The sequence below is a fragment of the Salmo trutta genome, chromosome 14, assembly GCF_901001165.1.
Source record: "Salmo trutta chromosome 14, fSalTru1.1, whole genome shotgun sequence".
Lineage (NCBI taxonomy): Eukaryota > Metazoa > Chordata > Actinopteri > Salmoniformes > Salmonidae > Salmo > Salmo trutta.
In genome coordinates this window covers 18,230,755-18,482,567 of record NC_042970.1, presented here as the reverse complement: position 1 = coordinate 18,482,567, position 251,813 = coordinate 18,230,755, and the positions used below count along the sequence as shown (strand labels likewise).

At 43.9% G+C, this 251,813-nt stretch overlaps 3 protein-coding genes and 1 long non-coding RNA gene across 7 annotated transcripts; 2 read left to right on the top strand and 2 right to left on the bottom strand.

The window, feature by feature from the left end:
- The first annotated feature begins 8,433 nt into the window (after positions 1-8,433).
- LOC115207546 (glucoside xylosyltransferase 2) lies at positions 8,434-23,540 on the top strand. 2 transcript variants are annotated; one of them, XM_029774712.1, is made up of 7 exons: positions 8,434-8,834; positions 12,772-12,976; positions 14,415-14,546; positions 17,252-17,503; positions 17,929-18,052; positions 21,177-21,349; positions 21,633-23,540. In XM_029774712.1, the coding sequence occupies exons 1-7, from the start codon at positions 8,563-8,565 to the stop codon at positions 21,810-21,812; spliced, it is 1,338 nt and encodes a 445-aa protein (XP_029630572.1). In that variant the 5' UTR covers positions 8,434-8,562; the 3' UTR covers positions 21,813-23,540. The 2 variants fall into 2 exon arrangements, with proteins under 2 accessions (XP_029630572.1, XP_029630571.1); XM_029774711.1 differs by having other exon boundaries at positions 14,403-14,546.
- Positions 23,541-35,071: 11,531 nt separating this feature from the next.
- Positions 35,072-46,413, top strand: LOC115207545 (serine/threonine-protein phosphatase 4 regulatory subunit 2-B). 2 transcript variants are annotated; one of them, XM_029774708.1, is made up of 9 exons: positions 35,072-35,235; positions 36,032-36,113; positions 36,423-36,593; positions 42,803-42,896; positions 43,791-43,828; positions 43,955-44,029; positions 44,129-44,290; positions 44,380-44,648; positions 44,867-46,413. In XM_029774708.1, the coding sequence occupies exons 1-9, from the start codon at positions 35,199-35,201 to the stop codon at positions 45,208-45,210; spliced, it is 1,272 nt and encodes a 423-aa protein (XP_029630568.1). In that variant the 5' UTR covers positions 35,072-35,198; the 3' UTR covers positions 45,211-46,413. The 2 variants fall into 2 exon arrangements, with proteins under 2 accessions (XP_029630568.1, XP_029630569.1); XM_029774709.1 differs by having other exon boundaries at positions 35,076-35,235; positions 44,150-44,290.
- A 24,261-nt stretch (positions 46,414-70,674) lies between these two features.
- LOC115207542 (E3 ubiquitin-protein ligase PDZRN3-B-like) lies at positions 70,675-220,592 on the bottom strand. 2 transcript variants are annotated; one of them, XM_029774706.1, is made up of 10 exons: positions 219,751-220,592; positions 213,472-213,558; positions 210,813-210,920; positions 90,186-90,430; positions 83,827-83,914; positions 73,814-73,912; positions 73,434-73,496; positions 73,226-73,327; positions 72,965-73,081; positions 70,675-72,627 (listed from the first exon to the last, which is right to left on the bottom strand). In XM_029774706.1, the coding sequence occupies exons 1-10, from the start codon at positions 220,462-220,464 to the stop codon at positions 71,095-71,097; spliced, it is 3,156 nt and encodes a 1,051-aa protein (XP_029630566.1). In that variant the 5' UTR covers positions 220,465-220,592; the 3' UTR covers positions 70,675-71,094. The 2 variants fall into 2 exon arrangements, with proteins under 2 accessions (XP_029630566.1, XP_029630567.1); XM_029774707.1 differs by lacking the exons at positions 210,813-210,920; positions 213,472-213,558; positions 219,751-220,592 and adding an exon at positions 108,680-108,763.
- On the bottom strand, positions 148,617-152,185 carry LOC115207544 (uncharacterized). Its single transcript, XR_003881024.1, has 2 exons — positions 150,686-152,185; positions 148,617-149,913 (listed from the first exon to the last, which is right to left on the bottom strand). It is a non-coding gene; the product is annotated as an uncharacterized LOC115207544 (long non-coding RNA).
- Positions 220,593-251,813: the final 31,221 nt, after the last annotated feature.

Sequence of the window (251,813 nt, the reverse complement as noted above, 5' to 3'; positions counted from 1 at the left end):
ACAGTAGCACCCTGCTAAATATTTCAAATACATTTCAATGATTGGCCAAAGACTGATTTAAATTGTGTAGTGGTAAGATTCCAAGTATATTTGTGACTGAGTAAGCTAGCTGCCTAGCCTAACGTTATGTTTATTAAAAATGATGCTAGCTAACGTTAGTAGCTAGGGTAGCTAACTAAGTTAGCTAATTTAGCCAATTTAATTTCTGTCCAGATAAAATTAAAGCCTGTAGCTTTTAACTGGAACGTTAACGTTACTCAAACGATTGCGATGTAGGCGGTGTACGTGTATTAACAATTCAGTCACTTGCGGTAATTTCGTGTTCTTTTTTAATGAGCCTCATAAGAAATTAAGCCTATGTCAGAATCCGAGCGTGAAATACTACACTCGTCTCTATTTAACATGTAGGCTCAGCATTCCGGTGTTGTGCCGAAAAGCTCACCCCTGCCAGAACAATAATAACAGTAATAATTATAAAATGTGTACTCTGTGCAAAAAGGAAAGTTCAAATATAAGTCAACATGTGTGCATATCCATAATCACAGTAAACTGTTATAATAGAAGAAAGAAAAAGAAATGTATAATATGATAACCAACTATGACTGAATGTGCCTCCATGAAGAATCCTCTCCCCCAAAAGGTCCCGTCGCCCTCAATATGTAATTTAAAAATTTTTTTTAGTCATTTATCAGACAACTTACAGTAGTGAATGCATACATTTCTTCTCCCTACTGGTCCCCCATGGGAATCAAACCCACAAACCTGGCATTGCAAACACCATGCTCTACCAACTGAGCCACACGGTCACCCGTGATGATGAGTCGGAAGCAGGTGAAACATTTTAATAAAACAACAAGAAAATTACATAAGGCAGCACGCCAATAAACAAGAACAATACCAACTGGTGAGTGAACATGGGAGAGTGACATATAATTAAATTATGAAGGTAATGGAGTGCAGGTGTGAATCATAATGATTCACAGGTGCGCGTAATGATGAGTGCCAGGTGTACGTAATGATGAATCCCAGGACTGTCGATTGTCTTTTGAAATACGGACAAAGATGTTAACATCATGAGAGAAGAAATAGCAGTCACTCTCCTCAAAGTATGTTCAATTTGTAATTTAATATAATTGTAGATAAAAACATTTTTTAAATGTATGGATCTTTCAAGGTTCTTTGATCCAAATTCTGACTAGATGGCCACTAAAACACATGCATTTAAATAATTCTGTTACAAGAAACCTATACTATTCCCCTGTTCGCTCAAAAAAATACATGAAAAGATGTATAGACTACTTGACATTGTTTTGCTAGATGACCTGAGCCAACTGTGCCACTTCTGTGGGGAGATGGACAATAATGAGGAAGACACTAACTGTGTAATTGCTTGTTCACTTCAAAAGGCACATTTTTACAAATTTGTATAAGCAGTAATATTTCTAGAGGTAGTATCATCCACTTTGTCAGATAATTAAATAATTGTAATTCAAGAATATGTATTTAAAGTTTTTAAATGAACATTATATCATACATTTCAGATTGGTTGTGACCGCTGCCCACGATGGTTCCACCAATCCTGTATGAAAACCATCCCATCATTGAAAGATTATGACTGCGCTGCCTGTTAGGACTAGGTGAGGCTTGAGTTCCAGGTGATGGTATTATCTGGGAAAACTTCCCATAAATAGTGGATTAAATGTTAATGTCACACCCTGATCTGTTTCACCTGTTTTTGTGACTGTCTCCACCCACCTCCAGGTGTCACCCGTTTTCCCCATTAGTCCCTGGGTATTTATTCCGGTGGAAACAGTGTTTTACGAATAAGTGATTATTGACGAATAATTTTCAAGATATGCGGGTCACTAGTCTAATTTATAATCCGAGAGTGAAATACTTACACTCTCTTCAATAACATTTAGCATTATCAACCCAACCTAAAGTATGCTGTTCTGTATATTGTTTGTATTTCCGGTTTTCTATTTTCAGTCTTGACAATTCCCATTAGACAAAAACTTGCACAATATGGCTGAGCCTAACCGAATCACAGACCGAACATTGTCCCAGACAATCAGATGCCAAATAAATAAACAAAATTCAACTGATTGAGAGGAAACGCGCTTTGATCGACTATGTTCGATTACATTTGGCAATTGTTTAAATATTGTGCATCACGTGCAATGTGTAAGGAGATTGGAAATAGACAGAACCTACCGGTGCGCAAAAAGTCGCACAACAAAAAAATGGAAAAACAACAGTTTCCTGTGGGTACCCTATCTCCACCTCCAATTGCCAAAAAGACCTACAGCACGGACAACCGGTAAAGTAAGTGTAAATATCATTTTATTCAACATTCCGGCTTGTAGAGACTTTCGTCCTTTGTAGTCAGACTTCTTTCAAAATGAATAGCCAGCCATGGGGTAACCATGGTAACAGCCTGACGTTTCGGTAAGTGGGGCATGTGATGTCGACACTTAACTATGAAGCTCCACTCCACATTTAATGCTACAGTGCCTTCAGAAAGTATTCACACCCCTTGACTTTTTCCACATTTTGTGTTACAGCCTGAATTTAAAATAGATTAAATTGAGATTTTGTGTCACTGTTCTGTGTCATGTAAAACATCTTCCCAGCGTGAAATAGTTCTGATTGTGACGTCATGTTGTATATTTTCTTCCAGCTTGAAAACGTTCCCGTTTCAATAATTGCACGCGCATCTCTTTATGTGCATGGCTGAGTTTGTGTGGCTGTTTCAGCATATAAACACCCGACTCGCGTGTCAAAATGCTGAGGGTTGAGGTGAGGAGAGATTTTTGCGATTGCAAAAACATTGGCGCTACGAGAGGGTGTGAGAGAAACATCAGCACGAGCTCAGCCATCCACATAAAGAGACGCACTTGCATTTATTATATTATTTTCACGATGTGAGAAATTTTACAACATCACGTCATAATCAGAACACAATCAGAACGAATGGGAACTACTCAACGCTGGGAATATTTTTACATGAGAGCCTGCACACAATACCCCATAATTCCAGTGGAATTATGTTTAGAGAAATGTTTACAAATTAATAAAATCAAATTATTTATCTTGAGCCAATAAGTATTCAACCCCCTTGTTATGGCAAGCCTAAATACGTTCAGCGGTAAATATCTGCTTATCAAGTCACAAATTGAATGCACTCACTCTGTGTGCTATAATAGTGTTTAACATTTAAAAAATGTGTGCCTATGTCATCTCTGTACCTCACACATATAATTATCTGTAAGGTCCTTAAGTCCAGCAGTGAACTTCAAACAGAAACTGAACCACACAGACCAGGGATGTTTTCCAATGCCTTGCAAATAATGGCAGCTATTGGTAGATGGGTTTATAGAAAAGCAGACATTGAATGTCTCTTTGAGCATGGTGATGTTATTGATTACTCTTTGGATGATGTATCAATACACCCAGCCATTACAAAGATACAGGCATCCTTCCTAACTCAAATGCCAGAGAGGAAGGAAACCACTCAGGGATTTCACCATGAGGCCAATGGTGTCTTTAAAACAATTACAGAGTTTACGGCAGTCATGCATTAAGTGTAAAACTAATAATCCAATAATCTATGCTTTCTGGGAATGCTATGATGTCCAACATTTTTGGACGGAGCTAGAAAGTTGTCTGTCAGAAGTACTATGATGTAAACTTACTTTTAATCTGTCTGTTTGTATATTTCAAGACATGGCATATTGGGGTGTAGTGGGTTGGACGATTCTCTTCTCATCACTGATCTTGAAAAAACAAATACTAAAAACTTGGAAATGAATCAATCCACCATCAAGAACGCAATGGAAAAATCGAATAATTTATTATTTAAATATTGAAAGAGCATGGGCGACCAAGTATAAACAAATTGGTACAATTTATGGCCAAGTGGCAATCAATAATACAGGCACTAGGGATGGGGGTGTGAGCTTGCGGGTCTGGGCAGATGAGATGTAGTCATTGTTTGTGTGAATCTGTAAGATGTTGTTTGTATGTATACATTTGTGTTTGGAGTAAAACATTTTTTTTACAAATAGTTAGAGTTTAATGGCTGTGATAGGAGAAAACTGAGGATGGATCAACAACATTGTAGTTACTCCACAATACTAACCTAAATGACAGTGAAAAGAAGGAAGCCTGAACAGAATACAAATATTCCAAAACATGCATCCTGTTTGCAATAAGGCACAAAAGTAAAACTGCAAAAAATGTGGCAAAGAAATTAACTTCATGTCTTGAATACAAAGCATTGTGTTTGTGGAAAATCCAACACATCACTGAGTACCACTCTTCATATTGTCAAGCATGGTGGTGGCTGCATCATGTTATGGGTATGCTTGTCATCGGCAAGGACTAGGGAGTATTTTAGGATAAAAATAAATGGAATAGAGCTAAGCACAGGCCAAATGCTAGAGGAAAACCTGTTTTAGTCTGCTTTCCACCAGACACTGGGAGACAAATTCACCTTTCAGCAGGACAATTACCTAAAACACAATGCCAAATATACACTGGAGTACCAAGATGACATTGAATGCTCCTAAGTGGCCTAGTTACAGTATTGATTTAAAATTGGCTTGAAAATCCATGGTAAGACTTGAAAATGGATGTCTAGTTATGATCAAAAATCAACTTCACAGAGCGTAAATAATTTTTTAAAGAATAATGTGCAAATATTGTACAATCCAGGTGTGCAACGCTCTTAGAGACTTACCCAGAAAGACTCACAGCTGTAATCGTTGCCAAAGCTGATTCTACTATTTAATATTTAATCCATTTTGAATTCAGGCTGTAACACAACAAAATGTGGAATAAGTCAAGGGGTATGAATACTTTCTAAAGGTACTGTAAATGCCTACTGCCTCAACTATAAAAATAATGTACCTTTGGAGGATTCTTTTCAGTTCTGACTTTCAAGAATGTCTGAATTGCTTCGACTTGCTTTTCTGATAGGCTGAATGCAAGTTTCACCATTCAATTATTTCAGTCTATAGGAGTGCAAGTTTCACTATGGCACAGATCATGGCGATACATTGGCACATGATAATTATTAGAATATGGCAAATAGAAGTTAATTATTGCATTCTATCCATGTTGGCTTTTGCGAGCTACCTGAGACAAGGAAGCATGCTGGTGGCAGCATCATGCTGTGGAGACGTTTTTCAGCGGCATGGACTGGGAGACTAATTAGGATCGAGACAAAGATGAACGGAGCAAAGTACAGAGAGATCCTTGACGAAAACCTGCTCCAGAAGGCATAGGACCTCAGACTGGGGTGAAGGTTCACCTTTGTGATAGAAAAATTACATATTTACCTGATTTGTTGGATATTTAACAATTATTTACTTCACAAACAGTAAGATATTTTTGTCCTGCTAATGCTGTGTTTTATGGTCTCCAATCTAGCAGCCTGCAGCTAATCGGGGCATATGGTTTTACAAAGAGATAGCTTGAGCTGAAAATTGATTGATATCTTGGTGATAAAAACCAACAGCCAAATTCCATTCTATGATTAGTGGTGCATGTGAGACATATGTCTCCGGTCTGATTGTGCCTGCATTCCATAGACAAGATATGGTGTATGTTTAGCCGAAATAGAGAGCCTGGAGGAGCAAAACAAAGGCCTCAGTATTCCTAATTATCCTGGCATCTGGGAAACTAAGACGAGGTGGGGTTAAAAATAACACCAGAGGCAGATAACCAGGAGATGAACCCAGAATGGCTTATGATGGCCCTTGGTCTGCATGGGAAGGGTGGAGCCAGCCATGACAGCATTTTAGGTCTACTATATATACATCTCTGCATTGCTGTAAAAGTTAAGCTCTCGGCAACATACACACTTCAGAGTGTGTTGTCAACGGTTTCATTATTGCAATAATTAATCGATATTAAATAAAGATGATTGTTTGAAGAAATGACCAAGTCTCTTTCCGTACTGAATTTCCACGACATCTTCCAACAAGACAACGACCCTAAGCACACAGCCAAGACAACGCAGGAGTGGCTTCGGGACAAGTCTTTGAATGTCCTTGACGGGCCAAGCGAGAGCCCGGACTTGAACCCGATCAAACATCTCTGCCGAGACCTGAAAATAGCTGTGCAGCAACGCTCCCCATCCAACCTGACAGAGCTTGAGAAGATCTGCAGTGAAGCATGGGAGAAACTACCCAAATACAGGTGTGCCAAGCTTGTAGCGTCATACCCAAGAAGAGTCTATGCTGTAATAGCTGCCAAAGGTGCTTCAACAAAGTAATGAGTAAAGGGGTTGAATACTTATGTAAATGAAATATTTTTATTTTTTATTTTGAAGTAAATTAGCAAAAATGAGAAAAAAATACTGTTTTTGCTTTGTCATTATGGGATATTGTGTGTATATTGATGAGGGAAAAAAACTTTAAATACATTTTAGAATGAGGCTGTAACGTAACAAAATGTGGAAAAAGTCAAGGGGTCTGGATACTTTCCGAAGGCACTATATATTAACATGTCTAGTTAGACACTTTGCTTTGAAGTAGCCTACCTTATCCATTTAATCCCTGAGTCATTGAATGAGGGAATAATTTTATAAAGACAAAGATATTTGGTTGTAATGTTGCAATATCCTATATCAAGGATGGCAGCCATCCTCCAGGATAGCTACTGGGTTTGCAGGCTTTTGTTCAAGCCTTGGTCTAACCACATTGTAGCCAAAACATCAGCTGCTCAACAGGATTTTGATAAGCAGACTTGGTTGTTTCAGGGCTGGATCAAAAGCCAAGCCTGCACACCCAGGAGCTCTCCAGATGGAGGGTTGACCACATGTTGACAATATGTGACTAACCGTGCAGTTCTACTTTGTGGGGGGTTAAGTGCCTGTATCAAGGACACAACAGCCCAACAGTAGCCCTACATGGGATCAGACACAGCAGCCTTCCAGCCTTCCATGTGGTTAAAAGTCACGGAGAAGTCATGGGAAATGTGTATGAACCCTTAACAGTGAATAATCAGAGGTATTATAGCATAATGTCATTTGTAAATTTCAGTGGACATAGTCTAATGGACCAACTTGGAAAAAGACAGCTCCTGCACTTCTTTCATTTTACATTTTAGTCATTTAGCAGACGCTCCTATCCAGAGCGACTTACAGTAGTGAATACATACATTTCATTTTCATTTCATTTTTTTTGTACTGGCCCCCCGTGGGAATTGAACCCACAACCTTGGCGTTGCACACACCATGCTCTACCAACTGAGCCACAGGGAAGTCAAGCACTGGGTAAAAAGTTATATAAACAGCTAACCAACATTTAAGTAATTTAGCAGACGCTCTTATCCAGAGTAACTAGGGTTAAGTGACTTGCTCAAGAGCACATAATCAGATTTCTCACCTAGTTGGCTCTGGGATTCAAACCAGCAACCTTTCGGTTACCTGCCCAATGCTCTTAACCGCTAGGTTACCTGCCACCCAATGACCTGACAGTATTCATAAAACATAAAGGAAAGTTATATTTACAGCTTGTGCCAGCATAGGGGCTATGAAAGGAATGACAAAAACAGTAGCTAGCTAAAAACAAGGAAAGGGACACTCTACTTCCTGTTTTGTATTTTTCTGCGGTCACGAAAAGCCTGCGTAGTCTGGCTGTAGTGTTGTGATACATATTTACTACCAACATCAAGTGGTATAAATCTCTACCTGATTCCAACTGGAAACACTACTGTTTTCCTACTGAACACTACAAAACTATACTTGTGTATATTGAGTAACAGTTCAACCACTACATTTTTATTCTACACTAGGTTTTTTAGATTTAAAAGGTTTCTTTATGTGTGACGTGATTACGTCTAGCACCCTAGCAGGCAATCATCACATCTATTTTCTATGCAAACTTTTTTTTTTTATGTTGACAAAAAAATCACTGGACAAGTTAAAGCTGCAATATGTCACTTTTTGGGCAACCTGACCAAATTCACATAGATCTGTCATTCTCATTGACAGCAAGTCTAAGAAGTTGTGGATCTGTTTTATGTGCACTATTTCTATACTTCCCGTTCTTAAGTTTCGTTTGTGTATCTTTTACTTTCAGTTTTGTACACCAGCTTCAAACAGCTGAAAATACAATGTTTGGTATTTCAAACATATTTCACCACGGTTTAGATGGTACAATGATTCTCTACACTAAACATTGCTTGTTGTGTCACACAAACTTAGATTAGACGAACTATTACAATTTTAGCAACCAGGAAATGGCGGAGCGATTTCTGCATATTGCAGCTTTAATGTAAACATAGCTACTGATGCATTGTGATGGATGAGTTCACGTTGTGATGTCAAACAAAACACTGGCACTTCTCTTCTAAAGATTATGGTAAGGGAATATAGAAACTCCCACTGAGTGATGTTCATGGACGTGGAAAGCTCCTCCTCTTCGCTCTGGGTCATCTGCGGCGCAATGCAACGGAGTAGTAACAGAATGTCAACTGTAGCTGTTATTGCGTATTCACAGACATGAAAGAGGAATATTGTGCTCCTCCAAATCATCAGAACAATTTTCCACGATGAGAATTCATTGTAAAATTGTTGTGATCGCTGTCTGTTTTGGAGTTTTTTTACTTTTGTACTTTTTTGGAGGAAATGCTGCAGACGATCCGCCTTTAAAAGAAGTTGAGGAGGATAACTATTTTCGGAAGTTCTCTGGGCTTCGAAACAATGTTGCATCAAAGTTAACAAAAAAAACTCCCGATGAACTTCACATTCCACACAAACAACCACTCACGTACCGAAAAGTATCGAAAGTAGCCAGTAGAGGAGGCAATGCGATCGCAAAGAGGTAAGGAATTATCGCACCATTACTCGCTTGCTAATGTTGATGTGATTCATGCTTTTTTTTCTCCACGTCTATTTTTTTCATCATCGTTTTGAAACACATTTAAAGACGCAAGATGTCTCAAATGTTAGATGGGGATTTGTTTGCACCTTTATACGGATTGCATGACTATCTGCTTACAGAGATAGATGGGTTTTATTTCCTGTGGAAGTAATGGAATGAGTCCACACGTATCCTGTCTTTCTCTCTTGATTCATTCAGGAAGACGTGCCCCCCATCAAAAATATACATAGGCTCAATTATGTTCAAGGACGTTGGCACCAAACAATGGCTTGATCAGTCATGAGAGGACCAAACATGTTTTTGTCATTCAAATCCTATTTTTATTATCACATGTATTTTTCTAAGTGACTGACGGATGTATGACATTTATTGCAAAGGTATCACCTATTCAGTGAGTTGTGTGCATATTTAATCCCAACATCGGCTCAAAGAAGTGTCTGGGGTTGTAAAAATATTATAATTGTGTAGCTTTGTAAACAACGGAATCAATTTGATAGTTTGACCTCGAATCTGACCTTTGTACCCCACGGTCTCTGGGGTTTATCCCTTTTTTAAATCCTGTGGTTAACAGGTTTAAAGGTCACCTTGAGAGAGTTTAAGATTATGGAATATACATTAGTACAAGGAGACCCAGTCATTACACTACTGGGGATTGAGGAGCATACATTTTACATATATTTTAGAACTCTCCACCTTTAAGTCAAGACACTGAACTTGTCAATGTGTATAATATGATGTGTGATGCCATGTCCCTTCGAAGTAGACAAGCCCAAGTAGACCAATATAGATGACCTCAACTAATGGCCATCATCCCCTCTTTCCTGTGCCTTGCAGACAATAGCTAGACAATGGTTTGTCATCACTCACTATGTCTGTCCAGGTGTGGAATTGTTTTTTGTTATGTCTCCTATTATACTAATTTGGGCCCTGCTCAAATTCTTTCCCAAAACATAACATCCTTCCCTTTCCGCTGTCATGGTTGTCACTGATATGATAATAGCCCAGATTTGATAGTTTAAAGGCAATGTTCTAAAGGCAATACTTTCTGTTGTAAAGCTTGCTTTCACCTACAATGTCCTGTTTGATCAGTGATCTGGTTGGAAGCATTTATAAAGCATTCAGACTGGACCATAGTGTCCTGGCAGTGACCACACCCACACACATGTGCTCTCTACTGATAAGAGAAATGGGGTTGAGACCAATGGTGATGGAGGAAAATAACTAAAGCAGGTTTAGCAAACAAAGCAGTAAGCGCTCTGATAAAAAAAAAAACACTGCACATCTCCCTTAGCTTCAGGCACTTTATCATTGGTTCTGGTGAGGGGGAGGGCTGAAAGGGAGGCATACAATTACCATAAAATATAAGCTATTATGTTGTCTTGGTTACTCTTTCCTCTTTTTTTGTGTAATTTTCCCATCTTCATCACTTCAAACTCAACTGACTTCCTCTTACACACCTTTAAATAGACAAACATGCCTATCTTTCCTTATCAAACCATTTCCTCTTGATGTATCACTCTGCTTCCTGTGGATAAAAGTAGGGAGAAGAGCTGCTTCCCTAACAGATACCATCAGCTGTCCCAGCTCACACTAAATTCTACAGTCATAATATCTTGTTGTAGACAATTACACTGTAATAACACTTATTTTAGTCAATGTATTCCACTGCTGATGGATGTTTCACATCCAGGCTCAATGTAGCAGGTATTTTTCAGTCTGTCTCACACAGTGTGTACGGAAAGGTCATGCATGATACTGTCCCCATTAAAAAAAAAAAAAACTTTCCTCCCAATGATTACATCTGATTTAATAAGCCTTTTTAAACAAATTCCTTGCCCCATCATCTGGAATACTGTAAAACAGTGTCCCCCGAGGCCAACAAGGTATTCCGTTGCACTGACATTATGTAAAGCTATAAAAATGTCATCTTGGATGACTGGAGACTGCTCTCTCTCTTTCTGCAGGGCTTTGAAATCTCCCTGCTTACCCGAGCATCCTGACAAGGTTTGAGAGACTTCTTACATGGGCCTCATCAGGTGGAAAAAGCTCTCTTTTTGGTAGCTCACTCACTTAAGTACCTCCTGGCAGAGGTTGGCGTTGAGTAACTGGGAAATCTGTTAAACAGAATGCATGTAGCTAGGGGTGATGATTCACTCAAAGATACTGTTACTTTATTGAAATCAGAGGAGGCTGGTGGGAGGAGCTATAGGAGGACAGGCTCATTGTAATGGCTGGAATGGAACGGAGTCAAACGTGGTTTCCACATGTTTGATACCGTTCCATTACAGACATAAGCCCATCCTCCTATAGCTTCTCCCACCAGCCTCCTCTGTTTGAAATCCATTTTGCATAGGGAGGACACATTTTCAGATTTTTCTAAAACTTCTGATAGCATTCCCTTCACACAGGTTTCATCCAAGCCTTCAGCGCATTGCAGTAGTGGCTCGTATCTGATGGAATTTCTAAATAGTTTAAGTAATGTTTGATAGATTTGTTTAAGGTAAGCTGTATTGTCACTGTGCTCTTCAAAGCTCTTTTCTCTTTCTTCATGATTTGAAAGAGATTGTTGCGAGCCCAAGGCCACGTAGGCACAGTGCTCTGTTGTCAATAATTAGTGCAGTCCTTGTATCCCTTTAGAGCTAGTCTGAGTTTGTCAAAATGTTTCCAGATGGGTGGAAAATAGTTCTAACACTATGTAAGATTACCTCACATGAGCAGCATGTTCTTCTTACAATAAATAATGGGGCTTTGTTTAGTCTAACTAACTGTGTTCACAACATTAATTTCACTGATCCAGGCCATCTATAACGCATTGCAGTATGTATCATAGAACAACACATTTGCTGAGCATTTATGGTTAGGTTGCAGGTTAAAAGACAATATGCCTCTCCCTCAGTATTGTTTTGTGTATCATTTCCCCCCTAGTAATAATGTACACAGTACATGTTCATAAACACATTGTTCTTGAAAGAGCCTCTGCCATCAAAGCCTAGAGGACAGGTTTCTCTGAGCTCTGCCATCCGTCGTAATCTGTGTTGCATGATTGTCCCTCAGCCATGCAGAAAACCAAGTGTCACGCTTGGAGACTGTCCTGCAACCCACCTGTCAAATTTCAGATTCCCCCTTCAGATTGTTAGACTAATAGACACATTCTTTGCCTACATGAAGCTCTTGGGTAGATGTTGCACTTTCCTCTGGCAGAATAGTATGTTTCCTTTCCAAAATCCTCACACAAATGAGGGATACTTTGTTCTAAAGAAGGATTTTGGGACCATTCTTCCTTTGCGTATGATAATGTTTACATTTACACGCATCATAAAAACCATCCCATACGGTGTGTACATAAAATGCAACTTGAGGATTTAGGTCTAGTTCTACGTTGAGCTATACACATTTTTCTTTTTCAGAATGTGATTTATTCTGCTCTGCTGAATCCATTTGAATTCAATGGCAGTCTCTGTTGCTGTGCAGAGAGCATTTTTATGTCAGCTATAGAAACGACTTGGCCTTGAACATGAGAGAACAAAGCCCAGTGGGTATATACAGACCTACACTACAGGAGAGGGAGAAGGGTATGGTGAGGGAGTGCTGCTCACCCTGAGCATATGACTTGTAGGAGGCCTTGAATATGAACATATTGGTTAGCTGTCTGTCAGTAGAAACAGTGTGATTATGTACTGTCTGGAATATGTGTCTAAGCCACGTCCTGTCATGTTCAGATCTGTTCTCATGGCCGTTGACATGTCCATGAAGAAGTATCAGCATTGCTATGCAGCGGCTCGGCTCTGCCATTCTGTTGACAGTTGATGAGCAGGCCTGAGGAGCCTTCTGTAAGCTTAGAGTCTCATACTTGTTGCCCCTGTGTGTATCCCTGTAGCAGACAGAGGAGTGACATGGGAGTGGGCCGGCCCGCATCGAAGCGCGCCCGTGCTGAGGAGGTCATGCACCTGGCCGTGGTGGCCTGTGGGAACCGTCTGGATGAGACGCTCACCATGGTCAAGTCAGCCCTCCTCTTCAGCATCAAGAGTATCAAATTCCACATCTTTGCAGAGGACCCCTTGACCTCACAGTTTGAAAAGGGGGTAAGTATCCCCTTAACAAAGTACATGATCTAGGCTTTAGGTACGGTATGTTTCTAGAAAAGGACCACTGTAATTCTCAATGAAATATAGGACTATTTGAATATTTTCAGACTCTCATGCTTTTCATACTGACAGTATCTTGTTTAATGTTCTTCCCTGCTCAGTAATAGATGGCATTCACTGCCAGATCGGAGTATTAGCATGTTAAAAAAACAAACAAACAAAACAGATCTAACCTTTTTTGATCTCCCTCTCACTTGCCCTCTAACGCCTTACAGGCATCAGACCCTTTTATCTCAAGGTTGGATCATATATCCCCCAGACATTTGCCTCACCGCATTAACCATGCAAGTTTTCAGTCACCGTTAGTTTATTCACGACTCAAGCATTACAAAAGTCAATGTCTTATGCTACTGTGTAGCTGTAAACCTGAAGGTATATTGCCTTCATCAGGGCTCTCCAGCCCTGTTCCTGGAGAGCTACCGTGCTGTAGGTTTTAGCTCCAACCCGATTCTAATAATTAGCTGCTTGATAAGCTGAATCAGGTTAGGTAAAACTGGGGTTGGAGTGAACCTACAGGAGGGTAGCTCTCCATAAACAGGGTTGGAGAGCCCTGGCCTACATAAACGAAAACACTGTGCATGCATGGGGATACATACCCTTTGTGTGTTCATGGGTTATGGTATGTTTACCATCTGAGAACCTCCCCTTTGTAATTGGCTTCATGCTAGCCAGGAAGATGAGTTGGTTAAACCCAAAAGTTAGTAGCATGTGAGATGGAATGTTTCACATCCGGCCTGTGCTGGTGAAAAAGGAGTTAGAAGCAAGCTAAAAAGGTTTCTGACCTTTGATCTGTGCACCTCGTCAGCAGAAATCCTGCCTGCTCCTCACACTGATCTTTATCTCATGGCCAAATTGTTTAATAATGTTGATGATTATGGAGGGCTTGAGTGTCTAAGAGAGCAGAAAATCGTAGGCTTCTATGTGTGACAGTAGTGTTGACTTTGAGGGGGTAACCCTCAGGCTTGGGCAGAATGGGCTTCATATTTCCTACCACCTTTTGTTTCTTTTAGTTTAACTGGGAGTTGGGTATAGTTATAGCAATAACTGGCAGCATTATGGCCAATGTACAACACCGCTGCACTTACTGTAAAGACATTACTTAATTGGTTTACAAGAACTTCCTTAGGTGTTTATGTAGACTTGAACTCTCAGGAGTGTATCATGTGTCAGAATAATGAATATTTCCATTTGCTCTCTGTGATCCCTCTCCTCTACACCTCTTGACTCAACCTTTTGAAAATGCGCTCAAATTGTGCTTTTGTTTCTTTGGAAATTAAATGAGACTTCCTGTGATTGCATCTAAAAATGGCTGTGCTACCTCTCACAGCAAAATTTAATGATGATGTTTAGTAACTTTGTGTAGTTTCTCTTTCAGCTGAGCCAGTGGCCCCATGCTATCACAAACAAGTTCCAGTACAGTATCTACCCAATCACGTTCTCTGTGGGGAATGCAGAGGAATGGAAAAAGCTGTTCAAGCCCTGCGCTGCCCAGAGGCTGTTTCTCCCTGTAAGGCTGCAGCACATCGTCTCTCTTATCTCTCTGTGTACCTAATCATAATTACTACACTGTTGGAGCTAGAAATATAGGCATTTCGCTACACCTGCGACAACATCTGCAAATCTGTGTGCGCGACCAATAAACTTTGATTTGAATCATATCTATCAAACATATGAACTGATTCTTGAAACTGATAAAGCTATATTCATTAGAAAATGTGTTAAGGTAATTGCCCATGTCATTGGTTTTATTAGTACCATGCCACTCTGGGCTGCATCCTGACCCCAATGCATTTTCTATTAGATACGTTTAGCTTGATTTACACAGGCTGATACAGTGAGGGGAAAAAAGTATTTGATCCCCTGCTGATTTTGTACGTTTGCCCACTGACAAAGAAATGATCAGTCTATAATTTTAATGCTAGGTTTATTTGAACAGTGAGAGACAGAATAATAACAAAAAAATCCAGAAAAACACATGTCAAAAATGTTATAAATTGATTGGCAGTTTAATTATTACCCAGGTAATAATAGTATCAATACTTTATGATGGGTTTTACTTGTTGGTATATAATCAGTTACCTCAGTATGATAATATATGGCTTTATTCATACCCATTGACCGTTACTTAACAAACAAGCAATCCCAAGAGATTTAATTCAATAACTTAATTAAAGCATTGCTGTGGCCATTCATTGATGTTTTAATGGACAATCTTTGAATCATCAAACCGTGTGCACACATTGCTTTGTTTTTGTACATATTGCACCGTTGTAAAAAGTGGTAAGCAATCCATGTCTTCAACTTTATTGATTGGCAGATGATGCAACACAAACTCTATACTTTGCAGGAGCCGAGTGCTATTTGATTCTCATCAGGAACAGATTGCTTTGTGATTAATCTTCCGTCAAGCCATTGTGGCGCAGTGGTCTAAGGCACTGCATCTCAGTGCTAGAGGCGTCACTACAGACACCCTGGAGTCGAAGGCTGTATCACAACCTGCCATGATTGGGAGTCCCATAGGGCTGCGCACGATTGGCCCTACGTCATCCGGGTTTGGCCGGTGTAGGCCGTCATTGTAAATAAGAATTTGTTCTTAGCTGACTTGCCTAGTTAAAGAAAAAAAGTAATCCCATATACACTACCGTTCAAAAGTTTGGGGTCACTTAGAAATGTCCTTGTTTTTTAAAAAGAAAAAAAAAAGTCAATTTAAAGTAACATCAAATTTATAAGAAATACAGTATAGACATTGTTAATGTTGTAAATGACTATTGTAGACGGAAACAGCATTTTTATTATTTTTAAAAATAAAAAAATAAAATGGAAGATCTGCATGGGCGTACAGAGGCTCATTATCAGCACTCCTGTGTTCCAATGGCACGTTGTGTTAGCTAATCCAAGTTTTATCATTTTAAAAGGCTTATTGAAAACCCTTTTGCAGTTATGTTAGCACAACTGAAAACTGTTGTTCTGATTAAAGAAGAAGTAAAACTGTCCTTCTTTAGACTAGTTGTGTATCTGGAGCATCAGCATTTGTGGGTTCGATTACAGGCTCAAAATGGCCAGAAACAAAGGACTTTCTTCTGAAACTCATCAGTATATTCTTGTTCTGAGAAATAAAGGCTATTCCATGCAAGAAATTGCCAAGAAACTGAAGATCTCATACAACGCTGTGTACTACTCCCTTCACAGAACAGAGCAAACTGTTTGACAGCAGCTTCATTAAATAGTACCCGCAAAACACCAGTCTCAATGTCAACAAAGAGGTGACTCCGCGATGTTGTCTTTCTAGGCAGAGTTGCAAAGAAAAAGCCATATCTCAGACTGAGCAATAAAAAGAAAAGATTAAGATGGGCAAAATAACACAGACACTGGACAGAGGAAGATTGGGAAAAAGTGTTATGGACAGACAAATCTAAGTTTGTGTTCAGATCACAAAGAAGAACATTTGTGAGACGCAGAAAAAATGAAAAGATGCTGGAGGAGTGCCTCCATCATACTTGACAGATGGCATTAAGCAATGTGATGGTCTTGGGGTGCTTTGGTGGTGGTAAAGTGGGGTATTTGTACAGGGTTAAAGGGATCTTGAAGGGATCACTCCATTTTGCAATGCCAGGCATAACCTGTGGACAGCACTTAATTGGAGCCAATTTCCTCCTCCAACAGGACAATGACCCAAAGCACAGCTCCAAACTATACAATAACTATTTAGGGTAGAAGCAGTCAGCTGGTATTTTGTCTATAATGGAGTGGCCAGCACAGCCACCGGATCTCAACCCTATTGAGCTGTTGTGGGAGCAGCTTGACAGTATGGTACGTAAGAAGTGCCCATTTAGTCAATCTAACATGTGGGAGGTGCTTCGGGAAGCATGAGGTGAAATCTTTTCAGATTACCTCAACAAATTTACAACTAGAATGCCAAAGGTCTGCAAGGCTGTAATTGCTGAAAATGGAGGATTCTTTAACAAAAGAAACGTTTGAAGGACACAATTATTATTTAAATTAAAAATCATTATTTATAACCTTGTCAACGTCTTGACAATATTTCCTATTCATTTTGCAACTCATTTCATGTATGTTTTCATGGAAAACAAGGACATTTCTATGTGACCCCAAACTTTTGAACGGTAGTGTGTATGCATTTTGTACCATCACTGGAATAAGAGGAAATTAATTATTCTGATAGTAACCTACACATGATTATTGTCCTAACAGGTGATCCTGAAGGATGTAGATTCTTTACTCTACGTGGATACAGATGTGCTGTTCCTCAGGCCCATGGATGATATGTGGAGTTTCCTCAAGGCCTTCAACACCACCCAGCTGGCTGCTATGGCCCCAGAGCATGAGATCCCTAAAATAGGCTGGTATAGCCGCTTTGCACGCCATCCCTTCTACGGGGTCACTGGGGTCAACTCAGGAGTCATGCTGATGAACCTCACAAGGATACGAAGCACTCTGTTCAAAGTAAGGAACATCATCAATCAGCCTTTTGTTCATCTCCGTTTGGTATTTTGGTCATGCCTGCCCTGTTTTCCACCTGAAAGCTACAAGGAGATTGGTTTTATCAATCAATCGTATCCATCTGAACCCAACCAGCAACAGATGTGTCACTTATTGGCAGTCAGCGTCAACAATCTGAGTGCTCAGAGTAGAGTAGAGTGGACTGAGGCTCTGCGATCGCCACACTCGCATGAAAGCAGTGCTTCAGCACATTCAAGCTCAAGTTGGCATCTCTCTGCAACCAAGAAAGAGCAGTAGAAATTGTAACATGAGCAATTCTTGGCAAAAACTCTAACTTTGCTCTTTTTTTACATTTGGCATTTCTGTAGTGTTTATTGTGTAGCTACTCCCTAGGCGGTGGAGTAAACCAGTCCTTTTTCCTATTCCAGAACAGCATGATACCCAGTGGCCTGTCATGGGAGGACCTCCTCCACCCACTCTACCAGAAGTACAAGAATCACATCACCTGGGGTGACCAAGATCTCTTAAATATCATCTTCCACTACAACTCAGGTACACATGTCCTCCTTCTCTCTTCCACTACAACTCAGGCACACTCTTCCTCCTTCTCTCTTCCACTACAACTCAGGCACACTCTTCCTCCTTCTCTCTTCCACTACAACTCAGGCACACTCTTCCTCCTTCTCTCTTCCACTACAACTCAGGCACACTCTTCCTCCTTCTCTCTTCCACTACAACTCAGGCACACTCTTCCTCCCTCTCTCTTCCACTAAAAATCTTGGCCCGGTTCCCCGATAGCAATGGAACTTAGGGTTACGAGTGTTTTTAACGATGCAGCTTTCCTACAGCAGCCGAAGATGTAACACGCCTTTCCCAGAACACCATGCAGAGAGAACAGTCGCTAAGTGTGTTGTTGGAGCATTTGTCGATACTGATAGGATCGAAAGAAAGGCAGCGCTGCTCTCGGGTCAGCTTTCTCAATTCAAATCTTACCTTAACATTCCAATTATTTCACAATACTGATGACAGATCAGCTCCTAGAAAGAGATTTTACCACCTATGGCTGCAAATATTGAGGTGGCTTATTCTAATGCTTAACCAATTAAAATGCATTAAATCACTGATTTGCTACATCATTGCACACACATTATAAAATATGAGACAAATTACAGTCAGTAGCCTACAAGTAGGAAAATAGAACTCAATTTATTGAACATGAAATGTACAGTTGAAGTCTGAAGTTTACATACACCTTAGCCAAATACATTTCAACTCAGTTTTTCACAATTCCTGACATTTAATCCTAGTAAGAATTCCCTGTCTTAGGTCAGTTAGGATCACCACTTTATTTTAAGATTGTGAAATGTCAGAATAATAGTAGAGAGGATGATTGATTTATTTCAGCTTTTATTTCTTTCATCACATTCCCAGTGGGTCAGAAGTTTACATACACTCAATTAGTATTTGGTAGCATTGCCTTTAAATTGTTTAACTTGGGTCAAACATTTCGTGGAGCCTTCCACAAGCTTCCCACAATAAGTTGGGTGAATTTTGGTCCATTCCTCCTAGCAGAGCTGGTGTAACTGAGTCAGGTTTGTAGGCCTCCTTGCTCGCACACGCTTTTTCAGTTCTGCCCACAAATTTTCTATAGGATTGAGGTCAGGGCTTTGTGATGGCCACTCCAATACCTTGACTTTGTTGTCCTAAAGCCACTTTGCCACAACTTTGGAAGTATGCTTGGGGTCATTGTCCATTTGGAAGACCCATTTGCGACCAAGCTTTAACTTCCTGACTGATGTCTTGAGATGTTGCTTCAATATATCCACATAATTTTCCTTCCTCATGATTGCGTCTATTTTGTGAAGTGCACCAGTCCCTCCTGCAGCAAGGCACCCCCACAAAATGATTCTGCCACCCCTGTGCTTCACGGTTGGGATGGTGTTCTTCGGCTTGCAAGCCTCCCCGTTTTTCATCCAAACATAACGATGGTCATTATGGCCAAACAGTTTTGTTTCATCAGACCAGAGGACATTTTCTCCAAAAAGTATGATCTTTGTCCTCATGTGCAGTTGCAAACCGTAGTCTGGCTTTTTTATGGCGATTTTGGAGCAGTGGCTTCTTCCTTGCTGAGCGGCCTTTCAGGTTATGTCGATTATAGGACTCGTTTTACTGTGGATATAGATACTTTTGTACCTGTTTCCTCCAGCATCTTCACAAGGTCCTTTGCTGTTGTTCTGGGATTGAGTTGCACTTTTGCACCAAAGTACGTTCATCTCTAGGAGACAGAAAGCGTCTCCTTCCTGAGCGGTATGACGGCTGCGTGGTCCCATGGTGTTTATACTTACTATTGTTTATACAGATGAACGTGGTACCTTCAGGCGTCTGAAAATTGCTCCCAAGGATGAACCAGACTTGTGGAGGTCTACAATTTTTTTTCTGAGGTCTTGGCTGATTTTCTTTTGATTTTCACATGATGTCAAGTGAAGAGGCACTGAGTTTGAAGGTTGGCCTTGAAATACATCCACAGGTACACCTCCAATTGACTCAAATGATGTCAATTAGCCTATCAGAAGCTTCTAAAGCCATGACATAACTTTCTGGAATTTTCCAAGCTGTTTAAAAGCACAGTCAACTTAGTGTATATAAACTTCTGGCCCACAGGAATTGTGATACAGTGAATAATAAGTGAAATAATCTGTCTGTAAACAATTGTTGGAAAAATGACTTGTGTCATGCACAAAATAGATGTCCTAACCGACTTGCCAAAACTATAGTTTGTTTACAAGAAATATGTGGAGTGGTTTAAGTTTTAACCTAAGTGTATGTAAACTTCCGACTTCAACTGTATGTACAGTAATGCCTAAAAATCTGCCATTCTACACTTGAGCAATGTAGTTAATCCCCAACAACAACTGACAGTTAGAGCAATAACTGTACTTAGGCCTGTATCAAATTAGAATGTTTCCCCAAAATGTCATTCCAAAGGGTGTTTGCGTGATTGTCAGCTTGTACGGAATTCAATTTAATTCCTTCAAGCAGGTGTAGGTATTGGTTTTCTCTAATACATCCACAAGAAATAACTCTCCTGAATTAAGTCAACGCTTTGGAACTAAACAAGCCTGTGGCTGCAGCAGCAGATTGACACAGGTGCAGTCTGCGAGATGGGTATTAAGTGTTCCAAGCCTTAAGTAGACTTGGCAGGAGCATTGTTTGTCTGACAACATGATTAGAACCTGTCCAGGAAATAACCATTCCCATAGCAGCATCCCCAAATGGAAAAACAGGGCCATGTGGTGGGAGCAGCCAGTCACTGTGTAATATCTGCCTCGCCATGGAAACATGTCTGATCTTTCTCTTTTACGTGTACCCATGTTTCTGGTTTAAGGGGATACTCTGTTGGTGTTATTTTCCCTTCACAAGCCAGGATTTGATACAGTTTAAAAGGACTACAATCCTTGTAGTTGTAAAGCAAGCAATTTGATAATTGTTAAATCAGTAAAGCAAAACTTAGAAGGGTCCTGAGCGATTAGCATTGCACGTTGAAGTTATTAGGTTTATTTTTTTCTAAATGCTCTTTGGCAGTAACAATACTGGTATCAGAGAGAGTATACACTGGTAATATTGGGGACATTGTGCAGAAATCTGATGTAACAGACGTATAACGGTGTGTTTGCAGAGTGTCTGTACACCTTCCCATGCCAGTGGAACTACAGGCCTGATCACTGCATGTATGGGAGCAACTGTAAAGGAGCTGAGGAGGAAGGCGTGTCCATTCTCCATGGGAACCGCGGAGTGTATCACGACGACAAGCAACCAGCCTTTAAAGTAGTTTATGATGCAATACACGAGGTAAGAATAACCTATTTATTTTAGTGGATTATTGTTTCCTTTGTCCTTTTCTCCTTGGACAGCAAATGCTGTGGACATGTTTACATAAGGAAATCCTTGTCTCACAGCAACATCAGCCCCCTCTGCTGTCCATAGATATGCCTTTTATTAGCCAGATATGATTTATATGCATCCCCCTCTACAGTGCCTACAGTAGGCAATGGTACTGTTGATTTCTGTGTGGATTGATAAGCTACCACTACTGGTGTCTAACCCTGAGGCATGCAATGGTTCTGTTTCGTAGTACCCCTTTGAGGACAACTTGTTCCAGTCGCTGTTCTATCCCCTCCAGACCAAGTTTCTGGACACAGTCAACACCCTGTGTGGTCGGATTCCCCAGGTGTTCCTCAAACAGGTGGAAAAGTCCATGAGGACCGTGTACGAGAAGAAAGTGGTCCGCCATGTGAGGCCTCCACCAAAATAATTACAGGAAACTGAACAGAGGAAGTTGTCTCTGACATCACTATGGGAATCTTTCTGTGGAACATGTGCAATGTCAGAAGTCCCCAGACCAGATGGAATCCGTAGGCGTTACACGGTGTTTGTAACACAACAGATCATGGTGTAGTGGACATGATGGTGTAGTGGACATGATGCTGGAATGGTGGTCATGATCGTGTAGAACACGTGTAAAACTCCTTCTACGGCGGGCTGAGTTTTATCTGGTTTTCGCTCCTCCCCTGTACTTGATTGATGAATTAAGGTCACTGATTTAGTAAGGCACTCCCTATAGGTCATAATTGAAAGGAAAAAACAGAAACCAGCAGACAATTTGCCCTCCATGGAATGAGTTTGACACCCCTGGTGTAGAAGGACAGGCACACTGTACAGTGCTGGTCAATGATGCTTTGTTTGGGGTAACTTGCCTTATCATCCACCCACTAAATGTTTTACAGAACCTGATTTACATGTGATGATAGACTTAAAAAAAAGTCCAATGTTTTCTTATGATTAGGATAAGTCCCGGTGGAGTATTAAGTGAGAATTTAAACATGCAGAGGTTATTTTTGTCAACATGATTTTGAGTGTTTTTCTCTTAAATGGGCAACGAAAATGTCTTCCGTAAGGCCGCTACACCATAGGCTTCTGGAAATGGTTTGAAATGATCACACTCTGCCTGGAGGTCACTGCCTAATTGATCCTTTTATGTCATGCAAAGCTAATATGGGTCTTTGCTTAAGCAGAGTTTTCCTTTTATGTTACATGTTGCAATTGTCCAAATATAAAGTAAATATGTTACATCAACAAAATCACTTGCATAGTGGCGGCAGGTAGTCTAGTGGTTAAGAGCTTTGGGCCGGTAACCGAAAGGTCGCTGGTTCGAATACCTGAGCCGACTAGGTGAAAAAATTGTTTGATGTGCCCTTGAGCAAAGCACTTAACCCAAATTTTTCCTGTAAGTCGCTCTGGATAACAGCGTCTGCTAACTGACTAAAATGTCTATCTATACAAGAGGGAATGTGATTCAACTTGTCCAGTTTTCCAAATGCCAACCGCAGTATTAAACACAGTATGAACATATCATACACTAAGCAATTACCATTAATATTGTGTACAGAAGATGTGTAGATAAATGCACTTTTGTATTTCTGTAATAGTTCAGCTTGTGCGATTAGGACAGGACGTGCATACCACTTCTCCCCTATTCAATTGTCAAAGCATTGCAAATCCCTATTTGAAAAAGCAGTGTGGTTGTCTCTGAACAAAACTACCAAAGTGCAAGTGCTTATAATAGTGGTACAGTATTTTCAAGACAAAATGTACCATATGTATATTCACAAACGCTCTTAAGTGTTCTGTGTACGAAAAGGACAGCCAACTTAATGAGGAAGTGTCTTAGTGTATTAATGTCATACTATCAGTGATCCAGTATGTGAACTCTGAGACTGTAAATGCAAGCATTTATAATGTGATGTTTGTGTAGTCTACTCCATCATTGTGATGTTTGTGTAGCCTATCAATTGTCAGATGTGTTCACCAGTAATAATTTAAACTGGAAACTCCAGATGGTTTTATTTATACATGCTTATGTTTCTCTTTTTTTTAATGGTTACTCTTTGTTTCTGAATAAAGTTACTGTGCCATCAGTTCTGTTTGTCTCAGGAGGCCTATTGTATAATGTATTGATTAAAAATACAGTGCATTCAGAAAACAACATTCAGACCCCTTTACTTTAACCAATTTATTTTACTTTACAGACTTATTTAAAATTTATTCAATACATGTTTGTCCTCCTCAATCTACACTCAATATCCCATAATGACAATTTTTGCAAATGTATTAAAAATGCAAACCAGAAATACCTTATTTAGCTAAGTATTCAGAGCCTTTGCTATGAGACAAGAAATAGAGCTCAGGCACATGCTGTTTCCATTGATTATCTTTGTTGTTTCTGCAACTTGAATTCATTGGACATGATTTGGAAAGGCACACAACTGTCTAAGTAAAGGTACCACAGTTGACAGTGCATGTCAGAGCAAAAAACAAGTCATGAGGTTGAAGGAATTGTCTGTAGAGCTCCGAGACAGGATTGTGTGTCGGCACAGATCTGGGGAAGGGTGCCAAAAAATTGCTGCAGCATATAAGGTCCCCAAGAAGACAGTGGCTATTCTTAGAGAAGAAGTTTGGAACCACCAAGACTTTTCCTAGAACTGGCTGCCTGGCCAAAATAAGCAATTGGGGGAGAAGGGCCTTGGTCAGGGAGGTGACCAAGAACCTGATGGTTACTCTGACAGAGTTCCTCTGTGGCGATGTGAGAACTTTCCAGAAGGAACACCATATCTGCAGCACTCCACTAATCAGGCCTTTATGGTAGAGTGGCCAGATGGAAGCCACTCCTCAGTAAAAGGCACATGACGGCCCTATTGGAGTTTGCCAAAAGGCACATAAAGGACTCTCAAACCATGAAAAACAAGATTCTCTGGTCTGATGAAACCAAGATTGAACTCTTTAGCCTGAATGCCAAGCGTCACGACTCGAGGAAACTTGGCACCATCTCTACGGTGAAGCATGGTGGTGGCAGCATCATGCTGTGGGGATGTTTTTCAGCGGCAGGGACTGGGAGACTAGTCAGGATTGAGGGAAAGATGAACGGAGCAAAGTACACAGAGATCCTTGATGAAAACCTGCTTAGGACCTCAGACTGGGGCGACGGTACATCTTCCAACATCACAACGACCCTAAGCACACAGGCAAGACAATGCAGGAGTGGCTTCGGGACAAGTCTCTGTGTCCTTGAGTGTCCCAGCCAGAGCGCAGACTTGAACCCGATCGAACATCTCTGGAGAGACCTGAAAATAACTGTGTAGTGACGCTCCCCTTCCAACCTGACAGAGCTTGAGAGGATCTGCAGAAAATAATGGGTGACACTAACCAAATACAGGTGTGCCAAGCTTGTAGCGTCATACCCAAGAAGACTCAAATCAAATTACATCTAATTTTATTAGTCACATGCTCCGAAAACAACAGGTGTAGACCTTACAGTGAAATGCTTACTTATGAGCCTCTAACCAACAACACAGTTAAAAAAAATATGAGTAAGAAATAAAAGTAACAAGTAATTAAAGAGCAGCAGTAAAATAACAATAGTGAGACTATACACAGGGGGGTACAGGTACAGAGTCAATGTGCGGGGGCACCGGTTAGTTGAGGTAATATGTACATGTAGGTAGAGTTATTAAAGTGACTATGCATAGATGATAACAACAGAGAGTAGCAGCGGTGTAATAGAGGGGGGAAGGGGGGAAGGGGGGGGGTGGACCAATGCAAATAGGCTGGGTAACCATTTTATTAGATGTTCAGAAGTCTTATGGCTTGGGGGTAGAAGCTGTTTAGAAGCCTCTTGGAAACATACTTGGCGCTCCGGTACTGCTTGCCGTGCGGTAGCAGAGAGAACAGTCTATGACCAGGGTGGCTGGAGTCTTTGACAATTTTTAGGGCCTTCCTCTGATATCGCCTGGTGTAGAGGTCCTGGATGGCAGGAAGCTACCCTCTGTAGTGCCTTGCGGTCAGAGGCCGAGCAGTTGCCATACCAGGCAGTGATGCAACCAGTCAGGATGCTCTTGATGGTGCAGCTGTAGAACTTTTTGAGGATCTGAGGACCCATGCCAAATCTTTTCAGTCTCCTGAGGGGGAATAGGTTTTGTCGTGACCCTCTTCACGACTGTCTTGGTGTGCTTGGACCATGTCAGTTTGTTGGTGATGTGGACACCAAGGAACTTGAAGCTCTCAACCTGCTCCAATACAGCCCTGTCGATAATAATGGGGGCATGCTCGGTCCTCTTTTTCCTGTAGTCCACAATCATCTCCTCTGTCTTGATCACGTTGAGGCAGAGGTTGTTGTCCTGGCACTACACGGCCAGGTGTCTGACCTCCCTATAGGCTGTCTCATTGTTGTCGGTGATCAGGCCTACCGCTATTGTGTCATCGGCAAACTTAATGGTGTTGGAGTCGTGCCTGGCCGTGCAGCCATGAGTGAACAGGGAGTACAGGAGGGGTCTGCGCACACACCACTGAGGGGCCCCTGTGTTGAGAATCAGTGTGGCGGATGTGTTGTTACCTACCCTAACCAACTGGGGGAGGCCTGTCTGGAATTCCAGGATCCAGTTGCAGTGGGAGGTTTTTAGTCCCATGGTCCTTAGCTTATTGATGAGCTTTGAAGGCACTATGTTGAACACTGAGCTGTAGTTAATGAATAGCATTCTCGCATAGGTGTTCCTTTTGTCCAGGTGGGAAAGGGCAGTGTGGAGTGCAATAGAGATTGCATCATCTGTGGATCTGTTGGGGCGGTATGAAAATTGGAGTGGGTCTAGGGTTTCTGGGATAATGGTGTTGATGTGAGCCATGACAAGCCTTTCAAAGCACTTCATGGCTACAGACGTGAGTGCTACGGGTCGGTAGTCATTTAGGCACGTTACCTAGTGTTCTTGGGCACAGGGACTATGGTGGTCTGCTTAAAACATGTTGGTATTACAGACTCGGACAGGGAGGGTTGGAAAATGTCAGTGAAGACAGAAAATGACTCAAGTGAAAGTCACCTAGTAAAATACTACTTCAATAAAAGTATTTGGTTTTAAATATACTTAAGTATCAAAAGTAAAAGTATAAACCATTTCAAATTCCTAGAAATTACATTTTTATTGACATACCGTAAATTCCGGACTATAAGCCGCAACTTTTTCCCCAGGCTTTGAACCTCGCGGCTTAAACAGTGACGCGGCTAATATATGGATTTTTCCCGCTTTCAATTTTTTTTTCTAAAAAAAAAAAAACATTCTGTGACGTGCTCAGTTTTTTGGCGGCATGAAGCTTTCATTAGACCAATGAAATTGCCGAACGGGTTAAGGTCAAACAACTTTTTTGTTTACTGTTTAGATTAAATCGAGCGCTCTCAAACTTCCCATCATTCTGATTACGGTAGTCATTTTGTCACCCTCATCATGGCAAAAACACGGAGAAATGCATATGATGCAGCTTTCAAGTTGAAGGCGATTGATCTGGCTGTTGGAAAAGGAAATAGAGCTGCTGCACGGGAGCTTGGTCTTAATGAGTCGATGATAAGACGTTGGAAACAGCAGCGTGAGGAATTGACTCAGTGCAAAAAGACAACTAAAGCTTACTGCTATTTTTTTATTTTTTGTTACAAGCCGTGTTTCGTTAAAGCCTATTTATTTTTGTTACAAGCCGTGTTTCATTAAAGCCTGTGTAAAGTTCATTTGTTTCAATGTGCAGCTTATTTACGTTCAAAAAACAAAACAAATTAAATTCAGTGGGTGCGGCTTATATTCAGGTGCGCTTAATAGTCCGGAAATTACGATAATTTATTGACATACACTCAGACATAATTTACAAACAAAGCATTTGTGATTAGTCAGTCTGCCAGATCAGAGGCAGTAGGGATGATCTCTTGATAAGTGTGTGAATTAGACCATTTTCCTGTCAAAATGTAATGAGTACTTTTGGGTGTCAGGGAAAATGTATGGAATAAAAAGTATATTATTTTCTTGAGGAATGAGGTGAAGTAAAAGTAAAAGTTGGCAAAAATTGAAATAGTAAAGTAAAGTACAGACAAAAAACGACTTAAGTAGTAATTTAAAGTATTTTTACTTAAGTACTTTACACCACTGCAAGTTGAGGGAGCGTACAATTGGCATGCTAACTGCAGGAATGTCCAACAGAGCTGTTACCAGAGAATTGAACATTCATTTCTCTGCCATAAGCCGTCTCCAACATTGTTTTAGAGAATTTGGCAGCACGTCCAACTGGCCTTTCAACCGCAGACCACATGAATGGGGTCGTGTGGGTGAGCCGTTTGCTGATGTTGTCACGTCCTGACCAGCAGATGGAGCTGTTGTAGTAGTTTGGGGGTCAGGACGTGGCAGTCTTGTGTGTGTGTGTGTGTGTGTGTTTGATTGTTCTGTGTGTCTTGTGACTCCTGATCAGGAACAGCTGGGGATCGTTGTTCCTGATTGGGAGTCATATATGTAGGAGTATGTTTGTCACTGGGGTTTGTGGGTGGTTGTTTTGCACTGCGTTTTCAAGCCTGCAAACTGTTGCTGCCGTGGTTTTTTTTGTTTCCTGTGAATGCTTTACTCTTTTTGTTGGGTAATTAAAGATGAGTATTCACATACCTGCTGCGCCTTGGTCCATTTATGAAGACAGCCGTGACAGAACCACCCACCTCACCAGGACCAAGCAGCAGAGGAACGAGGAGGAAGGATGGACGTGGGCAGAGCTAAGGAGGAGCGTTTCCAGGGCGATGGAAGAGTTGAGGAAACTCGAGAGGCCGCCCCAATAATTTTTTTTGGGGGGGGCACAAGGGCAGTTTTGTGGTGCAATAATGGAGCCCCAGGCCAGCTCCCCGCACTAGCATGGAGGTACGTGTTCCCAGTCTGGTACGTCCAATACCAGCCCCACGCATCAAGAGTCTAGTGTGTCAGCCCAGCCTGCCAGTCAACAGTCACCAGAGCTGCCTGCCCATCACCAGAGCTGCCCGCCAGTCAACCGTCACCAGAGCTGCCCGCCAGTCAACAGTCACTAGAGCTGCCCGCCAGTCAACATTCACCAGAGCTGCCCGCCAGTCAACAGTCACCAGAGCTGCCCGCCAGTCAACAGTCACCAGAGCTGCCCGCCAGTCAACAGTCACCAGAGTTCCCCGCCAGTCAACAGTCACCAGAACTGCCCGCCAGTCAACAGTCACCAGAGCTGCCCGCCAGTCAACAGTCACCAGAGCTGCCCTGAACTGCCGGAGTGGCCAGACTGCCCTGAACTGCCGGAGTGGCCAGACTGCCCTGAACTGCCCCGAGTGGCCAGACTGCCCTGAACTGCCCCGAGCGGCCAGACTGCCCTGAACTGCCCCGAGCGGCCAGACTGCCCTGAACTGCCCAGAGCGGCCAGACTGCCCTGAACTGCCCCGAGCGGCCAGACTGCCCTGAACTGCCCCGAGCGGCCAGACTGCCCTGAACTGCCCCGAGCGGCCAGACTGCCCTGAACTGCCCCGAGCGGCCAGACTGCCCTGAACTGCCCCGAGCGGCCAGACTGCCCAGACTGCCCCGAGCGGCCAGACTGCCCAGACTGCCCCGAGCGGCCAGACTGCCCAGACTGCCCCGAGCGGCCAGACTGCCCCGAGCGGCCAGACTGCCCCGAGCGCCCAGACTGCCCAGAGCGCCCAGACTGCCCCGACTGCCCCGACTGCCCCGACTGCCCCGAGCGCCCAGACTGCCCCGACTGCCCCGAGCTGCCAGACTGCCCCGACTGCCCCGAGCTGCCAGACTGCCCCGAGCTGCCAGACTGCCCCGACTGCCCCGAGCTGCCAGACTGCCCCGACTGCCCCGAGCTGCCAGACTGCCCCGACTGCCCCGAGCTGCCAGACTGCCCCGAGCTGCCCCGAGCTGCCAGACTGCCCCGAGCTGCCCCGAGCTGCCAGACTGCCCCGAGCTGCCAGACTGCCCCGAGCTGCCAGACTGCCCCGAGCTGCCAGACTGCCCCGAGCTGCCAGACTGCCCCGAGCTGCCAGACTGCCCCGAGCTGCCAGTCTGCCCAGACTGCCCTGAACTGCCGGAGTGGCCAGACTGCCCTGAACTGCCGGAGTGGCCAGACTGCCCTGAACTGCCGGAGTGGCCAGACTGCCCTGAACTGCCGGAGTGGCCAGACTGCCCTGAACTGCCGGAGTGGCCAGACTGCCCTGAACTGCCCCGAGTGGCCAGACTGCCCTGAACTGCCCCGAGTGGCCAGACTGCCCTGCACTGCCCCGAGCGGCCAGACTGCCCTGCACTGCCCCGAGCGGCCAGACTGCCCTGCACTGCCCCGAGCGGCCAGACTGCCCTGCACTGCACCGAGCGGCCAGACTGCCCTGAACTGCCCCGAGCGGCCAGACTGCCCTGAACTGCCCCGAGCGGCCAGACTGCCCTGAACTGCCCCGAGCGGCCAGACTGCCCTGAACTGCCCCGAGCGGCCAGACTGCCCTGAACTGCCCCGAGCGGCCAGACTGCCCTGAACTGCCCCCAGCGGCCAGACTGCCCTGAACTGCCCCGAGCGGCCAGACTGCCCTGAACTGCCCCGAGCGGCCAGACTGCCCTGAACTGCCCCGAGCGGCCAGACTGCCCTGAACTGCCCCGAGCGGCCAGACTGCCCTGAACTGCCCCGAGCGGCCAGACTGCCCAGACTGCCCCGAGCGGCCAGACTGCCCAGACTGCCCCGAGCGGCCAGACTGCCCAGACTGCCCCGAGCGGCCAGACTGCCCAGACTGCCCCGAGCGGCCAGACTGCCCCGAGCGGCCAGACTGCCCAGACTGCCCCGAGCGGCCAGACTGCCCAGACTGCCCCGAGCGGCCAGACTGCCCAGACTGCCCCGAGCGGCCAGACTGCCCCGAGTGGCCAGTCTGCCCCGAGCGGCCAGACTGCCCAGACTGCCCCGAGCGGCCAGACTGCCCAGACTGCCCCGACTGCCCCGAGCTGCCAGACTTCCCCGACTGCCCCGAGCTACCAGACTGCCCCGAGCTGCCAGACTGCCCCGAGCTGCCAGACTGCCCCGAGCTGCCAGACTGCCCCGACTGCCCCGAGCTGCCAGACTGCCCCGACTGCCCCGAGCTGCCAGACTGCCCCGACTGCCCCGAGCTGCCAGACTGCCCCGAGCTGCCCCGAGCTGCCAGACTGCCCCGAGCTGCCAGACTGCCCCGAGCTGCCAGACTGCCCAGACTGCCCAGAGCTGCCAGACTGCCCCGAGCTGCCAGACTGCCCAGACTGCCCCGAGCTGCCAGACTGCCCAGACTGCCCAGACTGCCCCGAGCTGCCAGACTGCCCAGACTGCCCCGAGCTGCCAGACTGCCCCGAGCTGCCAGACTGCCCCGAGCTGCCAGACTGCCCAGACTGCCCAGACTGCCCCGAGCTGCCAGACTGCCCCGACCTGCCAGACTGCCCCGAGCTGCCAGACTGCCCAGACTGCCCGAGCTGCCAGACTGCCCCGAGCTGCCAGACTGCCCCGACTGCCCCGAGCTGCCAGACTGCCCCGACTGCCCCGAGCTGCCAGACTGCCCCGACTTCCCCGAGCTGCCAGACTTCCCCGACTGCCCCGAGCTGCCAGACTGCCCCGAGCTGCCAGACTGCCCAGACTGCCAGACTGCCCAGACTGCCCCGAGCTGCTAGACTGCCCAGACTGCCCCGAGCTGCCAGACTGCCCAGACTGCCCCGAGCTGCCAGACTGCCCCGAGCTGCCAGACTGCCCAGACTGCCCCGAGCTGCCAGACTGCCCCGAGCTGCCAGACTGCCCAGACTGCCCCGAGCTGCCAGACTGCCCAGACTGCCCCGAGCTGCCAGACTGCCCAGACTGCCCCGAGCTGCCAGACTGCCCAGACTGCCCCGAGCTGCCAGACTGCCCAGACTGCCCCGAGCTGCCAGACTGCCCCGAGCTGCCAGACTGCCCAGACTGCCCCGAGCTGCCAGACTGCCCAGACTGCCCCGAGCTGCCAGACTGCCCAGACTGCCCAGACTGCCCCGAGCTGCCAGACTGCCCCGAGCTGCCAGACTGCCCCGAGCTGCCAGACTGCCCGAGCTGCCAGACTGCCCGAGCTGCCAGACTGCCCCGAGCTGCCAGACTGCCCCGAGCTGCCAGACTGCCCAGACTGCCCTGAGCTGCCAGACTGCCCAGACTGCCCTGAGCTGCCAGACTGCCCAGACTGCCCCGAGCTGCCAGACTGCCCAGACTGCCCCGAGCTGCCAGACTGCCCAGACTGCCCCGAGCTGCCAGACTGCCCAGACTGCCCCGAGCTGCCAGACTGCCCAGACTGCCCCGAGCTGCCAGACTGCCCCGAGCTGCCAGACCGCCCCGACAGCCTGGAACGGCCAGAACCGGAGCCACCTCCAGAGATAGGTGGGTTGGGGAGGGGGGGTGTAGCACAGTGCCGTCGGTGACGGCAGCCACCCTCCCTTCCCTCCCTTATTGTTTAAGGGTTAGTGTTTATGGGTTTTGTTGGGGATTTTGTTTGTTGGTGTTTTTTTGTTGTTGTTAGGTGCATTCCGGGGTCTGCACCTTGAGGGGGGGGGGGTACTGTCACGTCCTGACCAGCAGATGGAGCTGTTGTAGTAGTTTGGGGGTCAGGACGTGGCAGTCTTGTGTGTGTGTTTGATTGTTCTGTGTGTCTTGTGACTCCTGATCAGGAACAGCTGGGGATCGTTGTTCCTGATTGGGAGTCATATATGTAGGAGTATGTTTGTCACTGGGGTTTGTGGGTGGTTGTTTTGCACTGCGTTTTCAAGCCTGCAAACTGTTGCTGCCGTGTTTTTTTGTTTCCTGTGGATGCTTTACTCCTTTTGTTGGGTAATTAAAGATGAGTATTCACATACCTGCTGTGCCTTGGTCCATTTATGAAGACAGCCGTGACAGATGTCAACATTGTGAACAGAGTGATCCATGGTGGCGGTGGGGTTATGGTATGGGCAGGCATAAGCTACGAACAATGAACACAAATGCATTTTATCGATGGCAATTTGAATGCACAGAGATACCGTGATGAGATATTGAGGTCCATTGTCTCATCCACCGCCATCACCTCATGTTTCAGCATGATAATGCATGGCCCAATGTCACAAGGATCTATCTGTACACAATTCATAGAAGCTGAAAATGTCCCAGTTCTTCCATGGCCTGCATACTCACCAGACATGTCACCCATTGAGCATTGAGCATGTTTGGGATGCTCTGGATCGATGTGTTTAACAGCATGTTCCAGTTCCCGTCAATATCCAGCAACTTCGCACAGCCATTGAAGAGGAGTGGGGCAACATTCCACAGGCCACAATCAACAGCCTGATCAACTCTATGCGAAGGAAATGTCAAGCTGCATGAGGCAAATGGTGGTCACACCAAATACTGACTGGTTTTCTGATCTAACAGATGTTTTCTGATCTAACAGATCTAACAGATGCATATCTGTATTCCTAGTCATGTGAAATCCATAGATTAGGGCTTAATCCATTTTTTTCAATTGACTTATTTCCTTATATCAGCGGTTCCCAAACTTTTATAGTTGTCATGCCCTGATCTGTTTCACCTGTTCTTGTGATTGTCTCTAGGTGTCGCTTATTTACCCCAGTGTATTTATCCCTGTGTTTCCTGTCTCTCTGTGCCAGTTTGTCTTGTATGTTTTCAAGTCAACCAGTGTGTTTTCCCCGTGCTCCTGGTTTCTATTCTATTTTTCTAGTCTTCCTGGTTTTGACCCTTGCCTGTTTTTCTGGACTCCGTACCTGCCTGCCTGACCCTTCTGCCTGCCCTGACACCAAGCCTGCCTGCCACTCTTTACAGCGCAATTTGCCAAGGCAAGAAACTCTGAGCGCAGCCCTATCTAGAAATCTGGCAGTGGCTTCTGATTAAATTCAATTTTCAGAGAACCGCCTGTTGCTATTTCGATGAGGCTCTCTCGTTCAGATATCGGTAAGTGGACTGGAGGCAGGACATGAAAGGGATAACGAATTTAGTTCTTTGTGTTGTCCGTTTCGGGAAAGTAATTGCGCACCCAGCTCACTCAGGTGCTTCACTATATCACATTTGACATTGTCCGTAAGCTTGAGTTCATTTGCACTCAAATCATACAATGATGGAAAGACCTGTGTGTTGTCCTTGTCAACGCAGACAGAAAAGATCTCCAACTTTTTAATCATAGCCTCAATCTTGTCCCGCATATTGAATATAGTTGTGGAGAGTCACTGTAATCCTAGATTCAGATCATTCAGGTGAGGAAAAAACATCACCCAGATAGGCCAGTCGTGTGGGAAACTTGTCATCATGCAAGTGGTCAGACAAGTGAAAATTATGGTCAGTAAAGAGAACTTTAAGATTGTCTCTCAATTTAAAAAAAAACGTGTCTATACTTTGCCCCTTGATAACCAGTGCACTTCTGTATGTTGTAAAAGCGTTACATGGCCATATCATTGCATAATGCAGAAAATACATGAGAGTTCAGGGGCCTTGCTTTAACAAAGTTAACCATTTTTACTGTCGTGTCCAAAACATCTTTCAAGCTGTCAGGCATTCCCTTGGCAGCAAGAGCCTCTCTGTGGATGCTACAGTGTACCCAACTGCTTGCACTGCGTTACCCCTACACTATGTCTGTCTGTCATGGCTTTTACGCCATCAGTACAGATACCAACAAATCTTGACAACCAAAGTCCATTTGATGTCAAAGCTGTCCAGTACTTTAAAAATATCCTCTCATGTTGTTCTGGTTTCCAGTGGTTTGCAGAAGAGGATGTCTTCCTTAATTGCCCCCTCATAAACGTAACAGACATATACCAGGAGCTGTGCCAGGCCCGCCACGTCTGACTCATCCAGCTGTAACACATATAATTCACAGACTTTTTGTATGTGAAGCAGTACTTGTTAGAAAACATATCCTGCCATGTCACTGATGCGTCGTGAAACAGTGTGTTTGATGAAGGTATTGTCTGTATTGTTTTCTGGGCTTTTCCCACAGCGTTGTCCCAGCCATATCTACCGCATTAGGAAGAATTTAGTCCTCCACAATAGTATGGGGCTTGCCTGTCCAAGCCACTCGGTAGCTCACCATATTAGACGCTTTTAGCCCCTTCTTATTAATGGTATCTGCTGCTTTTATACATGTCTTACTACTCGAAAATCGAGTGAAGGTGAAGGTTTCTCGTGAGAGAGTAACGGTTAATGTGAATGGATGTTAATTATTTGACTAGGCTACCTGTATTTGACATTGTGGTGTTTCGCTGAACACTAGATGGTTAAAAAAAAAAATCGGCAGTGAAACGAGGCTACTCAGGTGAGAAACAAAACTCACCCAAATGTATAGCCCCGTTGGAAAATATACATGTACTGTTTCAAAATGTGAAGAAAAATGTGAATCACATTTTTATTTGGCGTACCCCACCGTTTGGGAATACCTGCCTTGTATGAACTTTAACTCAGTAAAATCTTTGAAAGGTTTTCATGTTGGGTTTATATTTTTGTTCAGTATCATTCTGGATGGTCAGTCACAATGAATGTTCAATGTACAGATAGATCAGCTATGCTTTCAAAACTATTAAGGCAGGCTACTTTTCAGATGAGGATGGTACAGTAGTCTGTTACTCTCGTTGAGTCTCAAGTGTTTTTTCCCTCCAGTGTTCCATTGTGCAACTTGTTGAACAGCAGCGTACTCCCTGTACTTTCTGAATCTGATCCGCCTGTCTACCAACAGGCAGTGACCTCACGAGCGCCATATTAAAATGCTTCTTCTTCCCTACTTTTTTGTGTTGAGAACGTAGCCACCATCAGTCTGCCTCTTGGTTTCAAGAGATTGACAGAGAACAACATGATGGAAATAAACTCACTCCAAGAGGCGCTCAAAGGTTATTTGGGTTCTTATGAATAGCGTAATACTTCGATTGAAAGGCAGACGTTTTGTTTACTTGATTCCACAGTGGTTAGCTAGTTATATCGCCAGGTGTTGAATGTAGCTAGCTAGCTATAAGCTAATGTTAGCAAGTCAGCTAGCTAATGCTAAAATTCGGAAGAAGAAGCAACGTTGCTTAGCTAGTTACAGTAGCTTTCAATTCTCAAACCCCCAGAAAAGCTATCAAGCGAGCTACGTTATTTAATTGTTTTCTACATGTATTTCTGGATTCAACAATGTATCTAGCTAGTTAACCATGATGGTGTTGACAACTCCATCGCCACGTAGCTAACGTTAGCTAGCTTGACACCAAGCTAGCTAAGCTAATGAACTGATTAGCTACCGGTAGTTAGCTGCTAGTTACGTTAGCTATCTAGATAAGACATTGGCATTAAGTTAAGCCTAGCTAGCTAGTTGTTATGTAAATGGTACCCTAGCTAGTGTTAGTTAGGTGGCTAGTGAACTAGTTTGCTAGTTTTGTGTTCACTTGTAGCTGTCCAATTGCCACAACTAGCTGTAAACGACAGCCTTTTATGCGAACACTCAATTAAATTCGCAGTTGGTGTCATTAACTTGATTATTCCCATTTGGCAGGTACTTGTCTGGAGTTGGCTAGCTAGCTAGTTGAATGGCTAAAACACACTGACAGTGATATAGCCACACATCCCCTTCATTAGACAGTAATAAGCAAGCGAATCACTAAGTTTCCTTATCTGTTGTGCTCACTGATTTGATATCACTGTTCTCTGCAGACTTTGACAAGAAAGGGACGCAAGAAGTGGCTCCCCTGCTGGATCAGTTTCTGTGTCATGTTGCCAAGACTGGAGAAACCATGTAAGTAATGTTCCTAATGACAAGCTTGGAGCTACAGATTTCATGCATATGAGAGGATGAAGCATGTTCAGTGGGAAAACTTGAACACCACTGGTCCAAATTATGGAATATGCCAAGGCCATGCCAAGTCTTTTCTGCATGTGCTGTATAACTAAATAACAATTTTTACATGTTGCTTGCTAAGTTATTATAATGTTGAAATGCAAAAAATGTGTATGCAACATATATTCTCACATTTTGCTTTATTTAACAAGTTAAATCATAGGAATGTGGATTAATCCTTTTAAGAAATGTGTACTCTTTCTCCAGGGTTCAGTGGTCCCAGTTTAAAAGCTATTTCCTCTTCAAACTGGAGAAGGTGATGGATGACTTCATAGCCTCAGCACCCGATCAAAGGGGGGTAGCCAATCCCAATGTGGAGTCCATTCCATTTGAGGACATGAAGGAGAGGATACTGAAGATTGTGAATGGATACAATGGGTAGGTACCAGCATAACCTTTAGGAAACAGTTTTCCTACAATCATGTGACGCCATCTGGAGTTCACTATTGCTGATTTTGTGGTGGTTATACAATGGCGCCATCTACGGGATAGGCATTTCTAGATGTCACATGTACTGTAGCAGGGCTTGACATTCACCTTTTTAGCCACTTGTCCCTCAGCCAAGTAGGACTATTTTAATAATTTTTTTAACTTCTAAAAAAAATGTCAGTAACACAGTTTTTACATAATTGTATGATGCAAGGAACCAATTTACAAAATAAAATGCATTACTATCGTTACCATAGAGAATCAGACAAAAAATGTGACTACACACAATTGGCTTCTTTGCATATTTAATCAAGACCTCCTCAAAATGCTCCTTTAGTTCTCTGCTGGAGGATGGTAGCCTAGTACCCTATAAAATGTTGCAACATTACAATTACTACCAAATACTTTTTTATGTCTTTATAAAATAATTCCCTCCAGGGCTTGAAAACAGGTTGAAAACTGACTGAGACAGTTCTTGGCCGACAGATCCTAAATTCATTCAAACACTGCACATTAAACATGTAAAAAGGAAATGAGGCTGATGCAACAGATCAGACCATTTAGCTTAAAATTGTAATATTTATTTCTTCATAAGCTCAACAATACACACATGGCTGTAGGCTATGCGCGAATGCAATTAGAGGAAAACACTTCTCAAAAGCTCACCGCACGCGCAAGTGGACAGAGATGAAAATATCCATTAGAAATAGGGATATCAGTAAGCATATCGGAATCGGACGATATTAGCTAAAAATGCCAGCATCGGCCCGATGTCTGTCTAGTTTAACACCGACGTGCAAAACCAATGTCAAAGCTGACGTGCATACCTATATAACGTATGTAGATGACGTAATGATGCTACACAACAAAAGCAGAAAAATACTAAGCGCACACTTCCAACAACTAAACAAGTTCAAGTCAAGCAGTCATTTGAATGAGTAAGAACATTTCAGCGAGACAATTCAAAGGCAAAATCCATTAACGCCAAGATTATGGAATTTATTGCCCTTGGCAATCAACCGTTCTCTGTTGTGGATGATGTTGGCTTTCGTGAGCACCTTGAGCCCCGGTACACACTACCAAGTAGGCGCTATTTTTCAGATGTTGCCCTACCGGAGTTACACAGTATTGTTGAAACGGACATCCATGAGCTACTTGCTATGTGCGTTAGCTTCACGACTGACATTTGTACCAGCGATGTCAGGCCCATGAGCAGCCGTATTGCATGCTCAAGAATGTGCTGGTTCTCATACCGCTGCTGCCATTTCAATGGCATTTGAGAACATGTTTGGAACTTGGAAACATGAACACACTCCTAGCTCCACAAATGACTCGAGAAATAAGCTCATCAACTGCGTCTGCTGCAGACATTTTACCCTCTGTCGTGGCATAGAAACACCTGCTCAACAAAACTGCCGACACAGACCGTGGGGTTAAAACTTGCAAAAGTACTCGAGGCTGTGAGCAAGCGATTCGGTGGCATTCTCTCTGAGCCTCTTTACTGTGTTGCTACCATGCTCGATGCTAGGTACAAGGACCGCTACTTTGATGCAGACAAGAAACAGGGTTTATGTGACATGTTAGCCACAGCTGGACAAGATGGAAACGGACACAGGACAGTGCGCATCGAGGAAGAGAGGCCACAGAGCTGAAACTTCACTGCTTGACATGTATGATGAAATCCTGGTTGAGACTGGAAAAAATGAACAATGACACAGCACAGCAAGTGAGTGAAAAATGTTTTTGATTATGTCAAATCAAACTTTATTTGTCACACGCGCCAAATACAACAAGTGTAAACTTGACCGTGAAATGCTTACTTACAAGCCCTTTACCAACTGTGCAGTTTTACTGGTAATGGGGACATATGTAAATGCCAACAAAATAACTTTGTGTGTTTCAACTATTTAACTGTACTTGTCCGCAAAAATGTTAAATATCGGTATCGTTTTTGTTTTGGCAAGGAAAATATTGGACAAATGTAATTGGTGCATCCCTAATTAGAAATCTAAAGATGCATCAGCTAGCATGGGTTACTAATATTGACTAGGATTATGCCTTTGGCTGCTGGACAATAAAATAAAGTTTATTTGAAAACCAGTAGAACATGAGAAAATTGCTGGTTTCAATGGAATATTAAGTATTTGTAAAATAATTGCCTCAACATTTCTATGGTAGCTTTTTTGGCTAGGCTACTTTGAAACAAGGTAAAGCATGCTTCATAAAATGACCTAAAATATCCAGGTTTTAAGCAGTTAAGTTTGGTCAAATTGTTTCTAAATGCTCACCGCCTCCGCTCAGATTCAAGGTGGGTGATGTGCGGTGCGCAACAAACACTGCCCTTCACTCTGGTCTTGTGACCATTTGATCTGAACGAACCGTGCTTCAAGTATGTCGACAGAATCAAGCCTTTAGACGTTAATGTTAATTATCCTTCATTTTATTTGTCAAACATGACTGGCGTTTAGCCTATATTTATGTAATTAAAAGTCTCATTAAAGTTTGGCTACATTTTATGGACTTTTTCCACATTTTGTTGCTACAGCCTGAAAATGGATTAAATTGAGATATTGTCATTGGCCTACACACAAATACCCCATAATGTCTAAGTGGAATTGTTTTTCTAAACATTTCTTTATTGAAAATGAACAGCTGAAATGTCTTGAGTCTTAAGTATTCAACCCCTTTAAGTTCAGGAGTAAAAATAGTAACATAAGTTGCATGGACTCACTCTGTGCAATAATAGTGGTTAACATGATTTTTTTTTTAAATTACTACCTCATCTCTGTACCCCATACATACAATTATCTCTAAGGCCCCTCAGTCGAGCAGTGAATTCCAAACACCGATTCAACCACAAAGACCAGAGAGGTTTTCCAATGCCTCGCAAAGAATGGCACCTATTGGTGGTGGGGCTGGGGGGGTAAGTAAATAAATAAATAAGCAAGCAGACATTGAATAGCCTTTGAGCATGGTGAAGTTATTAGTTACACTTTGGATGGTGTATAAAAATCCTTCCTAACTCAGTTGCTGAAGAGGAAGGAAATCGCTCAGGGATTTCACCATGAGGCCAATGGTGATGTTAAAACAGTTAGTTTAATGCCTGTGACAGGATAGCTTCCATTACTCTACTCAGAAAACTGGATGCAGTCTATCACAGTGCCATCCGTTTTGTTACCAAATCACCTTATACCACCCACCACTGCGACCTGTATGCTCTAGTCGACTGGCCCTCGCTACATATTCGTCGCCAGACCCACTGGCTTCAGGTCATCTATAAGTCTATGCTAGGGAAAGCTCCGCCTTATCTCAGTTCACTGGTAACAATAACAACACCCACCCGTAGCACACGTTCCAGCAGGTATATCTCACTGATCATCCCCAAAGCCAACAACTCATTTGGCCGCCTTTCCTTCCAGTTCTCTGCTGCCAGTGACTGGAATGAATTTCAAAAATCGCTGAAGTTGGAGACTTTTATTTCCCTCACCAACTTTAAACATCAGCTACCTGAGCTGCTAACCGATCGCTGCAACTGTACATAGTCCATCTGTAAATTGCCCACCCAATCTACCTACCTCATCCCCATACTGTTTTTATTTTATTTACTTTTCTGCTCTTTTGCACACCAGTATTTCTACTTGCACATCATATGCTCATTTATCACTCCAGTGTTAATCTGCTAAATTGTAATTATTCGCTCCTATGGCCTGTTTATTGCCTACCTCCTCATGCCTTTTGCACACACTGTATATGGACTTCTTTTTTTTACTGTATCATTGACTTGCTTGTTTATTGTTTACTCGTAACTCTGTGTTGTTGTCTGTGTCACACTGCTTCACTTTATCTTGGCCAGGTCGCAGTTGTAAATGAGAACTTGTTCTCAACTAGCCTACCAGTTTAAATAATGGTGAAATAAAAAAAGAATAAAATGGAGAGAATCGAGGATGGATCAAAAATGTTGTAGTAACTACACAATACTAACCTAAATGACCGTGAAAAGGAGCCTGTACAGAATACAAATATTCCAAAACGTGCATCCTTTTTGCAATAAGGCATTAACTTCTTTCGGATCATTGGGACGCTAGCGTCCCACCTTGACAGCATCCGGTGAAATTGCAGAGCGCGAAATTCAAAATACAAAAATGTAATATTAAACATTTATAAAAATACAAGTGTTGTACACAGAATGGTGTATAACACTTGTATTTTTATAAATGTTTAATATTACAACTTTTGTATTTTGAATTTCGCGCTCTGCTTAGAATCTTGGTAATCGATCCGTTTTGTCCGATTTACAATAGGCTTTACGGCGAAAGCATAGCATTTGATCGTCTGAGGACAGCGCCTCACCCACTTCCTGCATTAACATGAATTCATAACCTGCACAAGTGTCACAACTCAAAAATAGCGATAAAATAAATCACTTACCTTTTGAAGATCTTCATCGTTTTACAATCCAAAGGGTCCCAGTTACACAATAAATGGTCATTTTGTTTGATAAAGTCCTTCTTTATATCCTAAAAATGTCAGTTTATTTGGCGCGTTTGATTCAGAAATACACCTGTTCCAACATGCCTACAAAGGAATCTAAAAAGTTACCTGCAAACTTCGCCCAAACAATTCAATCAACGTTTTTTATCCAACCTCAGGTACCCTAATATGTAAATAATCGATAAAATTTAAGACGGAATATACGGTGTTCAATACCGGAGAAAAAGAACGAGGCGCGCACACTCATTCACAGGCACCAAAAGACTAGAGTCCTTCTGAGGGATACTTCGAAAGAATACAAATACTTCTTTATTTTTCAAAAAACAAGTATGAAACAATTTCTAAAGACTGTTGACATCTAGTGGAAGCCATAGGAACTGCAATCTGGGTCCTAATTATTAGACTTTCCCATAGAAAAGCATTAAAGTCCAATGACCTCAAAAAAAAACGTCTGCTTTCTAACAGACACAGGGAGACTAATTCACCTTTCAGCAGGATAATAACTTTAAACACAAGGCCAAATATACACTGGCGTTACTTACCAAGATAACATTGACTGTTCCTGAGTGGTGTAGTTAGTTTTGTCTTAAATCTAAGGCAAGACTTGCCAGAGCTTGACACATATTTAAATGAATGTGCAAATATTATACAATACAGGTGTGCAAAACTCTTAGACTTACCCAGAAAGACTCACAGCTGTAATTGAGGTCAAAGATAATTCTAACATGTATTGACTCAGTGGTGTGAATACTTGTGTAAATTAGGTATTTATCTTTCATTTTCAATAATTTAGCAAACATTTCTAAAAACATGTTTTCACTGTCGTTATGGGGTATTCTGTGTAGATGGGTGAGAAATCCATTTTGAATTCAGGCAGTAACGCAACAAAATGTGGAATAAGTCAAGTGGTATGAATACTTTCTGAAGGCACTATCTAATATTATCACCTTTTTTGTTTCTTTAGCTAGGCCTCTTCAGAGGACAAAGTCTTTGTTTTTCACTTTAGTTTTTACAGCTTTTTTGTTACATACATGGTACTTTTTATACACAGCATTCATATATATATATATATATATATATATATATATATATATATATATATATATATATATATATATATATATATATATATATATATATATATATATATATATATATATATATATATATATATATATTTTTTATATTTTATACACGTTACATTTAATTAAATAAATGGTACTGACATCTCCGGTATACATTATATGTAGTGTTTTCCAGTAATGACCATTACCGATCATGAGCTCTCTAATCCCACCCCTGAGCTACTCGCATCCCATCTCACCCATCACCCTCTTTTGGTTTCCATGTGCCATATAATTTTCAACTGTGCTGTGATGTCTTACATTAATTTGAAACCTTTCTAATTGCATAGTATCCACAGAGCTAAAGATGAAAACCTTTCCTACGAGTATTATTATATTGTTGATTGACTATGGCTTTCCAAATCACCCAACACTGCTGTTTGTAGGGTTCATTTTAAATCAGTGTTGTTTTTTCAGCCACTCTTGAACCTGTGACCAGAAACAAGCTACATGGGGGCAATACCAGAATAAATTGCCTAATTATTCTCTCTTCGCAGCAAAATCAGGTTTGTTTTAATAAACTCCTTACCATCGTTCCCTCAGAATTCCATTTACGATCCAGCGTTTGTGTGAGCTGCTTACAGAACCCAAAAGGAATTACACAGGAACAGAGAAATTCCTCAGAGGTGTTGAGAAGGTGAGTGGAGTGCCACATTATATTAGATAGGATTTTTCTAGTATGTGTTTGTTATGTATGTATGTATCTCTCTCTCATATATATGCCCATATATATATCACACACACACACACACATCTATCATTAACAGTACCAGTCAAAAGTTTGGAAAGTTACACATTCAAGGGTTTTTATTTATTTTGACTATTTTCTACATTGTAATATAATAGTGAAATCAAAACTCTGAAATAGCACAATAATAATCATGTAGTAACCAAAAAAGTGTTAAACATATTAAAATATATTTTAGATTATTCAAAGTAGCCACCCTTTGCCTTGACAGCTTTGCACACTCTTGGCATTCTCTCAACCAACTTCATGAAGTAGTCACCTGAAATGCATTTCAATTAACAGGCGTGCCTTGTTAATGTTAATTTGTGGAATTTCTTTCCTTAATGCGTTTGAGCGAATCAGTTGTGTTGTGACAATATAAGGGTGGTATACAGAAGATAGCCCTATTTGGTAAAAGACCAAGTCCATGTTATTTACAGTCCATCATTACTTTAAGACATGAAGGTCAGTCAATGCAGAAAATGTCAAGAACTTTGAAAGTTCAAGTGCAGTCGCAAAAACCATCAAGGATCTCAAATATAAAATATTTTTTGGATTTGTTGAACACTTTTGGTTACTACATGATTCCGTATGTGTTATTTTATAGTTTTGATGCCTTAACTATTATTCTACAATGTAGAAAATAGTAAAAATACAGAAAAACCCTTGAATGAGTAGGTGTGTCCAAACTTTTGACTGGCTGTGTGTGTGTGTGTGTGTGTGTGTGTGTGCGTGTATATATATCTCAATAAAATTGTATTTATATCTTGCAGTGTTTGTAATAAAGGGTTTTTCTTCTCCCAGAATGTGATGGTGGTCAGCTGTGTGCATCCTACCTCAGAGTAAGGCTTGTTTTTTCCCCCTTATTGTTATACATTATAGCAATGAAACATTTTTACAGAGGTTTGTTTTATTAAGTTGATATGATGTTCGGAATTGTCATTGTTATGTTTCTCTCTGTCATGAAGGAAAAACGGATGCAGTGGTGTGAATAGAATTAATGGTGTTATGTTGCCTGGAAACTCATCTGCTTTTACAGAGAGGTAAAGCGCATAGGACAGGTTCTCATTCTCCCATCCTAGTTTCACATCAGTGATAATTGTCTAAAGGTTAATGCAGAAAGTAAACCTCACTTTTATTAGTCTCTTACTATTTTCTTGCAGGAAAGTTAATGGCCCAGGGACCCCCAGGCCGCTGAACAGACCAAAACTCTCTCTAGCCAGCTCACTAGCGACAAACGGACTACCGGACAGTACAGAAAACAAAGACCCTACCACAGAGCAGGGACATGACACACATTCCAGGTACTTCAGTTGCTACCCAACAGACCATGTGATACTCACTTCCTACCGTTCTTTTATGAATTTAATGCATGTTGAATCTTCTTTCTCAGTGAGGTGTCAGCATCGGATACCCTAGGGAGCTCTGTGAAGAACAAGCACTATGACGACCAGGAGGTTATGGAGGCGGAGCAGCACGAGGTGAAGAGGCTCAAGTTCAACAAAGATGAAGAGGAGGAGCAGGAGGTGGACACCCTCAGCTCCTGCCATGCTGACAGCTTGTCGGAAGAGACGGAGTCCATGGCCCAGGAGAAGGAGGAGAAGGAGGACGACGAGGAGGACAGTGAGGCTGCCAGTACTGCTGGGACTTGTGAAGACCAAGGTAGGCCTGAATTTTCACCTCTTTTGCCATCATGCCGGTATACATCGCTGGTGAAATCCTTTGTGGATATTAGTTAGTAAGTGTATGAGCAGAACCAGGAGTTGCCTGAAATCTGAGGTGTTCATCGCAAGTTCAGCTTATCTGTGTGCCAGATCTACGAGAACCCTGATGCAGTTAACATAGCTTACTCTGTTTTTGTATCTTTGCCTGTCCCACAGAGCCATCGAGCACACAGTCAGAGCCATCAGCAGGGCCCGGGGCAGATAAGCAGGTAGAGGAGGAGGTACCTTGTGGCTCCCAAGAGGAAGGTAATGACATGGACCAGTCAGAACAGCAGGCCACTGCTGGCGTCCTGAAGAACCCTGAGGCCCGGGACAGCGATGAGGGCAGTGACCCAGTCAGCAGCAGTAGCGCCAGCAGCTGTAACAGTGCGGAGAATGAATCCAGGGAAGAGGCAGCCCCTGCTCCCTCCAGCAGTACTCCTGAGCCAGCTGCAGAGGGTGCCATGGAGAGTGGTAGCCAGGACACTGGGACCAGTGAAGAGCCCATGGAGCAGGACTAACAGCACCTCAGGATCGATCTATTGACCATTAAGAACATCTGTCCTCAAGTCTAGCTTGAGTGTCACCGGTGAAGGGGCTACTCCATCCTGGTCCCCTAGATACTTTACGCCTTGTCTACATTTTGGCTACTCCTCAAAATGACCACCTGTCATTGATGTGGACATCCACATTTTATTTTCAATTGAAGATTTTTTAACTGGATTTTTTTCTTCTTCCCCTACACTCTATTTAAGAGTTTCCTTTTAAGGCTTGTGGTCTCCAGAGGTCTTTGTTTCAGCCTCGGTCAGTCTTTCGGGTTGCATATGATGTTTGTTCAAGCTGTGCTGATTGGACGGTGTGTTCACCAGGGTATTGTTTTCTCATCAGTTTGAGCATTTGATAGGTAAAGCAGGCCCAGCTTTGTTCCTGTAGCCAGTTGATTTTCTCTGTGGATTATCACCCCCGCCAAACCACCAGAGTCAGGACAGAGCTAACCCTGCTAACTAACTTCCTCATTATTTATGCCGTCAGTTACTTACTCCAGAGATGAGCTAGCTAGCATTTCTGTTTGACTGAAGCTCGAGCCTCAGCATCCAGCCCATACCACTGTTTTTACTCATGTGCCGCCATCTTGGCTGTTGAGGAAAAAGTATCTTTCTATGTTATTTAAAAAAATATATTTTCCTCGTGAGATGGAGTATTGTATTAGATTTTCCATGTGAGACCATATTCTCCTTTTTAAAATGCGTCTGTTGTCTTTGCTATGATGCACTACCGACCCAACTCGAAGAGTAATGTAACATGCTACTTTTACCTTCAGATATAAGATTATATAATTTTTGGGGCACCATAATTTATATAAACATTTCAACTCAACTACTTATTTTGTAAAATGTTATTTTGTGGCAGCCAGTTATTTAGTTTCCAAAACCAGCTGTAAGTACAAGATGACTTCCAATTTGGATTGTGATGTCACCAAGTTGTTTGACTGACAGATATCCAGAGCAGTGACTGGTTTCTTTCTATAGCTGTACTTTTGATATTTAGAATTTTAAATTTCTGTAAAGTAGACTTTTGTAGATTGTAATACAGTATGCGTTCACTTCCTTTGTGAAACCATATAATTGTATAATTTCTGTGTATACTCTGAATGATTTTGCTTTCAATGCAGTATTCAGATAAAGCAATAAATGTTCACATTTTTGTGTGGTCACGCTTTCTTACCTGTGAGGCATCTCGTTTAGTCCACTGAGCCGCTTTAAAAGGCTTATGCATGTTAACCCGACTGGTATCAGATGACCTCTTATGTCACAACCTCAACACCTCTGCAGAATTTTTAAAAATACATGTGTTGAAAGCAATGTGAACTTAAGGCCATTTAGCCATTAAATCCTCAGTTCAAGACTATTCCTCGGTCACATTTTGTAATGTATTTGAACATGTTGTATGATGTGTCCCTTGCCTGAGCTCTTAAGAGCTGAAGACTAATGTCTAGACTTTGGCTCAAAGGGCCAATGCAGTCATGCAGACAACCTGATCGGTTACTTATGTATTCTTGAAATCCTCAAACTGCAGTCATTTTAAGACCAGGCACAAGATGAGAATTGTTAGGTTATACACAGTGTAACTATTTGAACACCTATACAGTGGGGGGAAAAAAGTATTTGATTCCCTGCTGATTTTGTACGTTTGCCCACTGACAAAGAAATGATCAGTCTATAATTTTAATGGTAGGTTTATTTGAACAGTGAGAGACAGAATAACAACAAAAAAATCCAGAACAACGCATGTCAATGTTATAAAATGATTTGCATTTTAATGAGGGAAATAAGTATTTGACCCCTCTGCAAAACATGACTTAGTACTTGGTGGCAAAACCCTTGTTGGCAATCACAGAGGTCAGATGTTTCTTGTAGTGGGCCACCAGGTTTGCACACATCTCAGGAGGGATTTTGTCCCAGTCCTCTTTGCAGATCTTCTCCGTCATTAAGGTTTCGAGGCTGACGTTTGGCAACTCGAACCTTCAGCTCCCTCCACAGATTGTCTGTGGGATTAAGGTCTGGAGACTGGCTAGGCCACTCCAGGACCTTAATGTGCTTCTTCTTGAGCCACTCCTTTGTTGCCTTGGCCGTGTGTTTTGGGTCATTGTCATGCTGGAATACCCATCCACGACCCATTTTCAATGCCCTGGCTGAGGGAAGGAGGTTCTCACCCAAGATTTGACAGTACATGGCCCTGTGAAATTATGCGGGACAGTTGTCCTGTCCCTTTAGCAGAAAAACACCCCCAAAGCATAATGTTTCCACCATGTTTGACGGTGGAGATGGTGTTCTTGGGGTCATAGGCAGCATTCCTCCTCCTCCAAACACGGCGAGTTGAGTTGATGCCAAAGAGCTCCATTTTGGTCTCATCTGACCACAACACTTTCACCAGTTGTCCTCTGAATTATTCAGATGTTCATTGACAAACTTTAGACGGTCATGTATATGTATTCTTGAGCAGGGGGGACCTTGCGGGCGCTGCAGGATTTCAGTCCTTCACGGCGTAGTGTGTTACCAATTGTTTTCTTGGTGACTATGGTCCCAGCTGCCTTGAGATCATTGACAAGATCCTCCCGTGTAGTTCTGGGCTGATTCCTCACCGTTCTCATGATCATTGCAACCCCACGAGGTGAGATTTTGCATGGAGCCCCAGGCTGAGGGATATTGACAGTTCTTTTGTGTTTCTTCCATTTGCGAATAATTGCACCAAATGTTGTCATCTTCTCACCAAGCTGCTTGGCGATGGTCTTGTAGCCCATTCCAGCCTTGTGTAGGTCTACAATCTTGTCCCTGACATCCTTGGAGAGCTCTTTGGTCTTGGCCATGGTGGAGAGTTTGGAATCTGATTGATTGATTGCTTCTGTGGACAGGTGTCTTTTTTACAGGTAACAAGCTGCGGTTAGGAGCACTCCCTTTAAGAGTGTGCTCCTAATCTCAGCTCATTACCTGTATAAAAGACACCTGGGAGCCAGAAATCTTTCTGATTGAGAGGGGGTCAAATACTTATTTCCCTCATTAAAATGCAAATCATTTTAGAACATTTTTGACATGTGTTTTTCTGGATTTTTTGTTGTTGTTATTCTGTCTCACTGTTCAAATAAACCTGATCATTTCTTTGTCAGTGGGCAAACATACAAAATCAGCAGGGGATCAAATACTTTTTCCCGCCACTGTATTAGAATACCTTCCTAATACTGAGTTGCACCCCATTCTGCTCTCAGAACAGCCTCAATTCGTCAGGATATGAACTCTACAAGGTGTCGAAAGCATTCCACGGGATGCTGGCCCATGTTGGCCCCAATGCTTCCCACAGGCTGGATGTCCTTTGGGTGGTGGACCATTCTTGATACACACGGTAAACTGTTGAGCATGAAAAACCCAGCAGGGTTGCAGTTCTTGACACAGACTGGTGCGCATGGCACATACAGTGCATTCGGAAAGTATTCAGACCCCTCTACTTTTCCACATTTGTTACATTACAGCCTTGTTCTAAAATGGATTACATTGTTTTTCCCCTCATCTACACACAATACCCCATAATGACAAAGCAAAAACAGGTTTAGATATTTTTGCAAGTTTATAAAAAATATCACATTTACGTAAGTATTCCAGACCCTTTACTCAGTAATTTGTTTAAGCACCTTTGGCAGCGATTACAGCCTTAAGTCTTGGGTATGACGCTACAAGCTTGGCACCTATATTTGGGGTATTTCTCCCATTCTTCTCAGCAGAACCTATCAAGCTTTGTCAGATTATATGGGGAGCGTTGCTGCACAGCTATTTTCAGGTCTCCAGAGATATTCGATCGGGTTCAAGTCCGGGCTCTGGCTGGGCCACTCAAGGATGTTTAGAGACTTGTCCCGAGGACACTCCTGCATTGTCTTGGCTGTGTGTTTAGGGTCGTTGTCCTGTTGGAAGGTGAACCTTCACCCCAGTCAGGCGAAAGATTTCAATCGTGGCTTCATCAGACCAGAGAATCTTGTTTCTAATGGTCAGAGTCCTTTAGATGCCTTTTGGCAAACTCCAAAGAGTGGCTTCCATCTGGCCACTACCATAAAGGCCTGATTGGTGGAGTGCTGCTGAGATGCTTGTCCTTCTGGAAGGTTCTCACCTCCACAAAGGATCTCTAGTGCTCTGTCAGAGTGACCATCGGGTTCTTGGTCACCTCCCTGACCAAGGCCCTTCTCCCCCGATTGCTCAGTTTGGCCGGGCGGACAGCTCTAGGAAGAGTCTTGGTGGTTCCAAACTTCTTCCATTTAAAAATGATGGAGGCCACTGGGTACTTGGGGACCTTCAATCCTGCACAAATGTTTTGGTACGCTTCCCCAGATCTGTGCCTCAACACAATCCTGTCTCGGATTTCTACGAACAATTCCTTTGACCTCATGCGTGGCTGGGTTTTTGCTCTGACATGCACTGTCAACTGATGGACCTTTACATAGACAGGTGTGTGCCTTTCCAAATCATGTCCAATCAATTGAATTTACCACAGGTGGACTCCAATAAAGTTGTAGAATCATCTCAAGGATGATCAATGGAAAAAGGATGCACCTGAGCTCAATTTCTCGTCTCAGCCAAGGGTCTGAATACTTAAAGTTTTTCTGTTTTTTATTTGTATTAAATTCACACATTTCTAAAACCTGTTTTCGCTTTGTCATTATAGGATATTGAGTGTAGATTGATGATGACGTTTTTTTTTTTCAGAGTAAGGCTGTGACGTAACAAAATGTGGAAAAAGTCAATGGGTCTGAATTCTTTCTGAATGTACAAAGGCACTTAAATGTTTTGTCTTGCCCATTCACCCTCTGAATGGCACACATACACAATCCATGTCTCAATTGTCTCAAGGCTTAGAAATCGTTCTTTAACCTGTCTCCTCCCCTTCATCTACACTGATTGAAGTGGATTTAACAGGTGACATCAATCAGGATCATAGCTTTCACCTGGTCAGTCTGTCATGGAAAGGTCTGTCATGTTTTGTTCACTCAGTGTATTTGTGAAGGCTCACTGGTACCTTAAGTTTGTACGCCTTGACCAAACACTTAGCTATTCTGAACATATGTCTTTCTCATGAGAATAAAAGTAAACTAGGGGATCATAGTCTGGGGTTGGAAGAGCCTTTGTTACCACCCTGGCGCCCAACTTTTTAATATTTTAATAATCACAAATTCTCGCATGTCTTGTTTTTACACGGGGCCTGCAAAGGTGCTTTTGTGGGTTGTCTTACAGTGTGCGACATGTCTGTCTCTTGGCTGCTGAAATTTACCCCGGCTCTCTAAGGAAATAAATAGTGGATTGTATGAATCCGAGTAGCAGTGCTGTTCTGTGGGATGGAAGACGGCGTTAAACTGTAGTCTTTAAAAAGGCATCTCCAGGGAAATAAATGCCAGGCCAACCGAGGAATAAACAGGAGCTCTCAATCAAATGAGCTATGATTTCATCCCTCTCCAGAAATGGCAGAGGTTATTATAAGAGTGACAACACTGTATTTCATTTGGGCTTCTTTTAAAAGTTTATTTGTTTCATACTGAAAGTGCTCAGGACCAGGGCCCTCTAACCCTGTTCTTGGAGACCTACCATCCTGTAGGTTTTCATTCCAACCCTAATCTAGCGCATCTGATTCTAATAATTAGCTGGTTGATAAGATTAGTCAGGTTAGTTACAATTGGGGTTGGAGTGAATACTTACAGGAGGGTAGTGCTCCAGGAACAGGGTGGGAGAGCCCTGCTCATTACTTTGCCCCTAATGTTGCTACTTGCAGAAGGCCTTCAGTTCATATAAGGAAATCAGAAATAAATGAATTAGGCCCTAATCTATGGATTTCACATGACTGGGCAGTTGCCCAGGATGTCCTGGGAGGGCATAGGCCCACCCACTTGGTAGACTGCCTACCCACTGGGAAGCATGGCCCATACAATCAGAATGAGTTTTTCCCCACAAAAGGGCTTTATTACAGACAGAAATACTCCTCAGTTTTATCAGTTGTCCAGGTAGCTGGTCTCAGACAATCCCGCAGGTGAATAAGCTGCGTGTGGAGGTCCTGGGCTGGTGTGGTTACACGTGGTCTGCAGCTGTGAGGCTGGTTGGACGTACTGACAAATTCTTTAAAATTACTTTGGAGGTGGCTTATGGTAGAGAAAGTAACATTAAATTCTCTGGCAACAGCTCTGGTGGACATTCCTGCAGTCCACATGCCAATTGCACGCTCCCTCAAAACTTGAGACATCTGGTGCATTGTGTTGTGACAAAACTGCACATTTTTAGTGACCTTTTATTGTCCCCAGCACAAGGTGCACCTGTTTAATGATCACGCTGTTTAATCAGCTTCTTGATATGCCACACCTGTCAGATGGATGGATGATCTTGGTAAAGGAGAAACGCTCACTAACAGGGATGCAATCAAATTTGTGCACAACATTTGAGAGAAATAAGCTTTTTGTGTGTATCGAAAATTTCTGGGATCTTATATTTAAGCTCATGAAACATGGGACCAACACTATGTGTTGCGTTTATATTTTTGTTCAGTGTATATATGGAAGTTAATTTAGTGCCAAAGAGCTGGGTTAATTTAAAATGTAAACAGATTGCTGTGTTTTCTGTCTCATAGAAGTTTACACACTGGTGTATGCTGCTGAAGGAGCCTCATTATTTCTCAACTGTGTTTGAAAGACTATCTTTGATATAAACTCTATTGTTTGATCCCAGGAGACCTGGCTTCATTACTTGGGGATCAAAGAAGGCTAAATAAGGTAAATATCCAGGCAGCCCATGGTCAGGTCTGTATGTGAAGGAGGGTCATTATCTGCCCCTCTAACATCACAAAGGTAACACATGGTACAAAGACCAACAGCAACCCTTTCTTTAGGCTTGCCAAATTTAAGAAATGTAGTAATTTAAGGAAATACAGTGTGAAATGAACGACTTGCACATAGTTGGCTTAGCTTTTTTATGCATTTCTAATTATCCTTAATGGGAGTTCATTGTTCTTGGCACTTTTGAAGTGTAACTTAAACTTGGATAAAATGTAAATTTAAGTGGCACAATATAGCTTTAATTAATTAATCGCTGTCCAGGTGACGGTGCCAACTTTTACTCCTTGGCACTGGGCTCCAGTACAACCCAAAGGAGTTCTGTGTGTGCATTGTATCTGAAGCAAGCTTTTATGGTAGAGGCTTTTGAAAAAAGTATTGGTTTATACATACACAGTTTGAGTGGTTTGAAATAAATTTTATGAATTTGACTAATGTAAGTGATCTTTGTTTTCCTATTCACTGAGAAGAAAATATAAAAAGTTGGCTCTCTCAAGGACATCAGATAATCTGCTCCAAAACCTCCATTTCCATAAACAAAGCCTTACTGTAGCCTTACTGTTTCAGTCTACAACAACCCTTCAGTATCTACGTCACACAATTTGTGATTTATTGGATAAGTCCCCAAGTGTTCTCCTACAGTCCAGAATGGAAAATATTGCCCTTCTGAGAAAGAAGCTGAGTTACCTATCTACATAGCTGTTTCACAATGTCAGATCTGTATGTCTATAGAAGCCTACTTTCATATGTCCTGATTCTTCTGTCCCAAGACACCAAACCCTGAATCTAAATTCAGTAGAACTTTCGCTTGCTCCAGTGCATAACACAAGGTTGGGCAAACTACTACAAATGTTTTAGGGGGAATGATTATTTTGGTTTGAAAAAACAACTCTCCAGGCCACACTTGAACATCTAAAACTAGACAGAAATGATAATGGACCTATATATTTTTAAACAACTGCCACTTTTCTGGTCCGCAAATAGATTTTGACAAACATGTCGTCTGTGCAGCCCTCTGTTGAATTCCAAATCCCAATGTGGCCCTCGCGCCAAATAGTTTGCCCAGCCCGAGCATAACCAATCAAGCTAACTGCTTTTGACTTCTCTTCACAGTTTAATTATGAGATCCTTGGATCAGGAGCCATGCCAAATTTCCATATTACTTATCATTTACTTATTACACAAGTCATTTTTCCAACAATTGTTTACAGACAGATTATTTCACTTATAATTCACTGTATCACAATTCCAGTGGGTCAGGAGTTTACATACATACACAAGTTGACTGTGCCTTTAAACAGCTTGGAAAATTACAGTAAATGATGTCATGGCTTTAGAAGCTTCTGATATGCTAATTGACATCATTTGAGTCAATTGGAGGTGTACCTGTGGATGTATTTCAAGGCCTACCTTCAAACTCAGAGCCTCTTTGCTTGACATCATGGGAAAATCAAAAGAAATCAGCTAAGACATCAGAAAAAAGATTGTAGACCTCCACAAGTCTGGTTCATCCTTGGGAGCAATTTCCAAACGCCTGAAGGTACCACGTTCATCTGTACAAACAATAGTACGCAAGTATAAACACCATGGCATCACGCATCCATCAAACCGCTCAAGAAGGAGATGCGTTCTGTCTCCTAGAGATGAACGTACTTTGTTGCGAAAAGTGAAAATCAATCCCAGAACAACAGTAAAGGACCTTGTGAAGATGCTGGAGGAAACGGGTACAAAAATATCTATATCCACAGTAAAACAAGTCCTATATCGACATAACCTGAAAGGCCGCTCAGCAAGGAAGAAGCCACTGCTCCAAAACCGCCATAAAAAAGACAGACTATGGTTTGCAACTGCACATGGGGCCAAAGATCATACTTTTTGGAGAAATGTCCTCTGGTCTGATGAAACTAAAATAGAACTGTTTGGCCATAATGACCATCGTTATGTTTGGAGGAAAAAGGGGGAGGCTTGCAAGCCAAAGAACACTATCCCAACCGTGAAGCCCGGGGTGGCAGCATCATGTTGTGGGTGTGCTTTGCTGCAGGAGGGCCTGGTGCACTTCACAAAATAGATGGCATCATGAGGTAGGAAAATTATCTGGATATATTGAAGCAACATCTCAAGACATCAGTCGGGAAGTTAAAGCTTGGTCGCAAATGGGTCTTCCAAACGGACATGACCCCAAGCATACTTCCAAAGTTGTGGCAAAATGGCTTAAGGACAGCAAAGTCAAGGTATTGGAGTGGCCATCACAAAGCCTTGACCTCAATCCTTTAGAAAATTTGTGGGCAGAACTGAAAAAGCTTGTGCGAGCAAGGTCTACAAACCTGACTCAGTTACACCAGCTCTGTCAGGAGGAATGGGCCAAAATTCACCCAACTTATTGTGGGAAGCTTGTACAAGGCTACCCAAAACATTTGACCCAAGTTGATCAATTTAAAGGCAATGCTACCAAATACTAATTGAGTGTATGTAAACTTCTGACCCACTGGGAATGTGATGAAAGAAATAAAAGCTGAAATAAATAATTCTCTCTACTATTATTCTGACATTTCACATTCTTAAAATAAAGTGGTGACCTAAGACAGGTCATTTTTACTAGGATTAAATGTCAGGAATTGTGAAAACTGAGTTTAAATGTATTTGGCTAAGGTGTATGTAAACTTCGAACTTCAACTGTAGCTTGGTCGGTGGTAGAAATCATGAGGGCTTTTATGCGTCTTTCTAATATGGCTTTATAATCACAAGTCACTTTTTGACCTTGCATTATTCATAGAAGACAGTTCCCTATATCAGTGTTTCTCGACCCTGGTCCTCCAGTACCCCCAACAATACACATTGTTGTTGCCCTGGACAAACACCTTATTCAGCTCATTGAGGGCTTGATGATTACAAGTTGAATCAGGTGTGCTTGTCAAGGGTTACAATAAAAATGTGTACTGTTGGGGGCACTGGAGGACCAGAGTCGGGAAACACTGCCCTCTATCATATAATGTATTATCTATACATCACAACACAGGGGCCAAAGCTACAATATACTGTGAATTAGTTCTGTGTGTTGGTCATGTCAAGTGCTGGGGGAGGATTGAAAGTTCAGAAGGGCACAGTGTCTGGACTTTTATGTGTAGCAGCATCTGAACTATCTGTAGACATGTTCCTCTGTTGGGGTCAGGCATCCCGGTGCACAATCTCTGTGCCATCCAATAGAGGGTACTGTTTAGTTTCCCAGGCAGATTTAACTTGATAGTCCTGGCCTGAAATGAAGGCGCAGACCCAGTACTGCCTGCAGCTGCTGATAGGTGCTGTGATACATTTCTTCCCACCATGTCGTCACACTCCCCCACATCATAGGGACCACTCCACCTCCTGGGGCTATTGCATCCAATGCAGTGAATTCCTCCACATGAACTCATGCACTGAATGTGCATCATTTTCTTTTCATATAGGCAAAGGCTAGAGCCTATGACCAAGATGATGTTGAATGTGTTGTAGATGTCTGTGAATTGATCTGATCCATAGGTCACCTATTTGATAGTAACCTATGTCAATTCTGTACACCATTATGTGTATTTGGTTAGGAAAATTGCATAATAAAAAATAAACAAACAAAAAACACGTGTTTTTTAAAGTGATGCTACAGAGGTTTTGTATTCATTTCATATGATATTTTACATCCTGCAACAAAAACAACAACTATATATATATAAAATATATATAAAATATATATATATATATATATATATATATATATATATAGAAAAAAAATATATATATAAAATATATATATATATATAGTACCAGTCAAAAGTTTGGACGCACCTATTCATTCCAGGGTTTTTCTTTATTTTTATTATTTTCTACACTGTAGAATAGTAGTCAAGGCATCAAAACTATGAAATAACACATATGGAATCATGTAGTAACCAAAAAAGTGTTAAACAAATCGAAATATATTTTATATTTGAGATTCTTCAAAGTAGCCACCCTTTGCCTTGATGACAGCTTTGCACACTCTTTCCTGCAATATCAAGTTCTATTGTCTGGCATACAGCAAGTTCAAACATTCTGCACTGCTCTGACAAATGGCAAGCATTACTAGTGGGTGGGTGCCGGGTGCTGTCCACTCTGTTTGTAGACCAGACAGTACAGGAGTAAGAAAAGAGCTTGGCTTTCTCCTGTTGCCCTGCGACCCAGCGGCTGGAATACTGAACCTGAATGCTCAGGGACAACATTGGAAGAAGCTTCAGACATGCTACACTTTATGACTCCACTAGAGCCACCTTGTGGAGAGGAGACTACTGAGGAATACTGTGTAATGTCTTTGAATATTCAGAGGAAAAGGGACTGGAAGTTGTCCTAGCTTTAGGCCCTGGGGTGTTGAGGTTTGGCTTGTGCTGCTTACTGCAGGGGTGTAAGTCCAAGCGAGCACCATTCTCAGCTAACTGTTATTTGAACTGCCACTTACCTGTCAGACTGGCATCAGAGAGAGATGTAGAACAATTCCATTGAGTTTTCCTCTGTCTGCACATCTCTATTAAAGAGAGGAACCAGTAAAATAAGGAATTGTATGTAAAACTACACACATGTATTTTACACATGTAAATGTATGAAAAAATACACAGCTATAAAGGACTCTTGACTAAATGGAAAACCTTCATATCATTAGTCTATTTGACACATGTTCCTTATCATCTGCTCTCCCATATGGACAGTCAGGTGAGGGAGCATGTCCGAGCACTGCTCTTAAACCCCAGTTTCTTGGCCTTCTCTATAGTCATGGTACTTATTATTCACACCTGAATGCTTACAATGGTTTCAACTGAATGCTAACAAGCTTAGACACTGCAGTGTAATAAAATTGGTTAATTGTTTATGAAATAATCAGGCTTGCATAACCCCCAAAAAATCCTCATGAACAACAAAAGCAATAAAATAGTCCCTGCCTCTGTTATTTGTGCAGTTAAAGATAAGCCTATGCACGGAGCACAAAGCCCCAGGGTTTTGTATCAACAGACTGTGTTGGCGTGCGTGCATGTCCAGTCATGTTTCAGTTCATCTCCTTTCTATTCTCTTTTCCTCCCACCAAATCAACTCCCACACCACTTTGTGGCATTTCTTTTATTTTTGTGCTGAACTTTTATTTATTTTTTGTGAGGTGTTCAAATCACAGACAGGAGGTAATAGTCAAAAATGACATAGATCCACCCTCCCCCTCTCTTCCCAGCTTCCAGAGAAACCCTCACCATACCATCCCTTCCCTGTGGGCCTGAAAGCATATATTTAGTTTGTATGTATGTGTTGGGCTTTATGAATTGTTTATTTGTATGTGTTGGGATTTAGCTGAGATTATTCTTTACAGAGTCAAGAATATTTGTCCAGGCCTCAATTGTTCCTTGACTTGTACCATTAATTGTCTTTGTCGATTAATTCTACTGTAATACTTTCTAATAGTAACTGTATTCACTGGCGAATTGGGAGAGAGTGGGATGATTGCCATCTTAGACCAAACATCTTTTTTTGCAGCAGTGCTGCCTGCCAGAAGTAATCATCTCTGATTGATTGAGAGATTCAATGAGCTATCATTGTTAAATAACATAGCAGATGCAATGCATTGAATAATTACATTCATGCACTTCAAAATAAATGTAACTTCGTCCCAGAAGCGTTTAACTGCAGGGCACTCCCACATCATGTTATGGAATGTTGAGTGATTCTCTTTTTTTCTACCAAGTTTCTGTTATATGGTAAAAGCACCCGGTGCCTGGTACTAGGAGGTGATATTACAGAATCATGAAATTATAGTACTTCAGGCCCCAACCCCTGGCCCATTATGAGGCTATTGATGATGGTAAAACCTGGAAGTATGGTGAATGGTGCAAATGGAGACAAAGTATCTCTAGCCAGAATGAATTTGAAAAAAAATGTGTCCAGAAATAATAAAACTACTGAGTGGGAAGAGTCAGTTTTAACCTTACATAAATGTGTTGCAGCTGTTTGCAAATGAGCACAAATTAAATTAAGCATGTCTTTCCTTGTTTTGTTTTATATAATCTGTGAGTTTGACTAGTCATCGTGTTTGTTGCAACATATTTTACAACATAAATTAGGTGTCAAAATGTCATATTTTGTATGTACGATCTGACTAAGAAGAGAACAGTACTGAGATAATAGAATGTCTTCCTTTGGAGTAAGGAGACAGGGTTTATGTTGATGACGTCTGTTCAGTACATGCTACAACCATGATGGAATTTCATCACTAGTTGTGTCACTGGAGCCAACTGTAAGTCAGTGGAAAGTATGATGCAGGTATGAGTACAACCATAGGGTAACTGTTTGGATCTTGCACTGGCATAGCACTCTGTTACAAAACAAGGAGTGGGTACTTATCTTAGACCAGTGGCTCTATTTTGTGCTGATTTTGATGGCTAGCATTGCCAGGGTTGTCACCAGGTTGCTGTATAGGAGTACAACAGTGTAATGAAGAGCATTAATTGTCTGCACATTGGCCCCTCCGTGCTTCTCATCCAGGCACTCCAGCTAATGGAACTGAAGGGTCTTGTTTCTTACAGGGCTTTTATGGGCATTTTGTAAGAGGCGTGCTGATTTTGGCATTGGGCTGTGAAAGTGTGACTGGGAGCTAAATCTGAGCCAAATCTGTCCATGACGTTGGTGGTAAGAACGTGTAGACACTGGTGTGTGTGTTTCCTGTTGTTGAATTAGCCTGGCTAGCTGTTGCGTAACTGTAAGTGCTCGTTAGGCCACATTGGAGAGACATGGATGAGAGAGCTCAAAAGGAGAACATCACTTCACCAGGAGCATACTCCCCCTATGGTTCTAGCACTCTGCCTGTACTAGGCACTCCACATTGTTATAGCGGGCATCGTATGAAGCACAAAGCAACAAAATGAACAGACTGTATTCAGACGATACACCACACCATTTCCTTTATCAAAGTGCCACAACGACACACAGGTGCCGTGATTGTTAGGAGTTGAATTAGATAAAACGTGGTTGATCAGTCCACTGAGCCATATTGTCTTCACTCGTACTCTAGGCCTTCACCACATAGGTAGTAGTTTGATGAACAAATATCTTGTAAACACAGACTGACAAATTAAATGCATTGATTGGACTGTTGCTTGTGAAAACATGCCTCCAAGAAGAATGTGCACAATGAGCAGTGGTCATTTACTGCTACAATCGATCTTGAGTCACATTTAGGGTTGTTGGTAGTATCCTAAATCAACGGCAGAAAATAACAATGCTTCTCCTGACTGCACACTGAGCACATCACACGAGAGGGGGTTGGTGGCATCTTAATTGGGGAGGATGGGCTCGTGGTAACGGCTGGACGGAATAAGTGGAATGGTATCAAACATGGTTTCACCCCACTACCAAGAACATCATCAAGGACCTCAGCCACCCGAGCAGCGGCCTGTTCACCCCGCTACCATTTATAAGGCGGAGACAGTACAGGTGCGTCAAAGCTGTTAAATAGTCCCCACTAGCATGCCTCCACCCATTACTTAGTCACTGTTACTAGCCGGCTACCACCCGATACGCTACCCTGCACCTTAGAGACTGCTGCCATGTAAAAAGTCATTGAACGCTGGTCACTTTAATAATGTTGACATACTGTTTTACCCACTTCATATGTACAGTATATACTGTGTTCATATGTACAGTATATACTGTGTTCATATGTACAGTATATACTGTGTTCATATGTACAGTATATACTGTGTTCATATGTACAGTATATACTGTGTTCATATGTACAGTATATACTGTGTTCATATGTACAGTATATACTGTGTTCATATGTACAGTATATACTGTGTTCATATGTACAGTATATACTGTGTTCATATGTACAGTATATACTGTGTTCTAGTCAAGGCTCATCCTATCTAGCTACTTTTCTTTTCATATAAACTGTCCACACTGTCTATACACACCATCATATACATATTTATATTCCAGACTCTGACATTGCTCGTTCTGATATTTCTTAACCCTTTTACTGTTTTATTTTACTATTGAAAACACTGTTTGGGTGAAGTCTTGTCACACTGAGATTTTAATTATTTGCTCCTTCAAGTTGATCAGAGGAAATTCCTCACATTTCACTGCCTAGACCATGGCAGGGAGATTTTAATGGGAGCAAATTTGTCCCTATTTTCATGGGAGTTTGGTGTCTGAGGAATTTGAAGTTATTGATACGCTGCATTATCACTTGTCTATCTGGATAAATCTCTCCTTTATAGTGTGACCATGGCAAGGAGCACGAAATGATCAAACACAAAGCCAGTGACATACAGTCCTCCATTGAGCATGACAGCAAAGACAGGATTCATGCTGTGGAAGCATATCACCCCATGGGTGGACTCTTGGATTAACATTTGAATCCTGTCTTTGCTGTCATGCTCAATGGAGGACTGAATGTCTTCTTGGCTCAGCAACCAGGAATGGTTGCAATAAATGAAATGAGATATTCTCAACAGGCATTGTGAAGTTGTTGAAAAACTATACATATTCAAGGCATTGTCATTGGGAAGTGCCAAAAGTTATTGTCACAACTCTGTGGAGGTGGTGATAGTGTTTGAAATATGACCATATACTGTAACTTTGTTTTCCACCAGAATACCTGGATGGGTGGGGGCATCCTTTGACCTAAATAATATGCTTCTCTTCATGTATTTATTTAGTTTATGCTTTGCTCCATTACATGAGACACGTCATCATAAATGAAAGATGTCTGGGCTACACCATTGAATGACTGAAAACGTACATTTTGATATTGACACACCTGACTTACCCATAAACAATGCTTTTTACGTTTATTGAAATGCTAACAGACAATAAGTCATTGATATTATCTGATGGACAGTGGGCTGTGCCGTTTGAGATTGAATTATAGAACCTTTCAACAGCCAACCACTCATTTATACATGGTGGAGGCTTGTACACATTTCCATCCTATCTAATCTTGTAAAAGTACAAGGTCCTTCCTCATATTATTTTAGGTCATTAATCTTGGTCGTGTCTCCTGTCGCTCCACCTTTTGTTTGTGATAAAGCTTATCACGGTTCAAGTTTTATTATTCATTTTATGTATGTGATGCATTTAGGTATTGTATGTCCTCTATCCTCATTGTTGAGGATACTATTTATAGTGATAGTAGGCCTATGTTTTTGCCAGATAAAAAAAATACTCATTACATTAAGTGTAATAGCAAAATCACCAAATGAAAAAGTAATACATTTGTAACTACTGTGTGCAGTTTCAGTGAATGTTTGTCTAGTGATTGAAGGAAGGTAGCTAATCAACAGTATACATCTTGTTATCAGCCACATCTGTGTGAAATGATAAAGACTAACTCACCTTTGGAAATGGCTGTTGGAAATCGTTCTCAGCACTTCAAATGGACAGGCTCTGATTCTGGCCATTTTGCATGATTGAACAAGGTTGGATGAAGAGAAATGTACTCGAGACAGTATTTATTGATTTGGTTACTTTAAAACATTCATAGAAATGGAAATGAAACATAATTGGTGTCTTACTACATACTAACAATCCCTAGTATAGAGCTCCCTATAATTGGAAGGTTCTTTAGCTTGGGGGCTTTTATTTTTGGCAGACATTGTCTATGGAAAAAGGAATGAATGTCTGATTCACATGGAAATAGGATACGAAAAGTGTTATTATTAAAAATAGGCAGCATATGTCACTCTTCATCTCCCTTCTGGTGTCGACTCTCCAGTGTGCACAAGGCTTCTCAGATATTACTCAGGATATTTGATATCATAAAGCCAGGGTAAATGAAGGGTCCTTTGAGACATTGTAAATCCTTACCTGTCAACACCGCTGACAGACAGGCAATCCCACTAACTCCAGGGATTGCTTTCACTGTTTAGTAACACGTGATTAAGTCAAGGTCATGGTCAATTATCTACTGTATGCATAGTGACTTTACAAATTACCTCGGCTAACCTGTACCCCCGCACATTGACTCGGTACCGGTACCCCCCTGTATATAGCATCGTTATTGATATGTCATTTTATTGTGTTACTTTTTTTTTTTACTTTCATTTTTTAGTAAATGTTTTATTAACTCTATTTATTGAACTGCAATGTTAGTTAAGGGCTTGTAAGTAAGCAATTCACAGTAAGGTCTACACTTGTTGTATTTGGTGCATGTGACAAATAGATTTAGATTTTGATTTGAAATAAACATTTCTTTGAGGTCAAAATACTACACCTGAAAATACATCAATATTGAATGCACAGTAATATAATTTCAAAGAAAATTATATGGCTTTACTGCTAAATATTTTTCACTACAGAAAATGTTTCTAGATGGACAAGGTAGGCCTGCCAGTGATAGGGTGTGAATATTTATGCGTCTCCCTGATCAGCTTTGCAGTTAGTTACAGCAACTTTGTGTTGTGATGTAAATAACAAAAAAGTGGGTCAGACAGCATTCCTTGCAGCATGTATCAAGCAGCTTGTTGTTTTTAATCCAACACTCGGGATCAGCTAATACGCTTTTCTCCACCTGCTAAATTCTTGTTTCTTTTTGCTTACTACCAATCCCTGTGCTTCCCCCGAAGGCCAGCACCAACTGCAAAATATGCAATTTATTTAGGTCACATTGTTTCAGCAAAGGAACTCAACTCAGATATAGTGGAATAAACAGCACCTAAACTCAGCATAAAAAGAAACGTCCCCTTTTCAGGACTCTTTCAAAGATAATTCGTAAAAATCCAAATAACTTCACAGATCCTCATTGTAAAGGGTTTAAACGCTGTTTCCCATGCTTGTTCAATGAACCATAAACAATTAATGAACATGCACCTGTGGAATGGTCGTTAAGACACTAACAGCTTACAGACGGTAGGCAATTAAGGTCACAGTTATGAAAACTTAGGACACTAAAGAGGCCTTTCTACTGACTCTGGAAAACACCAAAAGAAAGATGCCCAGGGTCCCTGCTCATCTGCGTGAATGCCTTAGTCATGCTGCAAGGGGGCATGAGGACTGCAGATGTGGCCAGGGCAATAAATTGCAATGTCCGTACTGTGAGACGCCTAAAACAGCGTTACAGGGAGACAGGACGGACAGCTGATCGTCCTCGCAGTGGCAGACCACGTGTAACAACACCTGCACAGGATCGGTACATCCGAACATCACACCTGCGGGACAGGTACAGGTCGCCTATAGGCACAAACCCACCGTTGCTGGACCAGACAGGACTGGCAAAAAGTGCTCTTCACTGACAAGTTGTGGTTGTCTCACCAGGGGTGATAGTCGGATTCGCGTTTATCGTCGAAGAAATGAGCGTTACACCGAGGCCTGTACTCTGGAGCGGGATCGATTTGGAGGTGGAGGGTCTGTTATGGTCTGGGGCGGTGTGTCACAGCATCATCGGACTGAGCTTGTTGTCATTGCAGACATCCTCCTCCCTCATGTGGTACCCTTCCTGCAGTGTCATGTCTGGATGAGCCTGCAGGAAGGGTACCACATGAGGGAGGAGGATGTCTTCCCTGTAACTCACAGAACCAGTCATACTGCTCGTTCTGTGCGTGATTTCCTGCAAGACAGGAATGTCAGTGTTCTGCCATGGCCTGCAAAGAGCCTGGATCTCAATCCCATTGAACACGTCTGGTACCGGTTGGATCGGAGGGTGAGGGCTAGGGCCTTTCCCCCCAGAAATGTCCGGGAACTTGCAGGTGCCTTGGTGGAAGAGTGGGGTAACATCTTGCATCAAGAACTGGCAAATCTGGTGCAGTCCATGAGGAGGAGATGCACTGCAGTACTTAATGCAGCTGGTGGCCACACCAGATACTGACTGTTACTTTTGATTTTGACCCCCCCTTTGTTCATCGACACATTATTTCATTTCTGTTAGTCACATGTCTGTGGAACTTGTTCAGTTTATGTCTCAGTTGATGAATCTTGCTATGTTCATACAAATATTTACACATGTTAAGTTTGCTGAAAATAAACACAGTTGGCAGTGAGAGGGCGTTTCCTTTTTTGCTGAGTTTATAACTGTGCACTTCTTGAACATTATTATTCAACACACACCCACACACACACACACACACACACACACTACTGTATTACCTCAATTACCTCAACTACCTCGTTCCCCTGCACATTGACTTGGTACTGGTACTCCCATATAGCCTCATTCTTGTTTTTATTGTGTTACGATTTCCATTTTTATTTATCAAATATTTGTCTAATTTAGACTGTTCAGATAAAGAGGGATATCATACTCAATATAAAACCACATAACAAAACACACCCATCCATTAGTTAGAAGTTGTCCTTTCACATAATGTGGGTCACTCAAATGCCCACCTGGGAAGGAATTAAGAAAATGGCCATAGCATTTTCATAGTCTTATATCCACCTGCAGTAAGTAAATAAATAGTCAGACCAAAAAGGCCACCAGAAACTCCAGTATGTATGCCTCTGGTCTAACCGCCGTTGGTTCAGTAAGACCATTCCTCTCATCCTGAAGAATTTAAACAGCAGCCTCAGCAACACCACCAGTCAGCCAGGCAATAGAGCACCAGCCTTAACACTTAATGGATGATTACATTGGAATGTCAGCCTTTCTCTACGCTGCCATTTAAACGGAGCAGAGCAAGCAGTTCTCCAGCTCAAACAGAGGACAACCCAGAAATGAATAACGGAACACTTTCATTCATTCTGAAGAAAAAAAACCCATAAAAACACAGGGGCAACAAAGCCAAGTGTGTGATGGAATAATCTCCCTGCATCAAGAGGGGACGGCCCAGAATTGATTGTAAGAGCTTTTTGTTTGCCTTGCATGCCAAATTGTTATCTCCCATTAAAGGAGAGTGTACACAGCCTTGTTCCCAGACATAAATCATAGCGCTTGGGCTCTCTGAGGCTTAAGGAGGAGCAATCCATTACATTCCAGTAGACATAGAGGAAGTGCCTGAGCCTGCTCCCTGGGCTACTCTTATCATCATAATCATCCCCCTTAAGTGATGCAGTCTGGGACATAGACACCAACCCGTGGCGCACTGAGATGTACTCAAACATCCAAGACAGTGTGACAATAAGGCTCATGGAGACATGGATAGACAAGCACACAGAGTCAGATCAGTGTCCACAGGCTTGACCTTAGTGTCTGTATCAACATAGAATATTTCTCCAGTATCTTAATCTATCACTGGTCTGTGACGGTCAAAGGTATTTTACAGACCAAATCATCTCTGATAGACAGATGTATTATTGTAAAGTTGTATATCATCCATGCACTGACACATGTCATACGCCTCTGTTCTGTTTTCTAATTGACAGTGATAACTCAAGCGACTCTGTTAACTTCTCTGGGAGTTGGGTTCTTTCTGTGAGGTTTGAGTGTGAAAAGTGTAGTGGAGAAGTGTGGGGGAGAAGTGTGGGGGAGAAGTGTGGGGGAGATAGGGGTCAGGGTGAGTCAGTCAGTGGCCCCTGGGTGGAGCGGTCAGTCTGTGGGGGAGAAGTGTGGGGGAGATGGGGGTCAGTCAGTGGCCCCTGGGTGGAGTGGTCAGTCTGTGGGGGAGAAGTGTGGGGGAGGTGGGAGTCAGGGTGGGTCAGTCAGTGGCCCCTGAGTGGAGCACTCAGTCTGTGGGGGAGAAGTGTGGGGGAGATGGGGGTCAGGGTGGGTCAGTCAGTGGCCCCTGGGTGGGGCGCTCAGTCTGTGGGGGAGAAGTGTGGGGTAGATGGGGGTCAGGGTGGGTCAGTCAGTGGCCCCTGGGTGGAGCGCTCAGTCTGTGGGGGAGAAGTGTGGGGTAGATGGGGGTCAGTCAGTGGCCCCTGGGTGGAGTGGTCAGTCAAGTGTGGACACCACTCAGCTATGATTCCTCAGACTTTATGCTCCCCTAGACAATGGTGATTCAGTAACAAGGACAAATCCCCCTTGCCAATATTGATTAATGACATTTCAAGAAGGGATGAGTTGGCTTGTACATACGGACTGTAGTGCAATTCTTTCAATTCAGATATCATCTCTTCCTCTGAATCTGCTCAGCAGTCTGTGGACAAGTGCAGGGCATCTCTGACGGCAGGTTCAATCGACACCATGACTATTACTAGTAATAGGGTGTTGTTAGACTGGGGGCATAACAGCAGTGCGGTGGCAGGACAACATTGCCTTTTGGCCAATAGTTTAGCTGTATTTAAACTGAGGAAAAGTATGAAAACGAGAATAAATAAAGAAGTCCTTAAAGTTCTTTGCAATTCTTACTCATTCGGCAGGTAGCCTAGTGGTTAGAGCGTTAGGCCAGTAACCGAAAGGTTGCTACACCGAATCCCCGAGCTGGCAAGGTAAAAATCTGTCGTTCTGCCCCTGAACAAGGCAGTTAACCCACTGTTCCTAGGCCGTCATTGTACATAAGAATTTGTTCTTAACTGACTTGCCTAGTCAAATTAAGGTTAAAAAAAATAAATTGAGACCCTACTCAGTATCCTTCCTCCTCTGTTCAAACGAATGGCCCTCATCTGTCTGGGATGGTGAGGGAGTTTAGCCTTATTATGGACCTCAGCTGAGATTATAGTCAGTTGCTGAAAAGAACAATGCCATGAATTGTCAGGCTATTGTATGTTTGCTAATACTCCATCAAATCTTTCATTTTGTATTGAAATCCTGAATTTTGAATGTAGGATACTATAGCACATTAGTAATTTACTAAGGCATCTTCAAAGCATATACAGTAGGCTGATGCTGTATAAGAGTTGTTCTCTCCTTTATTCACCTGCCATCTACCCACACTGACTCAGTAGGTCAATTAAAAATCCCACACCAGTGTTTGAAAGCTCATCAAATATAAAACAATAATTTATTATTTCTCTCATTTTACAAGACATCAAATTGGGTGGCTAAGTAAGGATTTGTTAAGCTGTGTCATTTGGAGTCCAACGAAGGTAAAGCGACTACAATGTGCTTCAACAATAACACAGAAAGATTTTGATTTATAAAAATGCGTTACAGTTTACCTCTATCCTGATACATACACAATATCACTTCTTGAAGGTAGAATATGTAACAGATGATACCCACTGGTTGTATAACTTTTTAAAAACAGCACCCATTGAGATCTTCAATAACTAAAAAGTGTTTTGTTTATAAAAAAAAAAAAACTGAGGTTGAGTTACATTTACAAAAGTATTTTGCGGATTATGTGCTGACCTTGAAGCTAAATATTTATGTATTTCTTTCAATAAGCAGAAGTTATGTACACTACATTCCCAAAAGTATGTGGACACCTGCTTGTCGAACATCTCATTCCAAAATCGTGGGCATTAATATGGAGTTGCTGCTATAACAGCTGGGAAGGCTTTCCACTAGATCAGTGGTTCTTAACCTTGTTGGAGGTACTGACCCCCACCAGTTTCATATGCGCATTCACCGAACCCTTCTTAATTGGAAAAATGGCTCTCTTCACCTTGAATTCAGCGAGCGTTGTGTTCTTGTATTGTCCATCTCCATGCAGCTTAAGGAAGTGTTCTCTTAGTTTTGCCGGTGCTAGACTAGAATTGCTCAACTTGGCATTGCAAATCATGCAGTTAGGACGCTGACTCTCATCACGTTCCGTTATACATGTGAATCCATATTGTACATATTCGTCCGACCACTTTCTTTTTTTGCTCGACATAGTTAGTATGAAGGGATTAAAATATTAAGAAAGAAATCACACGACGTACCATCACGACAGTCACAATTCGACTACTGAGCGCGCCAAATTCCCTGCAGCACAGATAGGCCAAGCGATGTTGCGTGATCACCTGCAGCCAATGATGGCCAAGCGGGGCGTGTCATCACGAATCATATGAGTCGGGTGTGTGTCTTGACCTCCGCCGAACCCCTGAGACTGACTCACCAAACCCCTGGGGTTCGATCGAACCCAGGTTAAGAACCACTGCACTAGATGTTGGAACATTACTGCGGGGACTTGCTTCCATTCAGCCATAAGAGCATTAGTGAGGTCAGGCACTGATGTTAGGCGATTAGGCCTGGTTCGCAGTCGGCGTTCCAATTCCTCCCAAAGGTGTTCGATTGGGTTGAGGTCAGGGCTCTGTGCAGGTCAGTCAAGTTCTTCCACACCGATCTCGACAAACCATTTCTGTATGGACCTCGCTTTGTGCACAGGGGCATTGTCATGCAGAAACAGGAAAAGGCCTTCCCCAAACTGTTGCCACAAAGTTGGAAGCACAGAATAATCTAGAATGTCAAAATATGCTGTTGTGTTAAGATTTCCCTTCACTGGAACTAAGGGGCCTAGTTCAAACCATGAAAAATAGCCCAGACCATTATTCCTCCTCCACCCAACTTTACAGTTGGCACTATGCATTGGGACAGGTAGAGTTCTCCTGGCATCCGACAAACCCAGATATGTCCGTCGAACTGCCAGATGGTGAAGCATGATTCATCACTCCAGAGAACGTGTTTCCACTGCTCCAGAGTCCAATGGCGACGAGCTTTACATCACTCCAGCCGACACTTATCATTGCACATGGTGATCTTAGGCTTGTGTGCGGCTGCACGGCCATGGAAACCGATTTCGTGAAGCTCCCGACGAACAGTTATTGTGCTGACGTTGCTTCCAGAGGCAGTTTGGAATTTGGTAGTGAGTGTTACAACCGTGGACAGACGATTTTTACGCACTACGCGCTTCAGCACTCGGCGGTACCATTCTGAGCTTGTGTGGCCTTCCACTTCACGGCTGAGCTGTTGTTGCTCCTAGACGTTTCCACTTCATTATCACAGCACTTACAGTTGACCGGGGCAGCTCTAGCAGGGCAGAAATTTGATAAACTGACTTGTTGGAAAGGTGGCATCCTATGACGGTGCAATGTTGAAAGTCACTGAGCTCTTCAGTATGGGCCATTGTCCTGCCAATGTTTGTCTATAGAAATTGCATGACTGTGTGCTCAATTTTATACACCTGTCAGCAACGGGTGTGGCTGATATAGCCGAATCGACTAATTTGAATGGGTGTCCCCATACTTTTGCATACACGGTGACTTCGGAAAGTATTCAGACGCCTTGACTTTTTCCACATTTTGTTACGTTACAGCCTTATTCTAAAATTGATTAAAACATATTTAATCCTCAGCAATCTACACAGAATACCCCCTAATGACAAAGCGAAAAAAAAACATAAATACCTTATTTACATACGTATTCAGACACTTTGCTATAAGTCTCAACATTGAGCTCAGGTGCATCCTGTTTCCATTGACGTTTGTACAACTTGATTGAAGTCCACCTGTTAGTAAATTCAATTGAATTGATATGATTTGGAAAGGCACACACCTGTCTATATAAGGTCCCACAGTTGACAGTGCATGTCAGACATAAACCAAGCCATGAGGTCGAAGGAACTGTCCCTAGAGCTCCAACACAGGATTGTGTCGAGGCACAGATCTGGGGAAGGGTATCAAAACATTTCTGCAGCATTGAAGGTCCCCAAGAAAACCGTGGCGTCCATAATTCTTAAATGGAAGAAATTTGGAACCACCAAGACTCTTCCTAGAGCTGGCTGCCTGGCCAAACTGTGCAATCGGGGGAGAAGGGCCTTGGTCAGGGAGTTGACCAAGACCCCGATGGTCACTCTGACAGAGCTCCAGAGTTCCCCTGTGGAGATGGGAGAACCTTCCAGAAGGACAATCATATCTGCAGCACTCCACCAATCAGGCCTTTGTGGTAGAGTGGTCAGACGGAAGCCACTCCTTAGTAAAAGGCACATGACAGCCCGCTTGGAGTTTGCCAAAAGGCACCTAAAGACTCTCAGACCACGAGAAACAAGATTCTCTGGTCTGATGAAACCAAGATTGAACTCTTTGGCCTGAATGCCAAGCATCACATCTGGAGGAAACCTGGCACCATCTCTACGTTGAAGCATGGTGGTGGCAGCATCATAGTGTGGGGATGTTTTTCAGGGACTGGGAGACTAGTCAGGATTGAGGCAAAGCTGAACGGAGCGAAGTACAGAGAGATCCTTGATGAAAACCTTCTCTAGAGCATTCAGGACCTCAGACTGGGGCGATGGTTCACCTTCCAACAGAACAATGACCCTAAGCACACAGCCAGGACAATGCAGGAGTAGCTTCGGGACAAGTCTCTGAATATCCTTGAGTGGCCCATTCAGAGCCCGGACTTGAACCCAATCGAACATCTCTGGAGAGACCTTAAAATAGCTGTGCAGCAACGCTCCCCATCCAACCTGACAGAGCTTGAGAGGATTTGCAGAGAAGAATGGGAAGAACTCCCCAAATACAGGTGTGCCAAACTTGTAGCGTCATACCCAAGAAGACTCGAGGCTGTAATTGCTCCCAAAGGTTCTTCAACAAAATACTGAGTAAAGGGTCTGAATACTTATGTAAATGTGATATTTCTGTTTTTTTAAAACATTTCTAAACACCTGTTTTTGCTGTGTCATTATGGGGTGTAGATTGATGAGGGGAAAAAATGATTTAATACATTTTAGAATAAGGCTGTAACGTAACAAAATGTCAATGGGCCTGAATACTTTCCCGAAGGCACTGTATAGTGTATAACAGTAAAATACTGATAAGAGATACTTGTTAAAAACGTAATAAAACAAAAAAAAATATGTAAATGTTGGCTGCTCTTTACTTATGACAAACGTTCTTGACACACAGAACAAAGGTAGAAACTCACAGGGCACGCACTGGTTGAGTCAACGTCGTTTTCACGTCATTTCAATGAAATTACGTTTAACCAAAATGCCCAGTGGGAAATGTGCCCAGTGGGAAAGTTATTGAAAGCATTTGAAAACAGTCTTATATCATCCTTATCCTGTCAATAATCATCTTCAAAGTCCATCCATGGAACACTTTGTAAAGTATCTCTCAACCGCCCGCAGGGGCCAAAAGGTCCTTCAGAAAGGCTTTACCTGTGTTATATTTACAAAATGTTGCCACATTGAACGAGGCAGAAACCTCTACCCCAATCGGTAGTGTCCTATTTACAGTACATTACACCCCAGGCCTGGCCTGTCCTGTCTGCCTACTATACTGTGGTGACAGACAGGAGGGAGTTGTACACTCGCGTGCCGTCAGGCGACTTAGCACCGTGGGTCAAAAGTTCCTGGATAGTCATCCAATTGTCAAAGATTTTCTTGTTCCGCTTTTTCATCATCTTTTTGTGGCTCAGCTCAATGATATTGGGCTCCTTCTTGTCGTCATCTAGGCTGGCCTGTTCCTTCAGGCAGTCAGCGCGGCTCTGCTTCATGAACTCGCGGCGCTGCTTCTGCTCCTTGGCGCGCACCGCGTGCTGCTTCCTCTCCTCCTTGCTCCAGTACCGCCCAATCTTCAGCTCGCTGATGGCGTCGTCGTCTGTGGTCATGCCGCTGCGCTCCTCGCGGATACGCAGGGCGCGCTCCTTCAGCAGCTTGTCCCTGATGGGCCTCTTGGTGATGTAACGTGTGCCATCGCTGCGGATCTTCACCTTCCACTCCTTCTTGGGCTCTAGCATGTCTCTGGGGGTCACAGGGTCACCGCGGCTGACCAGACTGACCAGGCTCATTTGGCTCTGGGCATACTCCACGGCAGACTTCTGCTGGATCAGCTGCATGTAGCTCTGGTAGTGCTGGGCATGGGCCGGGATGTGGGCGTGTTTGTACGGGGAGCGGGGCTGGGCCAGCTTGTGAGTAGACTCTCCCAGCTTACGCTCCTTCTCCTCCGCCTGCAGACCACACTCAGACTCCTTAGAGGAGGAGGGCCTGATTCTGCTGGGGCCATCGGCCTCTTGGACAGGAGACAGCAGGGGCTTGAGGATCCTGTTGTTGAGCCCTGCGCTGGTGTAGGCCCCGGCCTCGCCCTGGTTCTCTTCCCCCCTTCGGAGGGAGTTGTCTGGGGACAGCTCCAGGGTGAGGGGGGTGCTGCGGCAGCTCTCTCCAGTGTTGTAGGCGCTGGAGCTGTCCTTGTCCGACTTCTCGGGCAGCTCGTTAATGTCGGAGAGCTCGTGGCGGCGCGCATCGATGCTGGTGTTGTAGTTGCGGAAGCCGCTGTTGTGCAGCATCCACGACTCGTGGTACTGCTCCCTTAGCTGCTGCATCTTGTGGGCCCGGACGATGTTGAGGCACTCAAGCTCAATGCTGTGCAGCTCCTCGTTCAGCAGCTCCAGCTCCTTGTCCACCCCCTCTTCGGCCCTTCCGGCCCCGGCACTCTGGCAGTACAGGCCATGGGGGCCCCCCACGCTCCTCACTTGGCACTTCAGCTCCAGGAGCTCTCGGAAGCGCTCACACTCATCGGCGGGGATACCCAGGAAGTCAGCATGGTCGTAGTCTGCAGAGATGAAGGACTCATTGCTGAAAGGCAGGTCAGTGCTGCCCAGGGTGTCCTGGCTGTAGGTCAGCTTCCTGCGGCTGCAGCTGGCCAGTGTGTTGGAGGCTGTAGTCTGGTCATCCCCCAGGTTCTCCTGCTCAGAGCTCTCGTCGTTGCGCGTGCTCTCGTCGGTGCGGCCAACCCCACTGTCCTTCTCGTGGTGGTTGGACAACAGGGTGGCTGTGTCCGTTGTTCCACCATCCTCCTCATGCTTCTTCTGCAACACCAGACAATAGGATGAATAATTGAATCACCTTTTAACACACATTATTAGTTTGGCCCCATAATGGCCCACATGATTAGTTTTCTCTGTACTTATCATTGACTATGTTAACCTACCCACATCACTGCTACTACATTTCAGTATGCAGAGTACTGTGGGCCATTATGGCAACTGAGCATATGTTACCCTGTATGGAATTGGCTCATCTTCAGCAACATGCAGGTGAGCATATGTGAATCTATGATTGATCGAGCCATCTTGTTGACTCACGCTGTGTGTACTGTGTGTGTCTACAGTGCTGAGGGGCTCTATGCTGGCTGCTGTACCGTACCTGCTGCAGCATGCTGGCGGTGAACTGCATGGCCTGGTGGTGCTGCTGCTCCAGCATGTCCATGTGGAGGTCATCCAGGAAGTCATTCCTATCGTCATCCATCCAACCCTCATCCAGCTAGGACACAGGGGACAGGAGGGAGCGGGAGGAGGACGTTAGTCTCTTCCAATTAAGGCTACAGTACAACTCAGGAAACAGACTAATAGAGTTTATACATGCCTAGTACTAGAGAGGGGTCTAGGAGGTGGGTGGTGAGATTACCTGGATCTCTGGTCTGGCTACCAGTAGGCACACATTCTGATTCTCCTCACTGGTCAACAAAGCCACAGCATCCTCTCGGTTCTGGATCTCAATTCCATTGATCTAAATGGAGAAGTAGAGGAATGGAATCAGAGTTGGGCTCCGAAATGGTCATGCACAATATATTATTATAAAGTTCCTTGTAAGTATTGAGAATGTTCATCCTTACCTGGATAATTCTATCTCCCTCTCTGATCCTGCCATCCTTTGCAGCGATGCTGTTTGGGTCAATCTGAAGAAATAGCGCAGAGCATGTTTTCATTTCAAGCAGACTTTCAGTCACAGAGGAAAGAAACAGCATAAAGAAAATACAGTTCTTATCTGCAGGTTTTGATATTCTTAATTCAGAGGTGTACTGTCTGTTACTTTAGTGACCATAAGATGATACATGAAGTTCTGTCCAACCAGCACCCATTATTCCTGCTTCTTCTTTACATCTTAACCGTGACAACAGTATACCAGGGAGGGGGCACCAAGGGGAAAGGGCTTGTCTCTTTTCTTTCAAAAATGATGTCTGTATCTGGCCATGGCTGCAGATGTGCTACATACCTCACTGACGTAGATCCCAGTCTCGTCCTCATCATCAGTCCTGTAGCAGACAGTCAAACCAAGCTTGTCCTGGATGTTGGTTCTGTACAAATCCACTTCCTGCAACAAGGTAAAAAAAAGAATGTAAATCACAGATCTCTCTCTCAATGTGTGAAGTGGAGTTCCATGGTTGCTGTTGTTTTCTTATACACCCAGCAGTATAATGAGTTCAACATAGGTCCATGCACACACAATGATCCATCCATCACAATAATGGCTCCTTCAAGATGATGCCCTGTATCTCTTGGGGACAGTGACAGGATGAACGATGATCCACTGGTTTGCAGCTGAGCAGTGTCCCATTTGTCACTAGTCAACACCTGTAATCTGTGAGATACAGACCCTGATACTAGCTGTCCTATGCCTCTGGGTCAGGGGTGTAGAGAGGGTTAACCGCCCAACGCAACTGTTCTCTACCACGGCAGCTGACTATTGAAATCCCCCCTAATCTACAAAACAGAACACGCAGAATACTCAGACAGGGTTTAAACAAAACAATTTAAGGATTTCCATAAACACACAAACAAAGAGTAAAGTGTATTATTTTCCTGTTACAGTACAATATCCCTTTAAAATGACCTTTCATCTGAACTGATGGCCAGACCTCATTCACACCTCTGTTGTGGAACTACATCATAAGCCGTTTAAATGTAGCATAACATCATTATGCAAATGTTTTAGCACCAGCATTCCAGTGAAAGCATCTATAAATACCAGGGCAGGGGGGACTGAGACAGAAACCCTTCATAACAACTCAGAGTATCAACAGACGCATCTTATAGTACTGCAGTAGAAAGGAAGACAGGGAGAACATCCGCCATGGACTAAACTAAGGTCCAACAGAGGTAGTCCACTGGATCCTTTGTCATTGTCCACAGCATTGAGATCAGTGGCGCTCTGAGCTGGAAGGCTTCACCAGATAGACCCAAAGTCTATGACAGGGTCAGAACAGTTCTGTCTGCTGTGCATCTGTCCTTGGCTTGGACAGCATGAACTTAACCTCTCTCTCTGCTCTCTGGCTTCATGTTGGTGATAGGTTAGTAATGTACTACACTGGTGGGGAGGAGAGAAGGGGTAGCAGGGGTCAGAGGAGGAGCACACTGAGACCTTGGAATCTTCATCCCACCATTGTAAATCACTCTGGTTCCTATTATCAGTGCCATCTACAGTAATTCTCCTCAGTGGAAAAGCCTCTTTGAGCGCCCCCCTCCAATGCAAAGAAACATTAAGCATTTTCACAAAATAAGTAATGATGTCACCATTTCGCATCTGCTGTACTATGGAGCAAACAAGTCACTCCATTCCTGTCTGGCCTACATACTCAAGTGTCGTTACGGGACTAGAATGGGCTCAGGTCATCAATTACAGTGATATATTGGGAGAATGGGCATTAGTTATTTTTTAAAATTTATTTCACCTTTATTTAACCAGGTAGGCCAGTTGAGAACAAGTTCTCATTTACAACTGCGACCTGGCCAAGATAAAGCAAAGCAGTGCGACAAAACCAACAACACAGAGTTACACATGGGATAAACAAACGTACAGTCAATAACACAACAGAAAAATCTATGTACAGTGTGTGCATATGTAGTAAGATTAGGGAGATGAGACAAAAAATTGGCCATAGTGGCGAAATAATTACAATTTAGCATTAACACTGGAGTGATAGATGTACAGATGATGATGTGCAAGTAAAGATACTGGGGTGCAAAAGAGCAAAAAAATAAACAACAATATGGGGATGAGGTAGTTGGGTGTACTATTTACAGATGGGCTGTCAACAGTCGTGGCCAAAAGTTTTGAGAATGACACAAATATTAATTTCCACAAAGTTTGCTGCTTCACTGTCTTTAGATATTTTTGTCAGATATGGAATACTGAAGTATAATTACAAGCATTTCATAAGTGTCAAAGGCTTTTATTGACAATTACATGAAGTTGATGCAAAGGGTCAATATTTGCATTGTTGACCCTTCTTTTTCAAGACCTCTGCAATCCGCCCTGGCATGCTGTCAATTAACTTCTGGGCCACATCCTGACTGATGGCAGCCCATTCTTGCATAATCAATGCTTGGAGTTTGTCAGAATTTGTGGGTTTTTGTTTGTCCACCCGCCTCTTGAGGATTGACCACAAGTTCTCAATGGGATTAAGGTCTGGGGAGTTTCCTGGCCATGGACCCAAAATATCAATGTTTTGTTGCCCGAGCCACTTAGTTATCACTTTTGCCTTATGGCAAGGTGCTCCATCATGCTGGAAAAGGCATTGTTCGTCACCAAACTGTTCCTGGATGGTTGGGAGAAGTTGCTCTCGGAGGATGTGTTGGTACCATTCTTTATTCATGGCTGTGTTCTTAGGCAATTGTGAGTGAGCCCACTCCCTTGGCTGAGAAGCAACCCCACACATGAATGGTCTCAGGATGCTTTACTGCTGGCATGACACAGGCCTGATGGTAGCGCTCACCTTGTCTTCTCCGGACAATCGGAAAGGGGATTCATCAGAGAAAATGACTTTACCCCAGTCCTCAGCAGTCCAATCCCTGTACCTTTTGCAGAATATCAGTCTGTCCTTGAGGTTTTTCCTGGAGAGAAGTGGCTTCTTTGCTGCCCTTCTTGACACCAGGCCATCCTCCAAAAGTCTTTACTGGTGGTACAGAGCTTGCAGCTGATCCCGCAGCTGAATCAACTTTAGGAGACGGTCCTGGCGCTTGCTGGACTTTCTTGGGCACCCTGAAGCCTTCTTCACAACAATTGATCCGCTCTCCTTGAAGTTCTTGATGATCCGATAAATGGTTGATTTAGGTGCAATCTTACTGGCAGCAATATCCTTGCCTGTGAAGCCCTTTTTGTGCAAAGCAATGATGACGGCACGTGTTTCCTTGCAGGTAACCATGGTTGACAGAGGAAGAACAATGATTCCGAGCACCACCCTCTTTTTTATTTGTATTTTTTTTATTTCACCTTTATTTAACCAGATAGGCAAGTTGAGAACAAGTTCTCATTTACAATTGCGATGTGGCCAAGATAAAGCAAAGCAGTTTGACACATACAACAACACAGAGTTACACATGGAGTAAAACAAACATACAGTCAATAATATAATAGAAAAATAAGTCTATATACAAAGTGAGCAAATGAGGTTAGATAAGGGAGGTAAAGGCAAAAAAAAGGCCATGGTGGCGAAGTAAATACAATATAGCAAGAAAAACACTGGAATAGTAGATTTGCAGTGGAAGAAAGTGCAAAATAGAAATAGAAATAATGGGATGCAAAGGAGCAAAATAAATAAATAAATAAATACAGTAGGGGAGGAGGTAATTGTTTGGGCTAAATTATAGATAGGCTATGTACAGGTGCAGTAATCTGTGAGCTGTTCTGACAGCTGGTGCTTAAAGCTAGAGAGGGAGATAAGCGTTTCCAGTTTTAGAGATTTTTGTGTTCGTTCCAGTCATTGGCAGCAGAGAACTGGAAGGAGAAGCGGCCAAAGGAGGAATTGGCTTTGGGGGTGACCAGAGAGATATACCTGCTGGAGCGCGTGCTACAGGTGGGTGCTGCTATGGTGACCAGCGAGCTGAGATAAGGGGGAACTTTACCTAGCAGGGTCTTGTAGATGACCTGGAGCCAGTGGGTTTGGCGACGAGTATGAAGCGAGGGCCAGCCCACGAGAGAGTACAGGTCACAGTGGTGGGTAGTATATGGGGCTTTGGTGACAAAATGGATGGCACTGTGATAGACTACATCCAATTTATTGAGTAGGGTATTGGAGGCTATTTTGTAAATGACATTGCTGAAGTCGAGGATCGGTAGGATGGTCAGTTTTACGAGGGTATGTTTGGCAGCATGAGTGAAAAAGATGCTTTGTTGCGAAATAGGAAGCCAATTCTAGATTTAACTTTGGATTGGAGATGTTTGATGTGAGTCTGGAAGGAGAGTTTACAGTCTAACCAGACACCTAGGTATTTGTAGTTGTCCACATATTCTAAGTCAGAACCGTCCAGAGTAGTGATGCTGGACGGGCGGGCAGGTGCAGTCAGCGATCAGTTGAAGAGCATGCATTTAGTTTTACTTGTTTTTAAGAGCAGTTGAAGGCCACGGAAGGAGAATTGTATGGCATTGAAGCTCGTCTGGAGGGTAGTTAACACAGTGTCCAAAGAAGGGCCAGAAGTATACAAAATGGTGTCGTCTGCGTAGAGGTGGATCAGAGACTCACCAGCAGCAAGAGCAACATCATTGATGTATACAGAGAAAAGAGTCGGCCCAAGAATTGAACCCTGTGGCACCCCCATAGAGACTGCCAGAGGCCCGGACAACAGGCCATCCGATTTGACACATTGAACTCTATCAGAGAAGTAGTTGGTGAACCAGGCGAGGCAATCATTTTAGAAACCAAGGCTATTGAGTCTGCCGATGAGGATGTGGTGATTGACAGAGTCGAAAGCCTTGGCCAGGTCAATATCGTTTAGGACCTTGAGTGTGGCTGAGGTGCACCCATGACCAGCTCTGAAACCAGATTGCATAGCGGAGAAGGTGCGGTGGGATTCGAAATGGTCGGTAATCTGTTTGTTGACTTAGCTTTCGAAAGACTTAAGAAAGGCAGGGTAGGATAGATATAGGTCTGTAGCAGTTTGGGTCAAGAGTGTCCCCCCCTTTGAAGAGGGGGATGACCGCAGCTGCTTTCCAATCTTTGGGAATCTCAGACGACACGAAAGAGAGGTTGAACAGGCTAGTAATAGGGGTTGCAACAATTTCGGCAGATCATTTTAGAAAGAAACGGTCCAGATTGTCTAGCCCGGCTGATTTGTAGGGGTCCAGATTTTGCAGCTCTTTCAGAACATCAGCTGACTGTATTTGGGAGAAGGAGAAATGGGGAAGGCTTGGGCGAGTTGCTGTGGGGGGGTGCAGTGCTGTTGACCGGGGTAGGGGTAGCCAGGTGGGAAGCATGACCGGCCTTAGAAAAATGCTTATTGAAATGCTCAATTATAGTGGATTTATCGGTGGTGACAGAGTTTCCTATATCCTTCCAGGATACTTGGGCCAGGTCAATTAGAAAGGCCTGCTCGCTGAAGTGTTTCAGGGAGCATTTGACAGTGATGAGTGGAGGTCGTTTGACCGCTGACCCATTACGGATGTAGGCAATGAGGCAGTGATCGCTGAGATCTTGGTTGAAAACAGCAGAGGTGTATTTAGAGGGCAAGTTTGTGAGGATGATATCTATGAGGGTGCCCGTGTTTACGGCTTTGGGGTGGTACCTGGTAGGTTCATTGATAATTTGTGTGAGATTGTGGGCATCATCCTTAGATTGTAGGATGGCTGGGGTGTTAAGCATGTCCCAGTTTATGTCACCTAGCAGCACGAGCTCTGGAGATAGATGGGGGGCAATGAGTTCACATATGGTGTCCAGAGCACAGCTGGGGCAGAGGGTGGTCTATAGCAGGCGGCAACGGTGAGAGACTTGTTTTTAGAGAGGTGGATTTTTAAAAGTAGAAGTTCAAATTGTTTGGGTACAGACCTGGATAGTAGGACAGAACTCTGCAGGCTATCTCTGCAGTAGATTGCAACACCGCCCCCTTTGGCCGTTCTATCTTGACTGAAAATGATGTAGTTAGGGATGGAGATTTCAGTGGTCTTCCTAAGCCAGGATTCAGACAAGGCTAGGACATCCGGGTTGGCAGAGTGTGCTAAAGCAGTGAATAAAACAAACTTAGGGAGGAGGCTTCTAATGTTAACATGCATGAAACCAAGGCTATTACGTTTACAGAAGTCATCAAAAGAGAGCACTTGGGGAATAGGAGTGGAGCTAGGCACTGCAGGGCCTGAATCCACCTCTACATCGCCAGAGGAACAGAGGAGGAGTAGGATAAGGGTACGGCTAAAAGCTATGAGAATTGGTAGTCTATGACGTCTGGAACAGAGAGTAAAAGGAGCAGGTTTCTGGGGGCGATAAAATAGCTTCAAGGTATAATGTACAGACAAAGGTATGGTAGGATGTGAATACAGTGGAGGTAAACCTAGGCATTGAGTGATATATTGTCTCTAGAAACATCATTGAAACCAGGTGATGTCATCGCATTTGTGGGTGGTGGAACTGAGAGGTTGGATAAGGTATAATGAAGCTTCCAGTTTGTTCCAGTCTTTTGAAGCTTCCAGTCTGTTATTCAAACTCAATCAGCATGACAGAGTGATCTCCAGCCTTGTCCTCGTCAACACTCACACCTGTGTTAACGAGAGAATCACTGACATGATGTCAGATGGTCCTTTTATGGCAGGGCTGAAATGCAGTGTGTCACGCCCTGGCCATAGAGAGGGTTTTGGGTCCCCACTCCAGAGGCGCCACCTAAGTGGGCCAAGCCTAAGGTGGAGCGGGGTCCACGTCCCGCACCAGAGCCGCCGCCGTAAACAAGGCCCACCCGGACCCTCCCCTTTAGAGTGAGGTTTTGCGGCCGGAGTCCGCACCTTTGGGGGGGTACTGTCACGCCCTGGCCATAGAGAGGGTTTTGTTCTCTATTTTGGTTAGGACAGGGTGTGACTAGGGTGGGCATTCTATGTGCCGTTTTCTATGTTTTGTGTATTTCTTTGTTTTGGCCGGGTATGGTTCTCAATCAGGGACAGCTGTCTATCGTTGTCTCTGATTGGGAACCATTCTTAGGTAGCCTTTTCCCACAGGGTTTTTGTGGGTAGTTAATTTCTGTTTAGTGTTTGCACCTTACGGAACTGTTTCAGTATTCTCCTTGTTATTTTTGTTTTAGTGTTCAGTTATTAAAATAAGCATGAACACTTTACCCGCTGCGTTTTGGTCCGATGATTCATCTTCTTCAGACGACGAATATTGTTACACAGTGGCAATGTTTTTGGGGGATTCAGTTCATTTGCATGGCAAAGAGGGACTTTGCAATTAATTGCAATTCATCTGATCACTCTTCATAACATTCTGGAGTATATGCAAATTGCCTTCATACAAACTGAGGCAGCAGACTTTGTGAAAATTAATATTTGTGTCATTCTCAAAACTTTGGCCACGACTGTACAGTGGGGGTAAACCTAGGCATTGAGTGACGATGAGAGAGCTTGCATCTCTGGAGACACCAGTTAAGCCAGGTGAGGTCTCCCCATGTGTGGGGTGTGTGACAAAAGAGCTATCTAAGGCATGTTGAGCGGGACTAGGGGCTCTACAGTGAAATAAAACAATAATAATTAACAGAAACTGCAGAAGACAAGGCATGTTGACATTAGAGAGAGGCATGTGAAGCAGAGTGATCATAGGGTTCAATGAGCAGAAATCGGTGAGTCAGGGAGCTGTTTGGTAGTCGCTACTATGCTTAGCAAGCGGGAGGCACGGCATTCAGAAAGCTAGCGGCCGGGGCTAGCAGATGGGTCTTCGGCGACATCGCAATGGAAAAGCCTGTTGAAACCACATTGGACGATTACGTTGGCAGACCAGTCATGATGGATCGGCGGGGCTCCGTGTCGGCAATAAAGGGTCCAGGCTAATTGGCAAAAGAGGTATTGTAGCCCACGAATTAGCGGGTATACCTCTTCGGCTAGCCGGGAGATGGTCCTAGCTCGAGGCTAGCTCAAGGCTAACAGGTTCTTGCTTCGGGACAGAGGCGTTAGACAGCAGTAGCTACTGGGTTGCAGCTAGCTAGCTGCGATGATCCAGTGTAATGGCCCAGAGCATGCGGCAGGAATCCGGTGATGTGGTGGAGAAAAGCAGTCCGATATGCTCTGGGTTGATATCGCGCTGTGCAGACTGGCAGGTATTGACCGAGCTAAAGCTGGCTGGTGTCCGAACTAAAGGTGAAGACCACTAGCCATGGCTATCAGTGACTACTAGCTTGTAGCTAGTTAGCTGGCTAGCTTTTCATGGAGGTTCCAGTTATAACGTATAAAAATAGCAGATCCGTACCACATTGGGTGAGGCGGGTTGCAGGAAAGTATATTTAGATCGTAGGTGGAAAGTGAGATTAAAATTATATTCGAAAAAAACAGACGAAACCGACTATTTACATGGGACAAGACAAACACACATCTGACTGCTACGCCATCTTGGATTATAGGTGGCTAACAGAGCCATTGCAATGAAGACACGGCTGGAGGGATACGGTGTTGGATGTCTTAATGTATAAAGTTGAAGTCAGAAGTTTACATACACCTTAGCCAAATACATTGAAACTCAGTTTTTCACAATTCCTGACATTTAATCCTAGTAAAAATTCCCTGTTTTAGGTCAGTTAGGATCACCACTTTATTTTAAGAATGTGAAATGTCAGAATAATAGTAGAGAGAATGATTTATTTCATCACATTCCCAGTGGGTCAGAAGTTTACATACACTCAATTAGTATTTGGTAGCATTGCCGTTAAATTGTTCAACTTGGGTCAAACGTTTCGGGTTGCCTTCCACAAGCTTCCCACAATAAGTTGAGTGAATTCTGGCTCATTCCTCCTGACAGAGCTGGTGTAACTGAGTCAGGTTAGTAGGCCTCTTTGCTCGCACACACATTTTTAGTTCTGCCCACAATTTTCTATAGGATTGAGGTCAGGGCTTTGTGATGGCCACTCCAATACCTTGACTTTGTTGTCTTAAGCCATTTTGCCACAACTTTAGAAGTATGCTTGGGGTCATTATCCATGTGGAAGACCCATTTGCGACCAAGCTTTAACTTCCCGACTGATGTCTTGAGATGTTGCTTTAATATATCCAGATAATTTTCCTTCCTCATGATGCCATCTATTTTGTGAAGTGTACCAGTCCCTCCTGCAGCAAAGCACCCCCACAACATGATGCTGCCACCCCCGCGCTTCACGGTTGGGATGGTGTTCTTCGGCTTGCAAGCCTCCACCTTTTTCCTCCAAACATAACGATGGTCATTATGGCCAAACAGTTCCATTTTTGTTTCATCAGACCAGAGGACATTTCTCCAAAAAGTGTGATCTTTGTCCCCATGTGCAGTTACAACCCGTAGTCTGGCTTGTTATGACGGTTTTGGAGCAGTGGTTTCTTCCTTTGCTGAGCGGCCTTTCAGGTTATGTCGATATAGGACTCGTTTTATTGTGGATATAGAGACTTTTGTACCCGTTTCCTCCAGCATCCTCATAAGGTCCTTTGTTGTTGTTCTGGGATTGATTTACACTTTTCGCACCAAAGTACATTCATCTCTAGGAGACAGAACGCATCTCCTTCTTGAGCGGTATGATGGCTGCGTGCTCCCATGGTGTTTATACTTGCATACCATTGTTTGTTCAGATGAACGTGGTACCTTCAGGCATTTGGAAATTGCTCCCAAGGATGAACCAGACTTGTGGAGTTCTACAATTTTTTTTTGAGGTCTTGGATGACTTCTTTTGATTTTCCCATGATGTCAAGCAAAGAGTCACTGATTTTGAAGGTAGGCCTTGAAATACATCCACAGGTACACCTCCAATTGACTCAAATGATGCAAATTAGACTATCAGAAGCTTCTAAAGCCATGACATAACTTTCTGGAATTTTCCAAGCTGTTTAAAGGCACAGTCAAGTTAATGTATGTAAACTTCTGACCCACTGGAATTGTGATACAGTGAATTTTAAGTGAAAAAATCTGTCTGTTAACAATTGTTGGAAAAATGACTTGTGTCATGCACAAAGTAGATGTCCTAACCGACTTGCCAAAACTATAGTTTGTTAACAAGAAATTTGTGGAGTGGTTGATAAACGAGTTTTAATGACTCCAACATAAGTGTATGTAAACTTCCGACTTCAACTTTATCTTCATTGAGAAGGTGAGAGGGAGAGAAGGGGTGGAGAGGGGGAGACAGAAGGAGAAGAAGAGAGGGTGAGATGGGTAGAGAGGAGGAGAGGGGGAGAAGAAGAGAGGGGGAGAAGAGAGGGTGAGATGGGTAGAGAGGAGGAGAGGGGGACAAGAAGAGAGGGTGAGATGGGTAGAGAGGAGGAGAAAGGTAGATAGGGAGAAAAAGAGAAGGTAGTCGTCTGCCTGTTACCTCATATTCCAGCTCCTCTCGATCCATCTCCTGCTGCATGCCCTCAAGGAAATCATTGGGGTCAAAGTACTCGTGCCCAGGGGAATGCCTATGAAAGTAATTCATCACAATAAAGATAGTTATATAGGAAATAGACCGACCTCCAGAAACGAATAACACTGTTGTTCTTACAGATTACAAGGCTTGTCATTATTAATCTGTTACTACAGTGTTTCAGTTAGATCTTATTCCATTGCTAAATTTGAAATTACTTGAGAATGGAAAACAACTGCCCACATTATTTTGTAAGAGTGTCTTTGGCCTGAGGTTAATCAGAAATTAAAATGTTATGTTTTTAATTTGACTAAAATCAATTAAAATAATCATGATTGACCATTAAAGAGCAGCTGTTCCTACCGATAATGTGTTACACACATAGACTGTGAGCTCGGGGCCACGCATAGACTGTGAGCTCGGGGCCACGCATAGACTGTGAGCTCGGGGCCACGCATAGACTGTGCGCTCCTGGCCACGCATAGACTGTGAGCTCCTGGCCACGCATAGACTGTGCGCTCCTGGCCACGCATAGACTGTGCGCTCCTGGCCACGCATAGATTGTGAGCTCGGGGCCACGCATAGACTGTGAGCTCCTGGCCACGCATAGACTGTGAGCTCCTGGCCATGCATAGACTGTGAGCTCGGGGCCACGCATAGACTGTGAGCTCGGGGCCACGCATAGACTGTGAGCTCTGGGCCACGCATAGACTGTGAGCTCTGGGCCACGCATAGACTGTGAGCTCCTGGCCACGCATAGACTGTGAGCTCCTGGCCACGCATAGACTGTGCGCTCCTGGCCACGCATAGACTGTGAGCTCGGGGCCACGCATAGACTGTGAGCTCGGGGCCACGCATAGACTGTGCGCTCCTGGCCACGCATAGACTGTGAGCTCGGGGCCACGCATAGACTGTGAGCTCGGGGCCACGCATAGACTGTGAGCTCGGGGCCACGCATAGACTGTGAGCTCGGGGCCACGCATAGACTGTGAGCTCGGGGCCACGCATAGACTGTGAGCTCGGGGCCACGCATAGATTGTGAGCTCGGGGCCACGCATAGACTGTGAGCTCCTGGCCATGCATAGACTGTGAGCTCGGGGCCACGCATAGACTGTGAGCTCGGGGCCACGCATAGACTGTGAGCTCTGGGCCACGCATAGACTGTGAGCTCTGGGCCACGCATAGACTGTGAGCTCTGGGCCACGCATAGACTGTGAGCTCTGGGCCACACAGACTGTGAGCTCTGGGCCACACAGACTGTGAGCTCTGGGCCACACAGACTGTGAGCTCTGGGCCACACATAGACACACAGCTAGCGGACGACAGACAGGTAGTAATTCAAAATGCTAACACCATCTTCATTTAACCATGTGTCCCAGGACCTGATATCTCACTAAGTGACAGCTGTAATTGTCACTTCCTGACCATAGAAAGCTTTTATTTTCTATGGTAGAGTAGGTCAGGGCGTGACAGGGGGTTTTGTCTAGTTATTTTATGTCTATGTTGGTTCTAGTTTATTTTTTCTATGTTGGGGGTTTTGTCTACTTTATGTGGGGTTCTAGTTTCTGTATTTCTATGTTGTGGTTTTTTGGGATGATCTCCAATTAGAGGCAGCTGGTAATCGTTGTCTCTACTTGGGGATCATATTTAAGTTGTTGTTATTCCCACTAGGTTTTGTGGGAGATTGTTTTGAGGTAGTGTGTGTTGCACCTCTTCGTCACGGTTTGTTGTTTTGTTTATTAGTTTATTTATATGTCTTGCATATTTTCACTGTTATAATAAAATCTGGAATGAAACACAAGCTGTGCCTTGGTCTCCTTCGGACGACAACCGTGACAGAATCTCCCACCACCAAAAGACCAAGCTGCGTGCGATTACGGGGAAGATGAGTTGGACATGGGAGGAAATCCTGGATGGAGCAGGACCTTGGACAAGGCCCGGGGAGTATCGCCGTCCGAAGGAGGAGTTTGAGGCAGCGAGAGCAGAACGGCGATATTACGAGGCGTTATACCATCAAGGCAAGCACGACAGGCAGCCCCCCCCCAATTTTTTTTTGGGGGGGCACACGGGTAGATCCCCGTGCTTATATTGGGGAGCGTGTGACCAGTCGGGCACCGTGTTATGCGGTGATGCACACTGTATCTCCAGTGCGTATTCACAGCCCGGTGCGCTCATTGCCAGCGCCCCGCATTTGCCGGGCTAGGTTGAGCATTCAGCCAGGAAGGGTGGTGCCAGCTCAGCGCTCCTGTTCTCCAGTACGCCTCCTCGGTCCAGGATATCCTGCGCCGTCTCCGCGCACTGTGTCGCAAATGCGCATTCACAGCCCAGTGCGTCCTGTGCCAGTGCCCCGCATTTGCCGGGCGAAAGTAAGCATCCAGCCAGGACGGGTTGTGCCAGCTCTATGCTCGAGACCACCGGTGCGCCTCCACGGCCCAGTATATCCTGTACCTGCCCCACGCACCCGGCCTCCAGTGAGTCTATCCAGCCTGGTACGCCTTGTGCCTGCTCCTCGCACTTGCCCTGAGGTGCGTGTCACCAGTCTGGCGCCACCTGTGCCAGCCCCATGCATCAGGCCTCTAGTGCGCCTGCCAAGTCCGGTGTGTCCTGTTCCTGCTCTCCGCACTCGCCCTGAGGTGCGTGTTACCAGTCTGGCGCCACCTGTGCCAGCCCCACGCATCAGGCCTCCAGTGCGCCTTCCCAGTCCAGAGCTTCCGGCGACGGTTCCCAGTCCAGAGCTTCCGGCGACGGTTCCCAGTCCGGAAACCTCCTGAGACGGCCTGCAGTCCGGAAACCTCCTGAGACGGCCCGCAGTCCAGAAACCTCCTGAGACTGCCCGTATTCCGGAACCTCCTGGGACGGCCCCCACAGTCCGGAGTCTCCGGCGACGTCCCCCAGTCCGGAGTCTCCGGCGACGTCCCCCAGTCCGGAGTCTCCGGCGACGTCCCCCAGTCCGGAGCCTCCGGCGACGTCCCCCAGTCCGGAGCCTCCGGCGGCAGTTCGCGGTCCGGTGACACGAAAGCGGAGGGATCAGCTGGCAGAGCGGGAGCTACGCACCGATCCAGAGCCGCCTCCTATGCTGGCGGATAAGCAGGATGTGAGGGTTCTTCGTCCCGCACCAGAACCGCCTCCGATGCAGGAGGATCCGTGGGATGTGAAGGTTCTTCGTCCTGCACCAGAGCCGCCACCGACATTAGACACCCACCCTAACCCTCCCTGTTTTTTTTGTTGTTTAAGGTTGTGTGTTCGGAGTTCGCACCTTTGGGGGGGGGGGTACTGTCACACCCTGACCATAGAAAGCTTTTATTTTCTATGGTAGAGTAGGTCAGGGCGTGACAGGGGGTTTTGTCTAGTTATTTTATGTCTATGTTGGTTCTAGTTTATTTTTTCTATGTTGGGGGTTTTGTCTAGTTTATGTATTTTTATGTGGGGTTCTAGTTTATGTATTTCTATGTTCTGTTTTTGGGGGATGATCTCCAATTAGAGGCAGCTGGTCATCGTTGTCTCTAATTGGGATCATATTTAAGTTGTTGTTTTTCCCACTAGGTTTTGTGGGAGATTGTTTTGAGGTAGTGTGTGTTGCACCTCTTCGTCACGGTTTGTTGTTTTGTTTATTAGTTTATTTATATGTCTTAAATAGTTTCACTGTTATAATAAAATGTGGAACGAAACACACGCTGCGCCTTGGTCTCCTTTGGACGACAACCGTGACAATAACATTCACATGAACTTCAGTTAGAAGGTTCAGTTTTAATGAACTGGCAAAGTGACACTGTATCCAAATATTTTTCCTTTACCTGTGTCACGTCCTGACCAGTAGAGGGGGTAGTTGGGTCAGGACGTGGCAGCAGGGAGTGTGTGTTTTTTATTGTTTCATTGATTTTGGCTGTGTGACTTCCAATCAAGCACAGCTGTAGAGGGTTGTGGTTGATTGGGAGTCACACATAAGGTGCCTACTTTGCCTTGTGGGGTTGTGGGTGGTTGTTTTTTTGCACTGCTTTTATAGCCTGCAGAACTGTCACTGGTGTCACCCTTTTGTGTTGTTCCTGTGGATGCTCTACTCCTTATTTGAAATTAAAAAATGAGTATTCACATACCTGCTGCGCCTTGGTTCATTTCAGAAGACAGCCGTTACAGAACCACCCACCAAACCAGGACCAAGCAGCAGAAGAGGAGGAAGCCACAGGAGAAAAAAAAGGAGGAATGGACATGGGAGGACGTCCTGGATGGCAAGGGAGCCTACACCTGGGAAGAGATCCTGGCCGAAGGGATCGCCTCCCATGGGAACAGGTGGAGGCACTCAGGAGAGTGGAGGCAGCTGGACAGAGGAACCAACGGGAATGTTTTGCTGGAACACGGTTGGGTAGGAAACCCGAGAGGCAGCCCCAAGATTTTTTTGGGGGGGGTCACACGGGTAGCTTGGCCAGGCCAGGGAAGAGCCGTAAGCCAGCTACCCGTGATTACAGGGAGGTGCGTATGAGGTGGAGGGCGCCATGTTACGCTGTGATACGCACCATCTCGCCTATACGGACGCACAGCCCAGTTCGCCCAGTACCAGCGCCCCGCAGGTGCCAGGGCAAGGGGAGCATCGAGCCGGAAGGAGTGATGCCAACCCTGCACTCAAGATCGCCAGTGCGCCCTTTCGGTCCGGTGTTTCCCGCTAGACGCACTAGCATGGAGGTGCGTGTCTCCAGGCTGGCAAGTCCAATACCAGCCCCACGCATCAGGAGTCTAGTGCGTCAGCCCAGCCTCGCCAGTCAACAGTCACCAGAGCTGTCCGCCAGTCAACAGTCACCAGAGCTGCCCGCCAGTCAACCATCACCAGAGCTGCCCGCCAGTCAACAGTCGTCAGAGCTGCCCGCCAGTCAACAGTCGTCAGAGCTGCCCGCCAGTCAACAGTCGTCCGAGCTGCCCGCCAGTCAACAGTCGTCAGAGCTGCCCGCCAGTCAACAGTCGCCAGAGAGGTCAGACTGCGCTGAACTGCCGGAGTGGCCAGACTGCGCTGAACTGCCGGAGTGGCCAGACTGCCCTGAACTGCCGGAGTGGCCAGACTGCCCTGAACTGCCGGAGTGGCCAGACTGCCCTGAACTGCCGGAGTGGCCAGACTGCCCTGAACTGCCGGAGGGGCCAGACTGCCCTGAACTGCCAGAGTGGCCAGACTGCCCTGAACTGCCAGACTGCCCTGTTCTGCCAGAGTGGCCAGACTGCCCTGTTCTGCCAGAGTGGCCCGCCTGCCCTGATCTGCCAGGGTGCCCGGCCTGTCAGGTTCTGCCAGAGTGGCCAAACTGCCCTGTTCTGCCAGAGTGGCCAGACTGCCCTGTTCTGCCAGAGTGGCCAGACTGCCCTGTTCTGCCAGAGTGGCCAGACTGCCCGGTTCTGCCCGAGTGGTCCTCCTGCCCTCCGGCCCAGCCCGAGTGGCCCTCCTGTCCTCCGGCCCAGCCCGAGTGGTTCTCCTGCCCTCCGGCCCAGCCCGAGTGGCCCTCCTGCCTTCCGGCCCAGCCCGAGTGGCCCTCCTGCCTTCCGGCCCAGCCCGAGTGGCCCTCCTGCCTTCCGGCCCAGCCCGAGTGGCCCTCCTGCCTTCCGGCCCAGCTATCGGCGCCAACAAAGTGGGCGACGCCGAAGGTGGAGCGAGGTCCACGTCCTGCACCTGAGCCACCTCCAGGATAGGTGGGTTGGGGAGGGAGGGTGTAGCACAGTGCCGTCGGTGACGGCAGCCACCCTCCCTTCCCTCCCTTATTGTTTAGGTGTTAAATTTTGTTGGGGATTTTCTTGTTTTCCTTTTTTTAGGTGCATCCCGGCGTCTGCACCTTGAGGGGGGGGTACTGTCACGTCCTGACCAGTAGAGGGGGTAGTTGGGTCAGGACGTGGCAGCAGGGAGTGTGTGTTTTTTATTGTTTCATTGATTTTGGCCGTGTGACTTCCAATCAAGCACAGCTGTAGAGGGTTGTGGTTGATTGGGAGTCACACATAAGGTGCCTACTTTGCCTTGTGGGGTTGTGGGTGGTTGTTTTTTTGCACTGCTTTTATAGCCTGCAGAACTGTCACTGGTGTCACCCTTTTGTGTTGTTCCTGTGGATGCTCTACTCCTTATTTGAAATTAAAAAATGAGTATTCACATACCTGCTGCGCCTTGGTTCATTTCAGAAGACAGCCGTTACAACCTGAGCCTTTTCTTTACTGACTGGGTAAGTTTTCAATATTATTTTGCCTATCAAGTCCTTTTCCAATAATTGACCATGAATGGACAAAAAAATAAGGAAAGGAATCATCTTGTCTTTTAACCCCGTCCCTCTCTAACCCAGCCGATAGGACAGTGTACTGTAACTCACTCCTCAGGCATTAGGTATTGCTCCACGGTGGGGGCGGTGGCAGGTAGCTTGGTGAGGGCCATGATGTGTTGAAAGGTGATGTCTGTCTGGGTGCTGATGTCTACCACCTGGGTGTCTGAGGCAGGGATGGAGGGTTTGGGGCGGGGTGCCCGGCGAAGCACCTGGACCATAATGGGCTCCTTGGCCGTGCGGAAGACCTCCACTGCCTGGTCATGGGTGGACTTGGACAGGTCCTTCCCATTCACCTGCACACACAGATGAGACAGGATATGGTTAACTATAGAAGAACAGCGTTAGGTGTCTGGATTTGACTTTGAAAAGTATTTCTTTTTCAGTGGCTATATGACAGTTTGCTTGTACACAGCACACTGTTGTAACACAAACACACAGAGTAAATGAGGGGATGAGACATCCTTAAATTACACTATTAATCTCTCTCTATGGCTTCCCCCATCTCTCATGTTCACAAGCTGGGGTTTATTGTAAGTAGATGGATACAGTACATCCCCAAGATGATACAAAATCCCTCCTCATGCTACATAAGCCCTGATATCATCATATTGTAGATGATTACACCATCAGATCACTGGATGAGTGTGTCTGTGGATTTCCACAAAAATCCAGGAGGAGAGTATTCCAGTTCGACAGTTGTGTGTGATAATGTATTACTGCCTCAGTCTGTTTGACAGGGTCACAGCATGACCAAGCAGAATAGGACGTTAATTAGGACTGAGCCCCTCTTTAATGAATCAAGAAGACGAACCTGACCTCCACTCAGAGATTAGCTGCTATGCCAGGCTGCTGCTGTATGTTAACTTGGGGAGATTATTTTGAGCAGCAGGCCGGACTGCAGTGTCACACAGAAGAAGCTAGTTAAATTGGGATGAGCCACTAAAGCCAATCCCCTCTGCCTTCTCCATCCTTATAATGAAGAGGATGTGTCATTGTATCTCATTAGGGATTTACCGGTTGTTATACATGCATTGTTTAGGTTGTTACATAATAGTCAAAACAGTATAGGACAATATTATTTCATTAAAACGTGTAGTTTTTACGTGACAAAACATGACAAAGAAATAACACAGAATTGTGTAGCCTACATGTTCACCAGAGCAAAAATCCTAGACCAAACCTTAACACCCAAAAAGAACGCTTATTACTTCCTGCGCTGACAGAGATGGCCGACTCGCTTCGCATTCCTAGGAAACTATGCAGTATTTTGTTTTTTTTATGTGTTAATTCTTACATTGTTACCCCAGGTAATCTTAGGTTTTATTACATACAGTCGGGAAGAACTACTGGATATAAGAGCAACGTCAACTCACCAACATTACGACCAGGAATACGACTTTACCGAAGCGGATCCTCTGTTTGGCCTACCACCCAGGACAATGGATTGGATCCCAGCCGGCGACCCAAAACAACGACGCCGTAGAAGGGGCAGACAGAGCGGTCTTCTGGTCAGGCTCCGTAGACGGGCACATCGCGCACCGCTCCTGAGCATACTACTCGCCAATGTCCAGTCTCTTGACAACAAGGTAGACGAAATCCGTGCAAGGGTAGCCTTCCAGAGAGACATCAGAGACTGTAACGTTCTTTGTTTCACGGAAACATGGCTCACTCGAGACACGCTATTGGAGTCGGTACAGCCAGCTGGTTTCTTCACGCATCGCGCCGACAGAAACAAGCATCTTTCTGGTAAGAAGAAGGGCGGGGGTGTATGCCTTATGATTAACGAGATGTGGTGTGATCATAACAACATACAGGAACTCAAGTCCTTCTGTTCACCTGACTTAGAATTCCTCACAATCAAATGCCGACCGCATTATCTACCTAGAGAATTCTCTTCGATTATAATCACAGCCCCCCCCCAAGCAGACACATTGATGGCCCTGAACGAACTTCATTTGACTCTATGTAAACTGGAAACCACATATCCTGAGGCTGCATTTATTGTAGCTGGGGATTTTAACAAGGCTAATCTGAAAACAAGGCTCCCTAAATTCTATCAGCATATCGATTGCGCTACCAGGGCTGGCAAAACCCTAGATAATTGTTATTCTAACTTCCGCGACCCATATAAGGCCCTCCCCCGCCCTCCTTTCGGAAAAGCTGACCACGACTCCATTTTGTTGCTTCCAGCCTATAGACAGAAACTAAAACAGGAAGCTCCCGCGCTCAGGTCTGTTCAACACTGGTCCGACCAATCGGATTCCACGCTTCAAGATTGCTTCGATCACGTGGACTGGGATATGTTCTGCATTGCGGCGAACAACAACATTGATGAATACGCTGACTCAGTGAGCGGGTTTATTAGCAAGTGCATCGGCGATGTCGTACCCACAGCGTCTATTAAAACATTCCCAAACCAGAAACCGTAGATTGATGGCAGCATTTGCGCAAAACTGAAAGCGCGAACCACTGCTTTTAATCAGGGCAAGGTGACCGGAACCATGACCGAATACAACAGTGTAGCTATTCCCTCCGCAAGGCAATCAAACAAGCTAAGCGTCAGTATAGAGACTAAGTAGAGTTGCAATTCAACGGCTCAGACACGAGAGGTATGTGGCAGGGTCTACAGTCAATCATGGACTACAAAAGAAAAACCAGCCCCGTCGCAGACCAGGATGTCTTGCTCCCAGACAGACTAAACAACTTTTTTGCTCGCTTTGAGGACAATACAGTGCCACTGACACGGCCCGCTACCAAAACCTGCGGGCTCTCCTTCCCTGCAGCCGACGTGAGCGAAACATTTAAACGTGTCAACCCTCGCAAGGCTGCAGGCCCAGACGGCATCCCCAGCCGCGTCCTCAGAGCATGCGCAGACCAGCTGGCTGGTGTGTTACGGACATATTCAATCAATCCCTATCCCAGTCTGCTGTCCCCACATGCTTCAAGAGGGCCACCATTGTTCCTGTTTCCAAAAAAGCTAAGGTAACTGAGCTTAATGACTACCGCCCCGTAGCACTCACTTCCGTCATCATGAAGTGCTTTGAGAGACTAGTCAAGGACCATATCACCTCCACCCTACCTGACACCCTAGACCCACTCCAATTTGCTTACCACCCTAATAGGTCCACAGACGACGCAATCACACTGCCCTAACCCATCTGGACAAGAGGAATACCTATGTGAGAATGCTGTTCATCGACTACAGCTCAGCATTTAACACCATAGTACCCTCCAAACTCGTCGTCAAACTCGAGACCCTGGGTCTCGACCCCGCCCTGTGCAACTGGGTCCTGGACTTCCTGACAGGCCGCCCCCAGGTGGTGAGGGTTGGTAACAACATCTCCACCCCGCTGATCTTCAACACTGGGGCCCCACAAGGGTGCGTTCTCAGCTCTCTCCTGTACTCCCTGTTCACCCACGACTGCGTGGCCATGCACGTTTCCAACTCAATCATCAAGGTTGCAGACGACACTACAGTGGTAGGCTTGATTACCAACAATGACGAGACGGCCTACAGGGAGGAGGTGAGGGCCCTTGGAGTGTGGCATCAGGAAAATAACCTCACACTCAACGTCAACAAAACAAAGGAGATGATCGTGGACTTCAGGAAACAGCAGAGGGAGCACCCCCCTATCCACATCGACGGGACAGTAGTGGAGATGGTAGAAAGTTAAGTTCCTCGGCGTACACATCACAGACAAACTGAAATGGTCCAACCACACAGACAGCGTGGTGAAGAAGGCGCAGCCTCAGGAGGCTGAAGAAATTTGGCTTGTCACCAAAAACACTCAAACTTTTACAGATACACAATCGAGAGCATCCTGTCGGGCTATATCACCGTCTGGTACGGCAACTGCTCCGCCTATAACCGTAAGGGGGGCAAACTACCTGCCCTCCAGGACACCTACACCACCCGATGTCACAGGAAGGCCAAAAAGATCATCAAGGACAACAACCACCCGAGCCACTCCCTGTTCACCCCGCTATCATCCAGAAGGCGAGGTCAGTACAGGTGCATCAAAGCAGGGACCGAGAGACTGAAAAACAGCTTCTATCTCAAGGCCATCAGACTGTTAAACAGCCATCACTAACATTGAGCCAACATACTGACTCAACTCCAGCCACTTTAATAATGGAAAAACTGATGTTATAAATGTATCACTAGCCACTTTAAACAATGCCACTTCATATAATGTTTACTTACCCTACATTACTCATCTCATGTATATACTGTACTCTATAACATCTACTGCATCTTGCTATCTTGATGTAATGTATCACTAGCCACTTTAAACAATGCCACTTCATATAATGTTTATATACTCTACATTAATCATCTCATATGTATATGCTGTACTCTATACCATCCACTGCATCTTGTCTATGCCGTTCTATACCATCACTCATTCATATATTTTTTGATGTACATATTCTTATTTCATTCCTTTACACTTGTGTGTATAAGGTAATTGTTGTGAAATTGTTAGGTTAGATTACTCGTTGGATATTACTGCATTGTCGGAACTAGAAGCACAAGCATTTCACTACACTCACATTAACATCTGCTAACCATGTGTATGTGACAAATAAAATGTCATTTGAACAGCCAAAACAACAAAACAGGAGTGAACTTCATTAAGATGTCAGGAAGAGAAGACAGCACCACACGAGATGGGCTGTCCTCCTGCTAGCAGTGCTGCACGGCACCCTGGGTCAGCAGCCTGCCTCTCTTCTCGGCTTATAAGGCCTCTCCCAGAGCCTTCGCCAGTTCCACTCTCAAATTCCGCAGCATTTGGAATTTGTTTGCTTGTGATTCCTGGACGTGTGAGAGCTTTGATACGATCTGAGCCCGGGGGCTCTTCTCATTTCAGAGGCTGGCCACGCTCTCCTCTCCCCCTGGCTGCTCTCCACAAACACAGGCCAGGGCCAAGATAGCCCACTGTGGGCTCACTGAGAAGACCGATGTCCAGGTGTATACCTCTGGAGCTCATTAGACATGTTCTCTCTCTCTTTCTCTGGATTCATTTTCTGAAAAGCGTGGAATTGGTTGATACTGTTACTGTTTCCTCTTGCCATATTTGTCTCATTCTAATTCACAGCAGAAGTTTTCAAGCTTAACTGGGATGCTGTAGAACAGGGACAGCAGCAATGTCAACTCTGTCCCTGTGACTTAATTATGGCATGTGTGCCATCCTGGATTCTGATTCCAGTCTGGTTGTGCTTGTATCTAATACCTATTATAATAGCCACCAGTTGCAAGTATTTGGGAGAATTTGCCAACTTTCTATGATAAATTGCCAAGTGCTCTGTGGTAATACTTGTATTTTAGAATGTGCTCCATGCTAAGACATCACCACAGAGCACTGAGCTGTGAGTGAGTGAGTGAGTGAGTGAGTGTGTGTGTGTGTGTGTGTGTGTGTGTGTGTGTATAAGGAGGAGGAAGGGACACTGCACTTCAACTTTGAAGAGGTTATGTGCTCACTAATAACCAGAGAAGATTAACGCTAATCCTAGCCTAGAGGATAATTGTATCATCTCAAATGAGTTCAATTTCCACTTCTCCAACATCACAATTTGGCCAAAAGTAATAACTTCCATTTACAATTTGCATTGAATAATTGAGAGAAAATGGAATGAGAAGAGATGTGCCGAATCATTATGAAATTGAAATAATAAAAAAATAATGTGAGAACGAGTGCTGAGAGGCTTTGGAGACGTTTGTGCAAACACACATAAGCTATAAACAAAAAAGTAAAAACAAAGTTCCGCTGTCACCGCTTTCTCTGTCTCTCTCTGTTCATTTCTCTGGGTTAGCAGAGTCTTGTCTGTGTGGCCGTCCCTTTCTCAGACAGGCCTGTTTGCCCTGTAATCCCAGTTGTCCTTGAAGGCAGTGACCCGGAGACAAAGCCAGGCACCTCCAGGAGAGCTGGAGCATTCCGTATCCCACGGCCTCCATTCACTACCACCCTCACCGCTGACATGGCACGGCCTAGTGCAGTGCACTAATAAAAGACCCACAGCACTTCCAAATATTATGCACAGCTCGCTATAGCGCCATTCTAGTGAAATCACGTACATTTTAACCCTTTATCTTCAAAGAGTCAAAGCATTCACATTTGGTTGTTGGAAATGAATCTGGGAGTACTCTTTAAACTGTAATGAACAGCAGTTAATTACTTTTTATCAGTAAAAAAAAAAATCCAGCTACTTCAAAAATGTTTTCACCTGCAAAGGTTACATTAGCATTATGCCAAGCACTAGAATCTGTGTTCTGTTGACAGAAAGCAGCAAAGAGTGACATGTAGAATGACTGTGTAAACCTTTCATTCAGCCCTCCCTCAGTGAAGGGTCTCGCAAATCCAATGTAATGACAAGAGGGCAGTGAGCTCAGCTCTGCTCCCTGTTCAAAGAATACCAATGAGGTCTGAATCATATGCCATGTGTGTTTCTGACTGTCCAGCCACTAAGGGTCATTCCTTTGTTATTCACACCCTGTTTTATTCCATTTCGACATCACATCAGATCACTGGTTCAGACTCTAGAGGGGATTGTCTCCTTTCGAAAGCCGCATAATAATATACCATTTGAAAGGAGTCCGAGATGGCATGATACAGCAGACTAAATGTTCTGAATTTTATCATTGGCCATAAAATGAGCTGAACGTTGGACCTCAGCCATGTGATAGAGATGTCTGTCTGTGTCTCATCCTGGAGGTAATGAGGAACACAAATTAACAGCCCAGCCACCCTCCCTTAACCTTACTCACCCCCAAACAACCATGGAATGCAAATAAATCCAGATTGAGACTTTAGCATGAAGGCAGCAGGTGTGTGTGTAGTGTGTAGTATGTGTGTGTGTATATCAGCCTCTGCCTGATTGCTGACCTGCTGCCAAATAGGCATATCTGTCAATTTGTGAGAAAAGTAACTTTCATTCTAGCCCAATACTGTAGCTGTGGGCTGCCTTAAGAGAACTCAAGTCATGTGGAAGAAACATCAACAGCACCAAGTGGAGGTGTAGAACTTTCTGAGTATTATTGATGAAAATATTATATTGGAAAGGATTTACGAAAACTACAGATTTGAGCTAAGGCATACAATGCAACATGTTAGACTTGTCTCTTATATAGTTGTTCATGCTCCAACTAATCTTTCTTAATTAAAGAAGAGTCCATAATTAAAAACGACTGTTTCTTTTCCTTTAGGCGATGCAGACAGTGAGGTGAATGGAGTGGAAACGGCCAGGTAAAGAAGTTGCCTTTCAACAGTGGGTAGGCAGGAGAGCCCTGAGAACCTCTGTTTATATAGACACTTGTTCAGAAGAGACCATGAGTGGTGCTCACTTCTCTCTCTAAAGTCTCTCTTTATGGTTCAATACACCTCTTAAGAAAATTCTTCAAAGTCTGAATATATTTTAACAGAGAGAGGAAGGGCTGACGTGATAGAGAGAGTGGAGGGAGGCTTGACGGCTTAGTTTCAGGGGGCCTATAGCTGCTTGAGTGGCAGTGGAAGTGTTTTCTCAATTCAGTTCCCAACTACAGTTAATCCCTTCTTTTATTTCACGTTTAAAAATGTTCAACAAAAAAGCAGTACGGCTTGGTGAGCTTGTTAATGGTCTCATTCTGAGTGTGTGTGGTTTGTGTGGGTTTTATTCTTTTGACTGACTGTGGGGAAAGTCTTTCAATTTCTGAGAGTTAAAAACACAGCAGTCTTTATTTACTGTAGCAGGCAGGCTTACAGAGGATTACAGAACAAATAGCGAGAAACCAATTCCGCTAATAAGCATGGGAGGCTGAAAAAGACACTACTGATTACTTTCTCCTAATCTGATATAAGCATGGGACATTCTGTTATCCACAGTAGATCAATAAAATACCCAGAATCACTTCCTTTAGGCATTCTGCTGCCTTCCTCTTAATGAGCTCAACGTAAGGTGCTAATCAAGAAGGGCTTTCCTAGTTTCCTACACTGATGGAACAAGCACCTTTTACTTACAATTTGAACAACGGTTTTAACTGAGATGACTGAGAATTGCTCTGAACCAGGCTGAGATGTGTGACAGTTGGTTTACACTGGTCAGGACAGAACATCTGGCCGTGAGGTCGAGTCTGTGTGTTATCCTCATGGATAACATGAGGATGGGAGTGGAGTGTGTCTGCTGGCAGTATACCACAGAAGTCTCCGACTCTGTCTGCCTCTATCTGTTGCTGCACAGTGAAGGCAGGAGATCGAGACAAAAGGGGAGCGAGGGATTGACCCAGTGGGGTAGTAATCACCGGCAGTGGGGCTGAGAGCCAGGGCTCTGTCACCCTTCACTATCTCCCTCTGCTGGCCCACAGTCACCAGTCCCAAGTCCCTGAGCTGCAGCCCAGCAGCAGCAGCACACACAGGCTCATTTCTCCACACACCCCCTGTGAGGACTGACAGCTGATCATATTTTACTCCAGCGGCAGCATCTCTTGTTAGCTCTACCATCATTTACCCAGGACGGCTTCATCTCAGATGATATAGTAGTAAACTCAGAGAAACAGCTGCTGTGTGTGTAACCCATGCCTTCCTCTCTCAATCATCTCAGAAAGCCAGGACACAAACTACAAACACACCCAATCAAAATAGACTTGTCTGTTTAAATGACAGTGACTAATGGCATCAAGCCGTATCCTGCAGGGATCGCAGCAGGGCTACAGGAGCCACCTGGGGCATCCTCATCTCCACACAGGGAATTAAAGCTCTGGGTACCAGGTGGCCCCCACAGTAAAAGGAAGAACAAAAACACACAAGAAATGAAAATAAGAACACGAGGGTCAGTTCCAATACCATACTTACAATGTGCAGGGATACTGGAGTTATAGAGATAGATATGTTTAAGGGTAAGGTGACTAGGCATCAGGATATACACTACATGACCAAAAGTATGTGGACATCTGCTCGCCGAACATCTCATTCCAAAATCATGGGTATCAATATGGCGTTGGTCCCCCCCTTTGCTGCTATAACAGCCTCCACTCTTCTGAGAAGGCTTTCCACTAGATGTTGGTACATTGCTGCAAGGACTTTCTTCCAGTCGGCCACAAGAGCATTAGCGAGGTCGGCCACTGATGTTAGGCGATTAGGCCAGGCTTGCAGTCGACATTCCAATTGCTCCCAAAGGTGTTCAATGGGCTTGAGGTCAGGGCACTGTGCAGGCCAGTCAAGTTCTTCCACACCGATCTCGACAAACCATTTCTGTATGGACCTTGTTTTGTGCAGGGGGGTATTGTCATGCTGAAACAGGAAAGGGCCTTCCCCAAACTGTTACCACAAAGTCGGAAGCACAGAATCGTCTAGATTGTCATTGTATGCTGTATTATTAAGATTTCCCATCACTGGAACTAAGGGGCCTAGCCCGAAATATGAAAAACAACCCCAGACCATTATTCCTCCACCACCAAACTTTACAGTTGTCACTATGCATTGGGGTAGGTAGCGTTCACCTGGCATCCGACAAACCCAGACTCGTCCATCAGACTGCCAGATAGTGAAGCGTGATTCATCACTCCAGAGAATGAGTTTCTACTGGTCCAGAGTCCAATGGCGGCGAGATTTACACCACTCCAGCCGATGCTTGGCATTGCGCATGGTGATCTTAGGCTTGTGTGTGGCTGCTCGGCCATGAAAACCCATTTCATTAAGCTTCCGATGAACAGTTCTTGTGCTGACATTGCTTCCAGAGGCAGTTTGGAACTCGATACGGAGTGTTGCAACCGTGGACAGACGATGTTTACACGCTACTCGCTTCAGTGGTCCCGTTCTATGGGCTTGTGTGGCCTAACACTTCATGGCTGAGCTGTTGTTGTTCATAGATGTTTCCACTAAACAATAACAGCACTTACAGTTGACCGGGGCAGCTCTAGCAGGGCAGAAACTTGAAGAACTGACTTGTTGGAAAGGTGGCATCCTATGATGGTGCCACGTTGAAAGTCACTGAGCTCTATAGTAAGGCCATTCTACTGCCAATGTTTGTCTATGGAGATTGCATGGCTATGTGCTCGATGTTATACACCTGTCAACAACGGGTGTGGCTAAAATATCTAAATTCACTAATTTGAAGGGGTGTCCACATACTTTTGAGAGTAGCAGCAGCAAATATGATGATTGTATGCGAGTGTGTGTGCATTCATTTTAGGTGTGTGTTGGAGTGTCAGTGTGCGTGGGTGTGTAGAGTTCTGTGAGTGTGCATAGAGACAGTGACATTTTTTAAATAAATACAAGGGTCAACTCAGTCCGTGTAGCCATTTTGTTAGCATTTAGCAGTCTAATAGCTTGGGGATAGAAACTGTTCAGGAGCCTGGTGGTGTCAGACTTGATGCACCTGTACCACTTGCCATGCCGAAGCAGAGAGAACAGTCTATGGTTTGGTTGGCTGGAGTCTAATGATTTTCCGGGCCTTCCTTTCACACCGCCTGATATAGAGGTCCAGGGAGCTTGACCCTAGTAATGTACTGGGTTGTCCTCACCACCCTCTGTAGCGCCATGCGATCGAGAGTGGTGCTGTTGCCATAGCAAGCAGTGATACAGCCAGTCAAGATGCTCTCAATGGTGAAGCTGTAGAACTTTGAGGATCTGAGGGGCCCATGCCAAACTTTTTCAACTTCCTGAGGGGGAAGAGGCGCTGTCGAGCCTTCTTCACGACTGTGCGTGTGGACCATTTAAAGTCCTTAGTGATTTGAACACTGAGGAACTTTAAGGTCTCTATCCGCTCCACTGCAACGCAGTTGATGTGGATGGGGGCGTTCTCACCACCCTGTTTCATGTAATCCACGATCAGCTCCTTGGTTTTACTGACGTTGAGGGAGACGTTGTTTTCCCGGCACCACACTGCCAGGTCACTGACCTCCTCCCTGTAGGCTTTCTTAGGCCTGATCACCGGCAATGATATCATCAAAGTTATCAGCAAAGTTGATGGTGTTGGAGTCGTGCGTGGCCACGCAGTCGTGGGTGAACAGGCATTACAGGAGGGGACTAAGCACACACCCCTGTGGGGCCCCCGTGTTGAGGGTCAGCATTGTGGAGGAAGTCCAGGATCTAGTTGCAAACGGAGTTGTTCAGTACTAGGGTCCTAAGCTTGGTGACGTGTTTTGAGGGGACAACGGTGTTGAACACTGAGCTGTAGTCAATGAACAGCATTCTCACATAGGTATTCCTCTTATCTAGGTGGGTGAGGGCAGTGTGGAGTGCAATTGAGATTGCGTCGTCTATAGATGTGTTGGGGTTGTATGCAAATTGAAGTGAGTCTAGGGTGTCTGGAACGATGGAGTTGAAGTGTGCCTTAACCAGCCTTTCAAAGCACTTCATGATTACAGATGTGAGTGCTACAGGGCGGTAATCATTGTAGCATGAAGTCTTCGAGTTATTGGAAACAGGAATGATGGTAGTCATCTTACAACATATGGGGAATACAGACTGGGACAAGGAGATGTTGAAAATGACCGTGAATATGCCTGCCAGCTGATCTGCGCGTGCTCTGAGAACGCGCCCTGAAATACCGTCCGGCCCCGCGGCCTTGCCAGTGATCACCCAGTCCTCTGGTTCGGTGGGTGTTATTCGTCTGGTAGAGAGGTATGGTTGGGCAGATCAAGGGTCTGTAATGGACTGTAGTCCCTGCCACAGCCACGGCCGTCGGAGCCTGTGTAATATCACCACACTTTATTCCTATATGGTCCTTTTGTTCGTTTTGATGACTCTGCAAAGGTCCTAACGGGACTTGTTGTACTTGTTCCTGTCCTCAGTCGTTGCCTCAAGGTTGTCTGCGATAGCCCTGTGTGCGGTAGCCCTGTCAGTGAGGGGCTCCTGGTGAATAGCAGCTCAGACACATAATGAGGAATAATGACCCTCTAGCAAAATGGCCCCCGCATCTTGGTGTGCTTTAATAAGTGCTTAAACCCCTCTCTCTGTCTGTTGAGATGGTTTATTCATGACAGTGTATTACAGACAGACACAGGGGACACATTGGGGTATTCACAGGGTAGGCCTTGAATGGTTCTCTCTTAATCATGTCATATCACTACCAACTACATTACCAGTCTCTGGGTTTGTACATAAGGCTCCAACGAAAGAGATGTGTAACTGTAAATGAACAGTTACCATCCACAGTGCAGGAATGGGTTTTGTTTTGAGAAACGAATGCAAACAGAAGTACACAAGCACATTTACTTGATAGCAAGAGGTGAAGCTACCAAATGCATTACAATGATTCTGAATAGTTTATAGGCCTACAATGGGTGATTGTTTTGAACAGGACAATATAAATGTAATAGCTGAGCAGAAAGGTGGCTTATATTGTTAATCTCTCTGGGTGTTTTTGTCCACATCCAGAATCACGCAGTTGAGGAAATATTATGTCCTTATAAAAGGAACCGTCCCACCTGTGTCTGTCTGTCTGTCTGTCTGTCTGTCTGTCTGTCTGTCTGTCTGTCTGTCTGTCTGTCTGTCTGTCTGTCTGTCTGTCTGTCTCTCTCTGTCTGTCTGTCTGTCTGTCTGTCTGTCTGTGACCCAATATGGGTCCAAATGATGTCTTTCTATTTCAGGATACTGCCGGACCTTTGTGGCAAATGTAATAATCTTCATGTCATTGTTATAACCTCCAGTGTTGTATTTCTATCAGCCTGGTAGAGTGCAGCCAGAGACCACCTCATGTCATTCCAGAGAGTAAATGAAGAATAATGCTTCACAATAACCGCTCAGAAAGCAGGAAAACATGACCAACCAGCTACTGTACAGTACGACATACTGAGAGTTCAAACTGCTATCATACTGTCTATCAGTTGTTTTCCATGTCTGACACTATGGGTACATGTATACCTTCTTCTTCTTCGCAGTGTTATAGTGATTGGCAATCAATTCTCTCTCTGTCTTTAGTGCATTGCATAACTTGTTTCAGAGTGTGTTTGTGGTGCTGTTTTATCTACATATGGTGTCTGTGCTCCTCAGTGCCATCCTCAGGCTTGACGGAGGAACGGGGGACATGGGCTGGTGCAAGGAGGAGCGCTCCCCTGTGGCTGCTTGCCACCTGCTACAGTGTTGAACAGATGTGGAGGCACACCAGGGTGAACCTGCCTGTTATTAAACACAGTGTAGTGGGCTCCTCCAGCCATCCCATCAGCATAGCCTGCTTTGTCTCCCCACTCTGCCTCTGTCAAGCCTCATTACCAGGAGAGGAGGAGAGGGGGAGGAAGAGTGGGAGAGCCATCCTGGAGCTCCAGATGTCATGCTGCTTTAATGACAGGGGTCCTGACAGTGGGGGTCAGAGCCATGTTGGACAAATATTTCATCTCATTCTCTTCTGTCCGGCTGAAGGAAGACATGCTTAAGCGTTTTTGGAACAAGGCCAATTTTCATATACTTTTGATGAATATCAGAATATTTTGAAGTGAAAAATATTGCCAACAAGGGGTCCAATAGTATCTCACAGTTGTCTCAGATCACAAATGTATGGAATCAGTTTGTGCCAATCTCTTTCTTTCCTCACAAACTCTATAGCGAGCTGTAAAGACGACACAGTCAAGCAGCAGTGAAAACGTTGATGAGGCCAGCTCCCGTCTGGATCGGAGCTTGAATGGGGGGCTTGTGGTGGAGCTCTCATTAAGCCCTGGGTCTTCTACAAAACACAGACAGGCGCCAGGACCATTACAGGCCACTTGTGGAGAGATTAGGAGCCGTCGGTCAGACAGGACTGTCAGACAGTTTCCAGCTCCCTACCTTCACTGCCCTGACAAAAGCAGCAGAGCTTGCATCTCTGCATGGCACTTACCTTTCCAGCTGTGAGGATTGAGCATGGGGTTCAGGCTGTTCTAGGGGTCAAGTTTACATAGAGGGGGGACTGAGACACTCCCTCCCTCCCATACCTAGCCTGCCCTGTTCAAAGCTCTAATTATCTGTACTTCTTCTGCCTTCAGGCTGCCTTTCATGCTGCTTACTAATACTCTTTCCTAAACAGAGGCTTTTCAAAGGGTTTCTTCATTGAAATCAATGTCATTTTTTGTTAAGTAGATGGTTTAAAAGACATGACTCAAACATGATCTGTTAAGCCTTTTTTGTAGCATTTAGCTTATTGCGCTCAATTTCAAAAGAGTCAACTGAAGAGGCAAAGAAAATGATTCAACAGCGATTTCTAAACCAACTTTGTTAAAATGTCACTCTTAGTAGAGATGATACACCCACTAGACCGCAGATTCGTATCCACAACTGACTAGAAGGACAGCGATGCTGTCCCTGTCTGGGAGCAGTAGGTGTGTGTAAACAGTGAGAAATAGAGAGAGTAGGATGGAGTGTTGTGGATCAATAAACCCCCAGGGAGCTGTGTGTGTGTGTGTGTGTGTGTGTGTGTGTGTGTGTGTGTGTGGTGTGGGCAGTGTGCCAGGCACCCTGATCTAGAGGATCTGTGTGCATTATCAGTAGATGAAACAGGCCTGCTGCCTGATCCCCGATGTATCCCATCCTAGGTCTCCCTGACACAGACAACACAGACCACCCTGATCCTCTGTCTACAACCACAGCTCCAGCCCCATTTAACAGACGTGAGGGCAAACACACACACACATACACACACACACACAGACCCTTTTGAACTCTCCCATAAGGTGGCCACATGGCACTGTCTGGCACATGCCTACGTTAACTTGGGCATGCATGCAGACGGACAGACGCACGCATGCATGCACTCACACACGGAAAGGCCCCGAGATCTGATCCACGGATTGGGATAATGGAGAGACCGAAGCCATGTGAAGATATATGCTGGCAGTGAAAAGACAATGTTTACCCACATCCAACTGACACAGGAGTAGGACAATAAAATAACCACCGTAAAAATAAACATCATGTTCTGATAATGTATTATTTTAAAGACACGTTGGCAGATCATTGGAAGCCTGAGACCACCCTCCCTGTCACAGTACAGGTCCTGTTCTAACAGGAAGTGACCTCACCACAACCCCGGCCTGAGGCACACTCCTCAGGACAGTGAGTGTGTGACCAAAATTAATCTGCACAACACAACAATCCCATGGTTTATAAGCCACTGTCCTGCTGCCACTTATGTAAAAAGCCAGACGGTTTTACAGTGCAACGAAGGTTAATCGAATTGCTAATATTTTTCTTTACTGATAATGTCACATTGAGATGATGCTTAATCTTTTATCCAACAGAGTGGCCCGGGGAAACCAAGGCTGACAACATCCTTCTTTATTTATTTTGTTTATCATTCAAGTCAAGGTGCATCAATACAAAAAGATGTATCAAGTTGAAAGGCATGTAAGCATTCTCTGTGTGATCGGGGAGGAAAGAAGAGAGGGAGGTTGCTGATGGGCTAGCCTGAGGTTAGCTCCCACTGATGAATAGGGTTTGATGTGAAACACGGAGCAGCCGAGCGGCTTTGTCTGCTCTGCCCGGCTCAGTCTGGTCAGGTGGTCTCCCTCCAGATAGGAGTAATGGGCAAGACAGAGGGAAGGAGGGAGCCATAAGACAAACAGTAGGATTCCACCAGCTAACAGCCAGCTAACAGCCAGCTAACAGCCAGCTAACGCCAGCTAACAGCCAGCTAACAGCCAGCTAACAGCCAGCTAACAGCCAGCTAACAGCCAGCTAACAGCCAGCTAACAGCCAGCTAACAGCCTGCTAACAGCCTGCCAATCGAAAGTAATTGACAGGGAGAATGACAGCCTGGCTGTGGCCGGAGATGGAGAGGAACAAAGGAACTCGCTGCCTCCCTCTAGTACCATCTTCTTGCTGTCATGTTTTTTTGTAGGGGGTTGGTGGGTAAAAACATGAAATGGAGAAGAAGATGGGGTTGTCTGGTCCCCATGACATCAGCTGTTTGATTTACCCAAACCCAGAATCCATTTACCATCACACAAACATACCCCTTCCTTACCAGAGTCCCTCAGTCAGGGCAAAACCTTTTAGTCATTTTGAACCAGACCTGCAATGATCAAAGCAGGGCGATTTGCAGACACAATACTGAGACAGGGCCAGGGCTGTCATCTCTCACTAATGGGAACAGAACAGCTTCTTAGGGAACAATAAGGGAAATCCACACAGAGCTTGCTCATTAACTTCACTTAAATAGCCACCATGCAGCCTGCCACACAGCAGCACCCTGCTCACTAAATGGGTATGTAATATGCTGACAACACTCAGCTGGTGCTCTTCAAGGAAGAACAGAGACAAAACCCCAAAGCTAGAACACATTACTGGGGTTCTGCTCATAAAACTAAAACCCAGTCTGTCAGAGTGAGACACTTGTGAGCTAAAGCCTTGTCTGCTGACAAAATCTGTAGTTGTGTTCTTATTAACACATTGGTAGTGCATACCTGCTTTAAGATGAATATCCACTCTTAGAAAAAAAGGTGCTATCTAGAACCTAAAAGGGTTCTTCGGCTGTCCCCATAGAAAAACCATTTGAAGAACCATTTTTGGTTCCAGGTAGATCCCTTTTTATTTCCAGGTAGAACTCTTTTGGGTTCCATGTAGAACCCTATGTGTAAAGGGTTCCACATGAAACTCAAAGGGTTTTGAGTTTCATGTGGAACCCTTTACACATAGGGTTCTACATGGAACCCAAAAGAGTTCTACCTGGAAATAAAAAGGGATCTACCTGGAACCAAAATGGTTCTCCGATGGGGACAGAAGAATCCTTTTGGAACCCTTTTTTCTACGAGTGTAATAATCGTATTGTATAGTGAAGAAGATAATGAAGAAGTATGTGTACACTAGAGGGAATGGTCATGTGTTTGATCTGAATAACCCCCTTCTGGCCACAAAGGAAACTACACATCAGTGTATCTTTCCCATCATAAGATAAAAAAAGAAAATGTAGATAGTCCCTCATTGCTGACTCTATCTACATTTTATAAAGGAAGCTGTGTTCTCCCTGCCAGACAGAATTACTACTTTTATTATGCATAGCAGCAGCTAACGTACAAGCTTGTTCCTATTAGGTTCATCTGAGGACAGAGGGGATGTAGACTGACTGGACCTTGAAGAGCCATATGGTTCCCTACTCTACCATTCCCTTTTATTCCTGGTACCCCACTCTACCATTCCCTTTAATTCCTGGTACCCCACTCTACCATTTCCCTTTAATCATGGTCTTGGTGACCAGAGCACAAGTCCCAGGCTGTACAATGTCCAAGTGATCTTCTTCAACGTTGGTATTACAGTATACTGGAACAGAAGTAACTACCTTTCATAAAAAAACAGGAATGTGTGCTTGATGGCTAGTAATACATGTATTTTCTGAAGGCTAAAACAAATCAAGGGTGCTTTTTTCCCCTCAGAACAGCCTCAGTTTGTCGGGGCATGGACTCTACAAGGTGTCAAAAGCGTTCCACAGGGATGCTGAACCATGTTGACTCCAATACTTCCCACAGTTGTGTCAAGTTGGCTGGATGTCCTTTGGGTGGTGGACCATTCTTGACACACAGTAAACTGTTGAGCATGAAAAACCCAGCAGCGTTGCAGTTCTTGACACAAACCTGTGCGCCTGGCACCTACTACCCATACCCTGTTCAAAGGCACTTCAATCGTTTGTCTTCCCCATTCACCCTCTGAATGGCACACATACACAATCCATGTCTCAATTGTCTCAAGGCTTAAAAATCCTTCTTGAACCCGTCTCCTCCCCTACCCTACCCTACATCTACACTGATTGAAGTGGATTTAACACGTGACATCAATAAGGGATCAAAGCTTTCACCTGGTCAGTCTATCTTGGAAAGAGAAAGTGTTCTTAATGTTTTGAATACTCAGTGTATCTAAACATAGGGACAAAGGATGATTCATTCCTCATTGATAAATTAACTTTGTTCAAAACAACAAACAATTGTTTACATTAATCAAATGCCTATACAACACTTCTTGTCTATTATCATAGTGAAACATCTGCAGCACTTTAGTGTTAAACACATTTTAAACGGAAGTAAACTAGGGGTTCAAGTCAGAAGTGGCTGAGTTGGGAGTCAGTTGACAATGAGGTGGGTTATGATCAGCACACACTAACAGACACATTCAGAGAGCTGTCAGCTCTCCCTGAGTCCTCCTCTATCAAGACCTCCTCACCACCGCTCCGTGACCTCGCGCCCAGAGTTCACACGACTGCAACACCAGAGGGGATCCAGCTTGCCAGCCAGGCAGCCACAACAGCACTCTACTATACTCCAACCCTGTCACTCAATCTGCCCTAGCCACACTGGCATCAAACCGACAGAGAAGCCAATGCAAAGAAAAAACACCAAACTACAACACAAAGCCAACACAAAGGAAACACATCTACAACCTCTACAAACACATCAAACTGAAAAAGAATCCCAGCTAGTGAATAAATCAGTACTTTCAAGACGTAATGCAAAAGTATGACTTTGAATCACCACATTCAATACATTAACATCGCAGTAGACAACGAAACATCTGTAGAACCTCTACACTTTGAGTTGACATCAGCAGTGATTCAACAGCCCTGAAAGTTCAGCCGTTCAGAAGAGGGCAGAAGTGGCTTGGTTACATTACCTGGCAGACTTCATAGAGTAGTTTGTATTGCTCCTCAGGCTTCTGCAGGGTACAGAGGCTGCATCCCATGTTGGAGGAATCTCACCATACAGTCTTGCTCTCCAGTCAGCCAGGCAAGTTCTCTCTCTCTCTGGGCTGCTGGCTCACATGGAGCTGCTGACCAGGCTGCTCCGTCTCGCAAACTCACCCAGGAAATAGGTTTAGCTGAAAGGATTTACATGAAGGCTGTGCAGCCAGTCATGCACGCGTGTCCTGAGTGTGTGTCTGAGTAGGAGTAAGCACGCTCTACTCTCAGTCTGTCTCTCAGTCTGTCTCTCACTAACTCACTCCCTCCCTCACTCTGAGCCAGCGCCTCCCCTCAGCCCATATACACCCCCTCATGCATATTAAGCAGCCACTCATTGAATAATCATGAGGGACTGCCCCAATATGATGGGGTGAGCTAACCGCAGACTATGCCAGTGGAAGTTTTATTAATGAACAATTATTACGCCTATTGTGCTGGGGACAAAATTAGTGACATGGAGGCTTTTTGTAGTCACTGCAAAGAAACATGATTTCCTCTTATGGGGGCAAAGAGATCTTGTCAGTCTTAATTGTTCCAGGAATTTCATTTTGAATGCTTTAGCAGTGTGACAATGAGCCCAGTCCCATGTGCACAGAACCACATAAAGGCATCCATCTCCAATGTCGAATTAGACACAAAGTCCACAGAAATGCTCTATAGCTGTTTCACAAAAGAGTTTGACATAAAACAAAGGAATAGAGGGAATTTTAAATGTTTCATGCCCCGGGTTCAATTAAGGCTTTTTTTCACCATGACCTTTGTCACATTCTTTCTTAGGAAAAGCCAAACTATTATTTTTCCTATTGGGTGGGCAGATGGACAAACAAACACACAAATCAAATGTTTACGCTTCCTAAAACATAGAGGGAAGCTTCAGCCAATGGAGCCACTGATGGTAAGTGACATGCCATTCTCGGCATCCTCGGTGGCGTCGCCACGCTAAGTCAAAGGCTGCCCTTTCCAGCACCTGAGCTGACAATGGCTACGGCTCCAGTGTGCCAGACCTGGCATGGGTCTTGGTACCCGCTCCGGTGCCATGCAGCCATACAAACTGCAATGCCAATTCGGGTTAGATAGTGGGGCGCCGGGTGGCCCTGTTTATTTCGATAAGGGGTGGCAGTGCCCTCCCAGAAACAGACTGCCACTGTCGTACCCCCTCCGCCTCTGCTCCACTCACGCAGTTAGTGACACATCGGTCCGTCAAGGCTGATGTCACTTGGCAGTCAGTGATCATCAAGGCCTATGTTGGGGAGTCCTGGGAGAAGGGCAACCAGCCGCTCATGTCAGTACACTGGCAAAGGTTAATAACCTATTGAGGCAAATTATGTAATGAAATGACGGATTGCGTGATAAGTGCAGGTAGCCTAGCATTTAAGAGCGTTGGGCCAGTAACTGCAAGGTTGCTGGTTTGAATCCCCAAGCTGTCTGGGTAAAACATTTGACGATGTGCACTTGAGCAAGGCACTTAACCCAATAAAAGAAGAAGAAATTAAATACATTTATCTTTCGTCTCTCTGTTTCATAATTTTCCATTTCGGCAACATGAAAGAGAGGAGGATGGCATTGATATTTCTCTACAAGTAGAGAAACACACACACACACACACACACACACACACACACACACACACACACACACACACACACACACACACACACACACACACACACACACACACACACAAATCAGTACCATGGACAGACACATGACATTTAGCTTACATTGATTGGACTAAATAGTTTTTGGAATAGTTTAGCTGTCACTGTATTAGACTAAGCATAGGTGATTTGATGATGTTAAAATTTGAAGTTGAAATGGTCCGGTAATAGTGGAGCCAGCTCCTGTTTTCTTTGCGATTTGCAGTAACTCTCCGGTGTCCGAAATCAATGGTTGTTTAGTAGTCCAAAAATGTCGTAAACATTAACTTGATTGACCATATTTGTTACATGCAATTTGCTTTGTGGACTCCACCGGACAGAGGTTGCTCTCCGGTTTTGTGATGAAACAAAGCTGTGGTAAAATGTATTCTGCCACTGTGGCTTCTTATTGTCTCAGCCTTAGGTCTATATATCACGGTGTCAATGCATATGAACTAACAGGTTATAGATCAAACAACGCAATTATCACAACACATAGGTTGTAATTATGGCTTTTACTGGCTTTTCCCACCACGTTAGTTTTAAAACACCCAGCACGCCTTAACAACAGAAACAATATGATAGTATTACAGAGCTGATACTCAGGAAAACCTGTCACAGGCAAATGAAGGATTAGCTATATTTGCAGGAACTGTTATTATAATCAGTCTTATAGTGTGTAGTCCAACAGCTTGTATTTAGTCCCAGTGGTCAGTGTGCTGATAGCCAGGCTTTACTGGAGCGGAGGCTACGCTCAGTGTAGTTGATCACCATGACAGCCAGTGCTATGCTAGTCTTAGCCACAGTGTTGGCCTGCCTGGGGCTGGAATGAATGGAGCGATTTAGAGAGAAAGCACACTCTCTATGCATCTCTTTCACACTATATTGAAGAATATTCAAGAACAAAGAGCACACACTCAATCTCATATAGGAACACCTGAAAGAGCAGAGAGAGACAGAGAGATATTCACACTGGAGAATGAACCACATGACTGACATAAACAATATGGATGGGACAAAGTACAGTTGAAGTTGGAAGTTGACATACACCTTAGCCAAATACATTTAAACTCAGTTTTTCACAATTCCTGACATTTAATCCTGGTAAAGATTTCCTGTCTTATGTCAGTTAGAATCACCACTTTATTTTAAGAATGTGAAATGTCAGAATAATAGTAGAGAGAATGATTTATTTCAGCTTTTATTTCTTTCATCACATTCCCAGTGGGTCAGAAGTTTACATACAATTAGTATTTGGTAGCATTGCCTTTAAATTGTTCAACTTGGGTCAAACGTTTTGGATAGCCTTCCACAAGCTTCCCACAATAAGTTGGGTGAATTTTGGCCCATTCCTCCTGACAGAGCTGGTGTAACTGAGTCAGGTTTGTAGGCCTCCTTGCACGCACAAGCTTTTTCAGTTCTGCCCACAAATTTTCAATGGGATTGAGGTCAGGGCTTTGTGATGGCCACTCCAATACCTTGACTTTGTTGTCCTTAAGCCATGTTGTCACAACTTTGGAAGTATGCTTGGGGTCATTGTCCATTTGGAAGACTCATTTGCGACCAAGCTTTAACTTCCTGACTGATGTCTTGAAATGTTGCTTCAATATATCCAGATAATTTTCCTCCCTCATGATGCCATCTATTTTGTGAAGTGCACCAGTCCCTCCTGCAGCAAAGCACCCACACAGCATGATGCTGCCACCCCCGTGCTTCACGGTTGGGATGATGTTCTTTGGCTTGCAAGCCTCCCCTTTTTACTTCAAATATACGATGGTCATTATGGCCAAACAGTTCTGTTTTTGTTTCATCAGACCAGAGGACATTTTCTCCAAAAAGTACAACCTTTGTCCCCATGTGCAGTTGCAAACCATAGTCTGGCTATTTTATGGCGGTTTTGGAGCAGTGGCTTCTTCCTTGCTGAGCGGCCATTCAGGTTATGTCGATATAGGACTCACTGTGGATATAGATACTTTTGTACCTGTTTCCTACAGCATTCACAAGGTCCTTTGCTGTTGTTCTGGGATTGATTAGCACTTTTCGCACCAAAGTACGTTCATCTCTAGGAGACAGAACACATCTCCTTCCTGAGCGGTATGACGGCTGCGTGGTCCCATGGTGTTTATACTTGCGTACTATTGTTTGTACAGATGAACATGGCACCTTCAGGCGTTTGGAAATTGCTCCCAAGGATGAACCAGAGTTGTGGAGGTCTACAATTTTTTCTGAGGTCTTGGCTAATTTCTTTAGATTTTCCCATGATGTCAAGCAAAAAGGCACAGAGTTTGAAGGTAGGCCTTGAAATACATCCACAGGTAAACCTCCAATTGACTCAAATTATGTCAATTAGCTTATCAGAAGCTTCTAAAGCCATGACATAATTTTCTGCAATTTTCCAAGCTGTTTAAAGGCACAGTCAACTTAGTGTATGTAAACTTTGACCCACTGGAATTGTGATACAGTGAATAATAAGTGAAATAATCTGTCTATAAACAATTATTGGAAAAATGACTTGTATCATGCAAAAAGTAGATGATCTAACCGACTTGCCAAAACCATGGTTTGTTAACAAGACAACTGTATGTAGACTTGATTAATTCATCACAAAAATGTGACAATGGAAATTGTGACGTTCGTCGTTAGGAGGAGACTAAGGTGCAGCGTGGTTTGGGTTCATCATATTTATTTCTCAATGTGAACCAGCAAAAACAATACAACGAACGAAAAGCTCGGCGTGGGAAAAGGGGCTGACTGTGGGAAAAAGGGCTGCCTAAGTATGATTCCCAATCAGAGACAACGAATGACAGCTGCCTGATTGGAAACCGTACTCAGCCAATCAAAGAAAAAAAAAAAACATAGACATACAACACATAGAATGCCCACCCCATATCACACCCTGACCTAACCAAACAGAGAAAAACGTCTCTCTCAGGTCAGGGCGTGACAGTACCCCCCCCCCCCCCCCCCCAAAGGTGCGGACTCCCGGCCGCAAACCTGAACCTATAGGGGAGGGTCCGGGTGGGCATCTACTCATGGTGGCGGCTTCGGTTCGGGGCGTAGCCCCCACTCCGCCCGCTGATCCCTCCGCTTTTGTGTGGCCGGAGGAACCAGACCGTGGATCATTGCCGAAAGCTCCGAACCGTGGATCGTCGCTGGATGAACCGAACCGTAGATCATCGCTGGAGGTTCTGGACTGCAGACCGCCGCTGGAGACTCTGGACTGCAGACCGTCGCTGGAGACTCTGGACTGCAGACCGTCGCTGGAGACTCTGGACTGCAGACCGTCGCTGGAGACTCTGGACTGCAGACCGTCGCTGGAGACTCTGGACTGCAGACCGTCGCTGGAGACTCTGGACTGCAGACCGTCGCTGGAGACTCTGGACTGCAGACCGTCGCTGGAGACTCTGGACTGCAGGCCGTCGCTGAAGACTCTGGACTGCAGGCCGTCGCTGAAGACTCTGGACTGCAGGCCGTCGCTGAAGACTCTGGACTGCAGGCCGTCTCTGAAGACTCTGGACTGCAGGCCGTCTCAGGAGGTTCCGGACTGCAGACCGTCTCAGGAGGTTCTGGACTGGGGACCGTTGCTGCAGGCTCCGTGCCATGGATCATCCCTACAGGCTCTGGGCCATGGATTATCACTGGAGGCTTCGTGCCATGGATCATCCCTACAGGCTCCGGGCCATGGATCATCACTGGAGGCTTCGTGCCATGGATCATCACTGGAGGCTTTGGACCATGGATCATCACTGGAGGTTTCTTACGTGGAGCCGGAACAGGTCTCTCCGGACTGGGGAACGTCGCTGGAGGCTGGGTGCGCAGAGCAGGTACAGGGTATACTGGGCCTTAGAGGCGCACTGGAGGTCTGGAGCTTAGGGCTGGCACAACCCATCCTGGCTGGATGCTTACTTTAGCCCGGCAAGTGTGGGGCGCGGGGACAGGACGAACTGGGCTGTGCAGGCGCACTGGCGACACAGTGCGTAGAACTGGCGCAGGATATACTGGGCCGTGGAGGCGCACTGGAGGTCTGAAGCTTAGGGCGGGCACAACCCGTCCTGGCTGGATGCTTGTTTTAGCCCGGCAAGTGCAGGGCGCGGGCACAGGACGAACTGGGCTGTGCAGGCGCACTGGCGACACAGTGCGTAGAGCTGGCGCAGGATATCCTGGACCGAAGAGACGCACCGGAGACCAGGAACGTTGAGCCAGCACAATCCTTCCTGGCTGAATGCTCAGTTTAGCCCGGCAAATGCGAGCCGCAGGCACAGAGCGCACCGGGCTATGAATGCGCACCGGAGATACGGTGCGCATCACTGCATAACATGGTGACTGACTGTTCACCTGCTCCCCACGGTAAGCACGGGGAGTTGGCTCAGGTCTCCACCCTGACTCTGCCAATCTCCCCGCGTGCCCCCCCAATTTTCTTGGGGGGGGGGCTGCCTCTTGTGCTTGCCTCGTTGCCGGGCTAGTTCCTCTTCTCGTTGCCGCTCTGCTCTCGCTGCCTCCACCTGTTCCCATGGGAGGCGATCCCATCCAGCCTGGATCTCCTCCCACGTCCAGGATCCCTTGTCGTTCAGGATGTCCTCCTAGGTCCACTCCTGATCACGCTGCTTGGTCCTCTTGTGGTGGGATCTTCTGTGTCGGTTGTCGTAGGAAGGAGCGGACCAAAGTGCAGTGTGTGTGTCGTTCCACATTCTATTTTCCCTGTGAAACTATGCAATACATACACATAAACTAAAGAACAAAAACAACAAACCGTGACGCAGAGGTGAAACATACACTAACTCAAAATCCATCTCCCACAAACCCAGGTGGGAAAAACCCCTACTTAAGTATGATCTCCAATTAGAGACAACGAGGATCAGCTGCCTCTAATTGGAGATCATCCCAAACAAAACCCAACATAGAATTACAAAACTAGAACATAACAACAAACAAAAAGTAAACTAGAAAACCCCCCTGTCACGCCCTGACCTACTCTACCATAGAAAATAACAGCTTTCTATGGTCAGGACTTGACAGGAAATAATAGCCTAATAACCTGTCTGTCATGCCCTGATCTGTTTCACCTGTCCTTGTGCTTTTCTCCACCCTCCTCCAGGTATCGCCCATCTTCCCCATTATCCCCTGGGTACTTATACCTGTGTTCTCTTTTGCCAGTTCATCTTGTTTGTCAAGACAACCAACGTTTTGTCTCAGCTCCTGCTTTCCCCAGTTTCTGTTTTTCTCACTCTCCTGGTTTTGACCTTTGCCTGTCCTGACTCTGAGCCCACCTGCCTGACCACTCTGCCTGCCCCTGACTCTGAGCTTGCCTGCCGTCTGGTGCCTTTGCCCCTACTCTGGGTCACTGACCCCTGCCTGCCGTGACCTGTCATTTGCCTGCCCCTGTTGTTGTAATAAACATTGTTACTTCAACACAATCTGCACTTGGGTCTTACCTGAAACGTGATAGTACGAACTGGCCATGATTGACCCAGCAGACTTGGACCAGCTCAGCAATGCCATCTACTCCCAAGGAGCCTTCATTGGTCGACACGAGGAGTTTCTTCGCGGTCTGATGGAAGGGTTCCAAGACGAGGCCAAACGTCACGACCTAGCATTGGACGCTTTGCCGGAGCAATTCCATGGGTTGCTTACTAGGCAGCCTACCACGACGGTACCCTCCCAACCCCTCAGTAACCAGGCTGGTAGCAGTGCTGTCACCCCGATTTCCCAGGAACCCCGCTTACTTCCCCCGGAGCGCTGCGATGGAGATTCCAGAACCTGCCGGGCATTTCTCTCCCAATGCTCCCTCGTTTTCGAGCTGCAGCCTTCTTCGTTCCCTTCGGACCGCTCGAAGATAACGTACATTATTACGCTGATGTCTGGGAGGGCACTCGCCTGTGCCACGGCGGTGTGGGAGCAACAATCCGCCGTCTGACTCAGTCTGGAAGTATTCGTGGTGGAGGTGAGAAACGTTTGAGGCTCCGGTGGCCCAGGAGAGAGGCTGCCTGGAAGTTACTCCAGCTTCGGCTGGACTCACTCAGTGTGGCAGACTATGCGGTGGATTTCCGCACGCTAGCAGCGGAGGGTGCCTGGAACCTGGAAGCGCTGTTCGACACGTTCCTGCACGGATTATCGGAGGAAGTAAAGGACGAGCTTGCAGCCCGGGAACTACCGACGGATCTCGACTCACTCATCACTTTAACCATCTGGATCGATGGTCGGCTACGGGAACGTAGGAGGGAGAAGAGGTCTGATTGCGGTCCCAATCGCTCACTCAAGGATCCCACCTTGCAACTGATGAACTCCGGAAGTCCCCAGCGTCTTCGTTCCCGAGAGGATCCCAGCTTACCCGAGTTCCTCCAAGAGCCTCCAAAGACTGCTGATTTGCCTCTTCCCGAGCTGATGCATCTCGGCAGGGCTAGGCTGTCTCCAGCCGAACACGTACGCAGACTTAACACCCAGAGTTGTCCGTAATGCAGTGCTGCCGGTCATTATGTGTCTACCTGTCCCTTCAAGAGACCTAGCTCATTGGTAGGAATGAGTACTCTGGGTGGTCTTAAGGATAATTTTGCATCTCCCCCTACTCGCCCCCCTCTCCATGCCACCCTGCTGTGGAGCGACTAGTCCAAGTCTCTCCAGATACTCATCGACTCGGGGGCCGATATGAGTCTTATGGACTTTACCCTGGCATCCAAGCTGGACATCCCCTCTACCCCTCTCCATTCCCATGGATGTTAGAGCGCTGGACGGGCGCTCTATAGGCTCGGGTCACCCATCATACCACCCCCATCAACCTACGAGTGTCGGGGAACCACAGTGAGACTAACCAATTTCTGCTAATTGAGTCTCTGCAGGTTCCTGTGGTGTAGGGATTCTTTTGGCTCCAGCGACACAATCCCTCGATTGACTGGGCTACTGGTGCCATCGTGGGCTGGAGCCCGTTTTGCCACGCTCATTACCTGAAATCAGCTCTGCCTGCCCCGGGACGTCTTTCCGGGGGCTTGGAAATTCCCCCGAACCTCTCTGCCATTCCCTCGGAGTACCAGGACCTCCGGGAGGGGTTCATTAAGGCCCGGGCTACTTCGCTTCCACAACACCGACCGGTACCCAAGAATGTTAAGCCAAATGCACTAGCACACCCCTATAGCCCCGCGGCTACACCCCCGGAAGCCGAGACCCTGAGTCTGCCTTCCGTCTGGTGCCTTTGCCCCTACTCTGGATTACTGACCCCTGCCTGCTGTGACCTGTCGTTTGCCTGCTCCTGTTGTAATAAACATTGTTACTTCAACACAGTCTGCACTTGAGTCTTACCTGAAACATGATACTGTCACTGCATTAATCAAATGACCAATTAATTTCTAGTTGCTGTGACAACAGTATACCATCGCCCGCCCTCCCCCCACCACTGCTAATGGTGAGGCTGAACATTTTTGGGGTGTAAACAGACTTCAAACAGCAGTTTGATCTGTGGGCTCTGGAGACAAGGAGTCCAACAGCAAGTCCCAGTCATTAGTGACAGACAGAGACACAGTCTCCTGCCTCTACACAGGACCCGGTAACAAGTAGGACCAAGAGGTAATAATGTCATGTGTGTCACTGTAAACATTGGGGGTTTGGCTAGAGGAAGGGGACAGGGGTTATCATGTCCCTCCTTCATTAGCTATGGGGTCCTTTGAAAGTGTGGGTCTCCTGTGCTGTGTAGCTCCCTGCTTGACTGGGTCATTTATATTCATGGTGTCTCTGTAGTGCCGCTGTGTAGCACTCTGCTCTTTAAGGGTCCCGCTGGGGCCAGTTTAACAGTTGTGTTTTTAACTACAGCAACAGATGAATCAGCAGAGGTGTGGTGCGACACTCACTGACTGGGTCTGGCTCAGAGTCACTCGCTGTCTTCCACACATTTTCTCATTATCCGTCTCTCTCTTACTCTTTCTTTGTTAGACAAGTTCTCAGGACACACTTGGATTGAAGAGACCAGAAATCACATACGTATGTGCAGTATCTCCAACAATTATTTCACCTGTTATTACCATGATTGTGTATCCTTCCTCAGCCTTTAACTATTGACCAAAGTTTGACAATGTCTCCATACTACTATGATCCACTCGGATACAGGTGGCCTGTATTTACAAGCGCGCAGTTGACACCTGCTCAACACCCGCTCAGCTCAGACTAATTGAGGATTTACTGTGAGTGCACCAGTGTTAACAGGGTCAGTCTCAGTGCTGATCTGTGGTGCAGTTTAAACAGTGCTTTTACTGCCTGTCTGACTGCAGGGCAGAGCAGCATCTCTGTAGATCTACCAGGGTCTCTTCACCGTGCCACTGAGTTAAGTGAAGATGACCTCGGCATTTCAGCACGCCACGCTGGAAAATGTCAAGCTATCAGTCTTCCTATCTATCGGACGATTCGCCTGGGCAAAATAAGTTGTGTGAACGTCTTCCAACCTGGATTATGTTTTTATGACCTGAGAAGATCAGAGAGAAACAGAATGTTGAGAATGGTCTGGGGTAGTGACGACGTGGCAACATGTGACGAAGGAAACAGTGGGTTTAGCAGAATGTTGAGAATGATCTGGGGTAGTGACGACGTGGCAACATGTGAACAAGAAAAACAGGAAACGATGACTGATAGTGATAAGAGTCCAGTCCTTCTCACACTCCATAATGCTCTGTCCAGACACCAGCAGAGGTGGTGGGAGGGGTGGAGTAGAGACATCTATATAAATAAATAGAAGTCTCTGGTTCCTTCCATGGCTGATGTATTCCGTGTCACCTCCCCTCCCTGCAGACATGCTAGGCCAGGCTGAGACTAGGCTGTGGAAGTAGAAAGGAGAGAGGCGTGGTCATAATCTCACAGGCTCCCACAGTGGTGTGGACGGGTAGAGATTCAGTGGCTTCTCCCTTGAGATGACTTTGGACCTGGGCTACACCTATCATCTCCTTAATCTGTAGAGAATATGAGGGATGGAGGACCCACTCTGTTCAGCACTGGCTTTATGAATAATGGAGACAGCAGGTGAACAGGAGTGAGAAAGAGGGACAGTGAAGAAGAACAAGAACAAGGAGGAGGAGGAAGAGCGAGAGAGAGAGAGAGGGGAGAGAGAGAGGGAGGGAGAGGGGGTAGAGAGAGAGGGAGCGAGAGGGAGGAGAGAGAGAGGGGGGTGAGAGAGAGGGAAGGAGAGAGGGGAGAGAAAGAGAGAGAGATAGAGAAAGAGAGATGGTGGGTATAAGTGGAGAGTGAGGAAGAGTGAGCAGAGGGTGTACTTTAATGAGTTCTCCTCCCTTAAGTGTTGCCGTTGGGGCCTGTGTGTGTGTGTCTGCGTGTGTGTGTGAGTGTGAGTATGTGTCCACCCCTAGAACAATAGTCTGTGCATAATTTATCAGACAGCTGTCAGCTCCACGTTGCTGTTGACTGTGATCCACAGATCCCCCACCAACAGAGACAGGCACCAGGGGAATCACAGTCCCCACAACCTTTTAATTTGGAGGGGAGAGCAACTAATAATGCCTACCCCTGCTGTACAGTATGGTCATTTACTTGGCTTGGGAGAAAACCATGCAGAGGATCACTGTCTCAATCACTAGATATGCCTTAACAAAGATATTCTGAATGTATAAATAGGTTCCTTTCAGAGAGTACATAAACTACGCTGTAATGTGACAAAGCAGAATAGATGTTTTTCAGATCCCTTCCTACTCCTAGAGGAGTTAGAAAACAAAACATAAGATTGCATTTAAATCTCAGCTCCTCTCCATCTCACCACATCACTGTGTATTTCATCATGTACTGCATTCAGCTGGGGCTACCTCTACCTCTACCTGTCTATATTTGCCATCTTGTGGGATATGGGAAAACAAAACAAAGTCACTACAAAAGCACACAACCACATGCCATATCTGATGAGAAAATATCACTCACTGCCAAACGGCAAAACAACAGATCCAACACAGAGTTTGTTAGCTTTTAAAAAATAAACAGTGTTCACACACTGGAGATTTCAGGGCTCCACGCTGCTTCTAATAGAGTGACTTGGCTATAAGCTGCTGTCTGTCAGAGAGAGAGAGATAGCGAGTGACAGCGATAGTGAGCGACAGCGAGGGTGAGAGAGAGCGAGCGAGAGCTGGGTGTTCACACAGGGATTTGAATGTAAATAAATTGGTTCTGTGATGACAGAGAGTGACTGAGTCTGAGGTAATGGATTCTCCCTGGCCAGGGGGCTGACAGATCCAATATGTCTCCAACCATGGCAGGACTCCAACCCTCCAATGCAGGACCTCTGGTCCCAGCAAAATTAACGGCCATAATAGGGCCACTAAAATCACCACCTAACCTTTGCTACAAATAAAAAAGCTGCCGATTGCCTCCAGCAAGGTATCATAAAACACTATTTACAGCTAATTATCCAAATGCCATGACATTCCTCCTGAAGGTAACTCATGCCGCTTGTCAACACAGTTATTAGGCGGAATATTAAAGGAGTTCATATTTCATCCCTGTCGCACCGGTCGCATCTCTCCTGTTCTGAGAGCAGAGCTACAGCTAGGTGGGCAGTGGGGCACCCTTCATCCTCCATGACCAGGGACTCTGTCTCTCTCAGTTCTGACCTGGACACTGGCTCCTGTCACCAGCTCATTCCCAGACCCATCAGCACTCCTGGCTGAGTCGGTGTGTTTACAGCCAAGGTTGTAAACTGGACTGAGCTCAATTTGTTGGGCATGGAGTGAGACAGGACCACTGTGGGGTTGAATCAGTAGGTCTGTGCTCCAGGTGGTCTGTCTCTGGGGCTGTGGATGGAGAGATATTGGACAGGTCCATGTTCAGAAGTCCATCTCATTACATTACAGTGCCTTCCCAACTGAAAGGACTGAGTGAGGGGTGACCTCATTGACAGATGAGTAACTGACATGAGGATGATATCACAGGCTTCTATTAGAGGTCGACCGATTATGATTTTTCAGCGCCGATACCGATTATTGGAGGGCCAAAAAAGCTGCTGCCGATTAATCGGCCAATTCTTTTTGGGAATTTGTAATAATGACAATTATAACAATACTGAATGAACACTTATTTTAACTTAATATAATACATCAATAAAATCAATTTAGCCTCAAATAAATAATGAAACATGTTCAATTTGGTTTAAATAATGCAAAAACAAAGTGTTGGAGAAGAAAGTAAAAGTGCAATATGTGCCATGTGTCACGTCCTGACCAGTAAGGGGCTGTTTGTTATTGTAGTTTGGTCAGGGCGTGGCAGGGGGTGTTTGTTTAGGGTGTTTCGGGGTTGTTTGGGTTATGTTTTATGTTAGTGTATTTCTATGTTATTTCTAGTTGGTCTATTTCTATGTGGTGTTTATTGGGTTGACCTTCAATTGGAGGCAGCTGCTTCTCGTTGCCTCTGATTGAAGGTCCTATTTATAGGGGTGTTTGTTCTATGGGGGTTTGTGGGTAGTTATTTCCTGGTTTAGTGTTTGTTGCACCTGACGGGACTGTTTAGAGTCGTTTGTTTTGAATATGTGTTTATTTTGTTTTTCCTTCTTGAAATAAAAAAAGATGAGTATACATTTTCCCGCTGCGTTTTGGTCCACTCCTTACGACAATCGTGACACCATGTAAGAAAGCTAACATTTAAGTGCCTTGCTCAGAACATGGGAACATATGAAAGCTGGTGGTTCCTTTTAACATGAGTCTTCAATATTCCCAGGTAAGAAGTTTTAGGTTGTAGTTATTATAGGACTATTTCTCTCTATACGATTCGTATTTCATATACCTTTGACTATTAGATGTTCTTATAGGCACTTTAGTATTGCCAGTGTAACAGTATAGCTTCCGTCCCTCTCCTCGCTCCTACCTGGGCTCGAACCAGGAACACATCGACAACAGCCACACTCGAAGCAGCGTTACCCATGCATAGCAAGGGGAACAACTACTCCAAGTCTCAGAGGGAGTAACGTTTGAAACGCTATTAGCGCGCACCCGCTAACTAGCTAGCCATTTCACATCGGTTACACCAGCCTAATCTTGGGAGTTGACAGGCTTGAAGTCATAAACAGCGCAATGCATTGTGAAGAGCTGCTGGCAAAACGCACGACAGTGCTGTTTGAATGAATGCTTACGAGCCTGCTGGTGCCTACCACCGCTCAGTCAGACTGCTCTATCAAATCATAGACTTAATTATAATATAATCAACACACAGAAATACGAGCCTTAGGTCATTCATATGGTCGAATCCGGAAACTATCATCTCGAAAACAAAACGTTTTTTTTTCTTTCAGTGAAATACGGAACCGGTCCGTATTTTATCTAACGGGTGGCATCCCTAAGTCTAAAAATTCCTGTTACATTGCACAACCTTCAATGGTATGTGATAATTATGTAAAATTCTGGCAAATGAGTTCGCAACGAGCCAGGCAATGAACGCAAGAGCAGTGACACAATTTCATGTTAGCAGGCAATATTAACTAAATATGCAGGTTTAAAAATATATACTGGTGTATTGATTTTAAAGAAAGGCATTGATGTTTATGGTTAGGTACATTGGTGCAACGACAGTGCTTTTTTCACAAATGCGCTTGTTAAATCATCACCCGTTTGTCGAAGTAGGCTGTGATTCGATGAGAAATTAACAGGCACCGCATCGATTATATGCAACGCAGGACACGTTAGATAAACTAGTAATATCATCAACCATGTGTAGGTAACTACTGATTATGTTAAGATTGATAGTTTTTTATGAGATAAGTTTAATGCTAGCTAGCAACTTACCTTGGCTTCTTGCTGCCCTCGCGTAACAGGTAGTCAGCCTGCCATGCAGGCTCCTTGTGGAGTGCAATGTAAGGCAGGTGGTTAGAGCGTTGGACTAGTAACTAGAAGGTTGCAAAAACGAATCCCTGAATCCCCCCTGAACAAGGCAGTTAACCCCCGTTCCTAGGCCGTCATTGAAAATAAGAATGTGTTCTTAATCTGACTTGCCTAGTTAAATAAAGGTGAAAAAAAGAAAAAAAGAATCAGCAAATCGGTGGCCAAAAATACCGATTACCAATTGTTATGAAAACTTGAAATCGGCCCTAATTAATTGGCCATTCCGATTAATCGGTCGACCTCTAGCTTCTATACTAGGACAGACACCTACTGTAGGCCCATGACCAACAAGTCAACCATGATGAATGAATGAGGACCACTGCCGAAGGAGTAAAGAAACAATATTTCTCTATGTGCAAAGCTGACCGTCTGTGTTACTTCACAAGATTTAATGATATTGAAACATCTTAACTGGGCTAACTCAAAGACTGAGACACTCAGTAAATCTTTACATTAACAACCCCTCTCCCCATTAGTCACTCAGCCAGCAGACAGACAGTGACCTCTGTGTGGCCAAGCGAGAACTAGAGGGGGAATTCCCAGCCTCCCTGTTATTTTTGCCGAGTCACTAAGCAGTTTTAAAGTGAGGTAGATGTCCCATCTCTTAAGATCGGTCATGCCTGACCTCCAGACACATTGGACTACACTATGAATGATAGCTAAAGTAAATTTATGCAGGCTGAACCCTCCACTGCTCACCGATAAGTAACCAAACATACACTTACACACAGTTTCTGCTTGGTCTTTGATTCAGGAACAACATCTGATACCAGATGGAACATTTGAAGGCAGAGAAGTGCATCCTAAATCTTGTCATCTTCAGGGCAATCATACAGTACATGTAGAGAAAAGTAATTGTTTTATTCTCTGTAGTTTTCCCTGTGATAGGAAATCATCAGTAAAGTACACTACATGACCAAAAGTATGTGGACACCTGCTTGTTGAACAACTCATTCCAAACTCATGGGCATTAATATGGAGATGGTTCCCCCCTATGCAGCTATAACAGCTTCCACTCTTCTGGGAAGGTTTTCCACTAGATGTTGGAACATTGCCACGGGGACTTGCTTCAATTCAGCCACAAGCGCATTAGTGAGGTCGGGCACTGATGTTGGGCGATTAGGCCTGGCTCGTAGTCGGCATTCCAATTCATCCCAAACGTGTTCGATGGGGTTGCGGTCGGCGCACTGTGCAGGCCAGTTATGTTCTTCCGCACCGATCTCAACAAACCATTTCGGTATGGATCTCGCTTTGTGCACAGGGGCATTGTCATTCAGAAACAGGAAAGAGCCTTCCCCAAACTGTTGCCACAAAGTTGGAAGCACATAATCTGATTTCCCTTCACTGGAACTAAGGGGCCTAGTACAAACCATGAAAACAGCCCCAGACCATTATTCCTCCTCCACCAAACTTTACAGTTGGCACTATGCATTCTCCTGGCATCCACCAAACCCAGATCTTTCCGTCGGCCTGTCAGAAGATGAAGCGCGATTCATCACTTCAGAGAATGAGTTTCCACTGCTCCAGAGTCCAATGGCGGCTAGCTTTAAACCACTCCAGCCAACGCTTGACAATGCGCATGGTGATCTTAGGCTTGTGTGCGGCTGCTCAGCCATGGAAACCCATTTCATAAAGCTCCCAACGAACCGTTATTGTGTTGATGTTGCTTCTAGAGGCAGTTTGGAACTCGGTAGTGAGTGTTGCAACCGAGGACAGGTGATTTTTATGCGTTACACGCTTCAGCACTCGGCGGTCCCATTCTGTGAGCTTGTGTGGCCTATCACTTCACGGCTGAGCCGTTGTTGCTCCTAGAAATTTCCACTTCACAATAACAACACTTATAATTGACCAGAGCAGCTTTAGCAGGGCAGAAATTTGATGAACTGATTTGTTGGAAAAGGTGGCATCGTATGACGTTGCCACGTTGAAAGTCACTGAGCTCTTTAGTAAGGCCATTCTACTGCCAATGTTTGTCTATGAAGATTGCATGGTTGTGTGCTCAATTTTATACACCTATCAGTAACGGGTGTGGCTGAAATAGCCGAATCCACTAATTTCAAGGGGTGTCCACATACTTTGTATATATAATGTATATCCAGTGACCCGGAGCTTTCTGGGCCCAGTTTTCTAAAATGATCTATCTGGCTGTCGGATAGGATTAAATGCATAGAAATAGAATGAATAGAATGGGAGTCCCCATCCAAATCAATGATTTGTGTGTTCTATTCATTATATTTCTATGCATTTAATCCTATTCGATAGCTGAAATCCAGATAGATAATTTTTGAAAAACCGGGCCCTGAAGATTTCCTATGGCAATCTGTTTTGGTAACACCACTGATTACTCCCATAGTGTATTGGATTAAACTACTGCACAGTAACAGCACACAAACCTTCTACCATAACACTTACTGTCACTGGCTAGACTTCATATGGTTATTTTGTGAACCTTTTCAGTCGTCCACTATTCTCCAAGCCGGAGTGTAACGCATAATATTTACTTATAATAAGAATGATACTTCACATGAACATGATCCTTTCCCAGTGATAATCATAATATCAAATCTAATTTTATTTGTCACATGCACCGAATACAACAGGTGCATGTGAATACAACATTTCACCTTACAGTGAAATGTCCAGGTGGCTATTTGATTAATTGTTCAGCAGTTTTATGGCTTGGGGGTAGAAGCTGTTAAGGAGCCTTTTGGACCTAGACTTGGTGCTCTGGTACCACTTGCCATGAGGTAGCAGAGAGAACAGTCTATGACTTGGGTGACTGGAGTCTTCCTCTGACACCGCCTAGTATATAGGTCCTGGATGGCAGGAAGCTTGACACCAGTGATGTCCCGGCTGTACGCACTACCCTCTGTAGTGCCTTTCGTTCGGATGCCGAGCAGTTGCCATACCAGGTGGTGATGCAACTGGTCAGGAAGATCTCGATGATGCAGCTGTAGAACTTTTTGAGGATCTGGGGACCCATGCCAAATCTTTTCAGTCTCCTGAGGGGGAAAAGGTGTTGTCGTGCTTTCTTCACGACTTTCTTGGTGAGTTTGGACCATGATAGTTTGTTGGTGATGTGGACACCAAGGAACTTGAAACTCTTGACCCGCTCCATTGCAGCCCCATCGATGTGAATGGTGGCGTGGTCTGCCCTCCTTATTCTGTAGTCCACGATCATCTCCTTTGTCTTACTCATGTTTAGGGAGAGGTTGTTTCCTGGCACCACACTGCCAGGTCTCTGACCTCCTTCCTACAGGCTGTCTCATCGTTGTCGGTGATCAGGCCCACCACCATTCTGTCGTCAGCAAACTTAAATGATGGTGTTGGACTAGTGCTTGGCCACGCAGTCGTGGGTGACAGGGAGTACAGGAGGGGACTAAGCACCGTGTTGAGGATCAGCATGGCAGATCTGTCGTTGCCTACCCTTACCAGCTGGGAAGACCAGGAAGACCAGGATCCAGTTGCAGAGGGAGGTGTTTAGTTCCAGGGTCCTTAGCTTAGTGATGAGCTTTGTGGGCACTATGGTGTTGTGATAATATGGTGGAAGAGTGGAGCCCAGGGACATACAGTAACAGACTGGTCCATCTAATCCAGTCACCTGTCCCTGACCTCGTTAGGCCGATAAGTGAATTTAATAAGCAACTCCCAGAGGAACAAAGTACAATTTATCACAACTCCCCTTCCTCCCTCTCCCCCTGATAACAGAAAGGTTACTGCTTTTAAAGGAGATCGACTAAATTAAATTGCGACAGATGTCATAACTGAATACCTTAAACTCTTTTCACTAACAGTGTAGGCTAATGCGCTCAGTTTGTCAAATTGTGAAGACTCAACTTTTAATGCATGTTAATGTTTGCATACAACCATTAATGTATGCAACTACTATGTGGGGGTCTTTATAATCCATGATAAAAGGTCATTATGAATGCTAAGAGGAAACAGGTGAATGCTTGTCATTTTCCTGTTCATTTCCCACATACCAGTATGAATCTTTATGCTTTAACAACATTTTCAGCAGAAACAATTTGTCATGTTAGAAGCATTTTTGCTGTGTGTCTTTCAGTGTTTCGCATAATGAATGACCATTAGCTGGTTATGTTCTATCTAGAGTAAAAATGGGATGAATCAAGCAGAGACGGTGTTTGAGTCAATATAAGATACTGATTGAAGCCATTTAATTTCCAAGCCTCTGTATCTCTGTGAGCAATTAATTCACTTCAGGTTGGGGAAGGGAAAATTGCCATGAAGTGCAGGTTTCCCCTTTGAGATCTGGTACGCTTCCATGAGCCCCATGTTATTAGTACAACAGTAATACCCTAAGTATTATTTCCTCCACAGACCCTTAGACAGAATTATGTTTGATTGAAAATAATACATCCCACAAATGTAGCCTCTGCTTTCCCCTGCTCTCTCCAAATGGATAGGGGAAAATAGATGTCTGGTTTTAAAAAGCCTGGCCCTATAATTTTCATCCAATTCCGACTTCATTTTGCACTGAAGTGCTCAGCAAATGCTGTCATTACAGAACGCAATGGTATGGCACAGTGAAAAGGACCTGTGTCCATTAAATGGAAAGATGAGGGAAGGGTCTTGTACATCTTTTCCATTTACAAAGATAAGAGGGATAGGGGGAGAGAAACAGAAGGAAGGGGAAAAGAAGAAAAAGAGAGCGAGACAGAGAGCCCTGTTTATAATGAGGTGACAGTGATTTTGGAGGAGAACAGAGAGCGAGCAGGGGGATGATTTGACCTATGACCCTCAGATCCCTTGGTGCATATGACAGGTCCTAGATCAGAGGCAATATTAAGGTCATCAACGGAGTAATGAGCGTGATGTATTGTTGTCTCTACCTTCTTGCCTTTGAGCTGTTGTCTGTTCCCAACAATGTTTGTACCATGTTTTGTGCTGCTACCATGTTGTGTTGCTACCATGTTGATGTCATGTAGTGTTTCTACCATGCTGAGTTGTCATGTGTTGCTGCCATGCCGTGTCGTAGTCTTAGGTCTCTCTTTATGTAGTGTTGTGGTGTCTCGTTGTGATGTGTGTTTGGTCCTATATTTCTATTTTTAATCCCAGACCCGTTCCCTGTCTCCGCAGGAGGCCTTTTGTCTTTTGATAGGCTGTCATTGTAAATAAGAATTTGTTCTTGACTGACTTGCCTAGTTAAATAAAGGTTAAATAAAAATAAATAAATAAAATGAGAAAAGGGCGCATGTTGATATTCCCGTGTACTCACAGAAAAAACATTATGCACCCCACTCTCTCTACCCCCTGTGTGTGTGTGTGTGTGTGTGTGTGTGTGTGTGTGTGTTCGTGTGTGTCTAATTCAATGTTATAGTAATCACAGCCATTCTCTTTCCTGTGGCAGTGGGTCATTTTGGTGGGACTTTGTGGTTCATTCACTGGTGCTCTTCACACCTCATGTGTAACAGGGTCATCATGACAGAAATGTGGCATTGCAGACAGACAGAGGAGTGTGGAATACTGCCCTAGGATAGCTTCTTCCCTCTACAATGACTTTTACTAGGACAAATTATTTTCAATAGGTTTGGGATGGCGTTCTACCATATAATATGGCTGGAATGAGACATTTGAGACAAAAAAGTTAAGATAACAAATCTGACACCGACAGGGAAATTCTAGGGTGCGCACGGTTTCCTGGGGTTACTGAGAGTTGAAGATCAAGGCATAAGAGTGTTTATGTGAGGGCACTGTAAACGCTTTCCCCAAGTGATCACTGACTGTCCTCTCACCCCAAGCAGAGAGGAGAGAGGGTGGGTGTAAGTATTCTCCTATATCCCAACTGACCACTATCGGCCTTTATATTCTAGACCCACCATGAGGTTAAGTTCTGCCTGCACAAACTGGTTTGAACACAACTTAATTTCTTGTCAGAGAACGGCATCGTCCCTCCAGTCACCTAAAAGCCTGGTTCCATCCAGAGCTGCAATATGTAACTTTCTGGGTGACCTGACCAAATTCACATAGAAATGTGAGTTATAGATGTAATTCTCATCGAAACCAAGTCTAAGCATTGGTATATCTGTTCTATGTGCGCTATTTCTATGCTTTACGTTCATAAGTTTCGTTTTTGCGTCGGTGTTGTACAAAAGCTTCAAACAGTGATTCTCTACATTAGTGATTCTGCATATTGCACATTTAAAACCTACAAAAGTACCACTTGAGCCCTGTGTTCAGCATGCCATGAACTTTCATTGGCTCCTTTCACTGACTGACTGTCTGTGCTGGTGGAGTCATGTTCGATGGATCACATCCTCCATTTTCCACCCTCCTTATTGCCACATGTTGTTAATTACTCCCTGAGCAAACAAAGACAACCTGTGCTGTAATTCCATAAGGAGACAAAGAGGCAAGGCCATCGCCTGTCCCGTCCCATCATTGTCCCGGGAAGGGTGAGTGACAGGGGAGCATCTGCTCCTCTCTCAGGGAGTTCGGAGCAGAGAATGGTTACTTTGTACCTGCCATTCAAGCTGTGGCCTGTGACACAGAGGTCCTGTGGGCTCGTGGTGGGGTGTCCCTGGGATAGGGTGAGGTGAGGGGTCCCAGGCCAGCAGGTTACCCCAACCCAGCCTCAGAACAATGACACCTCCAGCAGCTGGCTCCTTGGGACACAACAGTAGAATGTTTGGTAGGAGAACTCCATGGAGTTTTAAAGATGGCTTGAGGTGCTACAGTGCTGCCCATAAAATCACACAGACTCTGCCGTCAACAGCCAGCTACTCTACATCACAACAACACTTATACTATAGGTGGAAAACCACAATTGAATGAATAATGAACAAAATCCAAATTAAACACTTCCCTCCACAATGAGATGTTCTTTAGGAAGTATTTCTGAATACAGGAGGGTTAATACAGGAGGTTGAATGGTTGAATAAACAACAGAAGCTTGGCTTGGTGTTCTGTGAAGGGTCATACAGGCTACTCCATCCCCATCCGTCTCCCTCATAGCAGGAGCAGCACACTCCCTAGCACTCTCCATCAGTCCTCCCACCCTCTCCATCAGTTCTCCCACCCTCTCCATCAGTCCTCTATCAGTCCTCTCACCCTCTCCATCAGTCCTCCCACCCTCTCCATCAGTCCTCCCACCCTCTCCATCAGTCCTCTCACCCTCTCCATCAGTCCTCCCACCCTCTCCATCAGTTCTCCCACCCTCTCCATCAGTCCTCCATCAGTCCTCTCACCCTCTCCATCAGTCCTCCATCAGTCCTCTCACCCTCTCTATCAGTCCTCCCACCCTCTCCATCAGTCCTCCCACCCTCTCCATCAGTCCTCCCACCCTCTCCATCAGTCCTCCCACCCTCTCCATCAGTCCTCTCACCCTCTCCATCAGTCCTCCCACCCTCTCCATCAGTCCTCCCACCCTCTCCATCAGTTCTCCCACCCTCTCCATCAGTCCTCCCACCCTCTCCATCAGTCCTCCCACACTCTCCATCAGTCCTCTCACCCTCTCCATCAGTCCTCTCACCCTCTCCATCAGTCCTCTCACCCTCTCCATCAGTCCTCTCACCCTCTACATCAGTCCTCTCACCCTCTCCATCAGTCCTCTCACCCTCTCCATCAGTCCTCTCCTTATCTTTCACTGTCAGCTACCACTAGCTCATTCACACTGATTCCAACTCACGTGAAAAGCCAATTGACTTGCTCTGCTGTTGAAAAATATCAATGTTTTCTGATGAATGTTAAAAGTGAGGCTCTATTACAGTATGTGCCAATCACAGCTCAGTGAGCTGGCGGGTGAGTGACTGGCTGTAGACAGCAGGCCCAATGGGGTCACAGAGCCTGACCCGCCAGAATGATCACTGGCCAAGATAACAGTAATGAAAGTACACAGTTTAACTACAGGATCACCTAGGAATACACAGACCACCATTGAAAGCTGTAGGCTCTGATTTACTATCTAAGAGATCATAGGTAAATGTGAATTATTGATACTCGAGTATGAGAACCAGTGCTATGTCTGTAAAGATCACCCTGTGTTCTCGGTAGGGCCTTGCATTTTTCCTGACCACACAACTGCCCAGGAGCCATATTTGTGAATTCCTAGTTACTGTATGTGTGAACTGGACGTGGTTTTCTGTGTTGAGTATTGAGGTTAGTTCCTTCAGAAGTTCCTTCAGAGTGAAGAGCCCACTATTGGGTACTTGTCGTTCCCCACCCCTGCCTCCCTAAACCCACACCCTCTCTTTCTCCCTGCAGGGGTTTGTGGTCCCAGTGGGGTGTCATCAGTCATCCTGAGGGACTCTGGGCTGTCTGGGCTAATTGAGTTGCCCAGGATGACAAAGCCTCTCATTACTGCCAGGCCTCTCTCCTTTGATGCTGCTGTTGCTGCTCCTTCATGCTCCACCAGACACTGGGCCCTAATGAGGCAAACAGGTGAGCACAGAAAACCCTGAACAAACCTCGCCATAACTCAACATGTCTACTCCGCTGCAGCATAGAGATGACAAAGTGAATGCATTCGAATCTTCCTTTTGGAAGAAGAGTAGTCTCAGAGCCTAGTTGCCAGAACTGTGTTTGCTCTGACCAACTCTGCAGACTTTCATTGTCAGGCCGCTCAAACATGACAGAGTTGGCCAAAGCTCTAACAGATCTGGCAACAAGGCAAGGACGGCAATGGGAAAGTGCCAGTAGTATTAGGTGCTCATGGTGCACCACAATAGCTGACCTCCTTCTCACACTCAAGCAAAGAGTTTTCCTGTTAGACACAGCTTCCTGTGAGTGTGTCTGGGTTTCTGTGTAGATGTAGACAAGACCAGGACCGAGAGGCAGACAATTTTTATAAATGTACACTGCTCAAAAAAATAAAGGGAACACTTAAACAACACAATGTAACTCCAAGTCAATCACACTTCTGTGAAATCAAACTGTCCACTTAGGAAGCAACACTGATTGACAATAAATTTCACATGCTGTTGTGCAAATGGAATAGACAACAGGTGGAAATTATAGGCAATTAGCAAGACACCCCCAATAAAGGAGTGGTTCTGCAGGTGGGGACCACAGACCACTTCTCAGTTCCTATGCTTCCTGGCTGATGTTTTGGTCACTTTTTAATGCTGGCGGTGCTTTCACTCTAGTGGTAGCATGATATGGAGTCTACAACCCACACAAGTGGCTCAGGTAGTGCAGCTCATCCAGGATGGCACATCAATGCGAGCTGTGGCAAGAAGGTTTGCTGTGTTTGTCAGCGTAGTGTCCAGAGCATGGAGGCGCTACCAGGAGACAGGCCAGTACATCAGGAGACGTGGAGGAGGCCGTAGGAGGGCAACAACCCAGCAGCAGGACCACTACCTCCGCCTTTGTGCAAGGAGGAGCAGGAGAAGCACTGCCAGAGCCCTGCAAAATGACCTCCAGCAGGCCACAAATGTGCATGTGTCTGCTCAAACGGTCAGAAACAGACTCCATGAGGGTGGTATGAGGGCCCGACGTCCACAGGTGGGGGTTGTGCTTACAGCCCAACACCGTGCAGGGGTTTGGCATTTGCCAGAGAACACCAAGATTGGCAAATTCGCCACTGGCGCCCTGTGCTCTTCATAGATGAAAGCAGCTTCACACTGAGCACGTGACAGACGTGACAGAGTCTGGAGACGCCGTGGAGAACGTTCTGCTGCCTGCAACATCCTCCAGCATGACCGGTTTGGCAGTGGGTCAGTCATGGTGTGGGGTGGCATTTCTTTGGGGGGCCGCACAGCCCTCCATGTGCTCGCCAGAGGTAGCCTGACTGCCATTAGGTACTATGTAAAGAAAAAAGTATTTAATAAGATTATTTATTTCATTCAGATCTAGGATGTGTTGTTTAAGTGTTCCCTTTATTTTTTTGAGCAGTATATTTTACCTTTATTTAACTAGGCAAGTCAGTTAAGAACAAAATCTTATTTTCAATGATGGCCTAGGAACAGTGGGTTAACTGCCTTGTTCAGGGGCAGAACAACAGATTTGTACCTTGTCAGCTCAGGGATTCGATCCAGCAACCTTTCAGCTACTAGTCCAACGCTCTAACCACTAGGCTATGCTGCCACCCCATATTGTCAGTCACTATGGCAAACTGGATCCCAAAAGTGTTCCGGGGCTCCTGTGAAGGGGATGGTGATCCATTGAAGATCATGCTGTCCTTCATGGGTTTTCTGTGTCTTCCATTCTCAGAGATAAGTGCATATGAAGACATGGAGGGCAGACACAAGGGCGTACGGAGACTGAAGGAGGGCAGACACAAGGGCATACGGAGACTGAAGGAGGGCAGACACAAGGGCATACGGAGACTGAAGGAGGACAGACACACCGGCATACGGAGACTGAAGGAGGGCAGACACAAGGACATACGGAGACTGAAGGAGGACAGACACACCGGCATACGGAGACTGAAGGAGGGCAGACACAAGGACATACGGAGACTGAAGGAGGACAGACACAACGGCATACGGAGACTGAAGGAGGGCAGACACAAGGGCATACGGAGACTGAAGGAGGGCAGACACAAGGGCATATGGAGACTGAAGGAGGGCAGACACAAGGACATACGGAGACTGAAGGAGGACAGACACAACGGCATATGGAGACTGAAGGAGGGCAGACACAAGGGCATATGGAGACTGAAGGAGGGCAGACACAACGGCATACGGAGACTGAAGGAGGGCAGACACAAGGGCATACGGAGACTGAAGGAGGACAGACACACCGGCATACGGAGACTGAAGGAGGGCAGACACAAGAACATACGGAGACTGAAGGAGGACAGACACAACGGCATACGGAGACTGAAGGAGGGCAGACACAAGGGCATACGGAGACTGAAGGAGGGCAGACACAAGGGCATACGGAGACTGAAGGAGGACAGACACACCGGCATACGGAGACTGAAGGAGGACAGACACACCGGCATACGGAGACTGAAGGAGGACAGACGCAAGGGCGTACGGAGACTGAAGGAGGGCAGACACAAGAGCATACAGAGACTGAAGGAGGGAAGACACAAGGGCATATGGAGACTGAAGGAGGGCAGAGAAAAGAGCATACGGAGACTGAAGGAGGACAGACACAAGGGCATACGGAGACTGAAGGAGGGCAGACACAAGGGCATATGGAGACTGAAGGAGGGCAGACACAAGGGCATATGGAGACTGAAGGAGGGCAGACACAAGGGCATATGGAGACTGAAGGAGGGCAGACACAAGGGCATATGGAGACTGAAGGAGGGCAGACAAGAGCATATGGAGACTGAAGGAGGGCAGACACAAGGGCATACGGAGACTGAAGGAGGGCAGACACAAGGGCATATGGAGACTGAAGGAGGGCAGACACAAGGGCATACGGAGACTGAAGGAGGGCAGACACAAGGGCATATGGAGACTGAAGGAGGGCAGACACAAGGGCATATGGAGACTGAAAGAGGGCAGACACAAGGGCATACGGAGACTGAAGGAGGGCAGACACAAGGGCATATGGAGACTGAAGGAGGGCAGACACAAGGGCATACGAAGACTGAAGGAGGGCAGACACAAGGGCATACGGAGACTGAAGGAGGGCAGACATTGTGAGAGGAATGAACAAGCTCTAAATATTTCATCAAATGCTGAATAGAAGTTCTGAAGCCCATATTCAATGTAAGCTCCAGAAATGTCTTAAATTCACTTCACATCACATCAGCCATTTAATTGCTTCTAGTAACCTTACATAATCTTTCCAGACACCTGGGATGCTGGAGAGATAAAAAAAACATTTGAAGAAATTAGAAATGCCGCTACCGATGCAGATACCGGTAAATACCTCTGTTGTTTGGAACCTAGTACTCTTAAAATATTGTTTAATTATCAATACCGGAGTCAGCTCATTCATAATAAACTGTACTCTGTCTATAAGAAATGGGCAGAGAGGGCCATGGCCAGTGTAGAGCGTACAGCAGTGGTTGCTTCTCAACTAGCCCAACCGCTCTGCTCTACTATTAGTTAGTTATCAGTGGATACTCCATCCACCATCTATCCAGTGGGCTCTAAAGCAGCTATTGATGTGTTACTGAATGTAAGGGCTCAGGTGAAGTAGAGCTTTTGATCTCTGAATGCTCTCACTCTGCTTATTAGATTATCAGTTCAAATGGGCTCTGAGGGCTGGGGGATAGTGATGGGTCAACTCCTGCAGGAAGGGTGCCGTGCTGTGGCACTGGAGCCACTCAGCAAACATCAGGGCACAGATGAACTCCTGATTACGTGACAAATCTTTCGCCCTCTCCCCAAAACACACACGTACTGTATATACACCAACTGTCACACAAACCAATACACACTTCGATATCCCCGACCTTGGAGAATCGGAAGCCTATAGGCAACTGCACTCAAAGATGGCCGAAGTTTATGGTCTGCCTCAAGAGACTGATACACACCGTGACCTATAGCTCACACTTAAACATACACATGTCTTCATCCACCCAATCAAGTATGCTGACACACACACACACTCTTTTACATTTTAGTAATTTAGCAGACGCTCTTATCCAGAGGGACTTACAGTAGTGAGTGCATACACTTTTATATTTGTTCGTACTGCCCCCCCCCCCCCCACACACACGCGGGAATGACAAACATACACATTTAAACCTTGAAGGTGAAAAAGGCTATTGAGAATTCATATATGCTTTTCTATTAAAAGCCCAGACTGTCATACTATCCAGGTTTGTGCCCCAAAAATTTGAGCTTCTACTTCTAAAAATCCACCTTCCCAGAAACAAGTCTCTCACCGTTGCCACTTGTTATAGACCACCTTCAGCAACCAGCTGTGCCCTGGACACCATATGTGAATTGATTGCCCCCCATCTATCTTCAGAGTTCGTACTGTTAGCTGACCTAAACTGGGACATGCTTAACATCCCGGCCGTCCTTCAATCTAAGCTATATGCCCTCAATCTCACACAAATTATCAATGAACCTACCAGGTACAACCCCAAATCTGTAAACACGGGCACCCTCATAGATATCATCCTGACTAACCTGCCCTCTAAATACACCTCTGCTGTCTTCAACCAGGATCTCAGCGATCACTGTCTCATTGCCTGCGTCCGTAATGGGTCTGCGCTCAAACAACCACCCCTCATCACTGTCAAATGCTCCCTAAAACACTTCAGCGAGCAGGCCTTTCTAATTGACCTGGCCCGGGTATCCTGGAAGGATATTGGCCTCATTCCGTCAGTAGAGGATGCCTTGTTATTCTTTAAAAGTGCTTTCCTCACCATCTTAAATAAGCATGCCCCATTCAAAAAATGTAGAACAAGGAACAGATATAGCCCTTGGTTCACTCCAGACCTGACTGCCCTTGACCAGCACACGAACATCCTGTGGCGTACCACATTAGCATCAAATAGCCCCCGCGATATGCAACTTTTCAGGGAAGTTAGGTACCAATATACACAGGCAGTTAGGAAAGCAAAGGCTAGCTTTTTCAAACATCCTCTTGCATCCTCTAGTACAAACTCCAACAAGTTCTGGGACACTGTAAAGTCCATGGAGAAAAATAACACCTCCTCCCAGCTGCCTACTGCACTGAGGCTAGGAAACACTGTCACCTCCGATAAATCGACAATAATTGAGAATTTCAATAATAATGTTTCTACAGCTGGCCATGCTTTCCACCTGGCTACCCCTACCCCGGTCAACAGCCCTGCACCCCCCACAGCAACTTGCCCAAGCCTCCCCCATTTCTCCTTCACCCAAATCCAGATAGCTGATATTCAGAAAGTGCTGCAAAATCTGGACCCCTACAAATCAGCTGGGCTAGACAATCTGGACCCTCTCTTTCTAAAATTATCCGCCGAAATTGTTGCAACCCCTATTATTAGCCTGTTCGACCTCTCTTTCGTATCGTCTAAGATCCCCAAAGATTGGAAAGCTGCCGCGGTCATCCCCCTCTTCAAAGGGGGAGACTCTAGACCCAAACTGTTACAGACCTATAGCCATCCTACACTGCCTTTCTAAGGTCTTTGAAAGCCAAGTAAACAAACAGATCACTGACCATTTCGAATCCCACCGTACCTTCTCCACTATGCAATCTGGTTACCGAGCTGGTCATGGGTGCACCTCAGCCATGCTCAAGGTCCTAAATGATATCATAACCGCCATCGATAAAAGACAATACTGTGCAGCCGTATTCATCGACCTGGCCAAGGCTTTCGACTCTGTCAATCACCAGATTCTTATCGGCAGACTCAACAGCCTTGGTTTCTCAAATGACTGCCTCGCCTGGTGTGTCAAATCAGAGGGCCTATTTCCTGGACCTCTGGCAGTCTCTAGGGGGGTGCCACAGGGTTCAATTCTCGGGCCGACTCTTTTCTCTGCATACATCAATAATGTCGCTCTTGCTGCTGGTGGTTCTCTGATCCACCTGTAAGCAGACGACACCATTCTGTATACTTCTGGCCCCTCTTTGGACACTGTGTTAACTAACCTACAGACGAGCTTCAATGCCATACAACTCTCCTTCCGTGGCCTCCAACTGCTCTTAAATGCAAGTAAAACTAAATGCATGCTCTTCAACCAATCGCTGCCCGCACCTGCCCACCAGTCCAGCATCACTACTCTGGACGGCTCTGACTTAGAATATGTGGACCACTACAAATACCTAGGTGTCTGGTTAGACTGTAAACTCTCCTTCCAGACTCACATTAAGCATCTCCAATCCAAAATTAAATCTAGAATTGGCTTCCTATTTCACAACAAAGCATCCTTCACTCATGCTGCGAAACATACCCTCGTAAAACTGACTATCCTACCGATCCTTGACTTTGGCGATGTCATTTACAAAATAGCCTCGAACACTCTACTCAGCAAATTGGATGCAGTCTATCACAGTGCCATCCGTTTTGCCACCAAAGCCCCATATACTACCCACCACTGCAACCTGTATGCTCTCATTGGCTGGCCCTCGCTTAATATTCGTCGCCAAACCCACTGGCTCCAGGTCTATAAGTCTTTGCATGGTAAAGCCCCGCCTTATCTCAGCTCACTGGTCACCATAGCAGCACCCACCCGTAGTATGCGCTCCAGCAGGTATATTTCACTGGTCACCCCCAAAGCCAATTCCTCCTTTGGCCGCCTTTCCTTTAAGTTCTCTGCTGCCAATGACTGGAACGAATTGCAAAAATCACTGAAGCTGGAGACTCATCTCTCCCTCACTAACTTTAACCATCTGCTGTCAGAGCAGCTCATAGATCATTGCGCCTGTACATAGCCCATCCAACTACATCATCCCCCATATTGTTATTTTTTTTGCACATTTGCACCCCAGTATCTCGACTTGCACATTCATCTTCTGCACATCTATCACTCCAGTGTTAATTGCTAAATTGTAATTACTTCGCCACTACGGCGTATTTATTGCCTTACCTCCCTAATCTTACCTCATTTGCACACACTGTATATATTTTTTTTTCTATTGTGTTATTGACTGTACGTTTGTTTATTCCATGTGTAACTCTGTGTTGTTGTTTGTGTCACGCTGCTTTGCTTTATCTTGGCCAGGTCGCAGTTGTAAAGGAGAACTTGTTCTCAACTGGCCTACCTGGTTATATAAAGGTGAAATACATTTTTTTTTTTTAAAGAGTGCCCTCTGCTCTGACAATGCAACATTTGCTCCAAGGAACCCTCAGCGTAATATGTAATATGAAGGGGACAGATGCCTCCCAGAGTTCCACCCACCAGGTCAGCTGATTTAGAGGATTCCCGTTGAGAAATAAGAGAATGAACGTTGATGCGTCACGATCCACACTAAGAGGATTAATTTGGGGTTAAAAGCTCCTTATGACTGCTGCAAGAGCAGAGCTGCTGTTCTGAGATTCCATCAAAACTAGAATGGACACAGTTACACAAACTTGCTGGATTAGATCGGCATGTGGTCATATTAGCACAGTATGGGCAATAGCAATATTAGGGTTATTAATTAGCCCGGATGCCTTTATTTACAAGGCGATTGTGTTCTCCCCCATTAGAGCAAATGATGACCCACACGCAAATAGGCTATCAGATAATCATGATAGCCAGAACATCTGACCAATGAGCACCTGTTTTCCGTCAATAAGGGCGTGTTAAGTCAGTCTATTATGATCACCTAGGCCTACGTATTATGGCACAGACGTCCCGGACACAGGGTGTCTAGAGCACCGAAGCCTTTCATTCTACCAGCAAATAAATAGTAATGTCTTTTAGACAACAGAAAAAAATATAGGTCAGGTACATTTTCTACAGCACCCAATGGTGTTTTTAAATGTGCACTGCACTAACGAGATACCATTTGGCTGAGGGGAGTCAGATCAAAAGGCAAAGTGAAACGATTCTGTCTCCGCCAACTAATAAATAACCTCAATAGATTCTATAGGGCCATACTGCCACCTATTGGTCATGTGTTTTAGTGCGCTCACATTGTCAAAGGCTATGTTAGGCATAATGTGCTCAAAACATTATGTCATTTGACCTTTATCTTGAAATTTCAAATAACACTGTGAAATCAAGAGCTAGAGAGTGGGAGGGAGAGGGGGAGGAAAACCACAGACAGACCGTCAGACAGACTGACTGAAAAGAAGTGGGAGTGAGAGTGAAAGTGGAAATGGGAGTAGAAGTGGGAGTGGGAGTAGAAGTGAGAGTGGTGAGAGACAGGTCCTGCCCTGCAGGAGTTTGTGCCAAACTGAGAATCTGTGCAAACAGCTTCAACAAGTGGCCTAATCCCAGAGCTGTGTCCTCCAGGGGAGGAGGGGCTCGCTGGTATTTACCTGATAGATTCTACAGCAAGCCATAAATCTACCCAGGGCCTCACACGCTCCACCCGCCCCCTATTCTTCTTCCTCCTCCTCCCTTCTCCTCTTCCTCATTGCATTTCAACACTCCCCTCTCCATGCTCCCATGGAGTAAATCTATGTCTCTCTGTGTGTGTGTTTTTGTGCATCTCTCTCTGTAGCCTAGCTGGTTGTGCAGGCAGTGGGAGGAGAGGAAGAGGGAGGGAGAGACACGGTGCAATGGCACCAGTCTAGTATGACTCAGGCAGTGCGCATCCCTTCCCCCGGGGGTTAGAACACAAAACACACAGCCAGTCCCACACATCCCCCTCCTCCTGTAATTACAGCATTCAAATGTTTACTTTCCCCCCAACAGGTGCTCCCAGGTCCCCAGTTCCAGCCCCGCCCGCTGCACACAGCAGTTATAACACCAATGACAGGGGGACTGGAAATGCATTAGGAGATGCGTGTGGTTGGGCTTTTTCTTCTGAAGCTTGCTGTGTGGCACGGGCTGAGATGGGAGTGGGATGCCTCTCTATCATGAGAGGACTTGCAGAGCAGAGGGGGGGAGAATGGGCCCCTGTGCTGCTCTGCATTGAGGAGGACCTCTGCTCTACTCGTCACGTCTGTGCTGCTGGCTGGGGAATGCGACGCTGAAGAGGAGGGAAAACTTGACGACATGAGTGGAGCCGGTTCCCCAGGGGGATCTCTCTACCACCTGTTCAAACAGCCAACGCTATCCTAAGGAAATTAAAACTTCCATCTCCACAAAGCCACAAGGATCCAGCACACCAAATCCCCCTCCATAGTCGCCACAGCCCACTGTCTGCTGTTTCCACAGCTGTTCCTATCCGGAGATCTGGAGCTAACACAGAGCTGAATTCAAAACTTCAAAACATCTTTACAATGCTGTGGGTAAACTGTTACAGAATGAGAATGGGATAAATAATACACCTGATCCAATGAAATCACATTCCTCCACCAAGTTCAAGTTCTAATGTCACATGCACAAGTACAGTGAAATGCCTTTCTTGCAAACTCAAAACACAACAATGCAGTAATCACCATGCGGACAGAGCTGACAGAAGAGACCATTCAGCAGAAACTGAGTTGAAGCTTTTATGAACCCTTTCAGCCTGTCTGTGGAAGTTTTTCAGGTCATAGTACGAAAAGAGCAGTATGTGGCAATCGTTTAAGGTCCCCCAAGAAGACAATGACAGCACCTGAACTGTGGTTGACCTTGGCCCTGCATTGTGCACTTGCCCTTTCACAGAGATGAAAGCAGGATGTTAAGTAGAACCATTTTACTCAACTGGAAGAGTGCAATCAAGCAAGGTTCATCTCCGGGCCTGAACATTCAATTCTCCTTCTCAAAGCAGGTCAATAGATAGGTGGGCAAAATGCTTGAGGGCACTGACCTACATTTGTTCTTTCAGGGAAGTTATTATGCTCCCTACTTACTACAGCCTGGTTGGAGCAAACAGCCCCCTCTGTCTGACTGAGACAGGCTCTGGCCTAACCCAACCTTTATGAGTTCAAACAGCCCTCTCTGTCCGACTGGGACAAGCCCTGGCCTAACCCAACCTTCAGGAGTTCAAACAGCCCCCTCTGTCTGACTGGGACAGGCCCTGGCCTAACCCAACCTTCAGGAGTTCAAACAGCCCCCGCTGTCTGACTGGGACAGGCCCTGGCCTAACCCATCCTTGAGGAGTTCAACAGTCACCGTGCAGCCATGCAGTGCAGTCTCTTATCAGCAGCACATGCAGACAGAGCTCTGTCTGGAATCAGCCTGGGCGGACTACCTGGGTTTGCTGCAAACTGAAGTAAACAACACAACCTTAACTGCTCCCCTCACCATGGAGATACTCTGTCAGGACCAATCAAAATGAAACAACTGGGGCGAGGTTGTAAATGAGTGCCATCAGCTATTTTATGAGCAGTTAATGTATTGCCGCATCGGTCTAGCCTACCCCATTAACACAAACTCAAAAAAGTTCAGGGACACTGTAAAGTCCATGGAGAATAAGAACACCTCCTCCCAGCTACCCACTGCACTGAGGATAGGACACTCTGTCACCTCCGATAAATCCACTATAATTGAGAATTTCAATTAGCATTTTTCTATGGCTGGCCATGCTTTCCACCTGGCTACCCCTACCGCGGTCAACAGCACTGCACCCCCCACAGCTACTCGCCCAAGCCTTCCCCATTTCTCCTTCTCCCAAATCCAGTCAGCTGATGTTCTGAAAGAGCTGCAAAATCTGGACCCCTACAAATCAGCCGGGCTAGACAATCTGGACCCTTTCTTTCTAAAATTATCTGCCGAAATTGTTGCAACCCCTATTACTAGCCTGTTCAACCTCTCTTTCGTGAAGTCTGAGATTCCAAAAGATTGGAAAGAAGCTGCTGTAATCCCCCTCTTCAAAGGAGGGGACACTCTTGACCCAAACTGCTACAGACCTATATCTATCCTACACTGCCTTTCTAAGGTCTTCGAAAGCCAAGTCAACAAACAGATTACCGACCATTTCGAATCCCACTGCACCTTCTCTGCTATGCAATCTGGTTTCAGAGCTGGTCATGGGTGCACCTCAGCCACGCTCAAGGTCCTAAACGATATCGTAACCGCCATCGATAAGAAACAATACTGTGCTGCCGTATTCATTGACCTGGCCAAGGCTTTCGACTCTGTCAATCACCACATCCTCATCGGGCAGACTCAATAGCCTTGGTTTCTCAATTGATTGCCTCGCCTGGTTCACCAACTACTTCTCTGATAGAGTTCAATGTGTCAAATCGGATGGCCTGTTGTCCAGGCCTCTGGACAACTCATCGCCAAACCCACTGGCTCCAGGTCATCTACAAGACCCTGCTAGGTAAAGTCCCCCCTTATCTCAGCGCACTGGTCACCATAGCAGCACCCACCTGTAGCACGCACTCCAGCAGGTATATCTTTCTGGTGACCCCCAAAGCCAATTCCTCCTTTGGCCGTCTCTCCTTCCAGTTCTCCGCTGCCAATGACTGGAACGAACTACAAAAATCTCTGAAACTGGAAACACTTATCTCCCTCACTAGCTTTAAGCACCAGCTGTCAGAGCAGCTCACAGATCACTGCACCTGTACATAGCCCATCTATTATTTAGCCCAAACAACTACCTCTTCCCCTACTGTATTTATTTATTTATTTATTTTGCTCCTTTGCACCCCATTATTTATATTTCTACTTTGCACTTTCTTCCACTACAAATCTACCATTCCAGTGTTTTACTTGCTATATTGTATTTACTTCCCCACCATGGCCTTTTTTGCCTTTACCACCTTTATCTCACCTCATTTGCTCACATTGTATATAGACTTATTTTTCTACTATATTATTGACTGAATGTTTGTTTTACTCCATGTGTAACTCTGTGTTGTTGTATGTGTCGAACTGCTTTGCTTTATCTTGGCCAGGTCGCAACTGTAAATGAGAACTTGTTCTCAACTTGCCTATCTGGTTAAATAAAGGTGAAATAAAAATAAATAAATAAAATAAATGATTCCAGTTAGATCGGCTAGTCCTCTACACAGCACCAGGCCTCCTGAATGACATCAGCCCAGAAACAAACGAGTCCCTCATGCTGTCTATCAGATCAGTCGTGCTACGCTACGGAAGACGAGAAACAATATGTTCTGCCCCCTCTTCACACCAGAACCAGCCAAGGTGAAAGGGTTCTTCTGGAGAGGCAAGGCGCTGGCTGGCGCGAGGATCCCAAACCAAAAGCCTGCTGTTGTTTCCTACATGATTTCACAGCTGAGTGGCTCACTTATTTCTTAAGCTTCTACTGGAGACTGAAAATTATACCTTCATGGTGGTGATAAATCATACCTTGTTATGTTAAAGCAGCAATCAGTAGTTGAAACAATAACAAAGCGAACTCCCCGCCCCTGTTTTGGTAAAAATCTGAGGAATAGGGCTGGAGAAATGTAACGACTCTTAAGTTCATAGACAGAGCTAAGGATGCAAAGATTGACCTTCCATGACATCAAAATTATAGTTGTAACCATGTTTTTAGGCTATATAGTGCTTGTTTACATTTACTTTGTTTACAAACATTGTAGTAAAACAATCTTATATTTTGGGTTCTGGTGGGGTGTGACAGTTGAACTAAGCTCATGAGGCATTTATAAGTTATATTCTTCAAGATCAATGGGTACATATCATTAATTTATAAGTTATATTCTTCAAGATCAATGGGTACATATCATTAATTTATAAGTTATATTCTTCAAGATCAATGGGTACATATCATTAATTCACAAGCCCAAAAATGTATGTAGCAACTGCAGATTGCCCCTTTAAGTGCTCATGTGTCAAGAGATAAAATATAAGCGTGTTAAACAAACTATGTACGTACTGGAAGAATGAGTCAGCTCTGTCTCATAAATCCCAGACAACACTAAAATGTATGTAACAGAGGTACAGAATCATCAAGACTAAGCCAGATAAAAAACAACCTTCCAAAAACCTGCTTGGCTTAGTTATATTTGATTTACACTTTTTAGAGTAGATTTAGAGGAAGTTTGAGACTGTGAGTGCAGACTGTGGCCACTAGGAGACTCTCTACACCTCTGCCATTGATTGTTCTAGACTAGCTGGACTGATGTCAAGAATGATCCTCGCACACAGAGCCCAGAGTCTCCCTTCTCCCTTCGGATGAAAACCAGTCTTGTGAAAAACACACGGCTCTAACAGGTCGACTGAGGCTCTGTTTAACAGACAACAGCTTCAGTTACACATAAAATGCATTTTTCAGGGAGCATATAAATATTTTACGGTACTGCCACAGCTGGCACGAAAGCGCGTAAATCCCCTCTCACTTGTGAAAATATTTCTTAGCACATTCTACACCTCGGCTTCACCTCGAACGTACTTTCTGGCCACAAATTGTGCATTATGAACAGTGTGCACCAATGAAAGAACTTGAGAGCTCCTTTCCAAAACAAGAAAAGCGTAGGGAGCAGAAATTCACAGGGAACAGCAACAGAACAACACACAGCACAGCCCTAGATAGGATCCATGTGTAATATCAGCGTGTCTTACCAGCATTACACACCACACCTCAGCAGTAGGAAACAGCCTACAAATAGATGGAGAGGACCTACAAGGATCTCCACTTAAGGTTCCATCTTGCTCCCTGACCAGATGTTAGTGACAAATGTATTTGCTGCCATCACTGATTACAAGAGAGAAAAAGAGGTAGAAAGACTAAAAGGGAGAGAAAATAGAGTTGGATATTTAAAACCCTATTGCCAGTCCCATAGGATAAGAGCAGGGTCTGTGCAATGCTCATGATTGAGTTGGCCCATCATGGGCTCACTCATACTTTCCCAAACTGTGGACAGGAAGCACCTGGGCCCAGAGGCCTGAGAGTGGCAGGCAGGCAGTGGTCCTGCACCCAACCTACACTACACATCATCAGCGCAACTGGAAGGAATTTATGTGGATCTGTGACCTGCCTGCCTGTATGGGCTGTGCTGTGTGTAAACAAACATGCTTCCCCTCCCCTGCACAGAGAAGTGGCATAGGGGAGAAACTTTTTCATTCCTCTCAGGGAAAACAGAATGTGGTAGCTGTGCCCAACCAGAGCCAGCTTAATGCCTTCTCATATATCCAAACCCATTACTAAATGAAATATGATTTTCCTCGACAAGAGTTGATTTCTTAATGTACCAGCTACTTACCACTACAAAAGAGAGAAAAGCAGAGGTGAGAGTAGGATGGTAATATGTCCGACGTGGTTATGACTCGCTGGCTGTCCTGCGTTGGGAGGAGCACAGCGGCCGTGTGGCGGCTGAGTAGGAGCTTGGATGAGCAAGGACTGGCTGGTGGGCGTTTGGTTGAGTTTGGTGACTGTGTGGCTGCCCCCACTGAGTTCTATGGGGATCAGAACTCAGCCACAGCAGCCAGAGGCAAGCAGCCCAAAGTAAACAGCTTATTCTGGGGACGGCTGAGCTGAGGAGCTAGCTACTGTTATTATACTGGTGGTCATGAGAAGATGAATAAGACCAAGAGGAGGAGGAGGGGAAGAGGGAGGAAAAGACTCCGGCCGATACTGACATTGATCTTTATCTGCTGCAGATTCCCAAGGAATGAATCAAATAGAATTTTTCTGAGGGGACCAAAGGGCCAAGAGGGATCGGGAAAGGAAGCCAGGTGGAGAGAGGGTTCAGTTCATACTACTCTGTCTTCACTCTCAAGCCAAAAGTTCTCAGAACATTTTCAGTTCTCTTCCAGAGGCCCTTGGCAAATCATCTCAAACAACAGTGTAGTGTGCTGAAATGTGAAAGTTAGAGCAGAAAAAGGTCCATCAACAGGGTTCAGAAGTTGCTGGATTCTCTACTTCTACATATACTGAACAAAAATATAAATGCAACATGTAAAGTGTTGGTACCATATTTCATGAGCTGAAATGAAAGATCCCAAAAATGTTCCATACTCACAAAAAGCTTATTTCTCTCAAATTTTGTGCACAAATTTGCTTACATCCATGTTAGTGAGTATTTCTCCTTTGCCAAGATAATCCATCCACCTGACAGGTGTGGCATATCAAGAAGCTGATTAAACAGCATGATCATTACACAGGTGCACCTTGTGCTGGGGACAATTAAAGGCCACTAAAATGTGCAGTTGTGTCACACAACACAATGCCACAGATGTATCAAGTTTTGAGGGAGCATAATTGGCATGTTGACTGCAGGAATGTCCACCAGAGCTGTTGCCAGAGAATTAAATGTTAATTTCCCTACCATAAACTGCCTCCAACGTCGTTTTAGAGAATTTCGCAGTACGTTCAACTGGCCTCACAACCGCTGACCATGTGTAACCACGCCAGCCCAGGACCTCCACATCTGGCTTCTTTACCTGCGGGATCATCTGAGACCAGCCACCTGTACAGCGGATGAAACGGAGGAGTTTTTCTGTCTGTAATAAAGCCCTTTTCTGGGGAAAAACTAATTCTGATTGGCTGGGCCTGACTCCCCAGTGGGTGGACCTATGCCCTCCCAGGCCCATCCATGGCTGTGTCCCCGCCCAGTCATGAAATCCATAGGGCCTAATGAATTTATTTGTCTCCTCTACTGCTTTCTGATAATGTGACCTCATACGCCTTAAAGACAGTTCCATGTGGGTTCTGGGAAGAATATCTTCAGCGTACCACAAAATTAAAGTATCTCCAAACTAAACTGGAAACAAGCCTTAAAGGAAATGGGAATTAAAACGTCTCTGCAGACCTGCAAGCCAGAACACTAAAGCTTGTCTGTTGCTTTTGTACTGGAGTACTTTTCGGCTTGTCTATCTCGTTTTTTTTTGCCAGCAAAACCCTAAAGGAACAAGGCCAATTATCTATACAACTTTGTGCTGTGTTTTGCTAGCGCAGCGCACATGTACCTTTCTCCAAACTCCATAGCAGCTAGACCGAAGGCACTGTATCTTTCAAAGGGTTTCTACTTGTGTCCATTAAAAGTTACTTTACTTTAACTTCCAAAAACTCTTTAGAGAGAGACAGGGCTCTGTTGTTAACGCCCACAAACAACATCCAAATGTATGGAGAGTCTTCTGACAGAAATTAGAAAAAAAGATATGAGTAACAATGATGATGATGACAGAACTTCCATCATGTTTTAATGGGATCATCACAGCAGCCTTAAGCCTGCGAGACATTGAAGATTAAACTGAAATGAACTCCTAGAGTCATGACATTGTAATAACCATAGAATAATGTTGTAGAATTTATGTTGGGGAGGGGATTAGATTACTATTCTGAATCCCCATCTCTGGAGGCTTCCTGATTGGCTGCTAATGGGCTATTTGTATGCTTAGCCACCCAATGAGCTTACCAGAAATTGAGCTACAGTAGGGGGCAGGAATCAATGTTTAGGCCACAGAAGATACACAGTGAATAAACAATTTATCTACAGCTCTGCTTTACTACAGCTCTGCTTTACTAAAGACTGTATTTCTATTCCACATGGCTTTATAGTAATGTGGGACCTTTACTGCGGGAACAGCATGTGACTTTTATTTTGATATGTTCTTCTACAGTTTAACAGAAGAGCAGAGGTTGCTGGGTAATTGGGGGAGTCTTGAGATTGGAGTGACAGCAGGTGCCACGCTCATCACATCAAATCAAAGTTTATCGGTCACGTACACAGATTTGCAGGTGTTATAGCAAGTGCAGCAATACCGTTATGTTACTAGCTCCAACAGTGCAGTGGAATGTTTTATCATTTTACCTTTCCCTAAGTTGTTGTACTCGGCTTTTAAACAGTGAATTCTTGTAATAGAGAGTCACATTGTCCCTGGTCATCATTCATATATCGGTCTTACAGTTACATCATTGTCTTAATAGAGCTATGGAATTTACTTTCAACAGTTTTTGCAAACTCCCAAACTGCCATTTATTGTGCATTACCCTGTGGAAGTCAAAGACAAGGGGTAGGTCAACTACCCATGCTCGCCCTACACAGCCTCCCTCTCCCTCTGAGTGTGGTAGTCAGGATGTCAGCCCCTGACCCTGCTCTTCCTCCCTCTGTGTGTGGTAGTCAGGATATCAGCTCCTGACCCTGCTCTTCCTCCCTCTGTGTGTGGTAGTCAGGATGTCAGCTCCTGACCCTGCTCTTCCTCCCTCTGTGTGTGGTAGTCAGGATGTCAGCTCCTGACCCTGCTCTTCCTCCCTCTGTGTGTGGTAGTCAGGATATCAGCCCCTGACTCTGCTCTTCCTCCCTCTGTGTGTGGTAGTCAGGATATCAGCTCCTGACCCTGCTCTTCCTCCCTCTGTGTGTGGTAGTCAGGATGTCAGCTCCTGACCCTGCTCTTCCTCCCTCTGTGTGTGGTAGTCAGGATGTCAGCTCCTGACCCTGCTCTTCCTCCCTCTGTGTGGTAGTCAGGATATCAGCCCCTGACTCTGCTCTTCCTCCCTCTGTGTGTGGTAGTCAAGATGTCAGCTCCTGACCCTGCTCTTCCTCCCTCTGTGTGTGGTAGTCAGGATGTCAGCTCCTGACCCTGCTCTTCCTCCCTCTGTGTGTGGTAGTCAGGATGTCAGCTCCTGACCCTGCTCTTCCTCCCTCTGTGTGTGGTAGTCAGGATATCAGCCCCTGACTCTGCTCTTCCTCCCACTGTGTGTGGTAGTCAGGATATCAGCCCCTGACCCTGCTCTTCCTCCCTCTGTGTGTGGTAGTCAGGATGTCAGCTCCTGACCCTGCTCTTCCTCCCTCTGTGTGTGGTAGTCAGGATGTCAGCTCCTGACCCTGCTCTTCCTCCCTCTGTGTGTGGTAGTCAGGATATCAGCCCCTGACTCTGCTCTTCCTCCCTCTGTGTGTGGTAGTCAGGATATCAGCCCCTGACCCTGCTCTTCCTCTGTGTGTGGTAGTCAGGATGTCAGCTCCTGACTCTGCTCTTCCTCCCTCTGTGTGTGGTAGTCAAGATGTCAGCTCCTGACCCTGCTCTTCCTCCCTCTGTGTGTGGTAGTCAGGATGTCAGCTCCTGACCCTGCTCTTCCTCCCTCTGTGTGTGGTAGTCAGGATGTCAGCTCCTGACCCTGCTCTTCCTCCCTCTGTGTGTGGTAGTCAGGATGTCAGCTCCTGACCCTGCTCTTCCTCCCTCTGTGTGTGGTAGTCAGGATGTCAGCTCCTGACCCTGCTCTTCCTCCCTCTGTGTGTGGTAGTCAGGATATCAGCCCCTGACCCTGCTCTTCCTCTGTGTGTGGTAGTCAGGATGTCAGCTCCTGACCCTGCTCTTCCTCCCTCTGTGTGTGGTAGTCAGGATGTCAGCTCCTGACCCTGCTCTTCCTCCCTCGATGTGTGGTAGTCAGGATGTCAGCTCCTGACCCTGCTCTTCCTCCCTCTGTGTGTGGTAGTCAGGATGTCAGCTCCTGACCCTGCTCTTCCTCTGTGTGTGGTAGTCAGGATGTCAGCTCCTGACCCTGCTCTTCCTCCCTCTGTGTGTGATAGTCAGGATGCCAGCTCCTGACCCTGCTCTTCCTCCCTCTGTGTGTGGTAGTCAGGATGTCAGCTCCTGACCCTGCTCTTCCTCCCTCTGTGTGTGGTAGTCAGGATATCAGCCCCTGACTCTGCTCTTCCTCCCTCTGTGTGTGGTAGTCAGGATATCAGCCCCTGACCCTGCTCTTCCTCTGTGTGTGGTAGTCAGGATGTCAGCTCCTGACTCTGCTCTTCCTCCCTCTGTGTGTGGTAGTCAAGATGTCAGCTCCTGACCCTGCTCTTCCTCCCTCTGTGTGTGGTAGTCAGGATGTCAGCTCCTGACCCTGCTCTTCCTCCCTCTGTGTGTGGTAGTCAGGATGTCAGCTCCTGACCCTGCTCTTCCTCCCTCTGTGTGTGGTAGTCAGGATGTCAGCTCCTGACCCTGCTCTTCCTCCCTCTGTGTGTGGTAGTCAGGATGTCAGCTCCCGACCCTGCTCTTCCTCCCTCTGTGTGTGGTAGTCAGGATATCAGCCCCTGACCCTGCTCTTCCTCTGTGTGTGGTAGTCAGGATGTCAGCTCCTGACCCTGCTCTTCCTCCCTATGTGTGTGGTAGTCAGGATGTCAGCTCCTGACCCTGCTCTTCCTTCCTCTGTGTGTGGTAGTCAGGATGTCAGCTCCTGACCCTGCTCTTCCTACCTATGTGTGTGGTAGTCAGGATGTCAGCTCCTGAACCTGCTCTTCCTCCCTCTGTGTGTGGTAGTCAGGATGTCAGCTCCTGACTCTGCTCTTCCTCCCTCTGTGTGTGGTAGTCAGGATGTCAGCTCCTGACCCTGCTCTTCCTCCCTCTGTGTGTGGTAGTCAGGATGTCAGCTCCTGACTCTGCTCTTCCTCCCTCTGTGTGTGGTAGTCAGGATGTCAGCTCCTGACCCTGCTCTTCCTCTGATCCACACATGGCCCTGGCTCCAACCTGGCTCTGATTAACAAATTAACAAGCTCCGGAGCTGATCCTGGACCAGGTAGCAGTGCAGGAGTACAGTATGCGACCCCGAAGCCAGGGATTAAGCCTCCTTTATACACAGATTACACAGCATTTACTCCCCGATCTGAGGGGCTGTCAGGTGTGCCCCCACAGATTAGCACAAAGCTCCTGCTAATGAAATAAATGATACCTGGTGCTGCCTCGGCCACCTTTTGAAGTCAGATCAGTCAGGCTGAATAAAAGGCATTCCCCTCCTCTCCTCCCTCCCTTCCCCCTCTCCTCCCCCCTCTCCTCCCTCTTCTACTCTGTTCTATTTATTCGTTCAACATGAGTAGCTAATTGGTTGATACATGCTTAGGTAGCTTGCTTGCTCTGATTAGCTTAGCATGTTGCTGCTAGTTTGCTACATTTTACTCTTTGCTTCCAATTGTAGAGATTGTAGAGATATTGTCACATTTGTCTGACTACTGCAACACAATAATGACTTCAAAATGTTTCAACTTGTAAGTCAAAGTTTTATTTACAAGATTATCAAACCTCTGCCATGTTTCCAAAAATTGTGTAATCTGTTAAACTCCTCCCATTGACCTTTCAGAAACCAATCAGATTTGTTCTGCCCTAAACCAATCAGATTATTTCTGCCTTTAGAAAAAAGTTGACAACACTTTATGTCAATCTGCCCAGGCTGGGGAAGGTGGAGGTGCATAGAGGGGGAGGGCCAGGGTTCTGTGTTATACAGACTAACAGAAGAGAGCAGAGATTTTTTTTACTAAGAGGGATAACCTTGCATGGAGAAAAGATCAGAAAACGCTCAGACATTAAAAAAGGATTTAAATGAAACAGTGTCGAAAACCATAATACACCCCCCACAGAAAATCTGGTTTTACGTGTGGATGTTGAAAGAACAAGCTAAGGACATGGGGCGAGAGAAAAACATCTGAACTCCAAAGTGATGAAACGCAAATGTAATTGAAAAGAAACCTGAAACAGGAAAAAACAGAGAGCGATAAAGCTAGCAGCAGGAGAGAGGTAATAACCAGAGATAGAAAGGTAAAGTCCATGCCGAGGTTGGAGGCTTGTCTTAGAAACTGAGCAGAATGTCACTGACAGACATATCTGACATGGCACAAACACGCAGGCTGCGGCATTACACAAGCACATGCACACACAGGATGTAACTAAAGGCAGGCTCAAAACATACATTTGTGGCCAAAAGTTTTGAGAATGAGACAAATATTAATTTCCACAAAGTTTGCTGCTTCACTGTCTTTAGATATTTTTGTCAGATGTTAATATGGAATACAGAAGTATACTGCTCAAAAAAATAAAGGGAACACTTAAACAACACATCCTAGATCTGAATGAAATAAATAATCTTCTTAAATACTTTTTTCTTTACATAGTTGAATGTGCTGACAACAAAATCACACAAAAATAATCAATGGAAATCCAATTTACCAACCCATGGAGGTCTGGATTTGGAGTCACACTTAAAATTAAACTGGAAAACCACACTACAGGCTGATCCAACTTTGATGTAATGTCCTTAAAACAAGTCAAAATGAGGCTCAGTAGTGTGTGTTGCCTCCACGTGCCGGTATTACATTTACATTTAAGTCATTTAGCAGACGCTCTTATCCAGAGCGACTTACAAATTGGTGCATTCACCTTAAGATATCCAGTGGAACAACCACTTTACAATAGTGCATCTAAATCTTTCGGGGGGGGGGGGGGGGGTAGAAGGATTACTTTATCCTATCCCAGGTATTCCTTAAAGAGGTGGGGTTTCAGGTGTTTCCGGAAGGTGGTGATTGACTCCGCTGTCCTGGCGTCGTGAGGGAGCTTGTTCCACCATTGGGGTGCCAGAGCAGCGAACAGTTTTGACTGGGCTGAGCGGGAGCTGTGCTTCCTCAGAGGTAGGGAGGCGAGCAGGCCAGAGGTGGATGAACGCAGTGCCCTTGTTTGGGTGTAGGGCCTGATCAGAGCCTGAAGGTACGGAGGTGCCGTTCCCCTCACAGCTCCGTAGGCAAGCAGCATGGACTTGTAGCGGATGCGAGCTTCAACTGGAAGCCAGTGGAGAGAGCGGAGGAGCGGGGTGACGAGAGAGAACTTGGGAAGGTTGAACACCAGACGGGCTGCGGCGTTCTGGATGAGTTGTAGGGGTATGACCTCCCTACAACGCCTGGGCATGCTCCTGATGAGGTGGCGGATGGTCTCCTGAGGGATCTCCTCCCAGACCTGGACTAAAGCATCCGCCAACTCCTGGACAGTCTGTGGTGCAACGTGGCGTTGGTGGATGGAGCGAGACATGATATCCCAGATGTGCTCAATTGGATTCAGGTCTGGGGAACGGGCGGGCCAGTTCATAGCATCAATGCCTTCCTCCTGTAGGATCTGCTGACACACTATAGCCACATGAGGTCTAGCATTGTCTTGCATTAGGAGGAACCCAGGTCCAACCGCACCAGCATATGGTCTCACAAGGGGTCTGAGGATCTCATCTCGGTACCTAATGGCAGTCAGGCTACCTCTGGCGAGCACATGGAGGGCTGTGCGGCCCCCCAAATAAATGCCACCCCACACCATGACTGACCCACCGCCAAACCGGTCGTGCTGGAGGATGTTGCAGGCAGCAGAACGTTCTCCACGGAGTCTCCAGACTCTGTCACGTGCTCAGTGTGAACCTGCTTTCATCTGTGAAGAGCACAGAGCGCCAGTGGTGAATTTGCCAATCTTGGTGTTCTCTGGCAAATGCCAAACGTCCTGCACGGTGTTGGGCTGCAAGCACAACCCCCACCTGTGGACGTCGGGCTCTCATACCACCCTCATGGAGTCTGTTTCTGATCGTTTGAGCAGACACATGCACATTTGTGGCCTGCTGGAGGTCATTTTGCAGGGCTCTGGCAGTGCTCCTCCTGCTCCTCCTTGCACAAAGGCGGAGGTAGCGGTCATGCTGCTGGGTTGTTGCCCTCCTACGGCCTCCTCCACGTCTCCTGATGTACTGGCCTGTCTCCTGGTAGCGCCTCCATGCTCTGGACACTACGCTGACAGACACAGCAAACCTTCTTGCCACAGCTCGCATTGATGTGCCATCCTGGATGAGCTGCACTACCTGAGCCACTTGTGTGGGTTGTAGACTCCGTCTCATGCTACCACTAGAGTGAAAGCACCGCCAGCATTCAAAAGTGACCAAAACATCAGCCAGGAAGCATAGGAACTGAGAAGTGGTCTGTGGTCCCCACCTGCAGAACCACTCCTTTATTGGGGGTGTCTTGCTAATTGCCTATAATTTCCACCTGTTGTCTATTCCATTTGCACAACAGAATGTGAAATGTATTGTCAATCAGTGTTGCTTCCTAAGTGGACAGTTTGATTTCACAGAAGTGTGATTGACTTGGAGTTACATTGTGTTGTTTAAGTGTTCCCTTTATTTTTTTGAGCAGTGTACAATTACAAGCATTTCATAAGTGTCAAAGGCTTTTATTGACAATTTCATGAAGTTGATGCAAAGAGACAATATTTGCAGTGTTGACCCTTCTTTTTCAAGACCTCTGCAATCCGCCCTGGCATGCTGTCAATTAACTTCTGGGCCACATCCTGACTGATGGCAGCCCATTCTTGCATAATCAATGCTTGGAGTTTGTCAGAATTTGTGGGTTGTTGTTTGTCTACCCAACTCTTGAGGATTGACCACAAGTTCTCAATGGGATTAAGGTCTGGGGAGTGTGCTGGTCATGGACCCAAAATATTGATGTTTTGTTCCCCGGGCCACTCAGTTATCCCTTTTGCCTTATGGCAAGGTGCTCCATCATGCTGGAAAAGGCATTGTTCATCACCAAACTGTTCCTGGATGGTTGGGAGAAGTTGTTCTCGGAGGATGTGTTGGTATCATTCTTTATTCATGGCTGTGTTCTTAGGCAAAATTGTGAGTGAGCCCACTCCCTTGGCTGAGAAGCAACCCCACACATGAATGGTCTCAGGATGCTTTACTGTTGACATGACACAGGACTGATGGTAGCGATCACCTTGTCTTCTCCGGACAAGCTTTTTTCCCGGATGCCCCAAACAATCGGAAATGGGATTCATCAGAGAAAATGACTTCACCCCAGTCCTCAGCAGTCCAATCCCTGTACCTTTTGCAGAATATCAGTCTGTCCCTGATGTTTTTCCTGGAGAGAAGTGGCTTTTTTGCTGCCCTTCTTGACACCAGGCCATCCTCCAAAAGTCTTCGCCTCATTGTTCGTGCAGATGCACTCACACCTACCTGCTGCCATTCCTGAGCAAGCTCTGTGCTGGTGGTGCCCCGATCCCGCAGCTGAATCAACTTTAGGAGATGGTCCTGGCGCTTTCTGGACTTTCTTGGGTGCCCTGAAGCCTTCTTCACAACAATTGAACCGCTCTCCTTGAAGTTCTTAAATGGTTGATTTAGGTGCAATCTTACTGGCAGCAATATCCTTGCCTGTGAAGCCCTTTTTGTGCAAAGCAATGATGACGGCACGTGTTTCCTTGCAGGTAACCATGGTTGACAGAGGAAGAACAATGATTCCAAGCACCACCCTCCTTTTGAAGCTTCCAGTCTGTTATTCGAACTCAATCAACATGACAGAGTGATCTCCAGCCTTGTCCTCGTCAACACTCACACATGATGTCAGCTGGTCCATTTGTGGCAAGGCTGAAATGCAGTGGAAATGTTTTTTGGGGGATTTGCATGGCAAAGAGGGACTTTGCAATTCCTTGCAATTCATCTGATCACTCTTCATAACATTCTGGAGTATATGCAAATTGCCATTATACAAACGGAGGCAGCGGACTTTGTGAAAATTCATATTTGTGTCATTCTCAAAACTTTTGGCCACGACCGTACAGTATGAGACTCACCAACCCACCCCCACTTTACTGTCCTACCCTCCTCTCTACTGCTTTTCTCTTCCCTGTCCTCTTCTATACTCTCGTGTAACCCTTCCATCTCCTTCCCTATCCCTTCTTCTTATCTTTTAATGCAACTCCCATCTGATTTCAAGCGTTTTCCCGCTTTCTTATATAGGGCAAAGCCAGTTGTTTTCAATCCCAACCTTCTGTAAAACTAATGCCAACTGGTATGAGTCACAGGGTAGTCTCTGGGGGGGATAGAGAATGTTCTGGAGGGGATTTATTTCCTCCAGCTGTGGCAGTTGAGTTATTAATGGAACAGCTACAGCACAGAAACTGCTGGGTTAGCTAGCTATTTCTTTCACTACTGCTTTGCATTGGGGCACTTCTTTCAGTTGTCAATGCTTAAAAATAACCCATCCTAAATTGACATCATTCATGTAAAATCATTCTATTCAACAGAAATTAAACCCTTCTTTCTATTCCATTTTGGCTGTCCTAGTAGCTTCACCAGCTATTTAATTTTCAATGGAGCAGTCAAATGTGAGGAGGACGAACCAATTGACAGTGCTGTCAGTGAATCTTAAAATAGTCCTTGTCTATCACTTCCTATTCCATCCAGAATCTAGTGCTTGGAAAGCCAGCTCAACTCCCTGTATTCCCTCCATCAACGGGACCTTACTCATCAACAGTGGGAGTTGCTGTAATCTGTGTTGTCCTGACTAACCCTAACCCCTCGTCATCTCAGCTGATCATCCTTCCCCCCCCCAGGCTGGCCATATGTGCTGCTACTGGAGGATGATTGTGGGATTCAAAGAGAGAAAGAGATAGAGGGATTCAGAGATATAGAGAGTGGAAAAGAGGGAGGTTTTCTCAGGATAAACTGTGCCCATGATGGCAGCAGATGGCATTGGTGAGGGGGGGGGGGTTTGCTTGATTCTACGTAGCCTGCTGGCTGCCATGTTAAAACAAACTGTGGTAGTGTGGCTGTAGCTTGGCTGGGACTGGGTCAGGTCTTATAAATACACAGTGGCAAGAAAAAGTATGTGAACCCTTTGGAATTACCTGGATTTCTGCATAAATTGGTCCTAAAATTTGATCTGATCTTCATCTAAGTCACAACAATAGACAAACACAGTCTGCTTAAACTAATAACACACAAACAATTATACATTTTCATGTCTTTATTGAACACACAGTGTCAACATTCAAAGTGCAGGGTGGAAAAAGTATCTGAACTCTTAGATTTAATAACTGGTAGACCCTCCTTTGGCAGCAATAGCCTCAACCAAATGTTTTCTGTAGTTGCGGATCAGACCTGCACAACGGTCAGGAAGAATTTTGGACCATTCCTCTTTACAAAACTGTTTCAGTTCAACAATATTCTTGGGATGTCTGGTGTGAACTGCTCTCTTGAGGTCATGCCACAGCATCTCAATTGGTTTGAGGTCAGGACTCTGACTGGGCCACTCCAGAAGGCGTATTTTCTTCTATTGAAGCCATTTTGTTGTTGATTTAATTCTGTGTTTTGGGTCGTTGTCCTGTTGCATCACCCAACTTCTGTTGAGCTTCAATTGGCGGACAGATAGCCTTACATTCTCCTGCAAAATGTCTTGATAAACATGGGAATTAATTTTTCCGTTGATGAGAGCAAGCTGTCCAGGCGCTGAGGCAGCAAAGCAGCACCAAACCATGATGCTCCCTCCATCATACTTTATGAGGTTTTGATGTTGGTGTTAGTGTTGTGTGTTCCTTCCAAACAACTCAACTTTAATTTAATCTGTCCACAGAATATTTTGCCAGTAGCGCTGTGGAACATCCAGGTGCTCTTTTGTGAACTTCAAATGTGCAGCAATGTATTTTTTGGACAGCAGTGGCATCTTCCGTAGTGTCCTCCAATGAACACCATTCTTGTTTAGTGTTTTACGTATCGTGGACTCGTCAACAGAGATGTTAGCATGTTCCAGAGATTTCTGGAAGTCTTTAGCAGACACTCCTGGATCCTTCTTAACCTCATTGAGCATTCTGCAATGTACTCTTGCAGTCATCTTTTCAGGACGACCACTCCTAGTGAGAGTAGCAACAGTGCTGAACTTTCTCCATTTATAGACAATTTGTCTTAACGTGGACTGATGAACATCAAGGCTTTTAGAGATACTTTTGTAACCCTTTCCGGCTTTATACAAGTCAACAATTCATCATTTTAGGTTTTTTGAGATCTCCTTTGTTTGAGGCATGGTTCACATCAGGAAATGCTTTTTGTGAATAGCAAACTCAAATTTTGTGATTGTTTTTTATAGGGCAGGGCAGCTCTAACGAACATCTCCAATCTTGTCTGATTGATTAGACTCCAGGTTAGCTGACTCCTGACTCCAATTAGCTTTTGGAGAAGTATTTAGCCTAGGGTTTCACATACTTTTTCCAACCTACAGTGTGAATGTTTAAATGATGTGTTCAATATCGACATGAAACATATAATAATTGGTGTGTTATTAATTAAAACAACCTTTGATTGTCTATTATTGTGACTTAGATGAAGATCAGATCACATTTTATGACCAATTTATACAGAAATCCATGTAATTCCAGAGGATTCACATACTTTTTCTTGCCACTGTAGGTCCTGTCTGTGCTTGTTTGTTCTGGGGAAAATGGGTGATGTCGTATTTAAGGAAAACAAAGGTATTCGTTTCATTAGCCCATTGTTGATATAGTCCCAAAATGTTTGCATTTCAGCAAACAAGTTCTCAAGATATCGAACTTTCAAAATACAGAAATACAGCCGGTATTATGCATTTTGCATCATATGACTCAAAACGTAGCGTCATATGATGCAAAATTCACCATACTTGCTACATTCCTGTATTTTGAAAGTTAGATATCTTGAAAACTTGATTGCTGACATGCAAACATTTTGGGACTATATCAACAATGGACTAATGAAACAAATACCAAAAGAGAGTTTTGGGGTGGAGTTTTCCTTCAATACGACCTCACCCATCACCCATTTTCCCCAGAACAAACAAGCACAGACAGGACCTATATTTATAAGACCTGACCGAGTCCCAGCCAAGCTACAGCCACACTACCACAGTTTGTTTTAACATGGCAGCCAGCGGGCTACGTAGCATCAAGCCCTCCTCCTACCCAGCAGCCCCTGCACTGGCAGCCTCGCGAGGTCTGCATAAACAAAATTAGGTTAGGAGACACTGCAAATGTTGTTTACGTCGACCTAGCAGAAAAATACTAATTTGAGAATATTTCGTTTAACAAATAATATTTTATAATATATGGCATATTACAGTATGATCTGAGATGTTTATAAATACTAGAGGGGTGTCAGCTGTAGGATTCTGCTCTGCTGTATATTGATGAAATTGAGTGTTCAGGTAACAGGCCAGTGAAGATGAATATGACCTCTCTGGTTCTGTATAAAAAGAGAGCGAGAGCGAGAGCGAGAGCGAGAGCGAGAGCGAGAGAGAGAGAGAGAGAGAGAGAGAGAGAGAGAGAGAGAGAGAGAGAGAGAGAGAGAGAGAGAGAGAGCAAACGTATATGCAAACCAACTACAGGATGTGTGGTCTGGGCAAAGTGTATGATTTTTGGAGCAAAAAGTGAGGCTCTACTCCATGATGTGTGCTACTACCCAGAACTGTTGGATGTCTGGCCGGCCCTTTAAAGAACCCAGATCAGACGCACTGTTTAATACTGCGGCCTAAATATACCCTCCAACCATGGTCTCTCTCCCCATCTGAGTGACGCATCTGTTTCTTGTCAGGACATTCGGTAAGAGCAAAGCTAATGTGTGGTGGAACACTGTTGACGTCAATCAAAACAACCAGAGCAAAGATAGAATTGCCTGACTCAGTTAACACCAAGACTCCCTGGCTTTTATTGGTAAATAAAGAAGTGGTAAATCAGAGGTGCACTCTGGAATCGCAGTGCTGTACCTCCGGTCCCTCAGCCCAACTGGGTTCTCGTCTCTATTGTGATGGAGGTAATGTTTTCTTCCTCTGCCAGTCCTGGAACAGAAAGTGTACGTCTATCACCAGCTCCCCAACCTCGTCTTTCTCCACACTCCCAGGAAGAGGCTGCCTTACATAAGCAGGCGAGGGGAGCATCAGTCTGTGTGTTTGAGTGATCTGCCTGTCCAAGCCCACTCCTCCCAGTGACCTAGTGGCCCCGGGCGCCTCTGATCGACACGGCTTCTGCTTTCACCCCAAACACTGCCATTATGGCCCGGACTCACTCCTTTCTTTTGAAGTCCTCTCTCTCCTCAGAGGAGACCCACGTTTACCTCCCTCTCCCCCTCCCCCCTGAAGCCCAAAGTATCCCCCGCAGCAGGATTAGAGCTCTCCCCAGCCAGCCAGCCTGTTTACTCTGGTGCTATTGGCCTGGTAGTTATTACAGACACACTGGAAGTTACTCTTTAGCCAGAATTATGCAAAGGTGTAAGTTAAAACAGGTTAAGTCTCTATTATCACTAAGCCAATACGGCTCCTGCTAAATTGTTGGCAGTAAATGGTTCCTTTCGTCATGGCAGCACAATGGCGAGGAGAGAGGAGATACCAGCTTGTGCCAGTAATCAGGGGCATGGATCGACTGACACACGGGATTGCTCCATGGTAGAGAGGTGGGGGAATGAGAGCTCACCGCTAACAATTCACACAGTGTTTTAAAGCAGCCCGACTCAAACGGCTGTCAAAACAACGCGTATCCAAAAAGGACATCACACACACACGGAAAAGAGGATGGGGAATCCACACAGTGACATTCTAAAAGAGGATGGGGAATCCACACTGTGACATTCTAAAAGAGGATGGGGAATCCACACAGTGACATTCTAAAAGAGGATGGGGAATCCACACAGTGACATTCTAAAAGAGGATGGGGAATCCACACAGTGACATTCTAAAAGAGGATGGGGAATCCACACTGTGACATTCTAAAAGAGGATGGGGAATCCACACAGTGATATTCTAAAAGAGGATGGGGAATCCACACAGTGACATTCTAAAAGAGGATGGGGAATCCACACAGTGACATTCTAAAAGAGGATGGGGAATCCACACAGTGATATTCTAAAAGAGGATGGGGAATCCACACAGTGATATTCTAAAAGAGGATGGGGAATCCACACTGTGACATTCTAAAAGAGGATGGGGAATCCACACTGTGACATTCTAAAAGAGGATGGGGAATCCACACTGTGATATTCTAAAAGAGGATGGGGAATCCACACAGTGACATTCTAAAAGAGGATGGGGAATCCACACAGTGACATTCTAAAAGAGGATGGGGAATCCACACAGTGACATTCTAAAAGAGGATGGGGAATCCACACAGTGATATTCTAAAAGAGGATGGGGAATCCACACTGTGACATTCTAAAAGAGGATGGGGAATCCACACAGTGATATTCTAAAAGAGGATGGGGAATCCACACAGTGATATTCTAAAAGAGGATGGGGAATCCACACAGTGACATTCTAAAAGAGGATGGGGAATCCACACTGTCACATTCTAAAAGAGGATGGGGAATCCACACTGTCACATTCTAAAAGAGGATGGGGAATCCACACTGTGACATTCTAAAAGAGGATGGGGAATCCACACTGTGACATTCTAAAAGAGGATGGGGAATCCACACTGTGATATTCTAAAAGAGGATTGGGAATCCACACTGTGACAATCTAAAAGAGGATGGGGAATCCACACAGTGATATTCTAAAAGAGGATGGGGAATCCACACAGTGACATTCTAAAAGAGGATGGGGAATCCACACTGTGACATTCTAAAAGAGGATGGGGAATCCACACTGTGACATTCTAAAAGAGGATGGGGAATCCACACTGTGATATTCTAAAAGAGGATGGGGAATCCACACAGTGATATTCTAAAAGAGGATGGGGAATCCACACAGTGATATTCTAAAAGAGGATGGGGAATCCACACTGTGACATTCTGAAAGAGGATGGGAAATCCACACTGTGATATTCTAAAAGAGGATGGGGAATCCACACTGTGATATTCTAAAAGAGGATGGGGAATCCACACTGTGACATTCTAAAAGAGGATGGGAAATCCACACTGTGATATTCTAAAAGAGGATGGGGAATCCACACTGTGATATTCTAAAAGAGGATGGGGAATCCACACTGTGATATTCTAAAAGAGGATGGGGAATCCAAACTGTGACATTCTACTTACATGGCAGATCACAAAGGCTTTAAGAGAGGGCAGTCTTTCTTACCTGGGGGAGAAGGAGAGCAATAAGAGAGAGGGAGGAATATGTTAAAATGTTGCACATTATTTGACAGTGAGACAGTGAGGCAATATTATTTGGAGTGAGCCAGGACAGGCTGTAGATTGGGTTCATTATTTAGAATGGTGAGGCCGGCGGTGAGAGGGTGAGCTTTTGGCCTTATTTGGTGCTGAGTGTGGTTGCTGGGTGCTCCCCTAGCTGGTCTCTGTGCTGTTCTCAGCTGGCCAGGCAGCCTGATAGGCAGCAGAGTCTCCTCCAGTTCACTCTTATCTACAGGCTGCTCATCCTCCTCCCACACACAGGCATACATTCTAACACCAGACAGACACATATACCATTTTCATATGACTGGAATACATGCTATTATACTGTTGGGGCTCTTAGCTATTTTAGACAGGGTGTTCCTCCTCTTCATTCAACATATCCATGTCAATTATACCGCACCCTTTCTCATGTGGATGAGCTACAGAAGTTCTACAGTTACTTAACGAGTTCTATAGTTCAACAGTGATGGGGGAAAGAAATTGATACAGTTACATATCGGGATATTATTTTTGACGATATATTGTATCGTTTTGACAATATCGCAATATTATTTGTGCTAGTTGGCTGTACCTGCACCAAAACTCCAGTATTTTTCCTTCATAGCTTGTTCTCCTTCTTCTGTTAAATAAGGAGACAATTTGTTTTCAGCACTTTTATTTCCATGACTGATCAAAACTCTCTCTTGTCCCTCCGCAGCAGACATGCTGAGCAATACGTTTAGAACATCAAATCGCAATAAAATCACAGTATGGAATGGCAATACATATAGAATGGTGAGAATCGGCAACTTAGTATCGTCATATTGTATCATGCGGTCCCTGGCAATTCCCAGCCCTATAGTTCAACTAATTCTGGTTCTGTCATTGAGTTGGTCAGACAGCTGGACATTATCAATAGAATAGTGAGAGTGATGGGTGAGGATTTGAGTTGACCCCAGAGCTCATATCAACATCAAGGACCATCAAGGCAGCTTATAGGAGAGAGCAGATCAGGAACAATCTCTTCTGAAATCAGCAGTGGACTGGGGGTGAGGTCATGCCTGCAGATGTGAGCGAGTGAGTGTGTGTGTTTGCATGTGTGTGTATCCTGTTATCAGAATATAACACACATAAGCATGGCAGTAGACTGAATCTGGCCCCCAGACTCCTTAGTGACAGAGACCACTGATAACCAACAACCTTGGGTGAAAATACACACTGTCCAAGCCAACGTCTGATTTACATAAGGTGTACGGTGTACATGTCAGATAAGGATATAGCAACGTGCATCTGGTACAGTGAGCTAACTACAAATAGAATGAGATTACTTTAGCTGTAAATCAACAAGCTATTTGATTGCAAACATGTTGTAGGCGTTCTAGTATATAAATCTCCTCATCTGATAACAGCTTGCCTCTACCCCACACGTCCATTTAAGTGGAGCGGGAGGAGAGGAAAGATGGGGTGGAAGTAGGGAGGGAGGGAGGGAGGGAAGGAAGGAAGGAGGAAGAGACATGAGTGAACAGACCAAAAACATGACCCAGCCTTGACTGCCCAGGATGATGATCAGTGGCTGGAATGAGGCAGGCCTCAGGCTGGCGAGACTCATCTGTCCACAGTAGGGATTAACATAAGTAACCGGGATCCCGGGACTGTCCCGGGAACACTTCACATTTCCCCATAAAAAAATAGAAAATACAATAAAAAAAAAAATCCCCAATGTCGCACTTATGCAATTCCATAAAATACACAACATGCGAAGCAGCAGATTAGCAAAACAAATACATTATCCAAACAGGTTGTCGCATGGAAGCCTTTAGCTTAGCGTATTTACTTCACACAAAGTCAACATAAATTCAAAGCAGACGCATAATCAACACTGCCGGACAGCACACGCAACCCGAATGCAGGTAATAAACCCTACAGGAAACCCCTACATGATAGACCCTTTTCCAGTAAACGACACAGAAAGCCATCGCCATCTGCGCTCAATTAAAATAGCCTAGATTTATGTTTTGTTACTTCTAAATAAAATAACTTTTTGGGGTTCTCACATGCTTACAATAATATTTTGAGTCACTATTTGTTTTCTTTGCAAAATAACTATTTTGGATGGAGCAGTTGTTTGCTAGAATGCTAACGCTCATTGATATAGGCTGTAGAAAAAACTAGCCAAAGTGCCATTTTACTGGTTGAAGTTGAAGTGTTTTTTAAGAATAATGCAATTGATTTGCGATGATGATACAAACATTATATTAAGCAGGACATTCATACAAACCGTAAAATCCAATTATAATCCAAAAGTAGTGTGAAATGCACTCATAAGCAACATTTTTGCTGGTGATTTATAAGAACTCCCCCTTGTTCTGCCACCAACTTGCGCACATTGCCTCAGGGGTCTATAACCTATATAATAACGTGTCATAGTGACTCTTCAGACAGTCACACATTTGATAGGCCTATGCACAATTCACTACATAGGCATCTCTGTTACAGACATGAAGTCTTGACAATTGGCATGAGGGAAAATTCTCGAGTCTAGGCTATTTTCCAATCCAGTCCCAATCCAACTGAAACCCAAAATCCTGACTCACATGAAAATTCCTAACTTTATTTTATTCTGTAATCCATTGGTTGCATTATCAAAGAACTTCACTTGCATATGCAAGTCAAAATACTGCTACAGTATAACTTCTCTGTGCTGTCTCGTGCTTGCTGCTCATATGAGTTTCGGTAGAGAATGTGTGATCCACAAACAGTATGAGAGTAGATATGGATATTTTTAAACAGAGTTGGTCCCCATTTAATCTCTCGTGGACAGATGAAATGGCGAGAATCTGTCAAGACTCACGTAGAATTATGTGATTACTAGCAGCAGTAGTTCCTGGTTTTGGATTTTAGTCACTGGTGCAGGGATTTTCAAGCCCGTGTGTGGATGATAAATGGTTTCCAATAGATTCCACCACCACAAAGTCAAAATTGGCTGTATCGTAAAAATTCATGAAAACTGAAATCTCCCTTTTGGCCATGATAAACACTTTTGGCCATGGAATTAACAGAAGGGAGGTGTTTGGCTTAGAGTTTGCATTTGCGAGGGAGGAGACTTTGCTTCCTTCCTTTGTACAAAGGTAAACAAAATTGTTAATGCCATTATCCCCCGAAGTAAAACAGGAAATGACAAACCTTCGCAAGATAATTTTACTTCTGGGTTACCAAGATTAGTCCACATTAAGATACCTTAATATTGAAACTATTTCCACTCTTCATCTCCCCATTAATCATGAGCTACACTATATATACAAAAGAATGTGAACACCCCTTCAAATTAGTGGATTTGGCTCTTTCAGCCATACCTGTTGCTGACAGGTGTATAAAATTGAACACAGAGCCAATCACTCTCCATAGTCAAACATTGGCAGTAGAATGGCCTAACTGAACAGCTCAGTAACTTTCAACATGGCACTGTCACGTTGCCACCTTTTCAACAAGTCAGTTTGTCAAATTTCTGCCCTGCTAGTCAACTGTAAGTGTTGTTATTGTGAAGTGGAAATGTCTAGAAGCAACAACGGCTCAGCCGCGAAGCGGTAGGCCACACAAGCTCACAGAACGGGACCGCTGAGTGCTGAAGCATGTGCCGAGCGCGTAAAAATCATCTGTCCTCGATTGCAACTCTCACTACCGAGTTCCAAACTACCTCTGGAAGCAACGTCAGCGCAATAACTGTTTGTCGGGATCTTCATGAACTGAGTTTCCATGGCCGAGCAGCCGCACACAAGCCTAAGATCACTATGCGCAATGCCAAGCGTCGGCTGGAGTGGTGTAAAGCTCGCCGTCATTGGACTCTGGAGCAGTGGAAACCATTCTCTGGAGGGATGAATCACGCTTTGCCCATCTGGCAGTCTGACGGACAAATGTGCGGCAACTGCAGAGTTTGGTGAAGGAGGAATAACGGTCTGGGGCTGTAGCATACAATGACATTCTAGACGATTCTGTGCTTCCAACTTTGTGGCAACAGTTTGGGGAAGGCCCTTTCCTGTTTCAGCATGACAATGCCCCCCTGCACAAAGCGAGGTCCATACAGAAATGGTTTGTCGAGATCGGTGTGGAAGAACTTGACTGGCCTGCACAGAGCCCTGACCTCAACCCCATCGAAAACTTTTGGGATGAATTGGAACGCCGACTACGAGCCAGGCCTAATCGCCCAACATCAGTGCCCGACCTCACTAATGCTCTTTTGGCTGAATGTAAGCAACTCCCCGCAGCAATGTTTCAACATCTAATGGAAAGCCTTCCCAGAAAAGTGGAGGCTGTTATAGCAGCAAAGGGGGGACCAACTCCATATTAATGCCCATGATTTTGGAATGAGATGTTGGTCGAGAAAAACACCAGTCTCAACGTCAACAGTTAAGAGGCGACTCTAGGATGCTGGTCTTCTAGGCAGAATTGCAAAGAAAAAGCCATATCTCAGACTGGCCAGTAAAAAGAAAATATTAAGATGGGCAAAAGAACACTGGACTGAGGAACTCTGCCTAGAAGGCCAGCATCCTGGAGTCGCCTTTTCACTGTTGATGTTGAGACTGGTGTTTTGCAGGTACTATTCAATGAAGCTGCCAGCTGAAGACTTGTGAGGCGTCCGTTTCTCAAACTAAACACTCTAATGTACTTGTCCTCTTGCTCAGTTGTGCACCGGGGCCTCCCACTCCTCTTTCTATTCTGGTTTGCGACAGTTTGCACTGTTCTGTGAAGGGAGTAGTACACAGCGTTGTACGAGATCTTCAGTTTCTTGGCAATTTCTCGCATGGAATAGCCTTCATTTCTCAGAACAAGAATAGACTGACGAGTTTCAGAAGAAAGTTCTTTGTTTCTGGCCATTTTGAGCCTGTAATCGAACTCACAAATGCTTATGCTCAAGATTCTCAACTAGTCTAAAGAAGGCCAGTTTTATTGCTTCTTTAATCTGAACAACAGTTTTCAGCTGTGCTAACATAATTGCAAAAGGGTTTTCTAATGATCAATTAGCCTTTTAAAATGATAAACTTGGATTAGCTAACATAACATGCCATTGGAATACAGAAATTATGGTTGCTGATAATGCGCCTCTGTACGCCTATGTAGATATTCCATAAAAAAATCTGCCGTTTCCAGCTACAATAGTCATTTTCAACAATAACAATGTCTACACTGTATTTCTGATCAATTTGATGTTATTTTAATGGACAAAAAATTAGCTTTTCTTTCAAAAACAAGGACATTTCTAAGTAACCCCAAACTTTTGAACAGTAGTGTATATTAATATTTTGTTTGTTTTTAGTCCCATCCTTCAGCTACCCTCAACCCCACCCATCTATCTCAAAACACCATCCATTTTTTTTGAACTTTTCTATTCTCATAGTTTCTACATATTGTAAATTAAAGATATCATTTTTTGCTAAGAATATTATTATATTATTGATCCATTGACTAAGACTTTTCAGATCACCCAGCAGTGCTAGTTGCAGAATTAACTCTGGGTAAATGTTGCAATTCTTCAGCCATTCCTGAACCTGTGACCAAAAACAAGCTAGATATGCACAGTACCAAAACAAATGATCTAATGATTCTGTCTCTTCGCAGCAAAATCTGCAGAGCTGGGATGATTGTATCCCCATATATATATATAACATTCTTTATTCATGTCTTGGAGATACTCTGCCTTCTGCATCAACAATTACAGGCCAACATATGTTTACAAGCTATTACTCACTTCCTTTCTTGCTAGCTTGTTGTCCATGTCGTCTTATCTATTCTATAATTGTGCCTTATTATACAGGCCAGATAAGCACGAATGAAGTCAGGACGCCGCCTCTCATGTAAACAATTTCCATGTGTTTTGGCTTTTATCTAACCTTGCTGCTTCTCAGTTTGTTTGTGTTTGTTTGTTTTACTATACTTGTGCGGACCAGAAGTCAATAGTAAACCAAGGAGAATTCAGACAACCGAGGACAGTTGGCTGGTCATAAAATGGAAAAAGGCTATTTTAGGCTTAGGGTTAGAATTAAGGTTAGAGGTTTGGGGTTAAGGTTAGGGATTAGGTTTAGGGTTTATGGAAAATAGGATTTTGAATGGGAATCAATTCTTGGTCGCCAAAAAGTCCTCACAACTATAGTAATACACAATTGTGTGTGTGTGAGAGTGTGTCTGCAGAGGAGACCTGGTCTTGCACAACACAACACATCACAACAGTGAGGAGGAGATGCAGAAGCTTTTAATTTGGCCCCGGCTACAGACACAAGCACTGGGCCCTCAGTGGGGGGCAGCTCAGGTCTCATCCAAAACCCCTGCCTCACCACACCCCTTCACCTCACACGCCTCTAATTACCAGTCATGGGAATACTGGGAAAACAACACCAACAAAAAGTAATGTTCAAAGATCTTTGCTAGTTTTGAACGACTGCCATCACATTATGGGATAGATGAGGCAGTACAGTACATGGACATGTAATGGATTCATTGGTAGTGTACATATCCTGGTATGATGAGCGATGGCACACCTTGTTGCTGGTTGGAGTGGGATGGGATGGAAGGCACTGTGGTTGATCTATACTGGTCTTTTTACAACGCCTGTCTATTTATATAATAATTAAACAGCAGTAATTGTGTGATAACTCAATCATGGGTCTGTGTAAACAACGTGACGCAACAGTGGGCCTCAACATCTCAGTTACTCCGCTCCCTCCCTCCTCCCTTCCCCTAGTCTCTCTCCGGGGTATGGCCTGTACTTCAATGGAAAACATTACATGAGGAGGAGATGGAAAGCTAATAGCAGGGTCATTTTTCGATTCAGTAACTTACAGAGCCTGGTAGATAGTCATATGGGTTTGATTTGAGCTCTGAAGTAGGTAAGAGGAGTGGAAGTACATAGCCTCAGATAACCAAATCCTAAATCATGACTTAGACCCCTGATTTAATGTCTTTGCTGTGTGGGGATAGGGTACTTTCTTTAAGTGGTCAACAGTCTGTTGCTTGCATACTCTCTTACAGAGTAAACTGCTGAGAAACATTACCGTTTTCTTTCTTTCTGAAATGTGGGACTGTTTAAAGTCGCTGATGAGCTCAGTCTGTTCCAACCCTCAGCTCCGCACGCACGCACGCACGCACACACGCACACACACACACACAAACATGGGATGTGTGCTCATCCATGAAAAGCACACATCCTCAGGTGTTCCTTGTCACTGATAGCCCTTGAGACAGAGCACCTTTTCACAGCACTTACTCAAACTAGCAGTTTAACTGCTCTGGGCTATGGCGGTGGTGTGAGGGCCAGAGGCATGTAAACACTAGACTACAATGCGCAGACTGACCAGAGTGCACACTTCTGTCATTCAAACCTCTTTACGAGTCTGTCCCCACAAGCCACAGAGCAGTCCTGGGAAACAATATCCTGGCAACCCACACAACCTCAGCTGAGTACAGCCAGGGGGATAGTATAGGGCACTACAGCACAACAAATACATGAAATCACAATAATACCGTCTTGTTCACTAAAATATGACTTATGATACAAGGTAATTCATAATGCTGAATGATAATTAATAGAGAAAAAGCACATCTCAAACCTGTAAACATTCTGAATGATTTTCCAGCCTGTAGTGTAACAATCCAAAAAGTAAACAAAAAAGTATTAAGCAGAGCCACTTTGTTTGGCCGTTTTTTTTCTTCTTTCAAATTGCATCTGGAGATGTTTAAATGTCATTCAAATATGTACTGGGTGAACTGGCAGGGGCTCAAATAACTGCCAAAAATGGCCGGAGAACCATGGATGCATTATACTTCCCCTCATCACTGAGGTTGACTGCAGAGAGAGTCTCCTGAAGACACCTCACACATCTATCAGTCACTACAGTGAAAATCGTTTTTTGGGAGTGAGACGACGAGGACTTTTACTCACAAACATATGTGAAAGTCAAGAGTGGAGAGAGAGATAGAGAGTAGGTGGACAGAGAAGAAAAAGAGGAGGAAGAAACCTGCGGGAGCCTCAGAGAACTATGAGTGTCTGTGTGCGACCCGTGCCAAGACAAACAAGGCCTAAGAGAAGGTTGGGATCTGATTTCAGCAGAGGCATGGCAGGAAACGGCCTCCTCTGGGGGAGGGGTGTGGGTCCACAGCCACGCACAGAGAGAGAGAGAGAGAGAGAGAGAGAGAGAGAGAGAGAGAGAGAGAGAGAGAGAGAGAGAGAGGGAAAGTGAAAGAGATCACATCTCTATAAACCCCTCTCCAATCCTCACATGACACTCCACATCTTACTCTAAATATGAAGATGACGGACCTCACAAAATGGAAGATGGCACAGTTTGAACCATCAACACAGATTTGGTCCCCAAAAAATCTCTGTGAAATTCAAAAGGTCAGCTCAGTTCAGGCTGCCTCTCTCTCCACTAGTCAGGCCAATATCTGCATCTGGATCACCACTACACAACAGAGCCACGGGGACATTACTCACCACATGTGCTGGGAATTAGTGCTGGATAGGCTGTTTTGAGGCGAAAACTATACTGAAAAATAATAATAAAAAATATAAATGCAACATTTAAAGTGTTTCATGAGCTGAAATAAAAGTTCCCAGAAATGTTCCATATGCACAAAAAGCTTATTCCTATCAAATGTTGAGCACATATTTGTTTACATCCCTAACAGTGAGCATTTCTCATTTACTATCCAACTGACAGGTGTGGCATTTTAATAACCTGATTAAACAGCATAATCATTACACAGGTGCACCTTGTGCTGGGGACAATAAAAGGCCACAACACAATGCCACAGATGTCAAGTCTTTTTTTTGGTTGTCATTTAGCAGACACTCTTATCCAGAACGACTTACAGTAGTGAGTGCATAAATGTCCGTACTGGTTCCCATGGGAATCGAACCCACAATCCTGGCGTTGCAAACGCAATGCTCCACCAACTGAGCTACACTGGATCAGCAAACCTTTCGCCCACACGACGCCATACATGCTGTCTGCCATCTGCCCGGTACAGTTGAAAACGGGATTCATCTGTGAAGAGCACACTTCTCCAGCGTAACAGTGGCCATCGAAGGTGAGCATTTGCCATTGATGTCAGGTTACAATGCCGAACTGCAGTCAGGTCAAGACCCTGGTGAGGAAGACGAACACACAGATGAGCTTCCCTGAGACGGTTTCTGAGAGTTTGTACAGAAATTGTTTGGTTGTGCAAACCCACAGTTTCTTCAGCTGTCTGGGTGGCTGGTCTCAGACGATCCCGCAGGTGAAGAAGCAGGATGTGGAGCTCGTGGGCTGGCGTGGTTACACGTGGTCTGAGGTTGTGAGGCCGGATGCTACTGCCAAATTCTCTAAAATGACGTTGCAGGCGGCTTATGGTAGAGAAATTAACATTCAATTCTCTGGCAACAGCACTGTTGGACATTCCTGCAGTTAGCATGCCGACTGCACATTTTGAGGGAGCGTTCAGTCGGCATGCTGACTGCAGGAATGCTCTACAGAGCTGCATAAGTGTTGCTCTCCACTTTCTGGAGGACCGAGTTTTGAAATCAGTGGAATTAGAGTATGATAGCTAAGGAAAAGGAGAACATTCTGTTGTTTGATTGCAAATATGCAGACAGAGTCGAAAAGAAAACACACAGAAGGCTGTTGTAATCCGGAAACAGGTGTTTTATACATCTTCAAACTAAGGGCAACCATGGCATCCGTTAAAGAGAGGGAGAAGCGTCCATCCATGTACACGGGTAAGATAGTCTAGCTAGCTACATTTTCAGATATTACACGTTTCTAATTTTGTCAAAGTCATTTTCATTTCAAGTTAAAGTGCACTGATAGCTAGCTAGCTAATGTTACGTGTATGATCTGTGTAGTAATATTATTCGTATCTCAGAGCCATTTGCATTGCTACTTATAGCCTAATGTTAGCTAGCTAACATTGAACCTGGTTGGTTAGCTACCTGTAGATTCATGCAGGGTAGTAACGTTATGAGTTGGAATTATGGTTCATTGTTTAGCTAGCTAGCTACAGTTGGAGTCGGAAGTTTACATACACCTTAGCCAAATACATTTAAACTCAGTTTTTCACAATTCCTGACATTTAATCCCAGTAAAAATTCCCTGCCTTAGGTCAGTTTGGATCACCACTTTATTTTAAGAATGTGAAATGTCAGAATAATAGTAGAGAGAATGATTTATTTCAGCTTTTATTTCTTTCATCACATTCCCAGTGGGTCAGAAGTTTACATACACTCAATTAGTATTTGGTAGCATTGCCTTTAAATTGTTTTACTTGGGTCAAATGTTTTGGGTAGCCTTCCACAAGCTTCCCACAATAAGTTGGGTGAATTTTGGCCCATTCCTCCTAGCAGAGCTGGTGTAACTGAGTCAGGTTTGTAGGCCTCCTTGCTCGCACACGCTTTTTCAGTTCTGCCCACAAATGGTCTATAGGATTGAGGTCAGGGCTTTGTGATGGCCACTCCAATACCTTGACTTTGTTGTCCTTAAGCCATTTTGCCACAACTTTGAGAGTATGCTTGGAGTCATTGTCCACTTGGAAGACCCATTTGCGACCAAGCTTTAACTTCCTGACTAATGTCTTGAGCTGTTGCTTCAATATATGCACATACTTTTCCTTCCTCATGAAGCCATCTATTTTGTAAAGTGCACCAGTACCTCCTGCAGCAAAGCACCCATCCAACATGATGCTGCCACCCCTGTGCTTCAGGGTTGGGATGGTGTTCTTCGGCTTGCAAGCCTCCCCCTTTTCCCTCCAAACATAATGAAAGTCATTATGGCCGAACAGTTCTATTTTTGTTTCATCAGACCAGAGGACATTTCTCCAAAAAGTACAATCTTTGTCCCCATGTGCAGTTGCAAACCGTAGTCTGGCTTTTTTATGGCGGTTTTGGAGCACTCTCAAAAGTGGTTACAAGGTTACAAGTTTATCAACTTTTAAAGCAGAATAACTTTCCCATTGTTCTTCAACTGTAGTGTATGATATAACATTTTCTAGCTCTGAGTCTCTATTTTTAGCCAATGTAAAAATCACAATTTTTAGAGCCGGTCAGTCAGAAATGTCCCAGCAGGTCACCCATTGAGCATGTTTGAGATGCTCTGGATCGATGTGTACGACAGCATGTTTTTTTAAGTTATGTGTGACAAACAGACTCATACGGTAACTATATTCCCAGTCATGTAAAATCCATAGATTAGGGCCTAATGAATTCAATAAAATTGACTGATTTATATTTTTGTTCAGTATACTTTCCTAAACTTCAAATATTCCACACAGTATAGTATTGGCATGTAAAGTACTTAAGATCTTATTTGTTATTGGTGTGATTTTAATACAGTGGAGCAGTAGAATTGTAATGACAGCAACTGCTAGAGTGCTCTGTGGACCTTTCTTTTGTTTTGAGTCAATCTCTGATGTAGCAAATTGGAAATAGAGAAACTGGACACCTGAAGAGGAAAAGGAGTCTGATTAAAGGAGCCATGTTGTCCTCCAGACTGTGTTTATGTGGAAACACCAACAGAACATAAAACACAGCAGCATAGCCTGGCCACTTAACATAAACACTAATTTGTTTCCTTTAGCTAAATCCTCACATGCAGGTCTGACCATCAGAGCCTGCAGCCCCATCCATCCCCTCTCCATCCCCCTTCAGCCCCCTCTGTCCACCCCAGCCTCCTCCGTTCCCCCTCCATGCTGGATGACTCAAAGGTGGGAGTAATGATGCCAGATGTGACCAATCAGGCTGATAAAGAGAGGGTCTGCTGTGGCCCAACACACAGCCCTGCATGGCCTGGGCTCAGTACTAACTATCTCCCTCCCTGTGTAACCTGGGCCTGTACACACCTCCACTGCCCTCTCTCTCTCCCTCCCAGTATAAGCTGGGTCTGTACGGTGTTCTCTCTCCCTCTCTCCCTTGAGCTCAACACAAGTCTGCTCAACACATTAAACAACTTATCCCATTCTGACAGTAGGTTTAACGCAAATGCAGCCATCACCGTGAGTTATGCCATTCAGGTCAGTTGAGGATTCATGAGAATAATTCAAATGATATCTAAAATGGACCTGAGAAATATAATTGCATCATAAAACCGTGAGAGAATGATGGAGGCCTGGAGTTGAGCCAGCTAGTGTGATTTGAAGCAGCCAATAATGCATCACTTTAGGTCAGGGGGCTTTTGTTGGTCAAAAATACTAAAGTCACCAGGAATTCAGCTAAAAATGTGTTTCATTTAGGAAATCTCTTCACCAAGAATTCCCACAAAAAAAAGAGGCATGTGATCGTGTCTCAGTGTAATCAAGGTATGACTATTGTTATTGTCAAGTAGAGGTCGACCAATTATGATTTTTCAACGCCGATACCGATTATTGGAGGACCCAAAAAAAGCCGATACCGATTAATCAGACAATTTTTTTTCTTTTTTATTTGTAACAATGACAATTACAACAATAATGAATTATTTTAACTTAATATAATACATCAATAAAATCAATTTAGCATCAAATAAATAATGAAACATGTTCAATTTGGTTTAAATAATGCAAAAACAAAGTGGTGGAGAAGAAAGTAAAAGTGCAATATGTGCCATGTAAAAAAGCTAATGTTTAAGTTCCTTGCTCAGAACATGAGAACATATGAAAGCTGGTGGTTCCTTTTAACATGAGTCTTCAATATTCCCAGTTAAGAAGTTTTAGGTTGTAGTTATTATAGGAATTATGGGACTATTTCTCTCTATACAATTTGTATTTCATATACCTTTGACTATTGGGTGTTCTTATAGGCACTTTAATATTGCCAGTGTAACAGTATAGCTTCCGTCCCTTTCCTTGCCCCTACCTGGGCTCGAACCAGGAACACATCGACAACAGCCACCCTCGAAGCATCGTTACCCATCGCTCCACAAAAGCCGCGGCCCTTGCAGAGCAAGGGGAACAACTACTTCAAGGTCTCAGAGCGAGTGACGTCACCGATTGAAACGCTATTAGCGCGCACCCCGCTAACTAGCTAGCCATTTCACATTGGTTACACCAGCCTAATCTCGGGAGTTGATAGGCTTGAAGTCATAAACAGCTCATTGCTTGAAGCACAGCGAAGAGCTGCTGGCAAACGCACGAAAGTGCTGTTTAAATGAATGCTTAAGAACCTGCTGCTGCCTACCATCGCTCAGTCAGACTGCTCTATCAAATATCAAATCATAGACTTAATTATAACATAATAACACACATAAATACGAGCCTTTGGTCATTAATATGGTCGAATCCGGAAACTATCATTTCGAAAACGAAACGTTTATTATTTCAGTGAAATACGGAACCGTTCCGTATTTTATCTAACAGGTGGCATCCCTAAGTCTAAATATTGCTGTTACATTGTACAACCTTCAATGTTATGTCATAATTATGTACAACTCTGGCTAATTTATTACGGTCTTTGTTAGGAATAAATAGACTTCACACAGTTCGCAACGAGCCAGGCGGCCCAAACTGCTGCATATACCCTGACTGCTTGCACGGAACGCAAGAGAAGTGACACAATTTCCCTAGTTATTAGAAATTTATGTTAGCAGGCAATATTAACTAAATATGCAGGTTTAAAAATATATACTTGTGTATTGATTTTAAAGAAAGGCATTGATGTTTATGGTTAGGTACACATTGGTGCAACGACAGTGCTAAATCATCACCCGTTTGGCGAAGTAGGCTGTGATTCGATGATAAATTAACAGGCACCACATCGATTATATGCAACGCAGGACACACTAGATAAACTAGTAATATCATCAACCATGTGTAGTTAACTATAGATTATGTTAAGATTGATTGTTTTTTATAAGATAATTTTAACGCTAGCTAGCAACTTACCTTGGCTTCTTGCTGCCCTCACGTAACAGGTAGTCAGCCTGCCACGCAGGCTCCTTGTGGAGTGCAATGTAAGGCAGGTGGTTAGAGCGTTGGACTAGTAACCGGAAGGTTGCAAAAACGAATCCCCGAGCTGACAAGGTAAAAATCTTTCGTTCTGCCCCTGAACAAAGCAGTTAACCCACCGTTCCTAGGCCATCATTGAAAATAAGAATGTGTTCTTAACTGACTTGCCTAGTTAAATAAAAGGTGTACATTTTTTATATATAATAATAATAAAAAATAATAAAAATTAAAATCGGCCACAATCGGTGTCCAAAAATACCGATTACCAATTGTTATGAAAACTTGAAATTGGCCATTCCGATTAATCGGCCGACCTCCATTGTCAAGTACAAATCTCTTTTTGGGCTTAGTTGTGGTCAATTTTTAGTGTACAAATTATTATAATTATGTAACGCCCCCCCCCCCACCATCCGCGCCAACAATAATAGGCCCGCGGCTGAATCTAGTTGCTTACCCCTGCTTTAGGATGCTCTGCTTCCATCAGAATCAGGCAGTGATGAGGTGAAGTCCTGAGGGGGTCGTGTTGTTCATATGTTCCGTTGGAGGAGAGCGAGGTTTGGTCTTTAACACATGGAGACATCTCCTCTATGACCTATGACCTGCCCCAGGATGCTGGAGGAGGAGCTGGGGACACAGACTCCACCCCAGGGTGACCGACAAACCCCTGGGACTGTGAGTAATGGTGTCTGGTCAGCCAGGTGGCGTACTTTATGAAGAGAAGACAGACAGGAGGAAGACAGTCAGTGTGCCTCAGAGCTGCTTTACAAACCCTTATCCAGTTCAGAGAGATTAAAAGAGACTGGAATACAGATCATATCCAGTCCCTAATCTACCCGCCATTCAGATTCCCCCTGAATCGACCCACCAGAATCCAGGATTTCTCCTCACATAATGTCCTTTCCAGAAATGTACTTAGCAGTTTCTCCATTTTTCCCAGAGGAGCTGACGCAGTTCCAGACGGGCCGCACAACAGCCCCTCTGTTGAAGGGAGCTGGGCTGGCTGGGAGCTGCTGGGTACCGCTGGATGAATGAATGTGGACCTTTAAGAGTGCTTATGCACGCACATGCATGCACGCACATACACACACACATGCGTGTACACACACACACACACACAGCGCCGTGCACAATTAAAATCCCATGTCACATGCAGGATGTTTGGACTCCAGCAGCACGCCACTCATGAAGAACGTACGCTGCAAACAAACAAGACAACCAAACCCAGGGAACGCAACCACACACACTGTCATTCACTACAAGAGAACCTACAACTCAACTCTGAAAACACTTTACTCTCTCTCAGCTCGCCTGTACTCTTATATGAACATACCTCAATAGGGCAGTGGCCCAGGTCTCAATTTCTGGGATATGGACATTACAGTCATGTGTTGGCAGCCTGGCTATAGTTACACAGAGACCTCCTGGCTGGCTGGCTCACATGCAAATAAAATTCCAACACCTGAGCACCACTATTAATACAGTCTGTTTATGAGCACTCATCGTGTTTCTTGGATGTTCACGTGATTCTTATCCACTCAGCACCACTGTATGTTACTGGTTATCAGCATAAATCCACTAGGAGTCATGGGCTCGGACCATATGGCATTACGCACCAGTATGCCCTCTTCAACGCTATTAGTTTGCAGCTCTGCTGATTGCTATTACAGTTCCAACCATCCAGACATACTGGTAAAACAGATCAGCTTCCCATGCCAAATTAAAAGACTTAAATGTTCATGCGATGAGAAGAGCGTGTAAACAAGCCGCATAATTGTAATTTCGAGAGAACTACCAAAAGCATAGAAGGACTGATCATGTGTTATGCCACAATATGTACCATATAAGGCCTATTAAGATGGAAGAGTAGACTACATACTGAGAATACAGGTGACATCTGATAGTGGAGGTGCTATGGACACACTGCTACTCTAGACTGTCTTTAAACACATTAGACTGGTAACTCTATATCCGATAAACAATATACTGTGCACACACAAACACAAATCCCCAAATAGGGCCAAACAGTCAATGTCACTGAAACCAAGGAGAATACCTATGTAAGACTCTTCAATTTAGATCAGGAGATGGCACAATAGAGAGAGATATGAAAACAAGCCTAGAGGTAAAAGTACACGTTGACCTGATATCCCATCGTGTTTTAAAAACACCTAGCTAGCAGGAGATTTAGATAATAACTGTTGAGTTCATGAAGCACTTCTTCCAGACCTGCCTCCTTGATGGGAGCTCTGATTTCTCACTCTGACAACTTGACCAACCAGGTCACATAGATCAATAAATGATGTCTGTTATTGCACCTCTCCCTAACTCCCCAAATATCATCTGCTTCTCCCATTAAGTCCTGTCTGAGTCAGTCCAGATAGATTAAGTCAACTCCAGCTGGACATAGAGTCAGTCAGTCAGTCTCCCCGCAGCTCAGGCCAGCCCGGCCCAGCCCAACCCACAGCTTAGCCTGGCTACAACAGGACACAGATCACTAAATCAGCAACTCAGAGAAAATATAATATTTCATTTGGTATTTCAAGTTTCCAGCCAAGTTGGCGGAGCCGCAGCAACAAAGACTTGCCTAACTGGTCTGTTAATGAAATTAGAATGTGTCATCTGTGTGCACGTGAACACAGGTAGTGTACAGAACAGTACAGTACATGCTTGGCCTGCTGCGGTGTATACCTTGGCTGGGACTGGGGCTGCTGCCGTACAGGAGATTGGGGAATAGGGGGATTTTTGTGTGGACCAAAATCATGACTGTTACTAGAACGGACTAATTAGGAGAGCAGAGTTCGGAGCGGAGCGGCTGACTGCGTGCTTGCCTGGGGAGTGTGTGGTTTGGTGAGTGGTTTTCAGGAGGTCTCCAGGACTCCATGCCACGTTCTCCATGACCTCACTACAGTACTATCAAACATGGTTAGCTTGCTACAGTAGGTATGCAAAGACTCCTACGGAGTACTATGTAGCACAGCAGAGCCTCAGTCACCGCACAGGGAGAATAACTAGGGGGAAGGAAGATACTTACTGTAGCTACAGTACAGTGGCCATCTGGGCAGTGTTCAATAGGAAAAGAGCGATTAAGAATTTAGCCTGAGAGCTGATGGGAAGTGAAGTTCAGCAGCTGGTGGTTTTGGAGTTTAATGTGTTCTCTGGGACTCAACGGCATACGCCAGGCTGCATAATGGTAGGAGGCTCTGTGCCCGTCTCGGCTATGTTCTCTATTGTAGAGACTAGTATTAGGTGTTGATGTGAACTGTGGTAGATCGACCAAAGATGAGCAAATCAGGGCGATCAAAGTCTTTGAAATAGTATTTTTGCACGGCAAATGGTGAGAAATGAGGCATTGGTGTGTATAAAACTAGAACATTGGAAGGGTAAAAAGCGCTAAAGATTTCAGCCAACAATGTCAGCATAAAATGAGCAAGTTGTTATTTTACATGAGGCATGACACAAAAATAACTATGTAAGTGATCGTCTCATTCGAGGCCAAACACTCCCACCATGAAACTGACCCTTGTAGTTCTCGACCATTGGCAGCATACTGTAGCAATGGCATATCGTTTCCCTATAAGCCCTGTGTTTCTGCTGAAGCCTTCTTCTCTAATGAGGCAGCGTGTAGGTCATTTGCAGACAGTTGATGTTGATTAGGCAGGGCATGACACCCTGAGCACATGGACACATATCCACCAATTAGGTTTGGCCTGTTTGACTATCAGGATTTACAGGACTGTAAGCAGAGACGGAAGAGGAAGCGAGACTTCCCTGTCCCTAATTTTTTCTGGTTCATATACAGTCAATAAACTAAGCAGACCAGATCCAGCTGCTATCGCATTTGTTTCTATGGCAAAGCCACCCCTTAAGCGGACCGGAAATGTAATTTTTTTACATTTTATTTCACCTTTATTTAACCAGGTAGGCTAGTTGAGAACAAGTTCTCATTTGCAACTGCGACCTGGCCAAGATAAAGCATAGCAATTCAACACATACAACAACACAGAGTTACACATGGAATAAACAAAACATACAGTCAATAATACAGTAGAAAAAAAGAAAACAAAAAGTCTATATACAGTGAGTGCAAATGAGGTAAGATAAGGGAGTTAAGGCAACATATAGACCATGGTGGCGAAGTAATTACAATATAGCAATTAAACACTGGAATGGTAGATGTGCAGGAGATGAATGTGCAAGTAGAGATACTGGGGTGCAAAGGAGCAAGATAAATAAATAAATACAGTATGGGGATGAGGTAGATAGATGGGCTGTTTACAGATGGGCTGTTTACAGGTGCAGTGATCTGTGAGCTGCTCTGACAGCTGGTGCTTAAAGCTAGTGAGGGAGAGTTTCCAGCTTCAGTAATTTTTGCAGTTCGTTCCAGCAGAGAACTGGAAGGAAAGGCGACCAAAGAGGAATTGGCTTTGGGGGTGACCAGTGAGATATACCTCCTGGAGTGCGTGCTACGAGTGGGTGCTGCTATGGTGACCAGTGAGCTGAGATAAGGCGGGGCTTTACCTAGCAGAGACTTGTAGATAACCTGTAGCCAGTGGGTTTGGCGACGAGTATGAAGCGAGGGCCAACCAACGAAAGCGTACAGGTCGCAGTGGTGGGTAGTGTATGGGGCTTTGGTGACAAAACGGATGGCACTGTGATAGACTGCATCCAATTTGTTGAGTAGAGTGTTGGAGGGTATTTTATAGATGACATCGCCGAAGTCGAGGATCGGTAAGATAGTCAGTTTCACGAGGGTATGTTTCGCAGCATAAGTGAAGGATGCTATGTTGAGAAATAGGAAGCCGATTCTAGATTTAATTTTGGATTGGAGATGCTTAATGTGAGTCTGGAAGGAGAGTTTACAGTCTAACCAGACACCTAGATATTTGTAGTTGTCCACATATTCTAAGTCAGAGCCGTCCAGAGTAGTGATGGACGGACGGGCGGGCAAGTGCGGGCAGTGATCGATTGAATAGCATGCATTTAGTTTTACTTGCATTTAAGAGCAGTTGGAGGCCATGGAAGGACAGTATGGCATTAAAACTCGTCTGGATGTTAGTTAACACAGTGTCCAAAGAGGGGCCAGAAGTATACAGAATGGTGTCGTCTGCGTAGAGGTGGATCAGAGAATCACCAGCAGCAAAAGCGACATCATTGATGTACACAGAGAAGAGAGTCGGCCCGAGAATTGAACCCTGTGGCACCCCCATAGAGACTGCCAGAGGTTCGAACAACAGGCCCTCTGATTTGACACAATGAACTCTATCAGAGAAGTAGTTGGTAAACCAGGCGAGGCAATCATTTGAGAAACCAAGACTGTTGAGTCTGCCAATAAGAATCTGGTGATTGACAGAGTCGAAAGCCTTGGCTAGGTCGATGAATACGGCTGCACAGTAATGTCTCTTATCGAATGTGACCATTTTATTTCAACGATACACGGCCAAAGACATCTTCATTTATCGGCCATCTTTGCCGTAAAGACCACGAACAGGCTGGTGTGAGAAATCTAAATGGTTATATGGCTGAGGTCCTGGGTTTAGGCTTACTGTGTGTCCAGATATAACTGTAGGTGATAGCTTATGTCTAGGGCCCTGAGTTGTGCCTGGTCAGGATGCATGGTTATGATGAACCAAGAGCCTTACTTATGGTTAGTGACTACACACGTCTATCCTGCTGTGGCCCGAACAGACTACGTTCTCTCACGGTCATATGCAGTTAACTGATAGCCAGACCAGGACATTTCAGATCAAGGTAACATCTGAATGATGCTAGGCTACAGTCAGCAGAGAGACAGCATTCAGATATGCGGAGTGACTCACAACAGAGCTCTGGGTGTGCAGCCTCTGTGCGTTAACTCACTCCCACAGTATGACTGCATTACGGTGACGCAAGGCAAGATGCTTGCAGGAGGGCTCGATACTTTTGGCCGGCGTTAGAGAGGGATAGATTTAGTGCTCGATTTGGATGCTATGGGCCTAAAATGACTTAATAAACGGGAGCTGACATTTTCAGTGCTAAGGTGGAAGCATAACTTTTGGAGAGCTTGGAGCGTTACTCACTGAGAGTCCTGTTTCCTATTCAGCTGTACTGTACTGTAGGTAGGTGTGTGTGTGTGTGTGTGTGTGTGTGTGTGTGTGTGTGTGTGTGTGTGTGTGTGTGTGTGTGTGTGTGTGTGTGTGTGTGTGTGTGTGTGTGTGTGTGTGTGTGTGTGTGTGTGTGTGTGTGTGTGAATATGTCAGCAGCTAGGACCATGAGAACCTGTGTTATGGCAGCACATCAAACAAGTCTGCTGCTTGTCTCCCACTGGGGTCTGACTGGGCACTGGCGTGTCCGTGGAGACAACCTCAGTAACCCCGCCCCAGAGGGCCGTCCTCTCGGTCTCCTCGTCCTAGGCTCAGTCCACTTCCTCTCTGGTCTGGCCTGTCTGGAGAACACTATTCCCAAGGGGACCATGGGAAGGGTTCACACAACAGTATTGGCCTGGAGTCTGCCTGCTCGTTCACTACTACACAGTATACATCTAGGAGCCCTGCCATACTGCCAGGGCCCTGCTGCTACTGAGAGCTCCCGTTCCTCAAGCAGGCCAGACCAACTCAGTGTTTGTAACAAGCAACCCAATCTACTACTAGCCCCCCCGCTCCCTTCCCCTCTCTCCCTCTTCCCCTCTCTCTTCTCTCCTCCACTCCCTAACAGACATGTACTGATGGAGAGATAACTTGAAGGTTATCCTGAAAGAACCGAGGCTCCGGGGAAGAATGAAGAATGACACTCCTGTTCTCTGGACAAGGAGCATATCAGAGCACTCCTGACATGAGCATGGTGTATGGGCTTGTCATCTCATCAGAGCTGTCTGTCTGTCAGTGTGAACTGTGAGGCCGGCTGATGTAATGTAGGAAGGGCACAAAGATCATGTGGTGTATGATGTGGTCCCAGTTCGGCAACAAGCCCTGCACTGCAATCACTGCCTCTTTTTTTGTGTGAGCTGTTTATGCAGGCAAATTATTGTGATTATTATAACACTGTGCCAGACGGAAACACATTTACAACCCACTCATTGAGGCAGACTGGTGTATAAAACTGTGTTGAGAAATGGGACACACTTCCAACAGCAGATCTCCACAACAAACCTTTTAAATCCCCATTAAAACACAATGCTTTTTTACTAAAACCCAAGTTCTTATTTTTCCAGGCTCGTAATTCCAATGTCACAAGCGTCGTTATAGGTAGTGGACCAAACTGCAGCGGGTATAGTGAACATCTTCTTTTATTGAAGGAAAACCAAAAACACTTACAGAAAATAAACGACGAAACAGTCCCGTAAGGTGCATAGACTAAACAGGAATCAACCACCCACAAACACAAGTGAAAACACACACAACTAAATATGGCCTCCAATCAGAGATAACAACAAACAGCTGCCTTTGATTGGAGGCCAATGACAAAACTAACATAGACATAGAAAAACTAGAAAACCCACATAGAAATAGAAAACATAGAACATCAACCAAAAACCCCAAAACACACTAAACAAACACCCCCTGCCACGCCCTGACCAAACTATAATAACAAATAACCCCTTTTACTGGTCAGGACGTGACATCCAAACCCAGTTGCTGATGAACAGAGCATCAACATCAAAACACTCCCTGAAATATGGATAGCATTACAGACATGGTTAATTATATGGAAAAAGACAATGTTGAAATAACTCAATTTCATCTAGACTTTCCCCCATATTCAGTATCTATTCTTTTCAAGCTCATTATTCAAAGAGTGAAACAGATCAAACACTGATTGAGATCCAGCGGTAAGTCAGATCTCCATTGGCAGAGCCGTGTAACACATTAGTAATGAGTGAGTCACGTGAGACCCACAGCTGCTCTGGCTGAGGAGTATAGCGTGGGCTCTTTGAGCTCTGCTCAGAAGCAGCTAGCCCACATGAAAAAATACTACAGTTTACTATAGAATACTACAGTACTTACTATAGAATTCTGTAGTATACTGTAGGATACTATAGTAAATACAGATTTATCCGCAAAAAAACCTGCAGTAAATACTATAGTAATGTTCGCAAAATAGTGATGAGCGATTAGTGCTTTTTGAGGTTGGTTCGGTTGCGGTTGAATTACCAAAAAATCATCACGGTTTTCCATTTTTTTAAACATTAAATGCCTTGTGAAATAATGACATTACAATGATTTTAAATCTTTTTTGCTGGAAATTCACAAGCCAAAAATGATGAACATCCCAATTGCCAAATCCTTGAAAATGCTCCATTGTCTCTGTCAGTTCCACATTGGGTAGACATCAATAGAAAAATAGGAAATGATGATATAATACAATATTTCAGTTGCTTAGTTGTTATTTGATTAATTTAGCATTTTCCATTCTTTAAAGTAATCATCTCATCTCTGCTCAGGCACTAGCAGTCAGCCAGCCAGCCAGACCATCTAACGTTATCTATGTGCTCCTCATACTGTACTGTCTTTAGTCATCCTATTTAGCTAGCCTGCCTAAGTATGCTGCAGAGCTGTCTGACAATCATTTTATTAGTAGATAAGGCATACTTTCATGAACTGTCTCTGTCCCTAATGTCGTTGTGTTGTGGACATTCCTCTCTCATGTGGTCTATGGGGTGTGTGTGTGTGTGTCTAACCTAAAGTAGCAAGCTTAAAAGTGTATCTTCCAGAGATCTGTATGTCTGAGAAGGAAAAAAACAGGCACAATGGATTATGGTCATTGTAGTTAATTACTGCGTTTCTGCGCTGAACTAGATTCAATATTTGCTTAATGAAAACTACAACTCCCTTCAGCCCAGTGTCCCACAGTTCCTTACTTGATTTCTCTCTAGAGAAATGGCGCAGGCTCACAAAAAACCCAACTAAATGGAATTCAAGTAACTGAACCGACGTCAGTCAATTAGTTGTTTAATAACCAAAAACACTCAGAAATGTTGGTTAATCGCTCAGCAGTACCGCAAAAACACTACACTTTAAATATAGTAAACATTACAATATTTAATTTGCATTAAATTGCATATACCCGCACATCCTAATTTGTGCTATTCATAAGTGAGAAACCTCCATGCTGAGTATAGACCATATTGTGTTCCATACAGGTTTTAGAAAATATCAAAAGCTCAGAACTATCCATTCAGAGCCCTGTCCTACCTACCTACAGGTTATGGACTTTAGTCTGCAAAAACACCACAGTGAATACTACAGTATATATACCATATTATAAACTGGGTGGTTTGAGCCCTGAATGCTAACTGGCTGAAAGCCGTGGTATATCAAACCGTATCCCACGGGTATGACAAAAATATTATTTTTACTGCTCTAATTACATTAGTAACCAGATTATAATAGCAATAAGGCACCTTGGGTGTTTGTGGCATATTGCCAATATACCACGGCTAAGAGCTGTATCCAGGCACTCTACGTTGCTTGTACATAAGAACAGCCATATACCACACCCCCTCGGGCCTTTTTGTTTAACTATACTATAGTATACTCAGCTCACTGAGAACGTATAAAGAAGGCTGCTCACTGCTCAGTGGCTTCTACAGCTCTGTCTGTCATTCAGCATGATGAACGAGGCTAGCTCATTACACTAACATACTACCAACTGTAAGATGTGTAGTGTCGTGCAGAGTATCATCCCAAATATGACACAGAGAGATACACTAGCATTCCAACATGGAGGTGTCTCCTCTAGTTCTACCAGTGGTGGTTAAAGACATGTAAGGCATAGTTACTGTTACACTAAAATAAATACCTGGACAAACATTTTTTGTTATCATGAAGTGCCCTCTAGGATTATTAGGTGTGAGGCCTCTTAACTTTAATGGAGAATAGAGAGGTTCTAGCATAGTGTGATGTTTTGTTTCAGTCCCTGAGTGACCTAGCTTTCTGCCTGCCTTTCCCTGTTGCTTGTAGCTGTGCACACTACTTTTTCTCTATTCACCTTGGTGGTCCGTATGCTGTTTGCCTGTCACCATACTCACAATGGACCACACATTCAGCTCAATGGGGAAACTATGCCTAAAGCTCAGCTTAAAGTGAGCAGTGGGTCAAAACTGGACCAGACTGGTTAGCTTAGATAAGCAGAACCAGACAGGGGGATCGTCCTTCTAGAACAGTGGTTCCCATCCAGGGGTACTAGGACAACAAACCTGACCCAGGCCAGCAGACAGCAGGTAGGCGAGTAGAAAAAAATAACGTTACTAAACCTATGGTCAAATATATTGTGTCCCCTCCTCTTCTGTACATATGGAAACAACCAGCACATACCCCTATGCCCATTCCAAATTTGACTCTCTCCTGAAAATTCCCTCTCCACTAAATGTAGGATATACCTCCAATTAGCATAGTAGATATATCTATTTGTTTGTAAGAGTCAATTAAATTGGGATTCTGCAGTATAAGTGAGGGAAAATGTTGTATCTTAAACTATTCTGCAGTGTCCATAATATATACATTGTAGAGCGTTGAACTTTGAACTTTTCTTTGTGCTTTATTTATTTATTTTCTATGTTCTAGCACAATGCTCTTTTCAGGAGGGCTACACAACCTTTGTATAGACTTGACAGGCTGGTGATCTCACACTTGCTAATCAGCCCGTCTCTGTGAGACGTGCACATTCAGGGTGGCACCTGCCATGCAGCATCCTCGCTCACTTGAAAAAACGCTGCATCTCAAACAGATGACTATGTTGATGACTACAGCCCAATGAACGCCTAAGGTCCCAAGGTTATCCCATTGGTATTCAAGAGCAGCAGTACATTAATAAAAGTGCCACAAGTTTGAAAATACACATGTTTTTTCATCCGTCTATGCCATTGGGCTTTTTGGGATGTTTTGACACAATCAAGCTTACAAAAGTGTCTGCTTTTATTCCAAATAGATGTAGGCCAATGTGTCTCTAAGGCCATCTTAATCCAACTGTTGAAATTAAAACCAAATTCAGTTCAGTGGACATTCTGTGACTAGATGTACCAAGTATGTCAGTGACATTATGGATAGAGAGGGCATTTGACACAGGATTTAGATAGATCATTTGTCTTCCAGCCAGCAGCTCTTCACTCTTCAGCAGTTTTAATTCATCCCAGCAAGCACTGTACACCACATTTCCTCACAGCTGACAAATTCTGTTGGACTAGCTGATACAGTAGACATTTCCTTATAATTTTCATATAGCCATAGGTTGAAATGATGTCTCTCTGCGCCTCGCTACACATGATTATCATACAGAACTGCCTAAGGTAATATCCAGATGAATTAATGATTAAGTTTGATGTACTTAGCAACCACACATTACATATTTAGAGCTCAGAGTAGATTTCTTCTTCTTCTTCACCATCAAAGCCGCGTAGCACACTGTATCATTAAATACAATGCCTCGGAGAAACTGTAAATACAATGAGTGGGTTTCAGTGTGTGTGTGTGTGTGTGTGTGTGTTTAGTGCACAGTACTTTAAATGTGTATTATTTATGAAGTCCCTGAGGGGGTTTTCTGTAGTTGTGATATAGCTGCTGGTGAATCACAGCTTCTAGCGTCATTTAAGAACTCCAGAGTTTAAGACTAACTCTGTGCTAACTACTCCACTCTCTCTCCCCCTTTCTTTCTCTCTCCGTCTCGGTCTCTCGCCTCTAGGGCTTGGAAGGGCAGCGGCTTCAAGACCTGCTTGTTAACCGATTACTGTCTCTGGAATGAATAGCACACAAAAGCCAAGGCATCTTTCAGGAGATATAAAAAGAAGCGTTGAATGAAAGGGCTAATTGACTAAGTGAATCATGTGTTTGCAGGCAAGTGTTTCTCCTCAGTTCCAGTTGAGTGATTCCTGCTCTTGTTATATGTAGAGTGGTGTGGATGGGAAAAGAGAGGGAGGGAGGGGCGACGGAGGAGAACGTTTCTTGGGGGTTGGGGTTGTTAGTCATCTGTGAAAGGCAATGCAACCTGGTTTTCAGAGAGACTGCAACAACAAGGGGAACAGAGAAAAACTGGTAGAGTGAAGATAATCTGAGAATGGTCCCTGTCCAAACTGACAGAACTGACTGCATCAGGGTCTGTTCCCTCCATATGGACCCAGAGGCCAGTTGGCTATCCCCGCTCCAACCATCACAACTTTCCCAACGATACATAAAACAATGGGCCTGTACTGAATTCCTGAACACTACCTCAACTAGGGCTGGGCGATATGGCCTATTTTTTTTTAAATGTATGGGCGATGCACAATATATATATTGTGTAAAAATGATATATATAGATATATATATATATATATATATATATATAATTTTTTTATATGTTTCTTCTAAATAAGTGTTGCTATACAATTAAAGGTTAAATACACTGCATTTCAAACAGTCAGCAATAATCTAATGAATTCAGGGCTTGTGAAATTATACTTCGGCTAAATATATATAAGCCTTCCACAACCATAATAATGTAATTATAATTTTTTGCAATAATTGCTAATCTGGCTTTCAAGTCTGTCTATGAATATTCCCTTTTATTGTTTCAAATTTAACTGGAACAATGCATAATGCACATTCACTAATGACTACCTTCTTGCAGCAGGCATTAGGCTAAAATTAACACAGGTCTCATCAACAATCTCTCAAGCCCAAGTGCTAGTGATTAGCCAGCTAATCTTTATATTTCAAGTTTAGTCAACTTGGATCTATTTGCTAGCTAACAAGGTTGAACAGTTCAATTGTTATGAACACACCCTTCTGTCTGTCTCCAACTGTTTGAAAAGCATGTTAGCCTGTCCACTTTGTTCAGATGTTGAAATCAAGTGGCATACCTTGTTTCTCAAAATGACAACAAGTTGCCAATTCCTTATATAATTGTGTTTTATTCTTGTTGCACATTTATTAGACACTGACTAGACAGCTAGCATAACAGTCTTTGGCTAATATGCTGCTAGCGGCAGGTGGTACCACAATTTTCCAGAATCAATGTTCATAGATACTCTGGTTTTAGTAGTGTCTGCTCTGTGCACAATTTCAATAGTTGAGACATAAAAAGGGTATAGTTGTCACGACTACTGCCGAGGGCGGTTCCTCTCCCTGTTCGGGTGGAGCTCTGCGGTCGTCGTTACCGGCCTACTAGCTGCCATCGATCCCTTTTTTGTTTTTCTGTTAGTTATGTCTTTATGAGTTACACCTGTTTTCCATTAGTAATTAGTTTTATTATTTAAGCCCACCTCTCCACCTGTTCTGTGTGCGGGCTTGTTACGTGTCGTCACTTTGTATGTTTTGTGGTACATGTATTTTGGACTTCGTGGTTATTGTTTCGCCCTGTTGTGTTTGGACATATTTCCTCGGTTTTCAGTACTTATTAAATTACATATTGTACCAAACATTTTCCTGCTTCCTGTGCCTGACTCCACACCCACGAAGCCCAAAGTGTTACAATAGTTAGAAAAGTGAAGATCTCCTTTATTACAGTAAAAACCTGTCTCAATGTGTTTTAGTGTCCATATGACCCATTCTGTTGGACCAAACCTCAAATGCAGGTTGAAACCGGTTGTCTCTGAGGAAGATGTGATCTCTCAACTTAGCTGGCATGAGAGGCAGGGGGAGGGGTTTGGTGTGTGTGTAAACCATAGAGGAAGAGGCATTTCGCTACACCCACAATAACATCTGCTAAACATGTCTATGTGACAAATAAAATTTGATTTGAAGTGAGAGGTTTCACTCTCGCTAAAATCTGTCCAAAATAAGGCCAATGCATTTCTATGGGCTTATTTTGGACCTAAACTTGTCGCCTGCCTTCCAGCCTTTGGGACGACTCCCATTGTTAGGGCGGAGACATGCATCTCGTCATTATATACAGATCTCTGGTGTAAATAGGAAGGTGCACACAGCACAGAGGAGCGATGGAGATGAGACCAAAAATTCAACATGAGAACAAGGGGACATAAACGCTCAAAAATTCTTGTTTGAATGATGTCTATGAGTATAACAGAACTCATATGGCAGGCAAAAACCTGAGAAAAATCTAACCAGGAAGTGAGAATTCTGGTGCTTGTAGTCCTTTCAAGTCATTGCCTATCGAACACACAGTGACTTAGGGTTCATTTTGCACTTCCCAAGGCTTCCACTAGATGTCAACAGTCTTTAGAAAGTTGTTTGAGGCGTCTATGATGAACAGAGAGCGAACAGAGGAAGTTGGAAGTTGTTGACTCAGGAAGGTACTGGCGTTCATTGGCGCGCACTCACGTGAGAGTTAACTGTGTTCCAAAACGTTTTTCAAGACATTGCAATCGTCCGGTTGGAATATTATTGAAGTTCTAAGTGAAAAAGGCCCTAAAGATAGATGCTATACAACATTTCACATGTTTGAATGAACGTAAATATCACTTTTTTTACTTTTCGTCGTGACATTTTCCGCGCGCTTCCTACACTTGGAGTAGCTAACGGAACGCGCTAACAACAAGGAGCTATTTGGACATAAATTATGGACTTTACCGAACAAAGCAACATTTGTGGACCTGGGATACCTGGAAGTGCCTTCCGATGAAGATCATCAAAGGTAAGTGAATATTTCTAATGCTATTTATGATTTTAAATGACTCCAAAATGGCGGGTATCTGTATAGCCTAGTGTATTTTTCTGAGTGCAGTACTCAGATTATTGCAAAGTGTGCTTTCCTCGTGAAGCTTTTTTGAAATCTGTCACAGCGTTTGTATAAAGGAGATGTTCATCTATAATTCTTTGAATAACAGTTTAATATTTTATCAACGTTTATGGTGAGTATTTTTGTAAATTGTTGTGCTGATTCACCGGCAGTATTGGAGGCAAAATATTTTCTGAACATCACGCACCAATGTAAAATGGGGTTTATGGATATAAATATGAACTTTATCGAACAAAAAATGCATGTATTGTGTAACATGATGTCCTAGGAGTGTCATCTGATGAAGATCGTCAAAGGTTAGTGCATCATTTTAGCTGGTTTTCTGGTTTTTGTGACGCCTGTCCTGGCTGTGTGCTTTTTCTTGTGTTGGAACTGTCCTAACATAATCTAACTTTATGCTTTCGCCATAAAGACTTTTTGAAATCGGACAATGTGGTTACATTAAGGAGACGTGTACCTTTAAAATGGTGTAAAATAGTCCTTTGTTTGAGAACTTTGTATTATGACATTTTGTGGTTTTGAATTTGGCGCTCTGATTTGACGCTAGCGTCCCACCTGCCCAAGAGAGGTTAAACCTCGTTTTTCAACCACTCCACACATTTCTTGTTAACATACTATAGTTTTGGCAAGTCGGTTAGGACATCTACTTTGTGCATGACACAAGTTTTCTTCCAACAATTGTTTACAGACAGATTATTTCACTTAACATTCACTGTATCACAATTTATGGGAAAAATCTAAAGAAATCAGCCAAGAACTCAGCCCAAACAATTGTAGAACTCCACAAGTCTGGTTCATCCTTGGGAGCAATTTCCAAATGCCTGAAGGTACCACGTTCATCTGTACAAACAATAGTACGCAAGTATAAACACCATGGGACCACGCAGCTGTCATACCGCTCAGGAAGGAGAAGCGTTCTGTCTCCTAGAGACGAACGTACTTTGGTGCGAAAAGTGCAAATCAATCCCAGAACGACAGCTTATGAAGATGCTGGAGGAAACAGGTACAAAACTATCTATATCCACAGTAAAACGAGTCCTATATCGACATAACCTGAAAGGTCTCTCAGCAAGGAAGAAGCCACTGCTTCAAAACCGCCAAAAATGATGAAACAAAAATAGAAGTGTTTGGTCATAATGACCATCGTTATGTTTGAAGGAAAAAGTGGGAGGCTTGCAAGCCAAAGAACACCATCCCAACCATGAAGCACGGGGGTGGCAGCATCATGTTGTGGGGGTGCTTTGCTGCAGGAGGGACTGGTGCACTTCACAAAATAGATGGCTTCATGAGGAAGGAAAAGTATGTGGATATATTGAAGCAACATCTCAAGACATCAGTCAGGAAGTTAAAACTCAGTCGCAAATGGGTCTTCCAAATGGACAATGACCCCAAGCATACTTCCAAAGTTGTGGCAAAATGGCTTTAGGACAACAAAGTCAAGGTATTGGAGTGGCCATCACAAAGCCCTGACCTCAATCCCATAGAAAATTTGAAAAAACTGAAAAAGCATGTGCAAGCAAGGAGGCCTACAAACCTGACTCAGTTACACCAGCTCTGTCAGGAGGAATGTGCCAAAATTCACGCAACTTATTGTTGGAAACTTGTGGAAGGTTACCCAAAACGCTTGACCCAAGTTAAACAATTTAAAGGCAGTGCTACCAAATACTAACTGAGTGCATGTAAACTTCTGACCCACTGGGAATGTGATGAAAGAAATAAAAGCTGAAATAAATCATTCTCTCTACTATTATTCTGACATATCACATTCTTAAAATAAAGTGGTGATCCTAATTGACCTAAGACAGGGAATTGTTACTAGGATTAAATGTCAGGAATTGTGAAAAATGTAGTTTAAATGTATTTGGCTAAGGTGTATGTAAAGTTCCAACTTCAACTGAATCTAATTAATTTGATTAATTCAAATTAATCGCCCAGCTCTAAACTCAACTCCCACTGGTGGACCAGAGCCATAACAAAACACGTAGACAATGAGAATATGCAATATGAATCAATCGGTTAGCATAAACAATTTGGATTATGCAAGCTCTGTGTCATGTTCCATGTCCTGACTACGATACATCCAAACAGAGACAGTGCAGTCTTCCTGCAATTTTAGTGAACTGGAAACATAATTTTGATTCCTTTAGAGGCCATGGTATGATGGCTTATTAATTTTCAAGAATAGCCCTAGGTATGACTTAAATGAGAGGGTTACAATGTAGCAGAGAATTTATCTACAGATGGTACTTGTAATAGGGTGGTCTAAACTTCCAGACTTAATATTTAGCTAAAAAATTCTGTTATTGGACACAGCAACCAGGAATGAAGCACTGGAGGACCACAAAGTTAAAAAATTTTCCTCAGAGTCATCCCTCATTAGTCAGAGGTAAAGAGAGAGTGAGTGAGACAGAGAGATTAAGGGAGAGAGGGACAGAAAGAAAAAGGCAGAGTACGAGAGACAAAAAGAGAAAGGCAGAGAGTATGAGAGACAGAAAGCAAAAAGGAGATCTTTCAGACAGAACATAAGAGCGGCAGTCTCAAAGTAAAAAACTGCTACTTGTCATTTCAGCTTGATAGCACAAGAGCCTCTTGAAAAGGAAACATTTTATTGCTGCTCACCGCTTGGAGACTGGAGTCTCGAGTCTGCCCCCCTAGAGTTTCTGCATCATGTAATTTTATTCATGAGCCACGAAACACAGCTAGTGTCCACCTACTGAGCTCTCTGACTGCACTTGGCTCAGGAGTAGCTACACTGAACCACCAGACACATAACCAAGGCTCCCATTGCTGGAGGACAGTGGTGGTTACTTACCATGCCAGACAAATGACTTCCAAAAACCTCTGTGAAAACATTTCCAGTAATTGTAAATCGCAAAGTTAGGCCTTTGGCTGCCATACACCTCTCGGGTGGTGAAAGATCCTAACTGTGTGTTTACTGAATAAATACATAGCCTTGTGGATTACCCATTTAGAAGACCACTTACTATATATATATGTTTTAATGTGAGGCGTCACCACAATGCGAACAGTGGCGACTGTTTAAGAGGCTTTCGACCTCATATAGTAATTGTATGTTCTTTAGGACTTCAGAATTTGCAACGTTGCTTTTTAATCTTGCAGAGTCAAACCTTAATATGGGTACAACTTTGACACATTTATGATGACATACCATGGAACAACACATTGTTCATGATTCATCATGAACCATTACCACACTTCCTAAATGTACAAATCAATGTCTACAGTACATATACACTGTTTGGGCCTGATAACTGACAAACATATGTAATGGTATGGATAACACACACACAAACAACATAGGAGAAATGTTTATGCACTGTTCATGAAGCAGCATTATGCCCAGTAATTGTGTAGTTATACAATGTCATGACGTCATATCAATAATACAGTGTAAGCAGTGTTCTTGAGTTGATCTGCATCAGGGCAATATTCCCACAGCCCACACACAGACTGGACACAGAGAGAACCTAAGTGAGCCGTCTGTAGCCAGCCCAGCCCACTGCCCACACCCAGAGGCAACCCAAGTCCACTGCGCAGGGCTAGCTAAGTCCCCTGGCCAGAGGCAGTGTTGTGAAGGAACTGTCAGGTAGGTGAGAGGGCTAGTGTAGTTTCCTGTGGATCTCCTAACAGTATATTCTGGTCCAATGTCATCAAATCATCTCTTCTTTATTTACCCTGAGACCTGAAGAGCTGAGCTGCTTCCACACAGCCAGCCAGAGAAGCACATCTATCAATCAGAGGATATGAGGGACGCTGTTATAGGACAGCGTGTGTGTGTGTGTGTGTGTGTGTGTGTGTGTGTGTGTGTGTGTGTGTGTGTGTGTGTGTGTGAGAGAGCGCGCTCAGTGTGTGTGGGGTAAGGTGCTGCCTGTCAGAGTCCCTGGTGAACACCCAGCCTGACATCTGATTACCCCCAGCTTCTTTAGGGGCTTCTGGGAGCAGAGTCCAATGAAGGTCAAACCACAGATGAAAGGGATGTTTGATCAGTGTCCCGGCCGTCAGCTTGACCTAATATGCACGCTTACATAAATATTGACCGGCTTTTGAGAGCCATGTAAATCACACGTGTCAAACCTATGACCCGCTGCCCACGAGGGGTTCAATCCAGCCCACGGGTGGTTTGAGTAAAAAAAGTAATATATTACGATTTCAATATACTTTAACATGACTAAAACCAAATGGAAACTGTTTATAAATGATAATGGACCTTAATTTATACAGTTTCTTAATAATCACAGAAATCACAGCTCACTGATAATCTCAGAAATCATAGCTCACTAATAAATCACAGAAATTAAAGATCTTCAGGGACCATAGGAATTTCCAAAAATGATGGATAGAGGATTCTTTTTTAAATTTTTTTAAGGCGAGGAAATAACACATTTTTAGTGCGGCCCTCATTGCGGCCCCCGAGGCAAAATAAGATTGACACACCTGGGAGAAAAGGGAGCTGTAACGTCTGCTTCCAACTCACACACTCAAACACGTAGATCCCCTGAACGCAGCTCACTCTCCAGACCCCGATCACCTGTTCACACACCTGTATGTCATTATCACACACTATTTAGTTCAGCTCTTTGCACCCCATCATTGTGAGGTATTGTTTGTTTTGTGACACACTTCTATTCGGAGCTCTGTTTTTCACCATAATTTAATCCTCGCGTGTATGATAGTTTTGGCCTGCCTCACTAATGACGCCATTTGACGATTCCCTGCCTGTACTTTAGCCTATCGGATTTCCTGTTATCAACCTATTGCCTGATCTCCCGGAAGACGTTACTAGCCTTTTCCCTGCCTGTACAGTATTAGATACCACTCCCATTGTGTTCATTACAGGAGCGTGATAGTCGAAACGTTTCATGGACTCCCCTTAGTCTTAGTCTGAATGTGTTTGAAAGTGTTAACAAAATCAGCATTTGACGAATGACCCTATCTTCAAAAAGATATGTCCACAATGCAAATGTTTTCCCAGTTCTATCGATCTGTTGCGATTTCCAAGTAGTTTCAGTGCAGTGATGGCTGAAATGGAAGTAACAACTAACTATATAAGCCTTATGAAATAAAGTAATTGATGAATTGTTCGATTTTACTGCACTGTTGGAGCAAGGATCACAAGCATTTCACTACACCCACAATAACATCTGCTAAATATGTGTTGCGACCAATACAATTTGATTTGAATACATTTTAATACAATCCATTAATTTTAAACATATTTTAGAGGTGTTTTGTTTTTAAAAGCTGGGCTCACATAAGCATGTGTATATTTTTCTAAAACCTGCCTGCTGACTACCTGACAAAGAAGTTGTATCAATAAACCATCGTGTGGATAAAGCAAAGCCTGTTATGTGTGCAGAGATGTTATTATCCAAAGAATGTTTTATAGCAACATTCGCTGAGGAAGAGCTTAGGGAGGAACTGTGAAAAAGGAAGGCAACTGTGAAAAATTCATTTTGTGCTGTACCTTAGTCACTAGGCTAGGTAATGCTTTCAACAAAAGTTAGGAAACCATGGCACATTTGGTTCAAATCAGTCAGGTCACGACCTACACAGGGTTTATTTTACACCAAAATAATCACAGGGCTGTTTCTCCTGTGATAGACATTAACAGTCTGGAACCACTTCTCTCTGACTAAATGAAGTGACTTTGTGTTTGCCCGTAGTGCTGCAGGCCACAGAGGTACTGTTCACGCTGGTCTGCCTATTCTTTAACTTTCACCTTCCTTCTCAAAACCCACAACACCTGTGACACTGTGGCTAACTATGCCAAATCCATTTAGACACCAAGGCCTCTCATCATGACAGACACAAATAAATGTTTTCATATTTCCCAGCTAATAAACATTGAGCATGGTCTGGTTGTTATTGTAGAAGGGCCATAAGCCCAAAAATAAAGGGCCTTGTGTAAGATCCGGTGTATGGAAACCTAGTCCAGCCCAGTTAGCCATGCAGCGTGCCTTAGCAGAGACAGCAGCTGCTGGCCTGATATAGCACGGCTGGAGAGGAAGGTAGAGGGGGCAGGCAGACCTTTACAATCTGTCGTCGTGTTCTTTTAGCGTCTCTCTCTCTCAGCCTATTCTGTCTCATGCCATGATCTTCTAAGGCCAAAGGAACAGTGGGGAATGATTATTTTCGACTTCTCTACTAGACAAAATATGACTTCAGAACAAAAGAGTCATAGTAGACATGCCTACACTATACACATGCTACAATGTCTTTGGTTTGCTTGTTTTCTTACATACAGTGAATGCCATCTCTCTCAATCCTTGAATTGCTGGAATCCAAGCAGAAGTACATAGTATAAGTAACAGTACTGATGCCCAAAATTAATCTTCCTGTTTAACACTAGAACCACCATAGGCCAACGGCCCCTGACGTTTGATTCAGTAAATAAATAAATAAAATGCTTCTTCTCTGACTTTTCCTAAATGTTTGTACTGCTCATTTGCCAGAATTTTGAAATCACAAAACAGGAAATTATTTAGAGCCTTTCTACCATTTTTTTTCACACCTATTCTTAACTTAAAACTCCAAGACAATGTGCTGTAAGACGTTGGTACCCAGCCAGGCGCTAATGGGTCTATTTCTCCTCACTGAATGAATGACAAATGGACGAACTGCCGATAATTGTGCACCTTACTTCACAATTTAATTTAAATTACGCCTAACTGAATGATAAGGAGGGTGAAGAGGTTGATTTAATTTATAAAGACAATTGTGTCATGAGTTTGTTATGCCTATTTTTCAGTAGCAAATCATTTGACTACGTGCCTTGCCGTTTGATACCATTCTCTTTTACATTTTACTTTGTAAAAATAAGCAATTACAGGACTGTTTTATTTACTGAAACTCTATTACTAATCAAATGTATTGTAAGGGGAACGAAAACATGCTATGTGTTGCAGTAGGCCTTTAGAATAATGCAAAACATATCCTTGACTCTATCCAAGTTGATGAGCGGGAAACAAACAATGCCAGTCAGCCTGCACAGCCGGCCCATTGAAACTACACCTAAACTATTCCAAAGCTAATTTCACACAGCCTATACACAAGATTAAATTGGCAATAATCTGATGAGTGACAATATTAGGTCTATCAGTTATCAAATTGTACATGAAGAGGTGGGCACATGTTATATTCTACAAATGCATCGAAAGGAGCATCACTTTATCAGGTAAAATATTTCTATATAGTATCAGAGCATATTTTGCAGTTTCTATGACATTTACCTTTGTCAAATAACTCTCATAACGCAAGCAGCGCTGTCAGTAACTGGAGACCCACTGCAGTTGTGGGGAGGTTTATTTAATATATAACCTACCTTGTCCAACAACAGGACACTCCCTAAATCTGTCCCTCTGCCGGCTGTCTCTCCCTCCACATGCCCACTCTATCCTCTGCTCCCCCCCGGGGTGATAAACGGCCTTCCCTCTGCCTGAGGTCCGTTTAATCTCTGTCCCTGACTCTCTGGGTCTCCGTCTCTGATTGGAGGTAGACTCCAGCTCTGAGCCTCCTGCTGCGAGTGCAGGACATGGGGCCTGACAGTATTAGATACCACTGTTTTTAGACTCAGTGGGAACCCAGACAGGTAGGCTCAAGAGAGCACTCGGACTCCCACCAAAACCCATGTAATCTGGGTCAACTCACCTCACCGCAGAAGAACATACTTTATCCTATTTCTTCAACCCTTTACACTCGTGGGAATTGGCCTATATGGATAGAGCTAAATTGAAATGTTTCTTACAGAAGAAATATGAACAGCATATGCATAACCATGGTAGCAATTGAAAGGGAACAGTTTGGAGATAATGGAATTATAAAATTATAAAATGTATAACTATAAAATTATAAAACCAAAAGGTGAGTACACAACAGTTCACCTGACACAAGACTGAATCCAAACATTAAACTGTTGATTTTATTTGCATTTTACATTTACTGTACTTTTCGCCGCATTTGTTGATAACGATGTCTGAAAATACTCTGGATACATTCAGTAACATGATAAGACTATTCCTGAAGAATGTGGAGTAGGTGCAACATAAGACATAAAAAATGACCAGGGTTTGAATGAGACGACTAACTGTTGTTTCCAAGTGGCCACACACCTCTTCAAGGTGTGCACAGTTCCTAAGCAATTTCAATGCACTTTTGTAGCTCAAAGAAGTCTTCAACTATAAGGTACTTTTTGAGTCATCCTAGCTGTGCCGTTGAGTAACTAGAGAAAGCACACTTGTAGGTGTTTTGTTTGGAACACAACCCTGCATGTTTGCCATGACACAATCACTGTTGTTCACGCGATCCAAAAACGGTACATTAAAAATCGCAATCTAGGTCAGGTGGGAATCATTTGAAAGAGTGTTTGATTGTCAACATGACTAGCTAAGTTATAAAATATGATCTTAGTGTTAGGTTTCACAGGGTAATTCAGAGAAACCGATGGTAATGTTGGTGCTCATGGAAAAGAGTCATGAGTGCATTCAGGTGTGTGTGCCGTGGAAAATGTTCTTCACAATAAACAAACAGACTCGTTCTGTTGAGAACAACCCTGTGTATGACGCCAAGTCATCTTGTAACTGTACATTAAACATAGTGATCTTAGACGTTTACACTGTATATGACATGAGTTTTATGATTTGGAAACATGAAGTGCACATTTGGACACGGGCAGTATTTACTATAACCCTCAACATCTCATCTTTCAAAATACAGAGTCATCTTCATTTTCAGCATTTCCCATTTGCAAAAGTTGCTCAATTACCGGGAGGGATGGGGGCAAATTCTTGTCGTGCATTGCTCAAGTTCAGAACGACTGTCAGTCAAAACCCATACAGTGCTGTGAAGTGCAGAGCCTGAACTCTGATGTCATGTATAGCATGTTACTGTACTGCCACTACGTTCCAATTTAGGGGCTTATTAGTACCCAAATGTTCAATTTTCAACCCGTATATGGGTACGAGGGTAAAGGGCGCTGCTTCATTCTCCTCAGGAAATAGCAAAGCAGATCGTAATGGAGAATGGATTCATTAAAATGTCAGTAAAAGAAAGAGACGTCTTTAAAAGAAAACCTGAGCAAGCCTTTCTTGCTGTGTCTTAGTTGATAGACAGAAGGTGAAAAATGTAGCAGTTCAGTCCACAATGGCTCATTGTTTAACGCCATGCCAGTCCTAGCTGGACAATGTGCTTGAATTACACCATCTTTTTTTCATTTCCTGGACCATCTACACTGTATGTGTGTGAAACAGATTGGTAGGGAGAGATGGTGAGATTCAGAAAAATAGGGACAGACTTATTAGATTCTTTAAGAGTGATATGGTTGCACACACTAAATCAAGTTAACACTGGAATGTTTCTAGAGAGTAGTTGCGCCAAGCAGAGATTCAGTAAATAACTATAACAGTGTAATATTCCATAAAGTAAATACTTTGTGCTGTACATATATTTGAAAGAGCAGATGGTTCATCAAGAAAGATTAATCTGTGACGCCCTCAAAGCTTTTCACTAACACTGTATGACAGTTAGCAGTTGGTTTAACACAACACTGACCATTTAAACACACATACCAGTGTAACCAGACTAGTGTGTGGTTACATTGACAGTGGCTTTGCTTCAGTTATGTTCTCCAACATCTCATAATGACTAACAGATCTTTTTCTTGATTAAACAACGATTCATGACAAGTAACATCAACAAACACATCAAGGATGTGTAATGCTCTCCTTCACGAGAGAAAGAGAATAGTTCTACTCTACAGTGACAGTGAATGGAGAACATTGATTCCTGCTTCAGGCCTCCTCATCCGCATACAGAAGAGACATGAGCGGAGCGAGGAGGTATTTTGAGGGAGGTGCCCGCAGCCTGGCCTCACTCCCACGCCACGTGTGTGTTCCTCCACTGCTTCCTCGATGTGGCAGTTCTGGCAATTTCTCTGTCTCTTTTTAAAGAAAGAGGAAGTTTTGAATCAGACAGAAAGGTACAACTTGAAAGCGAAACATCTCTCACAGAAGAACGAGAGAAAGGCAAAACCAGCATAACACAGACTATGAACCAAGCCTTTCTAACAATGTTTTTCTATTTGGACACATTTGCATCAGAAAGGCGCGCAGCGGCCACCAGTTCTACTTTGTTGGCAAGTGAAAGGGACGCTATCTAAAACCCTCATGAAGAGACGCTGACAAGGGTGGGAGCAGTAGAATTCTAAAGCAATCCATGTTGTCAGGATTAGTGATTGGAAGAGAGCATTTTACAATGGAGGCCAGGCTGCCACCGTGAAGCCTTGAATCATCACTGTCTGTCTGCCTGTCCAACCTCCCTGCCACCCTTTGTGCTACGCCAAAGCATCCTGGGATACCACTTCAGCCTCCAATGACACGTTGTGACCCATCCACTGTCTAGACAAGGTACAGCCTAATGGGATGTAAAAGCAGGTGCACGTCTCTTTAAGATGTACTGTAAATGGTAGAGCATGTTTTCTGCGTGAATGGTACAGTCGTTTATTTCAGTAAAAGACATCTGCAAGGTGATGTACAGTATTCCAATTAACTCAGATGTCACCCAACATCTGCAAGTCAGAAGAGGGAGAATGACCTGCAGTAAACTGATGTCAACCCTTTGTGTTCTTCTGCATAAATAAAATATGTAAAGGACATTACAAAGCAAAATAAACAATAAAGTAACATCTATTGGCACTAACCAGGGAGAGATAAGAACGTTTTCAAAAGGAAAAGTGAGTTTGAGTAACCAAGCACTTTAGACAGAAGTCTGACTGCAGTACAGGGAGGAAGACAAAGAGCTTTTATGGGGACTTTGTTATATGTTACTCTGCACGAAGAGTTTCCTGCCATGAATTTCAGCATATACAGTATAGTTCAACAGTATAATGTACCTGATTTAAAGTGCTGGTGAAGAATGGAAAATCAATTCAACCCTCACAGCTCACAAGAGCCTGGCTATAAAGTTTCCATTTGAAGAGAACACACTCACTCCCCTCTCATACTGTATATGATTTATGATAGTAAATGAGACGTCTGTAGAGCTGGACATCTATAGATACAGCCTGCTGAAGGGACTGATGTTGGAACATGAAGTCACCGTTGAAATGTTGAACAAACTTTGTTCAAATTACAGTATGGGTATTTCAATAGAAACAGCCACACGCACACATGCACACGCGCCGTGTCTGAAGCCAACTCTAGAAAAGATGATCCCAGAAATATCCAGGAAGTAAACCAGGAATGTACCTCCATGTATCACCATAATGCTGGACTGTCATAAAAAACTCCCACCTATCATATTAGGAAAAGATACTTATCTTGTTTCATCAGTTAAATTCCATATTCAGAAGGCTCCAGTCCCATAAAATGATGATTATTTTACAAATAAAAAAGCCTACACCCAAACTGTCCAGCCCAAACCACATGCATGTCAGCATTGTGTGTGATTTATCCTAAAGTGTACAGCTGTGGGTTAGCAGCACTAGCTGCCTCGGTCCATAAATGATTTTACTTCATGGATAATTTCTTACAATCACCAGTCCTCCCTGACTTTTTTATTTGACATAATACACAGATGAAATCATAGAAACAACTGTGGTTCAGACTCTGGGCTTTTTTGGTAAGGAAATCAATCACAGTGGAATGAGCTGGAGGACAGTGGAGCGTGAAGCTGGCCAAGCTGGTCCCTGCCCAGAGAGAGCACTCCGAATGGGCAGTGATTAACGTGCAGCAGTCAGGAAACAACGGGCCATTAAAGCACAAACAAGGGTCTGTTAATCAGCCTATTAGCGTTTAATTGAGGGTAGTTAATTAGGGAGACAGTGGGCAGTCCAACGGGGGAGGAGGGGCTGGGGTCGGGGGCTGACAGGGAGAGCAGCTGGTTCAGGGCAACCTCAGCCTATTATTACTGAGCCATTTACACAAGCCCAGAGATTGATTGGCAGGAAAATTAGCCTTAATTTCACCTGTCGATTTCTGTCCCTACAACCTTTTAGGGCCCTAAAATTAACAGAGGGAATGGGTTCTATGAATAAAGAGAGACTGTTGTCAGAGCAAAAGCAAACACATTTATAGTAGGACAAACATTGAGTCTCCATGAAAATTATCAACCGCCGGCTCTGCTTTGAGGAAGGGATGCTGTTCAGACGGAGTGGAAAATGCTATATTTTTGTGTGTGGCATTGGCATACAGTGGTGGTGCAGACGAAGAGAAGCGGCCGCCCCGACGAGGTGACAGTTCACCTCATATCCGTCTCAAGGTTGTATATGTAACCACTCCACAGCTTCAAAAACCTATTTTGCTCTCTTTTCCATTCGGAGAAGGAAAAACAAAGATGTGCCTTGTGCCTGTTCCAGTCGGGGGGGCTTACTGTGCGCCCTGCACAGCGCAGTGGCCACTACCAGAAGCTGATTATGGCCTCTTTAAAAGTTAGATTTGATTTAATGTCCTGCCTTAGATGAGGCAAAGAGGCTCGGAATGTGCCTCCCTGTGCTGGGCTGCATGGGGCTGAGACTGGCCGGCCTGCACTGAGCAGGGAGCGAGCGACTAAGAGAGAAACAGAGAGTGAGAGAGAGCGCAAGAGACCGAGAGAGAGAGGAGCCGGCCGACTGCACGGGGGCCTGAATCCAATAAAGGCCCTGACAAAGGCCTGCTTCTTGTCTCGGGATGCCAAACAACATGTGATCCCCCTTAGGGAAATAACTGCCATTTCTGTTCCTCATAGCCTCTGGGTCAGAAATAACGCCTGGGAACTTGTGACACATGTCCTGTCCAAGATGCCATGTGCTGTGACAACTTATTAGTGACAGTCAGGATGGACCGCCCACGCCATGCTGTCGGACCTGGCATTCTGTCCCTCTGAGGGGGAAAAAAATGAATAAAGAATTATTTAACCTTTATTTAGCGGGAGAGTACATCTCATTCTAGTCAATGAATACTGAATCAAAACATTTAAGCTGAAATACAAGTGACGAAAATCCCTAAATCCTTTTAACCGAAGTTTGAAAGGTTCACTCATTTTTTAAATACAATTTCAGGTAACATACAAAATCCCTGAGCCGACTCAGTGAAAAATCTGTCAATGTGCCTTTGAGCAAGGCACTCAACCCTAATTTCTCCTGTAAATCGTTCGGGATAAGTGTCTGCTAAATGACCAATGTAAAATGTAAGCGGGAGAAATGCTAACAGGACTTCAGACAGAATTAGGCCTCATCAACATGCATGCTTTGTTTCTTCCACAACTCACTAAACAATTCTACCAGCCACCATTCACAACTCCTGGCCATGCGGGCAGGCTGCCATTTAGCACCAGGAAGGTCTGGCCGGTGAGTTGCCACTAAAATAGCTCTGGGGAGTTATGGGGTGTTAAGTGGTGCACCGTGAGTAACCTTACAGCAAAGCAGTCACATGGAGATAAGGAAGGACTGCTCTGGCGTGACCCACAAAATGCCAGACCTTGAACGAAGGTGTCACCTCCCCCCATCTAACCGGACTAGGTCACATAATTGTCCAAATGAATAGCAGTCTGTTTTCTAGTCACCTATCCTTCAAACAATCCTGATATGGGATTATAAGCGGGTACAAAATGGCAGTCAGTAGATAGCCAAAGTAAAACAGGCTAGAGAGAGAGAGAGAGAGTCACCAAGCAAGTGAAAACAATGACAAAACTAAAGTGGACTCTATTATTTTGACATTAGACAGACTTTAGCATGACTCCACAGCCCTGTGTGAGTTCTTGACTACAGCTTACATTTCTGCCACAATTAAAGTTGGACACATATCTGCTGGCAATGACATGGCCTCCCAAGACTACAACTGGTTTCTTCTCAATGTCAGTTTATTTTAAAGTAGTCGTTGTTGTTCAACCTTCATGACCTGAGAGTGTTCGCAGAGGATTTACAAGGTGACATTTACAACTGAAGCCTCAGCGTCCTCGTTCTCCTCCCCTTCTTGCACTTGGATTCCTACAAAAACAACAACTCCATTCTCTGAGAGATAAGGAACAGTCATTTTGGGATTGTGACATTGGTTTAGTCCTGCAGACAACGGGGCTAAGATTCAGCATAACATTTGAGGCATGAGTAAACACCCGGAGACATTTCTTGCAGACAAAAACAGCAAAGCACACATTTCCTTTTATAAGCACTAACAATGTGTGGTGTGTCAATGTGAAGATCTAGCCCTGAGAGACTAGGGCTACATGAAATGTGCAGGCAGATGGCTAGGCAACTGTAAAATAAAAAAGAAAGAGGAAAACCTCAAGAGTTAAACATGTTTGAATACAATTTCTTACATCTACTACAGCATCTCACTTTAAGGCAAATGTGAAAACATTGACTAAACTAAGTCCCCCTGTCGAGATAATGTCCACAACACAGAGCTCTCTTTGCCTATACCGAGCCACATGAGTTTAATTTAAATAAACCTATGTATTAAATCTTCTCAGGCAAACACATCCACTCTGAACCAGATATTCAACTTGTGGAGAGAGCGAGCGAAAGCAAACACAGATCCAGGTTATGAGAAAATGTGTGTGCTGAACAAGGAGGCATTCATGAGCTGATTCATCCCAGGCTGAAGTATTAGCAGCGCTGCAGAGGAGGGACATCTGCCATCACACTCCCCCACGAAGAGGCTGTTACCGAGGAACATGCCAAGACCATTTACATTTTAGTCATTTAGCAGACGCTCTTATCCAGAGCGACTTGCAGAAGCAATTAGGGTTAAGTGCCTTGCTCAAGGGCACATTGACAGATTTTTCAATTAGCGATTCAAAACAGTGACCTTTCGGTTACTGGCCAACGCTCTTAACCACTAGGCTACCTGCCACCCCATCCATGTATACTTCCTGGAACGACAACCTTCACAGGGGGAAGATGGAACACCACACCATGTGTTTTCCTATGAAAGAATTGACCCCAGTGCTTTTGCCTCCTCAGTTGAACTTGTTATTCTGTCTTAGTTCCACATGGCTCCAAATAGGCCAGCTGATCCCCGCAGCAAGGCAAGGCACTGGGACTTTTTTGGGATGCATGAATGGTGATCCACATTATCTGCTTTTAGATTATCTACTTTCATATGGTGTTCATTAAAAAAGGGCTTTAATTTCCAAAGGCAATGTAAATGGTAGGAGGGTGTTGTTGGTGGTGATGAGTAAGCACTAAAGTTGTTGGATCTCACATCTCTCTTGTGCAGGCCCAACTGTAAAGGGGATAGGGACAATGAAATCAGAATGGTAAAAGCATGATGAGTGACACCCTGATGGCTGTCAGGTGAGCCAGGTCCGCCAGTCTTTTATTGAGAATCTGAGCAGAAAGTCAAGCCAAAACTATCACAATACAACCAGAACGCTACATACCATGTGGATTACAGTCCTGACTTAAACTAGATCTTCAACTTACACATAGCCTACATACCAATATGCCAGGAAATGAATAAATGTAGCCTTAATTTAACTAGGCAAGTCAGTTCAGAACAAATTCTTATTTACAATGACAGCCTACTGGGGAACAGTGGGTTAATTGCCTTGTTCAGGGGCAGAAAGACAGATTTTTATCTTGTCAGCTCAACGCTCTAACCACTAGGCTACCTGCCACCCCCCATAAACGTGCTACATCCACAAACAACCATTCAAAATGAATCACGTTGCATCCAACCTTAAAGTAGAGAAAAGTAGCACTAAAGAGAAGAGTTGTGGGAGAGACGAGGCAGTACCGGGAGGGTTCCGGTGGCACAGGTTTAAAAATGCCTGCTCCAGCTGTGCACAGGGCCCTACACAGCGAGCGGAGCAGGATGAGGCTACAGGCTGTTGGTTTAGCCACACTGGGTTGGGAGTACAGTACACGGAACTGCCGGTGGGTTCTTGCTATTCATTTTCCCCCTCAGTTCATCACTTGGTCCCACTGAGACCTCCATCACCCCAGGTAGGAAACAAAACTGAACTATTGTGCCTTATAAAATATGAAAGGATACTTTTTTCTGCTTAGCTGTAACAAAGAGGATTGTTGAGATTGAGAAACTTAAACCACCTCTGATATCAGATTCCCTATCAAATGAAAAGCACCCAGGGATACAGCAACCATGCACCGTCAGTGTACACAATGAGTATTATTAATTGGATCGGTTTGGTTTCTCGTCTTGTCCTGAGGTTCTGCATGTCCTTGTTCTCCTAATGCTCTACCCACTCCTCTCTGTGACTTCTCCCCCATTAGGCCGACGACAATACAGAGACAAAAAACACCAATGTGGGTCCAATATCGTCCTTAAGCTAAATGTGCTTTCTTTTAATTGATAAACGACGAATGGCTATAAACTGAGCATAGCAGGATCCTATAGAGGTGTTCTCAGATGGCTCAGTACACACACACACACACACACACACACACACACACACACACACACACACACACACACACACACACACCTTCTCCCAGTAAGTCACACTGACAGCCACACAGCACATGAACAAATCTCTCCTTACAGAACAGGCAACAAGGCCACTTGGAGGCCGCATTGGTCTTAAATCACTAGGCGCCAAGTGAACTGCTGTCGGTTTTGGTGGCTTAAATCGGTCTATTGTCAAGGGAGCTTATGATATATCTTAACGAACAGTGGGATTTCAGCCACTTGTTACTGCTGCTTGAAGTGGTTACTGTTGAGGGATAGGTTGTTGTACAGTATCTGTCTCTCTGGTGCTAACATTAAAACGTATGCATGTCAATACCAAGGATCAAGATATGGTTAGAGGGATGCATAGTAACTACAAATCCGAGCATGTAGCTTACATTTTCGTACAAATCTCCCATCTATCAAGCATCAATGCTTACTTAATGCGAAAATGTGATGCTTGCTCAGAACTCAAGGATTTATCTTAGAGTAAGTGGAAGAACTACAGGACAGATAATAGTAGTTTATCAATCTAGTCTTGATGCACACTTTTTAAAAAACATATTTCAATGGATAAACACAAACATCTAGTCATTGCTCTGAGAATATGTGTCTGAGGTCTGACAATGACGGCTGTAGGGAAACATTTGTCATCTTGCGGCTTACATGTATTGATCCCATCTTTACTAATGCTGCAGAAATTTACTTGAAAGCAGTATCCAGATCCATCAGATGTAGTGATCACAAAATAGTAGCCATATCTTGGAAAACCAAAGTTCCAAAGGCTGGGCCTGTATAAGAACTTTTGTCGTGATTCCTATGTTAAAAGAATATCTGTTGGTCCGTGGTGTGTAATGAGAAGCAAACAGACACTGCACTTGACACATTTATGAAATAGCTTAGTCCAATTGCTAATAAGCATGCACCCATTAAAAAAATAATTGGAAAAACTTAAATCCCTGTGGATTGATGAGGAATTGAAAAATGCTATGGTTGAGAGGGATGAGGCAAAAGAAATGTCAAATAAGTCTGGCTGCATAACCGATTGGCAAACTTATTGAAAATTGAGAAATCATGTGACTAAACTGAATAAAAAGAAGAAACTACACCATGAAACAAAAATAAATGAAATAAAGTATGATAGTAAAAAGCTTTGGAGCACCTTAAATGAAATTCTTGGAAAAAAGGCAAACTCAGCTCCATCATTCATTGAATCAGATGGCTCATTCATCACAAAACCAACTGATATTGCCAACTACTTTAATGATTTTTTCATTGGCAAGATTAGCAACTTAGGCATGACATGTCAGCAACAAATGCTGACACTACACATCCAAGTATATCTGACCAAATTATGAAAGACAAGCATTGTAATTTTAAATTCTGTAAAGTTAGTGTGGAAGAGGTGAAAAAAGGATTATTGTCTATCAACAATGACAAGCCACCGGTTTCTCACAACTTGGATGGAAAATTACTGAGGATAATAGCAGATGATATTGCCACTCCTATGTGCCATATTTTCCATTTAAGCCTACTAGAAAGTGTGTTCCCCCAGGCTTGGAGAGAAGCAAAAGTCATTCCGCTACCTAAGAATAGTAAAGCCCCCTTTACTGGCTCAAATAGCACACCAATCAGCCTGTTACCAACCCTTAGTAAACTTTTGGAAAAAAATGCATTTGACCAGATACAATGCTATTTTACAGTAAATTAATTGACAAACTTGCAGCATGCTTATAGAGAAGGACATTCAACAAGCACAACACTTACACAAATGACTGATGATTGGCTGAGAAATTGATGATAAAAAGATTGAGCAGGCTGTTTTGTTAGACTTCAGTGCAGCTTTTGACATTATTGATCATAGTCTGCTGCTGTCAAAACTTATGTGTTATGGCTTTACACCCCCTGCTATATTGTGGATAAAGAGTTACCTGTCTAACAGAACACAGAGGGTGTTCTTTAATGGAAGCCTCACCAACATAATCCAGGTAGAATCAGGAATTCCCCAAGGCAGCTGTCTTGGCCCATTACTTTTTCAATCTTTACAAATGAAATGCCACTGGCTTTGAGGAAAGCCAGAGTATCTATGTATGCGGATGACTCAACACTATACATGTCAGTGACTGAAATGACTGCAACACATAACAAAGAGTTGCAGTTAGTTTCAGAGTGGGTGGCAAGGAATAAGTTATTCCTAAATATTTCTAAAACTAAAAGCATTGAATTTGGGACACATCATTCACTAAACCGTAAACCTCAACTAAATCTTATAATAAATCATGTGGAAATTGAGGTGACTAAACTGCTTGGAGTTACCCTGGATTGTAAACTGTCATGGTCAAAACATATTGCTACAACAGTAGCTAAGATGGGGAGAAGTATGTCCATGATAAGGCTCTGCTCTACCTTCTTGACAGCACTGTCAAAAAGGCAGGTCCTACAGGCCTTAGTTTTGTCGCACCTGAACTACTGTTCAGTCGTGGTCAGGTGCCACAAAAAAGGACTTAGGAAAATTGCAATTGGTTCAGAACAGGGCAGCAAGGCTGGCCCTTGGATGTACACAGAGAGTTAATATTAATAATATGTATGTCAATCTCTCCTGGCTCAAAGTGGAGGAGAGATTGACTTCATCACTACTTGTGATAATACCTTATGAGAGGTATTGACATGTTGAATGCACAGAGCTGTCTGTTTGAACTACTGGCGCACAACTCGGATACCCATGCATACCCTACAAGACATTTCAGAAGAGGTCTCTTCACAGTCCACAAGTCCAGAACAGACTATGGAAGGCGCACAGTACTACATAGAGCCATGACTACATGGAACTCTATTCCACATCAAGTAACTCATGCAAGCAGTAAAATTAGATTAAAAAAAACACCTTATGGAATAGCGGGGAATGTTAAGCAACACAAACATAGGCACAGACACATGCATACACACACGATAACATACACACTATACACACACGTTCACATGGATTTTGTACTGTAAATATGAGGTAGTGGTGGAGTAGCGGCCTGAGGGCACACAGTCTGTGAATGTATTGTAATGTTTTTAAAATTGTATAAACTGCCTTAATTTTGCTGGACCCCAGGAAGAGTAGCTGCTGCCAAGGCAGCAGCTAATGGGGATTGATAATAAATACAAATACAGTAATGCAGTTAAACTTAACATCTGAGTTCCATGCATCCTTTGTGACAACCTCTGGTTCACACTAGAACTATAAAATAAACCTTTGTGATGTTGGTTTTCTGTGCACCCTTAAAAGTGACCCGCGGGAGCACATGACCTTTACACAGTGAGATTTTGTATGAAGGCGAGAGGATGCTGCTCCACAGCAGGTCTGTCAGAAGGAATTCGTCAGCTAGTCAGTAAACGAGTGCCTCTTTTGAGCAGCTATAGCAAACATAGACAGCCTGGGCTCAGGTTGGTCTAACTCTATTTACAGTGCTGTCTCACTAAAAGTCTCAATGATTACCATAAGAGACATTTGCTGCATGTAACTTCTGCAAATATAGTCAAAGTTGTTTTGCAATGTTTATCTGTTACTGTCGTGTCTGTATTTTAAAAAAAACATTCCTGGTTTTGATCGTCTTTCACCATCAGACTCTCTGTTTATTTCTTAGCATGGAGAAAATGGACACACGCTAAGTGTCGTGCTAAATGCCCCAGAAGCCACCTCACCTCCTGGTTCTTGGCCTTCACACGAAACGGTACAGAAGGTCAGTCACATACCTCCATTATTCTGTCGTGGATCTGAAGGCCTCCCTCCTTGTCTGTTGGTCCCTTCTCAACGATCTTGGATACAAAAATTCCTTCATTCGAAGTGCCATCATGGTCGTCCTGTGGGGAAAAAACTGCCATGTTAATGACCCATTTTCTGATCATCTCAGATAACACATTGATGTAATTGATTAAGAAATAGTTGTAACTACTGAAGATGATTACATAAAAATGTTTAATTACAATACATTGTAATTTACTTTAAAATATGACTTTTAAATACTCTTGCTAAATCTGCCTAACCTACTTTCAAAAGTCCTGAGGACATTATGCAGACAATTCTAAATGGTTTTCCCATTACCCATTCCCACCAATCAGGGTCAGAGACATCAACGCAGCCTTGTTAACCCAGCGATTAACCGCAGGGCTCAACAGTCTGTAGTGACTGGCAAGTGGTTGCAGGTGCACATTACACAGGGCTTAATGTTGGGCTCCACAGAGCCCCAGTGCCAAAATGGCCTGCCAGTTGACATGTTTCCTAGGGCTGGATAATACAACTGTGACCCAGCCCGTTAGAGGGGCTAAATGTTGAATGGATGTGTTGGACGGATATGAGTTACTCTGCGTCCATCAGTGAGGCTGTGACCCCTGAGTTGTAAGAGCTACGATTGGCTTAACAAAGCACTGCCAACATCCCTCTCAGCTCTCTCCTAAAACCACATCAAACCAACCCTGTACCTCTGCCAAGTCGTGCGACACTGTGCTAAATTTATATGGAATACTTAAAAGAAACCTCAGAAGTCAAGGTGTGAATGCTGCAATTCATTATTTCAGATCTGCTTCCTTTTTTTCCGTGCTCATCACAGCATATTGTTAACTGTGAAACAAACACATTTTCCCCAAAAATGGCCCGGATTGCCAAGGGAATGTCACAGCAGGAGAGTAAGAGGCCTGATGCTTTGCCATGCATCCCCCTGCCCTGGGGACACAGTGTGGACAAACTCAGTACTTAGACCCTACAGTGTCTACGAAGGTCAGCCTTTAATCATACTCAGCCTGGTGTCCAACCTAACTCTGTCTCTGAATCGCATCAACACTAGTCAAGGGTGAAAACGCCATTAATCAATAGTTTCTTGTGGAGGATTTGGTGACCTCTTTATGAAGTTATTCTAGCCTTAAAGACACTTCGAGCAAAAGTTGAGTGCATGGGACCCCCTTTTGTAGCACAGTTGGCTGGTGGCACCTTAATTGGGGAGGACGGGCTCATAGTAATGGCTGGAACGGAGTAAATTGAATGGTATCAAACACATGGTTTCTGTGTTTTAATACCATTCCATTTACACCATTCCAGATATTATTACAAGCTGTCCTCCCCTCACCTGCCTCCTGTGTTTTGTAGGCCCGCAGATCAGTTCCCCAGGTGTAAAAATAACAAAGAGCTCTTTACATTTGATAGCAAAGTGCATATTTCAATGTACATAATGAGCAATAACTTAAACATTTTCTCTTCACTGTCAAAACTCTTTGGGTTGATGCATGGTTCTGTCAAGGGAACCGGAAAGACCATGGAATCAAGAAAAATGTTTTTGGTGTTTGGTCCTTTTTATAGTTTCCTGCTGTAAAACGTTTTACTGTAATAATCCATGTCGCCACAGCAATTTAAATGAACCACAGAACAACAGCCCTGAGTGGAACACTTTGGCGCATATTCTTCCCAGTAAAAAAGATACTGTGAACTGGGACCAGCTTACTCTGTACAGAGATTGAGATGCTCCAAGTATACGAGACGCAGTTCTAACTGAGCTCTGAGCCCAAATTTAAAAAGTATCTGAGTAAGATTGCCAATCTTGGATCAGGTCCCCCCTTTCCATATAACTGTATTCATTATTATCTAGAAAGGCAAAACTGATCCTATATCAGTCGTTCTACTCTAAGAATCTTTGTGAATACGTGCCCTAATCCCAGTTCAGCAGTGATATTCCTTCCCTCTCCTCTCGGGAGCCAATGGCATCATTAATAATGGTCTGCGAAGACAGTGAGACAGCAAACACAGAGACCATAACAGGTTATCAGCATAGGGCAGAGGACCCACTTCACACCACCTCTGTTTTTACCATGTCATCATAGTCGCCTCAATTAAAGAGGACAATAGTGTGGGCACAGTCATAATACTTCATTTGATCCTCATTTAAATAATTATAGTTTTATCTGAAAAAATAATCCGCTAAACCTAACCATTAAACAAACACAATGTGATCTATCCACATAGGCTCAAGAGATACTTTTTAATTTTACCTTTTTTTAAACTAGGAAAGTCAGTTAAGAACAAATTCTTATTTACAATGACGGTCTACCCCTGACGATGCTGGGCCAATTGTGCACCGCCCTATGGGACTCCCAATTACAGCCGGATGTGATGCAGCCTGGATTCGAACCAAGGACTGTAGTGACACCTCTTGCACTGGGATGCAGTGCCTTAGACTGCTGCTCCACTCGGGAGCCCAAAAAATACTTGCACTGTGTGTGCAAGCTATGTCGGTATAGGAGTAAAACACAAAACTATAGTTAATCGTAGTTCAAGTATTTGCCTCCATTCCTGATTTCCCATACGACACTTGGCTGACCATCAATGAGATAAAACAGTAACCCAGAGATTCCACTTGTAACCTACCGCACATGGTCGTCCTCCCACGATGTTGAAGCCCAGAGAACCTCCCTCCCGATGAAGGATAGCTGTGACGTTTTTGGTCTCCCAGCCCTGTGGACAGACAGACAGAGAGACAGAAAGAGGACAGGAAGTCATTAACAACCCAAATAACAAATACCACTGAATAAAATAAATTATTGGACAAATCATAAAAAATTATAAAATAAAACTCCCTGCAGACAGACATACAGACAGGCAGACAAAGGGCAGGTGCTTATTTTCACTTAAAACAACACAAAAAGAACTTGGAATGACGCAGTAGAATGTACTGAACAAATCTATGAAATTGAGCAAGAAGTCAATGGAGAATTTGAGGTATGATAGAAATAGCCTCAGGTAAAAGGGCAGAACCCCAAGCTACTCCATACACAGTAAATGGATATGTAAAGGTATCAGCGTAATCAACATGGCTGGTAGCAGGTGGGGGGGAGATCCATCTGTTCTCACATCTTAGTACCACACCGGTGTGGACCTATATCAAGATTCTCTGTGGCTTAGCTAGCTCTCTGGGAAAGAGCTGTCAAGTGACTGGTTCAAGCAAGGGCTAAGGATTTTTCCTTCACTCTCTCCTTCTCTTGCTCCAAAAGCCATTTGCTATGTGTATTAATACACCAGTAGACCTCTCTGTCAATGGAGGGATGACAAGTGGAACGCTGAGAAACCAGTGCAGTCAGCTCTTTTAATCTGCTTTTTAAGGGGACAGTCAGAGGGTGGGACTGGTGCTGGGACCATCATGTCAGAGGTCATCCCAGTATGGAGAATGCCATAGCATACAGGGACTAAATATAAAAGCAGGTATTAACGGTATGTACAGTGTCATGACTGAGTCCGGCTACCATATAGGCTACAGGATAAGGTGCAGAGTACTAGCCTATACTGTAGGTCTGCCATGGAAGAATGTGCACTGCTGCTGGACCAAGTTGTGTAGGCACATGTCTACAGAGTTCTATGTTTCAAAACAACTGTTGGCTATTTCCTGAAAGGATAATGGCATATCTAAGAATATGAAAAATATAGAAAGACTGAAAGTAGAAGGGTAGGCAAGTTAGTCAATGCATTCAGCATTGTCCCTTCCTTTTATACTATATGTTGTAAGGATAGCCTACATCTGTAGGAACTGAGAAACAAGACAATGTGTACGGAGGACTGAATACTTCTAAAACCAGTGGGGTGAGCATGTCATGCCAGACAGACACTAATCCCACAGACAGACGCCAATCATCGCAGACAATGTTGATCTTGCTTCGCATTCACCTAACCTATGTCAATTTTTATGTATTTATTTTTTTTACCTTTATTTAACTAGGCAAGTCAGTTAAGAAAAAATTCTTATTTACAATGAAAGCCTACCAAAAGGCAAAAGGCCTCCTGCGGGGACGGGGTCTGGGATTTAAAAAAAAATAGGACAAAACACACATCACGACAAGAGAGACACCACAACACTACATAAAGAGAGACCTAAGACAACAACATAGCATGGCCGCAACACATGACAACACAGCATGGTAGCAACACAAAACATGTAACAAACATTATTGCACAGACAACAGCACAAAGGGCAAGAAGGTAGAGACAACAATACAGCCACAACTGTCAGTATTAGTGTCCATGTCAGTCAGAAGCCAGGTGTATAGCAGCACTGGAAAGCTGTCCTATGCCGTGTTTTCCTGTACATTTTTCAATGTGGCTGAGATTCTGTGTTCAAACCCAGCAGTCAAAGGAGGTTACCTGTCACCATTGATATTTCTCCTGTTATGGCAGTCGATTGGGGAGCAAATATGTCAGCCTGAATCTGAAGTAAGTCATACATTTCAGAAGATCTGATAAACACGTGACCTGAACTAGCCCAAGTAAAAACACAGACGCTGGTTCGCTGAGATTTGCAATGCAGCGACAGTCTACAAGTCGCCCGACTCCAACAGTTAATTCCACTTGTGTCTTTCTGTTTGATACAGCCACAGATACTGCCACATGTGCACTGATGTTACCTGCCAAGCAATCCTGTTCATACTGCTTGACTCAATCTGAAGAAAAAATCTGAAGAGAAAAAGCCTTTTAAACTAACCACATCATCCACATAGTTATTTTTTTCTAGCTTCCTCTTTTTCTTTCATGGATAATTAGAGAAATAATTCCTTTGGAGATGTTTTCCAGGGATTAGAGATTCAAGGAGGAGACCAACTTTCTTTGTTCATCCACTTTAACGGAGTTTGTACAGTGCAGCCATTTCAAAGGATTGAATAGACAGTACTAAATAAGAAACCTGAATCTGTAAAGTGTTTTGAAAGTGTAATCTTAATCTCTTTACTTTTTCTGGTACCAGGCTGAAAAAACATGTTAGTCGTCAAATCTGATAGTGTATCAAGTAATACTGTGGTAATGGGGTGCAGCACACATTTTAAAAGAGTGCAAAAGCAAGGGGAGAAAACACAATAACACTAGGTAAAGATCTAAACAAGTCCCACTAGTAACATGTCTGTTCAACCTGGACTCAAGGATAGACGTAAGATAGTAAATGTGCACCTGGGACACTACAATTAGTATGATATGTTACGTTTCGTATGGTATTGTATTGTATGTATTAATTTGTGGATGTTCATCATCCATTTCGTATGATATGTTACGAATAAATGTGTATATGTTACAAATTCCAATTTGTTGTGGCTAACGTTAGCTAGGTGGGGGTTAAGATGTTAGGGGTTAGGAGCTAGATTAAAGGGTTAAAGTTAGGGTTAGATAACATGCTAAGTAGTTACAAAGTAGCTAAAAAGTAGTAAGTAGTTGCACAGTTGCTAATTAGTTAAAATGTGACTGACCGGCTCGATTCAGTCTTATGAAGCAAAATTGAAATTGTGTTTTTTTACATTGGATAAATGTAGAAGCTCAGAGATAGAAAATGGTATATCATACACTACAATTTAGGAACAATGGGAAAGTAATTTTGAGAAAATGGCCATTGAATGTTTTGGTACACCTACTGGAGAGCTCTTCTTCTTTGTCTACACCCATTCAGCATCATTCACACCCTCTTAAGCTTTAGCCCCACCCATCTCGTTAAGGATTCACGTGTGAGGCTATGTACAAAACAACCAAAGATTTCAAGACTAAAAGCTGGTTTAAACTACAGGTCTTTTTGTAAATTTGTAAATTTAATCTGGAGTGCCATCCACAAAAAAAATATTTTGTGTTGGAGATAATACCATACACCTGGTGACCGTGTCAGTGTGCATGCGCCTGACCCGCAACAGGAGTCGTTACAGCACGATGGAACAAGGACATCATGGCCAGCCAAACCCTCCCCTAACTCGGACGACGCTGGGCCAATTGTACGTCACCTCATGGGTCTCCTGGGCGCAGCCGGCATGGGTCTCGAACCAGCATCTGTAACAAAGCAGTTTGCACTGCGATGCAGTGTCTTAGACTGCAGCGCCACTCGGGAGGCTCCATCCACTAAGTTTTTAATGCCTTGTACAAAGTATCAAAATACAAAAATACTACACAGGACTCTTAAAGAATTTCATTTAAATGTTAATTGTATTTTTGATCACAGAAACAATGAGAAAATATGGAAAAATAAATAATGAAATGTTAATTATAAGAAAAACCTGTGTAATCATCTGCCAGAGAGTAGCCCCAATCGGCCCAAGCCCCAAGTAATATATACATTTGGGCCAGATAACTCACACTGGAATCGGCCCGAGCTCTATACCCGCACTTGAGCCATAACTAATACTGCCGAAGGTGGCCCAGACTCAGACCACATGACATCGGCAGTCTGACTCTCAGCCGAGTGCCCCGACACTCAGCCAGAATTGGCCCAGATCCACTGTGCTAGCTGGGTAGACTCTCTTACCCGTATACATGGATGGACACTTCTCCCTCTCTGTCACAGATGCCATGGTTGCCCTTAGTTTGAAGATGTAATCTGGAGGCAGGTTTTTTATACAACAGCCTTCTGTGTGTTCTCTTTTTAACTCCGTCAGCATATTTGCAATCAAACGACAGAATTTCCTTAGCTATCATACTCTAATTCCACTGATTTCAAAATTCGGTCATCCAGAAAGTGGAGAGCAACACTTATGCAGTTCTACTATGCGATATCTTTCAAAAAAGCAGCGTTAGAAAGGATTACCTACACATACTGACCAGCTCATATTATAGACAGAAGCGTGCTACATGGCAGACCAATCCGAACTCATCTCTCGGCATGTCCAGCCCACTCATTATCTCAGCCAATCATGGCTAGCGGGAAGATTGCTCACTTTTTCCGAAGCTAATTTAACAATTGTATTCGTATTTACAGATTGCATAAAAGTTTGTTATGAATGCGCATTAAAGTTCACCTGTTCTAGAAGGCATTTCTGCCCAAAAATGCAATTTGATTAAAAAAGTGTACTTTTAAATGGCTCTCCTGTGAAGTAGTGATGTGCGACATATGCCTAGTTTCCTGAAACGAGTGACAAATGCTAAAGTTGTCCATGATGAGATTCAAACACGCAATCTTTGGGTTGCTAGACGTTCACGTTATACGCCCACCCACCCTACTAAGTAACCTTCTGTCTTATGTAGCCATACCAAACATAACATATCATACTAATTTGAGTGTCCGGATTTACCTTTACTATGTTACATCTAGTCTATGAGACCAGGCTGGTGTGTATGTTCCCTTATATTCAGAATGCTTGAAGGCTTGTAGTGTACCTTACCTGTTCTTCCACAATGGGTTGATATGGACTTATACAAGATCATAAACATTTCAACCTCTCCCTAGCTGACCAGAAGGGAGGCCTCTATAATTGTATGTCCACTGTGCTGAGTCCAAGACTTGGCTATAGAACATGGTAAAAACTATGCACTGACTAGCATATAAATATATGCGATATACACTGAGTGTACAAAACATCAAGGACATATCTTTCCATGACACAGACTTACCAGGTGAATCGAGGTGAAAGCTATGATCCTTTATTAATGTCACTTGTTAAATCCACTTCAATCAGTGTAAATTAAGGGGTTATTATAAAGTATTTTTAAGGCTTAAGACAATTGAGACATGGATTGTGTGTGTGCAATTCAGAGGGTGAATGGGCAAGACAAAAAATGTAAGTGCCTCTGAATGGAGTATGGTAGTAGGTGCGAGGTACAACGGTTTGTGTCAAGACCTACAACACTGCTGTTTTTAACAAGCTCTTGAGTGTATCAAGAATGGTCCACCGCCCAAAGGACATCCAGACAACTTGACACAACTGTGGAAAGCATTGGAGTCAACATGTAGAAGCCATGCCCTGACAAATTGAGGCTGTTCTGAGGGCAAGGAGGGTGCAACTCAACATTAGGAAGGTGTTCTTAATGTTTTGTACACTCAGTGTATATTTAAGATATTCATATATTAATATGTTTATTGATTTCTTGGAAGAAATACAATACTAGTCATACTAATACAACCTGATTAAATAACACGTTAGTATTATTATTACTACAACATCACCTTTATTATGTAATTACAACAGAATACTATATTGCAACGTTTGCAAACAGAAAGTCCCAATTAACCCTGTTGGAGGATCCGTGTGGAGGTAATTGTGACCGGGGTCTCCGTGTCTACAGAACACCAGTAAATATTTGTCCCCCCCCCCCAGATTGCCAGCTGGCTGTAAATGCAGCAGATAGACATTTATTTAACTAGGCAAGTCAGTTAAGAACAAATTCTTATTTACAATGACGACCTACACCGGCCAACTGTGCGGCGCCATATGATACTCCCAATCACGGCCGGTTGTGATACAGCCTGGATTCGAACCAGGGTGTCTGTAGTGACTTCTAGCGCTGAGACGGAAGCCCCATCTAATCTATATAGCCTATGTATGGCAAACTGAGGAAAATAAACAAACTTCTGACCATTACTTGTCACCTACAAGTAGCCGCATTCGTCGTTAGAAATGAGATTAAACGCCATTTAGTAGTAGACTAGGCCTAATGCAACGGTGTTTGACCACAGAAGACTCAAAGTCTATCTGGTCAATGATTTAACCTGGCAGACATCGGACCACTAAAGTTTTAAACTGGTTAATACAAACCTATCATAAGTAACGGAAAATGGAAAGAAGTAGAGCAGATGTGAAAATAATGACAGTACCCGCGCTCTATAGATAAAAGGTAACACGGAACTATGGACAATCACAAACAAAGTAACTATTTTAAATAGCCACATATTCCGTAGCGTGCTTTTTGAAAAGTTCTTACCTTGCACGGGGGAACAAGGGTCCTAGTCAGCGAATCGATCCTTGCACTGTATTCAGTGAATTTCTTCTGATACTTCAGCGCTGTCATTTGTAGCTCATTGTGCACAGCGGAGAGTTGAGCAAGAAGTGATTTCTCTCTTTTGCTTGATTTCAATGATTGCTTCTTGAACTCTTTGTCCAAGTTAACCACCTTCCCGTGCAATGCACTATTGTGTGCTTTCATGGCTTTCAAACAGCAATGGGTGTTTAGTTTTTGCTCTTTGTGGATGAGCATCAAGCCACATCCACTGTCGCATATCCCGACCGGTCTGTAATCACACGATTCGCGCATATGGGCATCCATGTCCTTCAGATTGAGTCCCTCCTTGCATCCTTTATTCCTGCATTTGGCCGGTGAGTAATCGCACATCTCGGCATGCTCTGCTAGATGATGCAGCTTTACCACTTTTTCACAGCCTCTGGCATGGTTGTCACACTTTATGTCCAGCTTCAGAATCAGGTTTTTCAGAGGGAGAACGTGGTTCAGCTCTGACGTGGAGATCCTTTGACATTTGACGGGGCAGCTGCTTTTCTGGACAACCCAAGGCAGCACACAGTTTGCGCAGAAGACGTGACCACACGGAGTAGTGAGCGGGTCTTCTAGAACTTTATTACACAAATTGCATTTAAAATCTGGGTCTACAGCCCCTTTAAACCGATCCAACTCAATTCCCATGTTTTTAAATAAATCCAAAACTCCGCCGGGATTCCCACAGATCGAAGTAGGAGTAATGGTTGTTTTAATTTGTCATTAGAGGAATATCCTGTAGACTGACTTCAAACTCTCCTGACTGTCTTAACTAAATGACCGAGACTTCTTCGGGAAAAAAGTGGAGGAATTCTCTACCGTAACTGCCGTAAGAGCCGTGCAACAAACTGAAAAGCATTCATCAATTGGCCTAATTTACGAATCGAAAAATTATTTAAGCTTTTTAAATTGTAACTCGATCGAGGAAACGTTTAATGCAATTATTACATTGTAGTTACGAAGAAAAATAGGCTGCACGTAGTGGTGTCATGCACCCCAAAAATCTAAGGGGACACAAAGTATGTGAGGATGGCTTGGGGGTGGTCCATATGGGGGCTATGCCCCCAGTCTGTAAATGGGCGAATTTAGCATTTTTTCAAACACATGAAACAGCTTTTTTAGAGCCATAATCATTATGCTTAAAACCTCTTATGGACAGGCGTTCCGCTAGCCTCACCAATATCCAACGGTTGCGCCTGGCGCGAAATACAAAAAACCTTAAAAATGCTATCATTTCAATTTCTCAAACATATGACTATTTTACACCATTTGAAAGATAAGACTCTCCTTTATCTAACCACATTGTCCGATTTCAAAAAGGCTTTACAGCGAAAGCAAAACATTAGATTATGTCAGGAGAGTACCCAGCCAGAAATAATCACACACACATTTTTCAAGCTAGCATATATGTCACAAAAACCAAAACCACAGCTAAATGCAGCACTAATCTTTGATGATCTTCATCAGATGACAATCCTAGGACATTATGTTATACAATACATGCATGTTTTGTTCAATCAAGTTCATATTTATATCAAAAAACTGCTTTTTACATTAGCATGTTTTGTTCAGAACTAGCATACCCACCGCAAACTTCCGGTGAATTTACTAAATTACTCACGATTAACGTTGACAAAAAACATAACAATTATTTTAAGAATTATAGATACAGAACTCCTTTATGCACTCGCTATGTCCGATTTTAAAATAGCTTTTCGGTGAAAGCACATTTTGCAATATTCTGAGTAGATAGCCCGGCCATCACGGCTAGCTAATTTGACACCCACCAAGTTTGGCCCTCACCAAACTCAGATTTACTATAAGAAAAATTGGATTACCTTTGCTGTTCTTCGTCAGAATGCACTCCCAGGACTTCTACTTCAACAACAAATGTTGTTTTGGTTCAAAATAATCCATAGTTATATCCAAATAGCTCCGTTTTGTTTGTGCGTTCAAGTCACTATCCGAAGGGTGACGCGCCGGTGCGTTTCGTGACAAAAAATGTCAAAATATTCCATTACCGTACTTCGAAGCATGTCAAACGCTGTTTAAAATCAATTTTTATGCGATTTTTCTCGTAAAATAGCGATAATATTCCAACCGGGCGACGACGTATTCGTTCAAACACTGAAAGAAAAAAATGGAGTCATCTCGTGCACGAGCGCCTCAGTGTCATTGTTCCCAGAAGGACCACTCACCAAAACCCCTGCTGTTTTTCGCCCAGAGACTGCAGAGCTATCATTCCACTTTCTGGCGCCTTCCTAGAGCCAATGAAAGCCTTAGAAAATGTCACGTTACAGCATAACCCATTCTGCCCTTGAGCAAGACAGGTAAGCCCCAACAACAAATGCTCCCTTGTCACCGATGACGTGGAATTCATTCAAGGCAGCCCTCCGCACCTCTCTGATTCAGAGGGGTTGGGTTAAATATAGAAAACACATTTCGGTTGAATGCATTCAGTTGTCCAACTGACAAGGTATCCTCTCTCCATGACAGACTGGCCAGGTGAATCCAGATGAAAGCTATGATCCCCTGTTGATGTCAATTGTTAAATCCACTTCAATCAGTGTAGATGAAGGGGAGGAGACAGGATAAAGAAGGATTTTTAAGCCTTAAGACAATTGAGACATGAATTGTGTATGTGTGCCATCAGAGGGTGAATGGGAAAGACAAAACATTTAAGTGCCTTTGAATGGGGTATGTTAGTAGGTCCCAGGCGCATTGGTTAGAGTGTGTCAAGAACTGCAATGTTGCTGTGTTTTTCATGCTCAACAGCTTCCCATGTGAATCAAGAATGGTCCACCACCCAAAGGACATCCAGATAACTTGGCACAACTGTAGGAAGCATTGGAGTCAACATGGGCCAGCATCACTGTGGAACACTTTCGACACCTTGTAGAGTCCATGCCCTGAGAAATTGAGTCTCTTCTGAGGGCAAAAGGGATTGCAACTCAGTATTAGGAAGGTATTCCTAATGTTTTGTACACAGTGTATAAACAAATGCTGTGTGCTGATAACCATGGTGTGCATGACATGTCACTAGGACTTTGGAGACATCACACGCTAACTGCTGAAGGCTCAGACGGGCAGAGCACTTGTGAAAACAAATGGGTGGAAGAACACTTAATAGCAAGTGACATATTTATTTCCCCCTGAAACACACACTTAAAATCCCAGAAGACAGAGAGAACAAGCAAAGAGGATATTCTTAAAAGTGTTTTGGCTGGCATGTAGGCCACCCTGCAGCTCTTACACTCATGTTGACAATGACAGGCTGTCTTTCTATTTCACACAGTGCAGTGAGTACACTAGGGGACAGATGACAAAACTGTAACCTACAGTAGATACAGAAATGTAACCTAGATACAGACAATATCATACAGAACAATAATTTAAAATGTATGTGAAGCATGAAAAACATGTCAAACATGTACATACCTTAGGCTAGGTCTTTGGCTAATTACTGTAATAGAACCAGAGGGACAGTCTGCACTCTATTAGCCAATCCCCATAAGTGTGTGTGTGTGTGTGTGTGTGTGTGCGTGTGTGCGTGCCCTTATGTGGCTGTTTCTCTGTCAATTTATTTTCTGCCTAAAGAAAAAAGCACCTCTATTTAAACTTGTGCATTTTCGATCTCGGCAGGAAGTGTTATGGTCATAAAAGACTCACAGGGCACGCCAGTTATGCTCAGTGATGGGACAAGAATGACCAGCACACTGGCAGCTTAACTTTCTTTTGTGAGCAAAGTCCATCTTTGTTCATCATCAGACTCCATAATATTGCCGATGGGAAACACACATCTATTGGTTGTCTACTCTCTGGGAAACCCAATTACATGTGATGCTGTGCTTTATAAATCCATTCCACATGTGTTTATATCAAAGACTAAAACCAAAGGCTCATCAATGGCTCTGTGGGACACAGTGACAGAAGGAGAATGCACACTAGCAGTCAATTAAAGACTGAGGTAACGCGTCATCTCTTCCACATGATAAATGGGTATCTCATGAGTAAAATGTGATGTAATTTCTTGACACCTTTATGGTATTATGTGGCTATGTCGTGAGTAATGTAATGACCTCTTCTTCTTCTTTCAAAAGTACAAAATCATCAGTTTTGTACAATATCCACAGACGCGTGTGAGTGGATGAGAGAGACACAGACACATAGTAGATTTAAGCATTGAGGCCCGAGGGGGTGTGGTATATGGCCAATATAACACGGCTAAAGGCTGTTGTTACCCACGACGCAACGCGGAGTGCCTGGATACAGCCCTTAGCCATGGTATATTGGCAATATACCACAAACCCCCAATGTGCCTTATTGCTATTATAAACTGGTTACCAACATAATTAGAGCAGTAAAAATAAATATTTTGTCATACCCATGGTATACGGTTTGATATACCATGGCTTTTGGCCAATCAGCATTCACGGCTCGAACCACCCAGTTTATAATAGGTCATAAAAACTGGAATATTTAGTTGTGACATATCCTTTTGTTCTATTATACCCCTTTGCCCGCACAATGATTCTTCAATTTCCAGTAGTGTGTTGCTGTGAATGATGAGATTTGAATATGCAACACAGCTAAAGTCCTGTCTGTTTGTGTTTCCTTGCCAATTTTTCTCCTAATGATTTATTATTTCTTACCATGGAATTACAGGCCCCAGTTGTTTATTCTAGGGCTGAGCTGTGGGGTCTTCCTCTAAGAATCAAATTAAATGAAATATTTGTATTCCAGAATGGATAAGAACATGAAAACAAACTTTAACAGTACGCAGCTATACCCAGCCGCTTTGAGAATATCGGCCAGTGATTATTGTGAGTTAGGAATGGTATCTCAATTTAAGAAGGAGAGAGATTCATAGCGTTCTAGGCTCTTCACTCTGCTTTGGAATTCTCTGCAGATGACATCAGAATGTTTTCCATGTGCTGGGATGAGGTGGAAACAGGTGGCTCAGACAACTCTATGTTGGTTCCAGCAGCACAAAGACAGACTGGGTCCTAGTAGAGATAAGATTTAATCCCAACTCTCCAGCTCCAGACTGCTAGTGAAGGACCCAGAAAGGCTCTGTGTCTGTGTATGGACTTCTCCTCTCCCACCTTCCCAGTTCATATCCCAGTGTCACCCCACACGTCTAGATCCACTGAGATAAATGACAAAGAAAAACATACCAAGAGAGTTTTCATCTATATTCTTCATAGCTGTCTATTTACCACCACAAACCGATGCTGGCAGTAAGACAGCACTCAATGACATGTATTCGGCCATAAGCAAACAGGAAAACGCTCATCCAGAGGCGGCTCTCCTATTGGCCGGGGACTTTATTGCAGGGAAACTTAAATCCGTTTTACCTCATTTCTACCAGCATGTTAAACGTGCAACCAGAAGGAAAAAAATTCTAGACCACCTTTACTCCACACACAGAAGTTCTCCCTCGCCCTCCATTTGGCAAATCTGACCATAATTCTATCTTCCTGATTCCTGCTTACAAGCAAAAACTAAAGCAGGAAGTACCAGTGACTCGGTCAATAAAACTGAGGACCGAGCCCACTCCCATTCTCATCGACGGGGCTGTAGGGGAGCAGGTTGAGAGCTTCAAGTTCCGTGGTGTCCACATCAACAACACACTATAATGGTCCAAACACACCAAGACAGTTGTGAAGAGGGCACGACAAAGCCTATTCCCCCTCAGGAGACTGAAAACATTTGGCATTGGTCCTCAGATACTCCAAAAGTTCTACAGCTGCACCATCGAGAGCATCCTGACTGGTTGTATCACTGCCTGGTATGGCAACTGTTCGGCCTCTGACCGCAAGGCACGACAGAGGGTAGTGCATACGACCCAGTACATCACTGGGGCCAAGCTTCCTGCCATCCAGGACCTCTACACCAGGTGGTGTCAGAGGAAGGCCCTAAAAATTGTCAAAGACTCCAGCCACCCTAGTCATAGACTATTCTCTCTGCTACCACATGGCAAGTGGTATCGGAGCGCCAAGTCTACGTCCAAAAGACTTCTTAACAGCTTCTTCCCCCAAGCCATAAGACTCCTGAACAGCTAATCAAATGGCTACCCAGACTATTTGTATTGCCCCCCCCCCCCCTCTTTTACGCTGCTGCTACGCTCTGTTTATTATCTACGCATTGTCACTTTAACTCCACCTCCATGTACAATTACCTCGACTAACCGGTGCCCCCGCACATTGACTCTGTACCGGTACCTCCTGTATGCAGCTTCGCTATTGTTATTTTACTGCTGCTCTTTAATTATTTTTTACTTACATTTTACATTTTTTACTGATCTACTTTTTACTTAACACTTCTTTTTCTTAAAACTGCATTGTTGGTTAAGGGCTTGTAAGTAAGCATTTCACTGGTGTATTCGGCGCATGGGACAAATAAAATTTGATTTAATTTGATACCCAAACTTTTGCTTGAGACCCATTCAAAGGCAAAGGCAATACACATACTGGCATACACATACTGGCATGATGGTTATTCTTTAAAAGTGCCTTCCTCACCATCTTAAATAAGCATGACCATTCCAATTTTTTTTTAACCAGGAACAGATACAGCCATTGGTTCTCTCCAGACCTGACTGCCCCTTGACCAGCACAAAAACATCCTGTGGCGTTCTGTATTAGCATCGACTAGCCCCCATGATATGCAACTTTTCAGGGAAGTTAGGAACCAGTATACACAGGCAGTTAGGAAAGCTAAGGCTAGCTTTTTCAAGCAGAAATGTGCATCCTGTAGCACAAACTCAAAAAAGTTTTGGGACACTATAAAGTCCATGGAGAATAAGAGCACCTCCTCCCAGCTGCCCACTGCACTGAGGCTAGGAAACACTGTCACCACCAATAAATCCACTATAATTGAGAATTTCAATAAGCATTTTTCTATGGCTGGCCATGCTTTCCACCTGGCTACCCCTACCCAGATCAACAGCCCTGCACTCCCCACAGCAACTCGCCCAAGCCTCCCCCATTTGTCCTTCACCCAAATCCAGATAGCTGATGTTCTGAAAGTGCTGCAAAATCTGGACCCCTACAAATCAGCTGGGCTAGACAATCTGGACCCTCTCTTTCTAAAATTATCTGCCCAAAATTGTTGCAACCCCTATTACTAGCCTGTCAACCTCTCTTTCGTATCGTCTGAGATTCCCAAAGATTGGAAAGCTGCCGCGGTCATGCCCCTCTTCAAAGGGGGAGACACTCTAGACACAAACTGCTATAGACCTATATCTATCCTACCCTGCCTTTCTAAGGTCTTCGAAAGCCAAGTTAACAAACAGATTACCGACCATTTCGAATCCCACCGTATCCTTCTCCGCTATGCAATCTGGTTTCAGAGCTGGTCATGGGTGCACCTCAGACACGCTCAAGGTCCGAAACAATATCATAACCGCCATCGATAAGATACATTACTGTGCAGCCATATTCATCGACCTGGCCAAGGCTTTCGACTCGGCCAATCACCACGTTCTTATCGGCAGACTCAACAGCCTTGATTTCTCAAATGATTGCCTCGCCTGGTTCACCAACTACTTCTCTGATAGAGTTCAGTGTGTCAAATCGGAGGGCCTGTTATCCGGACCTTTGGCAGTTTTTATGGTGCTGCCACATGGTTCAATTCTCGGGCTGACTCTCTTCTGTGTATACATCAATGATGTCGCTCTTGCTGCTGGTGATTCTCTGATTCACCTCTACGCAGACGACACCGTTCTGTATACCTGTATACCATACAACTCTCCTTCCGTGGCCTCCAACTGCTCTTAAATGCAAGTAAAACTAAATGCATGCTATTCAAACGATCACTGCCCGCACCTGCCCGCCCGTCCAGCATCACTACTCTGGACGGCTCTGACTTAGAATATGTGGACAACTACAAATACCTAGGTGTCTGGTTAGACTGTAAACTCTCCTTCCAGACTCACATTAAGCATCTCCAATCCAAAATTACATCTAGAATTGGCTTCCTATTTCGCAACAAAGCATCCTTCACTCATGCTGCCAAACATACCCTCGTAAAACTGACCATCCTACCGATCCTCGACTTTGGCGATGTCATTTACAAAATAGCCTCCAACACTCTACTCAACAAATTTGATGCAGTCTATCACAGTGCCATCCGTTTTGACACCAAAGCCCCATATACTACCCACCACTGCGACCTGTACGCTCTCATTGGCTGGCCCTCGCGTCATACTCGCCGCCAAATCCACTGGCTCCTTGTTATCTACAAGTCTCTGCTAGGTAAAGCACCGCCTTATCTCAACTCACTGGTCACCCCCAAAGCCAATTCTTCCTTTGGCTGCCTTTCCTTCCAGTTCTCTGCTGCCAATGACTGGAACGAACTGCAAAAATCACTGAAGCTGGAGACTCATATCTCCCTCACTAGCTTTAAGCACCAGCTGTCAGAGCGGCTCACAGATCACTGCGCCTGTACATAGCCCATTCTGTAAATAGCCCATCCAACTACCTCATCCCCATACTATATTTATTTATCTTGCTCCTTTGCACCCCAGTATCTCTACTTGCACATTCATCTTCTGCACATGTACAATTCCAGTGTTTAATTTCTATATTGTAATTACTTCGCCACAATGGCCTATTTATTTCCTTACCTCCCTTATCCTACCTCATTTGCACACACTGAATATAGACTGTTTTTCCTACTGTATTATTGACTGTGTTTGTTTATTCCAAGTGTAACTCTGTGTTGTTGTATGTGTTGAACTGCTTTGCTTTATCTTGGCCAGTTCGCAGTTGTTCTCAACTAGCCTACCTGGTTGAATAAAGGTGAAATAAAATAAATAAATAAAACATTCCCCGACTTGCCTCCCCTCCCCAGATAGCATATGAGCACGTCATAAACCATGGAAAAAATGTTTAGAATTACTGGAAATTAGCTGTTAAACTGGAACGTTTTCTCTCAGCCTCATGGCAAAATGTGTAGAAATGCATGAAATTAGCTATAAAAATGCAAATGTATCTCACTGTTCCATTGCAAAGTGTGTAGAATAACATGAGATTAAGTAGCTGTAAAACTGCAATATTTTCTCTCTGCCCAATGTCAAAATATGTAGAATTGCAGGAAGTTAGCTATATGTGTCATCGTAGGAGGGTACATTTTGTGAATAGTTTTGCACAGATGTAAAAATAAGAACTGAGCTCTTTTCATTTGATAACAAAGTGCATATTTCAATACACATAGTGTGTGACATCGATAGAATGCTGTTGGACTTCATCACTGAATCCTCTCACTCTATTCTATTGTAGCTAGTGTAACTGATGTGAAATGGCTAGCTAGTTAGCGGTGGTGCGCGCTAATAGTGTTTCAATCGCGCTGACGTCACTCGCTCTGAGACCTTGAAGTAGTTGTTCCCCTTGCTCTGCAAGGGCCGCGGCTTTTGTGGAGCGATGGGTAACGATGCTTCGAGGGTGGCTGTTGTTGTTGTGTGCAGAGGGTCCCTGGTTCGAGCCAAGGTAGGTGCGAGGAGAGGGATGGAAGCAATACTGTTACATTGATGCTGTTGACCTGGATCACTGGTTGCTGCGGAAAAGGAGGAGGTCAAAAGGGGGGTGAGTGTAACCGATGTGAAATGGCTAGCTAGTTAGCGGTGGTGCGCGTTAATAGCTTTTCAATCGGTGACGTCACTCGCTCTGAGACCTTGAAGTAGTGGTTCCCCTTGCTCTGCAAGGGCCGTGGCTTTTGTGGAGCGATGGGTAACAATGCTTCGAGGGTGGCTGTTGTCGATGTGTGCAGAGGGTCCCTGGTTCAGGGCGAGGAGAGGGACGGAAGCTATACTGTTACACTAGTAAAGCTAAAGTAATGTGAGTTTTAGTCGTGTGAGGGTGTTCTGTGAGGCTTTGGAGCCAGGCCATAGTAACCATCACCAGACTTTTTTTGATAGGTCAGAAAAACGAGGGCCATGTGGGAGACTGTGAAGATGAGTTATTGCTTTTTGGGGATGTGTTTTTCATGTGGCGTTGTACTGTAACATGGTGTACTTTCTAAAATAAATACTTACATCTAAATCTTTCAGTTCCCTTTGTTCATACTGATTTTTTTCATGGTCAACTTGTGTGTAATGCAAACTTTGCAAACCTTGCTAAAATGGCATACTGTCCAGTACATTCATTTTGTTTAGTTAATTACTGTCACGGCTGTTCAAAGGATCGGACCAACGCGCAGCATGGTTGTAGTTCCACATATTTATTTATTCCGTGAAACGTTTGCAACACACCAAAATACTTGTAACAACAAAACAACAAACCGTGACGCAGAGAAAATAACACTACTCAAAAATTAACAACCCACAAACAAGTGGAAAAACCCCCTACATAAATATGATCTCCAATTAGAGACAACGAGAACCGGCTGCCTCTAATTAGAGATCATCCCAACAACCCCAACATAGAAATAGAAACATAGAAACCCACATAGAAACAGAAAACCACCCAAAAACACCCCCTGTCACGCCCTGACCTACTCTACTATAGAAAATGACATCTTACAAGGGTCAGGACATGACAGTTAGTGACATTCCTATAATGCTGTTCCTGACAGTTCCTTCTCTGGTAAGAAAACTACTATGTCTATGGCTGGACAAAATGTTCATAGGGTTCCCTGTTAGGGAACAGTTGGCTAAACATGTTAGTACGGGTATTAGGGTGACCTTGTGAACATGTTTATTGGAGCTGCATTGGGAGGGAGGGGTCCAAACTGGTAACAGGCAAAGCAAGGCCACACTTGTCTTCCAGAAGCTGCTGATGACAGATGGTGAGAGAACTAAACAACCACCCAGCCCCTCTCCATGTGTTATGACAGTGAACAGCAGCTCAACTGTCACAATATAATCTGAGGCAAAAACATGTAGGAATTGGATTGGTAATGTTCTCACATAACGACTTTGGGCCTCAAATGAGTATGATGAAATGTGTTTGTCAAGGTATGGAATTCTTTATTGCCTCAAAAATAAAGTGCAGTCTATACATACACCGAGTATACCAAACATTAGGACAGTCCTAGTGACATGTCATGCAGACCATGGTTGTCAGCACACAGCATTTGTCTACACACTGTGTAGAAAACATTAGGAGCACCTTCCTAATACTGAGTTACCCCTTTTGCCATCAGAACAGACTCAATTTGTCAGGACAGGGACTCTACAAGGTGTTGAAAGTGTTCCACAGGGATGCTGGCCCATGTTGACTCCAATGCTTCCCACAGTTGTGTCAAGTTGTCTGGGTGTGCTTTGGGTGGTGGACCATTCTTGATACACATGGGAAACTGTTGAGCATGAAATACCCAGCAGTGTTGGAGTTCTTGACACACTCAGACCAGTGCGCCTGGTATCTACTACCATACCCCATTCAAAGCCACTTCAATCTTTTGTCTGCCCATTCATGTCTCAATTGTCTCAAGGCTTAAAAATCCTTATTTAACCTGTCTCCTCCCCTTCATCTACACTGATTGAAGTGGATTTAACAATTTACATCAACAGGGGAACATAGCTTTCACCTGGTCAGTCTATGTCATGGAAATAGCAGGTGTCCTTAATGTTTTGTAATCCCAGTGTATAGTACTACTTTGACAGCAATTCGACTATGAGCTTTTCCATGTTTATTATGCATGTTTATTATGCATGTTCCCTCAGAGGATAGAGAGCAGAGCTGTTGCTCACATAGCAGACTTCAGAATGGAGTGAAAACTCTTTGGGAGGTGGAGAGAAAGGATTTGGGTCAGAAAGGAACCTGGAAGGATAAGCACCAAAGCACAACTACACAAGAAGGGTAATCCCCATTTATTATGAACCGAGTCAAGGTCTGAGAACAAAATCTGACCTTAATCTGTAGCCAAACACACAGTAGCTAATTCAGTCTGTACAGGCGTCTTATCACGGGGATTTGAAATAGGGCTTCACTATGCATAGTCCTTTGTTTCTATATTCAGGTTTGCAGTATGTAAAGGGTTGACAACTGCTGATTCAAGGTTCTTCACATCATTGTGAGTCAGTACAGCTTTGAAAAAAATAGAAATATGAGGTGGTATTTGTCTTTCCAAAGTTTCTATGGTGATGGCAAGAGAGTTTAAGTCAAAAGGATGAATGTCATTGGTTAAATGAAATGCAAAGCTGGTTTCTATTGAATTGAGAGAGGGGATAAATCTACCTGAAAAATAAGGTATTATCTTCAGACTGTGATCTGCCGTAAATCTTGCGTAAAGCTCTCAGCATTCTGGCAAATGGACTAACATAATGCATTAGTTACAAAGGTTTCCAAGTGTGGAATATTAGAAACAGATGATTCCTTTTGCAAAGGGACACCCGAGACTGTTCAAAACAGGATGGAGGAAATAATCAAAAGTTCCATGATGAAGCCTAAGTGTCACCACACATTTTCTAGAAGATCTCTACACGGGCGAAGTAAATGAGATACTAAGTAATCTTGGCACTTTTTATCCTTATCACTTATTAAAAACTGTTACAATTAAGAAGTAGAAAAATATTAATACAAACCCAGAGATAATGCCAGCCCATTTAAAACCACATTTTTGTTTTTATGATTTCAACATTTCAATTCCGTAATATTTTACTGAACTTAACGTTGATGACAAATTAAAGAACACATGCACTTTGCAATGTAAAGTGGTTCCCAAACAAACTGGTGCATGATGATTGTCACGTGTGCTCCCTCTCCGGCCTCTAGGTCACCAGGCTGCTCGTCACCTGTCACCATCGTTATGCACACCTGCGCGTCATCACTCACCTGGACTCCATCACCTCTCTGATTACCTTCCCTATATATGTCACTCCCTTTGGTTCCTTCCCCAGGTGTTATTGTTTCTGTTCCAGTGTTTAGTCTGTTTGTTTTTCTTGTTTTGTTTTATGTTGCATTTATTAAAACACTCACTCTCTGAACTTGCTACCCAACTCTCAGCGCACATCGTTACAATGATATTCATCAACGTGATCATGTCAGCGTTATTAAACAAGCAGGATTGTGAGGTGTATGTCACTGTAACCCCTTCAACCCCTGAACACTGCAGTCCTATCCCTCTGCACACCAGTCTACTACAGCATCTAGAGGATTAGAGAGACATGCTAAAGTGTGAGAAAGGCAGTAGGTGTTCTAGTTCACTAGTCTTCCTGTTTCACTATCTGAGGGAGTCATTATGGCTTATATAAGAATTAGAATTTATTTTAAAGAGTATAATGTGTGCAGAGAGAAAAGGGGAAAAGTGCAAAGTTCCAAGTTTTATTAGTTGTATGTACAGGATGTACATGGTACACCGTCCGACGAAAGACTTACTTGCAGGTTCCTTCTCGACAATGCAACAGCAATAAGAAATAAGAAAAGAAAATAATACGAACAAAGTAAATGGCTCTTCAGAATAGATTAACATTTTAGCATAAGTATAATACAGGAAGGCACAAGTGAAGTAAAATGTGCTGTATGTAAACATGGACGCACACCATGGGGTTTAGAGAGAAGGGGATTGAGTGCTATATGTATATTTACAGTACACAGTTTACATGCATTGGTAAAGAAAGGCATTTTAACAGCACAGAAAACCCATCATGCTCTCTTTTATTTTCCTTTAAGCGCTGTACTAGCAGGCTGTGAGCTTGGAGCACTCCTCTCCTCAGCCTTGCGAGGCAGTGAGCTCTCTGCAGAGTGAGTCTCTAAGCAGGTGTGAATTGGCTACATTCCTTGGACATGGCCTTGTGTACAAATCAAACCAAATTATTTGTCACATATACGTGTTTTTTCAGATGCTATTGCAGGTGTAGCGAAATGCTTGTGTTTCTAGCTCCAACAGTGCAGTAATATCTAACATTACACATAATCTAAAGTAAAGGAATGCAATTAAGAATATATAAATATTTGGATGAGCAATGTCAGAGCGGCATAGACTAAGATACAGTAGAATAGGATAGAATACAGTATATACAGTTGAAGTCTGAAGTTTACATACAGTTAAGTTGGTGTCATTAAAACTACATTTCTAAATTTTTTTACATTTTAGTCATTTAGCAGACACTCTTATTCAGAGCGACTTACAGTAGTGAATGCATACATTTCATAATTATTTTTTTTTGTACAGGCACCCCGTGGGAATCGAACCCACATCCCTGGCGTTGCAAACACCATGCTCTACCAACTGAGCTACAGGGAAGGCCCCTCAACCACTCCACACATTTCTTGTCAACAAACTATAGTTTTGGCAAGTCGGTTAGGACATCTACTTTGTGCATGACACAAGTAATTTTTCCAACAATTGTTTACAGACAGATTATTTCACTCATAATTCACTGTATCACAATTCCAGTGGGTCAGAAGTTTACATACCCAAACCGGCTGCGCGCATGCTCCATTGTGCGCTATCTTGCATACATTTATTTTGTCCCCCTACACCAAACGCGATCACGACACGCAGGTTAAAATATCAAAACAAACTCTGAACCAATGACATTAATTTGGGGACAGGTCGAAAAGCATTAAACATGTATGGCAATTTAGCTAGTTAGCTTGCACTTGCTAGCTAATTTGTCCTGGGATATAAACATTGAGTTGTTACTTTACCTGAAATGCACAAGGTCCTCTACTCCGACAATTAATCCACACATGAAACGGCCAACCGAATTGTTTCTAGTCATCTCTCCTCCTTCGAGGCTTTTCATCTTTGAACTTATATGGTGATTGGCATCTACACTTTCATAGTATTACCACGACAACCGGCAAAACATTTCGTCTTTCAATCACCCACGTGGGTTTAACCAATGAGGAGATGGCATGTGGGTACCTGCTTCTATAAAACAATGAGGAGATGGGAGAGGCAGGACTTGCAGCGCGATCTGCGTCAGAAATAGAAAGGAGTTCTATTTTAGCCCTTGGCATCGCAGATGCTCATTGGCGCACACGAGCAGTGTGGTTGCAATCATTGAATAACATGGATTTCAAAATTGATTTTGCGACGCTCGCGCAGGCCTACCTTCAAAGTCAGTGCCTCTTTGCTTGACATCATGGGAAAATCAAAAGAAATTAGCCAAGACCTCAGAAAACAAATCGTAGTACTCCATGTTTGGTTCATCCTTGGGAGCAATTTCCAAACACCTGAAGGTACCACGTTCATCTGTACAAACAATGATACGCAAGTATAAACACCATGGGACCATGCAGCCGTCATACCGCTCAGGAAGGAGAAGCGTTCTGTCTCCTAGAGATGAACGTACTTTGGTGCGAAAAGTGCAAATCAATCCCAGAACAACAGCAAAGGACCTTGTGAAGATGCTGGAGGAAACGGGTACAAAAGTATCTATATCCAGAGTAAAACGAGTCCTATATCGACATAACTTGAAAGGCCGCTCAGAAAGGAAGAAGCCACTGCTCCAAAACCGCCATAAAAAAGCCAGACTACGGTTTACAACTGCACATGGGGACAAAGATTGTACATTTTGGAGAAATGTCCTCTGGTCTGATGAAACAAAAATAGAACTGTTTGCCCATAATGACCATCGTTATGTTTGGAGGAAAAAGGGGAGGCTTGCAAGCCGAAGAACATCATCCCAACCGTGAAGCGCGGGAGTGGCAGCATTATGTTGTGTGGGTGATTTGCTGCAGGAGGGACTGGTGCACTTCACAAAATAGATGGCACCATGAGAAAGGAAAATTCTGTGGATACATTGAAGAAACATCTCAAGACATCAGTCAGGAAGTTAAAGCTTGGTTGCAGATGGGTCTTCCAAATGGACAATGACTCCAAGCATACTTCCAAAGTTGTGGCAAAATGGCTTAAGGACAACAAAGACAAGCTATGGGAGTGGCCATCAGAAAGCCCTGACCTCAATGCCATAGAAGATTTGTGGGCAGAACTGAAAAAGCGTGTGTGAGCAAGGAGGCCTACAATCCTGACTTAGTTACACCAGCTCTGTCAGGAGGAATGGGCCAAAATTCACCCAACTTATTGTGGGAAGCTTGTGGAAGGCTACCCGAAATGTTTGACCCAAATAAAACAATTTAAAGGCAATGCTACCAAATCCTAATTGAGTGTATGTAAACTTCTGACCCACTGGGAATGTGACAAAAGAAATAAAAGCTGAAATAAATAATTCTCTCTACTATTATTCTGACATTTCACCTTCTTAAAATAAGGTGGTGATCCTAAGTGACCTAAGACAGGGAATGTTTAATGTCAGGAATTGTGAAAAACTGAGTTTAAATGTATTTGGCTAAGGTGTGTGTAACTTCCGACTTCAACTGTACATATGAGATGTGTAATGCAAAATATGTAAACATCATTAAAGTGATTAGTGTTCCATTATTAAAGTGGACAGTGATTTCAAGTCTATGTATATAGGGCAGCAGCCTTTAATGTGCTAGTGATGGCTATTAAAGCATGAGAGATTGGCTATTTATTGTACCTCAAATCACAGACTGCACTGGTAGCATTGACTACTTTTCATATTTTTTTTCTCCCAAATTCGATCTTGTCTCATCACGCAACTCCCCGAACGGGCTCGGGGGAGGCGAAGGTCGAGCCATGTGTCGTCCAAAACATGACCCGCCAAACTATGCATCTAATCACCCGCCCGCTTTACCTGTAAGCCAGCTGCATCAATGTGTTGGAGGAAACACAGCTCAACTGACGACTGAGTTCAGCCTGCAGGAGCCCGGCCTGCCACAAGGAGTCACTAGAGTGCGAAGAGCCAAGTAAAGCCCCACCGGGCAAACCCAAGTAAAATGATGCTGGGCCAATTGTGCGCCGCCTTATGGTACTCCCGGTCATGGCCGGTTGTGACACAGCCTGGGATCGAACCCAGGTCTGTAGTGATGCTGCGATGCACTGCGATGCGATGCAGTGCCATAGGCCGCTGCACCATTCGGGAGGCCCGACTATTCTGGGTTTTATCCACATTTCTCCCATCCCAGAAGGTGTATAATTTAGTGTTCTTAAAAATAGGTCAAAGCTGGAGGAAGATTTGGAAACAGGATAGCAGTTTTCCGCTGGGATGAGAGGCGTACATAAACCGTTTGTTTTATAGTTATGGTAATGCAGTCATTGGGATGAATACATCCCAGTCTAATTCTGGATGTTCACAGAGTAATTCCAATATAAACAAAGCGGTGTGAAGTAACCGCTGGTATGGAGGGGCACCATAACACCTCCATAGAGCTACACTGTGGGTATTTAGGAGACTGGTGCAGGACAATCAGGCATGACTAAACCACTCTTACAGTGCATTCAGAAAGTATTTATACCACTTGACCTTTTCCCCATTTTGTTAGGTTACAGCCTTATTCTAAAATTGATTAAATCGTTTTTTCCCCTCATCAGTCCACACAAAATAATCTATAATGACAAAGCAAGTTATTTTTTTAATGTTTGCAAATTTATTAAACATTTTAAAAATGAAGTATCACATTTACATACAGTACCAGTCAAAAGTTTGGACACACCTACTCATTCCTTTATTTCTACTATTATCTACAATGTAGAATAATAGTCAAGACATCAAAACTATCAAATAACACATATGGAATCATGTTGTAACCAAAAAAGTGTTAAACAAATCAAAATATATTTTATATTTCAGTTTCTTAAAAGTAGCCACCCTTTGCCTTGATGACAGCTTTTCACACGCTTGGCATTCTCTCAACCAACATCATGAGTTAGTCACCTGTAATGCATTTCAATTAACAGGCGTGCCTTGCTCAATGTTAATTTGTGGAATTTCTTACCTTCTTAATGTGTTTGAGCCAATCAGTTGTGTTGTGATAAGGTAGGGGTGGTATACAGAAGATAGCCCTATTTGGTAAAAGACCAAGTCCATATTATGGCAAGAACAGCTCAAATAAGCAAAGGGAAACAACAGTCCATCATTACTTTAAGACATGAGTCAATGCAGTACATTTCAAGAACTTTGAACGTTTCTTTAAGTGCATTCGCAAAAACCATCAAAGCGCTATGATGAAACAGGAAAGGAAGACCCAGAGTTACCTCTGCTGCAGAGGTTATGTTCATTAGAGTTACCAGTCTCGGAAATTGTAGCCCAAATAAATGCTTCACAGTATTCAAGTAACTGACAAATCTCAACATCAACTGTTCAGAGGAGATTGTGGGAATCAGGCCTTCATGGTCAAATTGCTGAAAAGAAACCACAACTAAAGGACACCAATAATAAGATGAGTCTTGCTTGGGCCAAGTAACACGAGCAATGGACATTAGATCGGTGGAAATCTGTCCTTTGGTCTGATGAGTCCAAATAAGAGATTTTTGGTTCCAATCGCCATGTCTTTGTTAGACGCAGAGTAGGTGAACGGATGATCTCCGCATGTGTGATTCCCAACGTGAAGCATGGAGGAGGAGGTGTGATGGTGTGGGGATGCTTTGCTGTTGACACTGTCAATTATTTATTTAGAATTCAAGGCACACTTAACCAGCATGGCTACCACAGCGATACGCCATCCCTACTGTTATTTTATTTTTTCCGCTTAGTGGGACTATCATTTGTTTTTCAACAGCTATTTGACCAAGAAGGAGGAGAGTGATGGAGTGCTGCATCAGATGACCTGGCCTCCACAATCACCCGACCTCAACCCAATTGAGATGGTTTGGGATGAGTTGGACCTCAGAGTTAAGGAAAAGCAGCCAGCAAGTGCTCAGCATATGTGGGAACTCCTTCAAGACTGTTGGAAAAGCATTCCATGTGAAGCTGGTTAAGAGAATGCCAAGAGTGTGCAAAACTGTCATCAAGGCAAAGGGTGGCTACTTTGAAGAATCTAAAATATAAATAAATGTTTGGTTACTAAATTATTCCATTTGTGTTATTTCATAGTTGTTATGTCTTCACTCTTATTCTACAATGTAGAAACAAGTAAAAATAAAGAAAAACCCTTGAATGAGTAGGTTAGGTGTGTCCAAACTTTTGACAGGTACTGTAAGTATTCAGACCATTTACTCAGTTCTATGTTAGAGGATCTTTGGCAGCAATTACAGCCTTCAGTCTTCTTGGGTATGACCCTACAGGCTTGGCACACCTGTATTTGGGGAGTTTCTCCCATTCTTCTCTGCATAACCTCTCAAGATCTGTCAGACTCCTTGGGAAACTTGTCAGGATTGAGGGAAAGATGAACAGTGAAAAGTACAGAGATCCTTGATGAAAACCAGCTCCAGAGTGTTCAAGAATTCAGACAGGGGCGATGGTTCACCTTCCAATTGGACAACTACCCTAAGCACACAGGCAAGACAACGCAGGAGTGGCTTCGGGAATAGTCTCTAAAATCCTTCGAACTCATGGTTTGGTTTTTGCTCTGACATTCACTGTCAACTGTGGGACCTTATATAGACAGGTGTGTGCCTTTCCAAATCATGTCCAATCAATTGAATTTACCACATGTGGACTCCAATCAAGTTGTAGAAACATCTCAAGGATGATCAATTGAAACTAGATGCACCTGAGCTCAATTTCGAGTCTCATAGCAAAGGGTCTGAATATTTATATAAACAAGGTATCTGTTTTTTGTTTTTAATAAATGTGCAAACATTTCTAAAAAACTGTTTTTTCTTCGTCATTATGGGTATTGTGTGTAGATTGCTGAGGAAATTGTTTTATTTAATCAATTTTAGCATTAGGCTGTAACGTAACAAATGTGGAAAAAGGGAAGGGGTCTGAATACTTTCCAAATGCAATGTATGTAATGAAATAATTGACCAAATGTGTTATTTTAACAGAACATACAATATAATGCCCTCTAGACTCGCTGTAAGATAGACTCGCTGTAAATGCTGAGAACAAACTGTCTCTAGGTTCCCTACTATGATCTACGATAACCAATGGACTCCAAACGCATGAGGCCTGGGTATCAGTTTTTAACTACACTGCTCAAAAAAATAAAGGGAACACTTAAACAACACAATGTAACTCCAAGTCAATCTCACTTCTGTGAAATCAAACTGTCCACTTAGGAAGCAACACTGATTGACAATAAATTTCACATGCTGTTGTGCAAATGGCATAGACAACAGGTGGAAATTATAGGCAAGACACCCCCAATAAAGGAGTGGTTCTGCAGGTGGGGACCACAGACCACTTCTCAGTTCCTATGCTTCCTGGCTGATGTTTTGGTCACTTTTGAATGCTGGCGGTGCTTTCACTCTAGTGGTAGCATGAGACGGAGTCAGGTAGTGTAGCTCATCCAGGATGGCACATCAATGCGAGCTGTGGCAAGAAGGTTTGCTGTGTCTGTCAGCGTAGTGTCCAGAGCATGGAGGCGCTACCAGGAGACAGGCCAGTACATCAGGAGACGTGGAGGAGGCCGTAGGAGGGCAACAACACAGCAGCAGGACCGCTACCTCCGCCTTTGTGCAAGGAGGAGCAGGAGAAGCACTGCCAGAGCCCTGCAAAATGACCTCCAGCAGGCCACAAATGTGCATGTGTCTGCTCAAACGGTCAGAAACAGACTCCATGAGGGTGGTATGAGAGCCCGACGTCCACAGGTGCGCGCAATAATGAAGTGACGACATCCCAGGGACGTCAACTTCCCTTCCTTGTCATCCGGTCTCTGTTCATCATAGACGCTTCAAACAACTTTATAAAGATCCTTACCATCTAGTGGAAGCCGTAGGAAGTGCAAAATTAATCCTTTGTCACTGTGTGTTCTATTAGCAATGACTCGAAAATAGTACAGCCACAAAATGTTAATTTCCTGCTTGTATTTTTCTCAGGTTTTTGCCTGCCATATGAGTTTTGTTATACTTACAGACACCATTCAAACAGTTTTAGAAAATTCAGAGTGTTTTCTATCCAAATCTGTTAATAATATGCATATCCTAGCTTCTGAGTTGGTGTAGGAGGCAGTTAAAAATGGGCACATATTTTTTTCAAAATTCTCAATACTGTTGTTGCCATCCTGTGCCTGTCCCGCAGGTGTGATGTTCGGATGTACCGCTCCTGTGCAGGTGTTGTTACACGTGGTCTGCCACTGTGTGGACGATCAGCTGTCCGCCCTGACTCCCTGTAGCGCTGTCTTAGGCGTCTCACAGTACGGACATTGCAATTTACTGCCCTGGCCACATCTGCAGTCCTCATGCCACCTTGCAGCATGCCTAAGGCATGTTCACACAGATGAGCAAGGACCCTGGGCATCTTTCTTTTGGTGCTTTTCAGAGTCAGTAGAAAGGCCTCTTTGATGTCCTAAGTTTTTGTACATCTGACCTTAATTGCCTACCGTCTGTAAGCTGTTAGTGTCCTAACGACCGTTCCACAGGCGCATCTTCATTAATTATTTATGGTTCATTGAACAATTATGGGAAACAGTGTTTAAACCCTTTACAATGAAGATCTGTGAGGTTATTTGGATTTTTACGAATTATCTTTGAAAGACAGGGTCCTGAAAAAGGGACGTTTATTTTGTTGCTGAGTTTATATGTGTTGAAAAAGACTGGCATTTGCTAATAAAAATCCAAGGTAATACGCTGCTAAATTTGAACAAATATTTCTAAGTAACAACCAACAACTTAAAAATGTGATATTCAAATTATCGTTATTATTTTGGGCTGACATGCTAGATCTAGTTCTGATAATCAATTGTGCTTGGAACAGTTCAACGGACATCATCTTGATCTTTCTCTTCTGGAATGGCCATGCGGCAGGTAAGTAAGTACTAAATTATAACTTGGAATGTAGTTTGGATCTCTCTACACATATTTTCGCCAAAATGTCAAAAATATTTGCGGAAAACGTTAAATAGTATTCTTCAAGTACGAAAAGCCATTAGCTAGCTATATTGCCAGAGTACTTTATATATTTTCACATTGATAAGCTAGCGATTTAATGGCCGTGATGTCTGTATAGTTAGCTAGTGGTGGGCATGCTACTAGCTAGTAAGTTAGCAGTGCATTTACTCACTTCAGTGCTGATTCTAACTTTTGTAATTTTTGTGTAAGTTTTATATTAACCGAAATAGCTATGTAACATATTAGCTACCTAGCTTACCAAAAAATGCATCGTCAGCTATCATTACAGTAGAACTGAACACATGTACCTCTGCAATTTAATGTTTGCCTGCTAGGAAAGCTGCCCAGGCAGAGACAGGTAGGAACAATACGTAGCTTGCTTGCTAACTACACCTAGCTATCTAGCTACACCTGTCCTTGCAGAAACCTTCTTGTTCGTCACATATTTACAACATGTTCAAGGCAACACTGCAAACGTTGACCTTGTGCAGTAATTATATAGTCAATAATCTAACAGCCAAAATAGCTAAATTAAATAACTGGGCTGGCTAGTAAGATAGATAACAAGCAACTCTTCCAAGTCAGCTTGGATTGCGATGTTTCCGTTTATCTAAAGCTGAAGTCATTCAAGTTTTATTTTCCTGACATTGTCATAGATTTTAATACAACTCCTCTTCTTTAGGTAGTCACGTATTGAGACCTTCCTGAGTACTGGACATACCATATTTTCCAGAATACATTGACAAGGTATGTCAATATATTCAAATGTCTGTGTTTTCAGTGTAACTCACATTAGGGCTTGTAGGAAAAACTCAGATGGAATACTATGGAATCCAGAAATGCAAACAGAATACATGGTGCCCTGTCATGACTTCCACCGAAGTTGGTCCCTCTCCTTGTTCAGGCGGCGTTCGGCAGTCGATGTCACAGGTGTCGTGTCTTTGGCTATGCCGATTAAGTGATATGACATGCTATTCTATAAAATCCTTTCTCTGTAATTAATATTACCTTATTAAGCTAATCATGTAAATGTAATTAACTAGAAAGTCGGGGCACCACGAAAGAGTGTTCATAGAGCTGTTGTCTTCCGAATAAACTCTTAAAGACCTAGTAATATTTTACATCAATAGCAGTCAATATTAATCGTGTCACGGTCGTCGTAAGAACTGGACCAAGGCACAGTGTTCGCTGCGTTCCACATCTTTATTATAAAGTGAAACTTCAGCACAAACAAAACAATCAAGAACAAACGAAACGTGATGTTCTGGAGTGCTCACAGGCAACTACACAAAAACAAACCAAGATCCCACAAAACACAGTGGGGAAATGGTTGCCGAAATATGATCCCCAATCAGAGACAACGATAAACAGCTGCCTCTGATTGGGAACCATACCAGGCCAACATAGAAATAGAACAACCTAGATTACCCACCCTAGTCACACCCCGACCTAACCAACATAGAGAGTAAAAGGCTCTCTATGGTCAGGGCGTGACAAATCGTCACCTTATTTCAGTCTCATATGAAAGTTGTAAATTCTTGGTTATCTTCACGAACCCTGGCTAACAAGTTGAATCAGCAATACAAAATTGGGTTTAATTATTTATTTACTAAATACCTAACTAATCACACAGAATTACATATACACCGAATGGATCATACATTGATTACAAATTATGTCATAAAGGAAAACGTCCCTAGTGGACGGAACAGATATGACGGCTGGTTACACAAAGGAAAGGGGGTTGAGTTTGAGTGAAGACTGAGGAACAAAGGGGAAGACTGAGGAACAAAGGGAGAAGCTTGGTCTCTAATAGCAGCAATGCTATTGTAAATACAGAATCTTATGCATTCTAAATAACTGCCAATTTGGAAAAGGAAAATGCAATAAATATTTACTCTGAGCTGCGCTTTGGTAGGTTGGTCGTAGATGCTGTTGCCCAACAGAGATCTTCCTTGTCCTTTTAAGAGTGTATCTGGTGGTAAACTGGATACTTGGCAGTGTCGTGTTGTTTGTTAGAAGAGATCTTTTGGCCGTCCTTTCCAAGCCCACGTTTACAGCAGCCGCTGCTAACTCAAAGGCTAGGCGGTATCACTTCTGTAGTGAATAAGAGTTCAAAGTTCATACGATTCACAACCAAAGCTCATGCTGAGGTTGGCTTAGTTCTGTAGTTGACATGTTAGTCCTTTTAACGTGGAACCGTCGTTCTCACGTCCTCTGAACAGCTTATTATCTGAATCCTTCTGACATCGGACCGTCGCCCTAATGTACCCGGAACAGCAAGTTATTCGCCCTTTTAACGCAGAGGCTGCAGGCCTCGCGTACACAGAACAGGAGGTTACATTTTCGTCAAGGGCTTATATAGTGGAGGGAGAGAAGGGTGTGTTTCATAGTTTATAACCAATGTCTCTTCACAGGGGTGGGCCACTGATTGAGCAGAGCTCTAACCTTATGAAAACCCAATTCTCTCATTTGGAAGCTAAGATTACATTTCATCTTTTCACAAATAGTTCCATATTTAAACATTTAAATTGCACAACAATTCCATGTGAATCTGATAACTATAATGTGTAGACTTTCCACGATACAGTTTATGTCATCCTATCATTAATAAGAATGTCTCAGATGACAACTGAACTGACATCATATTCATTAAGTACCAACGCATATTCTCCACTGGTTGGATTACCGAAATATGGTTCCTTTCCCCCCACCGTTTGATGTTCCCAGACTGTCTATGTTTAACAAAGAGAGAGAGAGGGAAGGGAGAAAGGTATTTATGGGGGGGTCATAAACCTTACCCACAGGCCAACGTCATGACACCGGTCTTCTAGCCATTGCCGATCCACTTTTCATTTTCCATTTGTTTTGTCTTTGTTTTCTACACACCTGGTTTCTATTCCCCAATTACATGTTCATTATTTAACCCTCTGTTTCCCACATGTTAGTGTGCGTGTTTATTGATTGTTCATGTCGGTACTTGTCGGCTGATTATGTTTGCTTATGTCGGTTGATTATTGTCGGCTGATTATGTTTGTCTGATTAGGTTATGTATTTACGCCCGTTATTTTCTTTTCGAGTGACCGGTATTTCTCCGCACCTTGAGTATTGTCTGTATACTGGTGTTGTCGTGGAATTAAATACCTTGTACACTCATTTCTGCTGTCCTGCGCCTGATTCACTGCACCAGTTACCCACCACCTGATGTACCCCTCGGACAGGATACACAGGATATTTTAATTACAGTAACCCAACATTAGTGTGAATAATAGGTATTTGATATATACTGTATTTTTAAATCAACCAAATGTATTGAACATGTTAGGCAACAAAAAATGTACACGGAACTCCAGAAAATAAAACAGCATTTGGGAAAAAAGAAAAAGGATTTCATAGGGTCCTATTAGTGTTTTACTCAATGAGTTGTCGCCCAGGAAGGTATTGACAATGTGTGTCTTCCTTATTTTAGAATGAGATAGCAAATGGGATGTGTAAGTAGTCATATGTTTCAGCTTTTGTAGTGCTTATGTATACACAAAAAATTAATTGATTTTTATCTTAATTCCGTTGGGATCGTCCGGCATATATAAATATAAGATCTTCAGTTTTGCTGAGTTCAAGTACAAATACATGACAACCACAACATTGTGAGTGCCAAAATGGCAAAGACCTTCTCATATTGAAGACAAGACGTTGTTCAAGTCCTTCCTGTGAAGGATTTCCAAGAAGGATGGCCAGCCCTGTTTGAGCCGACTCAAGTACAAAATATTTCTGAATGAAAATACTCAATGTAGGTAAAACATTTTATATTGATTTAAATATTTTGTGTTGCCTTGACCTAATGTTCTAATCTACAATGAAATATGCATTGAGATTAGTCTGAACATTCTCACTCTGCACATGCTTTGGGAGGGGTTTCCCAATAGCATTCTGGCTCTCAGATCATGTTTGTCCTTATCGGTTCAGAAGATATTCTCTCTCTCTCTCTGGTTAAGGAAGAGTTCAGAAGAATTACAACTGTTGCTCTTGAGTCCACCTTTATCCAGAGTCTGGATGAATATACACCAAAAGAATTGGACTTGTTTAAGTCAATAGGAGGTGCTATAAAGGTGGACATGCAGAAAATCCTTGAAGTTCTGTGTGGGGTATGCACAGTAACACCTTCACAATAGTAAATAGGTTGTACTGTATGTATTTAGTTGCCGGTATTAAATGCAATTATTTGGGCAACACCACCCAGGAAAGAAGAGATATAGTGTGTTCTGTGGCCTGATCATATACCTCGGTGAGAGGGTTGAAGACCTTATCACAGAATACAAGGTTAAGGTTTTTATTTTGTATCCGAGAGGACCTCGTTCAGCATGTGATGAAGGTGTTCACTGTGAAGGATCTGCACCAGAATATAGAGCATGGGGATCTGCATCGAAGGAGCAGATGTCCTGGCTTGTATTCACAGTGTTACACAGTCATGTAAGTTGCTTATGGGCCTCATCTATGGCTTAAATCTAAGGTAACCCAAAGAACTGAAATATACTTTTGAGGTGTTCCAAAAAGTATTCTTGGAACTTGATGATCTCAGGACCTCCCCACGGGTCCAAGCTCTAAAGATGAAGTTACTTGTTTTCAGAGATATCTATGAGAACTCTCAAAGGGCCACTCACAAACTGTGGTCTAAACCCTATTCAGTAAGCTTGTCAATTGTCAAGAGACATTGTCAATTCCTGTTTAAAAAACAGCATTGTTTTAAAACTTACTCCATATGCACAAGTAGATTTCTGAGTTTATTTGTAGTCAGATGCAAGCTATCTGGATGTAACGTCACTTAAGGAGGCAAGGTGGAGTTATACCCAGAATGCTTATACCTGTCAAAATAATATGTCCATATGGGCTTCACTAGTGCATATGGAGTCAGGTTTAAGGGACAATTTGGCATATATTTTGTAATAATATGTTCAATGTATGTTTTGAAAACCCATGTTTTGATTAATCTAAAACAGTTTGAATGAGGTTGTATTTGAGCTCAAATTCATACTGTGCTTTGTGTAAAGTCTATTAAGACAAATCGTTAATTTACGTTGTTGTTAAGGGGCACACAGACCACCAGAGAATTCTTGCCAAACTGTACAAGATGTGAGGTCAAAGTGCTAATCCCAAACTATCACCTAAATGCTATGCAGTTGTGAAGATCTGAAATTATTTGTAGTCAGGTGTAAGCATCTGGATGTTTAAGGAGGCAAGGTGGAGTTATACCTAGAATGCTTACAGATTACAAAATAATGAGCTCTCCCCAAATGCTTAAGGAGTAGGGTTTAAGGGGCAATTTGAGAGAAGTTTGAAGAAATGATAAAATGACAACATTTATTTTATTCAAAATAAAGGTGTTTTGTTTGTTTTTGCTTATTCCCTTGTACAGAAATAATATTTTTTTGTAAATTATCCCAAGTATATTGCGATAACTATTTGCATCAGCTTTTTAAGTATAGTTGTGAGTATATATTTGAGTAGTAGGTACCAAATGTAAATACATTTTACTAACCTGAGTACCATACGTAACTGAGCAAAAAACATTTGTAGATAAAATATAGAATTTCAATTATGATACTCAGTAAATTCAGCAAATTAAACTTACAATATTAGTTCTGTAACTGATTACATTAAGTATATCAAACTTAGAACATTAGTTCTATGATTTGAAGGACTTAAGCAGATCAACAACAAAAAAATTGTTCTGAATCTGATAAAATTAAGTTGAATGAAAGGAATTTTTGAGATCTGTTAGTTGTTCGCACACCTCATAAGGATTCGCCCCATTATTTCAATTTTCACCTTAAATGACATAGTCAAATCTAACTGCCTGTAGCTCATGCCCTGAAGCAACGATATGCATATTATTGGTACCATTTGAAAGAAAACACTTTGAAGTTTGGGGAAATGTGAAAGGAATGTAGGAGAATATAACTCAACAGACCACGTGCAATTTAGATTTTGGCCAATAGATGGCAGCAGTGTATGGGCAACGTTTTAGACTGATCCAATGAACCATTGAATTTCTGTTCAAAATGTTGTATCAAGACTGCCCAAATGTGCCTAATTTGTTTATTAATAACTTTTGATGTTCAAAATTGTGCACTCTCCTCAAACAATAGCATGGTATTCTTTCACTGCAATAGCTACTATAAATTGGACAGTGCAGTTAGATTAACAAGAATTTAAGCTTTCTGCCAATATCAGATATGTCTATGTCCTGGGAAATGTTATTTTTACTTACAACCTCATGCTAATCGCATTAGCCTACGTTAGCTCAACCGTCCCGTGGAAGGGACACCAATCCCGATGAAGTTTTAATATATTTGAGTTTGGTATACACTAAAAGCAAAGTATATTATACTTAAAAGATCCTCTTGTTGGATTTATTTAAAAAGCTGATGCAAATAGTTACCTACATTTTTATAAGTAAAAGGGGCACAATATTTTTTACAGTGTATAATGTTTCAGTCTTTGACATACATGTTTGACACAGATGAGAAATGGTCGTATAAATGCAGCTCACAGACTGAAAATATTTGCCTTGAGCCTTTGTCTGAGCCTGAAAATGATTGGATGTGACTCTAACCACTTCTCGCTTCTCCCTAGGCTGCAGCCGTAATGGCATAACCTAAATATAGCAGTGAATCAATCATAAACATACACGCACCTCATAACCCTAATTTGGGTCACACTTCAATGGCTTCATTCCAGAGATGAGAATAGGCAAGAGAACGAGTGCTTGTATGAAGATGTAGGGACCAGAGCTCCTGTCTATCAACACAATATCACACTCAATATGTGCAAATATGTTCAAAAAGCAGATTTTGTGCATGTTTTTGTTTGTCTTAGTGTGAAAATACAACATTTTCGTGCGGCTTAATATATATTTTTGTGGGACAAACTTCGGAACAATCTTTTGAAAGTTATTGGAGTAATGCGTATCGGGCAATGGTCTTCTACACTGCCTTTTTTTATGTCCCACATTTATTTATATAAAAAAGCTTGTTAACAACCCAATATTGTTAATCAACCAGGTTGTCACCAAAATACTAATAATATAATAGTTGCCTTAGGTTTTGGAATTTTTTATGAATAATGCCAATGCTGTTTCTATGCTTGTTTTCACTTAATACTTTTGGTGCTATGTCAGATTTTATGAGGGTTGCCAGATTGGAATAAAAATCTGTATTTGTGACCCGTTTCAGGAAACTAGGCATATGTCGTGGGTCACTACTTCACACGAGAGCCATTTGAACGTAAGATTTTTTAAAAATCAAAATGCATTTGTTTTGGCAGAAATGCCTTCTGGAACATGTGAACTTTCATGTGTTACAATTGTTAAATTACGAGACTAGTTAGTTTAGCCACAGAAAAAGCCAGCAACCTCCCCACTAGCCATGATTGGCTGAGATAATGAGTGGGCTGGACATGCCAAGAGATGAGTTCGGATTGGTCTGCCATATAGCGCACTGCTGTCTGTTTGAGCTGATCAGTATGTGTAGACAATCCTGTCTAACGTGTCTTTAATATATATATATATATATATATATATATATATATATATATATATATATATATATATATATAGCTTAGTAGAACTGCATAAGTGTTGCTTTCCACTTTTTGGAGGACCGAGTTTTGAAATTAGTGAAATTAGAGTACGATAGCTAAGGAGATTGAGAAAACACCTGTCTCCGGATTACATCTTCAAACTAAGGGCAACCATGGCATCCATGACAGGGAGAAGTGTCCAACCATGATGTACACAGGTAAGATAGTCTAGCTAGCTACATTTTCAGATATTACACATTTCTAATTTTGACATCATTTTTTTTATTTCAAGTTAAAGTGTACTGTTAGCTAGCTAAATAACGTTAGCTGGCTGGATCACTAGCTAACGTTACGTGTATAATCTTATTATTCGTATCTCAGAGCCATTTGCTTGGCTAGTTATAGCCTAATGTTAGCTAGCTAACATTTAACCGAGTTGGTTAGCTACATGCAGATTCATTCAGAGTAGTAACATCATGAGTTGGGATTATAGTTCATTGTTTATCTAGCTAGCTAGCTACATGTCTTAACAAAAGACTCCACTATGCAAGCGACCATTTCGGGTGCGTTTGTAAATTCAGTCTGGCCATCTACTCCGATTTCAGTGCCCTCTCTTCTAAGTGTGCCAGATTGTATATACGAATGCTCAACTTCCATTGAATAGGGCCGGTGTCAGTAAACGTCGGGAAAAAAACATAATTAAACCCTACTCATCGGCCAGAGCGTCCCCTGTGCGCTCTGAACGCTCCAAGAGCGAAACGCTCTGAATTTACAAACAGACAATCTGACAGCACTGTTGCAGTCACCAACGCTCTGGATAACACAAAAACAGCCTAACCAGCTCTGCTAGGGCAAGTAATGGTCAGTGAGCTGTTTTCTCATTTGTGTCTGGAAATAGCTAGCAAGTTAGCCAGTTAGCTTGGGTGCTTGACTGCTGTTAGTACAGAACGCTCGGATCAACTCTTAAAGAGATGGGTCGGGCTAAAGCTTAACCTGTTTGGGATAGGGGGCAGTATTTTCACGGCCGGATAAAAAACGTACCCGATTTAATCTGGTTACTACTCCTGCCCAGAAACTAGAATATGTATATAATTAGTATATTTGGATAGAAAACACTCTAAAGTTTCTAAAACTATTTGAATGGTGTCTGTGTGTATAACAGAACTCATATGGCAGGCCAAAACCTGAGAAGATTCTATACAGGAAGTGCCCTGTCTGACAAGTTGTTCTACTTCTAGGGCATCTCTATCAAAAATACAGCATCTCTGCTGTAACGTGACATTTTCTAAGGCTTTCATTGTCTCTCAGAAGGCGCCAGAAAGTTGAATGAGAGCTCTCCAGTCTCTGGGCGAAAACAGCAGGGGTTTTTGTGAGTGGTCCTTCTGGGAACAATGACACTGGTGCGCGCGTGCACGAGACGACTCAATTTTTTTCTTTCAGTGTTTGAACGAATACAACGTCGTGCGGTTGGAATATTATCGCTATTTGACGAGACAAATCACATAAAAATGTATTTTAAACAGCGTTTGACATGCTTCGAAGTACGGTAATGGAATATTTTGACATTTTTTTGTCACGAAACACGCCGGCGCGTCACCCTTCGGATAGTGACTTGAACGCACAAACAAAACGGAGCTATTTGGATATAACTATGGATTATTTGGAACCAAAACAACATTTGTTGTTGAAGTAGAAGTCCTTGGAGTGCATTCTGACGAAGAACAGCAAAGGTAATCCAATTTTTCTTATAGTAAATCTGAGTTTGGTGGGTGTCAAAATAGCTAGCCATGATGGCCGGGCTATCTACTCAGAATATTGTAAAATGTGCTTTCACTGAAAAGCTATTTTAAAATCGTACACAGCGATTGCATAAAGGAGTTCTGTATCTATAATTCTTAAAATAATTGTTATGTTTTTTGTGAACCTTTATCGTGAGTAATTTAGTAAATTCATTTTCGGTGGGTATGCTAGTTCTGAACGTCACATGCTAATGTAAAAAGCTGGTTTTTGATATAAATATGAACTTGATTGAACAAAACATGCATGTATTGTATAACATAATGTCCTAGGAGTGTCATCTGATGAAGATCATCAAAGGTTAGTGCTGCATTTAGCTGTGGTTTTGGGTTTTGTGACATTATATGCTAGCTTGAAAAATGGGTGTGTGATTATTTCTGGCTGGGTAGTCTCCTGACATAATCTAATGTTTTTCTTTCATTGTAAAGCCTTTTTGAAATCGGACAATGTGGTTTGACAAAGGAGAGTCTTGTCTTTAAAATGGTGTAAAATAGTCATATGTTTGAAAAATGGAAGTTTTGGGATTTTTGAGGTGTTTGTAATTCGCGCCACGCTATACCATTGGATATTGGCGAGGCGTTCCGCTAGCGGAACATCTAGATGTAAGATTAAGAGGGTGTGAATGATGCTGAAGGGGTGTTGACCAAGAAGAGCTCTCTGGTTGGTATCAAAACATTCAAAAGCCATTTTCTCAAAAGTGAGGTTACAAGTTCATCAACTTTCAAAGCAGAATGACTTTCCCATTGTTCCTCAAACGCAGTGTATGATATACCATTTTGTAGCTCTGTGTCTCAGCTTTTATCCAATGTAAAAAACACAATTTCAAATTTTGCCAAAATAAGACTGAATCAAGGCGGTCAGTCACATTTGTCTTA

Coding starts and splice junctions, on each gene's coding strand:
- LOC115207542 (XM_029774706.1), bottom strand. CDS start 220,464: ATGGGAATTGAGTTGGATCGGTTTAAAGGGGCTGTAGACCCAGATTTT. Junction 213,559..219,750: donor CCCTTGTTCCCCCGTGCAAG/GTAAGAACTTTT, acceptor GTCTGTCCACAG/GGCTGGGAGACCAAAAACGT. Junction 83,915..90,185: donor CAATACCTAATGCCTGAGGA/GTGAGTTACAGT, acceptor TTACTTTCATAG/GCATTCCCCTGGGCACGAGT.
- LOC115207546 (XM_029774711.1), top strand. CDS start 8,563: ATGAGAATTCATTGTAAAATTGTTGTGATCGCTGTCTGTTTTGGAGTT. Junction 17,504..17,928: donor TACGAAGCACTCTGTTCAAA/GTAAGGAACATC, acceptor TTCCTATTCCAG/AACAGCATGATACCCAGTGG. Junction 18,053..21,176: donor CATCTTCCACTACAACTCAG/GTACACATGTCC, acceptor GTGTGTTTGCAG/AGTGTCTGTACACCTTCCCA.
- LOC115207545 (XM_029774708.1), top strand. CDS start 35,199: ATGATGGAAATAAACTCACTCCAAGAGGCGCTCAAAG. Junction 36,594..42,802: donor ATTGTGAATGGATACAATGG/GTAGGTACCAGC, acceptor TCGTTCCCTCAG/AATTCCATTTACGATCCAGC. Junction 44,649..44,866: donor TGGGACTTGTGAAGACCAAG/GTAGGCCTGAAT, acceptor CCTGTCCCACAG/AGCCATCGAGCACACAGTCA.